Source organism: Hyperoodon ampullatus, assembly GCF_949752795.1.
Source record: "Hyperoodon ampullatus genome assembly, chromosome: 2".
In the NCBI taxonomy this organism is placed as follows: Eukaryota; Metazoa; Chordata; class Mammalia; order Artiodactyla; family Ziphiidae; genus Hyperoodon; species Hyperoodon ampullatus.
This window is the reverse complement of record NC_136915.1, coordinates 114,584,783-114,862,537: the sequence shown is the minus strand read 5'-3', so window position 1 is coordinate 114,862,537 and position 277,755 is coordinate 114,584,783. Positions and strand designations below refer to the sequence as shown.

The 277,755-nt window shown below is 43.8% G+C and overlaps 9 protein-coding genes and 1 pseudogene across 20 annotated transcripts; 5 read left to right on the top strand and 5 right to left on the bottom strand.

Annotated features, from left to right (window-relative positions):
- Positions 1–7,964: 7,964 nt before the first annotated feature.
- Positions 7,965–14,891, top strand: SSR2 (signal sequence receptor subunit 2; the record flags this gene model as incomplete). The annotated part of the gene is made up of 5 exons (XM_079698416.1): positions 7,965–8,119; positions 8,787–8,885; positions 11,107–11,215; positions 13,087–13,164; positions 14,305–14,891. 5 exons carry the CDS (start codon positions 7,965–7,967, stop codon positions 14,413–14,415), a joined length of 552 nt encoding a protein of 183 aa, XP_079554542.1. The 3' UTR covers positions 14,416–14,891.
- A 13,627-nt stretch (positions 14,892–28,518) lies between these two features.
- Positions 28,519–69,753, top strand: ARHGEF2 (Rho/Rac guanine nucleotide exchange factor 2; the record flags this gene model as incomplete). 8 transcript variants are annotated; one of them, XM_079698004.1, is made up of 27 exons in its annotated part: positions 28,519–28,787; positions 30,205–30,322; positions 37,486–37,524; positions 39,720–39,837; positions 40,432–40,471; positions 41,690–41,783; positions 54,882–55,026; positions 57,235–57,302; positions 57,644–57,707; positions 58,724–58,853; positions 59,070–59,179; positions 59,329–59,475; positions 59,970–60,220; positions 60,428–60,553; positions 60,869–60,986; positions 61,188–61,436; positions 63,043–63,119; positions 63,554–63,723; positions 65,613–65,680; positions 66,658–66,858; positions 67,237–67,356; positions 67,486–67,553; positions 67,695–67,730; positions 67,936–67,986; positions 68,192–68,635; positions 68,886–69,069; positions 69,680–69,753. In XM_079698004.1, the coding sequence occupies 27 exons, from the start codon at positions 28,519–28,521 to the stop codon at positions 69,751–69,753; spliced, it is 3,579 nt and encodes a 1,192-aa protein (XP_079554130.1). The 8 variants fall into 8 exon arrangements, with proteins under 8 accessions (XP_079554130.1, XP_079554131.1, XP_079554133.1 ...); XM_079698005.1 differs by lacking the exon at positions 37,486–37,524; XM_079698007.1 differs by lacking the exons at positions 28,519–28,787; positions 30,205–30,322; positions 37,486–37,524; ... (1 more) ...; positions 40,432–40,471; positions 41,690–41,783 and adding an exon at positions 46,637–46,699 and having other exon boundaries at positions 59,335–59,475.
- A 4,340-nt stretch (positions 69,754–74,093) lies between these two features.
- RXFP4 (relaxin family peptide/INSL5 receptor 4) lies at positions 74,094–75,194 on the bottom strand (the record flags this gene model as incomplete). Its single annotated transcript, XM_079721941.1, is given in 5 exon segments — positions 74,094–74,219; positions 74,223–74,249; positions 74,253–74,861; positions 74,865–74,912; positions 74,916–75,194. Coding segments are annotated over 5 exon segments (1,089 nt in total).
- Positions 75,195–92,104: 16,910 nt separating this feature from the next.
- Positions 92,105–107,290, top strand: KHDC4 (KH domain containing 4, pre-mRNA splicing factor; the record flags this gene model as incomplete). The annotated part of the gene is made up of 14 exons (XM_079697868.1): positions 92,105–92,142; positions 92,648–92,864; positions 95,680–95,808; positions 96,162–96,241; positions 97,778–97,830; positions 98,077–98,240; positions 99,009–99,220; positions 99,772–99,832; positions 101,322–101,379; positions 101,621–101,874; positions 103,619–103,786; positions 104,713–104,825; positions 106,077–106,168; positions 107,091–107,290. The coding sequence occupies 14 exons, from the start codon at positions 92,105–92,107 to the stop codon at positions 107,288–107,290; spliced, it is 1,839 nt and encodes a 612-aa protein (XP_079553994.1).
- Positions 107,291–110,029: 2,739 nt separating this feature from the next.
- RIT1 (Ras like without CAAX 1) lies at positions 110,030–114,922 on the top strand (the record flags this gene model as incomplete). Its single annotated transcript, XM_079698628.1, has 5 exons — positions 110,030–110,132; positions 110,304–110,360; positions 113,048–113,121; positions 113,344–113,535; positions 114,594–114,922. 5 exons carry the CDS (start codon positions 110,030–110,032, stop codon positions 114,822–114,824), a joined length of 657 nt encoding a protein of 218 aa, XP_079554754.1. The 3' UTR covers positions 114,825–114,922.
- Positions 114,923–126,706: 11,784 nt separating this feature from the next.
- Positions 126,707–144,147, bottom strand: SYT11 (synaptotagmin 11; the record flags this gene model as incomplete). Its single annotated transcript, XM_079698480.1, has 4 exons — positions 126,707–127,017; positions 128,520–128,640; positions 137,458–138,275; positions 144,114–144,147. The coding sequence occupies 4 exons, from the start codon at positions 144,145–144,147 to the stop codon at positions 126,707–126,709; spliced, it is 1,284 nt and encodes a 427-aa protein (XP_079554606.1).
- A 1,907-nt stretch (positions 144,148–146,054) lies between these two features.
- On the top strand, positions 146,055–235,955 carry GON4L (gon-4 like). The gene is made up of 32 exons (XM_079698475.1): positions 146,055–146,098; positions 147,943–148,473; positions 154,076–154,267; positions 171,441–171,634; positions 172,355–172,429; positions 172,607–172,657; positions 175,856–175,906; positions 176,218–176,313; positions 177,182–177,301; positions 177,879–178,049; positions 181,596–181,788; positions 188,462–188,563; positions 203,560–203,600; positions 204,199–204,302; positions 206,594–206,792; positions 207,325–207,411; positions 208,545–208,716; positions 210,193–210,337; positions 211,421–211,571; positions 217,733–217,849; positions 219,947–221,650; positions 222,243–222,498; positions 223,112–223,296; positions 224,194–224,391; positions 225,628–225,771; positions 230,930–231,073; positions 231,175–231,294; positions 232,474–232,587; positions 233,149–233,359; positions 234,203–234,830; positions 234,923–235,025; positions 235,432–235,955. Exons 2-32 carry the CDS (start codon positions 147,969–147,971, stop codon positions 235,627–235,629), a joined length of 6,771 nt encoding a protein of 2,256 aa, XP_079554601.1. The 5' UTR covers positions 146,055–146,098; positions 147,943–147,968; the 3' UTR covers positions 235,630–235,955.
- Positions 235,956–235,957: 2 nt separating this feature from the next.
- Positions 235,958–240,355, bottom strand: MSTO1 (misato mitochondrial distribution and morphology regulator 1; the record flags this gene model as incomplete). Of its 4 annotated transcripts, none has more annotated exons than XM_079698479.1 (14): positions 235,958–236,225; positions 236,524–236,636; positions 236,726–236,830; positions 237,057–237,241; positions 237,315–237,446; positions 237,749–237,901; positions 238,008–238,142; positions 238,220–238,337; positions 238,504–238,642; positions 238,729–238,783; positions 239,270–239,345; positions 239,441–239,510; positions 240,014–240,149; positions 240,260–240,355. In XM_079698479.1, the coding sequence occupies 14 exons, from the start codon at positions 240,341–240,343 to the stop codon at positions 236,011–236,013; spliced, it is 1,716 nt and encodes a 571-aa protein (XP_079554605.1). In that variant the 3' UTR covers positions 235,958–236,010. The 4 variants fall into 4 exon arrangements, with proteins under 4 accessions (XP_079554605.1, XP_079554604.1, XP_079554603.1 ...); XM_079698478.1 differs by having other exon boundaries at positions 235,958–236,250; positions 240,260–240,343; XM_079698477.1 differs by having other exon boundaries at positions 236,557–236,636; positions 240,260–240,343.
- A 5,211-nt stretch (positions 240,356–245,566) lies between these two features.
- On the bottom strand, positions 245,567–274,945 carry DAP3 (death associated protein 3; the record flags this gene model as incomplete). Its single annotated transcript, XM_079698617.1, has 13 exons — positions 245,567–245,926; positions 247,081–247,198; positions 249,813–249,902; positions 250,394–250,453; positions 251,158–251,316; positions 251,405–251,485; positions 252,176–252,306; positions 252,947–253,039; positions 254,418–254,526; positions 256,911–257,012; positions 258,432–258,554; positions 262,903–262,949; positions 274,894–274,945. The coding sequence occupies 13 exons, from the start codon at positions 274,943–274,945 to the stop codon at positions 245,841–245,843; spliced, it is 1,251 nt and encodes a 416-aa protein (XP_079554743.1). The 3' UTR covers positions 245,567–245,840.
- Positions 264,344–266,065, bottom strand: LOC307067804 (small ribosomal subunit protein uS2-like; annotated as a pseudogene). Its single transcript has one exon. The product of its transcript is annotated as a small ribosomal subunit protein uS2-like (transcript).
- Positions 274,946–277,755: the final 2,810 nt, after the last annotated feature.

Sequence of the window (277,755 nt, the reverse complement as noted above, 5' to 3'; positions counted from 1 at the left end):
GTTTCTCAAAAAATTAAAAATAGAATTATCACTATGATCCAGAAATTCTACTTCTGGGTATATACCCAAAAGAATTGAAAGCAGGGTTGTAAAGAGATACTTGTACACCTATGTTCATAGCAGCATTATTCACAATAGCTAAAACGTGGAAGCAACCCAAGTGTCCACTGATGGATGAATGGATATGCAAAATGTTGTACATACATACAATGGAATATTATTCAGCCTTAAAAAGGAAGGAAATTCTGTAATATGCTACAGCATGGATGAAACTTGAGGATATTATGCTGTGAAATAAACCAGTCACAAGAAAAGACAAATATTGTATGATTGTATGAGGTACTTAGAGTAGTCAAACTCATAAAGACCTAAAGTATAATGGTGGTTGCCAGGGGCTGGAGGGGGAGGAAAATGGAGAGCTATTATTTAATGAGTATAGAGTTTCAGTTTTACAAGATGAAAAGAGTTCTGGAAATGGGGGTAGTGATGTTTGTACAACAATGTGAATGTATTCAATACTGCTAACTGTGCACTTAAAAATGGTTAAGGTGGGCTTCCCTGGTGGCACAGTGGTTGAGAGTCCGCCTGCTGATGCAGAGGACACGGGTTCGTGCCCCGGTCCGGGAAGATCCCACATGCCGCGGAGCGGCTGGGCCCGTGAGCCATGGCCGCTGAGCCTGCGCGTCCGGAGACTGTGCTCCGCAACGGGAGAGGCCACAGCAGTGAGAGGCCCGCGTACCACAAAAAAAAAAAAAAAAAGTCTTAAAGGGCATTTTGACAAAAATTGCATATGGATTCTATCTGAAAATAGTATTTTATCAGTGTCAAACTTCCTGGGTGTGACAATGTTATTGGGGTTACGGAAGAGAATGTTCCTGTTCTTGGGAGATACATGCTGACACACACAGGGATGGAGTATCATGATGTGCAACTGACTCTTGAATGGTTCCAAAAAATGTATAAGTGAATGGGTAGTGTGTGTGTGTGTCTGTGTACACACATATATTAGTTTATATATAGAGAGAGAAAGTAAATGAACAAAAGGTTAGCAGCTGGTAAATCTAAGTGAAAGGCATACAGGTGTTAATTGAGCCAACCTTTCAAGTTTCTATAGGTTTCAAGTTTTTCAGAATAAAAACTTGTGCGTGGGGGCATGCTAGACAATGTTCTCGGCTCTTTAACCTGGCCTTCTTTTCCCACCTCTCCTCCATTTCCAGCCAAACCTAACTATTGCGTGGTCAGCTGCACTGCTTTTCTTTTCCCACCATCACTCAGTTCTGTTCAATAGCTATCTATAGGGTAGCCACTCAACAAACTCAAGGTGTGTCCCTGCCCTCTAGATGCTCACCATCCAGTGAGGGAACACACTTGGTGACAACTCACCTTACGAAAGCATGGTGGGTGCAGTAGCTGAGTGGGAGCAGAGAACAGGAGCTCGCCAACACTGCCAGTCATGCCCTGGTGTCTGGAAGAGTGAATGGGTGGGCACAGTTTATTATCTGAAAGAAAACAGACCCATTAGTAGTTGGTCATTAACACACATAGACTCCTGGCCTGAGAGGTGGGACATGTATGGATTCACTTTTCCCCCAATGTTGCCTTCTAGAGTCAGCCTGGAGCAGATACTTGGAAGTCCATTTTTTCCTTTCTTTATTTACTTTCAGTCCTTCCACTGAGGCCCTACGTCTTTTTTTTTGAAGTGACATTTTATTTTATTTTTAAGCTTTTTAAAAAATTAATTAATGAATTTATTTTGGCTGCATTGGGTCTTCGTTGCTGTGCACAGGCTTTCTCTAGTTGCGGCGAGTGGGGGCTATTCTTCCTTGAGGTGCGCGGGCTTCTCATTGCGGTGGCTTCTCTTGCTGCGGAGCACGGGCTCTAGGTGTGCAGCTTCAGTAGTTGTGGCTCATGGGCTCAGTAGTTGTGGCGCATAGGCTTAGTTGCTCCGCGGCATGTGGGATCTTCCCAGACCAGGGATCGAACCTGTGTCCGCTGCATTGGCAGGTGAATTCTTTTTTTTTTTTTTTTTTGCGGTACGCGGGCCTCTCACTGTTGTGGCCTCTCCCGTTGCGGAGCACAGGCTCCGGACACACAGGCTCTGCGGCCATGGCTCACGGGCCCAGCCGCTCCACGGCATGTGGGATCCTCCCAGACCAGGGCACGAACCCGTGTCCCCTGCATCGGCAGGCGGACTCTCAACCACTGCGCCACCAGGGAAGCCCGGCAGGTGAATTCTTAACCACTGCTCCACCAGGGAAGTCCCAGGCCCTACTTCTTTCTGTTGCTTCTTTCTGTGGTAACGTGTGGGGATTGCTATTTCTGACTGCTTCCTGGGGGCCTCACAGTGAATCAAGCCATGTCTTCTTCAGAGTGTGGCATCTGCAAACCAACCAACCAACCATCCAACAAGCCATTCTCTTGCTCATAGAGACCGTCTCTCAGAGCACAGGGATGATGTGCTCTTATGCTAAAATAGCTCCTCATTCCTAGAGATGAGGGTGCGGTTGGGGGGAAAAAAAGGCGAAGGGGCTAAGGGAGACACAGGAGTCCTTCATACCACACTCTCCTATTGGCTCTCTTTAGCCCTCCAAAGGAAGTGCAGCTTCCTTCCCCCTTAATGAGTTGGAAGACTGGGAGTAAGGGGGAGGGCAGGAAGGGGAGCACTCTGTGCTTTGTACACCCAGAAGCACCTACCACAGGGAAGGTGTCTCCCCTGGGTTCAGGCACTCAGTGGAATCAGTCAAGATCTGGGCATTTCCTGGGGACTCGCTGGGAGCTGTCCAATATGCTGTACCTCAGACAGTGAGTTCTCCCAGTGATGGGGAGAAGTGTTGTTTCAGAAGAAAAGCAGAGAAAAGGTTTACTGGGTATCAAAACCCTGGCCTTTTGGAATTCAAAGCCAAAGGCCAGAGAGGTGTCAGGATATATAAGAGCTGTGCTGTCCCATCCACTAACCATGTGTGGCTATTCAAACTTAAAATGAAATTAGTTAAAATGAAATAAAGCTAAAAACTTTAGTTCTTCAGTCTGACCAGTCACATTTCAAGTGCTCAATAGCCACATGTGGCTGGTGGCTAACATATTGGACAATGGAGCTATTATAGAACATTTCCATTTTCACCGAAAGTTCTATGGGACAGTGCCTCATTAGAAAGAAAGGCATGGCATTCTGTCTGTTTTGAGAGACAGGCAGAGATTTTGTCTGTTTTGTCCACTGCTCTTGCCCTACGGCCCAGAACATTGCTTGGCACTTTGGAGAATGATCAGTAAATTTTTGTTGAAGGAATACTAGAGACATTAGGGCCGGTTTTCCATCACTTCTATCCCCTCACCCAACTGATTTCATCTAGATAGAGTTCAACCAAACTGGGGAGAAAGAAAAGAAAGAGGAGAGAACAGGAGAGAGGGGATCTTAGTTATCTGTGGATAAATCCCTCAGAAGAGCTCTGAGGCTCTGCTAGCTCCGACTTGACATAGTTTGGGATTTGGAGGGGATGGCAAAGGAAAAACCCAAATGGGTTGGTGAATCCAAGAGCAAGAGGAGTCTTGTGCCTGCTCCCAAAAATGCACATTGTGCCCAGGTAGGGGGTCTGGGACACTTTTCAGGATTTCTGCTCATCCCAGGTCCCAGGCTGGTTCGTGGAATTGAGGAGTGACTGAATAATAGCAAGGAAGAGGTGAAGGGCCTGTGAGAGCTCAACCGAGTTCCCTATGGCTCCAGAGAGGCACGGAAAGTAGAGGGAAAGGAAGAGGGAGAGAGAGGAGCACTGTGCCTGGGAAGGCCTGGGATAAGGCTGAGGGGGATGCACCTGCACTCTGTGTGAACTCACAGCCCAAGAGCAGACAGGATCCAGATGTCTCAGTGGCCACCAGAGAGGAAAAGTATTGATGACCAAGCACCAGAAGTCCCTGATCCCCTCCCCACCCCATGCCTGTGGCACATCGGGAGCCCTCTAGAAAACTAGAGGCACCATTGGAGGAAAATGGCTGGGTAGTCCCTACATTAACAGGGATTTAAGTCCTTACTACCTGATGGAAAAGGGGCTGGAAGCAGAAATTGGGTTTGATTGTAGAAAAGTAAGGAAGTTAACATTTCTTGGACATCTAAGTTTGCATCCTGACATTTATACTCACTATTTCAGTATTGTTTGATTTTTTTTTTAAGTATTTATTTATTTATTTATTTATTTTGGTACGCGGGCCTCTCACTGTTGTGGCCTCTCCCGTTGCGGAGCACAGGCTCCAGACGCGCAGGTTCAGCGGCCATGGCTCACAGGCCCAGCCGCTCCGAGGCATGTGGGATCTTCCCGGACCGGGGCACGAACCCGTGTCCCCTGCATCGGCAGGCGGACTCTCAACCACTGCGCCACCAGGGAAGCCCAAGCATGTATTATTTATATAAATTAAAAATGATTTTTTGTATGATTCCACTTACATGGGGTATATAGAGTAGTCAAATTCACAGAGACAGAAAGTAGAATGGTAATTGCCAGGGGCTGGGGACAGGAGGAAGGAGAGTTAGTGTTTAATGGGTATGCAGTTTCAGTTTGGGAAGATGAAAAAGTTCTGGTGATGGAAGGTAGTGATGGCTGCACAACAATGTGAATGTACATTTTGCATCAATTTTTTTTTTTTTTTTTTTTTTTTTGTGGTACGCGGGCCTCTCACTGTTGTAGCCTCTCCCGTTGGGGAGCACAGGCTCCGGACATGCAGGCTCAGCGGCCATGGCTCACGGGCCCAGCCACTCCGCGGCATGTGGGATCCTCCCGGATCGGGGCACAAACCCGTGTCCCCTGCACCGGCAGGTGGACTCTCAACCACTGCGCCACCAGGGAAGCCCTGAATGTACATTTTAAATGGTTAAAATAGTAAATTTCATGTTATGTATATTTACCACAATTAAAAAAATGAATGTAAAAGAGAAAAAATTATTGTTGCAAAGTTACTGTAACAGCTTTGATTCTGGATGTTACCTGAAAACTGGCATGGCTCATATTCACTCCTTTACCACTTCTAGCTAACGGAGGCCCATCTGAGGCCCCTAGATTTGTCAGCAAGGCCCTATTTCTGGGTGCTTACCTTTCTGGCAAGAAAGCAGCTTGCCACTTCCTTCTCAGCTTGGTCACACACTCTGTTGGTGGCCCTCTTGTTGCAGATCCCAAAAGAGAGGTCAGTGGGCAGCTTGGGGTCTGTCCTAAACACCAGGAAATAGGACCTAAAACCAGTGACACAATCCTGGGGGCACAGTAAGCAGCCTAGCTCTGCATGCCTCTGTTCCTGGCACACAGTTCTCTGCACATCTAACAAAGTTCTACTTAATCTCTTGGTTTGGGGTCCTCTTGAGGATGGCAGAAAGAAGTTGTATTCTTTTGGAAGTCTTTCAACAGAAACATTTCCCTTAGCAATTGACTCTCTCTCTCTCTCTCCTTGGCAGTGGAAGCGTGGAGTTCTAACCACTGGACCACCAGGGAATTCCCAGCAGTTGACTCTCAAAATCTCTCCTCTAGTCAGAATAGATTCCACTAGGGAGACTGTAAACGGAGATGATGAAAATTCCTCCAATCAGCAGGTGTTTCTTGAGCACCTCTGTGTGTTCAGCATTGCTGCAGGACCTTTGGATAAGTATATACTAGAGAAATAGCATCTAATCATGAAAGTAGAGTTTCCAGATCAGAAACAATCAGAAAAAAAAATTACTAATCTGTGGTGCTATAAAAGAGCAATGCAGTCTGGCAAAGCCAAGAAAGGCTTCCCAGCGGGGATGAGACTAGAGCGGGGCCCTGAAGGAGGGCTTGGATTTGGATAGGAAAGAGGCAACAGGGCATTTGAAGGAAGCCACACACAAAGGAAGTAGGAGCAGACTGAAGGTTGTGTGTAGAGAATTTGTTATTATTCATTCCTGGAGTATGTCCTGTGTGCTCAGGCATGACACTAAGCAATGGAAAACAGACCACCTGTCCTCAAAGAGCTCTAGCCAGGGAGGTGGTGAATGGGGGGAGATACTAAAACAAATACAGGTGATGTGTATTAGTCCACAAGAATGTTAAGCCCCCAGAAAGTAGAAACCTTATCTGTCCTGTTCATCACTGTGTCCTCAGTACCTAGAACAGTACTAAGCACAAATTAGGTGCCCAATAAGTGCATACTGAATGAAGGAATGCCACAATGCAGAGATAGGATAATAGCAATATTGATAGTTACCATTTATTGAGCACACAAATGTGCCAGACAATATGCTAAGAGTTTTATATACATTATCCTATTTGATCATCCAGCATTTTGAGAATACTATAATTATCTCATTTCACAGATTTGGGAACCAAAGCTTATAGAAGTAACACTTGGACTTCCCTCGTGGTCCAGTGGTTAAGACTCCGCACTTCCAATGCAGGGGGCCCGGGTTCCATCCCTGTCAGGGAACTAGATCCCTCAGGCCGAAATGAAGATCCCGCCTGCTGCATCTAAGACCCAGCGCAGTCAAATAAATAAATAAATATATGTGTGTGTGTGTGTGTATATATATATATATATATATATATTTTTTTTTTTTTAAAGGAGTAACACTTGCCTTAAGGTTACCTAAACAGCAAGTGACCGAAGGGAGACTTGAATTCATGACTGCCTAACTTCACAGTCCATCCTCTGAACATAGAGTCTACTGTTCAAAATGCTGTTTAGGGAAGTTTTTCTGGTAGCTGATTGAAATGCGCCGGGAAAGGCCCAAGAAAGCGAGACCACAGCAATGAAAAACAGCAACCGCAATGTGTATGAACTAAAGCGGGTACAGTGGGAATGGAGAAGAAAGGATCTACTTTTGCGGGGCCTTAAAGGGCTTTTAAAGAAAGTTCAGGGCTTGGTGACTTATTGGATATAGAGGATGACTAAATTTCTCGCCTGGGAATACGAAGAATAGCCTCGAGAGAAATAGCTTTTCTCTAATTCCTAGTTCGACAGTACACTTTACATAGATGACCCTAATCTCTAGGTCTGCCAGTTCCGCAAAGCACTTAATCAGGGGCTAGTCATCTACAGTAACGGCAAGCCAGCTTGAAAAGTCACTCTAGACTGCAGAATAATAAAAGCGTGAAAGAAAGAACAGGAAAGAAAGAAAGAAGAGCGTGGAGAATACACACACAAGCCTGTTCCCGGAGCTGTCGCATCCCGGAGGCGGGCGGGTACTACAAAGGGAAAGGTGGGGCTTGTCTATGAACTACAACTCCCAGAAGGCATCGGGAAGAGCACCAAAGTTTCCGGCCAGAGCTTACGTCCGGTCTTTCGGGTGCTGACGCTCCCTTCCGGTTTTGGCGCCCCCCCCCCCCACCCCCCACGAAAGGCTTTGAGGGTGCGCACGGTCAGTCCCGAGGCACTGGGGGTGCCAGCGGGAGCCGGGGAGTTTCACGTCCGCACAACACTCAGCGGCTGAGTGTTAGCTCGGGGAGGGCGGGGAGGAGAGAGGGCATGCCGGCGGGAGGACGTGTAGTCTTGGCAAGAGGAGGGGAGGGGGCAGAGCGGACTGAGCTCTCGGAGGGCCCCAGAAAGGGATGTGGAGGGCGAGGACGAATGGGATCCCGGGGGAAAGATGGAGGGTGGGATACAGGGGCGTGGGGGAGGACCCTGCGAGTGCGGCGTGGGATCACAGGGAACCTGGTGGAGAAGGGGGAGCAGCGGGAAGGCAGCAGCCGTGGGGGACTCCTGCGTGAAGGAAAGCTAGAGGCTGTTGCAGGTCCGAGATCGGCCGAAATCCGGCGGCCCAAGGAGTCTGGTCACATGCAGTCCTCTCAGAAGATCGCACCAGTTGGGGAGCACCCAGGGCGCTGATGGCTTAGAGACTGCTCTGTAGAAGGGGCTGCTGCTTTGATAAGCTCAAAAGAGTTTTGATAGACTTTGTAAGAAAGGGCTGTCAGGAAGCTCTTGCTGGTTTTACAGGCTTGGGTTGACTGCTCACTTTGCTTTTTTCTCCAAAGATGAGGCTGCTGGCATTCCTGGTGTTGGCTCTATTTGCTGTCACTCAAGCAGAGGAAGGAGCCAGGCTTTTGGCCTCCAAATCACTGCTGAATAGATATGCCGTGGAGGGGCGAGACCTGACCCTACAGTACAACATCTACAATGTTGGCTCAAGGTAAGGAGGCCCTGGAGCTATAGGTTGGGCCCTTTTCAGGCTTCTTAGATTTCCCAGCTGGGAACAGGGACCAGCAGTGATTTATCTTTGGGAGATTTCCAGCAACAGATATCATGGGTGAATGAATATACTGCTGGATATACTTCTGGAAGAGGAGGAAATTCTTACCTAAGCTACAGGGAACCATCTTCCACCTTTTGAGCTGGAAGAGTTTCAGAGTGGGGAAGAAGCAAGAATTGTGATGAAACAGGGAGAGGAAGATGAGAAGGCAGAAAATGTATGATCCTTCGTTACCTCAGGGGTTTAGTTTCAGCTTCCTTTCTTTCATTAGCATTTTTTTGGTCTTTTTTTTTTAACTTTATTCCCTTTAATGTTCTTTTCCACATGCATCTTGCTCCTCTTCCCCTCCTTACACACACACACACACACGTGAGAAGAAATTGGGGCAAAAATGGATTTAGGCCCATTCTTTCCTAGATATTTGAGTATTTTGGTGCCCAGAATCCAGGCCTTGGCTGGGATTCTTCAGTGCAACAAACCCAAATAACTGTGACTCATATCTGTCTTTTGTAGTTCTGATTTTTTAGGACAGGCAGGCAGATTTGATTGCTGATTCCTTTACTTTTATATCCATTACTAACCTTTCTTTGTTTCCTCCCTTTTCTAGTGCTGCATTAGATGTGGAATTATCTGATGATTCCTTCCCTCCAGAAGACTTTGGCATTGTCTCTGGAATGCTCAACGTCAAATGGGACCGAATTGCTCCGTATCCTCTTGACACTGGGTGGTGAAGGCTGGTGGTGGTGGGTGGGAGGGGGGGAATGTTGAAGCAAATCAGCAGGGTCATTCTTGTCACCGCTCTGGATAAGATGGGGCAAGAGAGACTGGTGAGAATTGTGTGAGCATGATTTAGGGTGGGCCTGAGGAAGGAGGTTCCTGAAGTTCAGGTCATAAAGTTCTAAAACATTCTGTATTGGGAGACTGTAGACAGGTGTTTGTGGCTGGGTGAGGATGTATAAGGTGCTTTTAAAAGAAATTCAGGGCTTCCCTGGTGGCGCAGTGGTTGAGAGTCCGCCTGCCGATGCAGGGGACACGGGTTCGTGCCCTGGTCTGGGAAGATCCCACATGCCGTGGAGCGGCTGGGCCCGTGAGCCATGGCCGCTGAGCCTGCGCGTCCGGAGCCTGTGCTCCGCAAGGGGAGAGGCCACAACAGTGAGAGGCCCGCGTACCGCAAAAAAAAAAAAAAAAGAAATTCAGGGGCTTCCCTGGTGGCGCAGTGGTTGAGAGTCCACCTGCCAATGCAGGCGACACGGGTTCGTGCCCCAGTCTGAGAAGATCCCACATGCTGTGGAGCGGCTGGGCCCATGAGCCATGGCTGCTGAGCCTGTGTGTCCGGAGCCTGTGCTCCACAACGGGGGAGGCCACAACAGTGAGAGGCCCGGAAAAAAAAAAAAAAAAGAAAGAAAGAAATAGAAAAAGAAATTCAGTGGGGTCTTCCCTGGTGGTGCAGTGGTTAAGAATCTGCCTGCCAATGCAGGGGACACAGGTTCGAGCCCTGGCCCGGGAAGATCCCACATGCCGCGGAGCAACTAAGCCCATGCACCACAACTACCGAACTTGCGCTCTAGAGCCTGTGAGCCACAACTACTGAGCCCGAGTGCCACAACTACTGAAGCTTGCGTGCCTAGAGCCCGAGCTCTGTAACAAGAAAAGCCACCCAATGAGAAGCCTACGCACCGCAAGGAAGAGTAGCCCCCGCTCGCTGCAGCTAGAGAAAAGCCTGCACGCAGCAATAAAGACCCAAGGCAGCCAAAAATAAAAATAAATTAATTAAAAAAAAAAAAAAAAAGAATCCGCCTGCCAATGCAGGAGACACAGGTTCGAGCCCTGGTCTGGGAAGATCCCACATGCCATGGAGCAACTAAGCCCGTGCACCACAACTACTGAGCTTGCACTCTAGAGCCCGCAAGCCACAGCTACTGAAGCCCGCACGCCTAGAGCCTGTGCTCCGCAACAAGAGAAGCCACCACAGTGAGAAGCCCGTGCAATGCAAGGAAGAGTAGCCCCGCTCACCGCAACTAGAGAAAGCCACGCACAGCACCAAAGGCCCAACACAGCCAAAAATAAATAAATAAATAAATTTATTTAAAAAAAAAATATTCAGTGGGATGCTAATGTGGAGGACCTGGGTGACTTTTTTTTTGGCTGCATCGGGTCTTTGTTGCGGCACAAGGGATCTTTGTTGTGGTACGTGGGCTTCTCTCTAGTTGTGGCGTGTGGGTTTTCTCTTCTCTAGCTGTAGCGCACAGGCTCCAGGGTGCTTGGGCTCTGTAGGTAGTGGCACATGGACTCTAGTTGAGGCGCACGAGTTCAGTAGTTGTGGCACGTGGGATTTTAGTTCCCTGACCAGGGATCGAACTCGCGTCCCCTGCATCATAAGGTGGATTCTTTACCACTGGACCACCACGGAAATCCCCTGGGTGACCTTTTAAAGACTCTTCTTCAATAAATCCCTTATTCGGATCTACTGGTTATTTCCTGAGTGTTTTGAATTAGATTATTTTTTTCCCTGTGATTTAAAATATATTTAGATTTTCTGGCAAGGGTAAGTGTTCTCTTTGGGTTTTGGGGGGGGTTTGTTTTATATTTTCAAGAACTTCCTGCAGTTTTAGGCAGCGAAAGATTTTCTGTGACCTTAAGTGACTGATTTTTCATCCATAACCTATATTGCTTTAAAAGTTTAATTTAAACACCTCAATACTGAGTATGTCATAGACCCCTTAAGACTTGGCTAGAAAGACATCATATTATACCACACACTTCAGGCTTAGAAAAAAGCCCGTGTTTATTATTTTCGTAGTATATTGCAGATGTGAAATAATTACATGTGTTGGCAACTCTTTTTGTGAATGGTGCGTTTCGTCCCTAAGTTGAAAGTTTGTTACAACTGGAGCTTCATCTTTTTCCCTCCTTAACTCTTGGGTCAGTGCTAGCAACGTCTCCCACACCGTGGTCCTGCGCCCTCTCAAGGCTGGTTATTTCAACTTCACCTCAGCAACTATTACTTATCTGGCCCAGGAGGATGGGCCCGTTGTGGTGAGTTACCCAAACCCTTAGTTGGATGGGGCTCAGCTCTGCCTTCCTTTGAAAACTCTTGCAGAAAATCTCCAGAGCAGGTGCTAAATTCTGTGGAAGATAAGAAGGACCAAAAACTTGAGATACCATCATAGGAAGGAAGTATGTTTCAAATTATAAAGTCTCAGAATCAAGCAGTTGAAATGAATGGGAGAGGAGTACTGTAGCATTCCCTTCTGCTTCACCTTTAATCTGTACAGTGTCATGTGCTGCCCAGTTTATTGCCATCATTGTCCTTCCCCTCTGTCTTCTGTGCTGCCATCAGATGATTCCTGGTCTCCGCTGTGTCTGTGTCTTTCCCTTGCTTAGAATGCCCCTGCTTCTTGCAGCAAGGCTGAGTTTCCTGCCTCTTCTCGCCATACCCTCCACCATTCTCACTGTGTTCTGCCTCTCCCTTCCTCTCTCTACCCTCTAAGACCCTCCGTCCTAATTAGACCAAGCTCCTTCCTGTGGCACCTCCCCCACTCTCAGTGCTCGTTCTTTCCACTTTGCCTTTGGTCTCTGCTTGAAGTACTCTCTGTACTCTCTCTCCTCCGCTTCATTATCCAAAGCCGCCTCAAGACCTAGCTCTGAGCTGTGTCTCCTTGATTCTGTCTTCTGCTTTTACAATTCATATCGCTCTTTCCTACTCATTCTTTCACTAAACAGTCACTGACTGCATCTAAACTTCTATAGCTCTTATAGTCTATGCCACTTGAACATTTAATTATTGACCATCTTTATTCGTTCTCTTTCCTGTATCTAGGTCTTTCCCTCACTCCCATCTCCCAGTTTAATTATAAACTCCTTGAAGCAAGGGACTTTGTCTTAGATTTCTTTCTGTTTCCCATATAGAATGGAAACCCAGCGATAACCAGTCTCTTAACTGATTGATGTAAAGGTCAGCAGACATTTATTGAGCCCCTGCAAGGTGCTAGACGCTAGGAAATACCAAGCAGATTAAGACACTGTCCTAGCCCTCAAAAAGCTTGGGTCATGAATTTATAAATACAGGTGGGCTTTAGGCTACTTAGTGAGTGCACAGTAAGGAAGGGACTTAACAGAGTCAACCATAGAGCTAAAAGAAATCCAAGAGTCTTAAACATTCAGTGCACTCTCTGAGTTATCTTCTTTTTTTTTTTTTTTTTTGAGTTATCTTTTTTTTATAAACCATGTGGAACCATATTCTTGTAATCCTGGTTATGTTTTCATACCTTCTATCATGTGTGCTTTTAGAACCACCTCTAAGACTCTTTGGTTCCACCTGGTCCTTGATGGGTTAAAAGACACAAAATTAAAGGCTCAGCAGCCACTTTAGAACAAAGTTGTTTGCAATGCGCTTCAAACTCTTGGCCTGCTCTCCAAGACAAAGGAATGTGGGACAGACAGCCCCTCCACTAGTAATGTACATTTGGGTAGGGCTTTATACTCTCCAGAATCCTTCTCATTAGTTCACTTGAGCCTCATGTCAACTTGTGAGGTACAGAAGAGTGTTTCCACTTGAGGAATGGGGAAATGATTGCCAAGGGCAGAGGGGCCAGTGGTGGTGAGCAACTCTTTCCAGAGTCTGAGGCTAAGATAGAAGGATTTGGGTTTAATTTCAGCTGCATACCTGTCCGACCTTTTTTTAGTAAATGCTCATCATGTGTCTCCTGGCTCCTAATTTACTCATCTTTACAACACACTAAGAATCATCCAACTCTCTCTAGTTCAAAAACTTTTCCTCATCTTGTTGCTTTCTTGGGCCTTTGGGAACTAATCTATTGCTTAGAACTGGGTTGGTTGGAACTGCCCTTTCCCAGATGAGAAAGAGCTGGAGACTTGCCTTAATGCCCTTCTTTTCTGCTTTTCAGATTGGCTTTACCAGTGCACCTGGACAGGGAGGAATCCTGGCTCAGAGGGAGTTTGATAGGAGATTCTCCCCCCATTTTGTAAGCTTTACAGTCTTCTTGTCATTCCCCTGGGAGTAGAACATGCTTTTGGTTCTGGGACCTTTTGGCTTCCTTAGAAGATATGTTTAGTTGGTTGGTTCTTGTCATATCTGTGTTTTGATGTCTGATACACACAGCCATCAAATATCCTGATTTAACCATGGTTAGAGATTTTTGGCAATGAGATCACAATTGCCAGAACCAAAAAAAGCTGCCCTTTTTCTCTGCTCAGCCTTGAGTAGAGCTCCATCTTGGAGTCCTGGGTCTAATTCGAGGATTAAAAAAGTATATCTGCTTAGATTAAAAGAGTCGCAGAGCATTGGGAAGGTTAAATGGGAACTTCGTTGTAGTGTAGTCTAGGGGAGAATTCTTTGAAGGTTTGCCTAAAGTACTGAATGAGGAGATTCATTTATTCATTAATTCAGGGAATAATTATGAGGTTGCTAATTACATGCTCAGTTCTATGCTTTGCTTTGAGAAAACAACGCAAGACACAGTCCCTTCCGTTAAAGATCTTATGGGCTCATAGAGGCTTCAGCACAAGTCAGTGGGGGAAGAGTGCTGTGATAGAGATCATACACAAGGCTCTGGAGGAGATGCAACAGGAACACCTCACCTGGTCTTTGAGAGTCGGGGAGGATTTTCTGGAGGAGGGAGGTTTAACTTATTAAAGAGGAGGTAAGGAAGGGGAGGCACCCTAGGAAGAGGGAGTAGCTCAGAAGTGAGAAAAAAGCATGGTGCAATCCAGGAATGGCAGGTAGTTTAGTGAGGCCAGAGAGCAGAATGTGAGACAGAGGAATGGAAGAGAGAGCTGGAGGTGGGGGCAGGGGTTAGGTCGCAGGAGGCTTGACTGTTAGGGCATCTCCTGGGCATCTCCCTCCTCAAAGATTGTTTGGAAGAGAGAAGCTTCTCTTCCAGATTGGGTTGGGTCAGGTGAGACCTTTGGTTTCATAGCTCAAAAGATATAGATTGGTCTTTAGCGAGCCATTCTGTGTCCAGAGTAGCCAGAGAGGAACCTTCCTGCGAAGGTTCTGCTTAAAATTTGGGCTGGACTGCTCTCTTTCTCATTGGACCCCTTCCTTCCTGGTCCCCTCCTGTGCCCTAATCCAGACTTCTAAGCAAGGCCTTTGTCTTCCACAGCTGGACTGGGCAGCCTTCGGGGTCATGACTCTCCCTTCCATCGGCATCCCCCTGCTGTTGTGGTACTCCAGCAAGAGGAAATATGACACCCCCAAAACCAAGAAGAACTGAGTGGGGCTTCCACAGTCCTCCCTTGCCAAGAAATCCAGGTGCTTTCCAGACTCCAAAGGGTATCTCAAATAGTAATCTCTTCTCCCTCAGCCCTTGGCCACCTTCTCCTTGATCCTGCCCTGCTCTCAACCAGAGCGAAGGACCAGACCTTGGAGTCTGTGAGAGCCTCCTTGGTTCCATCGTGAAGCCATACAAACAGGAAAGCCTTTGGCAACTGCCTTGAGCCTAGGGGCCCTGTGGTGCACCACCGAGGTGCCACGGGGTACATTGCTGGCGATGTGAACTCTCTCAGGGGTCCAGGAGGGGGCACTTCAGAGACTGCCTGACACCACCCCGTCCCCCCCAGCTCCCCTCTCAGAAGAGGGTGGAAGATAAGATGAAAGCTATGGGACTCTTGGAGGCTACCCAGTCTCTGTGCTGGCTTAGGGAAGCTCTTACCAAATGGGGTTTTCTAATAAAAACAAATGCCACCCTGAGTTGTCTGTTTTCCCATCACCTGGATGAGCTCAGGTTGCTGTTGGTACTCAGGCCCTGACTGCCCAGGCTCCTGGGCAAATGAGCTGAATTCCTGCCTCCTTGCTCTAGGGATTGTGTGTCCTGTTCCCACAGAGATATCCCACCCCCTGCACCTTCCCTTTTGAACACCTTTGCTTCCATCCCTTATTTCCCTCTGTTCTCACCAGTCACCATATATTCCCCTAAACCTTCCTTGCCTGTGAGCCCCTCTCCACAGTAGAGGAGAGAATGGGGAAAAGTGTTCTGCAGTTGTTCTCATGCCCCGGGAGACCACCTAGGGGTGATTTATTCACTGACTGTTGAGAAACTATCTCTTATGCCTGATTCTAGCCCTTCCTCCGTTTAAGAGCTAGCTTTTCTTGAGCTTGAACTTATTATTATTTTGGCCACATTGCGGGGTATGCAGGATCCCAGTTCCCCGACCAGGGATTGAACCTGTGTCCCCTTCAGTGGAAGCGTGGAGTCTTAACTACTGGACTGCCAGGGAAGTCCCATCTTGAACATACTTGTAATGCCTCTGCTTTGAGCTCAGGCCAGGCAGAAGCGCCTGTATCCCCTGAGTTGTTACCTAAGCACGGCCTCTGGAAAGGCAGTGGGTATTGTGGCAACAACAGTGGGGAGAAGCCACGCTGAGCTGACTCTGTCCAACCCAGGAATGCCGTGGTCCGAGAACAGCCTCCCAGGCAGGAGAGAAACCCAACAAACACCCGCTTTGTTCCTGTCACCAAGCTTCCCAGCTTAGATTCTGGTGGGGGGGGCTGGGGGAGAGTGCTGCCCAACCAGTTTAAGCTTTCCTTCGCCCAGCCTTCAAAGCCTCTGGGCCCCAAGAAGGATGAAAAGGACCTGGAGACAACGGGAGGCTCCAAATGGAGTAGCCCTCCACCAGCTCACATCCCTCTTTCAGGGCCTACGGCTCGGACACCCCAGGACTGGCCAGGTCAGAGGGCAAGAAGGATATATTTGCTTTGGTTCATTGTGTTCCTGGTGGAGACCTGGGACTTGCTCAAGAGAATGGGGAGAAAGACGGTCAGAAGCTTGGGGTTGAGAGCAAGCATAGGGAAGGAAGAGGGAGCTAGGTTGATAATGTATTGTCTTCCTCTAGGACTATGAACTGTTGGTCTTTGGACCAACACACTATTTGCCATCTGTGTAGTGTCCACTGAAAACACAGTGAGGAGTTAACCTATAGGAGGGCAGGTTCTGGTTTAAAGGGTAGGATAAACTTCATAACTTGGGAAGGTAACATAAGAGATTTCTCCCTCAGTCTGAGCTCTGGGAGATACTCCTTTTCCGAAAGCTGGGGCAGTCTTTACCTTTCCTTGCAGAACTCGGCACTTTGTGTCCTGGCCCCTCGTTACAGAGGAGACTAGGGGGGAACCCAGGTCTGACCCAGATGACAAGAGAAGCATTGTGAAGGCAGTGTCACAGGCACCTTGAAAAAAGGCCAAAACTAGATACTTCCATCTCTCGAGAGATCAAATTCCTTGGAGTCAGGATGGAATTTCAGCCTCCCTTAAGTAGTAGCATTGAAGAATATAAGCCTCTCAAATCTATAGATGGCGAGACTCAGCCGGAGTAGTTGCTTTAGGACTGAGCCCTCTTCTTGAGGTAACTTAATGGAGGATGAGTAGCAGACAGTACTTCACTCTAATGGAAACTACCCTAGGGACACGTGACCCCTGATCTCTAGATTTCATGCAGGTCTGCAAGGGAGAGGGAAAGCAAGCACTGGCCCTGCATCCTTCCTGGAGATTGAGTACCCAAACTGAGGGCTTCCTCCCTAAAAGGCAAAACAGATAGCAACCCAGCTCTCAACGTGTTCCAGATCCCCTCCTCCCGCTGGAAACTAGCCCTCTATCCCTCCCACGTCGTCCAAACTTTTAGCTGGCACCCGCTCACCCACACCCAGCCCTAGTACCAGGGGGAGCCAGGGCCCAGATTACCACCCCTTTCACATACTAGGCTTTGGGACTTGACCCAACAAAAGTTAATTGGAAACAGTATAAGGATTCCCAAGAAGCTGTGGATAATGCAGCGGCTTGGTGACAGGATGGGAAGTTATCCGGGTTGGATCCCTCGAGAGAGCGGCTCAGGGTGGTGGAAGCAGCACTGACCACAGAGGCAGCAGTGCTGGATCCCAGCCCCAGTTCTGCCACTCACTGGCTGGCAGACCTCAGGTAAATCACACCCACCCACCCCCGCTCGGAGCCTGTGTCCTCATTTGGACAATCACAGGATTGTTAAATTATAGAGAATTTCTGAGGACCCTACACCAGTAAACAGGCAGCTGTTTCCCCTGTATTCTTGTGAAGTGAGAAACAACCACTGTCACTCATGTGGTTTGGAGCCCAGCCAGGTAGGAAAGGGCACAGTTTCCACATCTGGCAACAACTGCCCTCTTCCTCTCACCCAGAGGGAGAGTTTTAGAGCAAGGAGAGACCATAGGTCACCTAATTTAATCTCATGTAATAGATCAGGAAAGGCAGAGTGGAGTGGTTTATCCAGGGACACAGCAAGTGGCAGCTAGCATATCTATTGAATAACAATTATGGGCCCAGCATTTATGTTCCACTATTTGTACATATCTCATTTACTATCCCCATTTTACAGAGGAGGAAATGAGGCTACTAGGGAACTTCTCCAAGGCCTCTTGTGAGTTGGCAGAGGCAGCCAAGCTCTTCCGATTCCAACATGTCCTTTCCCCTGGACCATGAGGTCCATCAGGGAGGAGGCTCCCCAGTACCTCAGGAAGTCCAACATCTGCCCACTCCATCCTCTGCCCCAGGGAAGCGGTGAGGGTGAGTCAGTGCCCCCAGAGGCTGTTATCAGGGAAGGGGGTGGAGAGCCAGTCAGATATCCTGTGCCTGGTATCCACAACACGCCGGGAGTTGGGAGCCGGGTGTGTGCCAAGCTGCCTGCTCACCCTGTTACTGTTGGCTGAAGGAGGGTCCTCCTCTGATGTAGCTGCCCTTGTCATCGCTCCTCCCTGTACTTTCATCACAGAAAATACAGTCTGTCCTCCTCCCCCTACTGTAACCTGCCTCTTAAAGGGAACGACAAGCATTTTGAAACCAAATTTGAGAGAGAGCAAAGGACCTCCCTGACCCCAGCAGGACCTTGCTGTTAAGTAGGGTTCCAGCTGTGGGCCTTTCCCTGAGTTGTCTTCTTTTCCCCCTCAGTTCCACCCTGTCTCTGCTGGAGGGCGGGTGAAGGTTCCCTGGGATGTCAGGTTCCCACATACACTCCCCTCAGGGTGACCCCAGCTTGGTTTCCTGTATCTATTCCTATGTGTGCCTGAATCCGGGGGCTGCCCTTTGGGGGGGATGTTGAGGATGAGGAACCCAGGAATCCTCGGGACAAGCAATGGCACCCAAGGGGTTAAAGGTCTGGGCACAGCACTGTCTAGGGTGTTTGAAGTAGGGCGGGGAAGGGAAGGGCTAGAGTAGTTGGAGAGGCAGCTGATCTGGACTGGAATGAGTCCCCCCTGTCTCCTATGCAAACTTCTGGACCATGAGCAATTCCCTTAAAAGGACCAAGAAAGAGGCACCCCCATTAAGGTCCTGGACTGGATTCTTAGAGGGGCTGTCTGAAGTGGGACTTCTTCCTATACTGCAGTCACCAACCGAAGGCAAGAACAGGTCTCCCATCTTTGGGATATCTCCCAAGTCCGGTGAGTTTCCCTCTTCCCTTTCCCTGAGTCCTTACCTCATGAATGGGCACTTCCCAAAAAGAGATCTTCAGGAACCCCTCAGCACCCCCAGGAAGTGGCAGAACAATTCTCTACGAGTCTCCTGCATTCAGCTGTCTTTTTTTTTTAAATTAATTAATTAATTAATTTTTGGCTGCATTGGGTCTTCGTTGATGCACGTGGGCTTTCTCTAGTTGCAGCGAGTGGGGGCTACTCTTCATTACAGTGAGCAGGCTTCTCATTGCAGTGGCTTCTCTTGTTGTGAAGCACAGGTTCTAGGCGCTTGGGCTTCAGTAGTTGTGGCACACGGGCTCAGTAGTTTTGGTTTGCAGGCTCTAGAGCGCAGGCTCAGTAGTTGTGGTGCACGGGCTTAGTGGCTATGTGACATGTGGGATCTTCCCAGACCAAGGCTTGAACCCGTGTCCCCTGCATTGGCAGGAAGATTCTTTTTTTTTTTTTTTTTTTTATAAATTTATTTATTTTATTTATTTATTTTTGGCTGTGTTGGGTCTTCGTTGCTGTGTGCGGGCTTTCTCTAGTTGTGGCAAGCAGGGGCTACTCTTCGTTGCGGTGCGCGGGCTTCTCATTGCAGTGGTTTCTCTTGTTGCGGAGCACGGGCTCTAGGCACACGGGCTTCAGTAGTTGTGGCACGTGGGCTCAGTAGTTGTGGCTCGCGGGCTCTAGAGCGCAGGCTCAGTAGTGGCGCATGGGCTTAGTTGCTCCGCGGCATGTGGGATCTTCCCGGACCAGGGCTCGAACCCGTATACCCTGCATTGGCAGGCGGATTCTTAACCACTGCGCCACCAGGGAAGCCCGGCAGGAAGATTCTTAACCACTGCGCCACCAGGGAAGTCCCATCAGCTCCCTTTTTAAAAAAATTTTATTAATTTTATTTATTTTTATTTTGGGCTGCATTGGGTCTTTGTTGCTGTGCACGGGCTTTCTCTGGTTGCTGTGAGCGGGGGCTACTCTTCACTGCGGTGTGCGGGCTTCTCATTGCAGTGGCTTCTTGTTGCGGAGCACGGGCTCTAGGCACGCGGGCTTCAGTAGTTGTGGCACGCGGGCTCAGTAGTTGCGGCACGCGGGCTCTAGAGCACAGGCTCAGTAGTTGTGGCGCACGGGCTTAGTTGCTCCGTGGCATGTGGAATCTTCCCAGACCAGGGCTTGAACCTGTGTCCCCTGCATTGGCAGGCGGATTCTTAACCACTGAGCCACCAGGGAAGGCCTCAGCTCCCATTTTTTTGTTTTGTTTTGTTTTGTTTTGCAGTACACAGGCCTCTCACTGCTGTGGCCTCTCCCGTTGCAGAGCACAGGCTCTGGACGCGCAGGCTCAGCAGCCATGGCTCACGGGCCTAGCCTCTCTGCGGCGTGTGGGATCTTCCCGGGCCGGGGCACGAACCCGTGTCCCCTGCATGGGCAGGCGGACTCTCAACCACTGCACCATCAGGGAAGCCCTCAGCTCCCATTCTTAACTAGGATGCATTGAGAGTGTGTGTGTCTCTGTGTGTGTGCGCACAAGTGTGCAAATAGGAAATCACCATAATGGCCAACAGTTAATTAACACTACTTGTGGGACAAGTGATGCCAAAGATTTTATATACACTTTTTTTTCTTTTCTTGGCCACGCCACTAGTTCCCTGACCAGGGATTGAGCCTGGGCCCTCTGCAGTGAAAACACGGAGTCCTAACTACTGAACTGCCAGGGAATTCCCTTATATACATTCCTTATTTATTTATTTTTTTTGGCTGCGTTGGGTCTTTGTTGCTGCGCGTGGGCTTTCTTTAGTGGCGTCGAGCAGGGGCTACTCTTCGTTGCGGTGTGCAGGCTTCTCATTGTGGCGGCTTCTCTTGTTGCGGAGCACGGGCTCTAGGTGCGCGGGCTCAGTAGTTGTGGCACGCGGGCTCTAGAGCGCAGGCTCATTAGTTGTGCTGCACGGGCTTAGTTGCTCCGTGGCATGTGGGATCTTCCCAGAGCAGGGCTCGAGCCTGTGTCCCCTGCACTGGCAGGCAGATTCTTAACTACTGAGCCACCAAGGAGACCCCCTTTATATACATTCTTAATCCTCACAGTCCTATGGGGTTAGCATATCATAACCCCTATATTAAAGTTGAGATTTAGAGGAGTTAAATAACTAACGCTCATCAATTAAGAGGTAGATTATAGGACTGGGCTTCAGACTCAAGTTTATCTGGCACCATTGAGACAGGAGGTATGGACAGACAGGATGGCTAGAATTTTAAAACTTTAAATCCTAATTCACCCTGGGTCCCCTTCCTCTAGGCCCTGACATTATTCCCTTTATCCCTGGTAGTTAATTGTGAGATTTAAAGGGCCACAGACTCATACCTGAGAGCCAGGGGCTTCCAGATTCCAGATTACCCCATCCATTCAGATTAGGGGCTCCTTACTTCACCCACTACCTTTAGCTGTTCCCTGGGATCTGATGGGTTAACTCCTTGGAACTCAGTGGCCAAAGTCTTCTCAGGTGTGTCCCTCTGAACCTCAGCCCCTCTCTTGCCCCACCCTGCTGGCGTGGCACCCAGAACGCATGCCAAGAAACTGACAGGAGGTAGAAGTGGACTGATTGGTCTTCCCCCTTTTACTCTCTAGCCCCGACACATCATGGGCTAGTCTGGGTCCCAACAAGCCTCTGGTAGAATAAGCACACAGGCCCAGCAGAAGGAACAAGGATAGGATCCCTAGGTTCAGTTTGCAAACAAATTAAAAAAAAGAGAGAAAAGATGATCACACTTGGAAGCCCAAAGCAACAAAAATCCTGACTGATTTGTGAGCCTAATATATCAAAGAGGTGGGGGTGATTTAGGGTGGGTGTTCGAAATGCTTGATGGCTGACTTTTTTTTTTTTTGCAGTTCGCGGGCCTCTCACTGCTGTGGTCTCTCCCGTTGCGGAGCACAGGCTCCGGACGCGCAGGCTCAGCGGCCATGCCTCACGGGCCCAGCCGCTCCACGGCATGTGGGATCTTCTTGGACCGGGGCACGAACCCGTGTCCCCTGCATCGGCAGGCGGACTCTTAACCACTGCGCCACCAGGGAAGCCCTTGATGGATGACTTTTAAGGAGATATGATGGGACTTTCCTGGTGGTCTAGTGGTTTAGAGTCTGCACTTCCACTGCAGGGACCATGGGTTCAATCCCTGGTCGGGGAACTAAGATCCCACATGCTGTGTGGAGTGGCCAAAAAAAATAAATAAGTAAAAATTTAAAAAATAAAAATGAGATGTGGTTAGATTAGGGAACTGAGGATGCCTGGCCCTCTAGCTTTGAACTTCCAGAATTAAGTGCTAACAATAAAATCGACAACTCTGCCCTGTGGGCCCTGGAAGCAGGTGGAAGCAGGAGTCAACCCAAAAGCTGATGTGGGCAGATGGCTTTTGCCTGAACTAGCCCCTGTCCCACAGAGGGGTGGTACACTTGCCTCACCACTGTGTTTGTGCATAGACCCTTCTGGGTCCTCGTCTTGGTGCCTGACACCTGGTAGGTGCGAAAGAAATATTTGCTGAATGAAGGAATCCTTTCTATATACCCTTTACCTTTTCTTTGATTTTTGGAGTTGTGATACCACTCTCTGGCAGTTGACAGGAAAGCCAGGGAAGGAGGGTGTTGATACAGTGTTGAATGCACAGCAAAATCTCACATGTCTCACACTGAGAAATAGAGCAATGATGTAGCCAGGTCAGGGTGAGGTGAGGAGGAATTAGAGACTTGGGTGCTATATGACTTGCTGTGGAATGGTGTGTTCATGAGCAGGGAGGGGTGGGAAGGAACTGTGGTTACCAGGGCCTTCTTCATCTGAAACCCTGCTTTAGTCTTCTTTGCAGGACACTGTTGGATTAATGGTTTACTTTCTATGGGAGAGGAAGCAGGTAGGTTAAATTTTGAACCATCAAAGGGTTTTCTATGACCCTGTTCCCCCAGGGCTAGGAGACCTGGAGAGAAGCCAGCAGACTATGCCATCTGGCCTCTCCCTTCCTCCCCATTCTTTATTATCTGGTTCTTTCGGATCTTCCCCATTACTGCCCCCTTTGGGAAATTTAGGACCCCAGAGCCAGACCCAGGGAGCCCCCCAGGCTGTGAAGGGGCCCACTAGCCTTGCCCACCGTCCCCCGTGCCTAGCTGTGTGATTGCTATCAGCACTTCCTACCCCCAGTGTTTGCTGGCAGCAAACAGAAGCAGGGCCCTGCCTGCTCCCCATCACCTCATTCAGATTTCTAAGATGCAGAGGGAGTAGAAAGGACAAATTTAATTTTTTGGAATCCCCACCTAATTTATTCTGGAAACTGCTTCCTTTCTTTGGCTGGGGTGGAGGGGGCAGGAATGAGGAAGTGAATAACAATATTGCCAGATTTCTTTCAAAGCTAGCCACTTGCTCTCATTGGGAGCTTGCCTTCTGGTTTCAGAGAACTCAGGCTCTACAGTGGGATGCACCTGCTTTGAAAACTCAGCTCCACCTCCTACAGCCCTGTGACCTTGAGCAAGTTACTTTCCCACTCTGTGCTGCCTGTTTCTTCCTATGTAAAATAGGGATAATATCTATTTCAAGAAATGGTTGTGAGGATCCCACAGGATTCTGTAGGCACTCATGGGTTAAGCCTCTGCCCCCTGTAGGCTCAGGTGCTATTTAGGAAATGGGTGTGCTGGGGTCTTCAATGTCCCTCCTCCCCCAAGCTGGTTGCAGACACCTGGTTGGTGGGCAGTGAGCCTTAATGTCTCTCTTTGATCTCTTTTTCCTCCTTCCTGAGATTCTGAGACCCAGCTTCTCTAAATCAAGAGTCTGCAAACTTTTTCTGTAGAGACCCAGATAATAAATATTTTAGTCTTTATGGGCCATATGGTCTCTGTCGCAACTACCAACTTTGCTGTCATAATGCAAAAACAGCCATAGACCATATGTAAATGAATGAGCATGGCTATGTTCCCCAGAAAAAACCCTTTATTTATGAGCACTGAAAATTGAATTTCATATAATTTTTATGTGTCACAAAGTAGTATTCTTCTTTTGATTTTTTTCCAACCATTTAAAAAAGAAAATAGGACAGATTTGGTCCACAGGCTATAGTTGCCAACCACTGTTCTCAACTACCAGAGGCCATTGTCCATCCCTTCTCTTTGAAGAGTGCAGGTTCATCAGGGTTCATCAGGCTCCTCCTTGCTCTGGTTGTTATGTGCTCTTTTCTATCAGAAGTTGTTTATATTAATGAGTCCCCATCACAGTTATTTTAGTGTCAGCCTGTGGGTTATTTATTCTCTCTCTCTTTTTTTTTTTTTTTTTTTTTTTTTTTGCGGTACATGGGCCTCTCACTGTTGTGGCCTCTCCCGTTGTGGAGCACAGGCTCCAGATGCACAGGCTCAGCGGCCATGGCTCATGGGCCCAGCCGCTCTGCGGCATGTGGGATCTTCTTGGACCGGGGCACGAACCCGTGTCCCCTGCATCGGCAGGCGGACTCTCAACCACTGCGCCACCAGGGAAGCCCTCTCTCTCTCTTTTTTTTTTTTTTTTTTTTTTTTTTGTGGTACGCGGGCCTCTCACTGCTGTGGCCTCTCCCGTTGCGGCGCACAGGCTCCGGACGCACAGGCTCAGTGGCCATGGCTCACGGGCCCAGCCGCTCCGCAGCATGTGGGATCTTCCCGGACGGGGCACGAACCTGTGTCCTCTGCATCGGCAGGCGGACTCTCAACCACTGCGCCACCAGGGAAGCCCTCTCTCTCTTTTTTAACCATCATATAATGCCTATTTCTGCTTCTGTCTTGGGCCTTCCTCTCTCCAGCTCTCCATTTCTCTATGCTCTGCCTTCTCTCTGCTTCTAAATAATAATAATAACAACAAAAATAATAGTAGCATTTACTAATTACCCAATATGTGCCAAGCACAGTGTTAGTTGTATTACATACATTATCAAGTCTTTCAATATCCTTACAAGGTAGTATTACCATTCCCATTTTACAGATGATCCTAAAGCTCAAAAACATTAAATAATCAAGTTCCCAAGGTCATGTGGCTTATGAAGGTGGCAGAGCTAGCAAATCTGATGAACTTCAAAGCACCCTGAAGAAATTATGGTCTCAGAGTTTTGAATAAGAGAGATTTCTCTCAGTACTTCCCTGGCGGTCCAGCAGTTAAGACTCCGAGCTTCCACTGCAGTGGGCACAGGTTCAATCCCTGGTTGGGGAACTAAGATCCCACATGCCATGCGGTGCAACCCAAAAACGAGAGAGAGACAGAGAGAGAGAGAGAGAGAGAGAGAGATGTCTATTAATATATTATATGCTCCCATCTCAGCACATGGTAGAGTGTCTAATGAATCACTGATGACTAGGGCAATTGGTGGAGGTCACACACTCAGAGGAGGAATCATGAGACGCTGATGGTCTGTGTCGATGGGAAAACCATCTGATCCAGTGGCAGGAAGAAAAGTAAAGTGACTTAGAGCCCCTTCTTGCTTTCCTCCCCTGCCCCCATCTCAAGCATCTGATCTCAGACCTATTTCCGAATCTCCTATCTGTGCTCAGCGGAAGCAGTGATGTGACACGATGTGATCTCATTCTGGGGCTAAATAAAGCCATTGTGTGAGACCCAGCCCTGGTTGCTCCCTTACACCATTTCCTGACCTCAGGAGCCTAGTGAAAGATGGGAGGGGGCTGGGAGAGAACTGATGGAAGGAGGGACAAGGAAAGGAACACAACCACAGGGGCTCCAGTTTGAATTTCAGAAAGCGGAGGAGGGACTATCTCTGGGAGGTGGTTGAGGAAACCTTGCTAAACCTCATCTCTTTGAAGGGTAGAATGAAAATTATTGACATGACAGCATGAAGGGGTGGAATTTAGAAAACAGGAAAACTTTCTGAGGAATGGAATGAAGATTTAAGGGAGAAGGAGCCCAGTGGATTCCACTTTCACAGAGGGCAGAGACCATGAATGACATCACAGAGAGGCTAGACAGAGGGTAGTTCTTTGAGAAGAGGTCAGACTCCAGGTGGTCTCAGCTGGAGGAGGAAGGGTGAAATTTCAAGACATAAAGATCTCAGGATTCGAAATGTCTGTCCACCAGGCCAAGGCAGCAGGGTACCACCTCCAACAGGCAGCATCTCCAGGGATGGAGGGAAAGGAAAGGGCTTCCATTCACTGCTTTTCATTCATCTAGTCAAATCCAGCCCTGCGGGCAGAATCAGGGCAGGAAGAGTAGATAGAAGCTGGGTACAGGGCGTGTAGGTCAAACAGTTTTTTCTCTTTTGTGAGGTCGCTGAATGCCAGATCCAAGTTCCTTGTAGTGCCCCCTCAGTGCCCCTCCATTTCTGTCCTGTTCCCAGCCCCTGCTCCTCTTTTTCTAGGGAACATACCTAGTTCCTACTCTTTCCTCCATCCCAGCTTCTCACGATACTTTTTGTCACTGCCCCTCTCCCCCTGCCCCCAAATCTCAGCTTTGGAGACCACTGGTTTGCAGGGACCGTGTTGTGGCCCTCAGGCTCTGTCCTGCTCCCTGCAGATCTGCCCATCCTGTTTATTTATTTATTTTTAAAATATTTTTAAAGAAAATATTTATTTATTTGGCTGCACCAGGTCTTAGTTGTGGCACCCGGGATCTTCACTGTGGCGTGTGTACTCTTAGTTGTAGCACATGGGATCTAGTTTCCTGACCAGGGATAGAACCCGGGGCCCCCTGCATTGGGAGCGCGGAGTCTTTTTTTTTTTAAGATTTATTATTTACTTATTTTTTTTTTTTTTTTTTTTTTTTTTTTTTTTTTTTTTTTTTTTTTTTTTTTTTTTTTGTGGTACGCGGGCCTCTCACTGTTGTGGCCTCTCCCGTTGCGGAGCACAGGCTCCGGATGCGCAGGCTCAGCAGCCATGGCTCACGGGCCCAGCCGCTCCGCGGCATATGGGATCCTCCCAGACCGGGGCACGAACCCGTATCCCCTGCATCGGCAGGCGGACTCTCAACCACTGCGCCACCAGGGAGGCCCCTATTATTTACTTATTAATTTAATTTATTTTTGGCTGCATCAGGTCTTAGCTGCAGCACGCAGGATCTTCGTTGAGGCATGCAGAATCTTTCGTTGTGGTGCGCAGGCTCTTCCTTGTGGTGCGCGGGCTTCTCTCTAGTTGTGGCGTGCGGGTTTTCTCTTCTCTAGTTGTGGCGCGCAGGCTCCAGTGCGCGTAGGCTCTGTAGTTTGCAGCATGCAGGCTCTCTCGTTGAGGTGCACGAGCTCAGTAGTTGTGGTGTGTGGGCTTAGTTGCCCCGTGGCATGTGGGATCTTATTTCCCTGACCAGGGATCGAACCTGCGTCCCCTGCACTGGAAGGCGGATTCTTTACCACTGGACCGCCAGGGAAGTCCCATCCCATCCTGTTTATAGATAGCGCATCAGATGGCACGAGGCCCAAATTTGTGGACACAGAGAGAGGATGTCTCCCAGCGGCAGGCTGAGAGGTCCCCTCTATGTGGCTTCCAGCTGTGCTGAGCACGGACAGGCACAGGGCATGGGCTGGTTTCCTAGACCTCTCTTTTTCTGTCTTCAGACCCACCCCGGCAGGGCAGCAGAATGCCATCTGCAGAGGCCTGAGTACTTGTCTCCTCCTTCCCCGTGGTAGGCAGGTGTGCAGCTGACACAGGCACAGGTGTCATCTCAGTGGTCCTGGGTGGAGTGGGGGCAGGTTGCAGTGAAAGAGGGAAAAGTAGCTGGAAGGAACGACTGTCCAACAACCTGGACTTTGGGGGAGGGGTTGTTGGGGGCGGGGAGTAAAATAACTTGCGGAAGGCTTGACACCCTCACAGGAAGCCTGGGAGGAGGGGGAGTTCTGGCTCACTGCTTCCTGGCCTCCAGGGTCCTCCGAACATCTCAGTTGCTTCACCCCTGGGAGAAGAGGAGCCTGGGAAACTCATTCTAGCAGAAGTTCTACAGAGATAGGGCCCAGAGGGGGTGTACAGAGGTAGATGCAGTAGATGTGAGTTGCCTTCCCGCCCCTCCATCACCTTAGTACTCGGTATTTGGTACTTGTTCCTGGAGTGGAGCTTATCGTTTTCAACTTTAAGAGCTCCTGAGGGTTCTTTAATCTGAGACACACTGAGGCAAGCCCTGATGGCAGCCAGGAGTACTGGGCAGTGAGAACAATGCCCACTTGGGAGAGAGAGAAGGAATTTCAATGTGGCTGGTTTTGGAGCCCTTCTCTTTGCTTCTTGGGAAAAGGTCAGAATGGCTCTCTTACTCCGCAAATGACCAGAGTCTTAGAAAGAAGAAATCATAATACTTTCTCACTCATGCACCTTTTCTCCCTGTTGTTTTATTTGCCTAGACTCCTCCCTTTCCAACGTAGCCAAATCCTAACCACTCCACCCTTCCAGGCCCATCTCAAAGGCTGTTTACTTCCTTCTGTTTCCCTTTTTTGAGTCCTCCAACTGGCTATATGCGCTCATTCCTTTGACAGCACAAATAATTTTTTTGAAACTTCTCTTGTGGCATTTGGCAAACTCTGGCCAGTTGTTTGTGATTTGTGCTTTTGTCTACGTACACACATGCACACACACACTCACTAGAACGAATTCGTTGAGGGTAAGAACAATATCTGTTTCTCTTTGCTTGGCTTGGTCCTCTGCAATATAGGTGCTCATTAAATGGAATAATAATGAGTGAGTGAGGATGTCATTATGTACTGGAAAGAACACTAGACTGGGAGTCAGAGAACCCAAGTTCTCTGCTTGACTCTGCAACTAATTCCTTGTGTGATCTTGAGCCAGCCATCCTCCAATTCTGTGCCTTGGTAAAGGGAGGAGTGACTGGATGCTCTAGGCCTGGCTGACTGTGACACCTTTCTAGTTCCAAATTCCAGAATTCTAGAACTCACCATTCTCTGTCTTCTTGATTCAGACTGGCCTGTGTGTACCTCCCATGAACAAAGACGTCCCAGAGGTGTTCCTCACAGGTGGAGACCTGGTGCCCCAAGGCCACACTCGCCGCTGCCTGTCTGTGGTCGAGTCCAGAGAGCAGCTGGAGGAGAATGAAGAAGAAGAGGAGGAGGGAGAAAAGAAGGAGGGAGATGGCTTCCACGCTGTACCCCTCCGAAGGTCGAGGGCTTTCCGTGCCCACAGTCACAACTACGACCCCTTCAAAAGACATAGTTGGGGGCCGGGCAAGGAGCTCCAGGATCCACTGAGCAGGTAAAACACGAGGGGACCTCCTGTCTCTCCTTCTGTCAAGTTCTATACCTAGGAGAAGTGGTTGGAAAGGAATGACAGGAGTTGAAGAGACCTGGGCCCCTAGTCTCTTCCCTGGAGAATCCTAACCCAGGCCTGTTGCGGGCCTTTGGGGAGGGTGGACCCTGCCTTTCAAAATGTGGCTCTACTTAGTAGTCCTAGCTCCTTCTTTCTACCTGGTCTCAAGGGCAGGTTGGTGAGAATGGTGAGGGAGAGGTATGGAGGTGAGGTGAGCAGCAGGACACTCAGGTCTTATTGCCTCCACCTCCCACTTGGGTTTCTTAGGACCATACAACAGTGTCAGAGCTGGAAGGGACTCAGGGATCATATGGCCCAATCACCTCATTTTACAGATGAGGAAACTGAGGCCCAGAGAACTTTGGGAGGTTTCTTGAGAGAAGTGCTCCCAGGGTTGGGGCATGGAACCTGCCCCCTTTCCCAAATTGCTCCCTGCCTGCTGGATCCAGGCTGAGGCAGGCCCAAGATATTTAGACATCATAGTCCAGACCTACAATGGGGGAAGAGCTGCTCTTGCTCAGGGATCTACATATGCTTGGCAAACTAGAAGAGAGGGACCCAGCTCTTCCCCTCTCCTGGAAAATCACTGACCATATCCCCAAAGACAGAGGAAGCCAGAAAGAGAAGGTCCGGGGGTCAGCATGAAGAGTTCAGTGTGAGTGGTCACTGTGAGGGCCTGCTAGCCACGGAAGGGCCCTGTCTCTCTGCTTTGACAATGGTCCCCTTGGACAAGTTCTCTTAGCTCTGGTGAGTAGACCAAGCTTCTCTAGCTCCTAGGCAGGGCTGGCTGGGCTGTGTGAGGGGAGAGGACCTTGTCCCTGAACTGGCTTGGGAGGGAACTTGGGTGAGAAACCTTGTCCGCAGGACTCATGGCACCTTCCTAAGAGCAGCTAATCTAAGGCAGAGATGCTCTGAGTTCGCTTTATGTGGTGCCGACTGTTTCTCAGGGTCTTCCAGGTGTCACCTTTAACTATCAGGCACTAATTTTCACCCTTGGGTGGAGAAGAAGGGGAGCCCCGGGCACACCATTTATCTTAGTAGGAGCTAATGTTGTCATCAGAAACCAGGCAAAGAGCGAGAATGCAGCTTACCCTTCCTTTCCCTCCCTGCTGAACGCTGGCTGTTTTCTGGAGGGCAGTACTGTTCTTTGACCAGCAGGGGTCACCCTTGCCTGAAGCCAGCTCCACAGTTTTGCCAAAGCACAGCCCCAAAGGGAAGCCAGTTTGGGTCTGGCCTGCGCCTAGGCTAACAGGAAGGGCTGGGCTGGGGGTAAGCAACAGGACTGGGCTGAGGCGGTGTTCCTCCCTGGTGCCTGTCACAGGCCACTGGGACCGGAGGGCAGTGGTGGCAATGTGTGTTTCAGGAACAAACTGCAGGCATCGGGATGTGTGGGCTCCCAGGAGCCCCCCTTACTGCAGAGCCAAGAGGAACTGGACCCCTTTCTGGAACTGCAGCACCAAGGTGGCCAACCCTCCTGCGTGGTATGGATAGATAAGTCCCCATGGAAGCTACCACCTTCCTCCCCCTCTCCTGCCCCTTTGCCTGTCCAGCCACCACTCTGTGCCTCTTCTGTTCTGCAAGCTGCTCGGTCTCTCTGTGCCCAGGCATCACTTTGACTCCATCTGATGGAATCCGAATCTGGTGTCTCTACCCCTCTGTCTGCTTTCCTGGGTCTGTATGCTCTGTCCCCCACTCTTGGTATCCTGCCTCTGTCTCTGTCTCTGAGACTCTCTGTGCCTTCCTTTCTGTGTCTGTGTCTCTGTGTTGATGTGCGATCTCTGTTCCTCTCTCATTAAAAGGCCCCTGCTCCCCTTGGTGTTATAACTACTTCTTTGTGTGGACCCCATATTTCTCAGATTTGGAGATGAACTTATTATTTGTAGGATGAAACTAGGCATCTGGTACCCTGAAACACAATAGTTCTCTAACAAGATAATCATAGGATTATCAAGTGAGAAAAGATATAGAGATTGCTCAGCCTTCTGGCTTAAGGGAACATCACAGGGAAGATCTCAAACCAGGACCCAGAAACGACTGAGGATACACGAAGCTTTTAGAGATATCACTGGGTTTGCCAGCTAAGAGTCCCTGAGTACAGTCAGCCCTCTGTATGCATAGGTTCTGCGTCCATGGATTCAACCAACCATGGACCAAAAACATTTGAAAAAAAATTCCAGAAATTTTCAAAAAGCAAAACTTGAATTTGCCTCATGCTGGCAACTATTTATATAGCATTTACACTGTGTTTACAATTATTTACATGGCATTTATATTACATTAGGTATTACAATTAATCTAGAGATGATTTAAAATATATGGGAGGATGCACACAGGTTATATGCGAATTTCAGTATTATGCCATTTTATGTAAGGGACTTGAGCATCCTCAGCTTTTGGTATCCACAGGATCCTGGAATCAATCCCCCATGGATCATGAGGGGCAGCTGTACATGGAACTGTCTCAAGCCCAGTGACTTAAGGTTACCTCCCCTCCAGCACATCCTCTAACTGGCCAGGGGTACCCACCCGGCCTCATTGTTCAAGTGCCTGTGGTTTGGGACAGAGGTTGAGAAGAGGGGGCTGTTACAGCCTGTCAGGGAAGCAGCAAAGCCCATCTTCTCCCAGCTCCCACTTTTCTCCATCAGCATCTCTGTAGGTCTTCCCTCACATCTGATTCAATGTGGTACGGTAGAAAGAACAGGATTTTGGAGTCACACTGCTCCTAGTTGAACAATTTATTTCAGCTTTCTGAAAATCAGGATACTAAAAACTGGCTTTTAAAGTTGTGATTATTAGATGAAAAAAAAAAGTGTTAAAGTGCCCAGTACAGAGGCTAGCACACAGGAGATAACGGTTTCTTTTTTCTCTTCTCCCCTCCATTCCTTTGTACTTCTTTCTCTCTCTTCCACCTCTCTCTTCTCCCTGCTTCCCCCTTCTTGGTATTATATGTCTTCTTCTTTCCCTCCTTCTCTAGTGGGTTTTTTTTTTCTTCTCTTTTTATGCCTTCCTGTTCTGATTCCTCTTCTCTCTTCACCTAATCTTTAAGCACTTCCCTTAAATTTCTCCTTGTCTGTATGTTTGGGGTTTTTTGTATCTTCCTGCAGCAGCAAATAGGTATAAGTCTTCAGCAAAGTCCACAGACCAGAAGTCTGAGATTCATTAAACTAGACTGGGGCTTTCAGACTAGTTTGAAAGCCAAGCCAAGTCTAGCTCAAAATTTATTTTGTTTGGCCAGCATGGTGTTTACACTTTCCAAAATTCAGATGTCCTTAGATGGGAGCTGTACCCCCCAGATTGCCAGAGTTGCTAGTACTCTCTATTGTATTTTTCCATTTGTCATAAATATAATATTTTAAAATGAATGCCTAATCAATCACCCATCCATCTCCAGACCTAGAATATCACCATTACATTTCTCTTTACTTATGTCTTCCTCTCTTCTCTTATTCCCTTGCCTTTCCACCAGAGGTAATCACCATCTTGAATTTTCTTAATCACTCATTTACTTTTTTTTTTAAATAGTTTTAACACAAAGCATTACCTAATGATATATTATTTCTTTTTTGTTTGTTTCTGACTTTAAAAACAATGATGTTATATTGTACAAAGTTTTCTATAACTTGCATTTTCACTCAGCATTGTTTCTAATTTTTATCCATGTGTTGCAAATAGTTATAGGTAATTATTTTCATTCCAATCTTCTGTTGATGGACATTTGGATAATTTCCATTCTTTACTACTATGAAGAGTGTCATTATGAACATCCTTTTATCCATCTTCTGGTGCTCATTTGCAAGAATTTCTCTGGGGCATATACCTTGGAGTAGAACTGTTGGGTCATAGTGTACACAGATGTTCATTTTTATAGGATAATGGCAAACTGTTTCCACCCACATCAGCAGTATATAAGAGTTCCCATTGATCCACATGCTTTCCAACACTTGGAGTCATCAGATTTCTTAATTTTGCCAATCTAGTGGTTATAAATCTCATTGTGGTTTTAATTTGAATTATCCTTATTACAAATGGAATTGAGCAATTTTTATATGTGTCCTGGTCATTTGTGTTTCCTCTTCTGTGAAATTCCTCTTCATGTCTTTTGCCCACTTTTCTATTGGATTCTTTGAGGGGTTTTTCTTTATTGTTTTGAATGTGTTCTTTACATATTCTGAATACTAATCCTTTGTTGTTATATGTGTTACAATGATCTTTTCTCAAAGATTGAGAAAAGTGGTTTGTCTTTTCCTTCTCCTATGGTGTCTTTAAAGAAACAGAGTTTCTTAATTTAAAAAGAGCATATTTATTGAAGTATAACATACATATAAAACATGTATTAAAAAACACTTTTGAGGGCTTCCCTGGTGGCGCAGTGGTTGAGAATCTGCCTGCCGATGCAGGGGACACGGGTTCGGGCCCTGGTCTGGGAGGATCCCACATGCCGCTGAGCAACTAGCCCCGTGAGCCACAAATACTGAGCCTGCGCGTCTGGAGCCTGTGCTCCGCAACGAGAGGATGCGATAGTGAGAGGCCCGTGCACCGCGATGAGGAGTGGTCCCCACTTGCCGCAACTAGAGAAAGCCCTCACACAGAAACGAAGAGCCAACACAGCCATAAATAAATGAATGAATAAATAAATAAATAAAAAAAAAAAAAAAAAAAAAAAAAACACTTTTGAGATTTTAGTTGGAGTTGCATTGACTCTAAAGATTAATTTAGGGAAAGTGGACATCTTTACAGTATTGCTTCTTCCTACCCATCCATGAAAATAGTATACTTCTTCATTTAATGTCTTTTAATAAAGTTTTATCAATTTTTTTCCATACAGAGTTTGTGGATATATATTAGATGTATTCTTAGGTATATTATACTTTTTTTGTCAAGATTTTAAATTAAAATTTTTTAAATTTTTATTGAAGTATAGTTGATTTACAATGTTTCAGGTGTACAGCAAAGAGATTCAGTTATATGTATATAGATAGATAGATAGATAGATAGATAGATAGATAGATATAGATATAGATATAGATTCTTTTTCAGATTCTTTTCTATTATAAGTTATTACTGTCAAGATTTTAATTTTAGCCATTCTGGTAGGTGTTTTAGAATTGTCTCATTTTGGTTTTAATTTGCATGTCCCTGTTGAAAAATTTTATTGAGCACCTTTTCATATTCTCATTGACCATCTGAATATCTTCTTTTGTGAAATGTCTGTTCAAGTCTTTTGCTCAATTTTTAAAACAGCTTGTCTTTTTCTTATTGATTTGTAAGAGTTCTCTATATATTCTGGATCTGAGTTCTTTGTCAGATATATGTATTGTGAGTATCTTCTCTCAATCTTTGACTTGCATTTTTACTTTAATAGTGTATTTTAATAAGTGTGAGTTTTTAATTTAGATGAAGTCCAGTTTATCGATTATTTTAATGGTTAGTGCTTTTGGTCATGTTTAAGAAATCTTGCCTACCCCAAGAATGTGAAGATTTTTCTTCGATATTTTCTTCTAGAAGCTTTATAGTTTTAGCTTTCATGTTTAGGTCTGTGATTTATCTAGGTTCTTGTGTATGGGAGAAATCAAGGTTTTGGTTTTTTCCCCATGTAAATATACAGTTGCTTCATTAAAAAACTTACTTTCCCCATTGAATTGCTGTGGTGACTGTTGAAAATCAAGTGACTATATTTGTGTGAGTCTATTTCTGAGGACTGTTCTCTGTTCCATTGATCTATTTGTCTATTCTTATGCCAGTATCACATTATCTTAATTAATGTGGCTTTATTGTAAGTCTTAAAAATGTAGTAGTGTAAGTCCTCCAACTTTATTATTTTTCTTTAAGATTATCTCGGCTATTCTAGGTCCTTTGCACTTCTAGGGAATTTTATTTTATTTTTTTAATATTTATTTATTTGGCCACATCAGGTCTTAGTTGCAGCACATGGGATCTTCATCACAGAGTGCAGGGTCCTCCAATTGTGGCACATGGGCTCCAGAGTGCACAAGCTCAGTAGTTGCGGTGCGCAGGCTTAGTTGCCCTGCAGCATGTGGGATCTTAGTTCCCCAACCAGGGATCAAACCCGCGTCCCCTTCATTGGAAGACAGATTCTTAACCACTGGGCCACCAGGGAAGTCTCTGCACTTCTATGTGAATTTTAGAATTAGCTTATCAATTTCTAAAAATGAAAAATTCTGCTGAATTTTGACTGAGGTTGTACTGAATTCAAAGATTAATTTAGGAGGGAAAAGAAATGGGAACATATGTATATGTATAACTGATTCACTTTGTTATAAAGCAGAAACTAACACACCATTGTAAAGCAATTATACTCCAATAAAGATGTTAAAAAAATAAATAAAACATGAAAATATTTGGCGGATGAATTAAAAAAAGATTAATTTAGGAAAAATTGACTTCTTTCTGATATTGAGTCTTCTTATCCACGAAAAATAATATCTCTATTTTGTTAGGCTTTCTAAAAAAATATGTCTTTTAACAAAGTATTAATTTCCTTCATACAGGTCTTGTCAATCTTTATTAGATTTATTTCTATGTGCCTTATATATTTTGTTGCTATTATAAGTGCTTTCTTATATTTAAATTACATTAATTACATTTTATAATTATTTTTGGTTTATAGAAATGCAATTTAATTAATTATAGTTATTTAAACTTGTTAAACTCTTTTTTTTCAGTTATAACAATTTATCTGTGGATTTTTTTGGCTTTTCTAAGTAGATAATTATGTCATCTTTATTTTTATTTTTTTTTAAATTTTATTTATTTATTTTTATTTTTGGCTGCATTGGGTCTTCGTAGCTGCACGCGGGCTTTCTCTAGTTGCGGCGAGTGGGGGCTACTATTCCTTGTGGTGCGCAGGCTTCTCATTGTGGTGGCTTCTCTTGTTGCAAAGCACAGGTTCTAGGCACACAGGCTTCAGTAGTTGTGGCACGCGGGCTCAGTAGTTGTGGCTCGCGGGCTCTAGAGCGCAGGTTCAGTCGCTGTGGCGCACGGGCTTAGTCGCTCCACGGCATGTGGGATCTTCCCATGTCACCCTGCCTTGGCAGGGCTTGAACCCATGTCACCCTGCATTGGCAGGAGGATTCTTAACCACCACACCACCAGCCAGGGAAGCCCATATGTCATCTTTAAATGAACTTTACTTTCTTCTTTTTCAATATTTATTTCTTTCATTTCTTTTTCTTGTCCTACTGTGTGTGCTTAGCTAGGGCTCTATTGCAGTGCTGAACAGAAATGGTGATAATGGCTATCCTTGTCTTGTTTCTGATTTTAGAGGGAGTGCATCTTATGCTTCACCATTGAAATCGATTTTTGGCTGTAAGGTTTTAGAAGATACTCTATCCAGGGCTTCCTTGGTGGCGCAGTGGTTGGGAGTCCGCCTGCCAATGCAGGGGACACGGGTTTGTTCCCTGGTCCGGGAAGATCCCACATGCCATGGAGCGGCTCGGCCCTTGAGCCATGGCCGCTGAGCCTGCGCGTCCAGAGCCTGTGCTCCGCAGCGGGAGAGGCCACAACAGTAAGAGGCCACAACAGTGAGAGGCCACAACAGTGAGAGGCCCGCGTACCGCGAAAAAAAAAAAAAAAAAGATACTCTATCCAGTTAAGGAAGATTCCTTCCATTTGTAACTGCCAGGTCTTTGGTTTTACAATGAGTGAGTGTTGGATTTTATCCTATGATTTTTTTGCTTTTACTGAGTTGGTTATGTTTTTTCTCCTTTAATATGTCATTGAGGTAAATTACATTTAAAGATTTTCCTCATCTTAAACCACCCTTATATTTTTAGGATAAGTCTGACTTTTTCATGATGGATTGATTATCTTTTTTACACACTGCTGGATTTTATTTGTGGCATCAATTATCTATTGCTGCATAAAAGATCAACCCCAAACTTAGTGGCTTAAAACAACAACCATTTTTTCCCCCTCACAGTTCTATGGGTGGTTAATTTGGACTGAGCTCAGCTGGGTATTCTTCTGCTGGCTCCACCTGGACTCACTTATGTGGCTGTAGTTGTCTGGTGGCTGAATAGGGCTGATGGTCAAGGACAGACATATTCATGCTTGTGGGTTGGCAGGTTGCCCGTTGTGATACTTTGGTTCTTATCCACATGGCTTCTCCAGAAGGCTTAGGCTTGGGCTTGTTCATGTGGCAATAGCATTCCAAGTGGGCATGAGTGGAAGCTTTAAGTTTTCTTGAGGTGTAGCCTCAAAAATCACATCATGCTACTTCTGCCACATTCTATTCATCGTAGCAAGTCACAGGCCAGCCTGTGACTGAGTGAAGAAATAGACTCCTTCTTGATGGTAGGAGCTGCAAATAATTTGTAGCTATTTAAAATCTATTACAGTTTGCTAATATTTTGTTTGGAATTTTTGTACTTTTCATAAGAGAGATTGGGCCATAATTTTCCTTTGTCATATGGTCTGTGTGTAGTTTAAGAATCAAGGTTATGCTTGCCTTATAGAAAGAGTTGGAAAGCTTTTGGTTTTGTTTTCTATGCTTTGGAAGAGTTTGTATAAGATTTCAGTAATCTATTCCTTGAAAGCTCTGTTCCTTGACTATAAAACTGTTTTGGCCTGGTGTGTTTTGTTTTGTTTATAGAAAGATTAACTACTGATTCCATTTCTTTAATAGGACCATTCAGACTTTCTATTTCTTCTAGATTCAGTTTTGGTAAGTTATATATATTTTGTTTGTTTTTTTAAAGATTTTGTCTATTTTGTTTGCATTTTCAAAATTACTGGCATTAAGTTGTAGATAGCATTATCTTTCTAGTCACTACTGTTTCTCTAGTTAGGTCCACCCTTTCATTCTACTTTTATTTGTGCATCACCCTTATCAAAGGTTTGTCTATTTTATTTGCCTGTTCCTAAAATCAACTCTTGGCTTTATTTTTTTTTTTAATTTTTTTTTTTGTGGTACGCAGGCCTCTCACTGTTGTGGCCTCTCCCGTTGTGGAGCACAGGCTCTGGATGAGCAGGCTCAGCGGCCATGGCTCACGGGCCCAGCCGCTCCGCGGCATGTGGGATCTTCCCGGACCGGGGCGCGAACTCGTGTCCCCTACATCGGCAGGCAGACTCTCAACCACTGCGCCACCAGGGAAGCCCAAGTCTTGGCTTTATTGATCCTATTTCATTTGTTACTACTTCATTGATTTCTGCTTTTATCATATCCTTTCTTCTATTTACTTTGGGTTTGTTTTGTTGTTCTTTTTCTAACCTTTTAAGCTGGCATAGCTCATTAATTTTCAGTTAAGCGTTTTTTGTTTTTTTTTCCCTGTACGCGGGCCTCTCACTGTTGTGGCCTCTTCTGTTGCGGAGCACAGGCTGCGGACACGCAGGCTCAGCGGCCATGGCTCACGGGCCCAGCCACTCCGCGGCACGTGGAATCTTCCCGGACCAGGGCACGAACCGGTGTCCCCTAGCGTCAGCAGGCGGACTCTCAACCACTGCGCCACCAGGGAAGCCCGGGAAGCCCCTCAGTTAAGCATTTTAAATCGACAAATTATCCTTGAGATACATTTTGGCTATCTCCCACAAGTTTTGTTGAGTAGTATTTTCATTATTGTTGTTATAAAATATCTTTAAATTCCCATAATGATTTCTTCTTTGACCAGTAAGTTTATTTAGAAGGGTGCTTTAAAATTTCTAAATCTATGGAGATTTGTTTAAAACTTAAAAAAAATTTGAGGGCTTCCCCGGTGGCGCAGTGGTTGAGAGTCCGCCTGCCGATGCAGGGGACACGGATTCGTGCCCTGGTCCGGGAGGATCCCACATGCCGCGGAGCGGCTGGGCCCGTGAGCCATGGCCGCTGAGCCTGCGCGTCCGGAGCCTCTGTTCCGCAGTGGGAGAGGCCACAACGGTGAGAGGCCCGCTTACCGCAAAAAAAAAAAAAAGAAAATTGTAATACAACATAGATACAGAGAAATATATAAAACTTATATGTACAATGTAATGCATAATTAGGAAGCAAACAACCATGTAACTACTCCAGGTTAAAAAAAAATAAGAGTACCACCAAAACCCAGAAGCCCCCCGTGTCCCTCCCCATTCATAGCCCTCTCCCTCCTGGCAGAGAGGACCACTTTCTTGACTTTTGAGATCGATTTTCCCTATAGATTTACCACCTTTATTTGTATGTCTAAACAATATCAATTCGTTTTGCCTGTTTTAAACTTTATATGAATGTAACCACAAAGTATATGAATCTTTTGTGTCTTTGTTCTTTCATGAGATTCATCCATATTGTTGGGTGAACTGTAGTTTGTTCATTTTTAATGTTGAATAATGTTTCTATATATAAATATACCACAGATTCTTTATCCAAGCTACTGAAAAGGGATTTCTGGGTTGTTTCCTATGATCTCTCTGATGGAGGTTATCTGAAATGTGTTAAATTTTGCCTTATGGACTGATATGTAGCCAGTTTTTGTAATGCTCCATGTAGGCTTGAGAAAAAAAAAAGCGATTTTCGAAAGATTGGGTGTGGGGTTTATGAATATTTCTACTCCCTATTGTTTTAAACCCAGGCTGCCCCAGTTTTTTTGTGTGTGTGTTTGTTTTTTCATTACCTGCCTGACCTCTGTATATTGAGTTTTTCATCTCTGGAAACAATTCAGGGTAAATCTTTTCTAAGATATTTTCTATATTAAGGCAGCCTGGGTTTGAGTTGCAACAGAGTGATGACTGCTAAATAGCAGGAATAACTTCTTAACTATTTCAAGTGGAATGTTCCAGATATGGGTAGTGGGAGGGGTAGAAGGCCTGAAGGCCTTGAAGAAGGGCTTTGCTGTGGGAAAGTGAAGAGCCTTGCGGGGGGAAGATGGATGAAGCCTGACCTTTGCATGAGGATTCTTAACATGATTCTAGGGTCAGCGTTCCTGTCACCCATCTGCTGGCCTTTTGGACCACTCGGCCACTGGCATGCTTTCCAAGTCTGTATCCATGAGTGGCATCAATTACTTCTTGGGCTGCTCAGATCCAGCCGGTGAGTAAAAGTGGGGAGCAAAGCAGTGGTGGCCCCTTCCTCTGCCTGTCTCAGCCCACTCCTCAGAGCCAGCTGTTTAGGGTCCAGATGTCCCACATTATGTTTAACCACACACCCTTGGAAACCCCAAAATGCGTTTATTCAAATGAGAGATCGGAATTCAGGACTTTGGTATTCTGAGGCTCTTCCTCCAATGAAGGAGGACATAGGACAGAGAGAGGCTCTCTAGCTTCCCCTGTCACCAGAGATGGAGGACAGTAATCCGCAACGTACATTGTCATCAGGAAGAGGCATTGGGAGCTCAGGGTGAATCCTCTGCCCTTGCCATTCACTGAAAAGGAACTGAGACATTGGCCTCTCAGCCCCCTCTCCACACCACGCCAGTACTCTGTTACCCTGGCTCCTAAGTTCTTCAGCTCTGCTCTGCTCAGACGCCGCCCTCCTTCCCTACTCCCCAGTGCCCGCCCTCAGGAATGGCGTCACAAGCACCTGCAGCTTGGGAACCTGATCCAGGTGGAGGGTGTGGGGGAGGCAGCCCTGGGCGCCTTTGTCTGGCTTTAGCTGGACACCTCACGTCTCCTTTTGTGTTGGCAGGGAATTTGTCCCAGTCCTCTGCCGCTGACCTCAGCCAAAGGTGAGTTTGGGGGACACAGAGCCCTTCAAAGCCCCAGGTGGGGGAGGGACAATGGGACTGGGCCTTGGGTTTTGTAGCCCCAAGGGTCTCTGTTTCCTGAAACATTGTTCCCCTTAACGTTTCTTATGAAAGACCTCCAAATATCCTTCTACCTGCGCTGCATAGAATTCCCCTTCTTCTCATTGGCTGGGGAAGGCTAAGAAGGTTCCTGGTAGCTCCATGGGATGAAGAAGAAATCAGGGAAAGAAAAGGAGTATATAGACCCCAGGGTGTCTGTTAAATAAGAGAGTGGAGGTTGACTGCTGTTGTCAGTGTCAGAAAAGAGAGCAGGCAGATTCGCTGCTGCACAATCTTAGGGAGAGACAGTGACCAAGGACCCTGGACCAGCTTTGGATAGCTGAGATAATCGACCAATGGGGAGTGGCCCTAAGGAGAGCTGGGCACGGGCTGTAGCACCCCAAGGGGAGAGGGCAGGGGCTGAAGGCATATTGTTCAGGAATCGAGGTGGAGGCTGGGAGATTTACATAGTATCTATGTAAATAAGCATGCAAAATCAGCACCTGTTTATTTGGCTCCTACAGCTGAAGCCTGATTAGAGTGGGTCAGCCCTCTAAGACAGTGTGGGTGTGTGAGCTAGTGATGGGCCCTTTAAGATACCAAGCTCTGATTTGTGGTCCTGAAAATCTCTAGCTGACACATCCTCCTGGCTCTGGTTTGGGATTAGCTCATGGGATGGGGCTGATGAAATCCCAGGAAATTCAGTCCTTATTGGCGTTAGGCCCAGAGGCCCTTTCCAAACAGCAGGGAGGGTCGTACACAGGACTCTTGTTTTGTGAGGGGAAAACGTCCCCTTGGAGAGCCCCCCTCCCCGTATCATTTCCGTTGGGAAGCAGCATGAAAGAGGAGATTGGGCCTGGATTAGGTAGGAAGGGGGCGTCTGTATTTATCTGGGAGGAGCCTGGAGTTTTCCTCATAAATAGAAGGGCCTGGGAAACTGTAGTGACCATATCTAGGAAATCCCAGGAGGTAGGGGAGTGGGAGCCTCTTTCTCCTGAGTCCTTCCTCTCTCTCCCTCACCCTTCTCTCAGTCTTTCCCCCGTATCTCCCCATTCTCTCTCCCCTGGTCATGGCACTTCATCCACCATATCTCTGGGAGTATCTTGTTGTTCTTTTCCAGCTCCGTCTCCATCTCTTCATCTCTTCTTTTTCTCTCTGCAGCTGTAGCCAACTGGAAAGGGGCTCAGGCACCTGGGCAGGCTCCTCCCTGAGACGGACCCTCAGCTTCATCTTGGGCATGACCGGAAAGGCCAAGGTAGGAGTTGGGGAAGCAGGAGGGCTGGGACCCACTGCCCTCCCCCGTTCCCTTCCCCTCCCCCTCACCATCTGCTCCCCTCCCCAGCTTCCCCTGGTAGGCAGAGACTCAGGGCAATGGTTCAAGTTTTAAGGGAACATGGTATATTTCCCAGTCTCCCTCCTTCTGTCCCAGTAAATCACCTTTCCTCTGCTTTCCCTATGTCTCCAGCTCAGCAGCCAGCTGTAGACAGCTGGAAGGGGAGATGGGCCAGGAGCCTCAGAAGCTGAGGAGTGACCTAGCCCTCCCTCTCTGGAGGCCCCACATAGCTGAGAGGTGGGCAGCCGAAATCTTAACCATCGGGCATAATAATCATAATAATTACAGCAATACTTTTTACTTCTTCAGAGAGTATTCGGGTTTGCAAAGTGCTTTCACACTCATAATTTTATGGGTGGATATGGCAGCTGAAGGAGTTGAAATGAGACCATAGTCAGAGTGGAAGCCAGGAAAGTGTGTGATTGTGGAAGCGCATGCACACCGTACCAGTGGGGCCACGTGCAGTTCCGACCCCAGGAAGGTGAAGGCACATTGCTCTCTTCCTTATTACCAACCCCCCGGCTCTGGTGAAACTAGGAGCTCTGCCTGCTCCTTGAATTCATTTCCACTCTCTTCATTTGCTGGCAGAATGAGCCACTCCCCCCTTTTCCTCTCCTGGCTTCCCCAAGTATGCATGTACTTTCCCACCAGGGCAGCTCCTGAACATTGAGAGAAACCCCAGACAAGACATCATCAGATTCACCTGGAAGCACCACAGGATCCTCACCCAGTAGGGTTGCCTGGGCTCCTCCTGGCCCCACCTGCAATGCCAGTGCTCTCTTCTCTGCCAGCCTTTCAGCCAGGACTCTCCTTCCTCTGGGTGGGTACGGAGGGCAGAAACAAAACCAGGTTCTCAGCTCCTTCTCGTTGCAGGCTGCAGGCGGGGAGCTGAAGTGTGAGATCAGGCTGTCTGAGAGCAGGGCGAGGTGGGCACAGTGAGGCTTCTTCTCTCCCATAGGGCGGAGCAGAGCTCTCTAGAGAACAAAGCCAACACCCAGACCTTGGGTCTGAGTCCCTTTCCCCACAGCCTCTCTGTTCAGGGTAGGAGAGTCTGACGGTAGAATCACCCTCTTTTCCTGCAGTGGGAATGGTAGAGGAAGTCGGTGCTGTCTAGGGGACATCCAGATCCCAGTTGGTCTGCATTTGCCCGCCCTTGGCCTAGCAGTTTGGCGAGGGGATGAAGGAGAAAGTGGGCAGAGACTGAAGCCCAGACAGCCAGCAGGAAAGAGCTAAGCATCGTCAGGACATTGTCCCAGTCGACTGCCTTTCCTTGCTAGGACTCTCGTTCTGTCTTCCTGTTTCCTTCTCTGTCATCTCCTGGTCCATCTTGCTTCCACCCTCATGAATGTGTGTGCTTGCATCACTAGATCTCTTCTTCCCCCTCCTCCCAGCTCAGGATAGGGGCCATAAAAAGGTAAACACCAGGGGTGGGGGTGGAGAGAAGCTCAGTCAAGCAGTGAGAGAAGGAAGTAGCTTATTCCTTCCTATTTGACTAGCATTGTAGAGTTGACAAAACACTTTTCCAGAGGTCATCTCATTTAATTCTTATAACACTCGGCAAAGATAAATATTTTAATCTCTGTGTTTTGTTTTGTTTTTAAAGCTCTTATTTACATTTGTTATTATTTTTAAAATTAATTAATTAACTTATTTATTTATTTTTGGCTGCATTGGGTCTTCTTGGCCATGCGCGGCTTTCTCTAGTCGTGGCCAGCAGGGGCTACTCTTCGTTGAGGTGTGCAGGCTTCTCATTGGGGTGGCTACTCTTGTTGCAGAGCACAGGCTCTAGGCGTGCGGGCTTCAATAGCTGTGGCTCGCAGGCTCTAGAGCACAGGCTCACTAGTTGTAGCGCACAGGCTTAGTTGTTCCACGGTATGTGGGATCTTCCCGGACCAGGGCTCGAACCCGTGTCCCCTGCATTGGCAGGCAGATCTTAACCACTGCACCACCAGGGAAGCCCCTTAATCTCTGTTTCATAGACAAGATAACTTAGAGCCTAGGTTACTCTCCCAAGATCCCACAGTTAGCAAAAGGTGGAGCTGTATTACAAACCTAGAGCTTTGACTATATATTGTTGTCTCTGCTTCTGTCAGTAAACCTACGTAATAGTTTATCCCCTCTCTTCGCTTCTTCCACCATTTCTGATGGATGGCCATTGGAGTCAATAATGCCTTAATCATCCCCTCCCAGAATACACAAGGTCCAAAGTAATAAGAAGAAAAGCAAACCTCCTCCTGGGCACTGTAAGACTTGGGCCCAGGCATCCCTGTGGCTTTCTCTGCTCACCTACTGGCCAAGACCCTGACAACCATGTTCTTCCCTGGGATGGCCTCCCTACCCCTGAAATGTGGGGGACATATCTGTCAAGTTAAATGAGCTAAAGAAAGTGGTGGCTACTTTTAGATTCTGGCAGAAATCAGGGTTGGCTTTTGTTTTTGTGTATCTAAAAAAATAATTTCTGAAAATCTGGGCGGCATCACTGGATAGGAGGAGCAGGGATTGGGATGAAAATGGTTTGGAAGAAGGGGCAGGGGATGCCAAGGAGAAAGGAGAAGGGTTCACTGTTCCAGAGGATACAGAAAATGGAAATTAAGTCAAGCTGCAGGCCTAGCTCACTAAAAGCACAGGTGTTCTTAAAGGTAGACCGGTTTCCTTTACCCACCCCGCAAGTCCCCTTCCTTACTACTACTCATCTCTTAAGAGGAAGAAGAGGGCATAGGGTGAGAGGCAGGGTAACAAAGAGCAGATGGGTGGACAGTATATTGAAGATTGGGGTAGGAGACAGAAGAGGGTTGGAAGATTAAGTCCTCTCCTTTCACAGAGACCATCTACATTGAGTTTGGGGACTGAGATCCTTCACATAACTCTGGGATTCAGGTCCTGGGTTTATTGGGTATCCAGACTGGAGTTTGGCCCTTTAAGATTCCATCCTTAGCTTGAAACACCCTCCCACCCCAGGCCTGGGAGAAAAGCCGAGGTCTCAGCCTACCCCTTGTCTCAGGGCCCCTAGTGGGTGGAGCTGTGAGGCCAGGATTCCGGCTTCTGGCGGTCTGTTTTTAAATTTAGTACATTCCTCAGCCCTGGCTGCCCACTGGGGGGAGGTAAGTCTGGGGTTCTGGGCCCAGGAGCCTCAAGACTGCTGGTTTGGGGGAGTTCCTAGGGCCTTCCTGTAGGTCTCCCCGGCAGGTACAAGCCTGGGGGAGTCAGCCTCCCTCATGGCTCTGGGAAAGTCCTTTCTGCTTTCTAATTTCCATCCAGCCTAGAACTGGGCATGGTTATTTTCTCTCCTTTTTTTCTGGTCTTTGCTATATAAGGATCCTAAACAGGGGAATGGGTGAAGAAGGAGGTGAAGGAGTTGCTAGGCAGGAGGGGAAGCCAGAGGAGCAGTGTGGTGGTGAGGAGCCCAACTAGCTCAGCCAGTGGTCAGGCAGTGGAGCCCAAAATAGTGGCAGAAGCTAAAATTGGCACCTACAAGAGTGCTGAGCTGGGCTTGAAACCTGCAGCCAGGCCCTGCTGCTGAACCCGGGCAGGGAACCGCTGGATCTGGGTTGGGCCTCCTCTCCCTCCCTCCTTCCTCCACACCTTTGGGGACCAGAAATCAGGCAGGACCCTGCAAACGTAAGATGCTCTGTCCCGGGACTCTCTGTACTTCTGTTTCTCCCAGAGACATGGGAGACCCTGAGAGGCAGAAATGAACTTCAATGTGAGTGATTATAATTAGGGTGGAGGAGGAATTTTCCCCAAAAGTTGGAAGTTGACTCAGACTGGGGCAGAGTGTCCAGAAAGAATGTCCTCCTCCACCCCTCCTTCTTGTGGAGAGAATGGCCATACTCCAACTGTCCCTGACTGGGGAAGGCTGTTTGCTGGTCTTTTGGTTCTGGCCTAACTTGCAACAGAGGGAACTGGGGTTAGACACAAGGAAGGACTTCCTCAGCTTCTTAGTCTTCTGTAACAGTGGTGAATTCCTCCCCTCCACCACCCCAGTAGTCAGTGGAGGCAGAGGTAGGAGGGAAGAGGATGGGCCGAGGGCGGTCTTGTAGGGCCCCAGAGAGTTGGGGGCTTGTGGAAGAATGCTCTCCTCTCAGATTCTTCAACTTCCAGGAGTGAATCTTCCCTTTCAGGCCCTCTAAAGATCCACCCTTTAGTTCCCCTTTGATTTCTCCGCCCTCTCCCCACGCCTGCCCCCAATCGTAAAAGGGGTCGGCGGCTGTGGCCTGCTTTGATGGGCCCAGAAGGCCAGGAAGGAACTGGTCCCGGGTTCCCTGGAGAGCTGGGGGCGGCTGGAATCCTCCGGCCCGCGAGTCTTTCTAGACTGATGGACTGCGGAGGGGGAGGAGGAGGGGAAAGGGAAGACCAGGGGTGGGGTGAGGGCTGCGAGGCGGGCCAGGGTGGGTTTTAGGAAAACCGAAGCCAGGAGGCGGGCGTCTGGGGTTAGAGGCGCCCGGCGCTGGAGGGCAAACAGGCAGAGGGGCCCTGCAAGCTAGTCCACGGCCCCTTGTACTTGTGCGAGCCGCCCCTCCACGGACCGAGGCGTCCCGTCCGGCGCTCGGCACCCGCCCTCCCTCCGCCCCGCCTCCCCCCTTCCTGAGCTCCGGCGGGGGTGGAGACTCGGGTTTGAGGAACTGGCGCTGGGTGCTGGGCGAGGGGAGTCATAGACTTCCTGTCCCCAAGACCGACGCGTGCGGGTCGGACCCCTCCCCCGCCCTCCCCCCCAAACAGCCGGACGCCAGGGTCCGCGCCGCGTCCTCCTGGGCTCCCCCCGCCCCCATCGGATTATGTCTCGGATCGAATCCCTCACACGGGCGCGGATCGACCGGAGCAAAGAGCTGGCCAGCAAGGTGGGCTCTGAAACCCCTGTCCCTCTCGCCCGCGGTCCTCAGGGCGCCCTTCTATCTCCGGCACCCGCAGCGCCCCCGGGTCTCCCCGCCTGCTTTCTGGGCGCCAAAATCGGGCGGAGCGTCGGCCGGGAACGCGGCGGGACGGGGTGGGTGGGGACTGTGAGTGAGTGGGGAGGGGGCTGGGGGAGCAGTAGACGCGACCCGCGCCTCCAGCTTCCGAGCAGATTCTCTGCCGGGATCCCGGGAGCCAGCGGACCTGGGGTTTAGGGGCTTCCGATCTGGCGGGACCGGGTGTTTTGGGCCGCGTGAAAGAAAGTTGCTCCGGTAAGGGACAGAGCGGGAAGAGGGAGGTGTGTGTGTCGGGGGGTGGGGGCGGCGAAATCTCTCCGGAACCCCCTCCGCCAGGGTCCCACCGGCTTGCTCTCGGTATCCCCCCACTCTGCAGTCGCTGGCTTGATCGTTCCCTCTTTGTCCCCGCCATCCGGCGGAGGGGTGGGAGGGGGTGGTTTCCCGGCTTCCTCCCACCATCACCACCACCATCACCACCCCTCCGAGACAGCAGTCAGCTCCTCCTCTCCTCGCAGATGGACTTTCCAGCTGTGATTCAGTTCTTCTCTCTGGTGGGCGGGTGACGGGTCAGGACAGCTTAGGGACGGCTTACTTTCCCCCAAGCCATCACCCTCAGGTGAAGGGAGCAGAGGTCTTTGTGTAGCTAGGATCCTTTCTTCCATCCTTGGGGCCCAGAGCACCCCTGTTCCTGAAACACAGAGGGTCCCCCCCATCCCTTTTTGCCCCACCAGCTTCCAAGCTCCTGGCCCTTGCAGCCTGAAACAACCTGAAACCTTTAGGCTGACCCACTTGGCCCTGTGCCCTCATCCCTCCTCCCCACCCCAGCTCTCTTAACTCTTTATCTTGGGACTTTCACCTACCATTTCAGGAGTCTGGATGTATAATTACCCTAGCCCCCACCCCCATCTTGAGCTCTTGGCCACTCCTTTCCAAGTATCCTTTATTTCTGCCTGGGTACCCAGGCCCACTCCCAAAGGCCATGACCTCTCCACACCTCAGCCCCCAGGACATGATGAAGCTGACTTGTAGGTGAATAAATGAGAGCTGGGAGGAAGGTTGTGCATGCAGACAGCACCTCCCAGCTGCTCAAGGCACCCACACTGTACCCATTATGGGAAAGGCCAAGACCCAGACCATAGCTGGTTTAATCTCTGGCCTCTTTCCAATCCCAGTGTCCTGCCCTGGCGCGCAGCCTATGCTGATCACCATCACCGTCTACCGGCATGGGAGCAGTACCCTTTTGGAGTCCTCAGAGATGGTGGAAACCCCTTCCCACACTTCCCTCCTAGCTCCTAGCCTGGCTACCTATCTAGAGGCTAAGTTGGGAGAGGTTCCATCCTGGAACTTTTCCTTCGGGGGTTGGGATGAGATTCTGCTAACAGGAAAGCAACTGGGGATTTGGGTAGGGCTTAAGACAAACAGAGGGCCAGAGGAGAGATGGCTGAAGTGCAGTGGAACAGTGGGGTGGCAGACAGGCTCTTCTCAACCCTGCGCCAGGCCAGGCCCCAGCTATGAAAGTCTGTTTATTTTTCAACCGTTTGAGCTGAGACCCTGGAGCAGAGCCAAGGCGGGTGGAGAGGATTTTTGAAACCACGGAAACTTGGTTCCACCCTAAAAGGGAAAGCCATGGGGGCACCGGCGAGGGGCAGACCTGGAGAGGGGCTATAGACAGGGGTTCTGGGAAGTTAGATACTCGGGTCCCTTTTCCGTTATTGGGAGGAGTTGGGGAGCCAGATACCTGGGTCCTCATGCCTTTTTTTTTTTTTTTTGGTAGTTGGGGGGACTGGGAATCTAGAAGCTTGGCTTTTTCTATCCTGGGGCTGGCCTTGGTTTTGGGGGGGTTGGGAGTCTGACTGGGGGTGGGGATGTGAGGGGCTGAGTGGGTAGATCTGAGAGGGCAGAGAGGCCACTGGAGGAGGTTGGTTGTCAGTTTGGGCTGGTCGGAAGGGGAGGGCCACCTCCGGAAAGCTGTGGTTACAGAAGGGGGGAGTTGATTCTTAGCCAACAAACCCTGGATCCCCTCTTCCCCCTCCCCCAAGCACACCAGCTGTCTCCTTTCTTTTTATACTGCGGTGGGAAGTAGAGGGGGGCCGCTGGAAATGAGATAATTTGAGGAAGATGGTCTCCCCTGCTACCTATCTGGGGGGATGGTTCAGAGCTATGTCCTGACCCCCCCCATTCCTTGCCTTCCTCCCCGGGACCTCCTTGAAGTAGGAGGAATTTAAGTCGAACCTGTCCCTTTCTCCTTCCCACCCTCCTAGATTCTTTCTGTGCAGCTCCCCCTCCTCATGCCTCCTCTCTCTTTTCACTCCATTTCTATTCTTTCAGGCTATCTTCAGTCCTCCACCCCCTCATTCTCTCTGCTCTACTTCCTACCTCCATAGGCCCCAAACCCCAGAGGTCCCTTTCTCTCTTTCATCCCCTGTTCCTCCCTCCCTCCTCCCCCCAAACCCTAACTGTCTCCTCTCTCAGAACAAAGGGTCCTTTCCTGCCTAGGAGAGGGCAGGGGCCAGAGGATCAGGGATGGCCCTGGAGGCTAGGGGGGTGTCCCTGGAATCTCAAGGACCCCAGATTTGGAGTGTGGTGGGGAGAAAGGAGAGAGACTGTTTCTTTGTTCTGAGTGTTGGAGAGATGGCTGGCTTTGTGTGCAGGACTAGAACTGGAGCCGGAGAAGAGGGCTGGGGGAGCCCTGGAGGGAGCTGAGAGTGCTGGTAGGTTGCAGGGGAAGTTGAGGGATTGGGGGTCTCCCAGGAGGCTGAGACTTTTGGGGGAATAGGAAAAGATTCGAGGGGCCTTTCTTGGAGGTTAGGGAAAGAGCTGAGGGGAGGGGGAGAAGCAAGGATGGGGGAAGGGAGCCAAAAGCTTAAGGAAGTCACTGAGTGACTGCAGGGGGTTGGATGCTGCCTAGAGAAGGACCTGCCAGGGCTGCCCGAGGGATTTAAAGAGGGGTCCAATCTCAGTCCCTCTGGCTTCCCTGGAACCCTGAGCTTGGAACCGGGGAGAGGACAGATCTGAAGCGATGAATCCCATGCGTGCACATGACCTGTGTGTTGGTGTGCGTGTGTGTCTGTGTCCGTCTGCCTGTCCCCAGATGCTCTGTGTCACTGTTTTGAATTATGGCCACCAAAGTAGGGGGCTCACTGCACTCTGGATGCGAGGAAGTAGTTCCATTCTTAGCGTCAGTCTGTGTTTTGAAGTATCATCTAGGAGCTTGAGAGAGCAGATTGGTCATGGTTCCTGGAGCTGGTCAGAGGAATGGCTGAGAGGAACTGGCTGGACCCTTCTGGGTTTGTTTATGTCTCCTTGGGGGAGGGTGGGGGAGGGGCTGCAGGCAGCAGCTGCCCCCCTCCCAACTCAGCCGGCCTGCCCTGTGCCAGGAGGGCAGGGAGTCCTGGCACAGCTATTGTTCGCCTGCACAAATGCCCGTCTGTTTGCATCACTCCCCCCTCCGTCTCTGCTTGTCTTTCTCTCCTGACCCGACAGGTGTGGCTGGGTTGGGGGTGGGGGGTAGGGTGGGGTCCAGGATCCCTGGGTCTCAGGGTAGCCCGACTTTATTCCCTATGGTCCTTAGCACCCCTCTTCTGCTTCACCAGTGTGCCCACCCCCATTGTCCGGTGTCTCATCTTCATTCATCAGGCAAGCGTTGATTAAGTGCCTTTGTGTGTTCAGCGATGTCTTTTTGTGTTATGTTTCTGGCTTTGGCGTTAGCTTTTCCGTTTGGCCGCCTTCTCCTTAGCCTCCTGCCTTGATCTCGTCTATGGAAGCTCATAAAGGAAGCAGAGCCTGGCTGAGACCATCCCAAGCCCTCTTCTCAGTCCCATGGCCAGGAACCCTCTCTCTCCTCTTTTCCCAGCCTTAGAGCCCATCCCTCATGACTCAGTGCCCCTTGCAGCCTATGACTCCGAATCTCTGCTGTCCAGGGCCTAAGTTACAGATGACTGGAAACCCAGTGGAACCCTCCGGGGGCCTTCTGGTCCCTAAACAAAGGGCCTGGACAGAGGCTGCACCACCTTGGGGAAGGGGCTGCTGCCACTTGCAGCTGGAGCAGAGGTCATTCTGAGCACCACGTGACTTCTCCAGAGGTCTTGGTTTGGACATACCCAGTGGAGGAGCAAGGACAGCTGAGAGCTTAGACTTTGCTTGGAGAGGCTCTTACTCTTCTGGGTCGGCTCCGCCATCCTCTGCTGCCCGCCGGGGAACAGGAAGCCGAAGTCAAGGCTTTGGCATTCCTTGGGCTTCATGTATGTCACTGTTTTCCTCATCTCTCGGCCTGGGAGACAAAATACGGAGAAAGGGGAGACTGCTTCTGTTCTATGAGCCTTTGAGCCACCAGCCTCAATATCCTCTGCCATTCGCCTAGTCTTTCTTTCCCCAAAATGACCAAGATCTGGGATGACAGTGGAAGGAAAGTTTGGGTTGGTCTTCTTCTGACCTTCAGAGGATACCATCCGGTCCTAAGTTCAAAGGAATCAGGAGAAAAGGTCTGGGAGGAGGGAGAAAAGGATAAACGAGAGGAGGAGACCAGAATTCCCTGGTGGTCTAGTGGTTAAGACTCCGTACTTCCACTGCAGGGGGCACGGGTTGGATCCTTGGTCAGGAAACTAAGATCCTGCAAATGTGAGGTGCAGCCAGGGGAAAAAAAAAAAAAGAGAGAGTGAGAGGAGGAGACTGAAAGCTCTGAAGCTCTGATAAGGAATGAGGGGATCCCTAGAGTAGAGGCAAGGGTGCTGCTGGGACCCCTTGTCTTGGTGTCTATCCATCCACCCATCCTTCTTTTCTTCCTTTTTTTCTAATCATATATTAAGTGGCTGTTGTATACCAGCCATTGTGCTAGGTGCTTTCCCGTGCTTCATTCATTTATTGTGTAGCAATAGCAAGAAAGACTTTCTGTGAGGGTTTGTGAGAAAGCAAGACTATGGACACTGGACAGTAGAGGACTGAACCAAGCAGGAAGGGCCTCTGAGTGTTGGGGTGGGTGTTGTGGATTGCAGAGTAATGGCCCCTTTTCTTGGTGGACAGATGGGGCCATGAAGGTGAAGCGCTGTCCCGCTGGCGGGTGGGCAGGTAACTGGGATGATCTTAAGAAGATCTGGAAAGAGTAGGACGGAGAACCAAACAAGCCCATTCACTCCATCTCTGGAGCAGGCACCCCTGGTGAGCAGGCCCTGTGTCCTTCTAGCCTCACCAGCCTGAGCCCTGGGGCGGGTGCGGACTGCCTCCAGGACAATAGCGCTAGGCAGTGCCAGGGCCGCTTGCTGCTGGGCAGTGTCCGCGTTGGGATGTGCTGCTGCTGTGGCTGCTGCCCACTGCTGGCCCACCTAGAGAGAGGGTCACTTGGAGAGAGGGTGAGTGTTGGGAGGTGGGGGAGCCTGGGCCCAGAGTAGCTGGGTCGTCTGTGGGATGTTGATGCCAGAGAGGTGAAGGGCCACAAGAGACCCTGTTCTCTGGCTGCCCCTAGTTCTCTCCCTCCCTTTCCCCGCCTCTTTCCCAGGTGAGAGCTCCTGGAGGCCTGAGGGCAGAGGGAAGAGCTCAGGGGAGGGGAGGGGGAGTTGTAGCAGCCCTAGGGCAAATCTGCAGGACTGCCCATTTGGGAATTGACCCTGATTCAGACATGTTGCTCTTTTTATTTATTTTTTGAAGTATAGTTGATTTACAATATTATATTAGTTTCAGTATTTTTACAGATTATATATACTCCATTAAAGGTATTACAAGGTAACGGTTATAAATCCCCGTGCTATGTAGTACATCCTTGCTGCTTATCTGTTATTGTTTTGTTTTGTTTTTATCTTTGGCCACGCTGCCTGGCTTGCAGGATCTTAGTTCCCTGACCAGCGATTGAACCCGCACCCTCAGCAATGAAAGTGCGGAGTCCTAACCACTGGACCACCAGGGAATTCCCTGATTACCTATTTTATACATGGTAGTTTGTGTCTCTTAATCCCATACCCCTAATTTGCCCCTCCCCATGTTGCTCTTTTAATATGATTTTCACGTTTTTTTGCTTGCATACTTTTAATTCAAACATAATAAGTCCTCAAACTTTTTTATTTGTGTCATAGAGAAGGTTGGGAGAACAGGAGAGGAGAAGAGAAGGCAGAGTATAGGACAGTAAGAAGAGCTATTTGGACTTGGACTTTGAGGTCCTATAACGGCTGTTATTCAGAGGAGGATTTGATCTCCTAAAGAACTATAATTTGGAGCAGGGCAGATGGAGGTTAGACTAAAGGGAGAATTTTATAGTGGTCCAGGTAGGTAGGTACCAGAATAGAAAAAGGGAGGTTAGAGTTAAAAGTTGGTGAGCTTTCTTGACAAGGTCTAGGAGGAGGAGGGCAGGGAGAGGCCAAGGGCAGTAGAAGAGATGCAAAGGTGAAAAAGGGTCAGCCAAGGTGGGAGGCCATGGGGGAGAGGAGGGAGGCCAGGGGATGGGAAGGAGACTATGATATAAGAAGAGGAGGAGGATGGGAGGGGAGGAGAAAAGAAAAGTGGGTGATTGGGTGGGAAATGACCTGAAGACCTAGGCTCTGCTCATCATCAGATGAACCTGGAGCTTCTGAGGGTAGGCAGGAGAGAGAAGGATCTTGGGCTACCAGGAAGCCCTGAGACCCTAGGGCGTCATAGTCCAGTGCCCTCTGGCCCCTGTGCTGTTGACTCAGCCCGTTCACACTTCCCTTTTCTACCCTCGCACCAGGCCAACGCGTCTCTTCCCCTCCCCCACCTCTTAACTGCTAGTGTGGCTTCAGCTGAGAGTCAGGACTAGGCCCCCAAGGTCCAGGCTGAGGATTCTCCTCTGAGTTTTTGTTTCACTTCCCTGGGGCCCCAGACAGTGTCCTCTTACTTGGGGCTCATTGCCCTCAGCCTCAGCCATCAGGATCTCGCTCTTTGCTTTCTGAGAGGCAGGGAATCCTTGGAGGGAGTGGTCTTGCCAGGTCCTCTTCCTGCTGTCAGTCCTCTAAGAGTGGAGGGAAAATCAGGGATCTGAGGTGACCACTGAGGAGGGTCCTGGAATAGGTGGAAAGCATGGTGTCCCATCTTCTCATCTCCTCATTTTCAGGGAAAGCTCAGGAGCTTGAGAAAGGACAGAAGGAGGTCAGGGAGAATCACTTGACCTGCAGAGGTCAGGGGGAAGCAGGAGAAGAGAAAGCTGATGGGAAATGCCAGCCTCTGAGTTTCTGTGGAAGGGCCCAGAGAGTGTGCCCCATCTCGACGGAGACCAGAGCAGGAGGAGCTGACATTGCTGCTGGAGGATGGAGGGTAGATGCTAGAAAGGACTTCCTAGACTAATTGGGTGAGGAGGAATAAGGGAGATATCCTAGGTTTTGGAGGGTAGCATGAAAGGGATAAAAGTTAGACTGCAGAAGAGACTTCCTGCCGGGAATGAGGCCTTGGTGGCCCAGTTTCCTTTCTTAAAGATCCCAGAGAGGACAAGTGACCCGAGACTGAAACCAGGCTCCTCCTGCCTCGAGGTTAGCAGGGGACATGCTGCCTCCCACAGAGAGGCCCCGTGTACCTTGGCTGAGCAGATGCGGAAGAGTCAGAAGTTTGGGATCCTGACCTCTGGTTGGGGGTGGCAGTGGAGGCATTCTGCCCCCTTCAGCTAATCTAATAAGGGGATCTCCTGCCCCCCACTGTGACTGCCACTGCCACGGAGATAGCGGCTCCAACACTGGTTGTCATGGTTATAAGAGGAGCTAACTCCCATAGATTTGAAAGCGCTGGTGAGCTGGCACCTTCTGCTTCGCCTGCTCTCCCCTCCTCTCTGCGCATCTTCCCCCGGCACAGAGAAGAGAGTACAGCAGCTCGGGGGCGAGCAGAGCTAGGGCTGGGAGGTGGAGTGAGGACGCGGAGGTCTAGAGCCGGGGAAATGAGCGGCAACAGGAGGCAGCCCAGCCGCAGGGGCCAGGTAGGTCAGGGGCGGGCTCGGCCCTCGGGGCTGGCCTGGTCACTCCTGGACAGCTGCCTCTGACACGGCGCGGCAGGCTCTGCTTCAGGAAGTGGTGTGTTTCAGGCAGGCATTGCTCCCTTGCCTCTGCCCTCGGCGTGTGTCTCTGGACTCCTCAGGCACCCTGGCATCCTCCAGCCTCACTTCCTGTCTCTCTCGCCCCTTCTACAGACCCGGGAAAAAGAGAAAATGAAGGAAGCCAAGGACGCCCGCTATACCAACGGGCATCTCTTCACCACCATCTCCGTTTCGGGCATGACCATGTGCTATGCCTGTAACAAGAGCATCACAGCCAAGGAGGCCCTCATCTGCCCAAGTAAGTTGTTTGGACCCTGAATGTCACTCTTGAGTCAGCGCCCACTGACCCTAATCTTTCTCTCCATTCTTTTTACCTTGGATCCATAAGGATCACTCTCCTCTGTGAGCCCCCGCAGGGCCCAAATGCCAGGGCCAGATGCTTGATCCCTTTCCCCCTGTCCTCATGTCTAGGGGTAGTGGCAGTCAGGATATGGCCTAAGCAGGACTAGCTGGGGGTATGGGGGAGGGGAGGCTGGAGTGGCTCCCCTCGCAGCTGTCGTCCGCTGGGCATCCCCCAGCTCCCTGAGCAGCTGCTGAGGGTCAGGAGAACTGATTGGAAGAGGAGCAGGAATGTTGTGTGTATGCAGGGTAGGGGGGGCGGAAATAGGGGAGCTGGGTGGGAAGCTGCTGGCCTTGCAGCTGTTCTGCCCATCTTCCTGGGCAGAACTGGGTGTTCAGGACTTCAGGGTCCCCTTGCTCCTTCCCTTGCTATTGACTGAGGGGAGGCTGAAATCTCTTAATCTCTACAGTTTGAAGCAGAGGATTAGGGATTAGGACCCCCCTGTCTCAGATTTCTAGTCTGACTGATACACAGTGAGAAAGAGAGAATATGGCAGCAATGTGTATGTTGGGGGAATAAGGATTAGATAGAGCTCCTGACCTTCACCCACACCTAAGGGTAGCCCTGTATTTAGTGAGTACAAGCAATGAATTCTTCCTTCCCCAAGATGCCTACACGGAGGGCTCCTGCCCTGTCTACCCCCGCCTCCCCACACACCCAGATTTATGGCAAAGAGCTGCTTCTGATTAACGCAGGACCGGAGGTGTTGTGGCCTGTGGCGGAACAGAGGGACAAAAGCTCTAGCTTCTAAATCTCCATGGAAGCTGCGAAGGAACCCCAGAAAGAACCAGCGAGGCTTCTCTACTTCCTCACTGTTCAACTTAGAGTTATGAGGATGAGGAGGGAACCCCAATCTAGATCCCTCTAGAGACCTGACAGAATTCCCAATCTGGAAGCTTGTTGCCAGGGGAACTGGGGAGGCGGGCAGCAAGTGCTATTTTGAGAGCAGGTGGATAGCGGAGGTTCGATCCAGAGACACTGGGTGCTGCGGGTAGGAGAAGGGGGCTCCAGGGGGGGTGGACGCAGCTCCAGCCCCCACTTCTGTCTGCCCCTCTGCCCCACCCTGCTCGCCTTGTATTTGTGGAAGTAAGCACGGTGCTGGGTATTGTCTGAAGGAGTTAGCAGAGTTTCCGGTGTTGTTGGAGGGGGGGAGGGGAAGCTGGAGATGGCCAAGGGCTGTGAGGGCATGTTGGGGAAAGGGACGGCCAGTAGTCCCAGTACCTAGGCTTAGCTACTCTTCCTTTACTCTCCTCTTCTCTCCTACCCCATGGCAGGGTGGGGTGGCTGATGAGGGAGAAGCAGATGGAGTGTGGGAGCTGTGGGTTTACCTTACTTGGGGAACAAGACTCCCCGGGTCCGGAAGGGAGGCTGGAGTCATAGCAAGCATAGCTGAGCAGTGCAGAAGGCAGGCAGGCGTGGCGGGCAGGGGCAGGGCATGGCCTGTCCCCCGCTCTGCCACTGGATCCATCAGCCTTAGCACTGCTTAGGCCTAGCCAGACTTTGTGGGCATACGTATGGCTCAACAGGAAGTGCACAGACACTCCTGAGTTAAACCCCAGCTCTACCACTAGCTGTATGACCTCTGGCAGATGGTTTAACCTCTCCAGGAGACAGGGTCCTCATCTATAAAATGAGGATCATTGAATCTACCTCAAGGGGTGGTTAGGATCAAGCTCAGGGGATGTTCATTTCCCCCTCTCTGCCCCTAGCCCCCATCCCAGCTGCTCCTGTGCCACCTTCTGTTCCGTGGGCGTCCTCTCTGCCATCTGTCATTCTCAACCACCTTTGTGCTTCTTGAGTTCATCTCTGGCAGCCAGTAACCCCTTCTTCCCTCTAGTCCACCTCACAGGTCATCTCTGAGTCAGGATTGCCTACCCCTCCTGATGGCTTAATTGCGGTCCACACCTATACCCCCTCACTTCATCTGCTGCTTGAAGGAAGGGGGGAGGCGGGAGGAGAGGGACTGGGGTGCGGCGATGGCCGAGGAGTCTGGGAAGGGGGAGAGTCTCAGGCTGTGTGGCCATGGGGAGATGGGTGTCTGCATGTGGGTGTGTCCCCCCCGTACCACCCGGCCCTCCCGTCACCCTCTCTACCCCACCCTCCCAGCCTGCAATGTGACTATCCACAACCGCTGTAAAGACACCCTCGCCAACTGTACCAAGGTCAAGCAGAAGGTGAGATGGCAGGGAGGGCAGAGGGCTGGGGGAGAGGGTAGTGAGTGTGCGGTACCCTCATGCCTTTTCCGTTCATTCCTCACCCTGTGTTACTCAACCCCTCTCCTCACCAGGGGGCAGCCCAGACCCTCCACCCCAGGCCGCAGACCCTGCAAGAGGGGGTCAGCCTGTTGCTGTAGACACATCCCCCCAGCACTGGGCTCAGCCACCCTGATGCCCTTAGCCATCATGCCAGCTTTCTCCCTAGGGGGCCAGCCACCCAGCTCCTGCCCTGGGCCTATGGGGGTGACCCAAGGGTGACAGCTGTTCTTGGTGTCTCTCTCTTGCTCTCTGTCTCACAGCAACAGAAAGCTGCCCTGCTGAAGAACAACACTGCCTTGCAGTCTGTTTCACTTCGCAGTAAGAGTGAGTAGTGAGGATGCTGGAGCCCCCATAGGACCCTGGACCCCAGGCCTCTCAGCCCATGAGCTGTGCTGCCCCCCTGAGGTCGTTCCCTGGCACAGCGCCTTCCTGTCTTCAATTGGATGCTGATGGTGGAGTCATAAGGGAGATCCGGACTCTTGGGCTTAGGGGCGGGACAGGAGAATTCAAATGGGGACAAAGCCTTAGGATGGCTGGTCATCTGAGCCTGGTCACACCTTATATTATTATTATTAGTTATTTACACCGCACTTGGGAATGTTGGCAGAAGTTGTCAAGGGCCAATTCAGACAGATCTGGTGTAACAGAAAGAGCGTGGTGCTTAGTCAAAAAGACCAGAGTCTGTATATGTATACATATAGCTGATTCACTCTGTTATACGGCAGAAACTAAGACAACATTCTAAAGCAATTATACTCCAATAAAGATGTTAAAAAAAAAAAGACCAGAGTCCGAATCTCTGCTCAGCCATTAGCTGAGTCACCCCAGACAAGTCTCTTAACCGTCCTGAGCTGCAGATTGCTCATAGTCTTGTGGTGGGAAACAGATAAGGCAAGAAAAGCTCTTTATAAACATTAAAAGTATGGCACGGGGCTTCCCTGGTCGCGCAGTGGTTGAGAGTCCGCCTGCCAATGCAGGGGACGTGGGTTTGTGCCCCGGTCCGGGAAGATCCCACATGCCGCGGAGCGGCTGGGCCCGTGAGCCATGGCCGCTGAGCCTGCGTGTCCGGAGCCTGTGCTCCGCAACGGGAGAGGCCACAACAGTGAGAGGCCCGCGTACCGCAAAAAAAAAAAAAAAAAAAAAAAAAAAGTATTGCACAAACATACAGGTAGAATTACTGTTACCATCTTTCTTTGACTAGAACAGGGCCAAAAAAAACAAAAACAGGGCTAAAGGTGGGGCTGGAGAGGAGGCCTCACTTCTAGTGGAGGAGCCTGGGAGGCTTGAATCCTGGGAAGGCACCAGGTTTGACGCTTGCCTACTTGGTGTCCCCCTGACAGCCACCACTCGGGAGCGGCCCAGCTCTGCCATCTACCCCTCCGACAGCTTCCGACAGTCCCTGCTTGGCTCCCGCCGTGGCCGCTCCTCCTTGTCTTTAGCCAAAAGTGTTTCCACCACCAACATTGCTGGGTGAGCCTCTGCTTGGGGAAGGGAGAGCCAGGCAGGCAGAGTATGGCAGTGGAGATGGGGGGCTGAGAGGTCTTTCCCATCCCTGAGTTCAGAATTATAGACAGACAGGTAAGGAGAACTTGGGGTGACTGCCTCTGGGATCCCACCTTGGGTCCCCACCCGGGAAGGGAACTCTTGCCGGAGTCGGGTGATGCAGCCAGGCTCCACTCCCCTCAGACACTTCAACGATGAGTCTCCCCTGGGGCTGCGCAGGATCCTCTCCCAGTCCACAGACTCCCTCAACATGCGGAACCGGACCCTGTCAGTGGAGTCCCTCATCGACGAAGGTGACTGTGCCCGGACCTCAGGGAGACCAGGGCATGAGGGGCAGGTGGGAGCAGTCCTGGGAACGGCAAGGTGGGAAGGGATCTAGAGAAGGGCCCAGGACCCAGGGAAGAGAATTGGGGTCCAAGTTGTTTCCCCCACTCACTTCCAGGTGCAGAGGTGATCTACAATGAGCTGATGAGTGACTTTGAGATGGACGAGAAGGACTTTGCAGCTGATTCCTGGAGCCTTGCTGTGGATAGCAACTTCTTGCAGCAGCATAAAAAGGAGGTGATGAAGCAGCAGGATGTCATTTATGGTGAGCCAAGAAGACCACCCCAGACTTCTCTTCTGTCACCAGTCCTGTTTCTTTGTGTCCTTCCTCTGCCAGCCCCTACCTCTCAAGACCCTTCCTTCTTATCCCATTGGCCTTCAAGACCCTGCCTGGCATCCCCACAAGTAGCCACCAAGCCCCCACCTTTTGGGCTCTTGACCTCCAAGGCCCTTCTTTATCCCTTCCTTCCAGTCAATTCTTAGTCTTTTCCCTGCCTGTTCCAACACTGTACTGGGAACTGTGGGAAACCTAGACATGTAGGGGGCACATGGCTCTTGACCCTAAAACAGCTCATAGCTTAAGATGACACGGCATAAAGATTAAAAAATGATTAGAAAATGATCTAAGATCGTAATAATGCAGAATGTTAACCTGGAAGGGATCTTAAAAACCTCAAATGAGCCCTGAGGTCCCCAGCCTAGGCCCCACCAATTGTGGCCAAGCCAGGGTAGAGGCCAGGTGTCCCATTGTCCCCGCAGAGCTGATCCAGACAGAGCTACACCACGTGCGGACCCTGAAGATCATGACCCGCCTCTTCCGCACGGGGATGCTGGAAGAGCTACAGCTGGAGCCAGGAGTGGTCCAGGGCCTGTTCCCCTGCGTGGACGAACTCAGTGACATCCATACACGCTTCCTCAGCCAGCTGTTAGAACGCCGACGCCAGGCCCTGTGCCCTGGAAGCACCCGGAACTTCGTCATCCATCGCTTGGGTGACCTGCTCATCAGCCAGGTGAGAAAAGGCAGGACCCATGGGCAGCATTCATGGGAGGAGGTGTGACTAGAGTGGGCATTTCTCATCTCGAAACTCTAGAGGATGGAGCCAGAGAGAGCTGGAGAGGCAGGAAGCCCGCCTGTTTGGTGGGAGGCCAGAGGGTGTTGGGGATGAGATGTGGCTTTGGGGGAAATGCTGACCCAGCCCTGCTCCCCCAACTTCTAGTTCTCAGGTCCCAGTGCAGAGCAGATGCGGAAGACCTACTCGGAGTTCTGTAGCCGCCACACCAAGGCCTTAAAGCTCTATAAGGAGCTATATGCCCGAGACAAACGCTTCCAGCAGTTCATCCGGGTGAGCAAACCTCTCCAGGACCCACACTCAGCCTCCTCTAGTGGCCCAACCCTTGTGGACACATCCGCTTGTGGGTCCCATCAGCAGCCCCTCATAGCAGTAGAGCAAGTGCTTTTGCTACTTTGGTCCTCACAATAAACCTGTGACCTTCTCGTCCCCATTTTCCAGACTGGGTCACCTATGCCGACCGGTGTGAGGTAAATGGCCAAGTTAGGGCCAGCGCCAGGGCTTAGGCTCCAAGAACGCTCCAGCGTTCTTTCTGTTGCCCTCCCCTCGGGCCCCACTCTGGCCCTGAGCCCTCCTCTGCTCTTGTAGAAAGTGACCCGCTCGGCCGTGCTGAAGCGGCATGGTGTACAGGAGTGCATCCTACTGGTGACTCAGCGCATCACCAAGTACCCGGTGCTCATCAACCGGATCCTGCAGCATTCCCACGGTGAGAGGAAGAGCCTGGGAGGGAGGAAGGTGGGAGAGGGCTATCTGGGGTGAGAAATGGCTCGGGATAACCAAGGGGAGGGATAGGGTCAGATGTGGAATGCTGGGCAGCCTCTGAAGGTGGAAATCGAGATTGGTGGGAATTGGGGCTGGCTTGAAGCTTGGCTGAGCCATCCCTCCCTCACGCTGACCCCCCGGTCAGGGATCGAAGAGGAGCGCCAGGACCTGACGACGGCACTGGGGCTGGTGAAGGAGCTGCTGTCCAACGTAGACCAGGATGTGCACGAGCTGGAGAAAGGGGCCCGCCTGCAGGAGATCTACAACCGTATGGACCCTCGGGCCCAGACCCCGGTGCCTGGCAAGGGCCCTTTTGGCCGAGAGGAGCTTCTGCGGCGCAAGCTCATCCACGATGGTTGCCTGCTCTGGAAGACAGCTACTGGGCGCTTCAAAGGTCAGTGGTCAGCTTGGCAGGCCAGGCAAGAGTCAGCAGTCAGATATAAAGAAGGAGAAGCATCCAAGCCCTTAGGACCTCTTTTAATGCAGCCCTATAGCCAGGGTGAGACCCAGTGGGAGGAAAATATGTGGTCTCTGTTGCAACAAAAGTCTGAATTCTGGATTTCACGGGCGATACAAGGACTTCCTTGTCAGTATTTATTCATTTCTTTGGTTCTTGCATGCCCAGAAAGCTACCGGTTTTGATGAGGAAAAGAGAGAAATTCCAGGATCATCGGACAAGATCAGGGTAGTTGGTTCTACCAGCTGGAATCCCAGCCACCAGGGCTGGGGAATGGGCAGGAGCTTTGGGAACACAGCTAGGGAAGGCCCACGGGAGGGGGTGGAGCCCAGCGAAGGGCAGGCTGAGTGGAGAAGAGAAAAGGGGGTGGGGCATGTTGGGCTGGGGCACTCTTTCCCAGGCTCTCTTCCCAGACTGCACTGGCCAACGCTTTCCTACCTAAATCAAGACGAGAGAGTTGCAGGCCTTGGCTATGGGGGTGAGGAATGAGGGGCAGAAGTATACCGTGCTACCTGAGGCCAGAGCCTGCCTGCACTTCTGTCCTGTGTCATGAAATCCCCACTTCATAGGCTTGAGTATTGCAGGCTTCACCAGCCACTTTCCTTCATCCCTTTCTCTCCTTCCCATCCCTCCCACGCTGAAGCTAAGAATATAAAGCATGGGGGGGTTAAAAATAGCAAGGGTGGAGAGCTTTATTTCTGAAAGCCCTCCCCTTCTGTGTGCCCACAACTTAGAAAGATCTCCAAGGGCAAAGGGTAAGTGTGTGTCTTCTCGACTGTGACATCCAACTTTCTTGGGCTTGACCTTTATTTCCCCTTAAGTCTTAAAGCACAGGACCTCTTAGGATCTGAGAGCCTGGAAGGTGGGGCAGAGAAGGAAAATGAAAGCAGGGCCTGCTGGGGTTGAAGGAGATTGGGATTGTTCAGTGGTGGGAGAGATGGATAAGGAACCCAACTGTTCCCCTCCCTGTGGAGCACAAAATGAGAAGTGGAAATATGCTGGGGTCGGGGGGAGCTTAGACCAAATATCCAAAAAGGTCTTATGTTAGTCAGTTGTTCAACATGGAACTGAAAGGCACTGGGAATCCTTTTACCCTCACAAAAATTCTGGACCCTTTCACACAGAAAAGTACACATGTGATATATTAATATGTAAAGTTGCTTGTGCAACTTCAGAGGATTTACAGAGCCTCTGAAGCCCAACAGTAGACATCCTAGGGGGTCTGTAGACCCCAGGTTAAGAAACCCGCATTCGTTGGATAAAGAGGGTTTTCTCCGAAGGCATTGGGTGATCGCTTATGGGCACCTCTAGCCCAAGAAGCTGATTTATCTGATGGCATATACATTTATCCCCCATTTCTGAGCTATAAGAATGGGAGAGGTGGGAGGTCTGCAAAAGTGGAGGAAGCAACCAGCGGGAGAGAGGTCAGGAAGAGGGGAAACAGGAGCTCTAACCTAATGGGGTAGACCTGGTCCTTGAGAAAGAAGAACAGCTGCTCAGATACTCTATAATGCTGACTGTCCTGCCTTTATCCTCCTGCCAGATGTGCTCATGCTGCTGATGACAGATGTGCTGGTATTTCTCCAGGAGAAGGACCAGAAGTACATCTTTCCTGCCCTGGTGAGACCTTCTACCTTCTTCTTCCTCAGCACAGACAAGTGTTGAGGCCCTTCTTGCTTTCTTACCCCAGCCTGGAAGAACCCTGGAATCCTCCAGAGTCAAACAGCTGTTATTGTAACCATTACTATAATATAATAAGGAGAAATAAGAATAGCCAAGACAAATTGTTACTGTATGCAGGCACTTTTACACCTGTGAGGAAGGCCCGTTATTATCCTCTTTTTGTAGATGAGGAAAATAAAGCTTAAAGTTAATTAAATCATCAAGAGTCACAAACGTTTCTAAGTCCTGTCTGGCTGGCACCAGAGCCTTGGTTCTTAACTTGTATTCTCGGCTGACTCTTCAATCCTTTGGGTATTCCAGAAGGACTGAAGACTCAAATATCCAGGGGTCAGGATTCCCAGCTTTAATTCTTCCTTTCCCCTGACTGGCAGGACAAGCCCTCGGTGGTGTCACTGCAGAATCTAATCGTGCGGGACATCGCCAACCAGGAGAAAGGGATGTTTCTGATCAGCGCGGCACCCCCTGAGATGTATGAGGTCCACACGGCATCCCGGGATGACCGGAGCACCTGGATCCGCGTCATTCAGCAGAGCGTGCGAGTGTGAGTGTGTGTATGGCCTCACAGTACCTGCAGTTTCAGGCCCCAGGCCACAGCACTCCCAGGGAATGGAACCCAGGGTTCAGAGGTGGAGGCAGAAGCCAGGGGAGAGAGACAAGATGGCCCAAGGCAGGAAATGTCATCTATGTTCTACTGTCCTGTAAAGTCGCACTTTATATGATACGACCACAACCACCTTCCAAATGCAGCATGAGCTGACAAGCCAAAGGAATACTTTAAGCCGTCACATTCTGGCATACCTGCCAGCCAGGAGTACAATTTCACCTCCGTTAACATCTTAGTCTGTAGGCAGTGGGCCATTATTTGGATTGTATTGTCTTTTTGGGGTTTTTTTTGCGGTACGTGGACCTCTCACTGTTGTGGCCTCTCCCGTTGCGGAGCACAGGCTCCGGACGCGCAGGCTCAGCGGCCATGGCTCAAGGGCCTAGCCGCTCCGCGGCATGTGGGATCTTCCCGGACCGGGGCACGAACCCGTGTCCCCTGCATCGGCAGGCGGACTCTCAACCACTGCGCCACCAGGGAAGCCCTATCGTACTGTCTTTTACCTTTATTTTCTAAAAATGAATGAAAAAGAGGATAATGAAAGCATTGATATTAGTGGTAAGAGGAGCAAAACAAACTCCATACAACAGAGGCAAGAAGGAAATCATTTCATGTGCTATAGCGGCAGATCTTTGGCTTCTGTTGGACACACATTAGATTTGAGGCAGTCAACTGTGTGTCTGTTGTGATGAAAAAAAGTGAAGTGCATGTAAAATGTTGAAAATGGATTCTCAAAGATTATGCCTGAAGAATAAATTCAGTTAGGATGTTTATGATTTTTTTTGAAGTAATTTAATATTTTATTTATTTATTTATTTTTGGCTGGTTTGGGTCTTTGTTGCTGCGTGCAGGCTTTCTCTAGTTGCAGCGAGCAGGGGCTACTCTTCATTGCGGTGCACAGGCTTCTCATCGCAGTGGCTTCTCTTGTTGCAGAGCTCAGGCTCTAGGCACGCGGGCTTCAGTAGTTGCAGCGCGCGGGCTCAGTAGCTGTGGCTTGTGGGCTCTAGAGCGCAGGCTCAGTAGTTGTGACGCACGGATTTAGTTGCTCTGTGGCATGTGGGATCTTCCGGGACCAGGGCTTGAACCCATGTCCCCTGCATTGGCAGGCGAATTCTTAACCGCTGTGCCACCAGGGAAGTCCTATGAATTTTTTGTTTTAGCTTTCAGAGAATGGATTCTTCTCTACTTTATATTACGTAAACCTTTTTTTTTTTTGCTTACTTCTGCAGTTAAGACTTTGAACAATTTTTTCAGAAGTGCGTGCAAAGTATGAAATTACCAATTCTAGGAAAGTAAGGCAAAGTACCTGTCCCATTGACAATAGATCTATAGTGCCCTTTTTATTAATAATATTAATAGATAATTAATAAATAATAAAATTAATATTTGTAGTTGCGAAAATAATATTATTCATTATAATTGATTTATTGAGCTTCTGTGTTCAAAGCAGTGGTACATTATTTCATTTAATCCTTACAGAAAACCTGTGAGGAAGATATTATCCCCATTTCTCAAATGAGGAAATAGAGAGGTTACCACCTGGTAAATTGTGGAGCCAGGATTTGAGCGCAGGGTGCTTGATGCCAAAAACTAGTTATCCCTCTGCACTACGCTACCTCTCCAGGTGACCTTTGGAGAGGTACAGACCAGTAGATGCAGATGATCAGTGCTAGGAAAAGGAGAGGATCAAGAGTGGATGAAGCCAGGGCGTGGAGCTGATGAGGCTTACCAGGGAGAAATAGAGCACGTTTGGGAAGGAGGGTTGGCAGATTCCTGGTGTGTAACCTGACTTCCTTCCCCAAACCTCACCCAACCTGTTATCCCTCCAGATGCCCATCCAGGGAGGACTTCCCCCTGATTGAGACAGAGGATGAAGCTTACCTGCGGCGTATCAAGAGTAAGTCCACCCATAGAGTTTGTTTAAATAATTTATGATATATCCACACAGTGGAATACTGTCTAAAAAGTGAGATGGCTCTATGAGGGCTGATGTAGATCCATAACCAAAATATATTGTTAAACGAAAAGAGCAAGGTTTAAAACACTGTAAAGTATATGCTACCACTGATGTGAAAATATTGGGGATAGATATATGTCATATGTATTTTGTATATGTGTATGCAATATCTCTAGGAAGATAAAATATTATTACTGTGGCTTCCTCTGGGCAGGGAAACTAGGAATAACAGTTAAGATTGTAACTTACTTTTTTACTATAGGGCCTTATATTAATTGGGGTATGATCTAACTGCTATACAAAAAGATTAACAGAAATCAGTCGGTTACACGAGGTAGATTATTTCTCTCCACATAACAGTCCAGAAGTGGGAAGTGCAGGGTAGTTGTGCAGCTCTGCCCTCTTCAACGTGAAGATTCCCCATTTCTATGTCCTCTATGTCTGTGTCTCCATCACTACTCCAGCTCCTGCTATCACATCTGCATCCCAGCTAGCAAGGAGGGGGTAAAGAACAAGGAGAGTTTACACCAATTTTTTTTTAAGGGCAAATCTGGAAGACTCTCACATCTGTTGGCCAGAATTTAGTCCCGTGGCAATGCCTAGCTGCAAGCCAGGCTGGGAAATCGAGTGTAACTGGGCAGCCGTGTGCCCAGATGAAACTTGCACACCTTCTCTAATTAAAGGAAGGTGGGGAGAATGGAAACTGGTGGACAGCCTGCAGTCCCTGCCACACATTGTTTTGTTTTTAAAACAAAAGTCCATGTGTTACTTTTCCCAGAAAAAAGTTATTTTCTTTTTCATAAATGCTAAAAAACCAAAATTAAGTCCTGCCACTCTGCCCAGGCCTGGCCCCTGACCCCTGGGGCTGCCCCTCCACTGCTGGCTCCTCCGGGTGCTCACCTGTTTCTCATCCACAGTGGAGCTGCAGCAGAAAGACCGGGCACTGGTGGAGCTGCTGCAGGAGAAGGTTGGGCTGTTTGCCGAGATGACCCACTTCCAGGTGGAAGAGGATGGCGGCAGTGGGATGCCCCTGCCCACCCTGCCCAGGGGGCTTTTCCGCTCTGAGTCCCTCGAGTCCCCTCGTGGCGAGCGGCTGCTGCAGGATGCCATCCGTGAGGGTGAGGGGGCTCCTAGGGAAGAGTCCAGACTCATCCACTCACCATCACAAGATATGGACCCGTGGCTAGACCTGGACACACACAGACAAGGGGGACGTCAGCCCCATAGGCCATAACTCCCCTGAGTGCCTTTTGTTTGCGGGGGAAGATGGTCCTTGCTGCTGTTTGACACCTCTCATCCTGCACGTACTTGTGCTGCCCCTTGGGACCTTTAAGGACCTTTGCCTTGTATGTGGTGGTGGCAGTGAGACCCCACTACATGTGCAGGGGGCATTCCCCTAGATGCCCGCATGTTCCATGTACTGAGTGAATGGCATCCCCTCCCATCCCCCGCAGGATTCTCTGTTGCTCCGGTCCTCACCTCTTCTTTCCCCACAGTGGAGGGCCTGAAAGACCTGCTGGTGGGGCCTGGAGTGGAGCTACTCTTGACACCCCGGGAACCAGCCCTGTCCATGGAACCAGATAGCGGTGGTAACACGAGTCCTGGAGTCACTGCCAGTGAGTGCCAGGGCAGGGGACCAAGGTAGCACGTGGGAGGGGTTAAAGAGAATGGGGTGGTACCAGGGACCGAGTGGTATGAGGGTGCTGGGGAAGTGGTTCAGCCCATCCTTTTCCCCTTCTCAACAGATGGTGAGGCCAGAACCTTCAATGGCTCCATTGAGCTCTGCAGAGCTGACTCAGACTCCAGCCAGAAGGTGGGTTTCAGGAGGTGTCGGGACTTGGCTAGAAGGAGGGAAAGGGCCAGCTGCCCTATAGATCCTTGACTCAGAGCTATCAGGGACAGGCACCAGGGACTTGTGTGTCTGCTGATTCCCCATCTTTGCCCGTTTCTGCAGGATCGAAATGGAAATCAGCTGAGATCTCCCCAGGAGGTGAGATGGGAATGTGATGATACAGAAGACTAAAGGAGGGGTACTCTCATCTGAGAAATTAGAGCCCAGTTTGGAGTTGGGAGGGGGAGTGTACACCTCAAAGTACCTGCAGTCTTATTGCTCCACGCCCACACTTATTCAACTTCTGGGCAGTTCTCCCATCCTGAAGCTTGGACTCTGTTCCCACCCTCTCCTCTGTCCTCAGGAAGCATTGCAGCGATTGGTCAATCTCTATGGACTTCTACATGGCCTACAGGTCAGTGGGGCAAGGGCTAGAGTGGGAAGGGAAGGAGCCAGACCCGAGCTGCCCATTTAGGTGGGACAGAATCATCCTAACAGGCCTTTCTAAGCCTTCCCGATTCGAGCTCTCCAGGAATCGTGACCTGGGCCCTGGGGAGTGAGGGTGAGGGGTAGAAGAAACGGGGTCCTGATACACCCCTCCATCTCCATTCCACCCGCAGGCGGCTGTGGCCCAGCAGGACACTTTGATGGAAGCCCGGTTCCCTGAGGGCCCCGAGCGGCGGGAGAAGCTGACCCGAGCCAACTCCCGGGATGGGGAGGCTGGCAGAGCCGGGGCTGCCCCTGTGGCTCCTGAAAAGCAGGCTACGGAACTGGCATTGCTGCAGCGGCAACACGCGCTGCTGCAGGAGGAGCTACGGCGCTGCCGACGCCTCGGCGAAGAGCGGGCGACGGAGGCTGTTAGCCTGGAAGCCCGGCTCCGAGAGAGCGAGCATGCCCGCACCCTGCTGGAGCGGGAGGCCGAAGAGGCTCGCAGGCAGCTGGCTGCCTTGGGCCACACGGAACCACTCCCGGCTGAGGCCCCCTGGGCCCGGCGGCCTCTGGATCCGAGGCGGCGTAGCCTCCCTGCAGGCGATGCCCTGTACTTGAGTTTCACCCCCCCACAGGTAAGGAAGCTTGAAGTAGTGAACTGACATCAGGGTGGATATCAGGGTCCATGAGAAAACCAGAAAGCAATTGGAGATTTGAGGCCAAATGACATCAGGCATCAGACTTGAAGGATATAGGATGCTGATGGGAGGACTGAACAGTTGCGATGGGTGCGGAAAGAAATCAGTCAGTGGTAGAGGTGCTGAGAGTTGAGTCTTCACACTGCTCATTCCCTGGCCTCCTGCTTTTCTGGCCTGCCGTCCACAGCCCAGCCGAGGCCACGACCGCCTGGATTTGCCTGTGACTATTCGCTCCGTCCATCGACCCTTTGAGGATCGAGAGAGGCAGGAGCTGGGCAGCCCCGACGAGCGGCTGCAAGATAGCAGTGACCCCGACACCGGCAGCGAGGAAGAAGGTAGCAGCCGTCTGTCTCCGCCCCATAGTCCACGAGGTGAGATCCTGGTGGAGACATGGAATGGAAATGGGATGTAACCTGGGTACAGACCCTTGGGCTGTGGTTTCCAAATGCAGCCTGCATCCTAAAGCACGGGAACATTTAGGATGGTCCCTAACCAACCACTGAGGTCTACAGTAAGTCTTGGGAGGGGCACAGAGCACTTCCTGTTTTGCCTCCTGGTAGACGGGAAGTGGAACTCTAGGAAGCAAAGAATGTAGGGGCCTCTGCTGTAGTAAGTCCATGATTCCCAAACTTTTCAAGCAGAAATAGATTTCCAAAGTAAAAAAATTTCAAAGACCTCCAAGTTCTTATAGTTGGTTCAGGAAATACAAAATAACCCAAAGCTACTGTGACTTCATACTAATCTTAACATATTTTGTATTTTATTCATCAAATTGTGTCTCCATAGACTTACCAAGTACTTAGGTGTGGATACCTTACTTTGTTGACAGAGGTTTTCCCCTCAACCAAGGATTACAGACCTCTGCCCTCCCTCACAGCTCTCTGAGCTCCTCAGCCCACAGACGGGGAGGCGTCAGTATAGCGGTTCAGTTGATCACGGGAGCATCTGTTCACTCACTAACTTTGCCCCGTCCTCCTTCAGACTTCACCCGAATGCAGGACATCCCGGAAGAGACTGAGAGCCGCGACGGGGAGCCTGTAGCTTCAGAGAGCTAAGGGGGCCCCTCCCCCCACCCCGTGTCCCCCTGAAGAACATTACTGAGGGAGGCAAACCTGGGGACTCCAATCTGCCAATGAAGAGGGAACATTTGAAAGAACTGCTGATTGTCCTTGCCAGCTCTTGGGATCCTTGGACACAGGGGGGCCATTTAGGAAGCTGGGGGTATTAAGCCACAGTGCCCCCTGGTGGCATCCAGAAGCTACACTGCAGATGCCAATTTTTCATGCCTTCTTCCCTCTACTTTAGGAAAATTTATTTATTTATTGTTTATTAGTTATGGAGGGAGAGGGGAGATTTAGAGGACCAGGGACATGGGAACCAAGCCATAGGGATCAGGGGGCCTTGTCCTTTAACACTACTGGGGTTTATTCAGGCTTAACCATGCAGCTGCTGGGTTCTAGCCCTGACACCCCTCCTGAGCAACACCCATCTTTGAGGAGAGGCTGCAGCCATAAGACCCTACTGCCCCTTCAGGAAGGGCTGTGGTCAGGGCCATGTCCCTCTCCCCTTCCCCTCAACCTCTTACTGCTGTTCTCCCTTCTCTCTGTCTTCTATGGAAACCCCAGGGAGATAACCTGGCTTCCTAGAGTTGATGGAATACAGGTTGAGGTGGCCGTAAAGGTTTGTTGGGGGGTGAGGGGAAAAACTCACAGGGACCAGAATGTTTCTTTGTTGTTGTTGTTTTCTTTTTTGTACCAAAGCCAACTGCACGTGTTTTATATTTTTAAGAGAAGATTGTAGGCAATTAGAAATCGCAGCCTTCTATCTCTACATCTCGGAAGAACTTGAGGGATGGGGGGAACAATGACTTCTCCACTCATCTATAGTACTGGGGGACCCATTTTGACCTCTTCCCCAGCCATTTGGCAAAACAGTTCTTGGGTGAGTTGGGAAATCTCTACAAACCCTGACCTCATCCCCCACCTCAGCAACCATGACCTGAAACCTCTGCGTGAATTTGGGGGATTTTTCAATGGACCTCCCCCCGCCCCCAGTGCCTGCCAGCCCCAGCCAGTTTTCTGCAAATTTGATTGTTAAAAAAAAAAAGAAAAAGAAAAGGAAAAGGGGAAAAAAAGATAAAACAGGGAAAATTAAAGTCCTGGAACCCCAGGAAGTACTGTCTGTTAATGTCTGCCAGTTCTGAGGTTGCTGGTGAGGGGGAGAGCCAGGCAGTGAAGTGTGTTCCTCCAAAAGGAGCCTCTTCCTCTCCCAGGAAGGGTGACTGCCTCCCTGAAGACAGGGGGCGCTAACAAAAGAAACTGCTGCCAACCTTTTTTTTGTTGTCATCTTTGACTCTCACAAATACAAGGATAATAATGAAGGGGCACTTAGGTTCCAGTGGCTGTTGGAGGTTCCAACATTAAAAAACTTGTTTTCATCTCATTTGCATGCCATGCTCAGGAATTGCATCAGCCTCTTTCCCCCTTCCCTCCCTTTCATCACAGTTCCTGTTAGCGTCTCCCCAGAGTTATTCATTTTCAGGTTCAGCCCACACTCTGCCCTTGTTCTTCAGTGCCAGAGCCCCGGTTTAACCTTTTTAAGACGGTTCCCCTCATAGGAGCTGCTCATTTGCTCTTTGCCATTTTGAGAGGCAGTGAGAGATTAAGTAGGTTTCAGTTCTTGTTTTTGGTTAATTTTTTGCTTCCTGTTTCTGGTTAATACCCTGCTCTGGGGCTGTAGGGGGAGGGGTGAGAGTCTAGAGTTGTATAAATTCTGGCACAGTGCACAGACCTCTGTGGAGCCCATGGGGTAAGATGGGAAGGATGGGGCTCATGACCTCAGCTAGAAAGAGGAATTGAAATCACCTGGGGTGGGGGGCAGGCTTGGGGGAGCAACCAGCACCCTCCACTCCTGTAATTCTCATCCATCAGCATCTGGCCTTGACAAGGTGCTTTCTCATCCATAATGGAATCTGTGAGGTAGGAACTGTTTTCATGTCATAGACAGGGAAACCTGGGTGCAGAGGGTTGCCAGCCCAGCAGAGGAGCCAGGAAAGGGCCAGCCCTCCTAGCTGCAGCCCTCCACTTCCCCTCTTCGGCTACTCTGCTGAAAAACACCAGAGCTCCAAAGTTTCCAACATGATGGCCCATGGCTCAGCAGCTGTCTGCCACGTCAGCGGGAAGCAGCTGGGACCCAAAGGTGTAAAGGCAGAGCAGGGGGATGTTAGCATCCAAAGACCACCAGGAAAGGGAATGCAGGCTCCTCCAGCGTTCTTACAGATCCAGTGAAGGATGCTGGTCAGGAGGGTAACGGAAACCTGGGGACGCAGAGCCCAGAGCGTGGGTTCCAAGAAGCCCACAGCTCACAGGAGAGCTGCTCCGTCCCTCCTGCCGCCCCCGGACTGAAACCCCCTCCTCATCCTTGATCCCAAAACAAGACACACATTTCTCTGACATGGTAGTTCCTCTGAGATTAGACCCTCTCTCATGTCTTTCCCATTCCGTCCGTTGTCCCCTCTCTATTCCCATGTTTGGAAACTCAGTCTTACTCTCTTGTCTACCCTGTTGGCAGTTTCACAGCTCTCTGGCTTGAGCTCCAGGGAGCCAGGGCCCAGCTTCTTGCCACAGCAATGACTCCTTTCCATTGCACCCTCCCCTCCCTCTCCCATCCCAAAGGGTGGGTCTGCATGCATTCATTCACCTCTGACTTGGACCTGTTTAAACTTTGTCAATATTTACCTCCGGGTCCCATAAAGCCCATAAAGCAGCGATGCCCCCAGAGGAGCCAATATCCAGAGCCCCAGCAGGGCCATCAGAGGAGCTGCAGGGGGTGGGAAGAGGGGCACTTGAGTGGTGGAGGATTTTCCATCCTGAATTGGCTGGGAATAGATGTGGATTTTGGAACCGTTTAAACATTATCAAAGAAAGGAAATTAAACATCAAGAGGCTAATTAAATCTCTTTAACATTGCTTAATATGGTGTGAATTAGGCGGCTCTTTAGAGCCTCTTCTGTTCAGCAACTGGATGGAGCTGGTGCAGGCGGTGCCCCCCGGGGCAATGGCAGTGGGAGCTCCACCCCGTTTTCCCTCTGCCACCTCCCTCCTTCCCAGGGGCTGCCCCCCGGAAAGTCCCTTCTGATGGCTAGCATTTATCGTTGCTGGGTATCTATGGATACAGAAACCAAAGGGGAACCCCCTGCCCTGGAATGCACACCTTCAAGAGGGGCCTGAGGGGCCAACCCCTCACTCAGTTCCTTATGTAAAACTTTCATTTCACTCCAGAGCATGTAAAAATTCCAGACAAGACCTTTATGGCTCCTTGTCCCTGTCTCCCAGTTGCCTCCTTATTTCTTCCTTTTTTCTTCTCTCTGTCTCCATTTTACACGGGGTGTAAGAATAATAGCTAAAACTCTATTTCAGGCACTGTTAAATCCTTAACAGACCATTTTAAATTGAGAAAACAGGTACAGAGAAGTAAAGTAACTTACCAAGGTCCCTCAGCTGGTTTGTGTCGGACCTAGGATGTGAATCCAGGTGTTCTGACACCTGAGTTGATGCTCTGAGCTAAGCCCTTGGGGGAGGAGGAAGAGTAGCACCATATTCTGTGGTTCCCACTCCTCTAGCTGCACATTCATCCTCCTCTTCTCCCAACCCCCTTCCGCATCTCTTGCCTCCCTATGCCCCACCCACATCCTTGGCTTGTCCTTATCTTCACTTCTCCCTCCAAATCCTGATTTAAGGAGAGACACAAGGGTACTCCCAGCCAGAAACAGGGGTTTGCACTCTGGGCTTTGCTGGAGCTAGGGATCCAGCAAGACCCCACACACAGCAGGGAGAACTACAGCTTTTGCAGCTGAGGTGTCTGTGGGCACCAAGTTTCTGTAGACACTAATGAGATGGTAAGAAGGTAGAGGTGGCCAGAGGAGAAGGGCATATTTGGCCCCAGCACCAGAGAGGGACAAGGGTACACCCCATTTGAGGTGAGGGAGGGAGGGTGGAGGGGATAGAGGGAGATAGGCACTGACCTATGACCCAATTAGTCTAGGACCCTTAGGGAAATTTTCCTGGGAATTCTCACAGAAGGCAGAAATGGGGCAAAGAATCCTTTAGGCCACCCTGACCTGGAGGTGGAACTTAGATGAAAGGTACAGACACTTTGTGTATGCTCCTGAGGTTTGTTCTCAGATACTCATCATTCCCATCTCCATGTGTAGACTTCCACTTGGTCATACCCAGCCCTGACCTGGGTCCCAGCCTCCCTGTTCCCCCATAGCCAGAGTTGGGGATCAAAGATCAAACTTTCCCTGAGGGCGTTGCATCGTGGCAGAGAGGCCAACCTTCCCTCTCCCTAGGATGCGTGGATCCCCACAAAGAGGGGGGGGTTTACCTTGCCCCCTTCACCTAGGTGTCCCTTTGTCCAGGTTGGTAAGCCTGGTAGAAGGGCCACCCTCCCAAGGGGTGCTCTCCATCCACCGCCTGCCCACCTGTTCTACCCAGCCCCGGCCCTGGGGCCACAGCCTTGCTCACAGATCCCTGAAGGTGTCTGCCAGGGCCTACCGGGGCTCCTGCCTTAGGAAGCAGTACAGCATGGGGTTGAGGCAGCTGTTGCTGTGTGCCAGGCAGTTGGTGATGGGGAAGACATAGGTATGGATGGTGTAGAAAGTGCTGTCCCAGGGCACCAGGTCAGACTTCACCAGGACACCCCAAAGAGGGACCACGTGGTTGGGGAACCAGCAGAGGAAGAAGGAAGCCAGAAGGATGTGGATGGAGCGGGCCACGACTCTGCTGTCCTGCCGTTGCCGTTGCCACTGCCACAGGAAGGCCAGCAACAGCAGGTAGCTGGTGGTGATGATGCCCAGAGGCACCATAAAGGCCAGGACCACCCTCTGCAGCTGGTAGGCCCCTAGCCGATACCTGCTGGGGAAGCACAGCAGGCACAGACGCACGCCAGTCACCTCGCCCTTGGCCCCAAAGACAGCTGCGGGCACCGTTACCAGGGCAGCTGCCACCCACACGGCCAGGGTGGCCACATGGGCCCAGAAGAGCGAGAGGTGGGTGCCGAGTCCTGCAGCCATGGCCACCACCCAGTATTGGGCAACACTCAGCGCCGTGATGTAGAAGATGCTGGCGTAGATGTTGAGGACGGTGGCTGTCAGGACCATCTTTCAGAGGGCACCTCCGAAGGGCCAGTGGAAGTCCAGTGCCGACTCGGCTGCCTAGAAGGGGAGAGTGAGTGCCAGCCCCAGGTCTGCCAAAGCTAGTTTAAAGACAAAAGCATCAGAAAGTGGGCAGGGGGCTCGCCGAGCGCAGTTACCCAGAACCCAGAGTACGGCCAAATTTCCCAGCAAGCCGATGTCCCCCACGAGCCCATAGGCCAGGGCAACCCTCAGGGCTAGGAATCCAACAGGCGTCAAAGCTTCATCAGCACTCAGCACACTGCCTCCAGAGGTGTTGACCCAGAAAGCAGGTGGAGGCACAGAGGTGTTGGGCGTGGGCATCACAGGGCATCAGACGTCAGTGGTGCTGGGCAGAGGGGCCAGGGGTGCCTGCCAGACTGGCAGGGGCCACCTAAGGCTCTCAGCAGGACGGTGTAGATCTGAGTGCTTCTTTGCTTCTCTCGGGGTCTCTGGCTGCCTGGAGGCCCAGCCCACGCCCACACCTCAGGGGGCGGGAGGTGGAGGGACAAACTGCCTCTTCTCTGTTGGTCTTGGTGGTGGGTGGGGCAGAGTGAGAGAGAACCTGAACGTTGGGATAAATGTGTTTGTGTTTGTGTAGAGCTCTGTGCAGAAGAGGGTGGGGGGAGGAAGGATGATCCCACTATGCAGGGCAGCCCCAAGCCTCCACTCCAGGGAGAGGGCCACAGATACCCCCATCTCAGGGACGACAGGAACCAAACTGGAGCCCCCTCTAATCGTAACAGTGTTCAGGGGCCCCCTTCTCTGCAGAAAATGTTCCCTTGGAGCCAAGAGGAAGGGGCCTGGGAGGGAGCATGGAGGCACGGAATCAGAATAGGTATTTGAGAGAGAAAGAGCAGACGTTCTGGAGTCTCAGATCTGCTCCTCACTCGCTGTGTGACTGTGGGTGAATTACTTTACTCCCCTGAGCCTCAGTTTCCTAGCTTAAATTTTTCGGGTAAAAGTCTCTGCTTTACGGGATTGGTGTGGTAAAATGAGATAACACATGAAAAAGCACTTTATACATTGCTATTTGCATGAGTGATTATTATTTCAAAGGAAAAGTTGGGGGTGTTTGTGGCACAAGGGAGCAAGGTACCGAGCAGCTATTATCCCCATGCCCGGGGAACAGTGCCAACTAAAACACAGGTTGGAATTCATTGCAGCATCAAGTGACTTTGAGGCTAAGGGCAGGGAGGAAAAGGGGAGAGGAAGTCACAGCTTCCTGTTCCCTCCCTACTGGGGAACACAGCCTGCAAGGACCTGAGCAGGCCTGGGGCATGCCCTCAGTTCTCTTCTTGCTAAGAAGTCCTGTAACCTCTACCACTTCCACTGCCATTTCACCCTTTCCTTCTCTAATCTGTGGAGACAGAGAGGTCAGTGGTACTCCTACTCTCTCCTGCAACCCCCAGACCCCCTTTCAGAGCTGTGGATTCTGAGATATACCCTCACCACACCTCATCCTGCCTTTGCATGATCTCAGCCCTAAATGGAAAAAGTGCATCATTGGGCCCTCCCCTTTTGTGCCCGTATCCCTGTCCTTTGCAGAATTTGCAGTGATGGGGGAAAATAGAAGACGTGGGGCGAGGGGCAGGGTGTAGATAAAAGAGTGAGGCTTTTTCAAAATATTCAGCACCTTCCTGTCCTCTGCTAGCCAACTAAGATGTCTGACGTTCAGTTCCCTTGAGTGCTAGGGGAGGAGAGGGGCCCTTTCAGGATAATCAACAATGGGTTTGATGAGCCCTATAGGAGAGACCCAGGGGTGAAAGAGATTCAGACTGGGTGCCGGATGTTTGGGTCCTTCAGCCAGGGATGGGTGTGAAGGGGGTGGCCGAAGGGGAGTGCCCAGCCCAAGTTCAGGTGAGCCCCAGGGGCTGCCTCCTGGCCTCAGGGACTGCTCCCATGTGACTTGTGCTAATCACTCCCTCTCTCAGGGCCATGTTTACTCTTCCACCCATGCTGCATCACCTTGTCCATCTGGCAGCCACGATGTCTTTTAATGCACTGGACCTATTGTCTCTTGGCTTGGAAAACAGAAGCTGGGTCAGAATTTCAGGGTTCTGCTTTCCATTTGAAATACCCGGTCCTCTGATCATTTTTGTTTTACCTTTATTCTTTGCTAATCTAAATCCTTTCCCTTGGTCTGAGACTATCAACACTCCTTTGTGGTTATGTAGAGAGGTGGTGCCGCCAACTGACCAAGTTTAAGAACTTCACTTTGGGCCCCTTCATTTTAGTAGTTTGTTAGTTTGTTCCTTGATTCATCCATTCATTCACTAATCGCAGCATTTCTTTTTTTTTTTTAATTAATTAATTAATTTATTTATTTGCGGTACGCGGGCCTCTCACTGCTGTGGCCTCTCCCGTTGCGGAGCACAGGCTCCGGACGCACAGGCTCAGCGGCCGTGGCTCACGGGCCCAGCCGCTCCGCAGCACGTGGGATCTTCACGGACCAGGGCACAAACCTGTGTCCCCTGCATCGGCAGGCGGACTCTCAACCACTGTGCCACCAGGGAAGCCCATCACAGCATTTCTTGAACACTTACTATATGCCAGGCACTGTGCTAGATGCTGGGGAGACAAAAACATAATATGGTCCCTATCCTCATAAAATATAATAAGCTTTTTGAGATGGGTGGGCTTTTCAAATCATCTAGTTCAGTTTCTCATTTTATAGGGCGTGAAAGTGACTTCTCCAAGGCCACAGGGGAAGTAGTGGCAGAGTGAGGATTTGAGATAAAAGTCTCCTGACTCCTAGAATCTAACTCTTTCCAGTACATCACAAAACCCTCTGGGGGCTTCCCTGGTGGCGCAGTGGTTGAGAGTCCGCCTGCCGATGCAGGGGACACGGGTTCGTGCCCCAGTCCGGGGAAATCCCACATGCCGCGGGGCAACTGGGCCCGTGAGCCATGGCCGCTGAGCCTGCGCGTCCGGAGCCTGTGCTCCGCAACGGGAGAGGCCACAACAGTGAGAGGCCCGCGTACGGCAAAAAGAAAAAAAAAAAAAAACCCTCTGGGCTGGGCTTCCCTGGTGGCGCAGTGGTTGAGAGTCCGCCTGCTGATGCAGGGGACGCAGGTTCATGCCCCGGTCTGGGAAGATCCCACATGCCGCGGAGTGGCTGGGCCCGTGAGCCATGGCCGCTGAGCCTGCGCTTCCGGAGCCTGTGCTCCGCAACAGGAGAGGCCACAACAGTGAGAGGCCCGCGTACCGCATAAAAAACAAAAACAAAAACAAAAACAAAAAAAACCCTCTGGTCATTTTTTCCACCTCTAACCTCTTCCCCTTCCGGAGTGCCAGAAGTGCCAGACCCTGCCCTTGGGAAGCGCCAAAGGAAAGAGTAGTAGGATATGGACAGAAGGATAGCGACAACTCTGCCTTCGATGGTCTTCCCCCACAACTGCTGGAGGAAGAGGAGGAACTGGACCCAACAGAAATGCTTTTGCCATCTCTCACGTTCATATTACCCTCTAGAGCCATACTTTTCCAGCCCCATTTTCTATCTCAGAATCCAAGGACCTGTAGTGGTAGATTACAGTGTCTCCCTTTCATAAAAGGGACTTCCAAAATCTGGGCCTTCCCCTCAGTCACCTGAATATCCTCCCCTCCCTCGTCCACATGTCTTTTCAGCCCCACATCCCTGTCCTGCACTCCAAAGCCTAGGCAAAGAGGAATTGGGGGAGGTGGCAGAAGAGACTGAGTTATCCCTCCACAGAGCATAAAGAGAAGGGATCTTGGCGTTTGTATTTATGACAGTGGAGACTGAGACTAGCTGCTTGGAGGACTACAAGTGGCAGGAGGAAGGGACCTGCGCCTAATCCAGACCTCTAACCTCACATCAACCCAATCAGCCACCACGTCTACTACTTCATGTGTCTGTCAAGAGCTACTGGAGAAAATCCTCCAGTCTTGGTAAGGGGCACGGGCAGCTTCAGTGCTAAAGGGCAACTTCTGAATCAATCTCTGTCTCTCTCAACTTTATATTTTGGAAGAGCTTTATATTTACAGAAAAATTGCAAAGGCAGAGTGATCCATCTCTTTTATTTTCCACATTAAGATGAAGCTGCCAGAGCATCAAAAATAAAAAATCTTCAAGATAAATCTGACAAGAGATGTACCAATATTTGTACACTGGAAACTACAAATCACTGCTGAGAGAAATTTAGAAGATCTTAATAAATGCAGAGGTATACTGTGTTCATGAGTTTGAAGACTCAATAATAAGATGCCCTCATAATGGGTCTGTAGATTCAATGCAATCCTAGTCAAAATTCTAGCAGCCTTTTTAAAAGAAATTGACAAGCTGATTCTAAAATTCATGTGGAAGTGCAAATAGCCAAAAGATTTTGTAAAATAGCCAGAACAATTTAGTAAAAAGATTATAAAGTTGGAGTACTCATGTATCCAATTCCAAGCCTTTAAAGCTACGGTAGTCAAGACAGTGTGATATTAGCAAAAGGATAGACATATAAATCAGTGGAATTGAGAGTCTTGAAATAGGCCCACATATTTACAGTCAACTGATTTTCCACAAAGGTGCAAAGGCAATTTACTAAAGAACACATAGTCTTTTCAACAAATGATTCTGTAACAACTGAACACCCACATTAAAAAAAAAAAAAACAGCGTGCATGAGAGAACTTCAGTCCCTACCTCGCACCATGCACAAAAATTAACTCAAAATGGATCATAGATCTAAATGTAAAACCTAAAACTCCAAAACTTCTAAAGGAAAACAAAGGAGAAACTTTTTATGACCTTGGGTTAGGCAAAAATTACTTAGATACAACATCAAAAGCACAATCTGTAACAGCAAAAAATTGATAATTGAGCTTCATTGAAATTAAGAAATTTTTTTTAGCTTATTTTTTATTGAAGTATAGTTGGTTTACAATGTTGTGTTAGTTTCTGGTGTACAGCAAAGTGATTCAGTATATATAACATCTTACTGGAAAACCCTGAACTTTTTGGCCAACCATATATATATATATATATATCTACATACCCACACACACATAGGGTATATATGCATATATACACATATGTATGTATTCTTTTTCATACTCTTTTCCATTATGGTTTATTACAGGATATTGAATATAGTTCCCTGTGCCATACAGTAGGACCTTGTTTTTTATCCATTCTACGTATAATAGTTTGCATCTGCTAATCCCAAACTCCCAATCCATCCCTCCCCGTCCCCACTCCCCCTCAGCAACCACAAGCCTAGAATTTCTGCTCTTTGAAAAACACTGTTAAGAGAATGAAAAGATATGCTACTAAGACTAAGAGAAAATATTTGCAGATCACAGATCTTATAAAGAACTTGTATCTGGACTTCCCTGGCGGTCTGGTGGTTAACACTCCGTGCCTCCAATGCAGGAGGCATGGGTTCGATCCTTGTCGGGGAAGATCCCACATGCTGCTTGGTGTAGCCAAAAACAAACAAACAAAGAACAGCAACAAAAAAACTTGCATCTAGAATATCTAAGGAATTCTCACAATTCAATAATAAGAAAACAACTTTATTTTTTAAAAGGGGTAAAGGATTCGAACAGATAGTTCATCAAAGAAGACATATGGATAGCAAATAAACACATGAGAAGATGCTCAACATCATTAGCCTCTGGGGAAATGCAAAGTACAACCACAGTGAGATAATACTACATTCCTATTAGAATGTCTAAAAAAAAAAACTGACCATACCAAGAGTTGGTGAGGAAGTAGGGTACCAAAACTTTCATACATTGCTGATGGGAATATAAAATTATATGATCACTTTGTAAAACAATTTGACATTTTCTTAAAAAGTTAAACATAACTCCATATGTCCTAGTCTTTCTACTCCTAGGCATTTACATAAGAGAAATGAAAGTACACATTCACATAAAGACTTGTACACCAGTGTTCACAGCAGCTTTATTTGAAGTAGCTTAAAATGGGAAACAACTCAAATGGATAACCTAATTTTCTATCAACAAGTGAATGGAGGAATAAATTGTGGTATATTCATACAATGGAATGGTACTCAACAATTAAAAGGTATGGATTACTGCTATATGCAACAGCAAGCATGGAGGAAAGAGCCCTGATGGCTGCCAGGCCATGGTTGTCCCTTCCCGTTTGCCTCACTGAAGCATCTGTTCCTCCTCCATCTGTTCAACATTCCAGGTCCATCTACAGTGCAGCCAAGTCCTGCCTGCCCCAGCCTCCAGTCCTAGCAGTGTGCTCCTCTGAAACAGGACAGCCTCATTGTTGACTCCATTTGCTCTGGGCCAGGTTCACTCTAGAGTGCCCCACACTGGGCATCCCAGGCTGTGGCTCTGAGCATCCTAGCCTTTCTGTCTTCTAAGGCCCCTACATGAAAGGTAGGTTTCCATTTCAGATGTCAGGTATTCACCTTCCTAAGAAAGGAATGGGACAGATGCCTGCCCATGCACATAGATGAGCAGAGGCTCTTTCCGGGGCCATTGTTCTAAAACCAAACAGAGTTTAAGTCTTCAGTAATGGACACTGCTAGTCAATTTCTTGGTGGGATACCCTGTTATACTCTATACTAACATTGGTATCTGACTACAACTTACAGTGTCCAGCCTCAGAATGAGGCTTCGGCAATGCACGAAAATTTTTTACATGTGCCAGATCAGCTTGATCTTTCATACATTCATCCAAAATGCATTTCCTGGGCATCTGGTAAGTGACAGGCACCATGCAGCCCTGGGATACACAAAGATGATTAAGACATAGCTCCTGCCCTCAAAGAGTTCACTCTTAGTAAAGGCAACATAAACAATACTTGTAAATACAGCATGAAAGGTACTATACTAAAGATTTAATAGAGAGTTCCAAGGTACTACAAAGGAAGAGGTGTTTAGCTTTACCTGGGATAGTCACAGAGATGAGTTTTGTACTAAGCCTTGAAATATCAGTAGATGCTTGTCCAGGGAAAGGGCATTTCAGGTGATGGGAACAGTATGATCAAAGACATGGGGGCATGCAACTGCATGCAGAATCTGGGGAAATGCAAGTGTTTCAGCATGGTTGGCACAATAGTGTGTGTACCAAGGAAAAGACCAGGAAAGATGGGTGGGGGAGGCAGTAATGAGGTTATGGAGGACCTTAGACCAGGCAGAGAAGCTTGGATTTTATCCTGTAGAATAAGAAGCCACTAAAAGCTTTTAATCTAAACAGTGACAGAATCAGATTTATTTTTTTAAATTATCTATCTATTGACAATGTGAAAGACCATTCAAGGAGGTTGAGAATGGTAGGAGAAGAAATATCAATTAGGAGGCTTTTGTAAACAGGGGCTGGGATAGTTAGGAAGTAGAGGAGGGAAGAAATATGGATTATGTTTAGGAAATAGAATCAAGTGACTGGGGATGTAAAGAGCAGGGAGGAAATAAGAATGACCACCAGTGTATAAGCTTGGTGAATTAAGTACATGGAGGGTACATGAAGGGGTGGCTGGATCGACGTACAGCAGATGTATAGCATTGGCATTAGAAAATACAGGAGGAAAAGGAGGTTGAAAAATTTGTGAACATTTGGGTATAGTGATCCAATATGCAGTTGACTACATGGTCTGGAAAGAGACCTGGTCTTGAAGATCTAGACTTCGAAGGTTTCAGTGGAAAGTTGTTATGGGTAAGCTCATAGAAGGAAAGGTCCAGTAGCTTTGTGACCATGTTGGTTGCTTTCATAGCATCCACGTCCCCCTCTTCCTTTCTAAAGAACCTAATTCTGTTCCAGTATCCATTCCTCAAGAGCCCAGATGACTCGGAGAAAGCTAACTCCATCTCCAGCTCTAGGAGTGGATCCTGATTAGTTTAAGCCCATCACAATGTAACCATCCTCTTGACAGTAATTGGTTCAAGAGTCAAGGATTAAGCCAATCAACTAATATCCTGGTCCAATCAGACTGAACTGGGGGAAGGATTTTTATTCTAGGAGTGGCAGAGAGGATTTCTTTCTCTTGCTGGACCTAAACATAGAAACATGTGCCCCAGTTGGTGTTGGCCATCATCTTGTCAGCATGAAGGAAGCCAGTCTAAGGACAAAGCCTTCCCATGGAGGCAGGCAGAGCAGAGAAGCTGAGTGTACACCATCTATGGACTTGTAGCTATGAGACAGAATACATTTATTATTGTTCAAGACATTTTGAGTTAGGTTTTCTGTTATTTGTTATGAGAAGCACCCTGGTTCAAGCAGAAGGGAATGCAAGATAGATCAGTAAATAGTATTTTTTATGGCAGAAGGAACCAGAAATGTTCACTAAATTTATTGCTTACTACAGTAAGAGAGAGACATGTTAGTCAGACATTATCTCTATGGGCAGAGCAGACTGTAAATCTTCTAGCTACAGGATCTGGGGAAGCTGGAGTTCAGGAACTGGTGGATATTCAGAGGTATAACTAGATAGATATCATCCATAGAAGATGATTACTCTTATGAGACTGCTGTTGATTGAAGATTGTCTGACTTTGAGAAATGAGGGCCTGACACTGGACGGTGTTCACTAAGGTGAGTTGTTCATTGATTCAACAGATTTAAAATAGGTTCTGATGGCTACAGAATAATCAAATCAGTTTTTCTTTGAGCTTGTGGGAATTTTTTTAATTCCCAGGAAGAAGTATTCCTCTTCCTGTCCAAGAGCAATCTCTATATCTGTGTTCTTAAATCCTTCTCTTTCCAGATCCTGCCCCATCAGTCATTCTCTTCCTCTTGGGTTTTCTACAGTTCCTCTTTTACTGCAAGGAACAGAAACTCCCTTGAGTTACTTCTAGTGCTGAAACCTGTATCTAAGGACAGGTTGATGTTTATTATACCAGAGTCCTTCAAAAATCCTCACCGTTTTGCCTACCTATCCCTGCCTTCTCTTTCCTATCTTCACTGCAGCGGGTGGGCATACTGGCATGAACGAGTAGAGCCAAGAATGCATTTTTAGAGTTTCAGTAGATCTGAGTGGATTCAGGTGAGATAATGGGAAGACAATACAGTACAGCCCTCAGGAAGCAAGTTTTATTCCTTTTGCTTTTCATTTGGTTCCTGTTTCTGCTTCTTTCAGCACACCTGCTCCAGTCTCCTGCTTCTCTTTGCAGACTAGCTCCATCTTACACCTTTTAGAAAATAAGCACCCAGACATCTGATGTACATTACTAGAAGAGAACACAATTACAAAAAATTTCTTAATTAAAAGGGAGAAAATACAATGTATCCTCCAGCATATCAGCACCATATATTGGTCAAATCCTCAGAGTTATTTTACATCCCTCAGCTCAGCACACTAGCGCTGTAGGGCAAGCATTCCATTGATACTGTAGGGGTACCCACGGGTGGGTGAGAGTGTGTTTGAGGACATGAGTGAATTCCCAGCACCAGTTTGCTGACTCACATCCTTAGATGTGGAGGGAGTTCCTTAGTCAAAACATTTGATTACATCATTTTTTCTTATTGGGAAGTTTTCCTTTCACCGCTGATCTTTAGATCATCCCTGAGACAGTCACTGATAAAAATTTCCCCCCATGGAACAGAGCTCCTAAAATATTTCTTTTCTGCCATTATCCTTTGTAGTTGGGATTAAGAATCTCTGGAGAGGTTGAGATGCCTTGCCATGTTGATCTGAGTCAAACACAGGACCCAAGAGTTCAGGCTTGGTGTTTTTCTGGCAATTCAGTTCTTACAGAACTTTAGTGGGTTGCCTCTCCTTTTTGCTTCTAAGGGTGCCATGTTTTTGTTCCTATTGTTTTACCGTTGTGATAGCCTTCTTTTTCCTCCTTTTTTTTACCCTTGGTATTTTTTTCTTTTGACATAATTAGATTTAGAGAAAGCTACAAGAATAGTACAAAGGATTTCTGTATCCCCTTTACTCAGATTCCCCAAATGTTAACATTTTTTCACATTTGCTTTTTTTAATAAGCTTTTTTTTGTTTTTTAAATTTATTTATTTATTTATTTATTTTTGGCTGTGTTGGGTCTTCGTTGCTACACGCGGGCTTTCTCTAGTTGCAGCGAGTGGGGGCTACTGTTCATTTCGGTGCGTGGGCTTCTCATTGTGGTGGCTTCTCTCGTTGTGGAGCACAGGCTCCAGGTGCGCGGGCTCCAGAGCGCAGGCTCAGTAGTTGTGGCACAGGGGCTTAGTTGCTCCGCGGCATGTGGGATGTTCCCGGACCAGGGCTCAAACCCGTGTCCCCTGCATTGACAGGCAGATTCTTAACCACTGTGCCACCAGGGAAGTCTGTATGGGTTTTATTTGAACTCCAAGCTGTCACTGCCTTGGAGTTGATAGATGGCCTAATACTACCTAAATGAGCACCAGGAAATGCACAGTCACTGGGATTCATATGTCAATTTTTTTTGGCCATGCACCAAACGGGAAGAAAAAATGACCTCAGCCTAACCTCTCTTACTTTAGAGAGACGTTTTTCAATTAGCAATATAAGGAAGTGCTATTGAATGGAGTTTAGAAAATCAGACTTGGTTGTACCCTTAGAGAAATTTTGTTGGGGAAGTTCTGAGAGAACTTTAAAATAAATGAACTCGGACTTCCCTGGTGGCGCAGTGGTTAAGAATCTGCCTGCCAATGCAGGAGACACGGGTTCGAGCCCTGGTCCAGGAAGATCCCACATGCCGCAGAGCAACTAAGCCCGTGTTCCACAACTACTGAGCCTGTGCTCTAGAGCCCACGAGCCACAACTACTGAGCCCATGTGCCATAACTACTGAAGCCCGTGTGCCTAGATCCCGTGCTCTGCAACAAGAGAAGCCACCGCAATGAGAAGTCTGCACACTGCAACTAAGAATAGCCCCCGCTCACCGCAACTAGAGAAAGCCGGCATGCAGCATCGAAGACCCAACACAGCCAAATAAGTAAATAAATAAAATAAATAAAATAAAATAAATGAACTAAGCATTTGACTTAAGAAGCTAGGAAAAACATTAAACAAAATAATACCAAAAGGAGAAGATAATTAATAAAAACAAAACTTTAATATACTATTGATGAATTGATGAACATGATGATTAAAACTAAATCATGGGTTCTTCAAAAAGGTGAACAAGGCTTTCCTGGTGGTGCAGTGGCTGAGAATCTGCCTGCCAATGCAGGGAACATGGGTTCGAGCCCTGGTCTGGGAGGATCCCGCATGCCATGGAGCAACTGGGCCCGTGAGCCACAACTACTGAGCCTGCGCGTCTGGAGCTTGTGCTCCACAACAAGAGAGGCTGCGACAGTGAGAGGCCCGAGCACCGTGATGAAGAGTGGCCCCTGCTCGCTGCAACTGGAGAAAGCCCGCGCACAGAAACAAAGACCCAACACAGCCAAAAATAAATAAATAAGTAAAAATTAAAAAAAAAAAGGTGAACAAATAGACAAGACCCTGGCAAGGCTAAGGAAAATAAAGAGAAAAGAAAAAAGAGAGAAGAGAAAGAAACAGCCATACAAATGAGATTAAAAGAATAAGAGACCTTTAGTCAAATTTCATGCAAGACATTTTAAACTCTAAGTAAAATGGATGACTTTTAAATGACTAAAATTAACTCAAGGGCTTCTCTAGTGGCACAGTGGTTAAGAATCTGCCTGACAGTGCCCAGGACACGGGTTCGAGCCCTGGTCCGGGAAGATCCCACATGCTGCGGAGCAACAAAGCCCCTGCGCCACAACTACTGAGCCCACGCTCTAGAGCCCAAGAGCCACAACTACTGAAGCCCGCACGCTTAGAGCCCGTGCTCCTCAACAAGAGAAGCCACGGCAATGAGAAGCCCGTGCACTGCAACAAGAGTAGCCCCCGCTCGCCACAACTAGAGAAAGCCCACTCACAGCAATGAAGACCCAACGCAGCCAAAAATAACTAAATTAAAACAAAACAAAACAAAACTCTCAGGTTTAACCATTTCTTTGGATCTTCATCTCCTTATGAAGCATCCAGTGTTACATAAAACTTATACTGTGTTAAATAAATTTGTATTCTCTTCTCTTGTTAATCTGTGTTTTGTTACAGAGACTCAGCCAAGAACCAAAAAGGGTAGGAGGAAAAAGTTACTCTTCCTCCCCTACATCAGCAAATCAAATTCAGCAGGTCAAGAAGGGTTTATTCCAAAATGGAGGGAGAGTTCAATCTTAGGAAATCTAGCATCAGAGCTGTTTACAATATGCATTAAAGAAAAAACTAACCTACCAAAAACAGATTTGCTAAATCTTAACACTCATTCTTCTTTTTTTGGTTAGGTCTTCGTTGCTGCGCGCAGGCTTTCTCTAGTTGTGGCGAGCGGGGCCTACTGTTCGTTGTGGTGTGCAGGCTCGTTGCGGTGGCTTCTCTTGTTGTGGAGCACGGGCTGTAGGTATGCGGGCTTCAGTAGTTGTGGCATGTGGGATCTTCCTGGACCAGGGATTGAACCCGTGTCCCTTGCATTAGCAGGCAGATTCTTTATCCACTGTGCCACCAGGTAAGTCCTTAACACTCATTCTTTTTTTTTTTTTTTTTAATTTTTTATTAGTTTCTGCTTTATAACAAAGTGAATCAGTCATACATATATATCTGTTCCCATATCCCTTCCCTCATGCATCTCCCTCCCTCCCACCCTCCCCATCCCACCCCTCCAGGCGGTCACAAAGCACCGAGCTGATCTCCCTGTGTTCTGCAGCTGCTTCCCACTATCTATCTACCTTACGTTTCGTAGTGTATATATGTCCATGCCTCTCTTTCGCTTTGTCACAGCTTACCCTTCCCCCTCCCCATATCCTCTAAACACTCATTCTTGATGAAAGTGCTTAATAAAATTAAAATAGAAGAAAATTCCCCAAACATTTACAAATAATATTTATCAGAAGGAAACACTATATTCAAAAGTGAAAGTGCATTTCTTCAAAGAAGATATACAAAAGGCCAGCAAGTATAAGATCATTTGTCCTTAAGGAAATGCAAATGAAAACCGCAATGAGATACCACTTTGCGCTCATTGAGATGGTGATATATATAAAAACAAACCAACAAAAACAGAAAATAATAAGTGTTGGAGAGGATGTGGAGGAATAGGAATGCTTATACATTTCTGGTGGGAATGTAAAATGTTGTAGCCCTTCGTTTTGGTGACTCCACAAAAGTTAAATCTAGAATTACTATATGACCCAGCAACTCTACTCCTAGATATAAAATCTAAAGAGTTAAAAACAGATACTTAAATATTTGTTAATGAATGTTCACAGCAGCACCATTCACAACAGCCAAGAGGTGGAAACCCCAAATGCTCATCAACAGATGAATAAGTAAATTGTGGTATATACATCTGATAGAATATTATTCAGCCACAAAGAGGAATGAAGTACTGATACACGCTACAATTAGGATGAACCTTGAAAATATGCTAAGTGATAGGAGACAGACACAAAACACCTATATTGTATGATTACATGAAATATCCAAAATAGGTAAATACATATAGATAGAAAGCCAACTGATGGTTACCAGAGGATGGGAGACAGGGAAGAATGAGAAGTGATTGCTTACTGAGTATGGAGTATTCTTCTGGGGTGAGGAAAAAAGTTTTGAAACTAGACAGAGGTGGTGGTTGTGCAACATTGTGAATGCACTAAATGCCGCTCAGTTGTACACTTTAAAATAGTTAATTGTCTGTTATGTGAATTTCACCTCAATTAAAAAAACATACACAAACAACACTATACTGCATATTGTTTATGTATCTGTACAATGTTGTAACAATATAGAAACATGGGGCTTCCCTGGTGGCGCAGTGGTTGAGAATCCGCCTGCCGATGCAGGGGAAGTGGGTTCGTGCCCCGGTCCGGGAAGATCCCACATGCCACGGAGCGGCTGGGCCCGTGAGCCATGGCCGCTGAGCCTGCGCGTCCGGAGCCTGTGCTACGCTAAGGGAGAGGCCATAACAGTGAGAGGCCCGCGTACCGCAAAAAAAAAAAAAAAAAAAAGAGAATCCCCCAAAATAAGTAGTACAAACATTAGAAATTAAGTAAAGATTAATTTTATTGATACATTCTTTATAAATTGTATCTTATACCTAGAAAATAATTAGAAACACATACCTTTAGTATTCTAAGAACTTTTATTATTAACTCACATAGCCCTCACAACAACTCTGTGAGAGAAGCACTATTATTATTAGATCTCCCTTTCATTTTATTTATTTATTTTCTTTTTTGGTTGCACCACGCGACTTGCAGGATATTAGTTCCCCAACCAGGGACTGACCAGGGTCCTCAGCAGAGAAAGTGAGGAGTCCTAACCACTGGACTGCCAAGGAATTCCCTCATTATCTCCCTTTTAAAGGTAAGGAAGGGACTTCCCTGGTGGCACAGTGGTTAAGAATCCACCTGCCAATGCAGGGGACATGGACTTGATCCCTGGTCCGGGAAGATACCACATGCAGTGGAGCAGCTAAGCCCGTGTGCCACAGCTACTGAAGCCTGCATGCCTAGAGCCCATGCTCCGCAACAAGAGAACCACCGCAATGAGAAGCCTGCGCAGCACAATGAAGAGTGGCCCCCGCTCACCACAACTAGACAAAGCCCGCAGGCAGCAACAAAGACCCAACACAACCAAAAATAAATAAAATTTAAAAAGTAAATAAAATAAAGGTAAGGAAGCTGAGGCTCAGAAGTGAAGTAGTAGGTTACAGCTAATTCAGTGGCGATTTTGGGAAATAAACATAGGCGGCATGTGCTCTTGTCCATTATACTATCTTATCAATCCAAGAGATTTGGCTATACTATTATTAGAACTATTCAGAGTTTAGCAAGGTAGCTGGATAATATAAAAATCAATAATTTATTTTATATCAACAATAAACTGTTTAAAAAGAAAGAATTCAAACGTCTTTCAAAATAGCAGTCAAAAATTTTAAATACCTATGAATATATTCAAAAAGAAAGGAACCAAAATCCAGAAGAAAAACACTGTAAGACTTACTGAAGGGCATAACAGAAGACTCCAAAAAATGGAAAATCATACCACATTCCTGGGTGGGAAGAATCTTGTGAACTTGTCAATACTTCCCAAGTTTAAAAATAAAGAAAATGCATAAACAACAAGGATTTACTGTATAGCACAGGGAACTATATTCAATATCTTGTATTAACCTATAATGCTTCATCAAAATTAAAAAATGTTTATGCTTCAAAGGACACCATCAAGAAAGTGAAAAGAGGGACTTCCCTGGAGGTCCAGTGGTTAAGACTCCATGCTGCCAATACAGGGGGTGAGGGTTCGATCTCTGGTCAGGGAACTAAGATCCCACGTGCTGTGCGGCCAAAAAACAAAATTAAAAAAAAAAAAAAGTGAAAAGACAACCCACAGAGTGGGAGAAAATGTTTGCAAGTCATATATCTTAAGGGACTTGGATTCATAATAAATAATGAACTCTTACAATTTAACAATAAAAAGATAAATAACCCAATTTTAAAATGGGCAAAGGATTTGAGTAGGCATTTCTCCAAAGGAGATAAAGAAATGGCGAGTATCTATAAACAGGTGAGTGGATAAACAAATTGTAGTATATCCATACAATAGAATATTATTAGACCATAAAAAGGAATGAAGTACTGATACTTGCTACAACATGGATGAACCTTGAGAACATTATGTTAAGTGAAAGAAGCCAGACACAAAAGGTCACATATTGTGATTCCATTTACATGAACTGTCCAGAATAGGCAAATCCACAGAAACAGAAAGTAGATTAGTGGTGCCTGGTGGCCGGCGGGAGGGGAAAATGGGAAGTGACTGCTAACGGGAGCAGAGTTGCTTTTGGGGTGATGAAAATGACCTGGAATTAGATCATGGTGATACTTGTACAACTTTGTAAATACACTAAAAACCAATGAACTGTACCTGTAAGATACCCTTTTAAAAAGAGTAAATTTTTACGGTATGTGAATTATAGCTCAATTTTTTTAAAAAAGGAAAAAAATAAACACAATGTAATTTTTGTCATAATCCCAACAACACTGTATTTTGGGGAGACAACACGAAGGGAAAACGTTTTTTAATCTGAAATTTATTTGTAAAAATACACCTGTCAGAATAAGCAAAGAAATGTAGGTGTATCCACTTGCCCTAACAGATATTAAAGTAGGTGTAAAATTATTGTTATAAAAGCATTACAGCAAAGGAAAAAGTAGATTCATGCAATAGAAAAGAATGCAGAAATATTATATATATAATTTCATATACGATAAAGGTGGCGTTTGTATGGAAGGGACATTTATTTATAAAGTGCTGACGGGAAAACACTATAAACTTGGCTTTTAAATGAATTTGTATTCTGTTAATCCTATCAGAATGTACTTATTTGAAAAATAGCATTGTATTCTATTATTCAGTCTAGAGACTCCTTGCTGCTCCAAGATACCCTGCATGTTGGAAATCTCTGGCTTTCAGAATCAACTCAGATTGCATCCAAGGGCTTTCCGGATCCCGCCCCACTCTCGGACAGTTCAACCATAAGTAGGCAGAAACCCGGAAAACCGTGTTTCATAACCTATGCTGGATCATTTCTCCAGCCCTCACCCGCACGTTTAACTTCCGTTTCTTTCAAATACCTGCGTATAAGCTCCAAGTTGAGCACTATATCTTCTCCACCTCTGCTTATTTACAACCCTGTTCCATGTATTTACCCGCAGGCCTACCCCGCCACATTGTAACTGCCAGAAAGGCAGGACCCGCGGCTTGTTCGTCTTTATATGCCCTGCTCTTAAAACAGCGCTAGGCGCATAGAAATGAAAAAAAGAGAGAAATTCTTCGAAAGACCTTTAGGACGAATCGTTTCCTTTTTCCTAAACAGGTAACTGAAACGTGAAGTTCGAAAAACTCGTGAGAAAGCGTTCTCCCAGGCAAGAGGCTGGGACTCCACACGAATGTGACTGAAAATTAAACAGGAAAACCTGTTTAATTCTCTGACTCATGCGTATTGTCTTCTAGGCTACCAATTTGCCCACAACAAAGATGGATTCTCCTTGCCCCAATTCCTCCTTAATACGAGATTTAGCAGCCATCTTTTTCAAGGGCAAGGCGCAAGCAGGAAGGTCACACCCTTTCTCACAGAACGCCAGACGCCTTGAAATCAACAAGAGTCCAATCGGAATAGACATTTACAACGGAACCGCTTTTCCTCACGATCGGAAGAGGTTTTGCGTAAGGGCGTTGGGGCGGAAGTGACGGAAAGGTGGTAGCGGAGTAGTTGGCGGGTGGTTGATCAGAGCCGGTCGCCATGTCCGCGGGGAGCGCGACACATCCTGGAGCTGGCGGGTAAAGCTCCGCGGGAGAGGGCATCGCAGCGAGCATGGGGCGTAGGAGAGGCGGAGGGATCATGGGAAGCCGTGTATGGGTAGAGGGGCGCTTAGTTGGGAAGTGTACATATTGGAGGGCCGGACTCTTGAGAAGGGTGATGAGCAGGCCCGGGGCCCCTGGAAAAGGCCAGCGGGGATCAGAGAGAGGAGGAAAGCAGGGACTTCGGGAAGGACTAGACAAGGGGAAGGCGAAAACGAGGGCGTATAGGACAGAGTGGAATCTTTTGATAGGGACGACGGAATAGAAAGGAAGGAGACCCTGGGAAAAGGTTGAAAGAAGTATTTGGGAAAATGTTGCAATAGTTGTCTATTTAAGGAGAGATGGTAATTTCAGCTCTGATAGAAGATTCGAAGTTGCAAAGGGAACATGATAGAGGGGAAATGGGATGCTAAGGCGTAGTAAGGGGAGAAAAATATAAATGAAAGCTTTGGTGGAGCCCAATATTTTCCTTTTACTTCCGTAGGCGCCGCAGCAAATGGGACCAACCAGCTCCAGCCCCCCTTCTCTTTCTGCCACCAGCGACCCCAGGTGGGGAGGTTACCAGCGGTGGGGGAAGCCCTGGGGGCTCCACCGCTGCTCCCTCTGGAGCCTTGGATGCTGCTGCTGCTGTGGCTGCCAAGATCAATGCCATGCTTATGGCCAAAGGAAAGCTGAAACCAACTCAGAATGCTGCTGAGAAGGTATTTGAAGTTGAGGGGATTCTGCTAATTGCAATTTTAATGGGGGTTATTTTGTAATCTTGTAATCTCCCAATAATTTGCGTTTATGGAAGGAGAAAACAGAGATACAGTAATTTAAAGATTACTTAGTTTTGGAACATATTTGATGATATCTTGTCATTTGTTTTTAGGAGACAATTTTGATTGGGCTGATTACATTTATGGACCAAAAAGCTTGTTTTGTCTATGTTCACGTAGTTCAGCTTAAGTTCTATATAGTCATCTAAAGCAATGATGTAATATGTTTTTTGATAACATACACATTTTTCCTGAAGTCAAGAGAGAAATTCAGGTAAATCATGTGAGCTTTAAAATGTCGTGTCTAATTAGAAGCTGTAGATACAGATTTCTCATGACTGCCTAACTGAAGTGCAGTTAAACATGAACCAAAATGAGTAATTTATATATGGGTTGTTTTACTGTTTTCGTACAAATTGAGGAAATTATTTGGTCATTTTATAAAATCCCTGTTATAATTAGAATCTTACAACTAGAATGGACCTGAACTTTGAAGCCTTTAATTTACCTTGCCATAGAATGCAAGAATCTTTCTACAGGAAAAATAATACAGTTCCGTTTATATTGCTAGAATGCATGCTTTGCGCTTAAAAAATCCTTACAACAATTTTATGGAATGGATTATCGTCACCACTTTATAGATAAGGAAAATTAGGTTCATGAATAGAAAGCAACTGTCCTAGATCTGTAAATGGTAGGCACAGATGTCTGACTTCAGAGTCACCTTGGACAATTGGGTGTTTAGCTTTTGTTTGAAAGCCTCTGGAGTTGGAGAATTAAGTGTGTTCCAAGACAGCCCATTCCACTGTAGTTATACTTTGAAAAAAATTCTTTTGGCTTAAATTAAAATTGCTTTCCATGGTACCTGGGAAGAGATGAGTTCTGTGTTTGAAAATGCAATTCATGTGAAGTGATGGATATGTTAATTAGTATGTTTGTGGTGATTATTTCACATTGTATACATATATCAAGACAAAGTTGTACACTTTAAACGTATACTATTTTTGTCAGTTGTGCCTCAATAAAGCTGGGGGGAAAAAAAGAAAGAAAATGCAATTCATCAGCCTTCCAGTTTATCAGTAGATAACATCAACATCGTTTATCAGTAGGCACCTGTATGGATGCTTTAATGTTCAAGTTCTGTGGATTTGGTGAAAACTTTTAGTGAATTGGAAGTTTGTTATTCATTGTATTTTTATGGTTTGAAAAGATCGTGTGAGTCAGTTGTCTCTTTCTAAGGTCTAGAAGGAAATACTAAAAGCACACTGACAGGATGGATACTTGAATGTTAAAATTCTTAATACAGATGTTAATCATTTAGACTCATTTTTATCTCTAAAAAGTAATCTCTAAAATGGTAATTGAACTCAGCAGGAGGCAGCATGGTACATAAATATTGGATTTGGAATCAGAATTCCTAGGTTTGATACCCAGAATCCCCAGTTACTGGTTGTAAATTTTAAGATTTAGTTCCTTGGTCGCGTTAGCCACATTTCAAGTGCTCGATAGACATGTGGGTAGTGGCACCCATATCAGACTGGCAAGTAGAAACAGAAAGTTCTGTTGGACAACACTGATATGTACCTTTAAAGGTGACCATAAAGATTCAGTGAGATAAGATGTGTAAATGCATTCTGAAAGGGGTTAAACAAATGAAAAGAGATATTGTTGAGTTTTTTTAGTTTGCCTCCACATTGAAAAAATGTACCTAATGAGCAAATAAATAATCTGTATTTTACCTTCCTTGTGCTGTCCAGGGTAACTAAAGGTTGGGGAAGGCCATCTTGAGGTTAAAATTTTTTCAGATAACACTCAGATCCAGCTACCTGGAGTTGCCTATAGTTTATTTTATTATTATTTTTTTTGGCTGTGCTGCACAGCTTGTGGGATCTTAGTTCCCCAACCAGGGATTGAACCTGGGCCCTCATCAGTGAGAGCACGGAGTCCTAATCACTGGACCACCAGGGGATTCCCTGTAGTTTCTTTTTCTTTTTCTTTTTTTTTAAATTGAAGTATAGTTGATTTACAGTGTTGGGCTAATTTCTGCTGTACAGCATTTTTTTTTTCCATTTTATTTTTTTTTATTGAAATATAGTTGATTTACAATCTTGTGGATTTGTCTGTAGTTTAAACTGAGAGAAAACAGATCAGGTTTTAGGATCTTACTTGGCTTTTCATTCATTCTCTTTTGTTCTTCCTTAATAGAGAGTAAAGGGATGTGAATTAGATACAATTTGAGGTCACTGTAAAGATGGAATTAGTTGAATTTGTTGTGTTGTGACTCTACCGTTGGCACAAAGGCAACTTCCCATTACACAAATGAGATGTATGAGTTGTTGGACTCATGTTGTGCATGGACTCTACCCTGCCCTATATTTTACTACACGTGTAGCTATCTAACTGAGCAGTAAAGCATCATAACTTGGCCCTTTAATTTTCCTTTTGGAGATTGCAGCTTCTATTCCATAACATTTCTGTAATTATATGGACATAAAAATGCACACACGGCCAAGGTTACAGAGAAATCTGATGATGGCCTTCAAGTAAATTGACTGTACTTGATGTCATTTTATGAGGTTTTTTTGCTTTTTATTTCATTTATGAAGAATGACCAAGGAGTATTTCCAGTGTGTTTGCAGGCAGGCAAAGGGAACGGTAAGGAGGTGACGGCACTTGGGAAAGGGTAGTTTCAAATTGGACAACAAAGAGGTATTTATTTCATTATATAAACTTTTTAATCTAATTTCTCTTTTTGTAGCTTCAAGCCCCTGGCAAAGGCCTAACTAGTAATAAAAGCAAGGATGACCTGGTGGTGGCTGAAGTGGAGATCAATGATGTGCCTCTCACGTGTAGGAACTTGCTGACCCGAGGACAGACTCAAGATGAGGTGTGGAGATGTCGGGCCTCTTTGGGGAAGGTGGTGGGTGGATGTAGTTTCAGAATAAACAAGGCCTTTAAACACAAACAGGAGTCAGATTTTTATTAGTGGATTTGGGTCATCGTCTACGAAGTCAGGATTGGGTTTAACTGTGGAAGAACTTCTTAGTGAAGGTAAGGAAACATACAGGTGAATTCCTTGAGTTAGTTTGAGTACGAAACAATGGAATCAAAGTTTCAGGTAATAGGAGAGAACTCATTCCTGCCTATTGGTGGAGTGAATTAATGGGGAAAATCTATCCTGCTACCTGTCATTGAACTCAGTTGCCGCATCATCTTTTTAATAGAATGTTTCCTTTTTAGATCAGCCGACTTAGTGGGGCTGCAGTGTCAACTCGAGGGAGGTTCATGACAACTGAGGAGAAGGCCAAAGTAGGACCAGGGTGTGTATGCATATCCTGTACTTTGGGGAAAGGTTGGACATAGGACTCAAATTAGCTTCATATTTTTCATTCGTAGGCAATATGTGTATATGTTTGGTTAGTAGCTGTACACACACACGTGCTTTATAGCAAAATTTGGGACGTCTCAAACAGATGTAAGTGTTAGCAGCTATTTTCTTTCCTCTTGCTCTTTGGTTTTTTACTTCATAATTAATACTTTTATTGGAGGAAATAAGTTACACTAAAGTGTAAAAGAAGATAATAATTGTTAACGTTTAATGTATATGTTTCTAAACTTTTTTCCTATGGAAATATTTCCCCCAACAAATGGGTTCCTACTTTGTCATAATCTCCCTTTTAGAAAAATCCTTTTATCAAATTCCTTATTGCCTCTATGATGATTATAGGTTGTAGGTTATCCATGTAAAGGGTTCATCTCAGTTTAGTTTCGTTACTTCCATTATTCAGTTTTTGAGGGCAGGTATTCAGGCAGTGCAACCTTTTTCACATTGGTTTAAACTAAATATAATTAGGAGGCAAAATTTCCTCCCCACCCCAAACCAAGACTATATTTTAACTTTGTTTATGGAGGGTTGCTGTTTTGAACTTTTTATTCTTTAAACACGGTTATATTTTACCTACTGCTTTTTATTAATTGTATGGTTAGTGATCACTTTCTTCATTATTATAATCACAATCTGAATCTAAGCCACTTTATATTTAGAATCTAAAGAGTCTTCTCAGTTGGGTGTGGGCCTTTATTTTAATTTTATTTATTTATTTTATAAATTGATTGATTATTGATTGGCTGTTGCTGCGCATCGGCTTTCTTTGTTGCTGTGCATCGGCTTTCTCTTGTTGCGGTGAACGGGGGCTACTCTTCATTGTGGTGCACGGGCTTCTCATTGCGGTGGCTTCTCTTGTTGCGGAGCATGGGCTCTAGGCGCATGGGCTTCAGTAGTTGTGGCAAGTGGGCTCAGTAGTTGTGGCTCACAGGCTCAGTAGTTGTGGCGCACAGGCTTAGTTGCTCCGTGGCATGTGGGATCTTCCTGGACCAGGGCTCGAACCTGTGTCCCCTGCATTGGCAGGCAGATTCTTAACCACTGTGCCACCAGGGAAGTCCCAGGTGCGAGCTTTTAAAGAAATGTATCCATATGCCACCATCACTCTTGTCTCATTAGCTTGGATAGCCAAGAGCACGTTTGTCTGTAACTTTAATTAGACAGAAAACAAAAAAGAATTCTCTTTTCAAACATTGGGTTATCCAGTTGACTGGAGACTAATGTTCATGAGCCCATAAGAGCATATTTGATCCCTGTGTGGGCCCATTAACTTTAAGCAACCAACAAAGTTTATTCATTCCCCAGCTGTAAAACCATGTTCTTAGAAATTAACTAGCAACAGCCATTTTCGTGTATATAGTCTCTTTTACTTATTTGGAAACTTTGTGAAACATTACAAATTAGATTTGGTGACCCATTTGGCTCCTTTGTTTGTGACCAGTTTGGGATCATCATTTTATATTTCTCTTTATAGGGATCGTCCATTATATCTTCATGTTCAGGGCCAGACACGGGAATTAGTGGACAGTAAGTAATGTTTTTGGCTCACCTACTGTTTTTTGTGAAGGGCAAAGTATTATACGTAATAAGTTGGCAAACTATTTGTTCTTGATGGCTGTTCTAACTCTTCTTTATGAACTAGTCATGAATGTGCTTGGGGAATCTATAAAACGGATTAAAACATGAGTAATTGAGCATTGGCCTGTGTTTACCATTGGATACTAGTCAGTTCGTTCATTTCTTTAGTATCTTACTATCTGTGTTTTTCCCTAGGAGCTGTAAACCGAATCAAAGAAATTATTACCAATGGGGTGGTCAAAGCTGCAACAGGGACAAGTCCAACCTTTAATGGTGCGACAGTCACTGTCTATCACCAGCCAGCGCCCATTGCACAGCTATCTCCAGCTGTTAGCCAGAAGCCTCCTTTCCAGTCAGGGGTATGTTTTGTGGAGAGATCATTATCAGCATTGTCATTTCTGTAAAATTGATATATGCCAAATACTACAGAAAGTATGAAGAAAAACCTGAAATTCCAATCTGAAAGTTACCGCCATTGATATCCTATTAATGGACCATTTAGGTTTCTGAGAGGTAGTGAACATCTGAATACATATCTCTTTATACTGACACATTCTAGAAAAGGGATTGATAGATCAAAGAGTACACACGTTGTACATTTTGAAGTTAGTGGTTTGATTTAAATTTGTAAACTTGATGGCAACTGGAGGACTAAGAAGGCGGAGTCTGATGAAGCAAGACTCTGCTGATACAATCCTCCTAGAAAAAAGGGTTGGAGAGAGCAGCCCTTATTGGAGAACATCATAGGGCTGACTGTACTACCCAACATTTTACTCCAGTTTTACAGTAGACTGTCTTTGCTGTTCCTTGTTAACTTACATCAGTTGGGGTAAGTAGGTATGCTTACTCAGTATTGAATCTTGGGTTTTCACCACTTAAACAGATTTCACTGAACAGAGTAAGGTGTTAATGTTGTAGGTATATACATGGAATATGTAGTTTGCATTTAAATTAAGCTACTTGATAGGGTTTATTTTTTAGGCTCATGGTGGAAATTATAAGGGGGTGTTTATTCTGGAAGTGATTGAAAGTATCTGGAGGATCAAAGTATTTTGCATAATAATTTTCAATATTAGGTTTTAATTATGCATTCTCTGTTTAATTTGAGGTATTCTATTCTTCTGCAGATGCATTATGTTCAAGATAAATTATTCGTGGGTCTAGAACATGCTGTGCCCACTTTTAACGTCAAGGAGAAAGTGGAAGGTCCAGGCTGCTCCTATTTGCAGCACATTCAGATTGAAACGGGTGCCAAAGTCTTCCTGCGAGGGAAAGGTTCAGGCTGCATTGAGCCAGCATCTGGCCGAGAAGCTTTTGAACCTATGTACATTTACATCAGGTATGGATGGATAGGGCTGAAGATATTTGGATACTTGTCAGCTGATCAGTACAGGCAGGAATGATTCAAAAGGAGCAAGAGAAAATGGGCTTAATAAGTAGTAACATAAGGAACTTAAGTAAATATAGCAGTAATCACTTTGTAATTAGTTAATAAAAACTGAATTAAGAGGTGGGGTTGGGTTTTTTTAGTATTCAAATCCTTGGGTTTTATAAGGGTCTGTGATCATAAAATGAGCTATGATAAGCCTAAAATAACTTTCATTTAAACCTATGAGAGTATTAATACATCTTATAGTAATTTTAATGACCTTCAAATATCTTTTCTTTATATCAAGAAGGAGACCAATAACATTTGGGTAACGATATTAGTTATATCTTAAAGGGCTTAAATGACTTAATTTTTGTGTTCCTATTTCGTGATTTTTGGAAACTTAGATTTGTACTATATTGAATATATTACATTTATAAAACAGCATACAAAGTGGAAGCAGAATTCTGTATCTTTTCTTTTTCTCCCCTTCAAATTTCTTGGTTCTTATGTCTTTGCAGTCATCCCAAACCAGAAGGCCTGGCTGCTGCCAAGAAGCTCTGTGAGAATCTCTTGCAAACAGTGAGTTATATTTATCTGTCTGAAACTCATCTAGGAGATCTACTGCCATTTTGGACTGTGTGTCTTAGCTATTTTTCTACCTGTATTAGTTTCCTAGGCCTGCCATATCAAATTACCACAAACTGGGTGACTGAAAACAACAGACATTTATTCTCTTATAGTTCAGGAAGCCAGAAGTCCAAAATCAAGGTGTGGGCAGGGTTGGTTCCTTCTGAAGGGTCTGAGGGAGAATCCATCCCATTCCTCTCTGCTAGCTTCTTATGATTACCTGCAGTCCTTAGCATTCTTTGCCTGGTGTCAGCATAACTCTGCCTCCATCTTCGCCTGGCCTTCTTCCCTGTATCTCTGTGTCTATCTCTTCTTGTAAGAATAACAGTCATTGGTTTTAGAGCCCACCCTAATCCAGTGTGACTGCATCTTAATGATCTCCATCTGCAAAACCTTGTTTCCAATTGAGGTCATATTCCAAGGTTCTGGGCAGACAAGAATTTGGTGGCGGGTGGGAACAACACTATTCACACCTCTACATTATTCTGGCAACTAATATTCTCTATAAGGAAGTCAAACTCCCCTAGCCAGGGTCACAGTTGGCTTGCATTTCTTCTTCAGGAGCTATTTCAGTATGAAATTTCTAGTATATAGTGTCATAAAATCTCATTGTTGTCAGTTACTTAAATACTACTATTAGTCCCGGTCAAGTTGTTTATGATGCAGATTCCAAATTTAATAGTAGCTTTAGCTAAAGTAAGGGTGGAGCTATAATAATTTAAAACCAATTAGCAATGCCTTTGGGATAATTGATTTAATTATCAATTCTTTTTATTCTATAATCAAATAACCAGAAGTTAAACCATAGGGCTGTTTTTATAGCACCTATAGGAAATCAGGTTTGGTGGTTGAATATGTTCAACCTTGTGTTATTTGGTATTAAGCTTTTTGGGAAGAAGCTATTGTTTTCTTTGCTTTTGTGAGGTAACCTGATTTACCAACCCTTGTACCATATAACTTCCTTGACCATTCCCCTTCTTTTTCTTTGTTGCCACTTGAAGTTGGACTTAGATGCTTATAATAAAGAACTGGACAGGGGAAGTACTAAACCTTCATTAAACCATGAGCTCCTTGAGGGCAAATTACCCAGTAAATAAAAGAATGAATTACTTCTCTACAGTTATACAGACAACTTAAAAATTTCCTAACTGCTTAATTTCTGTGGCTCTCTGAATTTATTTTGTACCCCAGAATTGTGTCAGTTTGTGGGAGGGGGGGAGTTAGGATGCTCCTGATGTCCATGCCCCTGCTTCCCAAAACCTGGCTTAATAATTTATAGGTGTGCCTTATTAAAATTTAGATTAAACAAGTCTAAATTTGATTGAAACATCAGTGGAAACGTTTTAATTCCTAATTGCTTTGATCTTAGAATTATATATCCTTATACATACTCAGTGAATTGGGTCTGTTCCATATTGATTTGTTTTCCCTTCACTTTCAGGTTCATGCTGAATACTCTAGATTTGTGAATCAGATTAATACTGCTGTACCTTTACCAGGTGTGTATGTCTTGAAGTGTTTAACTAAAAAATATTTTGCTAGTGATATTGATGTATAAAATACAATACTTGAGGCTAGATTAACTGTGCCAGGGCACTAATAATGTTCCCTTTAACTTAGGGTAATTTGGAAAGCCATTTGTGCCTCAGTAGTTTTCTTCCCTAGAGATTAAGTTTAATATTCAGCGAAAATGTCTCATTCTGCTGCAGCTGATTAAACACTTTTTTTCTTCCCCCTCAGGCTATACACAACCCTCTGCTATAAGTAGTGTCCCTCCTCAGCCACCATATTATCCATCCAATGGCTATCAGTCTGGTTACCCTGTTGTTCCCCCTCCTCAGCAGCCAGTTCAACCTCCCTACGGAGTACCAAGCATAGTGCCACCAGCTGTTTCTTTGGCACCTGGAGTCTTGCCAGCATTACCTACTGGAGTTCCACCTGTGCCAACACAATACCCGATAACACAAGTGCAGCCTCCAGCTAGCACTGGACAGGTAGGATGCCAGGATATGATACATGAGACCGTTGAATTAGGAAAAATTGGGGCAGGGAACGGGTGGAAAGCTGGTGGTATTATTTAGAAGTAATATGGAATGTGACGTATTTTTTTTACCTATTGTCTTTTTCCTGTGTTCCTACCACCAAACTACCTGAATACTTTGGAGTAGTGTGTACATGTGTGTATTCATCCTAAAGTTTGCAGTCAGTTTCATAATTCTTGCCACCAAATACAACTTTAGAGCAAGAGTTGCCAAGCTTTCTATGAAGGGCTAGATGGTAAATATTTTAGGCTTTGTGGATCATACAGTCTCTGTCATAACTATTGCACTCTTGTTGCTGTAGCGCAAAAGCCGCTGCAGACAATACCAAATGAATGAGCATGGCTGGGTTCCAATAAAACTTGATTTACAGAAATAGGTAGGCCAGAACCATAGTTTGCCTGTCCCTGGCCTTGCAGTGTTAGGAAAGTTCTCATGGAGAAAGGCTGGCGTAGTGCACTCATCTAAATGATTGGAACTGATTTACTAATCTTAGAAGAAATATTATACCATATACAGGTGTTCCTAGGCCAAGAGATAATGTACTTTGCAAACTCAAGGATTATAAATGCTGTTATATATTTCTTAAGCTAGGTAAGAAACTAGAATTTTAGGAAAAGAGTCAGAAGCCAGCTCATCTAGATTATGTACAGTCCTTCTTAGAGGCAGGGGAGAGACTAATGGAAGCATGGTAATGGATTTATGGCGGGTCCTCTGTGGGCCTCTCATAGTGTACCCATGCCAGAGTAAATTGCAGCCTCAAACCATTGCCCAGCCTCCTTACCAGTGGGCTGTGAGCACTGAAGGGGGTTGTACAGTGTGAAACCAAAAATGGGCTTACGAACTCACTTCTGTTTGTGGTCCCCTAGTCATAATTATTTTATGACTTTTATATTTAGGCATAGCTATAGTTCTGCAGCTTTGAGCCACATCCTTTTGTAATTAGGAAGCTGTATGGCAAAGTGGGTAAGAGTTGGGGTTTAGAGATAGACTTGCAGGGTCCGTGATGCTTCCCCATTTTTGAGCTATGTGATCTTGGGATAGAACTTAGTCTATCCAGGCTTTGGTTTTCCTTATATGCAAAATGGACATAATGATCATATCTCAAAGAGTCGCAAGGATTAAGTAAGCAGTCAGTAAATATTAGCTGTTATTAATGAGAGTTTTCTTTTTAGAAGTGCCTGTTTTCTCTAATATATCTATCTTTTCCTTTTGGGAACAACCTCTTAAAACATTAGACTTGCTCTTGACATAACAACTTACCCATGGAAATGATAGATGAAGTTGCCTTTGCCACAAGCATTAGCAGCATTTATGATCCAGAAAGAGCTAATCACATTGATTAAAGGGCTTTAAATAAGAGAATGTTCTTGTTTGAGAACTTCTGAACTAAGTAAGTGGCTGGAGTATCTATTGTTTGTTAATGATCATGTTTGCTCCTAATGGCCAAAATGTGCATCAGGTTTTTCCTGAGAGTTCAAAGTGCTATCGAGTTTGTCAATTTCGTGTTTTCCTACCATGAAGGTAGGAAGACTAGGTGATACTGTTACCACATTATACATGAAGGAAACTTAGGACCAGAAGATGAAGGATTCATATGAAACATACTGATCATTAAAGTATATTTTAATCATCCTTTAGTTATTTGTTAGTTGGACATTCTCACACCTTTTTCCTCCTTGGTTTGTTTTGGTCCTAGAGTCCGATGAGTGGGCCTTTTATTCCTGCTGCTCCTGTCAAAACTGCCTTGCCTGCTGGCCCCCCGCCCCCGCCCCAGCCCCCACTCCCAAGTCAACCTCAGGCACAGAAGAGGCGATTCACAGAGGAGCTACCAGATGAACGAGAATCTGGACTTCTTGGATACCAGGTTAAATAAAATATCCTGTTTTACTTTCCTCATCTTATCTTACTGTATTCTCCCTTTAAAGAAAGATAAATTCACATCTGTATCCACTGTCCTCCCAGTACTGGGATTTCTGCTTTCTGGAATCCATTTAGATTAGGTATTTATCCTTGGGGATTAATTTAAAGCAAGAGTGATCCCCTTTGGGTGGGTTTTGTCTTTGGGTTCAGCGTGATAAGAGAGTACAAAGCTCTCCGCCTAGAGAGAAGTCTCCTATGACTAGCATCTGGAAGTTCTGTAGAATTCTGCACTTCCTCTTTATACAGCAGACTCTTAAAAGCCTCTGATAGCTTGTAGTGAAATGTGTAGGGAAGAACTGTTATTCTACCAATATTATGGTTTATATTTAAAACCTTGGCTTTCAACTTAGTGTTCTCTTTTTCCCTCCTAAAAAAGAGGATGATGTCTTTCTCCAATTCCTACACCCCTAAAAAAAGATAGCCAGGAATGCAGTGATTCTGTGCATGTACGTAATTATAAACTCAGTCATTCACTAATGAGTTTTTTTAAGATTATTAAAATATATAATTTCGGTGCAATTTTGTTTTATCAGGAGAAGCACCTTTTTGCCAGAATCCTTGAAGCATTCTTTGAAACAAACTTTGGAGCATTTTTGTAGTTTATAACTAGATTTATACAAACCAGTTAAGTCATAGATAGTTGAAAACACAGACATAGCATAGTGAATCACAACATCCCTAACCAAGTCCTACAGAGAAAAATAACAGTCTCTACTCAAACTATAGTTACACTCCAAATCCCAAAGAGCTATGTAGTGCAGCTTACTGCAATTTATCAGAAAGATGAGGCACTTGACAGTTACATTAAGGAGCTAAAGTCAATACAGCAGTTGTAGATTTGCTAATGCCACTGTATTTTTCTGCTCATAGCATGGACCCATTCATATGACTAATTTAGGTACAGGCTTCTCCGGTCAGAATGAGATTGAAGGTGCAGGATCGAAGCCGGCAAGTTCCTCAGGCAAAGAGCGAGAGAGGGACAGGTAAGTTGGTTGTAACATAATTATATATGAATACATTCAGATGTCATTTTTTTGTACTATTAATGTGAATAATGATTGTTGCTATGAGCTTCTGTGTTCTGAAACTGGAATGAAATCATTTGGATCAAACAAGTTCCTGTTTGTTGTAATTGATGCAGTAATGGAAAATATGATATCTCTTACACAGTCTTAGAAGCAGTTATACTCAGCCTTGAATAATTCAGTATTTGATTATTCACCTATCTTCCTTTTACTTTTATTGTCTGAGTCTTAGACACTTTCCTAAGGATAGACAGTAAAAGAAGTATTACACCATTTTTGCTACTTAGAATCATAGAATATCACTGATGCAGGTGCTTGAATGGGAGTCCAGCCTGCCATCCAGTGCTTGAATTCTCCTTTCCTATATTACGTTAGCCTTCCTAAGATGGAGCTGACTTATCACAGCAGTTCATTCTGTCTTATTCATTCATTCTGTTTTATCTATTTTTTTTCATTTCTTAAGTGAGAATATCATACTTTAATTCTTGGTGCCTCATTTTATAAACTGCCTAGAAATATGTAATGTGACTGGCAAATTCCATTAATGGATAAACCATGTTTTACATTTAATTGAAAGTATACAAAGGCATATCCATACAAACCAAACAGTTAAGACAACTACTTTCAGGCCATGACAAAGATAATTTGCATTGGAAAGATCTCATTTTTTTTTCTTCTTTATTTTGACTTTTTTGGTTTTTTTGAAGTGTAGTTGATTTACAATGTTGTGTTAATTTCAGGTGTACAGCAAAGTGATTCAGTTGTGTATACCTACATACCTATTTTTTTTTCAGATTCTTTTCCCTTATAGGTTATTACATAATATTAAATATAGTTCCCTGTTGTATCTATTTCATTCATATATTTCTTTCATTCTATTATATCCTTATAATCTTACTTTTTTTTTTTTTTTTTTGGCCGCACTGCTCGGCTTGCGGGATCTTAGTTCCCTGACTAGGGATGGAACCCAGGCCCCTGGCAGTGGAAGTGTGGAGTCCTAACCACTGGACTGCCAGGGAATTTCCTAATCTTACAACTTGATAACAGCTTGAAGAGTAGGGGAGTCAGGTGGAAAGGGTTGAAGTTAATAGTTAAACTGAACTTCAAAGATTATCTGCAGACTATATTGTTATCCTACTTCTTATCTACTGGAGATGTTGAAATTGTTTGAATTTGTCTGAAAAATTATTTAACTTTTTCTTTTAACAGGCAGTTGATGCCTCCACCAGCCTTTCCAGTGACTGGAATAAAAACAGAGTCTGATGAAAGGAATGGGTCTGGGACTTTAACAGGGAGTCATGGTGAGTAAGGTGTAGCTGGGGGAACAAGGGAATGGCTAAGACTGGTCTTAAACTATTGGTTTTCTAACCTGATGTTCATTCAGGTGTGACTCATTCAGATGTTTAATCCAACCTCTGTAATCTACTGGCTAATGAGAATACTTTTTTTTTTATTTATAAGGACAGCATATAGTTACACAGCCTTTTATTTTCAACCGACGTGTGTCTAGAAAAGAGTCAGTCGACTTATATTTTATACATAGCATCAGTGACATTAAAACCCTAGGAAAAAGTAATGATTGGTAGGTCATTTCAAAATTTTGTTGCCTTTGTTGTTTTGAATACCTGGAGATAATCTGATACAGACTTCAAGATTTTTCTTTGTGTTGGGAGCTGAGCCACATCTCCCCTTATAGCTCTATTTATTGGTTGGGAATGGTCAGCCAGTGGCTGTTTTTAAAAATGTTGCTTCTTAGTATCCCAGAACTCTAAATTCTGGAGGTCCATAAATGGGATTATTTTTGTTCTTTGCCTGTAGTCATAATAAAAATGAACAGAAGAAAATACATTTTTTTTCTTTTCTTCTTTTCTTTTAACTCTTTAAAAGGTGAAATATCAGCCTCCAGAGACTCACTTGCTAACTTTCCTTTTTTTTTCTTTTTTCTTTTTTTTTTTTTTTTTTTTTTTGTGTGTGTGTGTGTTTCTTTTTTCTTTCTCTGCTTTCTTACATGGTTCTGGTGGATTCACATTTGCTGATGCTGGTGCTGTTTTTCGTGTGATCTTCAACGTTTTTGGGTGACCATTGACCCTGTGACCTCAAAATGGTGTCCAATTAACCACTTACAATTAACATCTTTTTTTTAATTAACGAATTTATGGTATTATCTTTTTTTTTTTTTTTTTTCTTGGCGGGGAATGGGGTTGGGGTTTTTCTCTCTTCTAGATTATCCAGTCAAGAAGATGAAAACTACAGAGAAGGGATTTGGCTTGGTGGCTTATGCTGCAGATTCATCTGACGAAGAGGAGGAACACGGAGGTCATAAAAATGCAAGTAGTTTTCCACAGGGCTGGAGTTTGGGATATCAGTACCCTTCATCACAACCACGAGCTAAACAACAGATGCCATTCTGGATGGCTCCATAGGCAACAGTGGAGCAGAGTTTTGAGCCTCAGTGACTCTTTAGCAATAATGCATGCATTTGATTTAACAAGACTCTGGGGCCTGTACTGGGAACCATCTTGGACCTTTGCAGAAGTCAGAGATGAGTGTCCCCTTTCTTAAAGGGGTTCCATTCTTTTTAAAAGATCCTTATTTCTGCCATGGCATAGCATCTGTTAAAATTTACTTAGAATCATAAATTTGTCTCAGAAGCTTTTTAACAGTTGGTGAAATGTGCTTGTTCAACAGGGTCATTCCAGTATACCCTTTACCTGGTCCAGCCTTTTCCAAATGAATAGCCCCTATTCTGACGTAAAGCAAGTTTTATTTGTATTTTACTACTGTTTGATGAATTTTGATAATAACTGGTTACATACAAAGCCTTACTATTTATTAGTGGGGAAATGATTTTAAGACCATCCATCCTTTCAGTACTTAAATCTAAGAACCTCCTCATCCCTGTTTCATTTTTGGATTCTTTGTTTTGGAAAATGTGGTTTTACTAATTTAAAACTGTTGGATATAGCTGGATCCTGGGATAGTGAAGGTTTTTTTTTTCCATTGGGATGATCCAAAGCTGGCACCTTCAGGCACTCTTGTCTCAGATAGCCGATGCTGTTTTTATTGCCCATCTAAGCTCATTGTCTTCAGCTGGGTCAGAGACAACTACTTGATCAAAAGTTGGTCAGAACTCATCACAGAAATGAAACCCAGGGGTCTGTCTCTCTCAGAACTGGTTGCAGCTAAAATAGAGAGATTTGACTGCTTGCAATAGAATGGTGGACTTAGTGACTGAAATTGCAACTTGTCCTTTTTCTTGGCATTACAGGTTTTGCCAAAAGAACTTTTTTGTATCAAATATTGATGTGTGAAAGTGAAGGAGCTAGTCTGCTGAACCAGGAGTAGTTTGAGATACCGAACTGTCATTTTTGCACATTTGAATACTTTGCAGGCTGGCTTTGTATAAACGTATCCTCTGGTTTCCTATATGTTGTAAATATTTAGACCATAATTTCATTATAAATAAATGTATAAATATTCTGCTTGTGGTTTCTCTGTTCTTTCTTCTACAACCCATCCATACGCTAAAATCCATAAACTTTTTTACTCATAGCATAATGATATCATAACCCCATCAGAAAAATACATACGTGGACCCAAAAGTTTGCATGCAGTTCCAAGAGTTTTATGACTTTCCAGAGTAAACCCTGGAAAGTCTAAATGAAAATGTAAAGGATTTTTGTGGTGGATGTTTTACACTTTGATATTCTAGCCCCCCTTTATTGAACATGGTTTGTAAAGGGACTGAGTGAAGGAAATATTTTTAAAGGAAATACAAGTTATTCTTGGAAAAACATGCTTAAAAGGGAAGAAGGGTGGGCAGAAGTTGCAACAGAAAAATTTCCCTGTGTGAAGTTCCTTCTAGTATTTATGTGTGCTACCTAGAGGTGAATATAGTTGATAGTGCCTTCATTTATTGCTGTATTTAATTTAAGGACCCCTGAAAACTCTTGAATTATCATTTCCTGCCGGAGGGTAGTATCAATACATTTGTTAAAAACAAAACCAAAAAAACCTTAATTTTTAAATATCTTTCGTTTACATTTGTTTAAAATATATAAAGAAATCTGATTAGTCTAACTAGAACATTATCTTTGAGACCTGATTCTGTTTTTAAGAGCCCAAGTCATTGTCCTTGTCTCTTTGGGGAAATTTGCTTTTTCTGCTGTTAAGCCTTAAACTTGATCTTGGTCTTGTTTCTTGGGAGGATTTGGTGGGTTCCCGTTTCCTGTTTCCACATTCATTTGGCCAAATTTTTTTTTTTTATCTTCAACAATACTGGGTAAGTTGTTATTCTAGAGGCCCCTTGTGTGTCGCTTATCACATACTTATCTGACTTGTGTTAATAATTGTTTTAACGCCTTTGTTTGTGGGCATGTCCTGAATATGCTACTCTCCCAAGGCCCTTAGCGGTGGTGAGTCGCGGAACGGGTTTTGAGGACCTGCCGGGGAGATGGCCCTCCCCGGGGGGCGGGGCCAGTTGCGGGCGTCACGGGGCAGCTCCGCCCCTCCCGCCGAGACGCGGGCGCTGGTGGCGCCATCTTTCCCGGCTGCGGGAGGGGTCACAGGTCAGTGCCGAACCTCGCCGCGAGTGAGGAGGGCGAGGTGAGTGATCAAACCCGGCCGACGCCTTCAAGTCCCGACGGGTAAGAGCAGCAGGAGTGGGTTGGCTCGTGAAACGGAAGGGTGGGGGGGCCTGATGGCGGACCGGAGATGCAGCTGGGGGAGGGGAGCTGTGGAGGGGAATGGGGAGGGGGCGGAACCTCCGGGTACCGCTGGTGTGAGAGGACCCCTGCGGCCTTAAGGGGCGGTGTTCCTTTGGTCCCCAAACCTCATCTTTCTCACTGGACTCCTTCATGCTGTGCCGGTGCTCCAGTTTCAAAAGAAATTCAAAATTTATTTGTCTCTATTCTTTCTGGAAAGTGTAGTAATTCGGGAAACCTGTGATGTTTAATAGGAGTGAGCTGTCCCGGAGGGAAGGTGAGGATGTAGGGTTTCTTAGGGCCGCCAGAAATGGAGCAGGAGTAATAGGTCAGGGTATGGGAAGGTAGGGCACTGGCTCTAGGACTGTCGTCACGGTGTCTAAATCCTGGTTTAAATATTTTCTTCTTTATTTCCAGGTGCCTTTTCCTCGGGGCAGCCCAGGATTCTCCAAGAGGACAATGGATTCTGGAACTCGACCAGTTGGTAGCTGTAGCAGCCCTGCAGGGCTGTCACGGGAATACAAACTAGTGATGCTGGGTGCTGGCGGTGTAGGGAAAAGCGGTAGGTGATGTTTTTCTTCCATTTTAAAAGAAGTTAGAATGAAAAATTCTTACAACAAATGCCCTCCACCCAAACCAACTGGGAGACTGGCTATCATGCAATATTGATACTTACAGTTCTTTCTGTGGGTGACCTTTGTGTGGATTTTAACTTTCCTTTATTGTTTTAAAGCCATGACCATGCAGTTCATCAGCCACCGGTTTCCAGAAGATCATGATCCCACCATTGGTAAGTCAGATTATCACTTCGGTTTTCCAAATAAACCCCATAAAGGTGTCTTGGTGTCAGTTTTTTCAAACAATTTTAAACCATTTATATTTTGAGCCTTTTTTGGTGTCTAATTCAGATTTATTTAATAAGAATATCATAGCAGTTGGTAAGCAAATGGAATTTTTTTTCCTAGCTTAACTGTATATGTATATCAGCCATCTTAGTCTGTCTTTTATTGAACATTAGTGGGACACTTTCTTTGTTATATTTTTATGGTTGGTATATTGTATTGCCAGGTTAAGGGAAAAATTTAAAGGCCACTTAGCGAAGCCTTTTGCTATTATTTTTTCTAAGGGTCTGACTTGAGACTGACTCTGTAACTATGAGTCAGCTGGTTTGAACTTCCACAGAAGGAAGCAGAAAAACAAGTAGAGCCAGCCTGCTGAACTCTTACAACCCAGACATGCAGAGCCTGGACTTGTTCCACTAGAAGCCTTTCATTTACTTCCTTATACCTCAAGTTCATTATATAGCAAGGTCTTCGTGTCTTTTATAATCCTTAATGCTCTATTGTTAGTAAAACAGTGTTAGAGAGTAAGAAGTAATTTTGTTTTGCCTTTTTAAAAAAACTGCTGTTCTATGTAAACACTAAGAACAAGAACGTTACTATCATTCCTGAACCATAAGGAGGCAGGTTTGATTTTTAGGAGTTATATCCCAGGATAAAAGAAAAATGGTGATGGGGATAGAGGAGGGCACAGAATACCTGCCATATTACTTGTATTTTCAGGATGTGACACTTTGTCATGATCCTGGGTCTCTAGGAAGGATTTCCATTGGGTCAGTCCTCTGCTGCTCTTTTTTCCACAGAGGCAATGAGTGTTCTGTGCTAACCCATCTTTGGATGTGGTCATTTTATATAGTAGATGCTTCTGTGGCTTGGGGAGAATAGAAACAGTTCTTATTTTTTCAGGTACTATATTAAATTTAGAAGGTTGTTCAGGAATTCACACTATGGTGGGAATTCTAGGAATAAAATTAATTTAGGGCCTAGGATAATTTACTTAGAACTCCAGAAATATCTTTTCCTGGGACTTCCCTGGTGGTCCAGTGGTTAAGACTCTGTGCTTCCACTGCAGGGGGCACGGGTTCAGTCTCTGGGCAGAGAACTAAGATCCCACATACCATGCAGCTTGGCCAAAAAAAAAAAAAAGAAATATCTTTTCCTTTCTTCAAAGTAAAACCTGGGAATTCCCTGGTGATCCAGTGGTTAGGACTCAGTGCTCTCACTGCCAGGGGCCTGGGTTCAATCCCTGGTCAGGAAACTAAGATCCCACAAGCCGCATGGTGTGGCCAAAATAAAAAAAATTTTTTTTTAATAAAATTAAAAAAAATAATAAAGTAAAACCCATATCCTTGTCCCCTGAAAAGTTACTTTTTTTAATCAGTTGATTTTTTTTCCCCAGTCAGCTGCTCTTCTGACAATATTATCTGATTTCAACAACAAATACTTTCATCTCTTGAGTTCCTGTTATGTGCCAAGCACTGTGTTAGGCCCTGGGTGCACAGTAGTGAGCAAAAAGATATGGGGTCTGCTGCCATTGAGATTACAGTTTAGTGCAATTTTGTTTCAGACTTTGGCTGCTAACTCTAAGAAGAAAAACTTTATATTGTAACCAGTACACATATAAGTATATGTTTGCACATATGTAATTAAAATATCATGAAACTATATTTACCTCACTAAGTTTGGTGCACTCTTGTATTTCCTCTTTCATTTTAGATTTCTGCTTGTTTACTTTAATGCTGGTCCCAACCCATTAAATTCATCCACAGTTCGCAAATACTAACGGATCATGCATGACCTGTAGTTTGAGAATCATTGATTTAGTAGGCTCTTCATTTTTGAGGAAGAGTCAGAAGCAGGGGTTCAAGAAAAAATGTTTGAAGAAAATACATAAGGATGTAAGCAGCAATTGTTTGAATGATGGAAATACTGAGTGAGGTTTTTCTCTTCTTTTTTACTTTGCTGTATTTTCCAAGGTTACCATAAGAATACATAAAGAAATGTGCTCTTATAAAGGAGAAATTATGACAATATGGATTCTTTAGAAAATAGTAAACTCTGGTTTTTGCTTTTCCTATAATGTTAAAAATGAGGAGAACTATAGCATATGGTTAAGTACATAAAGCTTTTGAGTCAAGCAGCCCTTGGATTCAATTCTGGCCATATCATTAATGAACTTTGTAACATGGGGAATACATTTAATGTTTTAGAATTTAATTTTCTTTACCTGTAAATGGAGGTAATAATACCTACCTCACTGAATTATTGTCACTGTTGAATGAGCTAACATATATAAATCACTTAGTATAATGCCTGGTGTCTAATAACTATTTAGTAAATGGTAAAGTTACTTTTCTGGCCTAACATTTTTCAAAAAGACAATCTCTCAACTCTTTTAGAATTGTAGGTGAAGTCTAATAAGCTTTAGCTATGAATAAACTTATGTCATGGTTTACGTGGGAAAAAAGAAATTAGTTGAAGACCCAATTTACATATCTCAGTGGAATTAGGAGCTTCCTGAGAACACTTGGGCACTTAAATGTGTAATCTACTTCTCCATCATAAGATGAATTTCAAAATAAGGTTACATATTCCTGCATTTATGGGTTAATAGTACCACCTTTCTTCCCTTCTGTAGAAGATGCTTATAAAATCCGGATCCGTATTGATGATGAGCCTGCCAATCTGGACATTTTGGATACGGCTGGACAGGTATTAAATCCCAAAATGCTATGAGTAAAGGCCTTTTTGTGCTAGTAAGGGGGAGGGGAAGACTTATGCAGAGAAGATCATTAGTTCATCTCTTTTAATTTTTCATGCACTCTGACTCAGGATAGCAGGTAACCAACATCTCTCTTTAATCTGAAATAAATAGCTAAAGTGTATATAGTTCCAGGTTGCATCAATACACTAATAATCCTTGTTTCCCTCTAGGCAGAGTTTACAGCCATGCGGGATCAATATATGAGGGCAGGAGAAGGGTTTATCATCTGTTATTCTATCACCGATCGTCGAAGTTTCCATGAAGTTCGGGAGTTTAAACAGCTTATTTATCGAGTTCGACGTACTGATGATACCCCTGTGGTTCTTGTGGGAAACAAGTCTGACCTAAAGCAGCTAAGACAGGTGAGGATAGACTAGAAAATGCTATGTGTAGTCTTATGGGATTAGTCATTTGTGTTTCTCTGTTTATAAATTTCTTTGCCTTAAAAAGAAAATTTTAAGTTAGCTTCTCCCTAGCCTGGAAAACTTCCCTATATCTACTAATGTGCTCTTATTTTGGGTAAAATCTGGATTTTAGGAATCAGTTTACAGGACAAAATCCACAGGATAATAATCAGATGACAAATAGAATACACATTAAGTGAAGGATCATGGGATTTTCATTTTCTAAAACCTCAGAAGTAAATCTCTTTATGTTGCAAAAAGAGAAACTTAGGCTTCAAGGTATACTTCCTGATGGTGAGGATTATGAGCCATGAAAAGGGAGAATAAGAGAAATTGTAGAGGATTTTAGAATAAATGATACCCTTCAAGTTAGCAACAATGTTTAAAATTTTTGCTGTTTGGTATAGAGTTGAAGGAGTGGTGAAAGGGGCACATTTATCACTACCAGTGAAAGCAACGAATGGTACAATGATAGTAGTTAAATTCATAATGCTTCTCAGTTAATTCCTGTTTGAATTAATCTATTCAGGGATTTATATATGAAATGTTCATTGCCAGGCTATTTATGGTAGCAAAAAATTAGAATAGGTCTAAATGTCCAAAAGTAGGAGAAATTATGGAATATCCATAATTGGATATATTGATTTCAGGTTCCTTATGGTTTTCAGTATTGTAGTTTAAATATACCTCTCTTTGCCTTGTGATTTACATTCTTAAAATGAAAAGTATGAAGAAAATTAAGATTGTATATTTGATATCTATAACTAACTATTCCCTGTTCCAAAAAGTTATCTTTAAAATAGACTAGAAATAGAATCACATAATTTGAAAGCAGAAGGAATTAGAAGTCATGTAATCCAGCCTCCCAACATTACAAATATCACTCTGCTCTGCTTGGACCTTTCCAGAGTTGAGGCACTCTCTTCCTGTTAAGGTAACCCCTTCACTTTTTGGGGCAGTTGTGATTATTTTCTGCTGTTACCACTATAAATTTTCTCATGTTTACATTTTTAAAGGTCACCAAGGAAGAAGGATTGGCTTTGGCCCGAGAATTCAGCTGCCCCTTTTTTGAGACATCTGCTGCATACCGCTACTACATTGATGATGTATTCCATGCCCTTGTACGGGAGATACGTAGGAAAGAAAAGGAGGCAGTACTGGCCATGGAGAAAAAATCTAAACCCAAAAACAGTGTGTGGAAGAGGCTAAAATCACCGTTCCGGAAGAAGAAAGATTCAGTAACTTGAAGGGAAGATGTGAAATGTTTATCTGTGAACTGCAGTGCTTAATCAGAGCAGTCCAGTAACCTGCATTAGTGAGCATGGTGCTTGTTCTTTTCTCCTGTTATGACCGTTATTTTAAAAATAACTGATGAAGGGGACATGCCCACTAGGAGTTTTCAATGATATGGTATTTAAAATATTGTTTCTTAGCTAATTCTGATTTTATTAACCCAGTGGAGCACTGTCTACTTTTAAATTGTCACATTAGAATTCGATTTACCAATGTTTTGGGTTCTGTTGCTGATATTAATTAATGTAAATTTTTTATACCTGGGGGAATACGCATACCATACGTGTTTGACTAAGCTCACAAGAGGAATTTTTTGCCATGCACTATTCTGCATTCTCTTTCAACTGCAATTTCCTGGGACTGTCCCAGGGAAGGACTTCAGTCTTTTCTGTTCATGCTGTGCTTCCTGTAGACAGAACAAAAATCATCGGGAAACCAGTTCTAAAGAGATCGGTGCTAAAGTTCAGCAAATAGCTGTGGAACTGACTCCTGTTGCAGATTATGGAGTGATCAGATTGGGGAAATCAGGCTGTATGTTTTTGCAGGAGCTTGGCTAGAAAAAGTTAGGATCAGAACAGTGCTCCTCAGAGGAGCCTGTCTTTTCTAACAAGTACACATTTGACCCAAATGCACTGGGATGGATGAGAGCAAACAGAAAAATATAAAATGTAATGAAGCTTTCTCCTACAAGGTTATTTTACTCTTCCTTTCAGGGTTTTGCCCTTCTTTACCTTCAAAGGTAAACATTTGGGGAACTATTACTGGGTTACTAAACTGTTGTTTAATCTAAATCCTTGGTTGGGACAGCCATTGCCTTGTACAGGTTTATTTTTTCCCCAGAGATGCACACACCAATACATTTACATTAATTGCTTCCTAGTACTTTCCCTTAGCTTCCCTGTGCTCTCTAGAAGAGCTAGGCCTGGCAGAATGTTTTTTAGGCCCTTCATCAGACTGACTGCATTTTCCATACAGAAGAGACATCAGGAGTTAGTAAAATTGTATATGTGCCTCCTTGACACAGACAATCACTAGACTCAGTGTTCTAAGAAAGCCTGTGGCATTTCTGTGTAATGAGCCAGTCAGAAGCTTTAAAATTCCCATATGTTGAGTTTCTCATTGAAGATTTCTTTACAAGGACCTTGCTAATAAGTTCATCTCAGGGTTTTGCCTGAGCCTTGATAAAGCTTAGCCTAAGACAGTACCACTTTGATAACTGCATAGTTGAGAAACTATCCTATCTTCTTGGGAAGAATCAGCTTTAAATATTGGTGGTGAGTTCTTTCTTTTAGAATCAGGATTATTTTGATACCTGAACTTGTTATGTGTGGAGATTAAGCACAAAAGTGCTAAGAGTAATGTAGCATATGTTGAACATTAAATGTCACTGAAGCAGTGTTTGTGACCACTTTAAACTCTAAGAACATGACTTTGTGTAGCATCTCTTAAAAAGTGCACAGCTTAATTCACTGTTTTCCATTTTTATTACAGTCAGGACAGGGTTGTTGTATTTTTTCTTCCAATCAATGGTATGTGTTCTAGGTTTAAAGGAAAGTGATGGTTGTAACTTTTTTAGCTGAGTAGTGATCCCTTTTGAAACTCCTGAAACGTTTTTGCTACCAGATAAATCATGGTTTATGGTACTCAAGCCATCCAAAACTGAAAGATGCAGAATTTGAATCTATGCAGGAGAAAAATCTTACAGGAACCATAGCACTTTGGAGAAGTGTGAAGTTAGAAAAGAAGTACAGTGCAATTCTATTTTAACAGTATTTCACCACATTTAAACTAGCTTAGAGCCTGTTAGGTTTAATGCCTTAGCTTCTCATTACTAATAACCTAGGGAATTGTTATTAGCATCAAGCAAGAAGTTGACAGCTATGTAATTATATCTATAAGACAGGAGGGAGTTTGTAATGTATATAAGAAAAATAACAAATGGGTGTTTTTAAGACTATCACTGTCATATATTTGATCATTGGATTACTTAGCCCATCAGTTAGTATTGAGAATTCTATTCATGGTGCTAAATAGTTTGAGGGGTATAATATGTGTGAGTCATAGCTCTATTCTTAGTGATTGTATAGTGTAAATAATTTATAAGCTCTAAATAGTCAGCTTTATCTAATTTGAGGGCATTAAAATCAATTACTGCCTGGAACTTTGAGGAGAGAAAAATTCAGGGACAAGTTGAAAAGCACTGGAACTGTTCATGTCCATACCAGATTGGTAAGTTACAAAATTTGGAAGCTGGTGTCTAGAATTAACTGTTTAGAATTCCAAAAGAGATACATGTTTTAACTTTGTGGTATATTAGCAAGAATTGGTCTACTGTAATGTATGGGGAGGAGTGGGGAGAGAAAAGTTTTTCACTTATGCACTTGTATATGATGACAGTTTGTATGACACAATACAAAACTTTTAAACAACTTATTGGGCTTTTCCTTTACTTACCTGTGTATGGGTAGAAATGTCTGGAATCGTTACACAAGGGTCATTTTAAGAGAAAACTTAATACCTTGAGATTTTATATTCTGGAAAATATTGATTCAAAAAAATTTGAGTGCCCACCGTATATAGAACACCTGTGTCAAGTGCTCGGGAGCATGCCCCAGAATGCTTCTTTGTCCAGAGATTACCTTAGTGCTCGCCTAGGTCGAGGGGTGGATGGGAGGTGGAGGTGCTGCCATCCAACTGTGGAAGAGTCTCCCCCATGTGACAGCTGGGGTCCCAGCTCTAGGCACCACCTGGCTCTGATTCCTGACCCTAAAGCACTGCCTACTGTCCTGGAGCCAGTAGATGGATGACACTTGGTATTTGGCCATACCATTGGAGGACTTAGGTCGCAGAGTGAACTGCTGCTTCCAGGGTAGGTGCCGGAGAGACCCCACTGATACCCCAGCATCTCTGGGGAGAGGCGAAGGGACAAGGCAAAATTTTTAAAAAAGAGCCTACCTCTTTGGTGGGCAGACGGGAAAAACATGTTGAAAGTGGTAGTGCATTTGCCCACCGGATCAAGGGTTAACTAAAATTGTTTCAAGTGTGTAAACTAAATGTGAGAGAATGAGGAATAATTTTTTATGTGAAGGTCGTTGCTTTTATCTCCACTACTCTAAATGGGCATCAGTGGTAGAGAGGACTTAGTTTGGACATTAAGGGAATATATTTTTGTGTCCTCATGATTTAACATTTATTGAGTAGGTCAGTAACTGTCAGTGTGTCCACTATTAAAATGGGTAATGGAAGAGGAGCATTCTATGTTCTAATGTAACCTCTGTTAGGATAGACAGTGGAATTACAGTCAAAGTATTTATGGACACTTATGTGCGCTAAGCACTGTTTGCTTTAAGAGCTGTGAGGGATTCAGAGGGCTGTAAAATATCCCTGCTCTGGAGCTTTGATTAAATTTGCATATACAAAGCAACTAGAGATCAATCTTAAAGCAACAGATTACGTACTTCAAAGAGTGTTACAAGGATTCAAAGAAGGAAGGAATTAACATAGCTCGGGCAGATCAGTGGAGCCGACTCTTTAAGAGTGAATGGGAGAGGAGGCAAAATTGAGAGACTGAATTTGACCTGAATAGAATAATGAAGAGATAAGATCAGAGATGTAATTTCTGAAATTCCTCATTCCTCGTATGTATTGCTTATTTTCTTTAAAAAAAAAATTGCTTATACGAGTTTAGTACGCCATTGACAAATAATTGGCAGTGTTTCACTTTTTCCAAAGTCAGTCGAGAGGGGTGAGACAAATTTGAAGTCTTATTTTTAAAAGTCCTTGTTAACTTGGCAAACACTTGGCTTTAAAAGATGGCTGAGGGACTTCCCTGGTTGGTGCAGTGGTTAAGAATCCTCCTGCCAAAAAAAAAAAACAAAAAACGAATCCACCTGCCAGTGCAGGGGACACGGGTTCAAGCCCTGGTCCAGGAAGATCCCATATGCCGCGGAGCAACTAAGCCCGTGCGCCGCAACTACTGAGCCTGCGATCTAGAGCCCGCTAGCCAGTGCCTAGAGCCCGTGCTCTGCGACAAGAGAAGCCACCACAATGAGAAGCCCACACATCACAACTAGAGAGCTGTTTTGTTTTTTCTCATTTTCTCACTTTAACCTCTGGAGATTTTGATTTCATAGATTTCTGATAGGACCCGGGAATCTATATTAAAACAAAAACCTCCCAGGTGATTCTGATTGCAGCCATGCCGCCATTCTTGGATTAGGAATCACTGAGCTTGATGATGTCAAAGTGTCTTGGTAGATCATTGGAGGACTGTTTAAAGCAGTGATGAGTTGTAGTTAACAGATGTGGAAAATCGTGGCTCTATGTAGAATGGTGTGGGGATGGGGAGCAACTGGAAGTAAGCAACAAGAAGTCTGCTCTAGTAGTTCATGAGTAAGGAAACAAGGGCTTTGGCTGTAGGGACAGGCAAGAAATATAAATTCATACCTTGTTATGAAGGAAGCCATTGGATAGCACAAAGTGCTGTTAGGTCTTAATGTTTGGGATATTTTGAAATATATATATATATCAATATATATATCAATATATATATAAATATATATCAACTTTTTAAAAATTAATTATTTTTGGCTGCATTGGGTCTTCATTGCTGCACATGGGCTTTCTCTAGTTGCGGCAAGCGGTGGCTACACTTCGTTGCAGTGTGCGGGCTTCTATTGCGGTGGCTCCTCTCGTTGCCGAGCACAGGCTCTAGAGCGCAGGCTCAGTAGTTGTGGTGCACGGGCTTAGTTGCTCCGCGGCATGTGGGATCTTCCCGGACCAGGGCTTGAACCCGCATCCCCTGCATTGGCAGGTGGGTTCTTAACCACTGCGCCACCAGGGAACTCCCTCCAATCAACTTTTAAATATGAGTTGGCCTTGAGACAAAATTACTGAAATATTTTAGCTTTGTCTGATAGCCCTCGCTTTAAAAAAGAAGAAAAAAACATGATGAGCAGCTTTTGGTTCAGTGTGTACATTCCCCAGCACACATGATTACATCATGAAGTCACCCAGTTTTTTGAACAAAAGCTGCTGGGGTGGGGACATGTGTCATTTCCTGCCCTTCCCAGAGCTGGTTATTACTAGAGTTTATTACAGTTTGCTCTGAGCCAGGAGAAAGTCTTTAGCTCCAGAAATATCCCCCACCAGATACTTTTCTTATTTTCCTTGCAGAGGAGTGTGTAGGTGAGAGAGTGGAGGCAGAGAAACTTATGGTTTATACGAAGGTGACTCTAACTATGTACTCAAATACAGTGCAATCGACATAAAATCTCTGCTGGCCTGGAAGGCATGCATGCACATACAATTTAGTCAGAAATAACTTGCACAGTCCCACCCAAAACACTGAGGCTGTTCTTACTTTCATATCCTTAGACTCCTCAAGAGAGTATGTGGGTCTGGTTGCAGCTAATATACATTCACCGCCACCACCAAAAAAACAACTCTAGACCAGACTTCTTTTGAAACTCTGACTCAGAGTAAATAGGAAGAAGAGGCAAAGGCTTTTTCTGTTTGCTTTAGGTCTGCTTCCTAGACAGTATTTTGTTCACTGCCTGTCTGCCTTTATTTTACAAACCTTTACTGAGTGCCTACTGAATGCCAAGGCTTCGTGTTGGGTGTTGGGAGTTCAACAGTGAATGAAAACAAGCATACAGCTCTTGGAGTCTCAGTTCTGTCCTTTGGGTGCCTCTAATTCTAAAGTGCAAAAACTCCTGCGAGATTTGATCAAACCAGATGGTGGGAGAGTGAAAGGGGGTGGAGGACAAGCAGGAGTTTCAACTCCTTGGTAAACAATAATGTTTAAATGTTAACTTGGAAAAATGCCTGAGAAGAGGCTGATTTGGTGTGAGTGAATGTAAATCATGAAAATGTCCAGTTTCGTACAATAGCAGATGACCCTCTAAAACATTCTTGAGGACATTGGCATCAAGATCATGAATACATTCTAATTTGCATTAGTTCCCATAGCCTCTGTTTGCATCTTTCTTTGAAGTCTCCACCAGTAGTGATGGTAGAAAAAAGAGGTTCTGGAGTCAGAGTGCACAGGGTGAATCCGAGCTGCATTGCTTATAAGTGGTGGAACTTGGAACAAGTTGTTTAAACTCCTTGGACTTTTTTTTTTTTCTTTAATAAATTTATTTATTTATTTATTTTTGGCCGCGTTGGGTCTTTGTTGCTCCACGTGGGCTTTCTCTAGTCGTGGCAAGCAGGGGCTATTCTTCGTTGCAGTGCACAGGCTTCTCGTTGCAGTGGCTTCTCTTGTTGCCGAGCACAGGCTGTAGGCGCACGGGCTTCAGTAGCTGTGGCACACGGTGCTCAGTAGTTGTGGCTCGTGGGCTCTAGAGCACAGGCCCAGTAGTTGTGGTGCACGGGCTTAGCTGCTCCATAGCATGTGGGATCTTCCCGGACCAGGGCTCAAACCCGTGTCCCCTGTGTTGGCAGGTGGATTCTTAACCACTGCGCCACCAGGTAAGTCCCACTCCTTGGACTTCAGTTTTCTCATCTGTTAAATGGGGATAATAATAGCACATATCCAGCAGGGTTGTTGGAAGGATTGAATTTTAAATTTATAAAGTCCTTAAAATAGTGCCCAGCATTGATAAGCATTCAATCGTGTTAGCTATTTTTGCTATTACTATTATTAAAAAGAGAATGAGTCCCTCCTTACAGCTTGTCAGAGCTTTTCAGTTAGATTGAGGTTTACCATGATGTTTGAGGTGAATTACCAGCTCCCCAGACTTGAACACGAGAGCAGCTAATGAATTCCCAGGCTCTTATCGATTTTTCTGTTAGCACATCTATTCCTGGGCCTGCTGAGCTTTAAGACCTCCTCTACGAGTTTGTTCTTGAACACCAAGCAGAGTTTTGAGCATTTATTAGAGGTGCTCAGAAGGTGTATTTGACCTAATATGGTATTAGGCAATTGAGATACTCTACAGCTTACTATCTTGTAAAAGTTATACTGAATGAGAATAAATTGTTCTCAGTTTTCTGAAAAATTATGCCCTATGGCTAAAACTTATGTTGTTCTTGAATTATTTAAAGAAGACTTCAAGCACTAGGCTGTTTGTCTTTTCAAACCACAAGGTATGGGGGATGGATGAGATTGGTAGGTGAGGCACTTGGTAGGTTGGCAACTCTTCTCAGAGAGTTTGATACAAGATCACAGGAGAAAATACCTTGGAGTGAAAGGTACTATAGAAAACTATGTGGGAATTCCCTGGCGGTCCAGTGGTTAGGACTCCGCACTTTCACTGCTGAGGGCCCAGGTTCAATCCCTGGTCGGGGATCTAAGATCCCACAAGCTGCACAGGGCGGCCAAAAAAAAAAAAAAACCAAAAAAACTATGTGATGTTCTTCATTCATTGCCCACCCTGCATCAATTCTTTCTTCCAAAGGAAATGTTTTACTCAAGAATCCACCCATCTCCCATACTCAGTTCCAGGACAGTCCTAAATGGCCTAAAGATAATCCCATCCTCCTTGCCTGTGATTGGTTCAGAAATGACCATGTGACACATTTTGGACCAGCAAGGTAAGAGGAAAGAATAGCTAGAGGCTTCTAGGAATGATTGAACTTATTTTTCTAGGAGAGGTCCTTTCCCCCGCCGGGGGGTGCTTCTACAAATATCATAAAAGCCTTATGATTAAGCTAGCGTTGAATGTCAGAATGGCCCACAGAAAGAACCTGGGCCCCTCATAGTATTAGTGACCTTTTGCTGAGTCAACTCTGAAGCCTAACCTGCCTCTGGACTTCCATTTAGGTGAACCGATCCATATTCTTAATGTTTAAGCCAATTTGAATTGGGTTTCCTGTTAACTATAGCCAAAAACGTCTTGAGTGCCAAGATACTCTTACCATCATTGTTATTATATTATCATGTTAGAAAAAAGTAATATGCAAAATTATATACATACTATGATTGGAATCATAAGGTAGTTCAAAGAGATTGGAAGGAGATATGCCCAAATTAATACTGTTTGCCTGTAGGTGGATTTTTTCCAGTTCCTATGAATTGTACTTTATTTTATGTGTTTTCTACTATGATCCTGAGTAATGTATCGGGGAATAAATGTACAGGAACTAAGACTAGAAGACAAAATGGTTGTTAAGGTTTTGGAATCTTGATTTTTTTTTTCCTCTTCTCTATTTTCCAGTGTTCTTATAATATGCTTAGGATGTTAGTTTTGCAATTTAAAAATGTTTTGTAGCTCCTTAACTGAAACTTTAAAAAGTTTTAAAGCTTTTCTCTTGCTTCCTTTCTCTCTACTACTTGCGTGTACACACAGTGTTCCTTTTCTTTCAGGGCATTTCTCAGTTTGTGATTAAATATTTATTAGTGTGATTAATTGATTAATGCTTGTCTTCTTCTAAGCTCCTCAAATGCAGGACTCTTGCTCATCAATCTCTTGTATCCCCAGTACCTGGCATATGATAGAGACTCGATTAAAAAATATTTCCTGACTAATGAATAAATAAGAGAACAGAATCAGCCAGTCTCAGCATTGCTTTTGGAAATTCTTCCAATCAAAGGGGCAGACTAATTCTCAACACTAAAAGCCATCCTCTCTCTCTCTGGTGGTTATGATCTTAAATATTACATTTTAAGAGGAAAACAGAAGGACTAGAAAAAGGACTCTCGGTCTGGAGCCTGGAATCTGCATTTTTAAACAAGTGTCCCAGATGATTCTGAATTGGGTGGTCTAAGACCACGCTTTGGAGAACATGCCCTAGTACATCCTATTGGAGTCTGAATGTTCACATCATTCATAGTCATCCAGCTTCCAAGAAAATCATGCTGATGTCACCGGGCCTATTTAATCTGAATCAGTCTTTATTCTGCACTTGTGTGGTGCATTAACAAATTCAACATACAAGATACATTACATATTGTAGGTTAGCGTTACAGCATTTTGCAGTTTCACACAATTCATGTTAGCTTTTTCTTTTTTTTTTTTAATTTGACACGTTTATTTTATTTTTGAGTTTCATTTTTACAAGAGAAGACACAAGGTAAAGAAAGACGACCACATCGGAGAAGGAGCACGGTGAGGGCAATGTCACTATCGTGGCCATAATAAAAGCCTTCCAAGAAAAAGGACTTGCATTATTCCCTCTCCTGAGCAAGCCGCCCCTGTCCCATGAGCCAGTTCTATTTGTTTTCACATCCAGAGCACCGCTCATAAACATGTACATCTTGGCTGTGCTCCACTGAGAAGAACTGAAGGAAGGACTAACTCATAAAAGGGACTTTTGTTATTAACAAAAACTCTTGTCTTCCCAAAGGAATCAAGATATCAGCAGAGAAGGACTGACTCTTGGAAAATCAGAAGTGACCATTCCCTAACCTATTCCTGACCATGAGTGCCTTGTGCAAAAGCTAGAATGTGACTCTCTTGTCTTTTAACTGACTCTTAGGAGTAGGCATTCCTCCTCCACCCTTATCAGTTAGCTCTGGGAGGAACAAATGTGAAAACCAAAGCCAGCTAAGACACTTTGGGAGAGCAAAGTCAAGGGCACGATGGATCAGGCCTGAGGTAGGAGGGAGGAACCCTGTACTGTCCGCCTCTTTGCCATTTTTCTGAGAAAGACACCGAGGCAGCTCCTAGGCTACAGAACTACTGGTTCCTTCCCTGCCACCTCACCACCCACTGCTCAGTAGACCCAAAGAATGCGAGGAATAAAGCTACAAGGAGGTGGGGAAGAGAGGAGTTGGGTGAGGCTGCTTTCCCAGACTTATGTCAGGAGGAGCTACAGAGGCACACACAGCAGGGCAAAGGCCAGACTATCTCCACCTGTTGCTTTGCATTGTTTCTGGGAAGGAAACAAAAGCGGTTGCTCAGCGATTTCTGATCTTTAGACATTAAGGCGATGAAGAGGAACCATTAAAAATTTTTCCTAATGGGGCTTCAGAGTGCTCCTGTCAGATTTACATGAAACTATCTCAAAATGCATTTTTAGAAAACAAAAATTATTTTCTTCTACGTATGATACAGTATTTACATTCCATGGAGTATTGGATAGAGACTGGTGGTGTGAACCCAACTGATGATGAGATTGTGAGTCAGATTATGGGGGATGTGGGATGACAGGGACAAGAACAGAGAGTGGGCTTTGTGCCTGCTCAGAACTGCTGCTCTGCATTGTCAAGAATCCAGGTTTAAAAAAAAAAAAAAAAGAATGGGGGGTGGGCGGGGAACAGATTGGTTTTAAATCCACAGAGTTAAGGGAATGTCAAAGGCAACATCACCACTCTCTCCACGGAGACTCAGCTTTTCAACTCCCTTCTCAGAAGCAAGTCAGATAGTGATGTTCCTGTATGAATGTGGAATTTCAATCTTGGCTAATCTTTCAGGCCTTGGTTCAAGCTGCTGCTTATTTGAGTTCCTTTTCAGGCTGGCAAAAATATCTACTGCCTATCCAGGCTTACTTATTGTCAGTGAAGTCTCTGCCATCTGCAAAGTCTCAACTCTAAGAGACATGGCTGGTCTAGGAATAAGGAGATGTGAATTCTAATCCCAACAAGATGCTGAATCTCTCTCAGCCTCTATTGTCCACTGGCAGAGGAGGATTGAACTCTGTGGTTACCCATACCTTCATCTTATCTTGAGATTCAGAAGTTCTAAGAACTAAGCACTTTGTTTTCAGGGAAAGGATGTTCTGAAAAAGTCCAAGTTATCTTTATTATTAATTTAGTCACAGGTACTCATTTTACTCATTTAGTTATTTTTAAGAGCCATGATTGAAAAATTTAAAGAGAAAGAATAATTTCTGAAGTCCCTTTTCCTTATAAAGCAAAACTAACCTCATCTAAGCTACTTGAGAAGACTCTAAAGCTCAGTTTTCAGCATTTCTGGAAAAACAAAGGCCAGTTTAATCCTTCAAAACTCTGATGATTTCTAAACCATCAACCAACGAATGGCCGTCCTTCCAGACACAGTTACAAAGGGAGATGGCAGTCATCTCATTTTCCTTTCCTTGTCTTCATACCTACATTTGGGATCAGCTGGATGTATTCACTGGTACTATCCTGTAGCTGAATTTGAAGCCGCCAAAGCTCTTTTTAGACAAGTCATCTAGTTTTGTAAACCCAAATTCTACCAAAAAGTCTGATGTCTTCGTGTACTTGATCACAAATTAATCAAGGACTGCCTTTTACCCATTCATAGCAGGAGAGCTAATAACAAACATACCTCATTTCTCAAGTACTCTTTCTCCTGCAAACCCTGCCTTATCCATTCCACCTTTGTTTCTTGGCTTACTACAGACCTCTGGACCTTGCGCTCAGTCCAAGAGCAGAAATGTAAGAGGTAACAGGGAGAAAAGATGGGGATGATAAAAACATGAGGTTTTACAAGAGCAAAAGATTCTTCCACAGAGGTGGGGAGTGAAAATAACTCTCTAGAGAAGCCCAATAAAAAGAGGCCAATTTCAGGTAATCAGCAAATACAATTCGGCACAAAACACAATTTTCATGGATTAAAATCTGTACCTTGATGTTGGCAGTTAGGCTAATTTCTTCAGTTTGTATTAGACATGCAAGTATAAGGTTACATTTTTATATATAGACTTGTAGAGGTCTTTCCCTCTCGTTTTTTCCCCCATAAAAAAAAAGGGGGGGATTTCCTAGTGCCTTGCAAAGGAGAAAAATCATCATCGCTAAGAACTGATCTGCAGCTGTGGTCATGTGGGGTGTTCTTTGTGGGGTTTGTTTTGTAAGAAATTTTCTTCTACAGCTAAAATGAGGTTTTGAGTCCGCTTCTCTCTGTTTCTCTCTCTCCCCGCCACGTCCCTGCCCAGCCCGGCCCTGGGGTTAGAGGCAAGGAGAAGAGGATTAGTACTCGCTCAGACTGTGCCACTTGGCCACAGGCTTGCGGGGGCTCTCGCAGACCTCTCTCCAGTGTTCAGCACCGCTGACTGTGACACTGTGCGCCCCCAGGATCAGCCTCCCCACCACCTCATTCTTGGTGGTGCGATCGAAGTCGATGACAAGGAACTCGATGCTGATGTCGGGCAGGAGGTCAGTGGGGATGTCGTAGATGAAAGACTCATTGAAGACTGGGTTCAAAGTGCACTTCTTCACATGGGTTTTCTTCTTGGCAATGCGCTTTCTGCCGTAGTAGACGTTCACCTTGACATAAGGATCTGGGGCCCCCAAAGAGATCAGAAAAAGGGAGACAGGCCTATGACACAGTCCTCTCCTATACAATGGTGGCTTCTGGTTGGGGAGGAGGGGCTTCTGCTGTTCATCTCCTTGGTGTCCCATCCCCCACCCCGTGTGGTCTTTAGTGATTGCACACTAAGTGTACACTGACTGTGTACACGTCTGCCCACCTGGACAAGGGGCCAAGGAAACCAGGCAGGCATGGAACAGAACAGCCACCTCGAGTCAGGACCAAAGAAACCCCATGACACCAAGAAGCATTTTCAAGGGCACAGGGACTAACAAAGCCTGCAGGCTTTTTGCCTAGTCTCACCTGGAGCAAGGGCACAGCACCCAGCATGCATGCATAGCACTGAGGATACCTCGCCAAATGTAGAGACCCCATTTGCTTACCCAAAGCACCTTCCCAGCTACATTCATCAGGAAGAGAATGTAGACAGAGAGAGGAATGGGTGGACAATGAGAGGTGCCAGGGGTCCTGAAAGGTGGAGAGCGGGTGTCTGGGTCACAGGCAAGGGGCAGTGGTGGGCGGGGCGCAGACAGGTAGAAATAGGTTGAAGTACAAACATGAAAATATGCTCAACATCACAAATTATCAGAGAAATGCAAATCAAAACTACAATGAGATATCACCTCACACCGGTCAGAATGGCCATCATCACAAAATCTACAAACAATAAATGCTGGAAAGGTGTGGAGAAAAGCGAACCCTGTTGCACTGTTGGTAGGAATGTGAATTGATGCAGCCACTATGGAGAACAATATGGAGGTTCCTTGGAAAACTAAAAATAGAACTACCATGTGACCCAGCGGTCCCAACCCTGAGAGAACCATAATTCAAAGGGACACATGCACCCCACTGTTCATTGCAGCACTATTTACAATAGCCAGGACATGGAAACAGCCTATATGTCCATCAACAGGAATGGATGAAGAGGATGTGGTACGTATATACAATGGAATGTTAGCCATAAAAAGGAATGAAATTGGGTCATCTGTAGAGACGTGGATGGACCTAGAGACTGTCATGCAGAGTGGGGTGGGTCAGAAAGAGAAAAACAAATATTGTATATTAACGCATATATGTGGAATCTGAAAAAATTGGTATAGACACGTCTAGGTCTTATTTGCAAAGCAGAAATAGAGACACAGACATAGAGAACAGATGTATGGATACCAAGGGGGGAAGGGAGGGGGATGAATTGGGAGACTGGGATTGACATATATACACTATTGATACTATGTATAAAGTAGATAGTTAATGGGGGCCTGCTGTATAGCACAGGGAACTCTACTCGGTGCTCTGTGGTGACCTAAATGGGAAGGAAATCCAAAAAAAGAGGGGATATATGTATACATATAGCTGATTCACTTTGCTGTGTAGTAGAAACTAACACAACATTGTAAAGCAAATATACTCCAATAAAAAAAATGTAAAAAAAAAAAGAGAAAAAAGAAATAAGTTGAAGTAAATAGCTGCTACCTGAGAGACCGGTGATATCCATCTTCGGCAAGTGTCTGGCTTTGAGGACCACCACTGTCATTCTTTGTGCCACAGGCTGATATGAGAGAGACACCTGGAGCTCCCCTCTGCTAATGCACTTCTGGGGAGAAGAAAGAGCAGGTGAGAATCCCAGCAGAGGGAGCAGGCCACAGCACAGAAAGCATGTGGAGGAAAAAGGAAATGTTCTCATCATAATCCTGATACTAAATAAAATCATTTGCAGGGAGAGACAGCATAGCCTAGTATTTAGGAGCGCAGACTCTGAAGCCAGACAGGCCTGGATTCAAATCCTGCCTCTACTTCTCATCTGTCTGACCTGGGACAAGCTACTTCCACTTCCTCATCTGTAAAATGGAGATAAAAATAGTCCCAACTTCCCAGGATTAGTAAGAGGATTCGATAATTTAGAATTTGTAAAACACCACAGTGCCTGGCACACAGTGTATACCAGAGATGTGCATTCTCTCCTATTCTCTCATTCAGTTCTTTTTTTAAAATTTTTTTAAAAAAATAAATTTATTTATTTATTTTAATTTTTGGCTGTGTTGGGTCTTTGCTGCTGTGCACAGGCTTTCTCTAGTTGCAGCGAGCGGGGGCTACTCTTCATTACGGTGTGCGGGCTTCTCATTGTGGTGGCTTCTCTTGTGGCAGAGCACGGGCTCTAGGTGCGCAGGCTTCAGTAGTTGTGGCACACGGGCTCAGTAGTTGTGGCACGTGGGCTCTAGAGCACAGGCTCAGTAGTTGTGGTGCACGGGCTCTAGAACGCAGGCTCAGTAGTTGTGGCACACGGGCTTAGTTGCTCCATGGCATGTGGGATCTTCCCGGACCAGGGATAGAACCCATGTCCCCTGCACTGGCAGGTGGATTCTTAACCACTGCACCTCCATGGAAGTTCCTCATACGGTTCTTGCCATAAAAAATGTTTTGAAGACTGTATAGTGGGAGACAGGAAACTTGAGTTTGAGTAACTTGGCCAATTACTCACCAGCTGGCCCTGGGCAAGTCCCTGAACTTTCTGAAGCCTGTGCCTCCATTTCACAAGGTGAATATCCACACCTGCTCTCCACCTGCCCCAGTGTATGACCTTCAGAGTGTCTTCTCCAGCCACCTCGGATGCCCACAACTTTGTTTCCCCACTTTGAAATTTTATGCTAGGTTCTATTTTGAGCTTGAAAAAAAAAAAACCTCTAGTCCTCCAAGAACATTTTAAATAATATTTGGAGGACTTCCCTGGTGGCACAGTGGTTAAGAATCTGCCCGCAATGTAGGGGACACGGGTTCAATCCCTGGTCTGGGAAGATCCCACATGCCACGGAGCAATTAAGCCCGTGTGCCACAACTACTGAGCCTGCGCTCTAGAGCCCGTGAGCCACAACTACTGAGCCCACGTGTCACAATTATTGAAGCTCACGCGCCTAGAGCCCGTGCTCTGCCACAAGGGAAGCCACCGCAATGAGAAGCCTGCACGCTGCAACGAAGAGTAGCCCCCCTCGCTGCAACTAGAGAAAGCCCGCGCGCAGCAATGAAGACCCAACGCAGCCAAAAACAAATAAATAAATTTAAATATATATTAAAAAAAAATTTGGATACTAATTACATGCCAGGTGCCAGGGATTCAGAACTGATAGGACTCAGTTCTTGCTCCCAAGGAGCTTATCACACACTAGAAGAGACAGAGATGTAAACAAACATGTTTACTTGTCAGAAAAGTGAGAAGCCTGGAAATTCCCTGGCGGTCCAGTGGGTAGGTCTGCACTCTCACTGCTGAGGGCCTGGGTTCAGTCCCTGGTCAGGGAACTAACATCCTACAAGCCATATGGCGCAGCCAAAAATAAAAATCCTCAGTGCTGCTGAGAGATTCAGGTGGAGGCTTTGCCAGCTGACGTCTGGGCTGGGTTGATGGTGGGTGAGTAAGAGACACAGGCAATGGGCAGAGAGAAGATCCCGTGGGTCAGGGCGGCAGAATGGCCGGTACAAAGTCTTTGGGTGCTGAAAGGGTAGGCTGTGTTCAGAGAATGCTGAGAGGCGAGAGTGTGCCTGATGTTGGGGTGCTGGCAGGAGGGACGGGCCAGGAACCCAGAGAGGTGGGTCAGGCGAAGGTGAAGGGCAGTGGGGGTGAGCTAACCAAACAGCAGAGCCAGCCGCGGCACCCAGGCAAGAGGAGGTCTGTAGGCATAGGTGCGACAGTTATTGTTGTTGTTAGTATATTAATAATAATACTATTCGAGTGAAAGCTGGAGAAGGAACTAAAGTAGAGAAAGACCAAAGTCAGAAAGCTCAGTTAAGAGGCTGCTGCAACAGGCTAGGGAAGAAATGATGAGGCCTGGAACCAGGGCTGTGGCAGAAGAGATGGACCTGGGGTAGGATATGTCTCAGGAAGAATTGTCAGTATTTTCTGGGTTGGGGCAGCTAATTGGATGAAAAAATAGGGGCGAGGGAAGAGATGGAGGACTATTTCTTGTGTTTCTAGCTTAGGAAGTAGGGATGAGGCTGGGATAAAGAAAACAAAAGGAGGTGGGATAGGAGGACTTTAGGACATAATAAGTTAAATTTGAGACAAAAAAAAAATTTCGAGACCAAATCATTCCTCCACTATCAAATCCTATTCCTTGTATTCTTCATAGCCCCAAAGGAATGCCACCTACTTGAGGAATTCTTAGATTGAGCAAAAATAGACCAAACTGACCACCAGCCTTACATACGCCACATACACACCAAAATGACTTGCTGTGCACTCACTAAGTGCCAGACACTCTGCTAGCAGCTAGGGCTGAAATGATGCACAAAGAAGACCCCTATCCTCCAGAAGCTCATGGGCTAGTGCACTACCTGCTCAGGTGTGGCTGGTGCAGTAAAGAATAACATCAGTAAATAAGTTAATTAGCTCATCAGTGAAAAACAAGCGAAAAACCCTAATAGTTGATGCTTTGATTATGTCTTAAGTCACCTCGAGGAATGAACTGTGATAATATTTCCATTTGGCTTAAAAAAGTTCTTGAGGCTATATTTCATACCAGGAGCATAAGGAAATGTCTCTCGTAGGGTACTGAATGTGACTGAACTTTAAACTTAGCGATTAGCTTTTGAAATTGAAGTACAAAAGAAAATAGACTTTAAAAAAGATGTTCGGGCTTCCCTGGTGGCGCAGTGGTTGGGAGTCCGCCTGCCGGTGCAGGGGACACGGGTTCGTGCCCCGGTCTGGGAAAATCCCACATGCCACGGAGCGGCTGGGCCCGTGAGCCATGGCCGCTGACCGTGCGCGTCTGGAGCCTGTGCTCCGCAACGGGAGAGGCCACGGCAGTGAGAGGCCCGCATACCACAAAAAAAAAAAAAAAAAAAAAAAAAAAGATGTTCATGGTATTCTCTGCTAGATTGAAGCCCCACATCTTTTCCTTACCCCTAACATATAGCCAGCTCTTGATTCATCCACAGGAAGTACCCTCAGCCAGTGTAAAATCACAGGCTGGTTTCCCTTGCCAGCCAGTATACTTCTGGGCTGCTTCCTTTTGACGAGTCAGAATGCAATCAGAGAAGGTAAACTCATTTTTACTATCAGCCACAGCCAAATGTCATCAGGAGAGTAAACCCTCATGGAAAAGAAAATTAAATGTCTTCTAAAACATTCAGAACTGGCCTGCCCAATACAGTAGCCGCTAGCTACATGTGTCTATTTAAATTTTAATTCATTAAAATGAAATAAAATTAAAATTTTAGTTTCTCAATCATGCTGGCCATATTTCAATTGCTCAGTATCCACATGTGGCCAGTGGCTACCATACTGGACAGTGCAGATATGGAACATTTCCACCATCATAGCATCCAGCGGATAGTGCTGATCTAGAAAGAACTTCTGGATTATTTGGGCCACTGCTCCCCTCCATTTCCATGAATAATGAAATGTTAATGAGTTTTGATATCTATCTCTGGGACCATCCTTGAATATTGGTATCTAAATATTAAATATGCAATCTTGGGGACTTCCCTGGTGCTCCAGTGGGTAGGACTCCGTGCTCCCAGTGCAGGGGGCCAGGGTTCAATCCCTGGTCGGGGACTACACCCCACATACATGCCACAACTAAAAGCCTGCATGCTGCACCTAAAAGATACTGCGTGCCCCAAGTAAGACCCTGTACAGCCAAAATACATAAATAAAATATTAAAAAAAAAAAAAAAAGAGTTTTGGGCTTCCCTGGTGGCGCAGTGGTTGAGAGTCCGCCTGTCGATGCAGGAGACAGGGGTTCGTGCCCCGGTCCGGGGAGATCCCACATGCCGCAGAGCGGCTGGGCCCGTGAGCCATGGCCGCTGAGCCTGTGCGTCCGGAGCCTGTGCTCCGCAACGGGAGAGGCCACAGCGGTGAGAGGCCCGCGTACCGGGAAAAAAAAAAAAGTTTTATTTGCAAAAATAACATTGATTACAAGATTATACTTAGGTTTTCTGGTTATTTATTTAAAACTCTGTTTAAAAAAAAAAAACTGTTTCCTAAATCATCCACTGTAGCAAAATCATCCTAATTTAAATCCCGTGCCCCTTCCTTAGTTCGTTGGGAAGGTGGACAATTTCTGGTTACCTTCACAATAATTTCCTCCCCTAACATCACTCCTCAGACAACTGTTCTCCATCTGATTCCCACCCCCCCTTCATCTTTGGCCATTTTACATGGGCAGAACGCCCATCCCCATTCAGCTGCCCCTTTGTGATGCCCAAGTCTGCAGCCACAACACCACCTGAATGCCATTCCAGTCTGCATTGAAGGCCGGAGTTTCGTCTCCCCCTCCCCCCTCCCCTTCTCTTTCCACCCAATTCCCATTCCAAGCGGCATTGTCAATGACTCTTTGTCAAGGGCTCTTTGTCAAGGGCTGGGAGCGGACTCTGTTTCCCAGCCCCTTGGCCTAGTGAGGTAAAGACCCTGTTGGGGGGCAGGCAAGCAGAAAGACAAGGGGGAGAAAGGGTTTTATCCATGGCTGACAGAGCTGGGAGGCTTTGCTCTCAGAGAGCGGGATCCTTTCTCACTCCGTGGAAAAGAGGAACAAGAGCAGGGGTCCTAAAGAAGACGTTCAGCTGAAGGAAATACTTAGGCGAGGGATAAGTCTATTTCTTATACTTAGCAGGGCCCCGCCCACAGTGATTTTTCTAGCCACAGCATCTTTGCAAAGAGGAGGACTCATGCGTGCTCAATAAACCTTCACTGGGGCTAGAAGTTCTCAGGGCTACCTCCACATAAATCACAGTCATGAGAAAACAAAAGAAACAAAAACCTCAACATTCAATCACATCCCTCCTTGTCTTCTCCCCAATACACAAATATAGCATCTTTCTTTTTTGTGTATGTGGTTTTATTTATTGACTTATTTTACATAGCAATTTTCTTTATTGTTCCTGGATAACTGACATTCCTTTTTCTTTCTCTCTTTTCTGTCCCTTTTGACTAGACTGGATGAACTCCATGGTCTCTTGTAAATCTGAGATTCTAAGAATCCTATCATTCCCATGACCATTGTCCCAGGTCACGAACACCAATCTGGTAGTAGAAAGACAGGAAATGGTTTGGGAAACAATGACCTGAAGAAATTAGGAGTCTAAAAACTCTCTATTATCCACCTTGTAAATCACCTCTTTCCCACTGTCTCTTCTTTAACCCCAGCCCTCGCTGAACCACCTCCCTTCTCCTTGTGGGGGATGTATTATGGGAATGTAAATTCACTTTTATTTCTATCTGAATAAAATACTAGGAAAAAAAAAAAAGCTGCCACTAAAAAAAAAAATTCCAGTTCCAAAGTCCAACTCAGAGAGTTTTGGGCATTATAGAGTTTATACTGTGAACTTCTTTCATTAATAATTGAGTGTTAATTTTTAATGCTTCTTATATCTTTCTGTATATTCCTAAGAGCTGAGTACTCTCGCAGAGTCACTCCATTAGCCTTCGTGATCCAGCCTAGAGGGAGACTGAGGCCCAGAGTAGGTAACTGCTTGCCCAGAATTAGTCAGTGAAATGGACAGAATCAGAAATCATGACCAGTCCAGGGCTTCTTCAACTGGACTGCACTGTAATAACGGAAAGGACAAGAGCTGAATTTTCTGCTAAAGGTCAGGAAATGCAGTTAGGGGTGGGTGGTTGTCTAGAGAAATGCAGTTCTCACCAGTCTCCGCCCAGGAGCATTTGGCTCCATTATTATAAGGGGGTACCTTACCCAGACCAGAAAGAGCTCTTTACAGACAGTGTGGAATAGTCCAAAGCAGCTCTAACTGATGAGCCATGGGGAGATCCAGAAAGGGCAGATTCTTGGCTACAGTAGGGAGGGTTTAGGGTAGACATTTGGAGGCTGTACTGCTAGGGAATCAGGGGGACTGATTGACTAGACTGAGTGACTAGAGAGATGACAGCCACGACCCAGGATGGAACACAGCTCTGCCCACTGACACTGGTTGGGGAAAACAGGCTTAGGACACCTGGGAGGCTGCAAGGCTCTGGGGTGGTGCTGCAGGGGCTCTGGGTGTCCTGTCTGGAGCCTCTTCCAGGGGATGTGTTGCTCAGGATCCCAGCCCTGGCTTATCCCTCCTGAAGGGTGTTAATAAAGTGGAGAGAAGCCTGGCTCTCCCCAAGAGCCCCTGGCAGTTTAGCAAATGCCATTGTCTGTGCTCCCTGCCCAGTGTCCTGGATTTGAGGCTGTTTTGTTCCCAGCCGAAATCAGTTCCTTTCCTTGCCAGTGTCTTCTCAGCTGCAGCTTGGTACAGAGCCATCCTCCACAGTCAGCCGTGGGCTGCGACTGCATGAGCTGTCTGAAGGAGTCCAGCTAGTTGGTGGATTTACCAGGCTGGTGCTCCAGGGAAGGCTGTGCTGGGAAAGAACCACCCTGCGAGGAGAGCTCGACGAAGGCAGGGAGTGGAGCACTGGAGCTGCTCTAAAGGGGAGTCAGGGATCAGGGGAGCGGCTTGGCAGAATCTGGAGGAAAAGAAATGGAAGGAGAGGGGAAGGGACGCAGGGAGATGAGACAGGTCACTACTGCAGCTTCTGTCCAGGCCTTCTGACTCCAACCTCAGAGGATACAAGAACTCTTGCTGTCTTGGACTCGGGGATGTCTCATTGTATCCTGGCAACAGACCAGTGTTTATGCCCTGACCAAATGCCTCTAATGGTCTTTGAAATGTTTGGACTCCCCCGGCCCCTGTGAGGTAGAGCTGAGTGGACCATGTGGTAACAGTGGTTCTCTGGGCAATAGCATGGCTGGGCTGGCTGCAGTGGGACAGGCGCCTACACAGCAGAGGGGGTAAGAACACACGTCCAGGGGGAGCCACTTCCTGCCTCCCCTCCCCTCCCCAGCCTGGCACTGCACAGTGCCCTTCAGCAGTGGCCAAACCTTGTTCTTGGGAGCACACTCAGCCCTACTGGCCTGGAAGCCTCCTTCCAGTCCTGAGCCTCCTGCCTCCCCACTGAGTCTGGCGTGGGATGGCAGCTGAAGAAGGCAGTAAGAGACCAGTAAGGCATTTACAGGCAGAGTTCTTTCTGGGAAAAGTGCAGTTGATTTTAGTGGCCCTGATATCCTTTCTGAAACGTCTATCCTCTTCTCCACTGATCCAGGTCTCCCTTGTCTTCCTTCACTTTGTCAAAACAAAATATAAATACCTACAAGTCATATATCTCTCCCAGGGATCAAACTTTATTAATAATAGAAATAATAATAGTAATAATAATCATGGTTCCCATTTATTGAAGGTTTACTATGGGCTAGGGATTATGTGAATTCATCATCTTAATTCCTGTAAGAAACTGAGACTTAGAGAATTTAAGCAGCTTGCCCAAGGTCACTTAATGGGTGAGATTTAGATTCAAACTCAGGTCTGACTTCAAAGTCCTTGCTATTAACTCCTTATGGTAAATCCTGAAAAAGGAATGAAACTCTAAGTGTAAAATTTCAACAACTTCTTTCATAGCACCTACCCTACTCACTATGTGATAATTGCCAAGATTTTTTTGTATTTCTCCTCCACTAAAGTAAAAGCTCCATAAGGGCAATGGTATGCCAGGTATATTATCTCATTGGATCCTCATAACCCATAAGGAAGACAATATTATCAGCTCCATTTTACAGATGGGGAAATAGAAGCTTAGAAGAGTTAAGTAACTTACCCACATCACACAGCTGGAAAGTGGTGAGCTGGAAGGTGAAGCCAGGCAGTCTGAATCAAGAGAACTCGTGCTGAACCGCAGAGCTACACTGCCTCCCAGATTGAGGAGGAAATGAACTAGTGGGGCTGGGGGTTACAGTTCTTGCATCCCTGAAATAACTCAAGAGCCAATGCTGGCCCAGTGGAGAGGAGGCAGGATGGAGGGCTCTCATCCCCCTTCTAATGCAAATAAGGAGGAGAGGAGAAACGGGGAAAGGAGTATCTGTGGCAAAGGTTTGGGCCTGGGTAAGGGGCCCAAAGGGTGAAGCAGTTAAGTTTCATTTATAAAATGGTTAAAAGTCATACAGATGATACTACTTACATCTCTAAATTTGGGTTGGGAAAGGGAAGCTGAAGGGAAAATTACTGATTTCACAGCTTCTCAGCTGTGAGAAATAAGTTCACTTGAGGAAGATCACACATTTTGGATTAGAAGTTAGCCCCCTTATCCCTGAAGTGATGGGTCTGTGACTGGTGAGTCAGCCTGCTCCAAGCAAGCTGGATGCAGCATCAGGATGCCAACCGCTAAGTGAAATTTCAGAAGCTACCTGCCCTTCTCTCCTCGTGAAGTTGCTTCTTGGAGGAGACCTAACCTGCCAGGTTCTCTGTCTTACTTTGACCACTGCTTATCCTTGACAGCCAAGAGCTTCCTTTCTACAGCCCCTCTTTGCCATCCATCTCATCCCTCCCCTCCCACTTGTCCCCTTCTCTCCCCCAACCTACCATCCCTCCCCAACACACTCTTCCTCCTCACCTGGATGTTCCTTTTGATGATGTCCCTGGTCAGCTGTACCTTGCCTGTGCTGGGGTCTACTCCAGCCAACGGCACCATGACCTCCCCAATGACGTCATCCCGGGAGAAGCGGTCAAAGCTGAGGACGAGGAAGTGCAGTACCAGGTCCTGAAGCTGGCTGTATGGGATGCCATAGAAGGTGAAGGTCTCGTCAAACACAGGGTCCAGGGTCTTCCGCAGCACTCTGGTCTTCACCCGATGCCGCTTGTCAGGAAGGATGGTCATTTTGATGTAGGGGTCAGAGCCCTGGGTTTGGTCATCCATCACTGGCAGCCCATGAGCCTCCTGGATTGTCACCACCAGGGCTTTTTTTGGGAAGTTATAGTCCACTGAGAAGGTGAGGGATCCTAGCATGACATCCTCCTCTGGAGATGATGGAGAAGTGGTTTTGCTCTCCCCGGGGGTCAGGTTCGCAATGGGGCTCCTCAGTTCTTCCCCATAGTCCACTTTGATGGGTAATTGGTCTATACAAGATCCAGAGCTAGGACCCTTGTCTTGGCCCAGCAGGCCAGCCTCTGCTGCGTCCACCAACAGGTTCCCGCGTCCACCTTCCCTCGCATGGCCATCTTTGTCTCTCCGCACTTTGATGATTTTCTTCTTGTTGCTTAGGGTCTCTGGGTATATGCTGATGCCTTTGAGCATATGAATAAACTTGTATGGTGGGTTCTTGTGCTTCTTCTCTGCCTGCTGGTGGCAGCATGTCCAGACAAAGACGGTCACTGAGACACATACCACCAGCACAGAGGCCCCGATGAGGCCAGCGACCACTGGTGACACATCTGAAGGTGTAGACCAGAGACGTGTCAAGGCAGGTGGACCTCAACCCCTGCCCAGAGAACCCTTGCTTAGTGCTTCTGGCTGGAGCCAAGCTAATCTGTAACCTAGCCTCCAAAGCAAAACTTGCTCATCTGGGCTTATGAACTTCTCCCCTCTCTTGGAGATTCCCTCACCCATCCTCTCCAACCAATCCATGGCTCTTCCTTTCCACCAAACATGGATGAAATACTTATCTTCTCTAGAAAGCCTCCCCTGAAGTGCCCCACCTGACGGCCTGTTCTTTTCTTGGCCTTCCCTCAGCACTTATGGTTTGCTCATATTGATTTGTGTTTCACATAAAGCCACCCTATAGGTCGGCTATAGGTCGACTAAGGTGTTATAGGTCACCTTTTTACATGAGAACCCATTCACCTCAACTGTTACACAAGGGTATGAACTGTGTCTGGTTTCAGGAGGATATTCCACAGCATCCAGCACAGGGTTTGCAACAGTGGGCTTGTGTGGACTGACTGACTGACAGGTAGGGTAGAAGGATGTGGGGTTGATTTTGGATGGTTTTGGTAGGGTGCCCAAGGGTGATAAAAGTAGGTGGGTGGTAAGAAGTAGAAGAACTCTGCGTCTAAGTACTTGAAATATGTTTCAAATTTCAGCTCCCAGGTATTTAACATACTTGTATTTTAAGATAAAATAATGAAATAAAATAAAATAAATAAAATAAATAAAATTAAAATACTTGTGTTTTAAGATAAAATAATAAAATCTTTTAGTATGAAATGCAAGTATTTTAAATAGGGAGAAATAGGGGCTGTGGAAAATGTCAGACCTTGTCACCTTCTTAGTAAGGTTTTCCCTGACCACCCTATTTAAAAGTGTAAACTTTTCCACCCCTGAGATCCACACTTCCTGGCCCTGCTTAATTTTCTCTACATGTCTTGTCATGCTTCTCTCTCTCTCACACACACATACACATACACACACAAACATACACAGGCACACACATACACATAAGAATATATATAGACACACACATATAATTTTACTATTTATTGTCTGTCTTCACCTAGAATGTAAGTTTCATAAGGACAAGGATTTTGTCTGTTTAGCTCATCTCTGTATCCCCAGCACTAAAAACACCTAACGGGTACTTAATATATATTTGTTAAGTAAACAAATAACTAAACAGAAACAGATTTTTTTCCTTCCCCTCCTCTAGTCTTGTCTTTTCCTGCACAAATCGGGCCCCTGACTTAGATAATTAGGTTTGGGGATTTCCTCCCCCTTAAGTTCATTGAAGCCAAATTGGGTTTAGGCCTTAAAGATCTAGATAAGGCCTATAGTTATCCATACTACTCATTAGGGTAAGTCTTGGATAGGGCAGGGGAAATAAGGAAATAAATGTGATTCTAGCATATTCCAGATATGTAAGATGATATCCCGTTTACCCTGCTTTATTTTTCTTCATAGCACTTATTACCCCTGACATATATTTGTCTGTTTTCCCTCACTAGGTAAGTGTAACAAGAATAGTGACTGTTTTGTTCACTGCTATATTCCCAGGTCCTAGAACCATGTGGCACATAGTAAGTGTTCAGTGAACAAATGAATTAGTCAATTCAAAACAGCTTCCACTTTAGGAGTTTGGGATTAGCAGATACAAACTACTATATGTAAAAGAGATAAACAACAAGATTCTACTATATAGCACAGGAAACTATATTCAATATCCTGTAATAAACCATAATGGAAAAGAATATTATTTTATATAGAAAATATATACTCGAATCACTATTCTGTACATCAGAACCTAACACAATATTGTAAATCAACTATACCTCAATAAAAAATAAAAAACAGCTTCCACAGATTGGAAAAACAGGATGAGGTCAATATTATTACACATAACAGGTATAAATGTAAAATTCTATTTGCCCTTCAAAACCTATCAATAGGCAATGGGAGACCTTACTTGATGAGTGTGAGTAAAAATAACTTAGTAGTTTAGGTGACAAAAAGCTTGGAGTATAATTAGGCTGATGCTAACTTACATTATCAGTGCAATGTCCAGATCACAGGAGGGGTAGTATAATTTCATCTGCACTGGTCACGACACATATGGAGTATTCTATCTAGTACTGACAAGAATAAAAATTGCTATTTTTTGTGTACCTTTATGATATCCCTGCCAGGCATCATGTTAGAGATTTTTCTCTCCAAAATAAATAACTCATTGAATAGGTACCATTAATATCCCCACTTTACAACTGAGGAAGCTGGGGACTCAGATCTACACTAGGCCACATAGTAGCAAATGGCAGTGATGGGATTTAAACCCTGGTCTATCTGACACCAGAATGTCTCTACATTATGGATAAGCAGGATAGTAGAGGGCCTGGAAACCATATCAAGTGAGGAGAAATTGAAGGAACTGGAGCTGAGGGGTCTGGGAATAATAACTTTCTTCAATTATTTAAGGCATTTTGCTGATAGAAGGTCTGATGTGATTTTACTTTGGAGGGCAGGTCTAACATCAGCGCGTACAGGCTACAGGAAGACAGATTTTGACTCAATGAAAAGAATCAAATTATTGGTAGAACTGTCTCTCAGTGGCCCAGATGGCTTCAGGAGGCAGTGAATCTCCATTTGAAAACTTTCAGAGATTGGATCACCTTGGTCAGGCATATTCTAAAAAAGATTTCTTTAATGAGGATTGGAATAAATGTCTCTGAAATTCTTTCTACCTCAAACATTCCATGGTTCTATGAAAGTTGGGACCAGGTAAGAAAAGCAGTTACATTTTGAAATATTAATATAGATTAGGAGTAAAGCCATTTAACAAAGTAAACCAAGGTGACTGTGTCCATGGCCATACTGAATAATAACAGCATTTATTTTCAGAGTATCAAGTGAAATAAAAGCTGTTAGGGAGAGGTTTCACAAAATGGGAGTAGCCTTAGCTGTAAGCACCTTGAGAGTGGGCAGAAACAACACCCTGTTCATCTTTGAATCCCTGAGTCTCTTGCATCTAACAGGAGCTCAGTAAATATTTGCTTGAACAATTGATTGGGTTCAATTGTCAATCAGAATAGGCACAATTTGAAAAAGTGGCTCTCCATTCACCCATGAGGGACTTCCTGAAAATTGCTTGCTACCGATTAGTAAAACTGAATATTGATTGTCTCTATGAGAAGAGAAAAGCAGGGAACTACCAAGACAAGTATATTTTTGAGAATGATTTGAAAGGGAGTCTAAAGGCCTGGGATGGGAGACATCTGAGTGATCCTTTTGGCTCTACCATAGATTTACTCTGTGATCTTGAGAGATCCCCACTGCTGCTTACAGTGCCTCAACTTTTATTGCTAGAAAATAGAGGTGGAGCAGGTAAAAGAGAAGAAGGATTCTCATCTTTCAGGAGGATAGAGAAGGAAAAAAAGAGAAATGGATGAATCCACTTGTGAATTACCTGGGCTATCTCCTCCACCTTGTTTCCCACTTTTGTCCTACTTTCTTCTTCATTTTAGTATTTGTTAACCCCTGACTCTCTCCCCCCACCCCCAAGGCAGGGAACTAGAAAAATCAGAGATATTGTCTAGCTTTAGTCAAAAGCTTGGTGGGAAAAGGAAGTTGGAACTAAAAGCTGAAGTGAGTGTTTTCAAATAGTAGTAAATTGCAGTGACCCATGCTGCTTGCTCCTTTTGTCCTCCAAGGTCATGGATAATTGAGTGTTGGCTTGGTGAATCTCTCAAGGGCTAGGGAGTTTGAAATGAAGTGCTCTATGAGATGTGAAAAAGTCAGAAGTGGCAGTTCTCTGTAGAGGAGATCCTCTGTGTGGATTTAAAGATCTGCGAGACACATCTGGGCTTTGTCCAATTGTCTCAGTCTCTGACCAGCCCTGCTTATTGACACTTCCTTTGCTAAAATAGGTTTTCCCTGTCAAGTAGGCCAGCATGACACAGTAAAATGAGAATGAACTTTGGCATCAACTGGAAATTGGTTTAAATCCTAGCACTACCCTAACTAGTTTGTTTTACTTTAGCCAAGTTATTTTATCTCCCTTAGCCTCAGTTTCCTCATCTAGCAGATATATATAATAATGAATACACTTGAGGATATTTGTAAGGATTAAATAAAATGTAGTATGTAAGGGCCTGATAATTTCTTTTTCCACTAACATTCTCTCTAAGTGAGATCAGTGTATTATGCTCTACAGCATCTAATTTTCCAAGGACTCTGGAACTGCAATTAAAAGAAAAGAATATGTTGGAAAGAAGGCATAAGAAGAAAATGAAAGAGCAAGAAGAAAAATCATGAGGTGCTCATGTGATGACAAAAGGGACATCTATTTTGGAAATTTAGGGCTCAAAGAATAAAAATGCAGAAGGTGAAGTGGAAGAAAGAAATATAATCAAGATTTAGCCTTAGGGAATCAGTGCAAACAAGTAGTAAATGGGTGTGATTTGTTGTCCGTATACTTTCTCTGATCTGATGTCTTCTTCCTGGCACTGAGGGGATAGAGCACACTGGGTTCTGTTCATTTCCATAAACCTTTTATTTGGGAGCGAGAAAAGCCATTTCCTAGTTGGATTGTGGCCCCACCCTAAACACTGGAGTCTGGATGCTCAAACCTTCTGGATTGTCTGAGGGATAGAATCTCTTAAGGGAAAAGGAGGAACCCTAGGCTGACAGCAACTCTCACTGGCTTCTCCCATACAAACTGGGATAGAACTGAGGGAGAAACAGGGCAATTCTTTTTTATTTTGGGGCCAGGAAAGCATAGCACAGGAAGTTTGCTACCCTAGCACATTTTGGAGGAATCCCCCAGAGGAAAAACTTGCTTCTCGAGCTTTTCTTTCCCATCTGCTTCCCTATTTTCTACCCCACTCTGCTCCAGGGAGTGTAACTGATCTTGGAGCCCGTAGGGTTGGGTCGGGGACCAGCAGCTCCGAGATGACGTAATGCTTTCTCTGGTACACAAAGCGGCCTCCCCGGGCTCGGCCTTTTTCGCCCCTCCCCCTCCGGCCTCGATCGGGCCCCCGCCAGCACCAGCGCGGGTGAGTCCCCCTTTTTGAAAAGCCAGCCTAGGGAAACAGGGAACAAAGGCCTGGGAAGAAGAGCCTAGGCGCTGCTAGGAGGCCCAGAAATAGACATCACGTCATCCCCCAGCCCAGCAGCGCCAAGCGCCATTTGGTAGCTACGGACGGATCCCATCATTACGATGCAGAATAGAAATTGCAGGGCTCACGTTTCCTCCTAGCCCCAGCATCCAGCTGACCGGCTTAAGGAGTGGCTTCCTTTTTGCTCCCCACCCCCGCACCCCTCTTTCCCCAGAGGCCACCGCCTCCCCTGGCTGCCAGCCACACAGCCCACAGTCCCCAAGCTGCCATCTTGATGCCCCATCTCCCTTGCCACCTCCCTCCCCCGCAGGCCTGAAGAGTGGGAGGGGGAGGAAGGGGCACCGCCCTGCGTGCCCCAAGGGGGAGGGCTCGGCCTACCTCACCTCTCCTCCCCCAGAAGGAGGGGTTCACATCCTCCTCAAGCTCTCTGCTTCTCACCTCCAGCAGTGCTGACAGCGCACCATACAAGGTTTTAGCATCCTGGGCCTCCCCACCCTCGGTGTGGCTCTGGCCTTCACAGCCCGTACAGTCCATAGCTTAAGTTCGGGTGTACACTGCCTGCTACCCACCACCGTAGGCCCGATTCTACCCACCACCACAGGCCTGATTCTAGAGGGGCTGGCACTTGAAGGCCCTGGTCTGGGCTTCACGCTCTGCCCAGTTACTGGGCTCCCTTGGCTTTGCAATGGTTTCGCCTACCCCAGGCTTAGTTTGCCAGATTCTACTTACCAAAGCTAGGTCGGATATTGGTGATCTCAGCCATGTCGTAATCAGAGGCTATTGCTATAAATGCTTTTGCAATGGTCAGACAACCCTGGGACCTCCGGTCAGTACGGAGGCCGCCGCTGCAGAGCGCTAGGTCAGGAGAAGGGGAAGGTATCTGGCGGACGCCTCCTGCAACTGGTCTCTGGTTGCCAGCTGCGGTCGCCTCTTAAGATGCTCCAGGGATGCTCTGAGCTAAGGAAGCAGGTGCAGCCAGACTGGTCCTGATGCGAGGTAGGCCCCGCCTTCCTCCGAACGGCCGTCGGCAGAAGACTCCGCCTCTGTCCGAAAAGTTCCGGAAGGCAAGCCCCGCCCTTTTCCGGAAGATCTCTGGGAGGGCACCCCTCCCATCGCCAAGATTTCCAGAGAATGAGACCCCGCCTACTGATGGGCCGTGGGTCTGTAAGGCGAAAACCCCGAGGCCTAAGGACAAGTGTAGGTACTTTATCGTATGAGATCCCCTAGATCTTGTGATTCCGGTTCCCTGGGCTTAATATAGCAGCAGAATGTTCTGGCAGGATTTTGGAAAAATAAAATTCTATATTGCCTGCATTTCAGTATTCGTTGCCTTTATTGTTAGGCGTTTCTGAGACCACTAAAGATTATTATGGAAACTTTCTTAAACTTCAGAAGCTCTGATTAAAGACCAAACCTGGTGTTGGTTTCACAACTCTGAAAATTTACTGAAAATAATTTAATTGTATAAGTAAAACGGATGGATTCTGTGATGTGTAAATTGAAGCTGTTTTTAAAAAAGACTAAAAAAGAGTGCTAAAGTTAATCAGTGTTGGATATTTCTCTTCCAAAAGCTTCAAGTGCTTAGAACTGCTTAGGGAAGTGAGTGAGTGAGAGAGAGAGAGAGAGAGAGAGAGCGAGCCAGCGAGCAAACCAACAAATCTGTGTATTCTGTAGTTTCAAAAGCAGGACACAAGTGAAACTCCAAGCTTCTAGAGATTTCCTTGACATTTGGAAGAGTTAGAATGATTCACGTAAGAGTCAGACTACTGGCGGTTATCTCCATGATGACATCAAGCTCATCATTTTTGGCTGTGGATACTTTCATCCTGTCGGATTCTGTTTACAGACAGAATCAGGTCAAATAAATTATTTAAATGCATAAATATTTGTTGATGGTTCACCTGTAAAGTGAGAAAGTTGAATGTATTTTTTCAGCTTTGACGCTCTGTCCTTGTAGAAGAGAGGAAAGAACAGTTCTAGGAGTTACTCATTCATTCAAAACACATGTATTGAATTTATTGGACATCGACTATGCCCCAGGCACCTTCCTGGACACTGGATTAATGCATTAGAAGCTGGAGTCAGGATACCTGATTCCTTCTGATAGCTGTGTATCTTTGTGAAATCACTTACCCAGCTGAGCCAAAAATTTGTCCTGTGTAAATTGGAAGGTATAATAATACCATTGTCCCATAGGATTTATTGTGAAGATTAAAAAAAAAAATCACCTTTGATAACATAGGTGAAAGCATTTTGTAAGCAGAGTATTATACAGATATGAATAATTACTGTGGATTGAGTCCAAGACTGCCTTAGCTTTATTCAGGAAACTGCACTATTTGTAACCCAGTGATTCCTCTTTCTGGAATTTTATGAATTCTCCATTTCCTTGGTCCTGTATTCCAGGTGTCTAGAGGCGAGAAGGGTTAATTGTAAACTTAAACCACTGAACCTTAACCCCCAGTTTTGTTTTGAGTAGGATAGCTCCATGGACAGAGAAAGCGAGGTATTGCCTTTAAATTTTTTTGCCAACAACGGACATACTAGCCCTTTGGCTTCTTTCTGCCCTAAAATAAGATGGCACCTGTGGTTGGCGCATGCTCCTTGATGCCCCGACGCCGCGCACCGCGACTCGGGGGCGCGCACGTCAGTCACTGACGTTGGCTGACTTCCGGTGGTACCGAAGCTGAGTTTCCGCGGGATCGGGCAGGCTGGTGAGGGTACTGGGTCGTGTACCGTGGGGCGGGAAGAGGCAGGTGGGAGCTGGACGTCCCGGCGAAGGATGTCCAGGCTGAGGTGGTCGGGTCTGAGGGCTGGTGCGGGGTGCGTGACAGAGGTAGGGGAGTGAAAGCGTGTAGCTGAGAGTGGGGACTTGGGCCAGCGCTCGGCGGCGAGGTCAAAAGCGCAGTTAGGACCCCTTTGTGAAATCTTTTCCCAGGAGGGGTCCACGCTGGGCCTGCCTCCGGTTTTGCATTCATTCACTGTCGGTCTGACTGCAGTTCCCAAAGTGGGGGGCGGGGGTGCTCTTTAGAGCCTCTGCTGTCTTTGAAGTGCCGGAGCTGATCCCTGCACGCTGCTGACTTTGAATAGTAGCTGCCTTTTTAAAAATCTTTTTTCCTCCTTTTTTGGACCTCAGTAATTTATCTGAAATATACGACTCGCCTGAACTAATCCCACTCCCCTTCATTCTTTTCCATTCCCTTATTAGCGGAATCTTCAGGTGTTTATTGAACTTTAGTTATCAAGATAAGGACATTAGTTGATTTGGCATGGGTGGGGGAATCTCTCTTAGTGTCCTGGAAAAACTGAATTAAGGAGGTTTAAAACTAACCTTATAGTTGAGACTCTTAGAAAGAACTTTATTTTGCAGTCCTGTAGTCCACGCTTTCATCTAGTCCCCTGGTAGATGGGCGTTCAGGCCTTGCTTCAACATTGTCAGTGATGAAGAACTCACTGTAACAGGAGGCAGATTATTCTATTCTTTGACCTGTTATATTGAGAGTAAAGTTTTTTGGGGGTAGAAAGATGCAGTCAGTTTCCATATAATGCTCTTGACCCAGGCTGCATAGGATAAGCACAGAATAGGAAGTTCACACACTCTTTTATTCATTCATTCGAGGAACATTTATTGAGTATCTACAATAGGGCAGATACTGCTGAGTACTAGGCGTACTAGCTGAAAAGAGTCCTTTCCCTCAAAAAGCACATTGTTTTGGGGCAGGGTGGTGGGGAGGAGACAAGAAGCAATCATAAAAGTGGTAGGTATGAAAAAAGGTTTGCAAATAGCTGCTATGCGAACATAAGAGAAGACACCGTCCACTTTAGGTTAGTGTTGCCATTAAAATGTGATAATTGGAATTGAAGCCAAGAGTCCAGAAGTAACATAGTATAGAGAACAGTTAGGAATCTCTTTCTTGTTTTCAACACAAAATTTCTGTTAATATAGTCTAACCTTTTTAAACAACCACACTTTGCTTTTGGATTGTTTCTGTTAATGGAAATACCTGTTTATGAAAGCAACAATAGCAAACATTTATTGGTCTAAGAAATTACTATCTAATGATGTAGGTGCTATTTTTACTTCATTTTATAGCTGAAGAAACTAAGATTCAGTTTAAGTAACTTATGCAAGGTCACAAAGCTGGAGAGAAGCCTACTTGGGAAACAAATCCAGACAGTTTGACTCCACAGCTTGCTTTCAGCATCACGTTATTTTGCCTCCCTGATGGTAATAATAATAACTAACACTAATCGCTTACTATTTAATTCTTATAACAACTCCATGAGGTGAGAACAATTATTATTTTTTACAGTTGAGGAAACCGAAGTTTGGAGAGGTTAAGTCACTCAGCCAAGATAACACACTAATCAGTAATAGAGTTAGGATTTGAACTCAGGCGGTCTAACACTGTCTCTCACCTCCCACCTAATGGGACATTGTGCATTTGGTGTAAAGTACTGTGTTCATGATTGAACATGAATAAGTGAAAAGATTTGAGGAAATGTTATTATCATTAGTTAATAGGAAGGTGATAAGAACTTGCCTTTATCCTTTCAGGATGGAACAGAAGTGGGACTTGCAAAATGTTGCCCTGTAAGAAGAGAAGAACTACATTGACAGAGTCCCCACAGCATCAGGGCAACCAGGAGGAAGATGACTTAGACCTAGAGTCAGCTGTTAAACCAGAATCTGACCAAGTTAAAGACCTGGGGTCAGTGTCCGTGTCCTGGGGTCCAGGTTATGGCAGAGCAGCTGGCCTTGAAGTGCAGTCTGTGCAGGATGCAGGAAGTCAGCTTGGTATGGAGGACCCATCTTTGAGCTGTGGGATGCTCACCCAGGACACAAATACACCAGTTGTAGAAGCTGTCGATGTGGCCATCTCTCAGGGAATCACCCTACCTTCCTTGGAGTCTTCCCAGCCCCTAAATATACACATTGGTAAAGGAAAACTCCAGGCCACTAGTTCAAGGAGAGGGAAGAAAATTACACTCAGGCCTGGGTCACTTGCTCAAGAAGACAGAGGTGATCATCTTATCGCAAAGGAGCCTTTTTCAGGAGATCCTAGTGAAGAATTCAAGGAAGAAGGAGGTAAGATATGGAAGGTCTTAGGTTACATTTTCCTTGTCAGTACCAGCTTGCCATTGCCTTTGCTGTTGTCATCGCACTCTCTGCAGTGCCTTTACAAAATAGTGTTTCTGAAAGAGGATGCTGATTTGCTACGGAATTAGAGCTGTGGTGCTTGTAAGGGTCAGCGTTGAATGTTATGAATGGGTGGAAACTTTCTTCTCCCCTGCCATTTCCTGGATCATCTTCTGTATCCTTTTCTTTCCTTTCTCTTATCTTTTCATCATTTCTGGAGGGATGAACTATGTATGGCCTTTTGTGATTTGGTGAGTATTTATGAAGTGGGCCTTGAGGAGGGGCAGTGGCTTAAAGGGAGAGACTGCTGCCTGCAGCATTTGGTAAGGCTCTACAGAGGTGACATAACCCTAAGGACTTGAAGGATGAGTTGTGGTTTGATGGACTGGTGGCATGGAGTATCTTAGGCCAAGAACAGTCTGAGCAGAGGCCGAGGCAGAGGCAGAAGAGGTAGTGAGAGGTATCTTCAGAGCAGTAGATTGTGTTTAGATTATGAAGGGCTTTGTTTTTCACACTTAAGTGTTTCAACTTTTCCTGAAGGTTATAGCCAATTAACAAAAGAAGCAGAAGGCATAGTTCTGACCGCAGAAAGCTTATAGTCTAGTTGGGAAGACAAGACACTGCTCCAAATGAATTATCCATAATTCATTTGGAGCAGTTTAAGATACTATGTGATTAAGTGCTAGTGTGGTACAAGTAATTAGGATTTTTGAAATCAGAACTTGGATTGATAGGATTGGACGGATTGGGGTGAAGGAGTGGAGGCAGAATAGCATTTTCTACAAACACGTAGAAGTGCTGTGTTTGTGTGGGAGGGTAGCAGGGCTTCAGATAGAAAGGATAGATCCAGATTACTATACAGAGCCATGCTATTACGCCCTTGAGACTGTATAAAGTATTGGTGTAGGATGTCGGCAGTAAGGATAGAGAGGAAAGGGTATATCTCAGAGACATTACAAAGAAAGAATTAATGTTACTCAGAGACTGATACCATTTAAGATGACTCGGGGATGGTGAAGCATGCCTTCACGGGGAAGGTATTTGAGGGGGTTGAAATGAGTTCAGCTTTAGATATATGGAGTGTGAGGTGCCATCAAGGAAAAATAGAAAATTGAGATTGGAGTTTTTCTTAATCTCAGTTGGTAAGAGGTAGGACTAGAAAAGTGTTAATTGTGGTTCTTCTTCATGGAAAGGAGCATGGAAGAAGATGACAGAAGGGAAAACTGGAGAAGTAATAGTGGAAGTCAAGGAGGGAGGAGAGTTTTAAGAACAGAAACATCATTTAAAATTTAGTGACAAAGGAGATATAATGATGCCTGAGAAAATATTACATTTAAAGGTTGATGATCTTTGAGAGTAGATTTAGGAGAGTCTTTTGGAAAAAGGAAATCAAATGATGGCATTGAAGAGGGAGGGATGAAAGCCCCAGTAATAATTTGTGCCATGGGAGAATGGAAATCGCTAGAGGGGGCGGCAAGACTATAGAACTTTTTCCTTGGCTAGGTTGTATTTGTGATATGAAGACAGGAGGAAATGGAGGAAAATGCAGGATTAAAGTGCTAGAGAAGGAATGTAAAATTAAGTAGGGGTTCAAAGTCACTCACCTATTGAGTGGAATCTAGAGATATTTTCAGTGGTCAGTTTACAAATATCCAAGTGTAGATAAATAAACATTTATTTTTTAGGATTATCTGTAATACTACTACCCCGTTGATTCTCCCACCTTGTACTTCAATTAGCTGTATATACAAGTAATACCAGTAAAAGAAGTACATTATGACTCCTTTTTTCCCCCCAAGTAACTTTTTTCAGCCAAATAGAAATGTCACATAAAAAGCAGAAAGGAGGAAAGAAGGACGATTGAAAATTCATACATGTGCGTTTTGGAAAATATTGAAAAGTTGAAAGAAGAAAATAAAAATCACCCGTAATCTTACTGCTCAGAGTAATTACTGTTATAATTTAGTGCATATTCTTTTCATTGTTTTGCTTTCTTTTAAGTGACATTTTGGTTTTTTTATTATGATTATGTGGGGGAAAAAACAGAAAAAACATCTAGGTTATTTTGAAGTATCAGCATTGTGTTATAATTGATATACACTGTTAAATCATGTTTCTAGATTGCAGGTGCTAGTGATTAAACCTTTCTCTATATTGGTGTTTATTCTCATAGAATTTTAATTGTTCTTTTAAAACTGATTTATGGACCCTGATTTAAACTTAAGCCTTTTTTTCCTTTCTTTGCCTTCTAAAAAATGATTAACTTAGGCAGATTTCAGCTTAAAATTAGTTGGTTTTTACAGTTTTCAGCTAATTATTTTCATGTTATCAATTTGAAGTTGTTAGACTGGCAGTAAACAAGTTACAGCTGTGCTCTGAATAAGGCTTTTACTTCTCTCTCTTACCCTTTTTTATTTCTTTATTTCTTTATTTATTTGGCTGCATTGGGTCTTAGTTGCGCGGCACGCGGGATCTTCATTGCGGCAGGCATGTGGGATCTTTCGTTGCGGTGTGTGGGCACCAGAGCTTACGGGCTTAGTTGCCCTGCGGCATGTAGGATCTTAGTTCCCCTACCAGGGATCAAACCCACGTCCCCCTGCACTGAAAGGCAGATTCTTTTTTTTTTTTTTGGTGGTACGTGGGCCTCTCACTGCTGTGGCCTCTCCCTTAGCGTGGCACAGGCTCCGGACGCGCAGGCTCAGCGGCCATGGCTCACGGGCCCAGCCGCTCCTTGTCATGTGGATCTTCCTGGACCCGGGCACGAACCCGCGTCCCCTGCATCGGCAGGCGGACTCTCAACCACTGCGCCACCAGGGAAGCCCGGAAGGCAGATTCTTAACCACTGAGAGGTTAAGAGAGGGAAGTTCCTCTCTTACCCTTCTTAACTTCTCTTTCTAAGGTCTTTGGCATCTAGCAGATTGATAAGAGGAAAAGAAGAGTGGGATCCTAGGGGGTTCTGTAGGAGGGGAATTAAATTGAGAAGCAATGAGATGGGATCAGGAAAAAAAAGGTTGCAGAGAAAAGGAATATTTTCTCTATGTAGAGTATGGTGCAGCTGATAAACTGTAGGGATAGTTTTGGAGTAGTTCCAACTGTTCGAGGTGGAAAAAGTATCAATGGAAGCTCTACCTACCAAAGTGAACTTCTGTATTTTGCTTAGATGTAAAGATTCTGGTATGTTTGTTTAAAAAAATCATTTGCATCAGTTCAGTTTTTAAATGTTAGACATTAATTCTAAAAATTAATAACGATTGTTGATTAATGAGAAAGCTCTGCTGTGCTATTGATTTAAGTTCCTCCCTCTTATAAGAAATATGCCTGAGAGGAACTTTTTTTTTTAATATAAATTTATTTATTTATTTTTGACTGTGTTGGGTATTCGTTTCTGTGCAAGGGCTTTGTCCAGTTGCGGCGAGCGGGGGCCACTCTTCATCGCGGTGCGCGGGCCTCTCACTGTTGCGGCCTCTCATTGCGGAGCACAGGCTCCAGACACGCGGGCTCAGTAGTTGTGGCTCACGGGCCCACTTGCTCCGTGGCATGTGGGATCCTCCCAGACCAGGGCTCGAACCTGTGTCCCCTGCATTGGCAGGCAGACTCTCAACCACTGTGCCACCAGGGCTCGAACCTGTGTCCCCTGCATTGGCAGGCAGACTCTCAACCACTGTGCCACCAGGGAAGCCTCCTGAGAGGAACTTTTGATTTGTTGGATTTAGAATTCAACTCGTTGTACAGTCCCTATTAAAACCACAGCTTTTAGCCTTTTTGACATTGTGAGTTAATCATGGTCTCCTGAAGTAAAGGAAGTAAGATTGAGAGTAAATAGAATTAAGGATTCATTCATACTTTAGTTGAAAATAAAGGCTTTTTTTCTTTGTTGACAGGGTGTCCTCCAATTAAAAATCTTGTGTATACCAGTTGAAACCGCTAATGTTGATGGGATAAGTCTAAAAAAGTATTATCTGTTTTTAATGGGGCTCAGTAACAAATAACTTGATCTCTTTTTGAAAAACAATTTTTTTCAACTATGTAATACACAAACATGGAAAAAAAGTTCCTAAATGCAGAAAGTACACAGGGAAAAGTTAGGCACCCTTTCACTTTGTTATCTAAGTTCTCAGAAGCAATCACTATTTAACAATGCCTTGTGTATATTCTATAGATCTTCTGTGTATACACAAGCCTGTATGTATTCTTGTTCCTATGACAGCTTGATTCTAATGTTTGCTTTTGATACTGCATGAATGTTTCTTTGTCTTTTTTTTTTTTTTTTTTTTTGCGGTACGCGGGCCTCTCACTGTTCTGGCCTCTCCCGCTGCGGAGCACAGGCTCCAGATGCGCAGGCTCAGCGGCCATGGCTCACGGGCCCAGCCGCTCCGCGGAATGTGGGATCTTCCCAGACCGGGGCACGAACCCGTGTCCCCTGCATCTGCAGGTGGACTCTCAACCACTGTGCCACCAGGGAAGCCCCTCTTTGTCTTTTTAATGCCCCTCATGAAAAATGGAAAGAAAACCCTCTTTAAGAGTTGAGGTGAGGAGGGAATTCCCTGGCGGTCCAGTGGTTAGGACTCAGCACTCTCACTGCTGGGGCCCTGAGTTCCATCCTTGGTTGGGGAACTAAGATCCCACAACCCATGCGGCTCAGCCAAAACAAACAAACAAACAAACAAAAAAGAGTTGAGGTGAGGAAAGGAGAAAGTTGTCTAATGAACTGTATAACCATGTATTTATAATGTTATGGTGATTTTTACTCTAATGCTTTGTAAGATTGATCTTACAGAGTCAGAAAGTTCAGGACATTTTATAATGTATATCTTTAAAAAATTTTATTTATTTTATTTATTTTTGGCTGCATTGGGTCTTCGTTGCTGCACGCGGGCTTTTTTCTAGTTGTGGAGAGCGGGGCCTACTCTTTGCTGTGGTGCATGGGCTTCTCATTGCAGTGGCTTCTCTTTGTTGCAGAGCGCGGGCTCTAGGTGCACAGGCTTCAGTAATTGTGGCATGCCGGCTCAGTAGTTGTAGCTCGTAGGCTGTAGAGTGGAGGCTCACTAGTTGTGGTGCATGGGCCTAGTTGCTCTGCGGCATGTGGGATCTTCCTGGACCAGGGCTCGAACCCACGTCCCCTGCATTGGCAGGTGGATTCTTAAGCACTGAGCCACCAGGGAAGTCTTATATCATTTATAGTTGATTAAATGTGGTGTTAATGGTCATCTATATAAAATGTCCCTTGGTTACCAGGAATATATGTCCCCCCACCCTACAATTACGGATATGATTTTTTCATAGGGAAAAAAAATGCACGTTAGAACTAGAAAGACCTTAGCGATTACCTAGTTCAATTCCCTGACATTACAGATGAGTAAATTGGACCTGAGCTTCGATTTCAATATTTTTCTTAGGATACTGTCTTTAAGAGAGAGGAATGCCTGTATAGTAAATGCATCATTAATGAAGTTATCTAACTAAAAAGGACTTTATAACAAGATGCTGATTTTTACAACAGAGTATAATTGAGAATGGACAAAGTGTGGAGCAATATTTGTGATTCTTTCAGGAAAATCTCAAATGCATTCTGGAGGGGAGATGGCTTCATTACCATCAGACAGTCACTCTGCAAAACCAGCAGCCCAGCCTAGGAAATCATCTCAGCCAGATGTCTGTGCCTCTCCTCAAGAAAAGCCACTCAGGACTCTAGCTCACCAAGCTGAGGAAGAGATAGAGGATGGTGGACTCTTTATTCCAATGGGTAGGCTTTCTTTTTCTTTTCTTTAAAAAAAAATCCTCTTTATTGAAGTATAATATGCAGAAAACTGCACAGATCCCAAGGTATCCAAGTTCACTGAATTTTCAAAGATTGAATACACCCATGTAACCAGCAACCAGATCAAGAAATAGTATTACCAGTGCCCAGAAGTCCTTCCTTTCATTTATTACTGACACCCACCCATGGGTAACCATTATCTTGACTTCTAGCAGCACAGATTAGTTCACCTGTTTTGTACTTTATATGAAATATGCATATGTTTTTTGATTGCCTTTTCCCACTCAACATTATGTTTATGAAGTTGGTCCACATTGTTGCATGTACTTGTAGATTGTTCATTTTCATTACGATATAGCATTCTGTTGTTAGAATATTCTATATTTTCTTTATTAGTTCAACTCTTAATGAGTGAATACTTTCCAGTTGTAGGCTATTCTGAATGGTGCTGCTGTGAACATTCTACTGTAGATCTTTTGGTGAACATATGTGCCTAATTTTTGTTGTGTGGAATTGCTAGGTCATAGGATTAGGCCTCCTTAAAGTTTTTTTTGAAACATTATATATATATATATGTTTTTCTTTTTTAAAAATTATTATTTATTTTGGACTGCATTGGGTCTTCGTTGCTGTGCGCGAGCTTTCTCTAGTTGCACTGAGCGGGGCTGCTCTTCGTTGTGGTGTGTGGGCTTCTCATTGCGGTGGCTTCTCTTGTTGCAGAGCATGGGCTCTAGGCACATGGGCTTCAGTAGTTGTGGGACGAGGGCTCAGTAGTTGTGGCTCTCGGGCTGTAGAGCGCAGGCTCAGTAGTTGCGGCGCACGGGCTTAGTTGGTCCGTGGCATGTGGGATCTTCCTGGACCAGGGTAGACCCCGTGTCCCCTTAATTGGCAGGTGGATTCTTAACCACTGTGCCACCAAGGAAGCCTGAAACGTTATATTTTTACTGTGAAATATAACACATACAGACAAGTGAATAAAGACTTCTTTATTTAGCTTAACAAATGGTTTTAAAGTGAACACTTGTGATTTCTTTTTCTCATTGCAAATAACAGACCTCCATTGCTATGTAGGTTAGAAGTTGTGATAGTGGGCATCCACGTCTTATTTCTGAACTTGTGGGAAGGTGTTCAGTATTCCTTATTATGTGTGATGATAGTTGTAGGCTTTTTATAGATATATTGTATCAGATTATGGAAAATTTTTTCCTAGTTTTCTGAGAGTTTTATCACATATTGAATTTGGTCAAATGCTTTTTAAAAATCTCTATTAAGATTATTGTATGTTTTTTTCATTTATTCTGTTTTTTTTGTTTGTTTTTTGGCCGTGTTGTGTGGCATGCAGGATCTTATTTCCCTGACCAGGGATCGACCTCATGCCCCCTGCAGTGGAAGTGCAGAATCCTAATCACTGGACTGCCAGGGAACTCCCTCCTTTATTCTGTTAATATGGAGAGTTACATTGATTCTTTTTTAATGTCAGATTTATTGAGATACTTTTCATACAATAAAATTTTTTCAGTGAGTTTTGAAAAATGGATATGGTTGTGTAACTGCCACTACAATCAATATATGGAACATCTCTCTCTAAAAGTTCCCTCATTCCCCTTTGCAGTCCTTCATTTTCAGCCTTTGGGAACCAGTGATCTCAATTTTATTCTTACAGTTTTGTGTTTTCTACTATATTATATATAGGTGTTATATAGTATGTATGTAATCTTTTGCATCTGGTATCTTTTAAAATTTTTATTGAAGTATAGTTGATTTACAGTATTGTGTGCATCCGGTATCTTTCACTTTGTGTAATGCTTTTGAGATTAATTCATGTTTGTTCTTCATTGCTGAGTAGTATTCCATTGTATAGATATACCACAATTTGTTTATCTGTTCACCAGCTGATGGACATTTGGGTTCTTTCTGGTTTTTGCCTGTTACGACTAAAGCTGCTGTACACCTTCACGCGTAGTTTTTTTTTTTCTGTTTTTGGGCTACCCCATGTGGCATATGGGATTTTAGTTCCCTGACCATGGATCGAACCAGTGCCCCCTGTGTTGGGAGTGTGGAGTGTTAACCACTGGCCCACCAGGGAAGTCCCCACATATAATTCTTTTGTTTAAAAATAAATTTATTTGTATTTTATTCATTTGTTTTTGTCTGCATTGGGTCTTTGTTGCTGCGTGCAGGCTTCTCATTGCAGTGGCTTCTCTTGTTGCGGAGTATGGGCTGTAGGCATGTGGGCTTCAGTAGTTGTGGCACGTGGGCTCAGTAGTTGTGGTGCACAGGTTTAGTTGATCCGCGGCATGTGGGATCTTCCTGGACCAGGGTAGAACCCGTGTCCCCTGCATTGGCAGGCAGATTCTTAACCACTGCACCACCAGGGAAGTCCCTGGTTCTTTGATAGACATACGTTTTCATTTTTCTCAGGGTAATAACTAGGAGTGGCATTGCTGGGTCTTACAGTAAACGTATGTGTAACTTTATACGAAACTGCTAAACTGTTTTCTAGAGTAGCTGTACCATTTTACAATTCCCAGCAGGAATGTATATGAGATTTACAATTGATCCACATCCTTGCCAGCAGTTAACAGACTTTTTAATTCTGTCTGTTCTACTAGGTGTATTTCCTTGTGTTAACTTGCATTTCCCTAATGAATACTGATATAAAGCATGTTTTCATGTATTTATTGGCCATTTGTAGATATGTTTTGGTGAAATGTTTGTTCATTATTCTGTTGTTTGTCTATATTCCATTCGTAATTACTGCATATCTTGCATGAGCTACTTTGAAACTATGCATATATCCTTTTTCTCTTCAGATGTTTCCCCCCTAATTTTAGCCTCCATTGGTAGATCACCTGCAACAATTATAATGCTGATTTTTTATTTCTGTTGTTCCTTTTACATTTATTAATTGGAATTTTTCTGTAAAGAAGAGCAGTCTCTTCTCCCTCATTTATTTATTCAGTTTTTATGAGTGTGGACTCATGGATGTTTGTTTTATTATTTGAGTTATAGTGCCATGTTATCATTATTTATTTTGCCTGAATTGTTTCAGCATTAGCCATGAGGAGCTACTTCAAGGTTTTTTTTTGTTTGTTTTTTGAAATTTTATTTATTTATTTATTTATTTGGCTGCATTGGGTCTTAGTTGCGACATGCAGGATCTTTGTTGTGGCATGCGGGCTTCTCTCGTTGTGGCGCACAGGCTCTAGAGCGTGCAGGCTTAGTTGCCCCTCAGCATGTGGGATCTTAGTTCTCCGACCAGGGATTGAACCTGCGTCCCTTGCATTCGGAGGCGGACTCTTAACCACTGGACCACCAGGGAAGTCCCAGGTTTTACTTTAATGGATTATGCTTTCGTGTCGTATCAAGGAACCTTTGCCTAATCCAAGGCCACACATTTTTTTTTCCTATTTTCTTCTAGAAGTTGTAGTTTTACACATTACATATAGGTGTATGTGATCCATTTTGAGTTAATTAAAAAAATATATTTATTTATTTATTTCGCTGTGCCAGGTCTTAGTTGTTTCAGGCGGGATTTTCGTTGCGGCATGCAGGATCTTTTGAGTTCTGGCATCTGAGTTAATTATTGTATAATGTGGGAGGTGTATTTGAGATTCTTTTTTCACCTATGGATGTCCAGTCGTTTCAGCACTATTTGTTGAAAAGATTTCTTTCTCCATTAAATTACCTTTGCATCTATGTCACTATTTGTGTGGGTCATTCATGGACTCTCTTCTTTTCCATTGGTCTATGTATTTAACCTTTCACCAATATCGCAGTCTTGAAATCAGGTAGTCTGTGTCTTCCAGCTTTTTTTTTTAAACAAGATCATTGGGCTATTCTAGGTACTTTGCATTTTCGTGTAAATTTTAGGATTGGCTTGTCATTTTCTTCAAAAATACTTGCTGGCATATTGATCGATAATGAAACTGTCGATCAGTTTGGGAAAGTTGCTGTCTTTTTTTTGTTTTGGCTGCGCCATGCGGCATGTGGGATCTTAGTTCCCTGACCAGGGATCGAACCCCTGCCCCCTGCATTGGGAGCGTGGAGTCTTAACCATTGGAGTGCTAGGGAAGTCCCGGGAAGGTTGCCATCTTAACAATACTGAGTCTACTAATCCATGAATAAGATATATTTCTATTTATTTAGGTTTTCAGAAATTTCAGAAATATTTTGTAGTTTTTAGTATATAAATTTTTCATGTATTAAGTATTTATTTATTTTAAATTTATTTATTTATTATTTATTTTTGGCTGTGTTGGGTCTTTGTTGCGTGTGGGTTTTCTCTCGTTGCAGCTAGCAGGGGCTACTCTTCATTGCAGTGTGCGGGCTTCTCATAGCAGTGGCTTCTCTTGTTGTGGAGTACGGGCTCTAGACGTGAGGGCTTCAGTAGTTGTGGTGCGCAGGCTCAGTAGTGTGGCTCCTGGGCTCTAGAGTGCAGGCTCAGTAGTTGTGGCACATGGGCTTAGTTGCTCTGTGGCATGTGGGATCTTTCTGCACCAGGGCTCGAACCCATGTGCCCTGCATTGGCAGGTGGATTCTTTTTTTGTTTGTTTGTTTGTTTGTTTGTTTTTTTGCGGTATGCGGGCCTCTCACCGTTGCGGCCTCTCCCATTGTGGAGCACAGGCTCCGGACGCGCAGGCCCAGCGGCCATGGCTCACGGGCCCAGCCGCTCCGCGGCATGTGGGATCCTCCCAGACCGGTGCACGAACCCGCGTCCCCTGCATCGGCAGGCGGACTCTCAACCACTGCACCACCAGGGAAGCCCGGCAGGTGGATTCTTAACTACTGCGCCACCAGGGAAGTTCTAAGCATTTATTTATTTATTTATTATTATTTTCAAAAAATTTTATTTATTTATATTTATTTATTTTTGGCTGCGTTGGTTCTTCGTTTCTGTGTGTGGGCTTTCTCTAGTTGCTACTCTTCATCGCGGTGCGTGGGCCTCTCACTGTCGCGGCCTCTCGTTGCGGAGCACAGGCTCCAGACTCGCAGGCTCAGTAGTTGTGGCACATGGGCCTAGTTGCTCCGCAGCATGTGGGATCTTCCCAGACCAGGGCTTGAATCCGTGTCCCCTGCATTGGCAGGCAAATTCTCAACCACTGCGCCACCAGGGAAGCCCTAAGCATTTATTTTTTATGCTAATGTCAGTTTTTCTTTTCAATTTTCAGTTCAGTGCTAATTTATAGAAATACAGATTTTGGTATATTGGTATATCCTGTGACTTTGCTATAAATTCACTTATTAGCTTTATGTACTTTTTTGTAGATTCTTTAGGGATTTCTTTTTTTTCCCACATTTTTTTAGGCCGTGCTGTGTGGCATGTGGGATCTTAGTTCCCTGACCAGGGATCGAACCTGTGCCCCCTGCATTGGGAGTGCAGAGTCTTAACCACTGGACTGCCAGGGAAGTACCGAGGGATTTCTCACATAGATAATTAAGTCATCTGCAAATAAGGAGTTTTTTTCCCTTCATTTCCAATTTGTGTGTCTTTTCTTTCTTCCTTTCCATTCCTTCCTCTCTCTTCCCTCCTCTCCCTCTCTCTTCCTTCCTCTCCCTCTCTCTTCCCCTCTCCATCCATCAGCCCCCATCTTATTATGCACTGGCTAGGACATTCAGTACAGTGTTGAAGAGAAGTAGTGAGAGTGAGCATCTTTTCCTTTGTTCCTGATCTCTTAGGGGAAGTACACTCAGTTTTTCACCACTAAGCAGAATTTGTTGGTTTATAGCTATTGTTTTTCAGATTGAGGAAGTTCTCTACTGTTCCTAGTTGTGGAGAGTTTTTATCATGAACTGATGTTGGATTTTGTGAAAAGCTTTTTCTACATCTATTGAGATTATCTTTTGTTTTCGTTTTTGCTTTTAGTCTGTAAATATGGTGAATTATATTGATTGATTTTCAAATTTCAAAGCATTTTTGCATTTCAGTGATAAATCGACTCTTTTGATCATAATATAGGTTTGTTTTTGTATTGCTGGATTTGATTTGCTAATATTTTGTCAAGGATTTTTGTGTCTGTGGTTGTAGTTTTTTTTAAATATATTTATTTATTTATTGACTGTGTTGGGTCTTTGTTGCTGCGCGCAGGGTTTCTCTAGTTGAGGCGAGCAGGGGCTACTCTTCGTTGTGATGAGTGGGCTTCTCATTGCAGTGGCTTCTCTTGTTGTGGAGCATGGGCTCTAGGCGCGCGGACTTCAGTAGTTGTGGCACGCAGGCTTCAGTAGTTGTGGCTCATGGGCTCTAGAGCGCAGGCTCAGTAGTTGTGGCGCATGGGCTTAGTGGCATGTGGGATCTTCCCAGACCAGGGATCGAACTCGTGTCCCCTGCATTGGCAGGCAGATCCTTAACCACTGAGCCACCAGGGAAGCCCCTGTCATTTTCTTTTCTTGTAATGTCTTTGGTTTTGGTATTAGGGTAATACTGACCTCATACAATGAGTTGGGAAGTGTTCCTTCCTCTTCTTTGTGTTTTTTTGTTTTTGTTTGTTTTTTTGAAGAGTTTGTGAATTGGTTTTATTTCTTCCTTAAATGTTTTGTTGAATGCACCAGTGAAGCCATCTGGGCCTGGAGTTTTCTTTGTAGGATGTTTTTAACTATGAATTCAATTTCTTTAACAGATAAAGGGCTATTCAGTTATCTCTTTGTTCTTGAGTGAGCTTTGACAGTTGGTATCTTTTCAGGTAGTTGTCTGTTCTATCCAAGTTGTTGAATTTACTGACATAAAGTTTTTCGTAATATCCCTTTGTCATCTTTTTAATGTCTGTGGGCTCTGTAATGATGTCTGTTCTTTTATTCCTCACACTTGTAATTTAGTCTTTCTCTTAATCATTCTGGCTAGAGGTTTTTCAAAGAACAAGCTTTTGGTTTCATTCATTTCATTTTGGTTTCATTCATTTCTCTATTTTTCTGTTTTCTATTTTACTGGTTTTTGCTGTTGTCTGTTATTTTCTTCTGTCTCTTTGCTTTGGGTTTAATTTGGTCTTTTTCTAGTTTCTTAAATTGGGAGCTTAGGTCATGGATTTGAGACTTTTATTTTCTAATAATACTATAGAATGTATCAATTTCCCTTTAAACACTGTGCTAGCTATGCCCCACAAATTTTGATATATTGCATTTCATCAACTTCATTTGACAATATTTTCTCATTTCTTTTGGGATATCTTCTTTGACCTATGGGTTATTTAGAAGTGTGTGTGGGGCTTCCCAGGTGGTCCAGTGGTTAAGACTCCACGCTTCCACTGTAGGGGGTTCAGGTTCAATCCCTGGTCAGGGAAGTTCTGCTTGTTGAGCAGTATGGCCAGAAAAAGAAAAGAAAAGAGGTGTGTGTGTGTGTGTGTGTGTGTGTGTGTGTGTGTATGTTTTTAAACAACAGAAATTTATTTTCTCACAGTTCTGGAGTCTGGGAATTCCAATATTAGGTGCTGGTAAATTTAGTTTCTGTGAGAGCTTTCCTCCTGACTTGTAGACACCCACCTTCTCACTGTGACCTCACATGGCCTTTTCTTGGTGCATGTGTGTGGAGAGAGAGGGAGTGAGCTTTCTGATATCTCTTCTTATAAGGACACTAATCCTACAGGATCAGGGATTCACCCTTATGGACTCATTTAACCTTAATTACTTGCTTAGAGGACCCATCTCCAAATACAGCCATACCAGGGGTAAGGCTTCTGACGTATGAATTTTGGGGGGACACATGGTCAAGTTAATTTTAGGGAGACACACACATTCAGGTTTTCTGTACAGGATTGGAGTCCTGTTCTATGTTCAGTTTCAGAATGTGGTTTTTTTAAATGTAATTTTTATAGTTACAGAGTACCGTATGGCTTATAACAGCAAAAAGAAAAATCCACTATAACTTTTTAGAAGTGTGTTTTTTTTGTGTGTGTGTGGTACGCGGGCCTCTCACTGTTGTTGCCTCTCCCGTTGCGGAGCACAGGTTCAGGACGTGCAGGCTCAGCGGCCATGGCCCACGGGCCCAGCCGCTCCACGGCATGTGGGATTCTCCCGGACCAGGGCACAAACCCGTGTCCTCTGCATCAGCAGGCGGACTCTCAACCACTGCGCCACCAGGGAAGCCCAGAAGTGTGTTTTTTCACTTCTAAATATTTGGAGACTTTCCAGCTATCATTTTGTTACTGATTTCTAATTTAATTCCCTTGAGCTCACATCATACTTTGTATGATTTCAGTACTTTTATATTTATTGAGGTTTATTTTATGGCCCCAGTATAATCTTTATTGGTAGCTCTTCCATGTGTATTTGAGAAGCATATGTATTCTGTTGTTTTAAGGTACACTGTTCTGTAAATGTCAGTTAGGTCAAGTTGGTTGACAGCATTGTTCAGGTTTTATTTATATTTACGGATTCTTTTTCTTTTTTTTTTTTTTGGTCAATTCTGTCAGTTACTGAGAAAGGCATATTGAAGTCTCCAACTTTAATTGTGGATTTGTCTATATTTCTTTTCAGTTTTGTCAGTTTTAGCTCTACATATTTTATTTATTTATTTTTATTGTTTTTATTTTTTATTTATTTAAATTTTTTTAGCTGTACCACCTGGCGTGCTGGATCTTAGTTCCCCAAACAGGGATCAAACCTGCGCCCCCTGCAGTGGAAGTGTGGAGCCTTAACCACTGGACTGCCAGGGAAGTCCCTAGTTCTACATATTTTAAAACTCTCTTTTCATGTACATATGCCTAATAACATATATTGAGTGGGTTTTGAATGTTAAGGCAAACTAGCATTTCTGGGGTAAACCTATTTGGTCATGATGTATTAGATTTTCTAATATATTGTTTAAGGTTTTTGTTTCTTTGTTTATGGGAGATAACTGGCTTTAATTTTCCTTTCTTATAAGGTCTTTTTCATGTGTTGGTGTTAGCGTTATACTGACCTTATAAAATGAATTGGGAAATTTTTCATCATTATCTGTTCTCTGGAAAGTTCATTTAAGACTGGTGTTACTTCTTTCTTAAATGTTTTGTAAGCATTCACCAAGGGTACTGTCTAGGCCTGGAGTTTTCTTTATCAAAAGCCTTTTAAGTTTTGGATTAAATTCTTTAATAATTATAGGATTATTTAGATTTCCTGTTTCTTTTTGTGTCAGTTTTGGTAAGTTGTGTTTTTCAAGGAATTTGTACATTTTCTCTAAATTGTCAAATTTGTTGATATAAAGTTGCTTGTAATGTTTATTTTGGCCTGTCTAGGATTTTTAATGAGGTTGTCTTTTTAGTTCTGATTTTAGTGAGGTCCTCTTTTTATTTGTGTCTCATTTTTTTTTTTGATAAGTTTGGCTAGAGGTTTATCAGTTAATCTTTTTAAAGAACCAACTTTTGGCTTTCTTGACTTTTTTTTTCTATTTAATTGATTTCTGTTCTTTATTATTTCCTTCCTACAATCTACCTTGGATTTGATTTGTTCTTTTTTAGCTTCTAGTAAGATTCTCAATCTTTTTTTTCTAATATATACATTTAAAGTTAAAACTTGCCCTCTAAGCATTGCTGTAGCTGCATTCTGAAAATTTTGACATGTCATACTTCTGTTTTCATTCATCTTAAAATATTTTTAATATCCATTATGACTTCTTCTTTTTTTTTTTTTTTGCGGTACGCGGGCCTCTCACTGTTGTGGCCTCTCCCGTTGCGGAGCACAGGCTCCGGACGTGCAGGCTCAGCGACCATGGCTCACGGGCCCAGCCGCTCCACAGCATGTGGGATCTTCCTGGACCGGGGCACGAACCCGTGTCCCCTGAGTCGGCAGGCGGACTCTCAACCACTGCGCCACCAGGGAAGCCCTCCCCTTTCAACTTTTGTTTTATATATTTAAGCTGTATTATCAGGTGCACAGAAATTTAGAATTGTTATGTCTTTCTGTTGAATTGACTCAGCATGAAATGTTCCTTTTTATCTCTTTCTTTATCTTCTTGCCTTAAAGTATGCTTTGTATTTGATATTAATGTGTACATGGTATAAGTGTTTACATTGTTTTGCTTTCAACCTTTTTTGTGTCTTTTTTTATATAAATTTGTTTATTTTATTTATTTATTTTTGGCTGTGTTGGGTCTTCATTGCTGCATGTAGGCTTTCTCTAGTTGCGGAGAGTGGGGGCTACTCTTCGTTGCAGTGTGTGGGCTTCTCACTGCAGTGGCTTCTCTTGTTGTGAAGCACAGACTCTAGGTGCGCGGGCTTTAGTAGTTGTGGCACATGGGCTTAGTTGCTCCGTGGCATGTGGGATCTTCCTGGACCAGGGATCAAACCTGTGTCCCCTGCATTGGCAGGCAGATTCTTAACCACTGTGCCACCAGGGAAGTCCCCTTTTTTGTGTCTTTATATTTAAAGTGTATCTCTTATAAATAGCATAGAGTTAAAAAAACAACAACAAAAAACCTTGTCTGAACATCTTGTTAATTAGATTGTACACTTCATTTATATTTAATGTAATTTCTGATATAATTTTCTATTTCCCTATTTCTGTTTTGTTCCTTTATTTCTCCTTTCCTTCTTTTGGATTAATCAAATGCTTTTACTTTTCTTCTCTATTAGCTTTTTAGTTTTGTATTCTTTTATTTTTCTTTTACATGTTACCCTATAGATTAATATGCAGTCTTTGAAATTGCTATAATCTAACTTAAATTAGTACTTTTACCACTTCCCAAACCATGTAAGAACTTTACAAGTTTTACTTTATATATCTACTCCTGCCTTTTGTGTTATTGTTATTGTATTTTACTTCATTTGTTTTAAACCCTACAAGACATTATTGTTATTGTTACTGTCTTAACGAGTCAGTATTGATTTATATTTATCACATAGTTAACCTTTCTTGTGTCTTGATTCATCCTGAAGTTCTTTATTTTGCCTTCATCTTGGGTCATTTTTTTTTCATCTTGAAGAATTTCCTTTAGTATTTCTTGCAGACCTGGTCTCCTGTCAATGAATTATCTCAGATTTTGTTTGTCTGGGAAAAAATCTTAGTTTTGCCTTCATTTTTAAAAATTATTTTCACTGTGTATAGAATTTTAGGTTTTTCTTTTCCCTGCAGAACTTTAAGATGCATTCTGTTATATTCTGGTTTCCATTGTTTCTGTTGCAAATTCAGCTGTCAGTTTTGTTGTTACTTTGATAATTTGTCTTTTTTTCTTCTGCTTCTAAGATTTTCTCTGTTCTGGTTTTCAGCATTTTGACTATTATGTGTGTACTTGGGTTTTCTGTTTTTATCTGCTTAGGGCTTGTAGAGCTGCTTGAATATGAGATTTGATATTTTATCAGTTAAAAAAATCCTTGTCAATATAAAAATATTAGATATCATTTCTGTCCTGGTCTCCTTCTTTTCTTCTGGTATTTCTTCTGGTATTCCAGTTACATGTATGTTAGGTCTTTTCACCATGTCCCATGTGTATCGTTTTTCTTTATATTCTTTTCTTTTTTCTCCATGCATCAGTTTCTGCTGTTTTGTAGTCTAGTTCACTATTCTCTGTTTTGCCGTGTCTTATCTATTAAATTATTCATGCCAGTTTAGCACTCTGGATTCTATGTAAAATTCTCCATCTTTTCCTTTATTTTCTTGAATGTGTTAATCATAATTATTTAAAAATCCTTTTTCTAATATCTGATTCACCCATAGGTCTTTTTTTTTTTTTTTTTACTGTCGTCCTTGCCCATCCCCTAGTGCTTTGGCATCTTGGTTCTTGCTATAATTTTTTTTTTTTTTTCACGATACACAGGCCTCTCACTGTTGTGGCCTCTCCCGTTGCGGAGCACAGGCTCCGGACGCGCAGGATCAGCAGCCATGGCTCACGGGCCCAGCCACTCTGCGGCATGTGGGATCTTCCCAGACCGGGGCACGAACCCGTGTCCCCTGCATCGGCAGGCGGACTCTCAACCACTGTGCCACCAGGGAAGCCCTATAATTTTTGATTGGATGCTGGACATTGTGGATGAAAAATTCTAGAGGCATTGGTATTATTACCATCCTCTAAAGAGGGTTATGTTTTCTTCAGGCAGGCAGATAATTTTGGAGGGTCACTTAAATTCTGCCAAGGGTTGGTTTTATGCTATATTAAGTCTACTTTGTTTCAACTTTCTAGATTTTGGCCTATATTCCTAGTGGGTGGCTCTTTTGGGGTTTCAACACTTCTAAAAAAGCTATAGTGTTTATGAAGCCTTTTCCTCTTTTGCAAGACTTCAACCACAACCTCTGTCTTCCCAACACTTGTGGAGTGTGATCTTAGTTCCCCGCCCAGGGATTGAACCCATGCCCCCTGCAGTGGAAGCGCAGAGTCCTAACCACTGGACCGCCTGGGAATTCCCCATGATTCAGTCATAGTTTTAAGAGGAGTTTGAACAGAGACATTTTGGGCTCATTTTTCCTTGGTTTCCTCTGCAGAATTTTATCCCTCAATCTCAACTGCTTCAGCAGCTCTAAATCTCTAGCTTCTTAGTAAAGCAAGAATACTGCTTTCAGCTTGTATTCTCCTTATGTGCTTCCCTTCTCTGAAGGATCACAACTCCTTAATCATTTCTGTAGGGGTTGTTCTCCAGTGCCTTCAGACTGTTGTATTTATTTTATTCTGCTTTTATGTAATTTTATAGTTTTATATAGTTTCACAGTTGTTTTTGGCAGGAAGGTTTCACCTGATAAAAAAATACAATACCCAGAACCAGAAGTCGTGGGTGTGTTTTTGACAGGGCTGTTAAGCAGCTATTTTCTTTCTTTTTTTTTTTTGCAGTACATGGGCTTCTCACTGTTGTGGCCTCTCCCGTTGCGGAGCACAGGCTCCAGACGCGCAGACTCAGCGGCCATGGCTCACGGGCCGAGCCGCTCTGCGGCATGTGAGATCTTCCTGGACCGGGGCACGAACCCGTGTCCCCTGCATCGGCAGGCGGACTCTCAACCACTGCGCCGCCAGGGAGGCCCTAAGCAGCTATTTTCATACAACAAAGCGACTTGGGTGATTTAGATATTACAGAACCCACCCATGTTTTTATTGACATCATCCATTTTGCAGTACATTTACAATGCAAATTTACTTTTAACTTACTGCTTACATCATTAAATGTGCTTCTCAGCAAATACCTTGTTTTTAGCCACATCCCACCTTTCTCATAGAAGGAAAATTTAGATATTCTTCTTTATTCTAGTCTGATTTTTATAGAGTGGCTTCCTTTTTAAAATTTTAAATTTTTATTTATTTATTTATTTTTGGTTGGCCACTGCGGCATGTGGGATCTTAGTTCCCTGACCAGGGATCAAACCTGTGCCCCCTGCAGTGGAAGCACAGAATCTTAACCGCTGGACCGGCAGGGAAGTGGTTTTTTTGTTGTTGTTTTCCTTTTTTTAATTTTTAAATTTCAGTTCTTTAGAATTCTTAGGGTCAGTGGTATCCCAATATTTTAAAAGTAAGATAACAGATTAGTTCTAAAACAGAGTAAGATGTAACTGAATTGTCTGTTCTTTCTTGGATTGTCTGTGCAATGTATTAGAATGTGTTCAATTTTCCTTATAGACCCACATTCCCTATTAAACTCAGCCTTAAAATCAGAAATCAGAGGAGAAATAAGTGTGATGTGATTTAGGGGGATGTAATTAGATGAGATCGTGTAACCCCACAGTGATTACTTTGATTCTGTGTTTGTAAGATAGCCATTCTGAATGGGAATTATGGTAACTCCAATGCTTTCTCCATTGAAAAGTATTTTCTGCAGCGAATTTTGTTATTTCCATTTTAATTTTGTGATAAGTTTTCTTCACAATTCTTTAAAATTATTTTTTATGTTTGTCTTTGTATTTTTATTGGGGTTGAATGTTTTTCAGTGTATATTTTATTTATTTATTTATTTATTTATTTATTTTTTGCAGTATGCGGGCCTCTCACTGTTGTGGCCTCTCCCGTTGCAGAGCACAGGCTCCGGACGCGCAGGCTCAGCGGCCATGGCTCACGGGCCCAGCCGCTCCGCGGCATGTGGGATCTTCCCAGACCGGGGCACGAACCCGTGTCCTCTGCATCGGCAGGCAGACTCTCAATCACTGCGCCACCAGGGAAGCCCTCAGTGTATATTTTAAAGCAGTGTTACTCAAAGTGTGGTCTGAAAACCAGTGCTAGTTTGAGAACTGTTTGTTACTGGTTTGAAACAAAATAATTCATGGAAACTGAGAATAAGACTTGAGAAATGTTGTAACATTTGACATTATGGCTATATTCTTACTTTATAAAAGTATGAGTCTACAGTGGATTGGTCTAAAACAAGACTAGTTTTTCGCCACAGAGAGTTTGAGAAGCACTGTTTTAAAGGCCAATTTGATTCCTCATCAACTATCTGTATAAAATTTTATTAATTTTAGCTGCTTCCATTGTAAATTTCCTTTTTTTGGTCTTCACTTCTAAGAATTTTTGTTACATTTTGTAGATCTAAATTTCGTAAGGAAGATTTTATTTATTTAGGTTAATTTTTAGTTAATAACACACTTTATTATTTCTGGTATAACATTAATAGTTTTAACTTGTGTCTTTCATACTTTTTTCCCTGGGTCAGTTTTTCAATTGACAGTGTTACCAACAACATGATAGGATATGAATATGAAGCCGAATCAAAACTTCTTCGGGTGTCAGAAATCCTTTTCTTGCTCTGCAACTACCAGGTCATTGTTTAAGTACTGGTAAGATGAGGAGGGAAAGGTGGATGGCAGAAACCAAGAACTGGCTAGATTGGTCTACATGAGAAAGGATGCAAGAGGGAAGGGATGAGCAGAGAGAGGAGATTCAAGAGTGGTGAAGACAGAGAAGAGTTTTGGAGTTTATGGAGAAAAGGGGTAAATGAGGTGAGAAGAGAGACTTTGGGAAAAGATATGTGTACAAAGGTTTTTAGGCAGTTTTATTGCTGCTTTCTCAAATGACCATCAGTAAAGAGTTTTGTCACTTTTCTGATGCATTCTAGAGTTTTATATTTCTTTTGCATCTATCACTTTGTTGGGATGTACCTCAAGGTAGCCCATTTTTTGTTTAGGTTATACAAATGTAAGATGTGTATGTTTGAATTCTACTTTTTTTTTTTTTTTTTACTTAAAAATCATTATTGGGCTTCCCTGGTGGTGCAGTGGTTGAGAATCTGCCTGCTAATGCAGGGGACACGGGTTCGAGCCCTGGTCTGGGAGGATCCCACATGCCGCGGAGCAACTAGGCCCGTGAGCCACAACTACTGAGCCTGCGCGTCTGGAGCCTGTGCTCCGCAACAAGAGAGGCCGCGATAGTGAGAAGGCCCGCGCACCCGCAATGAAGAGTGGCCCCCACTTGCCACAACTAGAGAAAGCCCTCGCACAGAAACGGAGACCCAACACAGCAAAAATAAATAAATTAATAAACTACCCGCAACATCTTCTTTAAAAAAAAAATCATTATCAAAATTTTTTCCATATCATTAAAAACTCTTTGTAGACCTTTTTAACTTGTCCCCCCCATCAACTGCTTAAAAAGACTATTTTTAATGGGTCGGTTACAGTCCAGTGTATGGTGTACCAGTGTTCACTTAATCATTTTTTTCATATTGGCTGTGCACACAAAAAGTGTTGCCTACCTTTTCAGTAAACAACGAATGTTGCCTGCAGTCAAGGCATCAGCCACTGCAGCCATACCCCCACCCCACCCCAACCCCAAAGGGTGCACCCTGAGGGGAATTCAGGTTGGAGAAAAACAGGATACTGGCCCTAGATAGTTAAGATGCATAGCTAAGGAATAACTTCAATGAGCCAAGACTCTTGCATCTTCCTTTACATAGAAGAGCACTAAAATCATTAACTTGAGATGTCTTTTTTTGCGATTAGCAGTAATCTTTTGATGTTCAATTACATGTGTTTTTTTTTTCCCAGCGAAAACTTCTGTATACCCTGGCTTCTCCCTAACCTCTTTGGAGCAGTTCCTCAGAGCTATCTGAGAGGCTGTCTCCCAGGCTGTAGTCCTCAGTAAGGTCCCTGAATAAAACATAACTTGCAACTTTTAGGTTGTGTGTTTTTCTTCAGTCGACATTTAGGTGTTTTCCATGTTTTTGCTAAAATAACTAATGTTGAAATGAATAACTTGATTAGTCTTTACGTGTGTAATTATTTCCTTAAGAAGAAGATTGGATTGAAAGTTACAAACATTTATCAAATTATTGATATATATTCACAAGTGCAAAAGCAGTTGTTTGAAATTACTAATAATTTTTCACTGAGTAACCATAACCAGGGTGCAGCTTGAAGGTCATAAAATCTTTTTAAACCAAAAAGGTCGTCCTGATGTTAATCTTCTCTAATCCCTTGTTTTCAGAGGGTAGCAGACCAAAAAGTATCAGAGAGATAAGAACCTCATTTTGGTGTTGCGTGGTCATCTACTTCAAGACTTACCAGATTCTAATAATCAAGGAGCTTTTCCTTTTATCTGGTTATATATGTGCTCCTTTCTTGTAGAATAGAGGTACTTCATCCCCTCTCCCCTTTTTTAATCAGAGTGGATTTTTTTTATTGATTTGCTCCTTGTTTTTTCCTTTCTAGACTCAGTATAATAATAATAATAATAATGATAAATTACATTTGTATAGTATTTCATTGGTTATAAAGCACTTTGATATATATTATTTCACTTAATATGCGTGGCGTCCCTGATGGGAAGATATCTGTATTTTACAAAAGAAAAAAATAAGACTATTGCCAAGGCAACCCAGTTAAGTTATAGATCTGGGACATAAACCTGGGTTTCTGGTGTATTATCTGGGTAGTATAGAGTAATAATTAAGACGGAGTTCTAGAGCTAGAGTGCTTGGCTTTGAAACGTGGCTTTGTCATTATTAGCTCTTGGGAAAGTTTCTTAATCTTTCTGCCTCAGTTTCTTCCTCTGTACAGTGGTAAAAATAATAGTCCCTACCTCATAGGGTTGTTATGAGGAGTAAGTGAATTAATATGTATAAAGTGTGTAGAAGAATGCCTGACATAAAACGAATATTCAGTGAATGTTAGGTGTTATTACTACAACAGTACTACCACATCTGCCTTTACCACCGCTGTTATATCTTAGTCTTCTTTGATTTCCAGGGCCAGACAGCTGTGTTTTTCTTTTACTGTTGGCTTTTTGGGTTAAGTTCCGGGAGCAGTTGCTTTGGTGATTCTTGTGATGTTCTTGGTTTATTTGCAGAAGAGCAAGACAGTGAAGAAAATGACAAAAGGCGAAAAAAGAAAAAGGGTACCAAGAGGAAAAGAGATGGAAAGGGTCAAGAAGAAGGGACTTTGGCTTGTGACCTGAAGCTGGATGACATGCTGGACCGCACCTTAGAGGACGGCGCCAAGCAGCACAACCTAACAGCAGTCAACGTGCGAAACATCCTTCATGTGAGTAAGATGGGGGCAGCCGTGTAATGGGAATAGAACTCTTTCACCAGGAGCAAATAAAAATTCTCAGGAAACTCTTGAGTCTTGGTGTGTGAATTACTAATTTTGTCAGTTCTCTGTGGCAAAATATTTTACATTTCAAGGTAGCCTTTTCTTTGCACTCAGCACAAGTTTGAAATGTGAACACGTGAAAGAACTTAATTGGGAAGATAGACTGTTACTCTGCTTCCTTCCACTGATTTGATTGTTTATTGTTTAGCATATTCAAAGATAATGGAAGATGATAATGTTCACAGTGGATTTACTCTTGTGGGTCAGTGTGTCTTAAAAGATGCCCAGTTAACAGTTTACAGTCCTTTGCACATATGCAAATACTCTTCTTTGCTATGTAGCAGTACAGCTATTTATAAAGCCTTTGCTGTTTATTACTGTTTCTCTTAAGCAGATAGTTAACCTGAGAAATTTTTTTTTTTTGAGCCATTCCTGTTAGTATCAGCTAATGAGATTGGTCCATTTGCTTGCTACATTGTTGGAAGCTGTGTGCTTCTCTCCAAAACTTCCTTCTTTGCTTTCAGTTGCCTTGCTTTACCCTAATCTGAAACCATTTGGGTATCTAGCTCTCGTTTATCTTCTACGTATATCTAGCAGAGTTACAGAGACATGAGTATTATCTAGATGATACATCTTTGTTGCATAAAGTGAAATTTCATCTCTCTCCAGGAAGTAATCACAAATGAACATGTAGTCGCTATGATGAAAGCAGCCATCAGTGAGACGGAAGATATGCCAATGTTTGTGAGTAGTTATCATTCTTTCAACGTCATGGAACAGAACTATCTGTAAACTGGCTAAGTGTAGTGAGTTGTTTACAAACTCACCTGAGAGTTTGTAAATAATTTGGCAGTTGGGGGCAAACTCAAGCATTGCTCGATGATTTTTATTGACTGTTTTCTTCTCATTTTCCCTTCTTAGGAACCCAAAATGACACGCTCTAAACTGAAGGAAGTGGTGGAAAGAGGAGTGGTGGGTGTTCTGTTTTTTCTTTATTGTTTATTTAGCTTTGTTAATAGTATATAATTCCAGGTTATTTGTAGGGAAAAAATATAGGAAATATTTATTATGATCTGGGCTTGACTCCTTAAAGAAATATTTGTAAAAGGCAAATAGACATGTAGAGATGCAATATATGAAATCATTATCATAGTTTATTTTTATTTTAGTTGCTTTTTTGGAAGTGCTAGGTAGATAACCATTTGGAGCGGTTGAAAGCAATGAGTGATGACAGTTTTTCTATTCATGTTGTGAGATATGTGGTGAAGTGTTTAAAGTAGTGCATTTCAAATTGTGTTCCAGGGACCAGTTGCATCAAGATCACCCTGGTATGGGGTTCCTCAAGAGTGCTTATTAAAATGCACATTCTTGGGCTCACCTCAGACCTAGGAATCAGGACCTATGGGTAGGGCCTGGGAATATGCATTGTTGAAAGCACAACAGTACATTCTTTTGCACACTAAAGTACGAGAACCTCTTGAAGACTTTTGAAGCATTCTGATACAACAAGCTCTTTGATGCTGGGCACTGTGTTCTATCTGCTTAACAAGCACTTGTCCAGTTTGTGCTTACCTTCTGCGACAAGGCAGGTGATAGTCCTGAGGGAGTCCATTCTATCTCTGATAGTAAGAAAGATTTGCCATATGGACCCAGAATGCATACTGTAGTTTTTGTCTGTTTGTCTGGTTCTGTTCCTTGCAGCCCTGTAGAAGAAATGTCTGTTCCTCTTCCACATGACCTTTCCTCTAGTTGAAGAAAACCAATATATCTTTTTATAACATTCTTTTCTTGCTAAACGTCCCCTAATTTTTTATTGGTCTTCATGTGACAAGGCTTTGAGTACCTTCACCAATCTGATCCTTTTCTTCTGCATGTGCCAAGTTTGTCCATATCCTTTTAAAAGTGTGCCTTAAGTGGATCTAGTGCTCCAGATTGGGTTTAACTAGTATAGATTAAAGTTAGGTTGGGACTTCCCTGGCAGTCCAGTGGTTAAGACTCTGAACTTCCACTGCAGGGGTACAGGTTCAATCCCTGGTCAGGGAACTAAGATCCTGCATGCCGCACGGTGCAGCCAAAAATAAAATAAAATAAAAAAATAAAGTTAGGTTATTCCCTCAGTGTTCAGATTCCATATTTCCCTTAATGCAGCCTAAGGTTGCATTGGCTTTTTTTTTTTTTAATATGCCAAAGACATACATTTTAGGGTGGCAAATTCTGCCCCCCTATGCACTGGCTTTTTTTGACAGCCACATCATATATATATATATTTGTATATATTTGTCTAATTGACTAACCCTGGTTGCATAAAGTGAAATTTCATCTTTCTCCAGGAAGTAATCACAAATGAACATGTGGTAGCTATGATGAAAGCAGCCATCAGTGAGACAGAAGTTCTATGAAGTCTACCTGACATAGAATATAATTAATATTAATTCCATATTTGATTAAAAAAAACCCACAGAGGTCCAAATCAGGCTCTGGATTATGTCTACCAACCACGTATATAGTTGCAGAGAAGATAGACAACCCAAGGCTATAGTTTATGAGGGAGAGCAAAGATTAGAGTCCATTTCTCTTGCTGCTTAATCTTTTTTTTTTTTTTTTTTTGCGGTACGCGGGCCCCTCACTGTCGTGGCCTCTCCCGTTGCGGAGCACAGGCTCCGGACGCGTAGGCTCAGCGGCCATGGCTCACGGGCCCAGCCGCTCCGCGGCATGTGGGATCCTCCCGGACCGGGGCACGAACCTGTGTCCCCTGCATCGGCAGACGGACTCTCAACCACTGCGCCACCAGGGAAGCCCTTGCTTCTTAATCTTAATAGACTGACTCCTTCCTGATGGATTTGGCAGTAGGAAAATTGATTGGTTTAGAAACAAACATGAGAAGAGGTATGGAACCTGAATCACATCATTCCCTTTACCCTGTATCGGGCCTGGCTCCACAGAGCTAGATAAGTAGCCACAACATGGCAGGGCTGAGGAGATGTGGAGGGCCTAAGGCCCCTTATAGAGACAGAACCTTATGGTCTGTTGGATTTTGTTCATGATGATTTTGTTTGGGTCACAATTAGATGGTCAAGAAATTATGCACCCCAGTGGTATTGTGTCAGGAGTATGTAAGAGGTTTTAAAGAATTCTTTAAAAACTTCCCCCCACCAACTCAATTGTTTTATTTATTTATTTATTTATTTTTAAAATTTATTTATTTATTTTTGGCTGCATTGGGTCTTCATTGCTGTGCACGGGCACAGGCTTTCTCTAGTTGCAGTGGTTGGAGGGGCTACTCTTCCTTGCGGTGTGCAGGCTTCTCATTATGGTGGCGTCTCTCATTGCGGGGCATGGGCTCTAGGCGCTCAGGCTTCAGGAATTGTGGCACACAGGCTCAGTAGTTGTGGCTTGTGGGTTCTAGAGTGCATGCTCAGTAGTTGTGGTGCACAGGCTTTGTTGCTCCGCGGCATGTGGGATCTTCCCAGAGCAGGGCTCGAACCCATGTCCCCTGCATTGGCAGGCGGATTCTTAACCACTGCGCCACCAGGGAAGCCCCTCTATTGTTTTAAAATCCTGAAAAAGTTGAAAAGAATTTTACAGTGAATCTAGATTCCATCTAGATTTAACAATGTAAAATTCTGCCATATCTGCTTTATCTCTGTGTCTGTCTGTTGTTTTTTCCTGGATTATTTGAAAAGAAGTTGTGTACGACTTGACACTTCACCCCGAAATCTTTCCCTAAGAACTTTTCGTAGCTAGCATTTTGGAGGCATACTTACGGTGGATTTATGTAATTGATTAAGACATACTGATGGCAAAAGGCTGCTGTCACCTGTAGTATCCTAGGTTTGTGTACTATTGTAGTTTACAGATAGTTTTCATATTTATTATTCTATGTGAACCCAAGCTGTAATGTAAAGTAGACAATATAGACACTTTGTCCATTTATGGGTAATACAGATTCTTACTAGGTTTAAGGCAGAGATGCTAATGATGGAAATAGATTCATCTCTCCTTTTCTTCTGCCAAGCTCTGACAAATATTTGACAGTGTAGATCAGTACCCCTAGATCACTGCAGCTACGTGTTAGTCTGATGGCTCCTTGTGATGGTAAAGAAGAAGTAAAAATGAAAAATAGTCTATTTTAGTTAAGGGGACTTAACTGTTTATATTCTTTGTTGGTAGGTAATTCCAACGTGGAATATTTCACCAATTAAGAAGGCCAATGAAATTAAGGTAAACTTGGAAGAGGTAATTCTTATTCTTTTCCAGGAAGACTTCATTAGTTTCGAAATGCTTCTATTTCTTAACTTTTTTGGACCTATGTATTTATTTAAATTCCAGCTTTGGTTTTTTCCATTTCATTAGTCTTAGGTTTGACTCTCATGCTAGAAATCTTTTTAACTCCTGCCTCTTATTACTTGCTTTAGCTGCTTGTTGTGCTCTTAGGATTATTTTTTTTCCTGCTCTGCTTTCTTCCCCTTATTTCCCAAATACATATGATTCGTGTTTTCTATTATTTTTTTTCTATAATTGTACTTATGTAGCCTCCTCAGTTTGTGGATATCCACCTTGAAGACGATGATTCCTCAGATGAAGAGTACCAACCCGATGATGAAGAAGAAGATGAGACTGCTGAAGAGGTCAGTGGTTACCTGTGTGAGTGTTAGTTGGTAATATAGAAAAAATTTGGCTCCACAAGGCAGAGTGTACTTTGCTTCCTTAATAATATCACTTGTTCTATACAGAGGGTTGAAACACGGTTCTTTTTTCTACTCATTTCTTTGCATAAATCTAAGACTGTGACTCCTCTTCATGCTCCCTTGATTTTTTCATGTCTTGTATTATGAAATATAACACATATAACATGCAGAACTGTGCATAGGATAAAAATTAAAATATACAGCTTAAATAACTATAAAGCTAATCCTTATGAAACTTCCTTAAAGTCATTAAGTATAACGTTGCCAGACACCTCTTATCACAGTCACTTTTCTTCCCGTATAGACAGCCACTATCTTGACTTTTTGGTAATTACTTCCTTGCTTATCTTTCTACTTATATCACCTAAACATGCAGCTCTACACACTGTGTTCAATTTTTTACTGTTTCTGAACGTTAGGTAAATGGAACCATAGTCTGTTCTTTTGTGTGGCTTTTTTTTTTTTGGTTCAACACAAGTCATTTGAGATTCATTTATACTGTTGCTTGTAGCTATAGTTTGTTCATTTTCATAGTTAATGTAATATTCTATTTCTTAATGTGTTCTTTGACTTGTTTGTTAAAGGATTTTAAATCAATGCCTTACAGTTTTACAGAGTTCACAATGCTGACGAGGATAGAGATATGATCCCTGTTCCTACCTTCAGCAAATTAAGCTTTTATTTAAATTTTATTCTCTTACTCTAATTCAGTGATTGATATTTTGTGATTCATTCTATTGAGGTACTTCAAACTCAGTGGAATGAGGTAGGGGCATACATATGAAAGTGAACTGGATTTGTTTTGTAGAGTTTATTGGAAAGTGATGTTGAAAGCACTGCTTCGTCTCCACGTGGGGCAAAGAAATCCAGATTGAGGCAGTCTTCTGAGATGACTGAAACAGATGAGGAGAGTGGCATATTATCAGAGGTAAATCCACATCATACTAGCAAGATAAATTAGAGATGCTCTATAAGTAGATTATTTAACTGTATAAATAGATCATTTATCCATGGTGATTCTAAGCTGTCACCCTTTGCCAAACATGATTCAAGATCAGTAATCATGCCATTATCTTCCTGGTATTTGTGACTAGTTATAACTGAATTTCAAATTCCCTTAAGTCAGTGAACAGTTAAGAGAAAACTGGAACTCAGTGACAGGGAGAGTTCTTATTAAGGGGCCAAATGTGAGTGACTAGCAGAGTTTCTTTCCTTCTACCCTTCTCTTTTTTGTATGTGTTTTCTAATATTGTTCTAAAGCCATTTTTATTGTATTTTCCCGCTTTTGATAACCTAAATAGCATCCTGTTGGCTTCATTGGAAATAGGATGAAACCTAATTAGATTAATGTACTTGACAGTGCCTTTGTTTTTATATACCTCTATCTAGATGGGAAGAGAAAGATTGCTAGCATATGAAAGACATGCTTCTCTCCTCCCGCTTTTTTTTTTTTCTCTTCTCTTCCTCCCTTTAATTTTTTTAACATACTTGCCCCTTTTAATCAGGCTGAGAAAGTCACCACACCTGCCATTAGGCATATCAGTGCTGAGGTAGTGCCCATGGGACCTCCACCCCCACCAAAGCCCAAACAGACCAAGGATAGTACTTTCATGGAGAAGTTGCATGCGGTAGATGAGGAGCTGGCTTCCAGTCCAGTCTGCATGGATTCTTTCCAGGTAAACATAACTCTAAAATGCTGAAAAAGTCAAATGGAATAATTTAGTCATTGCTCAGATTGGGAAGGGAGAAGGGAAGATATTAAATTTTGATACAATAAGTAACAGTCATGAAATTATAGGTCTTTGATACTCTATTTAGTTTGTGCTATTTTATTGTAAGTGAGAATTAAGTGAGAGTGGCAGTTCCTAAGGAAGAAATAAGGTATGTGACAGAGAGCATTTTAAAATGTGGAACATAGGAACAACATTCAGCCAGATTCCTCAAATATTAACCGTTACCACAATTGCTTTATCATTTTCTCCTTCTTTCTCTCTCTCTGTACACATTTATTTTTTCCTGAATTGCTTTAGAGTGTGTTGCAGTCATGATGCGCTTTTACCCCTAAATATCTTAGTGTATATTTCCTATAGATGAGGACATTTGATTATGAAAATAAGGATATATAATATTAATAGTCTATTAAAGTCCTTATTTGGATTTTTCCAATTGTCCCAATAATATCTTTTATATAAAGCAGAAGAAAAATGATTTTTTTTTGTGATCCGAGATCTAGTCTAGGATTACATGTTGTATTTAGTCGTCTTTTCTCTTAGACTCTTTTTATTGGCAACAGTTTCTCAAAGTTTCATAACCTTGACATTTTTTAACCTTATAGAGCAATTATTTTACAGAATGTTCCTCAATTTTGACTTTTCTGATACTTCCTCCTAATTAGATTCAGGTTATGCACTTTGGGCACAAATATCACAAAAGTGACATGTCCTTTTTAGTGCATGATATCAGGAGGCACATAAATTCCGTCATGTTAAATTTGATCACATGGTTAAGGTGGTGTCTGCTTGTTTTCCTCACTGTAAAATTATTATTTTTCCATTTTTAAATTAATATGTATCTTTGAGGCAAAATATCTTTTCACCCACTAATTTTAGCATCCATTGCTTGTTCTTGATTGAAACAGTCATTATTATGGTTACTGTCAAATGACGACTTTCTAAATTCCATCATTAGACAGTTCTTTTTTTTTTTTTAATTTTTATTTATTTATTTTTCTTCTGGCTGTGCTGCGCAGCATGTAGGATCCTAGTTCCCTGACCAGGGATCAAACCCACACCCCCTGATTGGAAGCGTGGAGTCTTAACCACTGGACTGCCACGGAAGTCCCAGCCAGTTGTTATTTTTTTTTAAACGTCTTTATTGGAGTATAATTGCTTTACAATGTTGTGTTAGTTTCTCATGTATAACAAAGTGAATCAGCTATATGTGTACATATATCCCCATATTCTCTCCCTCTTGCGTCTCCCTCCCACCTTCCCTATCCCACCCCTCTAGGTGGGCGCAAAGCACCGGGCTGATCTCCCTTTGCTATGTAGCTACTTCCCACTAGCTGTCTATTTTACATTTTGTAGTGTATATATGTTAATGCTACTCTCTCACTTCGTCCCAGCTTATCCTTCCCCCTGGCCGTGCGCAACTGGCCGCACGCTCTGGAGCTTGCATGCCACAACTAGAGAGAAGCCCTTACGCCACACAAAAGATCCTGTGTGCCACAACTAAGACCCAAAGCAGCCAAATAAATAAATAAATAAATAAATAAATAAATAACTATTTTAAAAAGTAAAAATAAAAAATAGATTCTTAAAGTATCTTTTTAGAAAAAAAAAGGAATAGACATACAGATCAGTGGAACAGAAATGAGAGTCTAGAAATAAACTCTTAAATTTATGGTCAATTAATCTTTGACAAGTGTTCCAAGACCAATTAATGGGAAAAGAATAGTCTTTCAACAAATGGTGCTGTGACAACTGGAAATCCACATGCAAGAGTATAAAGTTAGACCCTTACCTCACACCACACTCAAAAGTTAACTCAAAATAGATCATTGACTTAAATGTAAGGGGTAAAATTATAGAACTCTTAGAACAAAACATAGAGTAAATCTTTGTGACCTTTGATTAGGCAGTGGTTTCTTAATACAATACCAAAAGCACAAATGACAAAAAGAATAGGTACATTGGACCTCATCACAATTGAAAACTTTTGTGCCTCAGAGGATACATCAAAAAAGTGGAGACAACCTAGAAAGTGGGAGAAAATAATTGCAAATCACATATCTGATAAGGGTCTTGTATCTGTAATATATAATGAACTCTTATAAGTCAACAATAAAAAGACAACCGAATTAAAAAATGGGCAAAGAGTATGAATAGACATTATTCATTTCCTTTTTTCTCAATAAAAAGGAATGGGGGGCTTCCCTGGTGATGCAGTGGTTAAGAATCCATCTGCCAATGCAGGGGACACGGGTTTGAGCCCTGGTCTGGGAGGATCCAACATGCCACGGAGCAACTAAGCCTGTGCGCTACAACTACTGAGCCTGCTCTCTAGAGCCCACGAGCCACAACTGAAGCGCGCACGCCTAGAGCCTGGGCTCTGCAATGAGAGAAGCCACCGCGGTGAGAAGCCCGCTCGCAGCAACGAAGACCCAACGCAGCCCAAAATAAATAGAGTAAATAAATTTTATTACAAAAAAAAAAGGAATGAGTACTGATACATGCTACAAAATGGATGAACTTTGAAAACATGCTAAGTGAAAGAAGCCAGAGACAAAAGGCCACATATTGTATGATTCCTTTTATTTATTTTAAAAAAATATTTATTTATTTATTTATTTATTTAGGCTGCACCGGGTCTTTGTTGCGGCGTGTAGGATCTTTTTAATTGTGGCATGCAGACTTCTTAGTTGCGGCATGTGGCCTCTTAGTTGCGGCATGCGGACTTTTAGTTGCGGCATGTGGACTTCTTAGTTGTGGCATGTGGACTCTTAGTTGCGGTATGCGAACTTTTAGTTGCAGCACACGTGTGGGATCTAGTTCCCCGACCAGCGATCGAACCCAGGCCCCCTGCATTGGGAGCATGGAGTCTTACCCACTGGACCACCAGGGAAGTCCCTATGATTCCTTTTATATAAAACGTCCAGCATAAGCAAATCCATAGAGACAGAAAGATTAGTGGGTATCAGAGACTGGGATCAGGGAAGAATGGGGAACTACCACTAAGGGAAATGGCCTTTCTTTTTGGGGTGATGAAAATGTTTTGGAATTAGATAGTGGTGATGGTCACACAACTCTGTGAACATAGTAAGATCCACTCAGTTATACACTTTAAAAGAGTGAGTTTTATGGTGTGTAAATTATATCTTAATAAAGCTCTTATAAATGTTCCTGAAATGTTGGTTTTAAAACTGATGTCATTATAAGATACAAGGATATATTGTACAACACGCGGAATATAGCCAATATTTTATAAGAACTATAAATGGAGTATAACCTTTAAAAAAAAAAGACATTGGCACCTACAAAAAAAAATTTGATGTCATTATCCTTAAAGTTTCTCAGACAAAGAATAATAAATCCATATGGTTTAGAGAAGAGACCTTGTGTTTTAAGCTAAGAAGAGAAACACACAGGATATGATGAAGTTTGGAGAAATTGAAAGCATTAGGCATTCAGTGATATGTTTTTATTTCCTTCTCCATTGGCTAGCCCATGGATGACAGTCTCATTGCATTCCGAACTCGCTCTAAGATGCCTCTGAAAGATGTTCCCCTGGGGCAACTAGAGGCAGAGCTCCGAGCTCCAGACATCACCCCAGACATGTATGACCCCAATACAGCGGATGATGAGGATTGGAAGATGTGGCTGGGGGGACTTATGAATGATGATGTGGGGAATGAAGGTAAGTGGTTTTGTTTGCATTTAATATCTACTCTGTCCATGGTCTCTGGTAAAATTTTCATTAGTTAAAAGCTTAAAGAAAGGGGTGTTTTTGGTTAATTGATTTAATTGTGTATTGTTAACAGTGTGGTCTAAATCAGTAGTTAAATTCCACTGCCCCCCCCTTTTTGTTTTTGTTAAAGAGTCTTTTGGGGAATCTTTTGAATGCTAAGATTCCTCCCCTGAAACATAAATGTACATATAATTTTATATATGATTTCACGAGAGTGCATTGACTCACTTGAAGACTGTCATGTTAGTTAAGGTTCTTCCTGATGCAGGTGAAAGAATCCTAACTCTCAACTTGCTGAAGTTGAGAATCCTAACTCTCAACTTGCTGAATGAAACCAGACTTTGGGAAGGGCAGAAAAACCTACAGTGGAATTGAGACCCACTTTCCCTCTCAACAGCTGTTATCTCTACTTCTTGTCAGTCAACTCCATTCTCAAACCTATTTTTTTCTACAAGGCTGGAACTGTGATCATAAGCACATCATTCACTTCTTGGTTTGTCCCCACATCAGAACAACTCTCTCCTACAAGCTCCAGTTTGAAAAATCCAGAGGAGCAACTCTGATTGGTTGGATTTGATCACATGCCCACTGTCTTGGTATTGCATGGCTTTGATAGGGAGACTGTTTCAGCATGAAGTCCTGTGATTGGCAGCACCTTGTAAACAACGGGGTTGGAGTGAGCAGTTACCCAAAAGAAGTGACAGTGTTTCCAGAAGTAGGGAAGGAGAATTGATCAGACAGAAACAATGTTGACTACAGTCATACATGGTGTAAGAATCCCTGCTGCAGCCCTTATTTGTTTTAGAATATAAGTAAAATTCTTACTTTAAAACAATACATTGTTAAATTGTCTTTGGTGGGTTTTTTTTTTAAGCGTACTATAATGAAAGTCAGTTGCCATTCATCATTTTGTGCAGTGTTTCTGTAAATTTAGAGGAAATGAGAGATTGATTTAGTTTGTAGTGATTCCAGATGACGTCACATTCTTTTGATGGAATCAGGGCAATTTTGTTACTATTGTTGTTTCCTTTTGACTCTCTTCAATGGGGAATGACCAGGATATTCATACTGGTTGTGTTGTGGTAGATTCACACTTTTTAAAAAATGTGTATAACTGAACCAAAGTCTTACTTGCATTTTTATGTGAACAGAGTCATTCACTATCTCACTTTAATCCATAGCCAAATTCATTGCTCCTATTTCTGGATCACATGATGTCCTATCAAACTTAATTACAGACAACTTACAGAGCATATCTTTATTCTTTTCCCTGTCTTCTAAGAACAACTACTGTAAGATTTTTGTGTTGAAAGGATAATGCTTTAAGATAGTAAGAGAACATATAGCTTGTATGGAAATAGACTGAGTAAATATTTGCGTAGGTACGGCCAGGAATAAATTAAGATAAGTGAATGAAAGAAAGTAAGTTCTCATATTTACCTTATAAAACTATTAATAACTATATTGCACATAATTTGGCATTTGGTATTGAGTACTTTCGTTTACAAGGCAGTGTGTTAGGTTCTATGAGAGATAGAGGAAAATGATGATTTTGTTAGGGAGTAAACATGTATGAATGGTGCCTGGCCCATTGTTAAATGCATGATACATTTCAGATTAATGAAGTTGAATGAACTCAGATGCACCATAAAAGTGGCATAAACTCTGTTCTAAGGTTTGAGAAGAGAGAGAATTATTGTTTAGCATGACCAGAGATAGCAACATGAAACAGGTGGTAATTGAGATGGACCTTTGAAAGATATTTGACAGCAGTGATAAGAGAGGAATCAGATGGGTGGAAGTGACATTGAGATAATATGTATTTAGGTTCTGTAGAATATATGCTCCCCAGGGTTTTCTCTTATATTCTGTATTATAACCATAAGGGTAATACGTGCTTGGAGTAAAGAAATCAAATATTGTGTAAAGAAAACTGTTAAAGCCTTTCCTCATGATGACAGTTTCATGCTGCAGAGGGATCACTGATAATAGTTTGATGTGCCTCTTGTGAGAGTTTTCAAATATGACGTTACCTTTTAGTTTTCTTCATTAATGTGGCAATAGGAGGAATTTTAGTCCTAAAATTAAATTCCCTAAACATTTAGAAAAGACAGGTAACAAGAAGCAAATTGGTTTGAATTTTAGCATTTTTGTTCTTCTCCACCCACCTTCTATAGCAGAAGTGGTAATAAGCAATGAAATGCACAAACTTGCATGAAGGAGAAAAGGATGAAATTTGCAGCTGAGTCATTGACATATTAGCTGGAGAGTCAGTTCCTTAATAATCAACAGCTGATGTATTATCACATTAGTCTTCTGATAGGAGTCTAAGCTGCTAGCTTTTCCATCCCTTACCCCTTTGAGAATCTGATGGAAGCTGTGCAGCCACTCCCCAGAAAAATGTACACATCTACATACATGAAGTTTTTTTAATGTCACTGTTTTTGGGGATTTATTATTCTCTTGAAGTTCATTTATTGAACTTTTTCTATCAACACATTCAAGGTCCAAGATATCAAGGCTCAAAAATATCTGCAGAAAGGAGTGAACAGGGACAAAGATAATTCTATCCATTTTGTAAAAGTGTCAGAGAAATTCATTGTGTTGCTCTGTGTTATAGAATCAATTTGTTGTACTGCTAGGATTATAACCCCGTTTAATATTCTAGGAACGTATCTCAATCAAAGAAGTCTCAGGGACATTAAAGCATTTTTTAAATGCATGTGATGCTTCATAAGCAAGCTCTGCATTTTGTCCTTAGACCTAAGCTAAGACAAAATATTGATAGTAATTAAGTCAGGTTTTCATGGCTTTATTAGGGCAGCAGCTTTGGTGCCCTGATTGTTATCACCTTGGTTGAAAGAGCTGAGATGCTGGCTGTTGAGGAGGAAAGGCCAGACAGAGTTGGCTGTCAGGATTTTGGGAGTCTGGGTGGTGTTTCTCATAATTTGTCCCTAGAATTTGAATCAGAATCAGGGAGTGTAGGGATGTATTTGTTGGATGGTGTTAAGATACAGATTCCAGGGACTTCCCTGGTGGTACAGGGGTTAAGAATCCACCTGCCAAGGCAGGGGACGTGGGTTTGAGCCCTGGTCCGGGAAGATCCCACATGCCGCGGAGCAACTAAGCCCATGCGCCACAACTACTGAGCCTGCGTGCCACAACTACTGAAGCCCATGTGCCTAGAGCCCATGCTCTGCAACAAGAGAAGCCACCACAATGAGAAGCCCACGTACCGCAACAAGGACCCAACGCAGCCAAAATAAATTAAAAAAAAAAAAGAAAAAAAAGATACAGATTCCAGGGCCTCACTCCATACCTACTGAATCAGAATCACTAATGGTTATCATCTAGGTATCTAATTCTTATATATCCTAATGGTTGGAATCTACTGGTCTGGGAGAAATAAGTATGATAAGGGTTGATCGAGGAATTGGAATAATGGTTAGTGGGGAGGGTGAAAATCCTCTTTCTTTAAAACAGTATTTTTTTGTTTCCTTATTAGGATAGATTTAAAAAAGAGAACATAGAGCCAATGACTAGGGTAGGTTTGGATCCGCAGATCTACCAGCTGAATTTTGTGAGTGCTGGTAAATAGGAAATGATGCTAGATATAGATCACAGTACCAAACTTTAGCCATATGCTGGTTTATTTTGGTAGTATTACGTGGCTAACTATTTTCACATGTTCCTAGTACCATCTGCTCTGCATATTATTAAAAGTGAGAGTCTCATTTGCAAAAAATAAGAGGCTGTACTAGAGGGGATGGGTACACAAAATTGAGATCAGCTGGGTAGATGCTGACATTGTCAATCAGTCAAAAAAGTAATTAGACCCAGAGGGCAGGTTCCACAATCAGGGTACTAAAAGCTAAGCAGAACTCAGAAGAAACCTTCCTAAATGATATTTCAACATGTTTGCCAAATGGGTTCTCTGAGAATATTGGCTGACCCGTTTGTATGGTATGGGCAGAAGCTGTCTATTGTAGTTCTTGCACCTAAACAGATGGGGGTCCAAACGTGTGTGCAGTATCCATATGTTATAGGCTTTCCCCAGAACTTATATTATTCAGCAACGTTGGTAAAGAACCCGCTGTAAAGAGACTTACATAGAAAGTACTATAGAGATTACGAAGACAGGATTCCATTCGTAAGGATTTAAAACATTTTTATTGGGGGATAAACCTATAGATGGGTAAAAAAGCCTTCACATTTAAATAGCTATATATATATACAATGCAGATTTATATATAATAAACAATAAATGTTGAGTAAAGAATGTCAGGTTAGATTGGGGTTTATCAATACAAATTTTCCAGTGATTATGAATCAAAAATGTGTGTGTGGGACTTCCCTGGTGGTGCAGAGGTTAACAGCCTGCCAATGCAGGGGACACGGGTTCAATTCCTGGTCCGGGAAGATCCCACATGCCGTGGAGCAGCTAAGCCCGTGCGCCACAACTACTGAGCCTGCGCTCTAGAGCCCACAAGCCACAACTACTGAGCCCGCACACCACAACTACTGAAGCCTGCGCGCCTAGAGCCCGTGCTCCATAACAAGACAAGCCACCGCAGTGAGAAGCCCGCACATCGCAATGAAGAGTAGCCCCCGCTCGCCACAACTAGAGAAAGCCCGCACACAGCAATGAAGACTCAATGCAGCCAAAAATTAAAAAAAAAAAGTGTGTGTTTGTTTGTTTATTTATTTATTTATTTATTTATTTATTTATTTATTTTGCGGTACGCAGGCCTCTCACTGTTGTGGCCTCTCCCATTGCGGAGCACAGGCTCCGGACGCGCAGGCTCAGCGGCCATGGCTCACAGGCCCAGCCGCTCCGCTGCATGTGGGATCTTCCCGGACTGGGGCACGAACCTGCGTCTCATGCATTGGCAGGTGGACTCTCAACAACTGCACCACCAGGGAAGCCCTATTTTTATTTTTAATAAAATATATTTATTATGAAAAATTAAGAAAAGAGTTCTATTTTTCAGTCTTTGTTAATTCTTTCTAGATATTTTCTCTGTGTTTAATCAAGCACATATTTATCTTTTTTCCCAAGAAAGGAATCATACTATACATATTGTCCTGCATCTGTAACTTTCTTCGTTCACTTAATATAATTTAGACATCTTTCTATTGTAATACATAGAGATCTCCCTCTCCTGTGTAATGGCTACATAGTGGTAAGGAATTAGTTATTCTCATTTTCTAGACTTTGTTTTTGCTTTTTGTTTTAATGCACTTCCTCAGTTGCACTAGCCACATTTCAAGTTCTCAGTTGCCTCATGTGGCTAGTGGCTACCGTTGTCATACAATGCATATGTAGAACATTTCCGACCTTGCAGAAAATTCTGTTAGACGATACTGATCTAAAGTTGTCCCAGGAAAAATTTTATCTTAGTATAACAATCCAGGGGCTTCCCTGGTTGCACAGTGGTTAAGAATCTGCCTGCCAGTGCAGGGTACACAAGTTCGAGCCCTGGTCCGGGAAGATCCCACATGCCGCAGAGCAGCTAAGCCCGTGCACCACAACTACTGACCCTGCGCTCTAGAGCCCACGAGCCACATGTACTGAAGCCCACACACCTAGATCCCATGCTCCACAACAAAGAGAAGCCACCGCAATGAGAAGACCACGTACCACAACTAAGAGTAGCCCCTGCTCACTGCAACTAGAGAAAGCCCGCGCAGCAACAAAGACCCATTGCAGCCAAAAATAAATAAATAAATAAATTTATTAAAGAAAAATATATATATAACAATCCATAATTGATTGACTCCTTTAAGATTTTTAGTTAGGAATCTAAAAGACATCATAGCATCAACATTAGAGAAAATTGCAAGGGAGAAAAATACCCATACTTCTATGCTCTGCCATTACAAATGTTTGTTATTTTTGTATATTTTTAGTTATTTCTGAGTTATTGTAGGGATATAATTTTCTTATGCTTATGAGTATTATGTGTGTATTGTGTTGTACTTTTGTCACGAATGTGTTGAACATGTATAGAATGTTTATATTCTATATGTATATACTATTTTATACTAAGGCATCATAATTATAGTCATTCCCTAATTATTGGGAATTAGGGTCATTTCTTTTTTCACTATCAATGCCTTTGTATAAAGAGTTTTACAAAAATATTATTTTAATGAGATGCACTACTCTAAGTGGGTTTACTGAGATAAATTATATGTTCAGTTTTCAGGCTTTTGCTGCATTTTGAGAAATTTAAGTTTTGTTTGAAGGAAGGAAGGAAGGAACTTGGCTAATTGGGGAGAATAGGTGAGATGAGTCCGCTGTGGGAAATGATCTGTGCACAGGCACTGAGGAAAAAAAGAATAAGTTGTTTAAAAACTTCAGAATAGGGAATTCCCTTGTGGTTAGGACTCTGTGCTTTCACTGCTGAGGGTTTGGGTTTAATTCCTGGTTAGGGAACTAAGATCCTGCAAGCCGTGTGGCGCAGCCAAAAAATAAGTAAAAAATAAAATAAAAATAAAAACTTCAGAATAAATGTGCTTTATTGGAGTAGATTCTTATGGTGCTGAACATCTTAAATTTTCATTAGAGATATGAGTTCAGAGTTGGGAATAAGTGTCTAAAACATTTTTTTTTTCCTAGATGAGGCAGATGATGATGACGATCCAGAATATAATTTCCTGGAAGACCTGGATGAACCAGACACAGAGGATTTCCGCACTGACCGGGCAGTAAGAATCACCAGTGAGTCTGTGTTTATTATGAGTCCTGGTCTTGACTTCTCCACATCTACCTTTGTTTACTTTGCAGATATTTGAGGTTGAAGTTTGTAGCCCACTCAAGACATTTAAGCTTCCTCTACCCATTTATTTCTATAATTCTTTAAATTTACATATATATTCAGGAAGCCTATCAGTTACTCATTTATACATCCCACAGTCATGTATTGAGTATTTGGCAGCGATTGTACCAAAATGAATAAGACATGGCCTCTGCCTGTAGGATGTCAGCTTAGTAGGGGGATACAAACAGAAACAGTTATAGTACCAAGTGATAGGTGCTATAATAATAGTTTGTGTATACACTAGTGGCCTAAAAGAGGGTTATACTGTCCTAATGTATGGTATGGGTTAGGGAAGGATTCACAAAATGGGATGTTTTATTTTAGTTTTGAAGGAGCAATAAGAAATTTTTGGTGAATGGGGGCAGAGAGGGATATTGCAAATAGAAGAATTCTGCAAACCATGGAATTATGAAACAATACATGTGTTTGGAAAATAGTAAGTAGTTTGGTTAAGTTGTATGAGTGAGTGGTGATAGAAGAGTTAAGCAGTGTTCAGTTCATGGAGAACCTTAGATCTGAGTTTTGATCTGTCAAAAAGGAGAGCTCAAAGAGCTCAAAGCAGGAAATAAATAGGAACTGATTTGGATTTTAGAAATATCACTTTGATTTAATGCCAGTTTAATGTATTGATTTGGTGGGTAAAGAGAGCAAGATTGGAGGCATGGAAAACAAATAACTTGGCTTGAGTCATTTGTTTAAAATTATTTCATTGCTAGTTTGCCAATGATGGAAAACATATTTCAGGAACTGTTGATTTTTATTGAGCGTGTGCATGACCCTGTACTGGAATAGTATACGCAACATGGTGAAGGTAAGACGTTGGCTCTTGACGAGGTTATGAAGAAAGTTTTATAAGTATCCAAAAGTGTTTATTATGTACCTAAATAATGCAAGTCTTTGTGCAAAGAGAATTATGTAAACACAATCCTTTAGGACTTATGTTCTGTTTTGTTGCTTTATTTCATCTTTCATGTTTTTAAGATTAGAATGCTGTTTCCTTTATGAAGATGTTACATTTATTTTGGTATGTTATGACAGTTAAGGTTGCATTGAAAGGAAAGCAGTAGGAATCAAAGAGAAAGTGTAGAAAGAAAAGACTTGAGGATTTAGGTTTTGAGAAAATTGTGAAGGAGGGTCTAGGAAGGTATGAGAAAAAACAAGAAAGCCTTGTGTCTCAGAAACCAAGGGAAGAGTCTTTCAAGAAGGAGCGAATGGTCCACAGTGTCATGTGCTGGTCAGGAAACATTTTGTGCTTGAAGCAGAAAAGTAGGAGATTGCATTTCAATTCAGCTCTCATCCTGGTATACACTTGCCTTCCCTTCTTGTTTGTTACTTTCTTCAGTTTATAGATACAGTTAACCTTGAGCAACTCAGAGGGTAGGGGTGCCCAACCCCAGTGTAGTTGAAAATCCGACTAGAAGTTTTGACTCCCCGAAAACTTAACTACTAGTAGCCTACTGTTGAAGGCTTACCAATAAAATAAAGTTATTAACATGTATTTTATATATAATGTGTTTTGTATACTGTATCCTTAAAGTAAAGTAAGCTAGAGAAAAGAAAGTATTATTAAGAAAATCATAATAAGGAAGAGAAAATACATTTACAGTACCGTATTTATCGATACTGTAAGTTTATGTTATCTGTTTACAAGCTGAATCATCTGTCAGTATCTATATTAATATTGTCTTATATGATACAAAACACTGTAGATATACATGTTACAAACACTAGACAATGAAAAATGAAAAGTGAAAAAGGAACATTTATTTACTGGTATAAGGATTCATGCATTGATAATGAAGAAGCAACAGTATGATGGCTTGATAGTAGCCTAGTGTAATTGATATGATTGCTTCACAGATCGCTTCTTAGTACTCTGGCCTGAATGGTTACAAAATTTTGTAACCATTCAGCAGTACACTGCTAAATGGTTACAAAATTTTTATGGCATACAGTATTACAGTCATATTCATGTACAGGATTGGAAACATTGTTACATTTTTAAAAAATGTGATAATAGACTGATACACAGTTGGTAATGTAATTCTTTGAAAGCACAATTATAAATCATTAATAAAACTAACATTAATTTTATTAATTATTAATTTTATATTAAATATCACTCACTTTATGCCTATGTAAGGATAGGCTATCCATTTCAATACAAGTCTTGTACATGATGTTCTACATGATGAATACTTAGGCGATGATGATGATGATGACACAAAAACATCTCATACAATTCTTGCCATACAGTTATTAGATTTTCACACAAAGATACACACACATACACAACGGATAAGTTTATTAACTGTAGACATGATGATTATTTACTATTCATTAAGTTGCAGTGGGTCATCATAAAGGCCTTCATCCTCCTTGTCTTCACATTGAATAGGCTGATGAGGAAGAGGAGGGGGGGGTTGGTCTTGCTGTCTCGGGGTGGCAGAGGCAGGAGAGGTGGTGGAGGAGGAAGGGGAGGCAGAGAGTGTAACTTTATGGAAATACATTGTAATTTCTGTGTGACTTTTTTGCTTTTTCATTTCTCTAAAAATGTTTCTGTATGGTACCAGTCCCTCTCCCACCATGTGCTTTGGTTTCAGAGTCTATATCATAGAAGCGTCCTTGTAAAAGAAGTCAAAAGCAGTCTTAAATAATCAGAACCCGGCTGCCTGATTGTCTAATGTCAGTTTGTTTTCTGACACAGCTTCTTCTACATCTTCTTCCTCATCGTCTGGCACTGTTTTGGAAGCACTCATCTTCATCAAGTCATCTTTTGTTAATTCCTCTGGTGTGGTGTCTGTTAGCTCTTGAATTTCTCCAAGATTCAGAACTTGAAACCCTTCACCCCCATCTTTTTTTGGCCATATTCACAGTCTGTTTCATGATTTCCTTGATTGGCTCTGTTGTAAATCTTGTGAAGTCATGTGGGACATCTGAACACAGTTTTCTCCAGCAGGAATTTATTGTTTCAGGTTTGATGGCTTTCATGGCTTTTTCTTTAACAGTGATGGCTTCTTCAGTGGTGCGATCCTTCCTCCAGACTTATGTGATGTTCTCTCCATTGGGGTCTTTTCTTTAGTGTGGATAATCCTTTCCATAGAATATTGTGTGTAATGAGCCTTAAAGGTCCTTATGACCCCCGATCTAGAGGCTGAATTAGAGACATGTTTGGAGGTGAGTAGACCACTTAGACGCCTTCAGTGTTGAATTCATGGGGTTCTGGGTACCCAGGGGCATTGTCCAATTTCAAAAGAACTTTAAAAGGCAAGGTATTTCCTGACTTCAGGGACAAAGCATCGATGGAACCAATCTATAGAAAGGCCCTTCTTTTTGTATATCTAAAGACTGGCAGCTCGTGTTTATCTTTTCCTTTCAAGGTGAGCAGCTTTATAGATAAGGGCAGTCCTGGTGGTAAATGTGACTGCATTTTCACAGAACAGTAGACTTAGCCTCTCCCTTCCTGCCTTAAATCCTGGTGCTTGCTTCTCTTCCTTACTAATGTCTTTTGAAGCTTTATTTTTTTAAATTTTTTTCCCCTCCAGAATAGGGCACTTTCATCTGCACTAAAAACCTGTTCAGGCAGATATCCTTTCTCCTCAGTCTGGGAACTTGTCTGCTACCTCTGCGTCAGCAGAGGCTGCTTCTCCTGTTATCTTGACAGTTTTTAAGCCAAACCTCTTTCTAAAATTATCAAACCATCCTTTGCTGGCATTAAATTCTCCAGACTTAGACCCTTCATCTTCCTTTTGCTTTAAGTTGTCGTATAATGACTTTGCTTTTTCTCAAATCATATTAGAGTCTATAGGTATGCCTTTCTTATAGCAATCTTGCACCCACATAAAAGCTGCATTTTCAATATGAGATAAAAAGGTATTTCACAAAAAGCGCAAGGTTTTTGCACCTGCTGGCATAGCGGCAGTTATGGCTTCATGAATTTCCTTTTCATTTTTTACAATGGTCCTTACACTGGATTCATTTATCTTGAAATGGTGGGAAATCACAGCTGCAGACCACAATCTCTGGTACATATTAAGCAATTCAGCGTCTTCTTGTAATGTCATGACTTTTCTCTGCTTCTTGGGAGCATTTCCAGCATCACTAGTGGCTCTTCGCATGGGTACCATGGTGTTATTCAAGGCCTATGGTATTGTACTAAACTTGATGAAAAATACTCAGGAACCACAAGAGATTACTTTTCCTACAGTACGCAATTTGCTGGAGAGACGAACTGCTCAGGAGATGTTTTAAGCAGATACTTGCAACACCTATGCTAGCAACAGGAGGTGGCTCTGAAATTATTACAGAAGTACAGTATATGCCACAGTTAATTTTATGCAGTTATGATTTCATACTGCATCTTTATGTTTGGGTTTCTCTCAACTGTGAATGGTGCCATGTATGGTCTGTAAGTGTGTGTGTAAGTTTTGATAAATTTTAACTTTTTAGAGTACATTTGTGTACATTTTATGGTAGTAAATGATAAAATAGAATAGTATCTACATACAGTTTATGCATTCATGACATACCTAACTTTTTCTTAAATTTTTTTGGTATTTCTAGGCTCTGTGGTTTGTCTGAGGGTTTTTTCAAATTGTTGCACATCCCCCCCAAATTGTTCCAATATATTTACTGAAAAAATCTTCATATAAGTGGACCCATACAGTTCAATTCCATGTTGTTCAAGGGTCAACTATAATTTCTCAGGGAGATCCTCCTCAGTTAGGATTGATTTTCTTGCTCTGTAATCCATACTATTTTTTTTTCACAACTCACACACACACACTGTATTTTATTTTTACAAGAGATAAATAAACTGACACCAAGCATTGTAAATGGATGACCGCAACAAAAGCAACAATGACTGCAATTACCAAACACGAAACACACTCATACTATGTCATAATATTGACATTCAGTCCAGTAAACCTCCACTGTAACAGCTCCTTTACTTTGCAGTGAAAATTGATTTGTATATTTTTTGCCTCTGAGTCCTTGTGGGATTTTTCTTTTTTTTTTATTCAAACAGAAAGTCACAAAAATTATAATCATCCTCATCAGTTCACTCAGTCCCATGCAATCAATTTTTTTTTCATCTTGATCTTTTGTTAGCACTTTTATGAATTCATCAGTTTTCCATTAGAGTTCTGAAAATGCTTATTCATTCAGTTCAGCATATCGTCAGTTACCAGAAACCTGTACTTGTCGGTCTTTTCCATGAATTCCTTGAAGATGAAACCATTTTATAGGAACATTTTTGCGAAAGCATCAGAGTACACCCAGAACTGTCTGTAAATGACAAAAGACTTAAAAATGACCACGGTTAAAGATTTGATGAAAGTTCATAATAATACAATTGACAGGGAAATTTAGTTATTTCTGAGATATACATTTTAAAGTAATAACTAGAATTATGACTTATAACATTATACCAGAACATATAAGATTTTTAGAAATTTCATGTAATGTCTGAAACATTTATATTAACATATTTCCATACAAATAACCCAAAGAAAGTGTAGTATTAGTTGTTTTTTTTGTTTGTTTTTTTATACAGCAGGTCCTTATTAGTCATCAATTTTATACACATCAGTGTATACATGTCAATCCCAATCACCCAATTCAGCACACCACCATCCCCACCCAACTGCGGTTTTCCCCCCTTGGTGTCCATATGTTTGTTTTCTACATCTGTGTCTCAACTTCTGCCCTGCAAACCGGTTAATCTGTACCATTTTTCTAGGTTCCACATACATGCGTTAATATACGATACTTGTTTTTTTCTTTCTGACTTACTTCACTCTGTATGACAGTCTCTAGATCCATCCATGTCTCAACAAATGACTCAATTTTGTTCCTTTTTATGGCTGAGTAATATTCCATTGTATATATGTACCACAACTTCTTTATCCATTCGTCTTTCGATGGGCATTTAGGTTGCTTCCATGACCTGGCTATTGTAAATAGCACTGCAGTGAACATTGGGGTGCATGTGTCTTTTTGAATTATGGCTTTCTCTGGGTATATGCCCAGTAGTGGGATTGCTGGATCATATGGTAATTCTATTTTTAGTTTTTTAAGGAACCTCCATACTGTTCTCCATAGTGGCTGTATCAATTTACATTTCCACCAACAGTGCAAGAGGGTTCCCTTTTCTCCACACCCTCTCCAGCATTTGTTGTTTGTAGATTTTCTGATGATGCCCATTCTAACTCATTGTAGAATACCTCATTGTAGTTTTGATTTGCATTTCTCTAATAATTAGTGATGTTGAGCAGCTTTTCATGTGCTTCTTGGCCATCTGTATGTCTTCTTTGGAGAAATGTCTGTTTAGGTCTTCTGCCCATTTTTGGATTGGGTTGTTTCTTTAATACTGAGCTGCATGAGTTGTTTATATATTTTGGAGATTAATCCTTTGTCCGTTGATTCGGTTGCGAATATTTTCTCCCATTCTGAGGGTTGTCTTTTTGTCTTGTTTATGGTTTCCTTTGCTGTGCAAAAGCTTTTAAGTTTCATTAGGTCCCATTTGTTTATTTTTGTTTTTATTTCCATTACTCTAGGAGGTGGATCAAAAAAGATCTTGCTGTGATTTATGTCAAAGAATGTTCTTCCTATGTTTTCCTCTAAGAGTTTTATAGTGTCCAGTCTTACATTTAGGTCTTGAATCCATTTTGAGTTTATTTTTGTGTATGGTGTTAGGGAGTGTTCTAATTTCATTCTTTTACGTGTAGCTGTCCAGTTTTCCCAGCACCACTTGTTGAAGAGACTGTCTTTTCTCCATTGTCTATCTTTGCCTCCTTTGTCATAGATTAGTTGACCATAGGTGTGTGGGTTTATCTCTGGGCTTTCTATCTTGTTCCATTGATCTATGTTTCTGTTTTTGTGCCAGTACCATATTGTCTTGATTACTGTAGCTTTGTAGTATAGTCTGAAGTCAGGGAGTCTGATTCCTCCAGCTCCGTTTTTTTCCCTCAAGACTGCTTTGGCTATTCGGGGCTTTTTATGTCTCCATATAAATTTTAAGATGAATTGTTCTAGTTCCATAAAAAATGCCATTGGATTGCATTGAATCTGTAGATTGCTTTTGGTAGTATAGTCATTTTCACAATATTGATCCTTCCAATCCAAGAACATGGCATATCTCTCCATCTGTTGGTATCATCTTTAATTTCTTTCATCAGTGTCTTATAGTTTTCTGCATACAGGCCTTTTCCCTGGATAGGTTTATTCCTAGGTATTTTATTCTTTTTGTGGCAATGGTAAATGGGAGTGCTTCCATAATTTCTCTTTCAGATTTTTCATCATTAGTGTATAGGAATGCAAGAGCTTTCTGTGCATTAATTTTGTATCCTGCAGCTTTACCAGATTGATTGATTAGCTCTAGTAGTTTTCTGGTGGCATGTTTAGGATTCTCTATGTGTAGTATCATGTGATCTGCAAACAGTGACAGTTTTACTTCTTCTTTTCCAATTTGTATTCCTTTTATTTCTTTTTCTTCTCTGATTGCCGTGGCTAGGACTTCCAAAACTATGTTGAATAATAGTGGTGATAGTGGACATCCTTGTCTTGTTCTTGATCTTAGAGGAAATGCTTTCAGTTTTTCACCATTGAGAATGATATTTGCTATGGGTTTGTCATATATGGCCTTTATTATGTTGAGGTCGGTTCCCTCTATGCCCACTTTCTGGAGAGTTTTTATCATAAATCGGTGTTGAATTTTGTTGAAAGCTTTTTCTGCATCTATTGAGATGATCATATGGTTTTTATTCTTCAGTTTGCTAGTATGGTGTATCACATTGATTGATTTGCGTATATTGAAGAATCCTTGCATGCCTGGGATAAATCCCACTTGATCATGGTGTATGATCCTTTTAATGTGTTGTTGGATTCTGTTTGCTAGTATTTTGTTGAGGATTTTTGCATCTATATTCATCAGTGATATTGGTCTGTAATTTTCTTTTTTTGTAGTATCTTTGTCTGGTTTTGGTATCAGGGTGATGGTGGCCTCGTAGAATGAGTTTGGGAGTGTTCCTTCCTCCACAATTGTTTGGAAGAGTTTGAGAAGGATGGGTGTTAGCTCTTCTCTAAATGTTTGATAAAATTCACCTGTGAAGCCATCTGGTCCTGGACTTTTGTTTGTTGGAAGATGGTTGTTTTTTTTTTGTTTTTTTTTTTTTTTGCGGTACGCGGGCCTCTCACTGCTGTGGCCTCTCCCGCTGTGGAGAACAGGCCCCGGACGCGCAGGCTCAGCGGCCATGGCTCACGGGCCCAGCCACTCTGCGGCATGTGGGATCCTCCCAGACCGGAGCACGAACCCGTGTCCCCTGCATCGGCAGGAGGACTCTCAACCACTGCGCCACCAGGAAAGCCATGTTGGAAGATTTTTAATCACAGTTTCTATTTCATTACTTGTGATTGGTCTGTTCATATTTTCTGTTTCTTCATGGTTCTGTCTTGGAACGTTATACCTTTCTAAGAATTTGTCCATGTCTTTCAGGTTGTCCATTTTATTGGCATAGAGTTGCTTGTAGTAGTCTCTTAGGATGCTTTGTATTTCTGTGGTGTCTGTTATAACTTCTCCTTTTTCATTTCTAATTTTATTGATTTGAGTCCTCTCCCTCTTTTTCTTGATGAGTCTGGCTAATGGTTTATCAATTTTGTTTATCTTCTCAAAGAACCAGCTTTTAGTTTTATTGATCTTTGCTATTGTTTTCTTTGTTTCTATTTCATTTATTTCTGCTCTGATCTTTATGATTTCTTTCCTTCTGCTAACTTTGGGTTTTGTTTGTTCTTCTTTCTCTAGTTCCTTTAGGTATAAGGTTAGATTGTTTACTTGAGATTTGTCTTGTTTCTTGAGGTAGGCTTGTATAGCTATAAACTTCCCTCTTAGAACTGCTTTTGCTGCATCCCATAGGTTTTGGATCATCATGTTTTCATTGTCATTTGTCTCTAGGTATTTTTTGATTTCCTCTTTGATTTCTTCAGTGATCTCTTGGTTATTTAGTAACGTATTATTTAGCCTCCATGTGTTTGTGTTTTTTACATTTTTTTCCCTGTAATTCTTTTCTAATCTCATAGCATTGTGGTCAGAAAAGATGCTTGATATGATTTCAGTTTTCTTAAATTTACTGAGGCTTGATTTGTGACCCAAGATGTGATCTATCCTGGAGAATGTTCCGTGCGCACTTGAGAAGAAAGTGTAATCTGCTGTTTTTGGATGGAATGTCCTATAAATATCAATTAAATCTATGTGGTCTATTGTGTCATTTAAAGCTTCTGTTTCCTTATTTTCATTTTGGATGATCTGTCCATTGGTGTAAGTGAGGTGTTAAAGTCCTCCACTATTATTGTGTTACTGTCGATTTCCTCTTTTATAGCTGTTAGCACTTGCCTTATGTATTGAGGTGCTTCTATGTTGGGTGCATATATATTTGTAATTGTTTTGTCTTCTTCTTGGATTGATCCCTTGATCATTATTTAGTGGCCTTCCTTGTCTCTTATAACATTCTTTATTTTAAAGTCTATTTTATCTGATATGAGTATAGCTACTCCAGCTTTCTTCTGATTTCCATTTGCATGGAATATCTTTTTCCATCCCCTCACTTTCAGTCTGTATGTGTCCCTAGGTCTGAAGTGGGTCTCTTGTAGACAGCATATATATGGGTCTTGTTTTTGTATCCATTCAGCAAGCCTGTGTCTTTTGGTTGGAGCATTTAATCCATTCACGTTTGAGGTAATTATCCATATGTATGTTCCTATGACCATTTTCTTAATTGTTTTGGGTTTGTTTTTGTAGATCCTTTTCTTCTCTTGTGTTTCCCACTTAGAGAAGTTCCTTTAGCATTTGCTGTAGAACTGGTTTGGTGGTGCTGAATTCTCTTAGCTTTTGCTTGTCTGTAAAGCTTTTGATTTCTCCATCAAATCTGAATGAGATCCTTGCCGGGTAAAGTAATCTTGGTTGTAGGTTCTTCCCTTTCATCACTTTAAGTATATCATGCCACTCCCTTCTGGGTTGTAGAGTTTCTGCTGAGAAATCAGCTGTTAACCTTATGGGAGTTCCCTTGCATGTTATTTGTCATTTTTCCCTTGCTGCTTTCAATAATTTTTCTTGTCTTTAATTTTTGCCAATTTGATTACTATGTGTCTCAGTGTGTTTCTCCTTGGTTTATCCTGTATGGGACTCACTGTGCTTCCTGGACTTGGGTGGCTATTTCCTTTCCCACCTTAGGGAAGTTTTCCACTATAATCTCTTCAAATATTTTCTCTGGTTCTTTCTCTCTCCTTCTTCTGGGACCCCTATAATGCGAATGTTGTTGCGTTTAATGTTGTCCCAGTGGTCTATTAGGCTGTCTTCATTTCTTTTCATTCTTTTTTCTTATTCTGTTCCACAGCAGTGAATTCCACCATTCTGTCTTCCAGGTCACTTATCTGTTCTTCAGCCTCTGTTATTCTGCTATTGATTCCTTCTAGCGTATTTTTCATTTCAGTTACTGTATTGTTCATCTCTTTGTTTGTTCTTTAATTCTTCTAGGTCTTTGTTAAACATTTCTTGCATCTTCTCGATCTTTGCCTCCATTCTTTTTCCGAGGTCCTGGATCATCTTCACTATCATTATTCTGAATTCTTTTTTGGAAGGTTGCCTATCTCCAGTTCATTTAGTTATTTTTCTGGGGTTTTATCTTGTTCCTTCATCTGGTACATAGCCCTGTGCCTTTTCATCTTGTCTGTGTTTCTGTGAATGTTGTTTTTGTTCCACAGGCTGCAGGATTGTAGTTCTTCTTGCTTCTGCTCTCTGCCCTCTGGTGGGTGAGGCTATCTAAGAGGCTTGATGGGAGGGACTGGTGGTGGGTAGAGCTGACTGTTGCTCTGGTGGACAGAGCTCAGTAAAACTTTAATCCACTTGACTGTTGATGGATGGGGCTGTGTTCCCTCCTTGTTGGGTGTTTGGCCTGACTTCCAGGTCACTTATCCACCCAAGACTGGAGCCTACCTGGGCTATTTGGTGGGGCTAATGACAGACTCTGAGAGGGCTCATGCCAAGGAGTACTTCCCAGAACTTCTGCTGTCAGTGCCCTTGTCCCCATGGTGTGCTACAGCCTCCCCCCACCCCCTGCCTCTGCTGGAGACCCTCCAACACTAGCAGGTAGGTCTGGTTCAGTCTATTGGGTCACTGCTCCTTCCCTTGGGTCCCAGTGCACACACTACTTTGTGTGTGCCCTCCAAGAGTGGAGTCTCTGTTTCCCCCAGTCCTGTTGAAGTCCTGCAATCAATTCCCACTAGGCTTCAAAGTCTGATTCTCTAGGAATTCCTCCTCCCGTTGCCGGGCCCCCAGGTTGGGAAGCCTGATGTGGGGCTCAGAACCTTCACTCCAGTGGGTGGACTTCTGTGGTATAAGTGTTCTCCAGTCTGGGAGTCACCCACCCAGCAGTTATCGGATTTGATTTTACTGTGATTGCGCCCCTCTTACCGTCTCATTGTGGCTTCTCCTTTGTCTTTGGATGTGCGGTATCTTTTTTGGTGAGTTCCAGTGTCTTCCTGTCGATGATTGTCCAGCAGCTAGTTGTGATTCTGGTGTTCTCGCAAGAGGGAGTGAGAGCACGTCCTTCTACTCCGCCATCTTGGTTCCTCCTCCTGATTATATCCATACTATTTTATATGTCCTTTTTAATACTCATCTCTCTCATAGTTGCTTATTTATATCTGTCTCCTTCCCTAAACTGTGAGCTTCTCCTGGGTTTTGTGTTGTTTATTGCCTTAGAGCTGGTGTTTTTCACGGGGCTGACAGTATTTGCCAATCAAATAGTGAACTTTTCTGGGTTGCCTGAATGATTGGTCTTCCTTTCTAGTCATAGAGTTCTATGGTCATAAGTAAAAACTGGGATAGAATTTTAATTTTGTTTCTACCCCATGTCATCTTATGTTATCATGCTTAATTATAATCCCTTTAATAGGACTTTTCTTACATGGATGATAAAAATTTAAAAATAAAAAAGCTTAGGGGCTTCCCTGGTGGCGCAGTGGTTGAGAGTCCGCCTGCCGATGCAGGGGACACGGGTTTGTGCCCCGGTCCGGGAAGATCCCACATGCCTTGGAGCGGCTGGGCCCGTGAGCCATGTCCACTGAGCCTGCGCGTCTGGAGCCCGTGCTCCGCAACGGGAGAGGCCACAACAGTGAGAGGCCCGCGTACCGCAAAAAAAAAAAAAAGCTTAGAATCACAGAGTTTGGAAAGCCTCCTGTGGTCACATATATTTTCCTCCCACTTAAGCGTTTGTTAACAGCTTCTCTCATGTGACCTTTCAGTCCATTTGGACACCTCCAGTGACAGGGAGTTCATCAGCTCTGCAGATAGTGTGTCCTACTCTTGAACACCTCTTCAATTAACATTTTCCTTATTAATTTTTTTAAAATTTATTTTTATTTTTTGGCTGCGTTGGGTCTTCATTGCTGCGCGAGGGCTTTTCTCTGGTTGCGGCGAGCGGGGGCTACTCTTCGTTGTGGTGCATGGGCTTCTCATTGCAGTGGCTTCTCTTGTTGCGGAGCATGGGCTCTAGGCACACGGGCTTCAATGGTTATGGCACTGGGCTCAGTAGCTGTGGCACACGAGCTCTAGAGCGCAGGCTCAGTAGTTGTGACGCATGGGCTTAGTTGCTCCCCAGCATGTGGTATCTTCCCGGGCGAGGGCTCAAACCCGTGTCCCCTGCATTGGTAGGCAGATTCTTAACAACTGCGCCACCAGGGAAGCCCCAGCATTTTCCTTATTGAACCTGAATCTATCTTTTATATTTCTCTGTTTGTCCTTTGTTGCCATAAAATGTAATTTACTCCTAAGTGTGCATAGTATGTTTCTTTTTCTACATTTTTTCTTTATTATGCTAAACATACCAAGTTTTTTCACTTCTCTAAATGCCAGGCTTTCCACATTTCAACCCCCAAGTTACCCTCGTCTGGATTCTAGCCTTTATTTTAAAGAAAATTCTCCCCCATGACATTTTATTATGAAACTTTTTGAACATATAGAAGAGTTGAAAGAATTGTAGAGTGGACACCCGTATACCCACTACCTATCTTCTATAGTTAACTTTTCATATATTTGCTTAGTCATGCAGCTATCCATCTATGAATCCATTTTTTTAAAAAGCATTTCATAGTGAGTTGTAGATATCTAAACATTTCAGCATACATATCATGAATTAGAACTCAGTATTTGTTTACGGTTTTTCTTTTTAGGTAAATTTATACACGCTGTAGTACAGAAATCTTAAGTATACCATTCAGTGAGGTTCAATGTGCCTCCTCTTGTATAACTCAAACCCCTAACAAGATAGAGATTTGTCACCCCAGAAAGTACCCACTTGCCTTTTCCCAGTCAGTCCCCACACCATCCTCCCAGGTGCGACCATTGTTCCCTTTTCTTCTATCACAGATTAGATTTGCCTCTTTATTTTTTGTTTGTTTTTTTGGCAATACGCGGGCCTCTCACTGTTGTGGCCTCTCCAGTTGCGGAGCACAGGCTCCGGACATGCAGGCTCAGCAGCCATGGCTCACGGGCACAGCCGCTCCTTGGCATGTGGGATCTTCCCAGACCGGGACACGAACCCGTGTCCCCTGCATCGGCAGGCGGACTCTCAACCACTGCGCCACCAGGGAAGCCCTAGATTTGCCTCTTTGAAAACTTCATGTGAATGGAATCATATAGTATATGTTATGTTGTATACAGCTTCTTTCACTTAGCATAATGTTTTTGAGATTCATGCACATTGCTTGTATCATTAATTTCTTCCCTTTTATTGCTGAGTAGGATTCCAGTGTATAAATATACCAATTTGTTTATTTTTCATCAATCCCCAGGTGTTGATGGAACCTGGGTTCTTTCTAATTTCTGGCTGTCTTGAATAAAGATAGCTCTGAACTTTCTTGTGCAAGGTTTTGTGGACAAATGTTTTATTTCCCTTGGGTCAGCTATTTAGTGGAAGAATCAGTGGTCATAAGGTAGCTGTATACTTAGTTTTCTGAGAAATTGCCAAACCTTTTTCCAAAGTGGCTTTCCACTTTACATTCTTTTTACAGTTCTAGTTGCTCCACATCCTCACTAACATTTGGATTTTAGCTTTTTAATGCCATCTTAAGAAGGGCTTTTACAGAAATGACCACAGTCTTCTAGATAGAGTCTGAGACTGCTTTGATTCAGTGATATGCTTGCCTTCTTGGTTGTGAGCACTGTTTTGGAGCTACTGTGTCATATTGAACTTAAGGTCAACCAAAACATTGAGATCTTTTTCAGATTAATTGTTTTTGAGCCATGTTACCTTTTTGTGCACTTAAGAAGCTGATTTTTGAAAATCCTAAATGTAAGACTTTAAATTTATCCCCATTATGTTTCATCCAATTAATTTGAGAAAACCTAGAATTTTGAATCTGTCATCAGTTGGTCTGGCAATCCCTTTCAGCTTTATATCGTTTACAGATTTGGTAAGTGTGTTTTCTGGGTGTTTTAGGTTGTTGATGGGATTGCTGAATAGTTCAGGTCCAAAGATAGGGTCCTATGACACACTGCTGGAGACTTCTTTCTTGACTCCATTCAGTAGGATAGGCCAACAGACTATGAATTTATCTCATTATAAAATCATCTAGCTTACATTTTTGTGTGTTTTCCCATTAGAATTTAAGCTTCATGAGAGTAAAGTCCTGTCATGTATCTAAGCATCTAGAACCAGGGATTAAGGCATATAGTTGGTGTTCAATAAATGTTTTTAAATGAATGAGTGAATGGTGGGTAGATATGGGATTTTGTTAAAAGCCTTGCTGAAAACAACTTTCATTGAATTTTCTTGGAATTCCCCCTATGGCAAAATGAAACAAACAAGTGCCAACAGCATACCGTTTGGCTTTTTTGCAGAAAAGGAAGTGAATGAACTGATGGAAGAGCTATTTGAAACTGTGAGTAATGATCTTTGAATGAGAACTCAGAATAGTAAAAGTGGATTCTCCAGCAAGCTCTGTCCTTTGGTCTCAGGGCCTCTCTCTCCAGAAGGGTGGTGTGAACCAAGCCCATTCCCCTTTCAGTCCACCCAGGAGAGAATATAGTGACAGGAGAATTTTGCTAAGTAATAAACTTTGATTATCCATATGTAGGTTATTCTTAATAAAGTTTTCCTTGCAAGCTTTTGGATGGACTCTTCACTATCACATGTTGCATCCTTAAAGATTGCAAACTAATTTTAGATTATTCTGAGCCCAAATAGTTACCTTTCTCATAAATTTATCTCTTTAAAGATATTCTGATCATTTCAAGTTATCCATGCTCTGTCTTTACCATTACAAGTTGGCTGATTGAGAAACTTTTTTCCTGGCATAATAGCTACCCCATGTGCAGGATTGTGCGAGCCCAGAAGTGAGAAAGGTTGTGATGCAAGCTCTTTCTGTGCGCCCACGTTATTAAAGTCCTGTAAACTAGTCTTTACTTTCCCTTCTCACTGCTAGAGTGACTTTTGCATGCCCATTCCCCAGGAAAATCCTTCTTTTCCTTTGCCCTCAGTTTCAAGATGAGATGGGGTTCTCCAACATGGAAGATGATGGCCCAGAGGAGGAGGAATGTGTGGCTGAGCCTCGGCCTAACTTTAACACCCCTCAAGCCCTACGGTAGGCTAACCAAAGACCTTGAGACTTAGAATGGAGGAAAAGTGTATGTCTGAAAAGGTTTTGAGAAATTTTGGTTAACAATTTCCCATCCCTGACTACCTGCTGTTACTGATATTAGGATGCAGAGTCCCTTGTGGGTGTTAGGTGTCAAGTGAATAAGTCTCCTTATGGGGCAGTGCAGCTATAGACCAAGCTGTACCTGTTTGGGAAGGGAGAAAAAGCAGTAGCTGGCATCCATAGCAGCTTCTCCAGGTGAGTGGTGCTGGAGAGGTGTGTAGGACTCTATGTGGCCAGCCACAGAAACTACCCCAAATTGTAATATCCAGTATGTCCCTTTTGTTCTTCTGTTTGTCGTTAACATCTAGTAAATGTTAATGAACCTTTGTTAGTCACCAAGGCATTAATTGAGCAAACCATAAAGCACCTGAAGTAATGCCCTGGAGTCTGAAATGTGTGTACTGCCCTCTTTACTTAAATTAGCACTTCCATTGTCCCACTGGAGAGTAGAGGCTTTAAATTTTTCCCCCGTTTTTGTGATGAGTTTGCATAGTTTATCCATACTTTATTGCTGTCCATTCTGAGTAGCAGCATACTATCCTTAGGTGACTGGCTGGATGTCAGGGTATGGTTTGTGCCATGCATGGAACAAAGCAAAACTGAAAGACACATAGTCTCTAATTAGTCCTGTGTTTTAACTTAACAGCATTACCTAACTAGAGAGCTTTGGATCCACCTGAAAGCTAGACCTTCAGGGAACTTGCAAATTTAGTGAAAAAGACAAGGTATACTAATCATTGTGTAAAAGTCAGAAATATCAGTCATACTCCATTACAATAACTACCATAATATACCCACAACAGAAATCTCAGGAGTTCCTTTATTTTTTCAGCTTCGTTGAGGTATTATTGATAAATAAGGTTGTAAGATACTGAAAGTGTACAGCTTGATGATTTGATAAACGTATGCTTTGTAAAAGGATTCCCCCCATCAAGTTAATTAACACTTCTATCACCTCATATATTTACCTTTTTTTTTTTGAGAACAAATTTCAAAATTTCTTAGAGTCTGTATTTGACCCACTTATTTCATGCCATATTTCATAGAAAAAAATTCTAGTGTAGCAGAATAGAACCTGGGAACTTGTTATCATGGGATTTGATCTGTAAACATATTTCAGTTCCACTAGTCAACTCTGTGTATGAATTTTTAAAATTTGGTCATTATGTAACTACTTAAAAATCCTTATTCCAATTCAGTTACCTTTCGGTATTCAGTTGATCTGCTTGGGCTGCTGCTGCTTTTCTTTCAGCTAGAAATGCAAACCTGGCTTAATCTTTGATTAAGTAAAATATCACAGGGAAAGTGAGTTACCTGTGTTCCCCTTATCAACTACCCATCCAGGTAATACTTATTAAAGTCAGGTGCAGGCTTTTTTTTTTTTTTGCATTATCTACATTTTTCATGCTTCTGTTCTTCTGTTCCTCTGCTAGTAATGCAGATAATCAAGAGATTTCAATTCTCAGTAAAATTGTACAGAGGACAGGCCTGTGTCTTTAGGTTTTCACCCTGTGCCAGCCTATACTCACAGTAAATACTGTAAAAGGAAACATAACTTTTTTCAACAGCCTCTGGGGATAAAGATTATTATCATTTAACTGTTGCTAAATTCTAGAGGATTTCTTGAATTATGATAACCTGCTAGTCATAGCTACTTGAGCAGGTCTTATCCTGATTGCACAGAGTATCAGCTCTTGCTTAATCACTTGAGTGTCTTGTTCTGCCTCTGCCTCAGAACTAGCATGCTAGGTATTTGGATTCTTACTTCAGCCCCAGACACAGTCTCTCTCTCTCAGGAGGTAGGGGTAGGAGGGTAGTGTTAGAAAACTTGGAGAAGATTCTGTATCACCATTAAGAACAAGTCCGAGATTAATTTGGCTGTCAGTGTGATGAAAAGTGATGGGTTCCCATTAGCTCCTTGGCTGCTTTGTTATCCAGACACTTCCCTACTCTTAGATTTTTGTTTAATTTCCCCTTCATTACGATATTACTTAGAAGACTGATGTAGAAGAATGGTTGAGGGGCGATTCAGAACCATCTTATTTGAATCTATGCTAACAACTTTGGGAGAAGATTTGGGTAGGATAGGAGTTTGCCTATCGGCTAAAGTGAGATTTGGGGATTAGCAGTAGATGGAAGTTGTTCAGACTTGCTTAGCCCACCATTAGCAGGAACTGGATGTGTTGTGGACCCAGGGAAATGTTCAAATCCAATCATCTCCCTGTTGAGGATAGGTTTGAGGAACCACTGGCCAACTTGCTAAATGAGCAGCATCGCACAGTGAAGGAGCTACTTGAACAGCTGAAGATGAGGAAATCTTCAGCCAAACAGCAGCAGGAGGTAGAGAGGGTTAAGCCCCAGAGTGAGAAAGTTCATCAGACTCTGATTCTAGACCCAGCACAGAGGAGGAGACTCCAGCAGCAGATGCAGCAGGTAAGACTCTTCTTGGTAATGTTAATATTGGATCATCCCATGGCCTGGCTCAAAGCCAAACATTAAATTAGCAGCTTTGGAAAAGTCGGAAATAGGTGTCTTGATAACCACTGAAACCACAGGACCACAGGATCTTCACATCAGTTAGGACCTTGAAAGGTCATCATGTTCGTGTCCTTATGGCTCAGGTAAGAATGCATGTAAGGACCCTGATAGTATTCAGAATGATAGATTTCAAAGAATCTTTAGTAATCCCTTCTGAATTTAACAGCCTTATTGCCAGAGTAGTTTTTTCTTCTTTCTAATCTTAGTCCCTCTGGCTTGAGGTTAAACTTCCTCTGGTTCTGTCATTTTGCTCAAGTGGAACCATATTTGAGAAAAAAATTCATACCAAGATACTGTGTTGTTCTCATAGTCTCTCTAGAAAGCCAAACATATATGCTAAAGTCACCAACATCTTGGTAAAGTCTTCTGGGTTCCTGAAATGACAGCATCATAACATGTCACTATATTATTTTCTTTCCCTCCCCAGCATGTGCAGCTCTTGACGCAAATTCACCTTCTCGCCACCTCCAACCCCAGTCTCAGTTCGGAGGCCAGTACCACCAGGATATTTCTTGTAAGGTTTCAAATATCCCTAACTCTAAAGAATTGTGTATGCAGTTAGTTTGGAAGTCATTTCTCACAAATAATGACTCATCATAAGCTACATTTATTCTTCTCTCCTGCATGTTTTGGTAGCTATTCGTATGGCTTCATGTGCTTGCTGATAAAACATAAGTTACTGGTTCCCATGAAAGGACAGAGAGAGTATTCAGTTTCTTAAGACTATTCCTCTTACCTTTTTATTGGGTTCTCTTACCTTTAGATCCACTCATCTTGGGCTTTTGGTACTTCTCTTCTTTTTATTGAATTCATTATTTATTAGGCTCAGTATCAGTGTTTTATGTATAAAATTAATTTTGCTCATGGCGTTATGAAATATTTTGGAGGAAGGGCTTTTAATTTCAAATTTTGGGGATTTCCCTGGAGGTCCAGTGGTTAGGACTCGGCACTTTCACTTCAGGGGCCCAGATTCAATTTCTGGTCGGGGAAGTAAGATCCTGCAAGCTGTAGGGCGTGGCCAAAAAGAAAAAAATTCAAATTTTAACACATTTTTGACCGGAGACGTATTACAGCCACAGGAGTTAGTTTCTGAAAAAATCCCCCTGTCAGTAATGTGTTAAAATCCTATAAAAATTGCTCCTGAACTTTGGGGTAGGTAATGAGGATATTCTTTGCCTCTTGGGTAAGTCTCTTTGGAGTTTGAGTTGGCTAGTAGTCTGAGCTTCCTTCGATAGTCAGCAGAGTGTTATTTCCCTCTTATTGTGTTCAGAGGATCATGAGAAATACTTTGTTCTTCAGAGAAACCAATGAAGACGTTTAAAATTTTTATTTTATTTTATTAAGTAATGGCTCTCACTCTTGAGAATTTTAATTCTAGCTGGGGAGCTAGACCATACACCCAAGAGGCTGAGGAACACTCAGACTGAGAATAAAACAAGGGCAAATTAGTGTATCACAAATCCCCAAATATCTGAGGACTCAGCAAAAGAACAGTCTTAATGGCAAAATGTTAATTATGGAAGACTTTATGATGATTTTTACCTGTTTTTATACTATTGTAGGAAGGACAGTTTTTCACTCAGAGGCTAAGGGCTACTGGTATTAATTGTCTGGAACTTAGATCTCCTTTGTGTCCTGTTTTCCCAGAAAGAGCTGGGAACCTTTGCTCAAAGCTCCATCGCCCTTCATCATCAGTTCAACCCCAAGTTTCAGACCTTGTTCCAACCCTGTAACCTGATGGGAGCTGTGCAGCTCATTGAAGACTTCAACACACATGTCAGCGTTGACTGGAGTCCTCGTAAAACTGTCAAGAAGACTGGTAGGGGACAAATGTGTCCGCTTTAAGTTTTTACTTGCAATGAGAGGTGGGAGTCTTATCCCATAGATAATTTCCTAGGGATAATTTCCTAGGGGTGGAGGAGACAGGGTGTTTGTAATTTTTTCCTTCTCTCTTTTATCCTCCCTTTGTGCTCATTATCTAAGTTCTAGAATTAGGTGATAATACTTGAGCTTAAGTAAGGGATGGAGGCAGTGGACAGGGCAGGGCTGTGGCGGGTAGAGATGTGGGACTCCTGCTAATAATTGGACTTAAGTAGATATGAGAGTAAGTATTAGGAGTCAGGTCAAGACAAACTGGTATCTGATAAAGATGGAAGTCAAGTGGTAAAGTCGGGTTGTGCTTAGGTTTCTACTCACTTCTTCATTAAGATCATTTTATTTCCCATAATGATTATAGTGATATCTCCATTTTGAGTGAAACATTGATATGGGAGTTAGGAACAAATTAGAGATGTTGTACATTTACCATGTTCAATATTTTAAAGAAATTTGAAGGTTTGGTTTCTACCTTGCATTGGTTTAGTATATTTTGAGAAGATATTTGCTGTTCCCTTAAACTAAATATTTGCTTCTGATTTGTTCCTAGTTTAGCAAATTAGTTGTGTTTTGCTCCGGATTTGGGTTTGTCTTTGGACTTGATTTTAAATCCCTGACTCTTACAGTTAAATTGAATATAGTTGAATTTAAGTGCATTATGTCATAGACACTGATCTCAAACTACTTTATTAGTTATATGTTGGTAATGAAAACTTAATTTAACACCAGACTACAGTTACGACTTATACATATAGTGTGCTGTGTTTTTCTTCTGGGGATATAAAAATAACATTTATGGAAGGAGAAATATGACTGTATAGTGGCGCTTATCTCTGGAAAGGCAGAAGTGCCTGGAATTGAGAGGCTTAGACAGCAAGACAGAAATGAATGAGACTGAATTGTCTCATTCTCTTTATGGTTTTTTTGTTCCCAACCTCAGGAGGAATCTGGGAGAACTTAATGAAAGTTAAGTAAGAATCAAATAAAATAAAATTTGGAATACCAGATTTGTGAGGGAGATTAAAGAAGTTGGAATCTTATCCTGGAAGAAAGAAAGCATTGTTGAAGGTCACTTATCTTTCAAGGATTTAAAGGGGGAAGGAGGTAAAAATTTTTTGAGCATACACTATCTGCCAGGTATTACTAGGTACTTTATAAGTGCTTATGTTACTTAGTGTGTTAAGTATTCCACACAGGAAAGAAAAAGAGAATCAACTTTTAATAACATTGAATGGGACTCCTTTTAGGTGTATGTTAGGCTGAGAAAGATTGTGGAAACTTTTGGGAGGGGGGCATGTGGGTGGAAGGGCATCACGTTAGGTAGGGGTGGCTCTATCTAAATGCAAAAATGCATTCAGAAGCTTTTGTGAAGCCCTCTTTTGTTCTAGAATTTCATTTATCACGAATTCTTTTCTTACAGCCTATGAATTTCCCTGTTTGCCAAAGCAAGTGGCTTGGATCCTAGCCACAAGCAAGGTTTTCATGTATCCAGAGCTACTTCCAGTGTGTTCTCTGAAGGCAAAGAATCCTCAGGATAAGATTTTCTTCACCAAGGCGGAGGACAAGTAAGGGTTTACTGTGAGGTGAACAAGAGCACAAAATATCCCAAGGAGAAGACCTGTATAATAATGAACTGACACAAAAGACAAAAAGAAAAGCAGTGTAGATGGGCGCAGTTCTGTAGTATGTGCTTGTTCCAGCAGTGCCAAATACTGCTTTTTTTAGGGAATGACATACACATTTTTGAAACATTTTAAGTTGTTTTTTGTCTTTTATTTACTGTAAAAACTTATCTTGTAATACTGTTAGAGGAAAATTTTTTTATCCATTATCCTAACCACCCCAAGACAATGATTTTTCTTTTTGCATTTCTTACATAATTATTGGCAATATAAGTGTAATTTTGTTTTGCTTTTTTTAACTTAACGTCTTCTTGAAATTGTTTTTTCTATCAGATTCCATGCTGTAACATTGTCTTATTTTTGTTTCTGTATATTGTCTTTTAAGGCAATATTAATGGCCCTGTGATAGTCCTTTTATTTGCCAGTCTGCCCACCCCCCGCTCTTGTTTAGCTGTTCTGAGTGAGGCTTCACCAAGGATCTTTGTACATAGAGCTTTTGAAAATCTTTCCACTTTATCTCTTTAGGTAAATTCTCAAGAGTGAGATTATTCGATAAAGGTTATGAACACTTTTATGGCTCTTGATTTGTATTTCCCCACTGCCATCAGCAAATATGTACATAGGTAACTGTAATTGAATATGTTATGTTGGGAGGTAGTGTTGGTGCTATTTAATATGCCTAACATGGTGCCCAATATTCATTTTATATTAGTTTTGTTAGAGCAGTTCTTCTTGCTTCAAATTTCATTTGTATTATTAGTATAAAGTGTGTCATGATCTGACATTTATTAGTGATTTATGCCTGGTTTTTCCTCTTCTCACTTGATTGGGAACTCCTCATTTAGTCTTATTCACATAGTACTTCTTAGCACTCAGTAAATATCTGAAATTTTCTATTGAATTGCCATTAACTTGTACGAGAATTAGATGTAGAAAAAGTGGGTTATAGAATGTGGAGTTCATCTGGGAGGCTTTTCAGCAGGATGGACTGTCAGGTGAGATTGAGTGTCACTGCCCCTTTCTCAGTTTGTTAGCTTTAGGACTGAAGCACTTTGAAGGGACCGAGTTTCCTAAGCCTCTAATCAGCAAGTACCTTCTCACTTGCAAGACTGCCCACCAGCTGACAGTGAGAATCAAGAACCTCAACATGAACAGAGCTCCTGACAACATCATTAAAGTAAGTGCTCCCTGCACGCTCCACCGGAGACCTCGCCTGAGTGCAGCCATTCCTTTTCTTTTGCTTAGTCTCAATGAATAGCCTTTTATTTAAGGTTAGTTCCTCCCACCTGCACACTAGGTTAATCGCCCTCTTTCCTTTCCAGGAACAGTGATCCATTATTTTCCTCTAGGGTGTCATCTTCTTCCTCTGTTATACATATTTCTCCTAAATATAAAATTGTTCAAATTTTAAAATACTTCTTGAATCTGTTTTCCTCTAGCTATTCATTTTCTCATTTTTTTTCCACTCTAACCTTCTTCAAAGGGTAGGCCACAGTCCACTTATATCCTTCTCCTTAACTCTTTATATTTAGATATTTATATCAAAGTTATAAAGTATACTTTAAAGAATCAAATAGTTCTATGAGACTTGTCATGAAAGACAATAATTTTTCTCCCTATTTCCTGCTAAGCAAGGTTTTTGTGGGTGATGGTACCTTTACCTCCATATCTAGGTGGCATGCTTATATTTGCTACCACTTGATTTTTTTTTAATATTTATTTATTTGCCTGCATTGGGTCTTAGTTGTGGCACGTGGGATCTTCATTTGTGGCATGTGGGATCTTTCATTGCAGCACGTGGGCTTCTCTCTGGTTGTGGCTTGCGGGCTTCAGAGTGCACGGGCTCAGTAATTGTGGCACATGGGCTCAGTAGTTGCAGCGTGCAGGCTCTCTAGTTGTGGCTCACAGGCTCTAGAGTGTGCGGCCTTAGTTGCCCTGTGACATGTGGGATCTTAGTTCCCCGACCAGGGATCACACCCCCATCCCCTGTGTTGGAAGGCAGATTCTTAACCGCTGGACCACCAGGGAAGTCCCCACTTGATTTTTTGGATTTAGGCCTCCTCTGTTAAACTGAAACCATGGAAGACGAAGACTTAGTTCTCTCCACACTCCTATAGTCTCACCACTCACTATAATTATATCACAGTTTTGCTTAGATTGTTTTTATTTTTTTTATACATGTATTTCTTTTTGGCTGTGTTGGATCTTCGTTGTGGTGCGCGGGCTTTTTCTAGTTGCAGTGAGCGGGGGCTACTCTTCATTGCAGTACGCGGCTTCTCATCGCGGAGACTTCTCTTGTTGCAGGGCATAGGCTCTAGAGCACAGGCTCAGTATTTGTGGCGCACGGGCTTAGTTGCTCTGTGGCATCTGGGATCTTCCCAGACCAGGGCTTGAACCCATGTCGCCTGCATTGGCACGCAGATTCTTAACCACTGCGCCACCAGGGAAGCCCACTTAGATTGTTTTTAGAGTTTACGTTATAAGCACGATTAAAAGCTCCTCACAGCTGAGCTATGTAGTGTATCATAATTACTTTGCTTTTTCTGCTGGACATTTTGTTTCTCCTGGTGTTAATAATTGCATTTTTGGAGGATGAGTGGGACTTGGTTTTATTATGTAGGTATTACCAGTTCAACACTAAAGTCTACTTCAGTTTTATAAATCTCTTTTCAGTGTGTTCAGATATTTTAGGTGTCCTGCTATCATTTTCAATCTGCCTGAAGAAATCCTTACCAGAGTGCTCTGATGCTGTTCCACTCTACCCATGTTGCTCTCTTGGCTTGCTGCACTAACGTCTTCTCTGGCTTTTTTTTCACCATCATCCTGGGGATTCATTTCACCTCTTACTTACGTTGGATCCTTTTATTTCTGAACCCCACATCATTTTTGCCTTGTTTTAGTGTAGCACATCATAGTAGCATTCTGAGGAAGAGTGCTCGAGAAACAAATTTTTAGGTTTAAACTACTTGTATTCATTGTCTGTCATGACATGACATGACCAATGTAATTTCCTAGTTTTGCTATTGTACTATATACCTGGTATGTATATGTAACTATTGTTACTATGTAACAGGTGTACATGAGACCTGTCTATGAATCTATAATTATTCAAAATCAAAAGTTTGAAATATGTCTCTATTCTCCCACTTCAGTGGGTCTAACATTCTAGGTTGAAAATCACTTTTATCAGAACATTTTAAGGGCTCCATTTTCTTCTATTTTCTAGTGCTGGCTCTTTAGAAATTTGATGCCCTTTTGACTCTTGAACCTTTATGTTACACCTGTTTTTCCTCTCCCTCTGGCAGTATGTAGGATTTTTCCTTTTTCTCTAGTGTTTTGAAATTTCATGATAATATGCCTCAGTATGTGTCTAGTTTCATTAATTATGCAAGGTACTTGATAAACTTTACTTTGGAAACTCATAGGTTTCAGTATTGGGAAATGTACTTGAGTTACATATTGATGGTTTCCTTCCCTTCTTCTGGTCTGTTCTCTCCTATGGTGCTCAGTGGTCAGATGTTAGACCTCTCAGGCTCATCTTCTCATCTTGCTTTTCTTCTTTTTTCCCATTGCTCTGTCTTTTTGTTGTACTTTTGGAGATACTACTTCAGCTTTTTCTTCTAACCGTTCTGCTGACTTGAGTTCTTTATTTTTTCTATCATATTTAAGATGTCTAATAGCTATTTTTATTGTTGTTCATTGAATATTCTTTAATAGCAAATGACAGAGGGAATGTGGGAAAGCAGGAGAGGAAAGAGGCTGGAGTTTTCTCTTCTATACTTGATCAGCATAGTACGCCTGCCCTCATATGCCTGACAGCCTCAGTTCAGAGAGCATCTTTTCCACAACCCTGGCTTCTTTCTGCCAGGGTAGGGGGAGAAGCTGTCACTGGGCTACATCAAACAAGAGAGGGGATTCGGGGTCTAACTGCCTCTTCAGCAGATTTAAAACCTGTCCTCCTCATCTCGACCTGTTTTTAATTCCTCCACTTCTGGAGGTATCTGGTGTCTTATCCTTTTGCCAGTCTTTGACATAAATTTAGTTGACCCATAACTTTTCTCCACATGGGATTTGGTTTTCTTCATTCTTCTATGTGACTTGCCACTCCTCCATCTGCTTTTTAGCTTTGAAAAAAAATTTTTTTAATAAATTTATTTATTTTTGGCTGCACTGAGTCTTCATTGCTGCACGCGGGCTTTCTCTAGTTGCAGTGAGCAGGACCTACTCTTTGTTGTGGTGCACAGCCTTCTCATTGCGGTGGCTTCTTTTGTTGCAGAGCATGGACTCTAGGTGTGTGGGCTTCAGTAGTTGTGGCACGCAGGCTCAGTAGTTGTGGCTGGCAGACTCTAGAGCACAGGCTCAGTAGTTGTGGCGCACGGGCTTAGTTGCTCTGCAGCATGTGGGATCTTCCTGGACCAGGGCTCAAACCCGTGTCCCCTGCATTTCTGGTCGGATTTCTTTCTTTCTTTTCTTTTTTTAATTTATTTATTTTATTTACTTATTTTTGGCTGAGTTGGGTCTTTGTTGCGGTGTGCAGGCTTTTCATTGCGGTGGCTTCTCTTGTTGCGGAGCACGGGCTCTAGGCGTGTGGGCTCAGTAGTTGTGGCTCGCGGGCTTTAGAGCACAGGCTCAATAGTTGTGCACAGGCTTAGTTACTCTGCGGCATGTGGGATCTTCCTGGACCAGGGCTCGAACACCTGTCCTCTGCACTGGCAGGTGGATTCTTAATCACTGCGCCACCAGGGAAGCCCGGTAGTCGGATTTCTAACCACTGCGCCACCAGGGAAGTCCTGAGAATTTTGTTGCTACTTTTTCTCTCATTCTGTCTCTCCTTTTAGGCTTTTACCTTTAAAAATTTCCTTTCTGTTGTTTTCATGGGGATTCAAGAGGGAACAAACCCAAATAGATGTGTTTAATCTGCCTGTCTTAACAGTAAGTTACCCCTTAACTCTTTTTGTTTTTTAATACATTTATTTATTTATTTATTTTTGGCTGCATTGGGTGTTCGTTGTGGCGAGCGGGGGCTACTCTTCCTTGCGGTGCGCATGCTTCTCATTGTGGTGGCTTGTCTTTGTTGTGGAGCACGGGCTCTAGGCACGTGGGCTCAGTAGTTGTGGCTCATGGGCTCTGGAGTGCAGGCTTAGTAGTCGTGGCACACGGGCTTAGTTGCTCCGCGGTATGTGAGATCTTCCTGGGCCAGGGATCAAACCCATGTCCCCCTGCATTGGCAGGCGGATTCTTAACCACTGCACCACCAGGGAAGTACCCCCTTAACTTTTTTTTAAAAATAAATTTATTTATTTTATTTATTTATTTTTGGCTGTGCTGGGTCTTTGTTGCTGTGCGCGGGCTTTCTCTAGTTGTGGTGAACAGGGTGTACTCTTCGTTGCAGCGTGCGGGCTTCTCACTGCAGTGGCTTCTCTCGCTGTGGAGCATGGGCTGTAGGCACAAGGGCTTCAGTAGTTACAGCACATGGGCTCAGTAGTTGTGGCTTGAGGGCTCCAGAGCACAGGCTCAGTAGTTGTGGCACACGGGCTTAGTTGATCCGTGGCATGTGGGATCTTCCTGGACCAGGGCTCAAACCCGTGTCCCCTGCATTGGCAGGCGGATTCTCAACCACTGCGCCACTAAGGAAGCACCCCCCCTTTAACTCTTTAACCTATGAGAGTGTGGATATTATCTCCACAAACATCTCGAATTATTTCCTGATTGGCTATCCAGTGGATACTTTTCTGCTCTTATCCTATTTAACTTTGCAGTTACATTGATACTTTGATAATGTTGTTCACACATTCCTTCTTCAGACTCCTATACTCTTATCTCCTGTGATACCAGGACTTTTACCTCAGGCTGCTCTTTCGTGAACTCTTCTTCCCCTGCTCTACCCTTAAATGTCAGTGTTCCACAGTAAATTTGCAGTGTGTGGTCTCATCCAGATTGCTGATTTTTGGTGGTGTCTGTCTCTTCATGATTTTCAAATCTGTGTCTTTGGTCCGGGTTTCTCTCCTGAGCTCCGGCTCAATGAAGTCACCTGTTTAAAGGAATTCTTAGCTAAGTTGCCTCACTGATGCCTCAGACTGAACTGTGTCTCCCTTTGCACCCTCCAGTTGTTGCCACTGGCACCACCACCACCAGCTGACTCCCCTCCATCCAACTTAACCTCTGCTTGGATATGTTCTTTGTGTATAACATTACTGTGTAGCCCTTTTCTCAGTCCATAAACCTAGGAGTTACACTCAACTCCTTCTGCTTGATCACTCCCGTCTGTCTGTCTGTCACCAAGTCTTCAGTTTTCTTACTCCATTTCCTACTCTGTTGCCCACTGCCTTGGCTCAGGCACCTGAATTAAGTTACACCTGCATTAATGCAGTAGTTTTATAACTGGTGTCTCTAATTCTGGCTCCATTTATTCCATTCTTCAGATTGCTGCCATAGCCACCTCTGTCTAATCCTTCAGCGTAGAGTTGAGACTGCTTGACATGGCACAGAAGGCCTCTCCTGCCTACCTCTGACTTGTCTTCTGAAGTCTCTTTGCATTCCTTTAGTTGTAGCCAGACCGATCTCTTTGTGGTTCCTTAAACACATTCATGATTTTGAAAATGAATTATATTCTGCCCTCCCCTGCTTCATTTAGCAAACTCTGTTTCTTTAAGATTTTTCTGTAGTTGCACCTGCTCCAGAAAGATCTTTCATTTTCAAGTTTGAGTTGTGTGTCATTTTTTGTGCACATCTTTGTACTTTCTTACACAGAATGTCATTATTGGTTTCTACTTGACTGTCTCTCTCACTGGTCTGTAAGCTCCTTGAGAGCAGGGGTTGCTTCCTTATTTGTATGCTCAGCTTGTAGCACAGTGTCTGGCGCTTATTGTCAGTGTAAGTTCAATTCCCCTCTTCATTCACTCTTAAAACTGAACTGTCTCAGTCTTGCTGTTCTTCTTTCCTTCCCTTCTAATGTCCTTTGCACCATTATTTGCTTAAAAGGAAGCTTCCATGGGCCAGGATAAGGATTAATAAGGCACTCTCACTGCGGCTGCTGAGCAGGAGCAAATTTTAGATAAGATGACTGACCATGTGCTTCCTTTTCTGTGACCTGAACTTTTCCCTTCCTGGTGACCAGAATGGAGCACGTCAGAAGATATTGAGTAATGATAAAATATTTCTTAATTAGAGATTAGCTTAATTTGAAATGCAGAAGCAGTCAGCATATGGTGTTCATGGATACGTGTATATGGATATGTGTGTGTCTGTCTCAAACTGCTGCCCACCGCACTCCCTACCCTGACAAAGGGCAGTGTTTCTGGAAGGAATGTGACTCATGCTTAATTTCTTCATGCTCAGTTTTATAGGAAGACCAGACAGCTGCCCATCTTAATGAAGTGCTGTGAAGAGATCCAGCCACATCAGTGGAAGCCACCTGTAGAGAGGGAAGAACACCGGCTTCCATTCTGGTTAAAGGTACAGCCCTCCTCCTCAAAGTGTGTCTGAAGTAGAAGGTCAGTAGAAACCCGGCAGAAATGTCAAAGGCTACTTCACACCTCTGATGCTTTAGTTGTAGAACTAGGACGTAAGAAATCTTCTTCAGTTACCCTTCCTCTCCCACTTCTCCACCTGATTCTATAACCTTTTAAAAATAGTGGTTAAAATGCTAGTTTCTTAAAGGAAATTCAGAGGAGAGTTTCTAGAGTATATAATTGGAATGTGGTCTTTTTAGAAATATCTGATATCATGCAGAAAAATCCTTCTTAAAAAGATGTCTAGAGACTGTCCTGGAAAGGTACCTAACATCTAGAAAGCCCAATTATTATTTTTTTAATATGTTTATTGGAGTGTAATTGCTTTACAATGGTGTGTTAGTTTCTGCTGTACAACAAAGTGAATCAGCTGTATGTATACATATATCCCCATATCCCCTCCCACTTGAGCCTCCCTCCCACCCTCCCTCTCCCACCCCTCTAGGTGGTCACAAAGCATTGAGCTGATCTCCCTGTGCTATGCAGCAGCTTCCCACTAGCCATCCATTTTACATTTGGTAGTGTGTATATGTCAGTGCTACTCTCTCACTTAGTCCCAGCTTCCCCTTCCTGCCCTGTGTCCTCAAGTCTTTTCTCTATGTCTGCATCTTTATTTCTGCCCTGCTACTAGGTTCATCATTACTGTTTTTTAGATTCCATATATGTGCATTAGCATACGGTATTTGTTTTTCTCTTTCTGACTTACCTCACTCTGTATGACAGACTCTAGGTCCATCCACCTCATTACAAATAACTCAGTTTCGTTCCTTTTTATGGCTGAGTAATAATCCAGTGTATATATGTGCCACATGTTCTTTATCCATTCATCTGTTGGTGGACATTTAGGTTGCTTCCATGTCCTGGCTATTGTAAATAGTGCTGCAGTGAACATTGTGGTACATGTATCTTTTTGAATTACGGTTTTCTCAGGGTATATGCCCAGTAGTGGGATTGCTGGGTCATATCATAGTTCTCTTTTTAGTTTTTTAAGGAACCTCCATACCGTTCTCCATAGTGGCTGTATCAGTTTACATTCGCACCAGCAGGGCAGGAGGGTTCCCTTTTCTCTACACCCTTTCCAGCATTTATTGTTTTGTAGATTTTTTTTTTTTTGCGGTATGCGGGCCTCTCACTGGTGTGGCCTCTCCCGTTGCGGAGCACAGGCTCCAGACGTGCAGGCTCAGTGGCCATGGCTCACTGGCCCAGCCGCTCCACAGCATGTGGGATCTTCCTGGACTGGGGCGTGAACCCGTGTCCCCTGCATCGGCAGGTGGACTCTCAACCACTGCACCACCAGGGAAGCCCTGTTTGTAGATTTTTTGATGCTGGCCGTTCTGACCGGTGTGAGGTGATACCTCATTGTAGTTTTGATCTGCATTTCTCTAATGATTAGCGATGTTGAGCATCCTTTCATGTGTTTGTTGGCCATCTGTATGTCTTCTTTGGAGAAATGTCTGTTTAGGTCTTCTGCCCATTTTTGGATTGGGTTTTTTGTTTTTTTGATATTGAGCTGCATTAGCTGCTTGTATATTTTGGAGATTAATCCTTTGTCAGTTGCTTCATTTGCCAATATTTTCTCCCTTTCTGAGGGTAGTCTTTTCGTCTTGTTTATGGTTTCCTTTACTGTGCAAAAGCTTTTAAGTTTCATTAGGTCCCATTTGTTTATTTTTGTTTTTATTTCCATTTCTCTAGGAGGTGGGTCAAAAAGGATCTTGTGGTTTATGTCATAGAGTGTTCTGCCTATGTTTTCCTCTAAGAGTTTTACAGTGTCTGGCCTTACATTTAGGTCTTTGATCCATCTTGAGTTTATTTTTGTGTATGGTGTTAGGGAGTGTTCTAATTTCATTCTTTTACATATAGCTGTCCAGTTTTCCCAGCACCACATATTGAAGAGGCTGTCTTTTCTCCATTGTATATTCTTGCCTCCTTTGTCAAAGATAAGGTGACCATATGTACATGGGTTTATCTCTGGGCTAGAAAGCCCAATTATTTTTACCAAATTCTGGCATGTGCTAGATCCGAGTGTTCTTGTTCCCAATAGGCCAGTCTGCCATCCATTCAGGAGGAACTTCAGCGCATAACTGATGATGCCAGAGAGGTAGGAAATGTGACCGGAACCACTGAGATCAACTCAGACCCAGGCCTAGGAAAAGGCAGCTCGGAACTGGGGAGCGAAACTTGGTACCCATTGCTACTGCCTAAGGGTGTAGTCCTGAAGCTGAAGCCAGTTGCCAACCGTTTTTCTAGGAAGGCCTGGAGACAGAAGCGGTCATCAGTCCTGAAGCCCCTCCTCATCAGACCCAGCCCCTCTCTCCAGCCTAGCTCCAGCTCTGGGAAAACAGCAGCTAGGTCAACTCAGTCAGAAGCCCCTCCGAGCAAAATGGTGGTCCCGATTCCTCACGTGATCCAGCCAGCTACTGTCTTACAGACAGTGCCAGGTGGCCCTCCACTGGGGGTCCCTGGGGGTGATAGTTTTGAGTCTCCAACAGTGCTGCCTACTACGCCCCCTGAGGCCAGGACCAGCTTCCCTCAGCCTGAGCCCCAGACCCTGCTCTCCTCTGCCCCTGTGCCCAAGGTAATGCTGCCCTCACTTGCTCCTTCTAAGTTTCGAAAGCCATGTGTGAAACGGAGAGCCTCAAAGAGAAAGGGGGCCAAGCCCTCTCTCTGTCTGAAGCCTGCCCCCCTCATCCACCCTGCGCCTGTTATCTTCACTGTTCCTGCCACCACCGTGAAGGTTGTGAGCCTTGGCAGTGGCTGCAACATGATCCAGCCTGTCAGTGCAACTGTGGCGCAGAGTCCTCAGACCATTCCCATCACTACCCTCTTGGTTAACCCTACTTCCTTCCCCTGTCCGTTGAACCAGCCCCTTGTGGCCTCCTCCATCCCACCCTTAATTGTTTCTGGCAATTCTGTGAATCTTTCTGTACCATCTACCCCTGAAGATAAAGCCCAAGTGAGTGTGGACATAGGTTGTCCTTTGGCTGAGGGGAAAAATGCCTTTCAAGGCCTAGAACCCAAATTAGAACCTCAGGAACTATCTCCTCTCTGTGCTGCTGTCTTCCCTAAAGAGGAGCACAGCCCAGGGCCTCCACCAGCAGACAGAGTGTGCCAGGAACAGTTGTCAGAGAGCAGTGCCTATGGCTGGACTCTTGTGAAAACAGAGGAGGGGAGGCAGGCTGCAGAACCACTGCCTCAGGGCTTCCAAGAATCTCTCAACACTTCTCCTGAGGGTTTAGAGGAAATCATTAAGATGGAACCTAAAGACCCCGGGGAGGACATCTCTGGTGGATCCCCAGAGCAGGACAGCTGTGATGAAATCAAAGAAGAACACTCTGTGGAATTGGATGCTGGTTTCACAAGTGAGGAGTCAAGCGGGCCTAGAGAGGTGAAGAAACAGATGGTCCTACAACAGGAGGAGGAGAGGAGTCAACCAGCTAAGACCCCTTCAGCTTCTCAAGAGCCTGCTGATGAAGGAAACTCAGGAGATGTGAGCAAGGGGTCCCCAAGGAATGCTTCAACCTCCACTGACCCTGAAATGGTGCTTAGCAGCCCCTCAGGGAAGCCCGAAGACTTATGCAGTGTTGATGGTCAGTCAGTGGGGACCCCAGCTGGGCCAGAAACTGGAGGAGAGAAGGATGGGCCAGAGGAAGAGGAAGAAGAGGACTTTGATGACCTTACCCAAGATGAGGAAGATGAGATGTCATCAGCTTCTGAGGAATCTGTGCTCTCTGTCCCGGAACTCCAGGTGAGAGTTGGGGACTGTTCTCCAGTATTTTGTGGACTCAGTAATAGGCTTAATTTATTGATAGGCCACCTGCTTGCTTTTTGCACTATAGATAGTCCTAAAATCATTTTTGACTTTTTAAGGTATCACGGGACATAATTTGGGGCTTGAGGTGAGAGGAGAGAGAAAGAGTGAAATGTTGCTTATTACATTTGACTTAAACTCATTTAAACGTTAAATTGAATCATTTGAGCACGATTTAAATGACCTAAAAAAAAATCATAAGTATGGACCCTGGCAAAAGAAAATTATCTTCAGGCTCGACCTTTCAAAACACAACTGCTTGGGAATTCCCTGGTGGTCCAGGGGTTAGGACTTGGCACTTTCACTGCTGGGGCCTGGGTTCGATCCCTGGTCAGGGAACTAAGATCTCGCAAGCTGTGCAGCATGGCTAGAAAACAAAAGCAAAAAAAAAACCCAAACCCCCCCCAAAAATCTGCTTCCCACCCCCCAATCAGTTAATTAACCTCAGTTTTCTCCTGAAAAAGTCTGTACAGTCAGCACTTCGTGAGCCACTATAGCTCTCTTGAACACTCTTTGGGGTGTTTTGCAGGAAACAATGGAGAAACTGACTTGGCTTGCATCTGAAAGGCGCATGAGTCAGGAGGGTGAGTCTGAGGAAGAGAACTCCCAGGAAGAGAACTCTGAACCTGAGGAAGAAGAGGAAGAAGAAGCAGAAGGAATGGAAAACCTGCAGAAAGAGGATGAAATGACAGACGAAGCCATTGGAGACCCTGCTGAGAAGCCTCCTACCACCTTTGCCTCCCCCAAGACTGCTCCAGAAGTGGAGACCAGCAAGTCCCCACCAGGTGAGTTGGACAGGCCTGAATGGGGGTGGGTCTCAGGTGGCCTCATTGTCTCAGGGACATGTGCAGAATGGCTAGCTTATTAAACAGGTGCTAGTTTTCAGAGGAAATCCTCTGGATCCCCCCGTCAGTCACCCTTCCCCCAGACAGATGTTTAACCTGGTGCCATTGCAGAGAAGAGACGCTCAGAAAATTTAAATTTGACTTTCATCAGCTGCTAGATTTGTACTCAGTTCATGCAAGTTTTTATACTGGTTCTTAATTCATCTGTCATGCATGAGGCCAAGAGTTATGTTCATTTCGAAAGCACTGCTTATTCCTCACCAAGACATAGTCTCTTGAGAGCCCAACATCAGACCATAGTCACTCTTTTTAGACTTCCATTTTCAATATGCAGTAGCCGGGTATCTCATTATCATGCTAGTTAATGCAGTTATGCTGCCGACTCTGCATAGGCCTGACTTGACGGGGACAGACGTGCCTCTCATAACATTTTTCCAACAGCTTTTTTCCCAAGTTACTACATAATATCGAATAGGATTTGGGTGGGGCGGTGGGATGGGGAGAGTAGAGGTTGCAGGGACAGACAGACAGTTGTTTTCACATGTACTCTAAGGAGAGAACATCAAAGCTGCTGGAAAGGGCCGGAGCAATCATCGAGTTCGCAACAAGCGGGGCAGTCGGGCCCGGGCCAGCAAGGACACCTCCAAGCTGCTGTTGCTGTATGATGAGGACATCCTCGAGCGAGATCCACTCAGGGAGCAGAAGGATTTGGCCTTTGCTCAGGCTTATCTGACCAGGGTAGGCAAATGCTGCTTCCTGTTCCTGCCAGTTGCTTTCAGTGAGACTGCTTCTATTTCAGGGGAGGTGTTTTTAAAATGAAGTATGCTTTTCAGGCTGCACAACAGCCTTCTATGCCTCTGGCTTTGTTTTCCTGGAATTACCAAAAGAACTGTGTGAGAGAACTACAAGGACACCGACTTCAGTCCTAAGCAGATTTATTATTACTGCCTTAGCATATTACCCCTCTCTTGCCCAGAAATGGGGAAAGGTGATTTCTACCATCATCAGTGAGAGGACAGGCTAATAAGGACCTTTACTGAGCCCTTGTCTTGGAAAGAAAGACATTTGGTACACTGGCCAGAAAGTGGGCCTCAGTGATCTTTAGAGTCATGAACCAACCTATTGGTGGCAGTGGTCCCTATCTCATTCTTTTGGTAACCACCTGGTTCTTTTATACCCCCAGCAAAGTGGAGTACTAGCAGTGATAGTCATGGTTTTTCTTGTCTCCTAATATTTTACTAACATTCCTAATTTATGTGTTATTTACCCTCAGATGGTATCGTGCTGAAATATATACATACCAAGTACTCCTTATATATCTCAGTATCGAGCTGAAACCAGGAAGGAGAGGTTAGGGGTGTGAGCTAGAGAAAAGCTTACCTGGTATTGTGGGTAGGGCTCTGGTCCCTGGAAAATGAAGGTTTTTCCATCCCCCACTGCCAGAAAAAGAGCTGTGCCTAGCTCATGGGCCTGTGTCTTCCATTAACAGTCAGATCTTAGGACCTGTCAGAGGAGTAGCCTCTGAAGGATAATTCTAGAGCTCTCTAACAGTAACTCCTCCTCCTCCCTCTGTCCCATTGTTTCTTGTTGGGGCCCAAAGGAAGGGTACTGATGATTGAAAGTCCTCCTGTATAGGTCCGAGAAGCCCTGCAGCATATCCCTGGCAAATATGAGGACTTCCTTCAGGTCATCTATGAATTTGAGTCAAATACTCAGAGGCAGACAGCTGTGGATCTCTACAAGAGCCTGCAAATCCTGCTCCAGGACTGGCCTCAGCTCTTGAAGGACTTTGCTGCTTTCCTATTGCCTGAGCAAGCCCTGGCCTGTGGATTAGTAAGTAGAGGGGCAAAGACAGCACACGAGGATTCTTGGGTCAGAGCAAGACTGGGATTGAATAGTGTTGATCAGCAGTGTTCCAGTCTCCTGACTGCTTCCAGTCAGATAGCCTTCCCCTAGCCCAAGGTCATAAGAGCCTTCTTCTTTTCAAGGGATGATCTTCCCAACTTGTGTTCTCTCATTTTCTTTACATGCAAAATGAGGGGGGTTTTCCTTTGTTTCCAGTGGAGACCTTAGGTAAATCGTATGCACTTTGCTTCTCACTGTTGTGAAACAGGCATTCATTCAACAAATATTTACTGAGTACCTACTATTTGTCAGGCAAAGTTCTAGGTACTAGGGATATAGTAATTATAAAAGACTAAAATCCTTGCCCTCATGGAGCTTATGTTCTCATGGAGCTTATGTTCTCATGGGGAAAGTTAGGTGATAAACAGTAAGACATATATATTGTAAATATGTATATATATATATATATATATATAAAATAAAAATGATAGTGTATATATAAACAGTAAAATATATATAATGCTTTATAGTGAGAATGTTGCAGTTTTATACACGGTGGTCTGGGAAGGCCTGTATGGTAAGGTGACATTTGAAATGTTGGAGAATAAGTGTCTGAACATGAGGAATATCCCACTAGTTCTGGGTGTCTGTCAAGATGGATAAACACAGGAATAAAGGATATAATGAGATTATTTTGAGAGTCTTAAAGCAGTTAAATGGTAATGGTATGATTATACATAATCTTCCTTTCTTGTATTATTATGCGGATCAAATGAGTATATATGTGAAAATTCTTTGTTAACCGTGAAATGTGTCTGATCTCACAATCCATGAAACAGTAAGCAACTTGAGATGTATAACTCTTGAATCTTTCATTTACATCTTAGTTTTCTTGGGTTGGTAGACCCCAGTGACCCAAGGTGGATAGATGCTAGAGTCTTTAAAAAAAAAAAGATCTCACAGGGAATTCCCTGGTGGTTCAGTGGTTAGGATTCGGCACTTTCACTGCCAGGGCCCGGGTTCAATCCCTCACTGGGGAACTAAGATCCCACAAGTTGCGCAGCGCGGCCAAAAAGAAAAAAAAATGATCTCACAGTTGTAAACCAGAGCCTTGTTATTCCCCATGCCCCTAGCATATTTTTCTTGCTTTTTATGCTTAGAACCCTCAAGTCCTGCTCACACTGTATAGATGACTCCTCTTTTGCCCTCTTTCCACTCTTGTAGTTTGAGGAGCAGCAGGCTTTCGAGAAGAGTCGCAAGTTTCTTCGGCAGCTGGAAATTTGCTTTGCAGAGAACCCCTCACACCACCAAAAGATTATCAAGGTCCTCCAGAGCTGTGCAGACTGCTTGCCCCAGGAAATCACTGAGGTATTCTTTCCTGTCCTGCTTCCTTTCCATTGTCACCTGGGCTTTGGGCCCTTCATTCTCCCTTCCCTAACCTATTCCATATCCTCTTGCTTCTGAGCGGTGGACTTCGTGGAGGGGATGAAGAAGGCAAGGAATTTTTAGGCTTACCTAAAGCATAAAGCACTGGGGTGGGGTGGTTGCCACCTGAAACCAAAGCCTGACTGCTCCTCACAGGCTTAGAGGTGCTGTAAGTGCCCTGGAAGGGAAGTTCGAGGAAGGAAGTGATGGTCTGGGTGGCGGGTATGGGGAGGATTGGGTTGCTTCCTTGCTCTGCCTTGAGTTAGTGCCTGAGCTGGAGATCAGTAAGGCAGGGATAGAGAGTAGTGTCACTGGGAATCAAACCTGTTAATAATACAGGCATACCTAGCCAAGACATGGAAGCAACCTAAATGTCCATGGACAGAGGAATGGATAAAGAAGGTGTGGTATATATATACCATGGAATATTACTCAGCTATAAGAAAGAATGAAATAATGCCATTTGCAGCAACGTGGATGCAACTAGAGATTATCATACTAAGTGAAGTAAGCCAGACAGATGAAGACAAGTATCATGTGATGCCGCTTATATGTGGAATCTTTTTTTTTTTTATTAGTTTCTGCTTTATAACAAAGTGAATCAGTCATACATATACATCTGTTCCCACATCCCTTCCCTCATGCATCTCCCTCCCTCCCACCCTCCCCATCCCACCCCTCCAGGCGGTCACAAAGCACCGAGCTGATCTCCCTGTGCTCTGCGGCTGCTTCCCACTATCTATCTACCTTACGTTTGGTAGTGTATATATGTCCATGCCTCTCTTTCGCTTTGTCACAGCTTACCCTTCCCCCTCCCCATATCCTCAAGTCCATTCTCAAGTAGGTCTGTGTCTTTATTCCCGTTTTACCCCTAGGTTCTTCATGACTTTTTTTTTTTTTTTAAATTCCATATATATGTGTTAGCATACGGTATTTGTCTTTCTCTTTCTGACTTACTTCACTCTGTGTGACAGACTCTAGGTCTATCCACCTCATTACAAATAGCTCAGCTTCGTTTCTTTTTATGGCTGAGTAATATTCCATTGTATATATATGCCACATCTTCTTTATCCATTCATCCGATGATGGACACTTAGGTTGTTTCCAGCTCCGGGCTATTGTGAATAGAGCTGCAATGAACATTTTGGTACATGTCTCTTTTTGAATTATGGTTTTCTCAGGGTATATGCCTAGTAGTGGGATTGCTGGGTCATATGGTAAAAAAAAAAAAAAAAAAAGGTACAGATGAACTTATTTACAAAACAGAAATAGATCCACAGACATAGAAAACAAACTTACGGTTACTAAAGGGGAAAAGGGGGTGGGGGAGGGATAAATTAGGAGTTTGGGATTAACATATACACACTGTATAAAATAGATAACCAACAAGGACCTACTGTATAGCCCAGGGAACTATACTCAATATTTTGTAATAACCTCTAAGAGAAAAGAATCTGATAAAGAATGTGTGTGTGTGTGTGTAAACTGAATCACTGTGCTGTACACCTGAAACTAACGCAACATTGTAAATCATCTATACTTCGATAAAAAAATATACAGGCATACCTTGGAGATATTGCAGGTTCAGTCCCAGACCACCGCAATAGAGTGAATATTGCAATAAAGTGAGTCACATGAAGTTTTTGGTTACACAGTGTATGTGAGAGTTATGTTTACACTATACCTTAGTCTATTAAGTATGCAATAGCATTATGCTCTAAAAAATTTACACACGTTAAGTAAAAAATGCTCACCATCTGTAAATCAACTGTACTTCAATTTAAAAAAAATGCTAGGCTTCCCTGGTGGCGCAGTGGTTAAGAATCCGCCTGCCAATGCAGGGGACATGGGTTCGAGCCCTGGTCCAGGAAGATCCCACATGCCGCGGAGCAACTAAGCCCGCGAGCCACAACTGCTGAGCCTGCGTGCCACAACTACTGAAGCCCGCACACCTAGAGCCCATGCTCCACAACAAGAGAAGCCACCACAATGAGAAGCCCGTGCTCTGCAACGAAGAGTAGGCCCCGCTCACTGCAACTAGAAAAAGCCCGCACACAGCAATCAAGACCCAATGCAGCCAAAAATAAATAAATAAATTTTTTTAAAAATGCTAATTATCATCTGAGTCTTTAGCAAGTTGTAATCTTCTTGCTGCCGGAGGGTCTTGCCTCAGTGTCGATGGTGCTGACTGATCAAGGTGGTGGTTGCTGTAGGCTGGAGTGGATGTGGCAGTTTAAAACAACAAGGAAGTTTGCTCCATCGATTGGCCCTTCCTTTCATGAATGATTTCTCTATAGCCTGCAATGCTGTTTGATAGCATTTTACTTACAGTAGAACTTCTTTCAAAACTGGATTCAGTCCTCTCAAACCTTGCCACTGCCTTATCAACTAAGTTTATGTAATATTATGTTGTATTATTATGTAATATTCTAAATCCTTTGTTGCCATTTCAACAATCTTCACAACATCTTCACCAGGAGTAGATTCCATTTCAGGAAACCACTTTCTTTGTTCATCTGCAAGAAGTAACTCCTTATCTGTTCTGGTTTTGTCATGGGATTGCAGCAATTTAATCCCATCTTCAGGCTCTACTTCTATTTCTAGTTCTCTTGCTGTTTCTGCCACATCTGCAGTTACTTCCTCCACTAAAGTCTTGAACCCCTCAAAGTCATCTGTGAGAGTTGAAATCAACATCTTCCAAAAGCCTGTTAATGTTGACTATTTTTACCTCTTCCCATGAACCACGAATGTTCTTAACGGCATCTGGAATGGTGAATCTTTTCCAGAAGCTTTTCAATTTCCTTTGCCCAGATCCATCAGAGGAATCACTATCTGTGGCAGCTGTAGACTTATGAAATATATTTCTAAAGTACTAAGACTTGGAAGTCAAAATTACTCCTTCATCCATGGGCTGCAGAATGGATGTTATGCTAGTGGGCATGAAAACAACATTAATCTCTTTGTACATCTCCATCAGAGCTCTTGGGTGATCAGGTGCATTGTCACTGAGCAGTAATATTTTGAAAGGACTCTTTCCTGAGCAGTAGGTTTCAACAGTGGGCTTAAAATGTTCAGTAAACCATGTTGTCAACAGATGTGCTTTCATCCAGGCTTTGTTGTTCCATTTATTTACTTAATAATTTAAAAAAAATTTATTTATTTTTGGCTGCATTTGGTCTTCATTGCTGTGCACAGGCGTTCTCTAGTTGCGGCGAGCGGGGACTACTCTTCGTTGTGGTGCGTGGGCTTCTCATCGCGGTGTCTTGTCTTGTTGCAGAGCATGGGCTCTAGGCATGTGGGCTTCAGTGGTTGTGGCATGAGGGCTCAGTAGTTGTGGCTCACGGTCTCTAAAGCGCAGGCTCAGTAGTTGTGGCACATGGGCTTAGTTGCTCCGTGGCATGTGGGATCTTCCTGGATCAGGGATCGAACCCGTGTCCCCTGCATTGGCAAGCATATTCTTAACCACTGCGCCACCAGGGAAGTCCCTGTTGTTCCATTTAAAAGAGCAGAGGCAGAGTAGATTTAGCATAGTACCGAAGGACCCTAGGATTTTTGGAATGGTAAATGAGCATTGGCTTCAACTTAAAGTCACCGGCTGCATTAGCCCCTGACAAGAGAGAGTCAGCCTGTTCTTTGAAGCTTTGAAGCCAGGCATTGACTTCTCCTCTCTAGCTATGAAAGTCCTAGATGGCATCTTCTTCCAATAAAAGGCTTTTTTGTACACTGAAAATCTGTTGTTTAGTGTAGCTACCTTCATTAATTATCTTAGATCTTCCGGATAACTTGTATCTTCTACATCAGCACTTGCTTCTTCATCTTGCACTTTTATGTTGTAGAGATGGCTTCTTTCCTTAAACTTTATGAACCACCTCTTCTACCTTCAGAATTTTATTCTGCAGTTTCCTCACCTCTCTCAGCCTTCATAGAACTGAAGAGAGGGCCTTGCTCTGGATTAGGCTTTGACTTAAGGAAATGTTGTCACTGGTTTGATATTCTGGTTTGATCTTAGACTACAAAAACTTTCTCCATATCAGCAATAAGGTTGCTTTACTTTCTTATCAGTTGTGTGTTCACTGGAGTAGCACTTTTAATTTCCTTCACAAACTTTTCCTTTGCTTTCACAGCTTGGCTAACTGTTTGGCACAAGAGGCCTAGCTTTTGGCCTGTCTCGACTTTAGACATGCCTTCCTCACTAAGCTTAATCATTTCTAGCTTTTTTTTTTTTTTTTTTTTGCGGTACGCGGGCCTCTCACTGTTGTGGCCTCTCCTGTTGTGGAGCATAGGCTCCGGATGTGCAGGCTCAGCGGCCATGGCTCATGGGCCCAGCCGCTCCACAGCACGTGGGATCCTCCCGGACCGGGGCACGAACCCGCATCCCCTGCATCGGCAGGCGGACTCTCCACCACTGCTCCACCAGGGAAACCCCATTTCTAGCTTTTGATTTAAAGTGAGAGATGTGTGACTGTACCTTTCACTTGAACACTCTGAGGCTTTGTAGGGCCTAAGTGTTCAACTGAAATTGGCCTAATTGTCTCAGGGCATAGGGAGTCCCAAGGAGAGGGAGACAGATGGGGGAACAGTTGGTCGATGGAGTAGTCAGAACATATACAGCGTTTTATCTTTTAAGTTCACTTCTCATATGGGTGTGGTTCATGGTGCCCCCAAACAATTACAGTAGTAATGTCAAAGATCACTGATCACAGATCGCCATAATAAATATAATAATAATGAACAATTTTGAAATACTGTGAGAATTACCAGAATGTGACACTGAGACATGAAATGAACAAATGGTGTTGGAAAAATGGTCCTGATAGATTTGCTCGACACAGCGTTGCCACGAACCTTCAATTTGTAAAAAACACAGTATCTGTGAGGTGCAGTAAAGCAAAGACACTAAAACCAGGTCTGCCTGTACCCCTGCTTTGTAGGCAAGTAAGGAGGGAGAGGAAGTTTAAGAGTTCTTAGCTATCAAAGAGAGGCTTCTGTGTGTCTCCCAGTTAACTAGGAAAGTAGAACCCAGAAGTATGTGGGATTGATTTGGAATGGTGGCCTAGAGAGGCTCTGGAGACTTTATCTTTCCTTCTGCAACTCTCCCCAGCTCAAGACACAGATGTGGCAGCTCCTCAAAGGCCATGACCACCTACAGGATGAGTTCTCCATCTTCTTTGACCATCTGCGCCCAGCAGCTAGCCGTATGGGTGACTTTGAAGAGATCAATTGGACTGAGGAGAAAGAGTATGAGGTACAGGCTGTGAGGCTGCTGTAGGGTTGTGAAGGGGGAAGGCCATGTGTAGAGGGATATCTGCCCAGAGTCTGTGTTGAGTGGCACCAACTCCTCCCCAGTTTGATGGCTTTGAAGAAGTGGCACTGCCTGATGTGGAAGAGGAAGAGGAACCTCCCAAGATACCCACAGCCTCAAAGAACAAAAGAAGAAAAGAGATTGGGGTCCAAAATCATGATAAGGTACACCAGGTTGTTGGGGATTATCCATCTTTCATGCATCAAGCCTTGAGTTTTCTGTCTGAGTGGTCCTCTGGCTTAGGGTAGTGCAGAAGCCTCTGTGATCTGAGGCAGTCATGGAGCAGGAACCAAAGGTCAGGCTGCTGTGGACATGCAGAGCCCATGGGAAGAACGGTGCAGCTGCTGAAGAGGTCCCACCCATGATTGCCTCATTAGAAGGATCTGTTTCTCTAGCTCAGAGCTATTTCTCTTGTCGTTGGGTCTTCTTCCTTTCTGTTCTTGTGAAAAAATAGAACCAGGATTCCTCATTTTAATAATAATGACAACAGCTAATACTGAGCTGTGTTCCAAAGTATCACGTGTCTCTTGTATTTTACATGGACTATTCACTCGTTTAACTCTCACAATAACCCTATGAAAAGATTGCTCTTGTTTGCATTTTATAGAACAGGAAACTGAATTGCAGAGAGGGGCCATTGCCAGGGTCTCATGGTTAATCAGAGGCAGTGCTAGGATCTGAGCCCACGTTGCCTGGCCCCAGAGTCTGCTTGTACCCACTGCTGTCTACTGCTCTTCAAGAAGTAGCCTTTTTAGTCCATTTCCCTTTACTACATGTCTTGTACTCTTTCTTCGGGAAAACTGCTTCTTAGTAGCTGAATGACCTTGAGCGATTTATTTAATCTCTCTTTGTTTCAGTTTCTTCATTGTCAGTGGGGATAATAATGGTACTTATGTCTTGGGTTTGTTGAACAGAGAGTATCATTGAGTGAGCCTTCCATATGTACAAAGCCCTCTCTCAAGGGGATTGGAGGAGAGGGGAGAGCTCAAGGCACAGGGAGACAGAAACAAAGACAGACGAGTGAGTAGATCGTATCTCATGAGGGAGCTCTCCAGTGACTTTGCCTCAGATTATATTTCACTTAAATATTTCTTGAAACATCTGGGCAATTGGGATATGTCAGTCTTTCAGTCATTTACAGATTGCTTCAGGGATTCATAGAAGGCTTTAATTGAGTTTGGGCATTGATTTGCCCAGGCAACGTGAAGAGATGGTGTATAATGAAAGAGAAAGGAAGTGGGGGAGGGCGTCAGGGGGCGGGCTTGTTCAGATGGCTCACAACTTAGCTCCCTCTATTGGTACCAAAAATGCTTGGCAGTTAACCAAGCCCAAGTGTCTCCTAGGAGGCTGAGTGGCCAGATGGGGCCAAGGACTGTGCCTGCTCCTGCCATGAGGGAGGTCCTGACTCCAAGATGAAGAAGAGCAAGAGGAGAAGTTGTAGCCACTGCAGCAGCAAGGTGAGGAGGGAACTGGTACCAAGGGGTATCGGAGCTGCCTAGGGCAACCCCCAGGTTGCCTTGCTGTTTGGGGTATTGTTTGCTACCACAGATGTGTACCTTATTGAATTCCTAAAAAGATTACATGTGGATAAGTAATATGCCGTACACATACACATTAGTGTGTGTATGCAAAATAAATAGAATCTTTAAAAATATATGTATAATGGATTTTACTTTTTAAAGAGAATCTTGTAGGTGAAGCTTTTGGAATAGGGAAGAATCAACCAGTTCATATATTTCCCTCTTAGATTTTTTTTTTTTAACGAAACAAACCTGTGTGAGGAAAATAGCCTAAAGGTAATGCTGGTTCTCTAAAGTAGGGTTGGTCGGCAGCAGAAATACAGTCCTTGGTTAGAGGATTGGTAGAATCCAGCACTCTTTTTTGGGCCATTGAAAATAGTTGGAGCAGGCATGCATGTTGGTTGACTTGCTGAGCATCATGGCAGGGTTTCTTCCTTCGGTCGGCTCCTAAGACAGAAGAGGTCAGGAGACCCTTGACCCAGAAGGCCATCCCTGCAGGTCTGTGACAGCAAATCCTACAAGAGCAAGGAGCCCCATGAGTTGGTGGGCGGCAGCCCCCACGGAGAGGCCAGTCCCGTGCCTGGTGCTAAGGAAGCTGGGCAGGGCAAGGATGTGATGGAGGAGGAAGCCCCAGAGGAGCGAGAAAGCACTGAGGCAACCCAGAGCAGGACTGGCAGGAGTACCAGAAAGGGAGAGACGCCTGTTCCAGGTGAGTGATCCAGCTGCCAGCCCAGCCTTTCTCCCTTTATTTCTGTCTCATTCTCATACTTCAAGCAAGAACATCTTTGAGCCTGGATAACATTAGTCTTTTCAGGGATGGGCTACCACCTCTTTTACTAATAAACCAGTAGGAAATCCTTACTGTCCAGCCTTAATTTTCTTTCCTGTGGCCTCAATCCTCTTGCAGAAATAAGAGTGCTACAAATCAACACAATCCAGCATTTTCTTTTTTTTTTTTTAAATATAAATTTATTTATTTATTTTTGGTTGCATTGGGTTTTTGTTGCTGTGCACGGGCTTTCTCTAGTTATGCTACTGGGGCTACTCTTCCTTGCGGTGCGCAGGCTTCTCATTGCGGTGGCTTCTCTTGTTGCAGAGCACGGGCTGTAGGCGCACGGGCTTCAGTAGTTGTGGCTCGTGGGCTCTAGGGCACAGGCTCAGTGGTTGTGGCTCACGGGCTTAGTTGCTCTGCGGCATGTGGGATCTTCCTGGGCCAGGGCTCGAACCTGTGTCCCCTGCATTGGCGGGCGGATTCTTAACCACCGCGCCACCAGGAAGTCCCAGCATTTTCTTCTTGTGTTCCCATTCCTGAACCCCTTCCCCTTGTCTCCAGATCCTCTATGGTCTGCATTCTAAAGCCTCAGCCATTCTCAGCTTTGGCATTCGGACTTCATATCTTTATATAAGCGACTCTAGCCCCCACCCTCACCTCACTCTTGGACCTTAGAACTTTATCACGGTAGCTTGCCAGAGTGACCCCATGGTAATTTGTGTCCTTAGATGCATTGTGGCCCTGTCCATACCCTTAGATCCTTATTTTCCTCCTAAACAGGATTGGCAGCAGGGAGCACTTTGCTGTCTCCTCAAGAAGTGACTTTTACAGACCAGCTCCTCCTCGATGGCCCACCGCCCTGCTCACCAGAGACTCCTCAGCTTCCCTCCAAAACTGGAACTGTGCTGTGTGCTGTTAGGAGTAACCAGGCTGGGCCTGAGGTTCTCTCCTGCCCCAGGGCATCCCCCAGACTTCAGGATGAGGGCGAGGGCCATAAGCCAGGGTGTGAGTCACAGGCTTCCATGCTGGTCTGGAATGCTTCAGAAACTGAGAAATTGCCCGGAAACGTTGAACCCCCTGCTTCCTTCCCGAGTCCTGTTTCCTCAAGGACCGGAGACTTAGCAGGGAGACAGGTATCTGGGAAACCAGATACTCAGGAGAGCTGGCTGCCTTCCAGTAGAGCTGGGGTGACAGCGGATGGGGTGTCTCCTGTCCATGAATCTTCTTCATCAGGAACTGACACCTCAGAGATTTCTCCCAAAGTCCCTAGAGGAGGTTTGGCTAAAGACAGTGGAATACAGGGCAAGGGTCCAGTGGGGGAGCCGCAGACGAAGGCCACAGAAGCTACAGTGTGTGCCAACAACAGCAAGGTCAGCTCCACGGGGGAAAAGGTTGTCCTGTGGACAAGGTAGGTGGGGGTGGATGTGTGAGCGTGTTTAGAAAGTGCATGGAACACACCCATGTTACTGATTTAGATTAATTGTCTTATGTGGATTCCAGGGAAGCTGACCGCGTGATTCTGACCATGTGCCAGGAGCAAGGAGCACAGCCACAGACTTTTAGCATCATCTCCCAGCAGCTGGGAAATAAGACCCCTACTGAGGTAAGTAGGGGAAACCCTGCTAGGGCTTCAAGCTCCAGAGGAACCAAGGAAAGGAAGAGGACAGGTTGGCCAACTAAGAGGTGATTAGTGATTATAAAGGTCTGCCCTGAGGAAGACCTTGATTTGTCAGCGTGGTTAGTCGTGGCTCTAGAAGAGAGAGGGCATTGAATTTTGAGGTAGAAGCCCCAGGGATTGCACTCTAGTTTTGTTTTTAGAAGGAATGTGACTTTGGGCAAAATGTTTAGCCTTTTAACTGGAGTTTCCTTATCTATAAGGAGGGCACAGCCCTCACTGCCTTACTGTGTAGAACAAACAAGATTGTTCAAGTTAGTATATAGTGCTTAGTAAATGTTAAAATGTTACTAACTTAAGAAAGGTGAATGCAAGCCGCCTCCTCTCCTCCTAGGTTTCCCATCGTTTTCGAGAACTCATGCAGCTCTTCCACACAGCCTGCGAGGCCAGCTCCGAGGATGAGGATGATGCAACCAGTACCAGCAATACAGACCAGCTGTCTGACCACGGGGACCTTCTGTCTGAGGAAGAGCTGGATGAGTGGGACCCTGGGAGCTTGAGGGTGTCATCTGCACAGGATCGAATCCAATAGGCACCCTGATTGGGGGAAGGGTGGCTGTACTTTGCTTGTAAAACCCTTGAGCTCAGTGTGAGGAGCTGGCAGAGCAGGGGGCCAGGGACAAGGACAGTGGCAGGCTGGGGGTTGGATGGCCCTGCCATCCTGTGTGTCTTTTATGAAGACCTTAGAAATCTACGTTGTAAAGAACATTGAGGGAGAGTGCAGCACAACTCCTTTTCTGTGTGTTTTTTTCTTTTCTTTTTTGTCTGGTGGTACATATTTATTGTTGTGTGATCTGATCACAGTGTTTCTAAATGTAATAAATGCGTATGTTGGTGTAGCCAGTCCCAAGACACTGAGGTCCTGCATCCAGCAGTTTTTATTGTAAACTAGCTCTTTCCTTTTCTTGGAGCTTTAGTCCATGAGGCTGTCGCCACTCTGGTAGCACTGGGCCAGGCTGCGTAGCTCCTGCAGCGTCTCCTCTAGGTCATCCTGTTCCACTCCAGCGTCCATGAAGCTGGCCCAGCGCCGCAGGTCGAGTCTGGCAAGATCTTTGGCCAAATCTCCCAGGGTCCGGTTCAAGGATGAAGAGGAGCAGAGGGCCCCGAGCACTGGGATGCTCTCCACCGCTGCGGAGGGAGGGAAACGGGAGCCCTGTGAGTGGAACACTGTTCTACCCTTGGTCTGTTGCACACACAGGGAAGTCTGGGCTTCTGGTAGACTTGATTGTATAGTAAACTCAATAAGTTTTGTGTCCTCTCCCCTTTGTATACCAGCACTCCAGAGGAAGAACACTTCTCTCAGGAGCCATAGAGTGAATAAAGGAGTGTTAAACTGGGAATTTCCAAAGTACCTTTATCCAGGAAGGGGTATAGTAAAACTCTCCCATGCTTGAAAACCTCTTGGTTTTCTTCACCTCCTACATACCTGCCCCTGTTGGGGGACCATCCAGAACCAAACCCTGCTGGCTGAGGCTTGAGGAGAAGAGGTAGGGGTAAGGAGGAACCACCTTACAGGGAGTCAGCAGCAGATGAGAAGAGCTGTGGGGCAAGAGGACAGCAGCTGAATGAGAAGAAGTCCGGGGAGGTCGGAGGTCTGGGAGGAGAGCAGGAGCAAGTGTTATACTGACCTCCTGACTCTAGGCTGCTGCTGCTGCAAATACTGGGCCAAGACTTCTTCCCCGGTGGTGCACGCGTGGAGGGGGGAGGGCAGGGGTGTCCCTGGGGTGAGCTGACTGCCAGAACAAAGCCAAAACCACCTTTAATCTGTGACAGCATGAATGAGAAACTAGGACTTAGGTTCTCAGGCCATCAGCTGGATCGGGATGCTCACAGCCTTTGTTTTCTTTTAAGTGGGCCAGAGGGAAGGAGAGCAGGGCAGTGCCGTTAGAACACCCAGAGGTATGAGAAAAGGATGTGAAACAAAAGTCTGACGGGCTCCTAAGGACCACCAGCCCTCACCTGGTGTGGCATGCTCTGTCTAGACCCCTCAGCACCACGGACTGGGCAAAGCAGCACGTTCCAGAAGGGTCCCCACACGCAGACAGTGGGGTCCATGGGGTGGCCTCTCCAAGCTGCATCAGCGTATCAGGGAGGGACTGGCTTGGAACTAAGGGGAAGGGGATGGTTGCTCCTGCTGTGACCACCTAAAGATAAGGAAGAAATCAAGTTATAGAGCTTTTTCTCAGCTCTGACCCATCTCCTCACAAAGCTTAATACCTTTTTCCCAGAGAAGTTCAGCGTATCAGCCAGATGAACCATGGAAACTGGTGAGGAGCATAGGCGATAAGGAACAGTGACTGTGTCCAGGGCTGTAGCCAGGATGGCGCCACAGTGGAAGGGCAGAGCGGCCTGTAAAGAGGATACAGAGAAGAGCACTTGGCCTTCTGGGTGTGGAAAAGAGTGTGGAGGCAGAATAGTAATGGCAGAGAGGCCCGCATGCTTTGGGACAAAGCAGGCGTGTGTCTGGCCCAGGGCTGGATAAGCATAGGACAATGTCATCTAAGAGGCCACATCAGAGCCGAGTTCAAGCTGAGGCTTCAAGAATAGAGCCAGCAGCAGATAAAGGCTGACTCGGCGAGCGCGTGCGTGCGCGCGCGCATGCGCGCTGTCCTGTCACTAGCTGCAGTCAGAACAAGAGCATCGAGCCTTACATCATATTGCAGGTGAGGGAAGTTGACAGGTGGCTCAGGTTGCAGCCCCAGGCTCCCACCCAAGGATAAGGGGCAGACCAGAGAGCTGTGAGCAGACAGGTGCACCAGACCGAAAGCTGTGTTTAACAGACGGTAGATGTTTTTCTGGGGCTCCTGGTAAAAGAAATGAGAGTAGTTTGTTTTAACCAGCTTTCTCACTGGGCTATCCTCATTTCTCCCTCCTTACCCTATGACCGTTCTCCCCACAAGAACTACTCACCCCGAGGTGGTACGGACCAGGGAGCAGGCCCCAGGTTATTATTCCCCGCCCTGAATACTCGTCTTGTAGCAACTCTGCGGCCTTGGCGCCTACCCCAGAGAAACCATTGTGCAGGTCACACAGGATCTGGAAGCCCTGGAGAGAGGTGAATGGCGAAAGTCAGCAGGATGAGGGGAGTTTCTACCCAAGTGCCCGCCATGCCACGCAGCTACCTGCAGGTAGTCGCACTCCTCCATGTAGAAGTGCAGCCTGTCCTCCAGCTCTTCCAGGTACTTGGGTTCCTTCAGGATACTCTCCCCTTGGCCAAAAGCCTCCAGGCGACCTACTTCCCTGCCATGCATAAACACAGTCCAGGATTTACAGGACTTCCCCACTTCCATCCCTCCGCCCAAGAGCTCTTGTATTGGAGGAAGGCAGGGAAGATGGCCTCAAGAGCCTCATCCAACATTAGTGGGGACCCAGTTTCTTGCCTCACAGCCTCTGGGGCCCTCCATACCCATCATGGTTGTACTTCTGAATCATACAGATGCTCCGGGGATGGAGATGGACTCTGAGAAAGTCTGACCAGACTCTGATGCTGCCCTCTGTGGGGATAACTGGTTTTGGAGTTGTAGCGGTGGTGAATGGTGGGGAACCTGAAGAAAAAGCAGAGGAAACGTACCTTTCTCCATGTTCCTGCTCTGCCCCATTCCCCATTTTGCAGTATCTGGAGAAGTCTCACCTTTGCCATTGGGAATGGATTTGACCCTCCAGATACCATCACTATTCAGCACTCCCTGGGCGGGATGAGAAAATCTACATTTAGGTCCAGGCCGTCTAGACGCAAAAGTTGATTTATCCTCCCTGATTTTGCTGGCCGCACCCTACAACCTCCTTTCTGTTCACGTACTCACAGTCCTTTAGTAGGACAAAAAAGTGCTTTTCCTTAAAATACCATTCTAGGGCATTTAAGATGGCTAAAATTCTCTTTTTCTCTGCTCCAGTGGAGACACTCTGGTTGTAGCACTGGGCTTAAAAGTTCAGGGCAGGGCTTCCCTGGTGGCGCAGTGGTTGAGAATCCGCCTGCCGATGCAGGGGATACGGGTTCGTGCCCCGGTTCGGGAAGATTCCACATGCCGCGGAGCGGCTGGGCCCGTGAGCCATGGCCGCTGGGCCTGTGCGTCCGGAGCCTGTGTTCCGCAACGGGAGAGGCCACAGCAGTGACAGGCCCGCGTACCGCAAAAAAAAAAAAAAAAAAAAAAGTTCAGGGCAGAGGCCCTCACCTCTGCAGTCAGGAGGTCCTGGAGATAAGGGTTCTTGGGATAGATTTCCTCTTTGTGTGTGGTGAGCTTCCCTTGCCTGAAAGAAATTGGAGATTGATCATCGTGTCAGTTTCCCTGAGTTCTCCAGCTTCCTATGTTCCTTCCCAATTCCTCTCCAAACATCACAAGTACCATGCTATTGCAGCATCTAGCTGTTTGTCCCTGTAGAGTCCACCTTCTTGTTTTAGGGAGCTCAGACTACCTGTAGAGAAATAACAGACAATGTTAGGTAAAGCCCTGTCCCTCCCATCGTTCAGCTAACCTTCCTCTGATCACCTGACAACCTGCTGTCATCATCACTCCAGCACTTGGCCCTTCCAAGCTTTCTTGATTAGACATGGGTTGGAAAAAACCCTTGCCTAGGAGAATGTAGATTCCATCCTTCATTTCCCAGCTTAGTCCTTAGCTTTGGGACCTGGGCAAAGACCACACCCAGTGGTTCTACGGGAGCGCCACAGTTCAACATCTCACTGTGTCTAGGGACAAGTAGCCCATTCCAGAGATAGCTCTTGAACGGAATAAAATTTTGCTTTCTTGCATCCCCTCAGGTGTTGGCATACTGTGGTTAGCTCTCCCTATGGCTCCTCATCTCTGTTCCTTCAGCCTAGTATAGTCGGGGTCAAGGAACTTGACGCGAACGGATGCTAGAGACTCCACACGCGAAGGGGAACACTGGAAATTGGCTGACTCCAGCCACCACCTAACCCTTCAGATCCATGAGTATAAGTCTCGGCGTGTAAGTCTCTTGGCCGTGTAACGTCCGGCCGGTCCGGTACAGGACGTCGGGGCACAGCTCTCCCGGCGGTTCTTTGGCATCGGTCGGCCTGCACAGCGCAGCATCCTGGGGAGGCACAGAGGAAGGACTGGACTCGGGTGGCGAGAGGAACAGGCCGGAAGCAAGAACTGGAGATCCGGGAAGGTTCAGCCGAGGCAGCCGCCCAGAGACCTTACCTGCTGGTTCCACCAGTGCGCTCCCACGAAACCCGCAAAATGTCCCAACTGCAAAGTGAGCACCTCCCGGGCCCCGCCAGCCATGCTGCGCGGCTCCTCTGGGTAGCACAGCCACAGCCTGCCCACTCGCTGCTCCTTGCCGATTGGCTCAGCAGACTTGTGGGTGGGGCCTCATTCCCGGCGTCCTATTGGCCCATAAACACATCCTTTCCCATAGGATAAACGATTCGTTGGGCTTTAATGACACCGCTCCTCATACCCCGCCTCTTCCTGGCGTGGAACAGTCTTGCTTATCAGTCGTTGTTGTCGAGGGGCGGGGCACAGTGGCGCAGGCCGGAAGTTGTGGGCACCAGGGCTCAAGCGACATGCTGAAGCGTTCTTGGCGCTGGGTTCTTTGCCTCCCCCGTGGGGTTCCTGGCGCGGCTCACTAAAGATTCTCCTACATACTCCTGACGGCTCTTGCAGCTGTTGTGTCTTTTTTCACAGGATACTTCTGCTGGCTAATAGCGACTCAGGCAAAAAATAAAACCTTGCCAGAAAACTAGACGCTACCCTAAAGCCTCACATGTGTCCTCTCCTTCCTGTCCAAAACTCACAGCCTTCCTGACTTCTAACCCTGTGGACTGGCTCGCTCTGTCTATCTATGTATATAATGTAAGTCAATCAGAGTACATATTCTTTTGCGTCTGCCTTTTGCTCAATATTGTTAACTTCTTCCCTGTTCTTGCATATACTTATAGTTCATTTTCATTGCTTCAGAATGCCATTGTAGAAATATACCTCAAATGATCTAATCTGCTGATAATAGACTTTGGAATTGTTTCCAGTTTGGGGCTATTAGGTACTACAGTTAACCTTCTTGTGCATGTGGACATGCACACATTTCTGTTGTGTATATACCTAGGAGTGTAATTGTTGGATCATAAGGATGGGTATGTTTGAATACGGTAAATAACACCAAACTTTTCTAAATTTACCAATTTACAATTTCACCACCGGTGTAGGAGTGTTTTTAGGTGATGTTCCATAACCTTGTCAACATTAAAAATTTTTAGTCCATATCATTGGTTTTAGTTTTCCTGATTATTAGTGAGATTGAGAGCACCTTTTTATGTTTATCACCATTAGAATAGCCACTTCTGTGAAGTGCATGTTCAAGTCTCTTGCCCATTTTTTGGGGTCATCTCATCCATTTGTAGGAGTAAGTTCTTTATTCTGAATACAAGCCCTTTGTCAGTTACTTGTGTTGAAAATATCTTCTCCCACTGAAGTATATTAACTCTTCCGCTATGATTGTCTATCTCCTTGTAATTTTGTCAGTTTTTATTTTCTTAGGCTATGTTATTACTGCATACTACTTTACAGTTTTATTTTCCTGATGGATTGAAACTTCCACCATTATAAATTATATCTCTTTTTCTCAAATAATGCTATTTTACCTTAATATCTACTTTGATAGTAATATAGATGAACCAGCTTTCTTTTGGTGTTTGCACAGTGTATCTTTTTTTGACTCGCAACTTTAATTTGTCTCTTGAAGACAGTATACTATACGCCAGAAGCAAACACCAAGTGGGATTATACATGCATGTGCTTTATTGGGGAAATGCCTGTGTGGGAACATCTCAGGAAACCAGAAGAGGCTGGGAGAGCCTCAGACCTTGATGAAGGTATGAACCTGGTGAAGAATAGAGGGAAGGAAGAAATCTGATTGCAGTTTTTTTTTTTAACGCGCTTATTGAGGTATTATTTATATACAATAAATGATATTGAGGTGTCACTTATATGCATCTTAAGTGTATGATTTTGTAAATAAAGAGTTGTGCAGTCATCACCACAATTCAGTTTTAAAGCATTTACATCATCCCCAAAAGATTCTTCCTGTGTGATTACAGGTAAACCCTGTTCCTACCTCTAACACCAGGCAACCACTGATTTACTTTTGCCGTTATAGATTTGCCGTTTCTGGATGTTTCATATAATCATACAAATGTATTTTTTTTGTGTTTGGAGTCTCAGCGTAAGGTTTTTGAGTTCCCATGTTGTAGTATGTATTAGTATTTTGCTCATTTTTGGTTATCCATTTACAAGTCGATGGATATTTGGATTATTTTTACTTTTTAGCTATTATGAATAACGTTGCTATGAATAGTCTCATGCTGCTTGGACACAAGTCTTTGTGTGGACATATTTTCATTTCTTTAGGGTAGATACTTAGTGGTGGAATTGCTGGGTCATGTGATAACTTCGTGCTTAACATTTTTAGGAACTGCCAAACTGTTTTCTAAAATTATATTTCCATTTTATATTTCCACTGGAAATGTTCAAGGGTTCCTTTTTTTTCCTGCACCCCCGCAGCTTATGGGATCTTAGTTCCCTGACAAGGGATTGAACCCAGGCCCTTGGCAGTGAGAGCACTGAGTCCTAACCACTGGACCACCAGGGAATTCCCATGGAGGGTTCCTTTTTCTCCACATCCTCCCCAACACTTGTTATTGTTGTCTTTTTGGTTTATAGCCATTCTAGTGGGTGTGAGGTGGTATCTTACTGTGGTTTCGATTTGCTCCTAATCAGTAGTGATGTTGAGCATCTTTTCATTATCCTGTCAGCCACTTATATGTCTTTTCTTTTTTTAAGTTTTTCATTAAAAAAAAATAAATTTACTTTTGGCTGCGTTGGGTCTTCATTGCTGTGCATGGGCTTTCTCTAGTTGTGGTGAGCGGGGGCTACTCTTCACTGTGGTGCACGGGCTTCTGCTTCTCGTTGCAGTGGCTTCTCTTGTTATGGAGCACGGGCTCTAGGTGCGCGGGCTGAGTAGTTGTGGCTTGTAGGCTCTAGAGCACAGGCTCAGTAGTTGTGGTGCACAGGCTTAGTTGCTCCGTGGCATGTGGGATCTTCCCAGACCAGGGATCAAACCCGTGTCCCCTGCATTGGCAGGCGGATTCTCAACCACTGCACCACCAGGGAAGTCCCCAGAATTACTTTCTTAATTTCATTTTTGGATTTTTCACGGCTAGTATAGAGAAATACAATTGGTTTTTGTGTATTAATCTTGTATTGTTGTGACCTTGACCTTGTTGAACTTGTTTTTAGTTCTAGATTATTTTGAGATTTCCTAAGGTTTTCTGTATACAGGAATATGTCATCTGAAAATAAAGACAGTTTTGCTTACTTTTCATTCTGCATTCAGTCCACCTGAGTGATGAAGAAAAGCCCCAAGAGACCAGCTGTGCAGCAGGCTTAGCATGGAGACAAAAAAAATTGGGGCATGAGGATCAGGTCTGCAGTAGAAGGATCTTAAGAAAAAAAGGGGACTGGATAGGGTAGATTATGATAGAGTATTTGGAAAAAAATTAAGAATCCATATTTAGCAAATTGTAAAAGTAATGAGGCAATTCTTCAGTAAGGATTTTGTACATAAATGATAGTATAGTCATACAGCTTACTATTCCACATTCATGAAAGAGAATAAGGCATATTGATTATGAGCTTGGCCTTCCCAAGATGGAAGCCAATTTCCCAGCCTCATTTACAGTTAAGGATCAGCCTTGTCAATCAGATTCAGGTCCTGTCCAGTAAGTATCTGGTAAGGGTAAGAGCAGTGGCATCTTGCTTTTTTTTGGGAGGCAGCAGCACTGCAGTTTCTGGGGGCTAGCTGCCATTATCATTAGTATAGGCTGCAGTGTCAATGTTCATAGTAGCACTGGTGACTTTATCACAGCAGACCCTCCCCTGTTGTGGTTAGGATGTTGTCCGTGGCTGCTGAGCTTGTGACAGTGTCCCTCTTGGAGGTTCTGTGTGCTACCTGTTTCCTTTTCTTTTTAAATTCCTTAGAGCAGGCACTCGATTTATATGAAAAACTCCTGACAGGTACAATTTCCAAGATACCTGGAAACACCAAGGTATAGAAGAGTAAGTACACTATTGTGTTTAAAAAAATGCATATTCTTTAAGAATTTTGTCTCTATAATTTGATTGCCTCTAGAAAAGGGAGCTGAGAGAAAACGAGCCTGATTTTCCATGAAATGTTTTTGTATGGTTTGAACTTTGTAACCCATACATGGCAAGAATAAAGGCATAGTGAAGCCACTGAATGACATTAAGGGAATTGCATGATGTGCTGTGTTTAGAGAGCTCACTCAGGCAACCCAGTGAAAGACAGACTGGAGGGAGGAGCCAAGGGTAGTTGGCAGAGAAACAAATTAGCAAATGATTATAGTAACTCAAACAAGCAGCGATGGGGTTATGAAAGGCAGTGGTAGTAAGGATGGAGAGGAGGAAGTGAGTCTGAGCTATTGAAAAGACAGATCTCAAGGCTTGACTATCTGTATTGGGAGGCGTATCAGTCAGGGTTCAGTCAGAGAAGCAGAACTATATTAAAAGGGATTTGTTAAATGGATTCAAGCTTTCCAACTCTGGGAGCTGGTTAAGCAGTCTCTATAAGGCTGTTATCTTTGAGTCTGATGCTAGAACCTCAGTCTAGCTAAAGTGTCTGGGGATTGGGTCAGGGATGGAGGTTTTATTTTTGACAGGGAATCCTTGAGGATAGGGTAGGGGCAGCTGGCTCTCTAGTGAAAAATGCTGATATACATTCAGACTCTCTTCTCATAGTAATTGTTCAAATAAAGCATTAATAAAATCCAAGTTGTAAATAGTAGCTACCTATCATTTAATGGGGGCCTACTATGTGTGAGGCACTTTACATTTATTATGTGACTTAATTCTCACAAAATCCCTGAAAGTTTGGCATTATTATTACCTTTACATAAGGTGAAACAGAGATAAGGTAAAATTAGAGAAGGAAATAGGCTAAGACAGTTAGCTAATAAGCAGCAGATCTAGGAATCAAACTTCTCACTCTTTAGAACCAACAACCTGGGTACGGTGAGAGACTCAGACTCTTCTGAAATTGATGAGTCACTATTTTCTCAAATCTCAGAAAGATGGTACACAGATAGTACTATTCTACATGGATTAAAGATGTTAATTCACTACATACAATGTATGCTGTAGGGGTTTAGAACTTACATCTTTCAGGAACCTGTAGAAAGGGGCTGTGCTATACAAAGTTGCCAGACAGCTGGAGTTTGAGGAAAGTTCTCAGGGACCATTGATAAAAGAGTAAATAGGAAGTGAATGGTCTGGGAGGGAGAAGTTAAGCTGTGAGTCTCAATCTCCTAAATTGAATAAAGTCTGGAAAATTTCTGTAGAATTTAGTCTCAACAAGCGGAATGCCAAAGAAATGCAATTCGGCCAGTCTGAAGGCTCTTTCCATCTTATAAATATAACACAACACTTTAAGAAAGATACTTAATTTAATTTTTTAGGAAAAGCTACATGATTATTTAAAATGTGAAAACCACAACTAATAAACTGATGTTAGTTTCAGGACATCTTATTGCCACCACAGTCACATCACAAGGAACCCAATGCAATGAAGGCTGGGAGCTGACTGCAGTCCTGTCCAATCCTGTAAGTGCACGTGCCTGGCTGCTCTTCTTGTGTACTGCAGGACTCCCCCATCTGATTGGGTCCATTTGAAGAAACGTCCATTGTCTTCCACGTACCCTGTGACCATGGCTTAGAGGTAGGCACAGAGCCGCTCCAGCTGCCCGGGATTCCTGTTACTTAGGAATAGCAACTCCTTTTTCCCTTCTTCTGTATGAGCTAAAATGGAGTCAAACACAGATAACTGGCAGTTTTCTCCTGTAGCACTGTGTTACTTAGCAAATTCTGTAGTCAAAGGCTACGTTACCCAGATTATGTTCTGATATAATTAACACTCCCAAAACCTCACTTCTAGGCCCTTTATTCCACCCGCCAGTATTATTTTTTTCTATGCATAATTTCCTTTTCTGTCTCTGTTCCTCCAACCATCATCTCTCTCTCCCTCTGTTTCAAGACTATCCTCTGGACTTTAAGGACTTTGTCAAATCTCTCAACACCCCCCCCTTTTTTTTTTGCGGTACGCGGGCCTCTCACTGCTGTGGCCTCTCCCGTTGTGGAGCACAGGCTCCGGACGCCCAGGCTCAGCGGCCATGGCTCACGGGCCCAGCCGCTCCGCAGCATGTGGGATCTTCCCCGACTGGGGCACGAACCCGTGTCCCCCGCATCGGCAGGCGGACTCTCAACCACTGCGCCACCAGGGAAGCCCCTCAACCCCCTTTTAGAAATCTCTCCATTGTGCCTCCTAACTCATCATGCTGCAGCTGCCTTATACTCTTCCCCCTATTCCTTTAATAACCTATTCCAACTGCAGCTAATTCTCTATGTGACAGAACCACCTTTATTTTTCCTCTACACACCACCCCCCAACACACCCACACCCACCCAGAACTGAGGGCAAGGGTTAAATGAGCAGCTGGAACACTTTCATCTACAAATACTAGGACAGGTATAGCAAGGATTTGGTTTGGTGCTGGAGTAGCCTCCCACACAGCATCAGTTGTTCTGGTGGTGTCCTAGCATATGAGCCTCTCAATGCAAGTGTGTTGAATGATGAATAAATGTGACAGTGAGAGTGTGGCAGTAACCCAATCACCTGGAAACTGCCAGTGGCTGGGTTCGTTCTCACCTCCTCTGTTAGCATGAGCATCTTATTCTAGACTAATGTGAGAATTTTAGGGAGAGATATAATGTCTCTTGTAAATCAAACTTTAACCAACCCCACACCTTCTGTACCATGTAATTAGCCAGAAAGAAGTCAAGATAAAGGGAAAAAAAGATGAAGTACAAATTACAGGCTGCTGCTGAGGGAAGAAGATATCAATGCTCTGACTCAGTGGGATTCTTCTGTGAGAGGAAAAAGCTAAGCAACTGACCTTTCTCATGTTGAAGCCAATTGTTCTCCAAATAATAGTGAATACAACTTTCAAATTCCTTTGGGTTATAGTTGGAAACCAGGATGGGAATAAAGGGATCCAGGGCGTCAAATCCTTCCTGGAGAAGAAAAAGGATACAGTATTCGTTAAGTGACAAATCAGTATTTATTTAAACACTTTGAGGTTAAGGTCTTTGATTTTGTTCTATTCTCCTCTACTCCACATTCTCTGGGGCCGGCTACCCTTGCTCTACATGGCCACAAATATACTTAAAAAAGAGAGAACGCTTGAGGCCAGGGGCGGCCGGGGGGCAGGGGCGGGAATGCCACCTGAGAGTGTACACACAGAATCGTATACGTGTTTAAATTTTTTTTACAGTTCTAATTTCAATAGTCAACAACAGTTTTGATAGTTCATATACTCAAAAAAATTAAACAAAATGACAAGGATGGGGGAAAAGATCCTATATAAACTAAAACAAATGAATCAAACTATTTCAAAGTTCAAACATAACACTGAAGGGAGGAGGGAAACTAACCCAAACTAACTTCTGAACAGAATATTTGAACGAAAGACCCTTAGGCTAAGGATAAAAACTGCTCTAAAAGATATTGAGCCTAAATAAAACAAGTAAAAAAAAAAAAATTTGCCCTCTAGTTTGCAGCTTATTTGTATAGAGGCAAGGTTTAGCAATTCTGAAACTACTTTTACTATAATCTAAGATTGAGCTAATATGTAAATACACTGTGAATGAGAGATTATCATTGGAGAAGAGGGTTACAAATGTGGATGTGTATATATAAACACATCTATGCATATAGCACATATACATGTATGTCTGTATATATGAATAGCGCATATATCTACTTACTAACTCTGCTGGAGGGCCTAGAAGAAGTGACACCCACATCCCAGTAGCAATAAGTATACCTAGCACTCAGGTCTTGGTTTCTAAATACCATTCTCCTCTAAAATGAACCAAAGCTCCTTGAAGAAATGGCTGATTTTAGGGCTGGGGCATGGAAAGTACAAGATGAGTCTGGAACATACTCTTTTTTTTTTTTTTTTAAAATAAATTTATTTATTTATTTTTGGCCACGTTGCTGCGCGCGGGCTTTCTCTAGCGGTGAGCGGGGGCTGTTCTTCGTTGCGGTGCGCGGGCTTCACGCTGCGGTGGCTTTTCTTGTTGCGGAGCACAGGCTCTAGAGCACAGGCTCAGTAGTTGTGGCGCATGGGCTTAGTTGCTCCATGGCATGTGGGATCTTCCCGGAGCAGGGCTCGAACCCGTGTCCCCTGCATTGGCAGGCCGATTCTTAACCACTGTGCCACCAGGGAAGCCCTGGAACATATTCTTGTGCCAAAAGTAAATAAGTGCTTAGAAATGATGGGGACAGAGGAGGAAAGGTAGGGAGAAAATGATGGGGACATGTTAAAGGGACATAGAAGCCAGCTTGAAGGGCTCCTACTGGCCAAATCTGGGATAACTTAAGCAGCAAAATAAATAATGATAGTAATTATTTAATGGGTTCTAAACCCATTAAATAAGAATCCATATGTCTATATTGAAACAAATACATAAGGGAGAAAGGAAAATTCTTATAAGAGAGGGCCAACTGATACATTTAGAAGTAATTGGTGGAGCTAGAAAATATCCATCTTGCAATTATCATGATAACTGATTTAGGGAAGAATCACCGATGGAAACTAAAACTAGTAAGGGGAAGTTTGAGAAGTAAAAGGATATTTACCTAGTCTCAAAGTATATCTCCACAAGATACTTATTCATTACAAAAAAGGAAAAGAGTAACTTTACTGAGGAGAAATCAGGTGGAGAGCACCTTAACTAAGTGTTTAAAGTTTATATTGCCAGTAACAGGAGAAATAAGTTCCATGTGCTTTCTGATATTATGCACTGAGAAGACACAATATAACTTCTAACATCACATATAGTCAGGAAAAAACATCAGACAACCCCATAAAATAACCCATAAGATAACTAGCATGTACTCTTCAAAAACAGAGATATAAATATTAAGGTTATAAAAGACAAAGACTGAGGATCTCTCCCAGATTAAAGGAGACTAAAGGCACTTGACAGTTGAGTGTGGTGCATTATCCAGGACTTTCTTTTCCTGTAAGGGACACTGGGATAACTGGCAAGATCAGAATATATTCTATAGATTAGGTAACAGTCAATGTTAACTTTCTGATTTTGATAATTGTGCTGTGGTTATACATTAGAATATCTTTTTTTTTGCAGTACGTGGGCTTCTCACTGCTGTGGCCTCTCCCGCTGTGGAACACAGGCTCCGGACGTGCAGGCTCAGCGGCCATGGCTCACGGGCCCAGCCACTCCGCGGCATGTGGGATCTTCCCGGACCGGGGCACGAACCCGTGTCCCCTGCATTGGCAGGCGGACTCTCTACCACTGCGCCACCAGGGAAGCCCTAGAATATCTCTGATTTTAGGAAATATGCATTATTTAGAGATAAAAGAGGGCATCATATCTCAGGTTACTGTCATATAATTCAGGGAAAAAAAACAGATGGAGAGAAAGAGTAAAGCAAACATGGTAAAGTGTTAACATTTTAGAAATCTAGCTGAAGTCACAGAGGAATACCATTTTTCTCCAAGTCTGAAATTATGTCCAAAAAAAAAAATATATATATATATGTATGTATATTTAGACAGAATGACTATCTAAGGGTAAACAAATTTTCCAGTGATTTGACCTTTCCCAGCAACTCCTGGGGCAGATAGGCTTTCCGGGGCTTAAAGAGAGACCCAGTCTGGCTCACAGTCAACACAATGGCGCCTCCTTGCTGAAAGAAAGGAGAAAAAGCTGAATTTGAAAAAGACAGAAAAATGCATTTTAATCATCTGCAGTTTTTTTTTTTTTTTTTTTTGCCATATGGTGGTATGGCAGTGTGATCTAGCACAGTTAAAGGGCAACTAAATTGATTATTAATTCTCAATTTGACTCTGACAGTAAATTGCTACATGATCTTAAATTTATCAAAATCCTTTCCAAAGTTGATAAGAAATAAAAACACCTTGAACAATTGCAGCAAAGTGAAATTATGCCAATATTTCAAAAAAATGGTTTTGAATAAGTGTACTCCAGTCAAGTGGAAAGATAAAAAACCAAATATATAGATTTAAAACTTGGTACAGTTATGAGAATTAAATAAGATATAAGAACTTTCTGTCCATAAAATTAGAGACCGGTAAGTATTAGCAATGAGGCAGTTGAACATCTTTAAAACGAAAATACATTTCTTTCTGAAATCTGTTAGGTATCATATGCACTCACCCAATCATTTTTCACCATTTTCCTCAGGTTGTAAATAAATGCTAGTTCTTCTGGGGCAATCTGCACATCGGTCAATGTGTGAGACAGAGGTGAGAGGGAGGAGAAAGGGGGAAAAGAGGGAGAGAAGAGAACATTACTTGCTCTGTCCGGATGCTCCCCTGAGATATCTGCACTGACAACAACTAGAAAATCCTCAACTGGGAAATCCCTGGAGGTCCATTGGTCAGGACTCTGTGCTCTCACTGCCGAGGGCCTGGGTTCAATTCCTGGTCAGGGAACTAAGATCCCACAAGCTGTGCTGTGAGGCCAGAAAAAAAAATCCTCAACTACTACATAACCACAGTACCTGAAGGTACCTCTGGAATAAGCTACATGGCCACTGCTCCTCAAACTCCCATGCTTCTGGAGATTAAAAAACAGTTACCAAGGGAGAAAATACCCACTGCTCCAACCCACCCCCTTCCTTGATGCTTCTGATCATCGTCTCTGCTTAGACCAGAGAACATCATTTTGAAAAGAGAATAGAAAGAAAAAAATTGACAAGGAAAGAAAACACAGCTTTTGTTGTCATGCACTTGGTATTCAGTGGATGATGGAATGTGGCATCATCTTCTCCTTCTGATACTATTTTCACTACACATCTTATTTCAAATATTCCAAGGCAAGAAAATATACTGCATGGTCTAGAAGGCTTTGTCCCAGCCTACGTAAATGATGGTTTCTGAAATCAGAGAAACCAAAATAGAGAAACTCAGTTTTCCTACCGGGCTTTTATCTTCTCTTTTCAGTGTGGTCCTTCCCCAGAGAGCATTGACTCCATCCACTGCCACCAGGAGGCGAAAAATACCCAAAGAACTTTGCCTCTTTAGCTCTTTGAGCACAATCCCAACTGCATCTGTGGCATTCCTCACCCGCATTATGCCCTGTAGGGAAAGAGAGACAGTGGCTTGCAGTCCTACAAGAGGCTGTCTCTGGTTAGACATAGTACACGTTCAGTGTCTTTTTTTATACCTGTTCAACTACTTCTCCCAGAGGACTGCCTTTCTCAGTGCTTTCTCGCTTATTCCAGACATACTTCTCTTGAACTTTTATCTAAAAATAAAACAAAGACCAAAAAAGGCCACTTAGCCTAAGGATGAACCCATCCCTAGCTAAGAAGGTAGGGTAGGAGGCTAAGGTTATTAGGAGTCTATTTTCATCTATTTTTCAAGCCTTGTAAGAGAGCTCAGCAGGGAAGTGAATGCTTTCTAGCCCATTTCTGCCTGGAGCTTAAAGAAACACACACAAAAAAGTAAGGGATTCTGACTAAAAAGGCCCAGGATGAAGACTTGGCACCTGCATTTTTAACAAGCTCCTAGGTGATTCTGACTTATATCCAGAGTTGAAAATCCCTGGCCTAGAGACTGTATCCAAGAATCACTAGAGAATAATTTTATGAATATGTTTCTGGTACCTAAAAGATCTAATCTGGAGAAAATTATGTAGTTGAAATGTGTGTTAGAGGATTTTAGGCTGTCACCTTGGAAAAGTCAATGAAGCAATCTGGACTTCACTTTGCTACCCACCAGATGCGACCAGCTTACTGCTGCCTCTTTATTTTACATGGATAAATGAGTTTCAGCATGTGAACTCACTGTGAATAAAATGTATGAAAGAAATACAAAATGGTATAGTTATCCCAACTACAATATTAGTTCTCCATAGTCTACTGGTACTCAGGGCACAAAGAAGATAAAAATCTTAAAAGATTGTCCAGCACCAAACTTCGGGGAGTCTAGTCACCTGACTCAAGAAATGCTCATTTGCAGTTTTGAAATTCTTCAGCCAGGTTGAAGCCTCTAAAGGTTGATCAAAGCGCTGTTTGTTGTAGGTGGACTGCAGAAGATCCCGGCAGTTTTTCACCCAAAGATGAGCTAATCAAAAGGCAAAAGAAAACAAACTAGGCAGGAACTGACTGTATTCAACTCAAAATACTCTATGCTTCTTTAAGTTATGGGAGATGACTTTAGTTTCCCATATATATTTCTTAAAGCCTTCTTGCTTCAGAGGTTTACTTTTTGGTCTGGTCCATCTTAAATATTATCATTACACACAATACACAAATAAATGGATTAAAGGTCACCTCAGCTTCCTGGCAGTTTTTAAAGACAGAAAATGTGGATGCAAACAACACTGAACAAAACAATGAGGGATATATGCGAAGTATGAGAGTTTAAGTTTTTAAGATCCATGCTGACAACCTAGAATGCTGACAAAGAGTACCATGTCAAAGGCTCTGTGGGTACTCAAAGTTGTTGGCTGATGGCAATAAAGCTTGTGGTGAAAACTAAGGTGGGAGTTTATGCTCTTGGGCATTACCTATCAAAGTGAGGATTGCTGCGCCAAAAAATACTTCATTCTGATTATCAAAAGGTTCCAAAACTAACTCAGACCAGCCTGTACCTGGAGCAAAGACCTCTCCCTTAGCTGTCAGAGCCCTGTCAGAAAATTGAAGCCACAATGTTACCACAGTAACAGAATAACTAACCCCAACATAGTGAGGGAAGTTCTTACCATCTGGAATATGCAGTATCAGCCAATCCTGTTTTGCACAGAAATGAATACTATGGCAAAGACTGAGGGTTTTTCCTGTTCCCTTCTCGCCATCTAAAGCACTTGCTGTTAAAGAAAACACCACCTTCCAGTGGTTGGGACTCCACGCTCCCAATGTGGGGGGCCCAGGTTCCATCCCTGGTCGGGGAACTAGATCCCGCATGCCGCAACTAAAAGATGCCGCATGCCAGAACTGAAGATCTTGCATGCCACAAAAAAGATCGCGTGTGCTGCAGCTAGGACCTGGCACAGCCAAATAAATAAATAAATAAATAAATAAATAAATAAATAATTTAAAAAGTCATAAATTTATAAAAAAAGAGAAAGGAATAGTAGTTTTGTTTTTCTCACCAGGAATTGATTTAGGAATGGATGTGTGACGTAATTCTGGGCAATATGAAATGAGGGATGTCTGATGGAAGCTTCTGGGAAATTTTTCTTTGTTTTAAAAAAAAAAGAATGCAAGAAAGGAATGTTTACTTTTCTGGCCTTTGGACATGGCTCTGTGAAGATGAGATGTTTGGAGTTGCTGCAACCATTTTGTCAACGTGAAGAAATCAACCTGGAGACAAAACCTAATATGGTGAGGATGACAGCAGAAAGATTAAGGGAATCTGAGTTCTCTCTTTTTTAAAAGAATATTCATTTGTTTGTTTTGGCTGCGCTGGGTCCTGGTTGCAGCATGCGGGGTCTTTAGTTTTGGCATGCCTGCGGGGTCTGGTTCCCCGACCGGGAATCGAGCCCGGGCCCCCCTCACTGGGAGAGCGGAGTCTTACCCACAGGACCACCAGGGAAGTCCCAGAATCTGAGTTCTTGATGACCTCAATGAACTGCTGAAATAACCAAACCTGAGCCTAAACCTGATGTTCCTTTTCCTTAGGCAAAAATCATTTATTACCTAAGCCATTTTGAGTTGGACTTTCTTCTTACTCAACTGCAAATGAAGCATCTTAAGTGATAAATTAAAACAGGAGAAACACAGCATGAGATGAAGAATTGGGTCATTTTAGAGATAGATGAGCCACCAAAAGTTGGAGTATGTTAATATGCTATTTAATATGTTCATACCTAATTCTTTTAAAAAAAGCTGTTTTGACAGTACCACTAAAATAGATTACTTATGTCTTTTAAATTTAGGACTGCAAAAATCTCCAATTAGAGCAAGGAGTAAAAGAAACAAGTTCCTGAGGAAAATAAATTTTGTCAATTTTCAAAATATTAGAATTTTCATGCACTCTTATTACAGGAGTGTCAATTCTGACTTAACCCCTTCTGGCTAAAAATAAAGGTATTTTCTTAATAAAAAAAAAAGAAAAGAAAACACCACCAAAAGGGACACTTCAACTGTCAACAAATAAAGCAGTTCTTCTTTTCCCACATTTGAGGGAGGAAAGCATTGGCTCAGATAGCCCAGGCAAGCAGGAAAGGATACAGAAAATGTATCGTACAGCTGGATGAGCAAAATTGGTGTTTTTCAGGTAATGCAGAAGCTCTAGGGCTGGTCTCCTTACCATCAGGCAAGCTTCATTGAATGTCTTCACCTAACAAAACAGGGAAAGAGGAAGGAGAGGGTGGGGTGTGGAACTTCTAGCCAGTTCTTGGTAATATACACTGAGTCCAACATAGCAACCATAGCATCAAATTGCCTATTTTTCATTTATTCAGTTAGGAGAGGTTGGTATTGAATTTGAAAATTTAGCCATGTAATTTAGCTAAAAATTGAAACACATTATCCCGTACCAAGTGTGTAACAGTCAGCTTTTGATTATTTCTGTAAATGAAGCACAGATATTACATCAGTTAATTGAAATTTACAAATAATCCAGACATAACTATGTAAACTACTTAAGGTTGATATAAATATTAAAAGCATGTAAAATGCTTAACAAAGCATCTGACACATGGTAAGCATCAAATAAATGTTAATTATTTTAAATTTATTTTTAGCTAATTCTTTTTTTAAATTTAATTAATTAATTTATTTTTGGTTGCATCGAGTCTTAGTTGCAGCATGCAGGATCTTTCGTTGCGGCACATGGGCTTCTCTCTAGTTATGGCTCGTGGGCTCCAGAGTGCTTGGGCTCTGTAGTTGCGGCACATGGGCTCTCTAGTTGTGGGGCAGAGGCTCAGTAGTTGTGACGCATGGGCTTAGTTGCCCCATGGCATGTGGGATCTTAGTTCCCCGCGTTCCCTGCATTGGAAGGCAGGTTCTTAACCACTGGACCACCAGGGAAGTCCCTTTAGCTAATTCTTATTACTGTAACCACCTAGACTTTTCTCTAGAACTTATATACATACCAGCTCAGGAGCAGGTGTGACCAACTGCCCCACAGCTATGAGGCCATACCTGACACCACCAATATACAGATACACCAGAGAACTGACACACAAAATTCATTCCCTTTTTGCCACCAGGAATAATTTGGTGGAAAAATTTGGGAAGCAGTGATATGTGTGAAAATGATTTGCAAATAAAGTATTTAATAATGTCTACTGATAAGAATAAATACCTAACGAATACTATTCACAAGTATATCAGATAGGGACTAAGATAGTGTTGGTATTTTTTAAAGAAATCCTAACCAAACAATTGAACTGGAGAAGGACTTTGACAGGTAAGTTCAAACTTAATGGAAAGTGAAACCTTCAAAAACATGATACAGATATTAAAACAGAAATGCCATATTAGGCAATATGACAGTACTAAAATACACAAACAATGGTGAGGGAGTTGGCCTTTACATAAATGGAAGTTATGGAAAGAATGTATGAGTAATTCCTTCCAAAGCACTAGTGGTTAACCATTCTGAAAGCAACCTGCAATAGTTAAAGTTAGGCTCTCAGAACTATGTTAGAGATTGTACTATGAATGTCTTCGGACAGTTTAAAGTGATGATTTCTTCTGACCGTGTCCTATTTCCAAACTTAACAAAATTTTTGATGACAAGCTGTCTATGGCCTAGAATTAGCCCCTTTACTGGTGTCTCATCTAACTTCTTGAAATAAAACACACTGAAGAAATGACATCCTCTGGTTTCTAAGCTAAAAATCACCTGCACAGTCAAGTTTGATATTTCAATAAGAAGGAATAATTTCTGAGGCTGAAACTAATTGAGCAGGAATTAACCAAAAGAACCAGTTTCCCCAGGGACTTCCCTGGTGGTCTAGTGGGTAAGACTCCATGCTCCCAATGCAGGGGGCCTGGGTTCGATCCCTGGTCAGGGAACTAGATCCTGCATGCATGCCACAACTAAGAGTCTGCATGACGCAACTAAGCCCTGGCACAGCCAAACAAACAAATAAATAAATAAATGTTTACTAAAAGTTTAAAAAAAAAAACAAATTTTGCCAACAAACTCTGCTTGCAGTTAACTATGAATTCTTTCAATGGCTACAAAGCAACCCAAGATTACATTCTTTGGGTTGAATTTATGACCACAAAACTACATTTTCTGAAAACTCATGAGACTGAAGAAGAACAATGAATGATGCATCTAATCCAAATATCATTTCTGTTTGGCTCAAAAATATATTATGTTTTTGCTTTTCTATACATATAAACTATTTTCATGATATTTTGCTAAGGAAAGTATTAAATTCATTTTTAACAATTATTTGAAGTCTAAAGTTTCTAGAAATCTGTTGGGTAACACAAGGAAAAGAGTGGAATATTATTTATTTACTTAAGAATATTTTGCCTGGCTCCCAAAAGGATTTAAAGAGGTTAACTGCAGATAAGCATTTGCTTAAAGTAATTATAACAACAGCACTATTCACAAAAGATAATCAATAGCTCAATTTATCTGATTTGTTTTTAAGATTCAAATTAAATCTTTTACAGTTTTCTACTCATTTAATTCCACCCCTCTGCTATCAACAGCTTGTGTTATAAGCTCCCTCCAATTCCCTCCCCTGTTTTGAGCACCTGCATTACAAAGCGAGGAGGCAGGCCATGGGAGAATACAGTCTTCAGATCTTGGAAGGATATGTTGTAGTGCTGACCCTCATGCTGCTCCCCATGCTTGGCCTAGGAAATAAAAATGCAAACAGGTATAATGGATAGAGTGACAAAGACTTTGAAAAAGTGTCAAGGGCCTTCTAGACTGTAGTGAGGAAACACTTCTCTCTCAGAGCTGGAAAAGATATTCTTTCATTTCTTAGACAAAAAATGCTCGCTGTTGTCCCCAAATCCACAGTGTATACATAAAGCTGATGTTGGCCTGAATGATGAAGCCAGTTGCTCGGCAACATAAACCCTAGATGTGGAAGGAGCAGAGACAAATCTTGCCATCTGGATTCTTCTGTGCCGTGCATAGAGATGATCCAGTCACGTGACAAGATCATCTGCATGCCACTGTTGCCATAGAAACCTCTGAGGAACTGGCAGATAAAGGGACTACAATTACAGGGAAAAGCTGAAAGGCAATTCAATGACTTCATTCACTTATTCTATTTCATTTCGTGATTGTGAAAGTAGATTAACACTAGAGACATAAATAAAACACACCCTGCTGAGATGGCGTTTTGGGTAGTGAGTTATTTTTTTCCTCCACAAGCACAGCATATGTTAAGATGGGGCAACTCAGAGGGCAGGGGTAGGGACAAAAAGGGAGGGAGAAGCTATTGGTTCCCTTCACATTTAAGCACAGACCATACAACTAATTTCATTTATAAGAGGCAACAATAATACTGAGGAAGGAGAAATCAGCATTTAGCCTAATGGGACCTGAAATAGAAAATGCAACACTGGATACTGCTGGAATCCTGGTTTCTGCCGATAAACTTCACTTTAAATACCACTCTTCTCAACAAATCAAGTTAGTTCCCTCTCCAGACACTAGGAAATCCACTTAGAAAGGTGGAAGATAGTACCAGATTGGTTATTAGGAAAACTATGTAGTCCTAGGCAAGTAAGTTGATTTTGTTAGGATTCTCCATACCAGGGTTGGTAAACTATGGCTGGCTACCCATTTTTGTAAATGAAGTTTTACTGGAACACAGCCAGGCCCATTTGTTTATGGCAGAGCTAAGTAGTTGTGACAGAGATCACTTTGGCTCATATGCCTAAAATATTTACTATATGGTTCCTATAGGAAAAGTTTGCCAACCCATCATACACTATGATCAATAATAACTACTAAATTTAACTTCTAAGGAATTGAGTAGTTAAGTATTTGCTAGGTACCTATTCTATACCCAACAAAACCCTTGGCACAAAGTGAGTTCAATGGTAGGAATTAAACCAAAACAGATATGGACTGACCTGAGCTATGTTACCATAGTATCAGATAGGGATGGGGAAGATCAGGGTTCCAGAATGCTGTCTCAGGTACTGACTATATGTAAAAATCTGCTTAGCTTCTTTCAGTTTCAGTTTTTCTTATGTGTAAAATGAGGCAATACAAATTATAAGCCCTGAAAAAAACCCATATACACAGCAACTCACCGGATCATTCTCACTGGTGCGGCAAATAGCTCTGGGACTCTCAATTGCAACCTGGTTATCCAGGTGAGCAGCAAGGCATTGGGGTGCCTGGGTCCCTATGTGCAAAAAACGTCCAGGGTCCAACTATAAAAGAAACCATTTTAGTGTTTTACAATTAATAGGCTTTTTATGCTTGCTACAACACTGAGGTTTTAAGCCATATCTGCAACAAGGAAAAATATCACTAACATGCATTTTAGTTTTATGTAAAACAGATCCTTGTTATTATTTATAATTCTCTAAGTCCAATCACATTATTCATACTCTGAATCTGTTCCAGCTTGTGTTGCTATGTCTGGGCTGTGTCCCATATGGAAACAATTCCGTTAGAGATTGTTCAGGAGCATAGCTCAGCCATTAACAACCTAACTCAGGAAACTTCATTTAATGCTCTTGCCTACAGTGATGAATGGTGGCCAGTATTGTACAATTCCCAGCTGTCTAGTAATCCTAGTCACCTCAGTTATTAGGGGATTAGTGCAATGTTCCTATTTGATAGGTATAATTACACTCCTTGCAACAATTTTCTTGCTAGCTGTGTCCTGAAATAAAGAATCTTTCATTAAGGACGTGTAATGAGGGAGTGAGTAAAGCATCCAGCTAAGGGAAAATAAACTGCTCTACAGGCAAGTCAGTGAACTGCACATGGAAACCTCAGAACTGGGAAAGGTTTGGGGAAGAGGATGAGATTTCAGGAGATAAATCTGAGAAATGCTAACTGGAGAACTCCCAAGCTGAGTTTAAGGATAACAGGCCTTGTGTATAAGTGAAAAGATGCCAGTTACAAGAGAAAGATAAGAGTATGAATCCAGTAGAATGAGGAAAACAGGGTTGTGAGAGATGGCTGTAGAAAGGGAGCTGCTCGCTAGGTCAATAGATAGTATGAAAGCTGCCTGTATTTATATTTAGTCTCACCAAGCAGCTTCATGAGTGCAGAAAATGTATATTATTTTTGTACTACCTCTCATAACACTTATACCCATTTAACAAGACCTTTGACTCCCTGACAACTTTTTAACTGGTATCTTTAAATCTTTGACTCTTTATCTTTCACAGTCCAGAAGATTTGTCCTCCCAAACAGGTTTAACTTTCAGCTAATCAAAAAGTTTGGATGGTTCCCTATTAATGTCAAAATAAGTCTCAAAGTCCTTAGCATGATAATTAAGGCCACTGCTATAAGTTCAACCTACTTTTCTAGTCCCACTCCTTTATAAACTCTATACTCCAGCCAGCCAACCATGCTAAAACATGTTATTCACTTTCATGCCTTTATATTTCTGCTCATTCTACTTCAGCTTCCCTCTCTCCCTATTTAAATCTTACTCATCATTTAAGACTCACCTCAAATGTCATATCCTCTGTGAGGATTTGCCAGACACCTCCAGGCAAAAGCAATTATCTTTCCCTCTCTATAGATAGCACTTTCTTTGTATTGCATGCATTTTTACTCTGCCTTGAACTACATTCATGGCTTTTGTTAACTGAGTACCTATAAAATGCTAGGCAACAGAGTGTTATACACACATTATTTTTGAGCCAAGAATCCTAGAAGATAGGTAGAATATTATGCTGTTTTATTATGAGGGAAATCAAAGTTCAGGGAAGTTAAATAACTTTGTCTAAAGTCACAGAGTTGGTAGGTGATGAAACCGGAATTCAAATCCAAGTTTGTCGGACTCCAAAATCTTTATCCTTTTTATTGCATCATGTTATCTTACACACAAGTTTGTCTCCCATTTTAGGCCACACACACTTGAAAGAGAAGGGATCAGGTTTTATTCATTTTTGTATCTCCTTCTCCAAGTACCCAATGCACCACAAATACTTCATACTTGTGCCCTGGAATAAAAAAATCTTTCTTAGAGACATGATGAGATGGGGGAGTGTGCAAAGCATCTAGCTAAGTGAGAGTAAACTGCACTACACTGCAACTCAGTGAACTGTGCATACAAACCTCTGAACCAGAATTTGTATATTTACTGTAAAGTAAAAGGGTAAAGTAATACAGTTGCTCCAACACTGTCTGCGAATGCAGAGACAGCAATGTTTATCACATGTACTCTATATCTCCCAGCCTCCCTTGCAGAAAGATTGGGGTCACATGATTAGTTCTGGCTAATGAGCTATCAACAGAAATAACTTGGGTCAATTCTAGTCAGAGCCAGTTAAGATTGGGTATAAATTCTCTTTTTTCTCCTGCTGTGGCAACCTTAAAACCTACATGATGAGATGGCATCCCAAGATGACAAAACTGCATCCCTATGTCTATCTCCTATTTGCCCGTAAACCATTTTTTTGGCAGCACTGCACAGCACGTGAGATCTTAGTTCCCCGACCAGGGATCGAACCCGTGCCTCCTGCAGTGGAAGTGCAGATTCTTAACCACTGGACCGAAAAGGAATTCCCTCCCTGTAAACCATTTTGGAAATATAACAACATCAAGAGCAAAACAAAACAGATACACACAACACAAACAATATCATGTGTTGAGTTAAGCCAATGAGAATTCAAGGCCTGTTACCTCCATAGGATCTGAACAATACACCCTACAATGTTCTCAATTCTACTGGAGAGAAAGCATCATGTCTCTAAATAAAGTAGCAGTCAAGTGGAAAATTAAAGATATTCAAGGACCACAGGGTGGTGCTATTTCTACAAGAAACCTTTGACTTTTTAGTTAAATGTTTTTTGCAGCAAATTAAAAGCTAGCAAAATGGATTCCTTACTTCTTCGTGTTATATATGGCATCACCCAGCTAGTCTCGTCTCCAGGGAAAACAACCATATGTACAACTGCCTCTGCACCGTTCCAGAATGAAAATCATGCAGTTCTTGAAAGAAAGGCTTTCATGAGCCAATAAAGAAGGTAACTCTAAACTAATCTACAAAAAGCATAAAATCTTCTCACCGACATTCCTCTGTACTTTGGACTCAGGTCTTTCTTGTCTGCTATAAAGGAAGAAGAAATTGTAGCCTTTTAATATAATAAGTTGGGGCCAGAATCCATCCCTTTGTTCATCTTTGCTTTTTCATATTGTTTTATAAAAATGGGTTATTTTATGTACATAGGTTTGTCATGAAGCCCTGGAAAAAAGGTGAATCCTATAAGAGGAAGGGCTCCTTTTTAAGGAAATCTAATCTGTAATTAAATGATCAGATAGAAGTGACTAAGCCCTTCCAGCTCAGTTCTCATCCTTTAGGACATAACTCTGGGAGGATTTCCTTTGGACCCTACTAATCCAGGTTAGGTGCTTCACCATGCTATGACAATCATTTATTCATGATCCCACTACTGGACTTCAAGGTCCTGAAGAAAACATGGACCATAAAATGCAATACAGCACAGTGGTTAAGGCCACAGGCTATGAAGTCAGACAGACCTGGTATCTAGCCTGGGTTAGACAACTTCACAGCGTGTTACCTCAGTCAAGTTACTTAGCCTTTCTAATCCCAAATTTCTGCATCTGTGAAACAAACATATTATCTGCCTCAGGGGTTGATCATGAAGATTAAGAGAAATAAAGCACTTAGCACAGTGCCTGGCACAAAATGAATGCCCAACAAATAGTAACCACTGGGACTTCCCTGGTGGCACAGTGGTTAAGAATCCACCATGGGTTCGAGCCCTGCTCCAGGAAGACCCCACATGCTGCAGAGCAACTAAGCCTGTGCGCCACAACTACTGAGCCCATGCTCTAGAGCCCGTGAGCCACAAGTACTGAGCTCGTGTGCCACAACTACTGAAGCCCGCGTGCCTAGAGCCCGTGCTCCACAACAAGCCCATGCACTGCAAGGAAGAGTAGTGCCTGCTTGCTGCAACTAGAGAAAGCCCGTGCACAGCAACGAAGACCCAATGCAGCCAAAAATAAATAAATAAATAAATAAAACAACAAAAAACCCAAATAGTAACCATTATTAGTGAAATGAGTCATCTTAGAATCCTGAGTATCTGCCATAAGGAAGGTGCTGAAAAACTATTTGCTAAATAAATGAGAGAATGAAGTAAAGCATCAGAATAGTCTTTCTTACATATGATTTTATTATTTTAATCAACTATCAACTATCAGAAATCGGCAACTTATTTTTTTTTAAATACTTCATGAAGGGGTGATAATCATTGACCCAACTGGAGAATGATGATAATCATTGACCCAACTGCACTTAAGCTTATTTATCTCCTTTAAAAAAATGTTAGTTCTCCTATGATAGGGTAAATTCCCAAGCGCAACTATTCTACAAAGACCCGTTATTGGATTTTTAGGGCAGTTGGGAGTGAAGTGTATGGGCAGAGAAATGGAATTGTGACTGTTCTTTTGAGCAAAACTAGTCAGCTGAAGTTCTCCAGAGCATTTTATTCTGGATACAATCAATCCAGAAAAGAAATCCACCCAAAGACAGTTTACACAAAGCACTTAGGTCAGTCAGGACTCACCTTATGGACCCTGGAGATAAGCCTTGTCATTCCTTTCAGCATTATCCCTGCACTTTTAAAAAAAAGTGAAAAGGTAAGCAGCAACTGGGAAAAGATATTTGCACAACGGATTAGTATCTAGAATAAATAATGCCTTTAAACTGATTAAAAAAATGAGCAGAAGACACAGATATTCCACAGAAAAGGGAATACAATTGGCTGGTAAACCCATGGAAAGAGTTCGACCCTTATGACAAATCAGGGAAATGTAAATTAAAACCACCACAATGAGATACCATCCACAACCATCGTATTGAGAAAAATGAAAAAGACAACAGCAAATGTTAAAGAGGCTGTGAAGCACTGGGAAGTTTCCTATGCTGTCAATGGAATTATAAATACAAATATCTTGGAAAACAAATTTGACATTATCTGTAAAGTTGAAAACGTACATGTCTATGGCCCAGGCATTCTACTCCTTCATATTTATTTTAGAAAAACACATATACATGTACACTGGGAAATATGTATCACAATGTTCATAGTAGTAGAATATGAATTATCAGAAACTGTAAAAAGCCCAAATGTCCACTGATAGAAGAGTGGATAAACGGAGATATGGTCACGCAATGGAATGCCATACAAAAATAAAAAGAATAAACTGCAGTTACATGTAAGACATAGATGGATCTCAAAAATTAATACTGAGTGAAAACTGTAATATACAGAATGATATAATTTATATGAAACTCAAAAACTTAAATCCTAATTATCTGGAGAATACACATATATGTAATAAAACTGAAAGAGAAAGGCAAGAGAATGATAAGCACACATTTAGAATAATGTGTGCTTCCCTTAGGGAAGAGGTAAAGGGACAAGATTGGGGCAGGGCACACAAAGGAACTGTAATGATCTATTTCAAATGATGGATAATAGATATGAGTATTTGCTTTATTATTTTTATACCATGTGTATTATATTTATTCATTTGTATGTTGGAAGTATTTAACTAAAAAACCCTAATCATGTGGGAGCTAAAAAATGTTTAAAATACTTAAATGCAACGCTCAATATTCACTAGTAGACAGCATAACTAAATCAAATCTCCAGGTAATCACCTACTTCATTTTGGCTAATAATTTTCACCTTACATCCAAATCTTTAAAGCAGCAGTAACAACAGTGTTACACCCGTTTATTCAACAGTAACAACAACAACAGAGTCGCATCCATTTATTCAACAGTTACTGAGCACCTATTATGTGCCAGGGCCTGTGAATAAGATGGTGAACAAAGCTGTTCAGTCCCTGACCCAACAGAGCTTATAGTATGGTTAAGAGATGACACAAACTCCTCTGAATTCTATCTCCTTTTAGTTTTCAAGTTTACTATTTCTCTTTTAGAAACTGCTTATTTTCCCATCAACCTCTTTCCGTTTTAAGAGTTTGTGGAAGAACAGCTTAAGACCACTCAGGGGTTGTTCCTACTCATTCAGTGGCCTGAGCAGTGGGACCTGCAAACCAGTCTTCAGTGGCAGGCTGAGCACTCCGGTCTTCAGCAGGGAACTGCTGAATAGGCACAGGGAGCACCTGCACACCTTCGGACCAGTCTGCCACCTCAGGTTGAGCAGCAGTGAACTCAGGAGCTGGAGCAGCCCATTCACCTTGAAATTCCTCCTTGGTCACAGTCTTCTCAGCTGCCGCCTGCTCTTCCTTTTCAATCTCTTCAGGATCTCTGTAGAAATAGAGATCAGGCATGACCTCCCATGGGTGTTCACGGGAGATGGTGCCACGCATGCGCAGAACTTCACATCAGACTGACTGAGTGAGCTCCCTTGTTGCATGGGATGGCAATGTCCACATAACGCAGAGGAGAGTCTGGGTTACACAGAGTAATGGTGGGCAGGTTACTGTAAAAGGCCTCTGTGAGAGACTGGTCAGCCCTGGGATCAGTAACCACCAGAAGTCTCGGCTCCCGAAGGCTGCCTGGATCTGGTTAGTGAAGCCTCCAGGAGTGAAGTGGCCAGCAATAGGAGTAGCTCCAGTGGCAGCAGCAAACTTCAGCACAGCTTGCTGGAGGATATGACACTGACATCAGCTGGGTTTTCAATGGCAACAATGGCACCAGCTGCCAAGAGAAGCTTCTCTCAGGTTCTCTTCAGATTTATGATGTAGATGCCATCACTGTTCCTTTTGTAGATGTACTGTTCCATTTGGAAGTCAAGGTTGGTGCCACCTAAGTGGGTTCCAGCTGCAAGAAATATGAGGACATCCTTCTCCTTCATTTGCAGGACATCAAGGGCTCCGGACATTGTGAAAGTTTCCCCTTAAGTTACAAGGGAATCCAGGACAACACCGTACGGACCCCGGTCTGGGTAGCGTGGAAAAGGCAAGTTTACTTTTTAATAAAGATGCCAAAGCATCCCTTAATTCAGTCATTCAAAAATGTGTTTTGTGCTTTCACGTGCCCACACTATACAGACTACACAGTGGTGAACAAGACTGGCATGGTCTCTACTGGCCTGCCTCATATTTACATGTGGGATTGCAGCGCTCCTTTGCTGTGGTTTTTTTTTTTTTTTTTTTTTTGGTACGTGGGCCTCTCACTGTTGTGGCCTCTTCCCGTTGCGGAGCACAGGCTCCGGACGTGCAGGCCCAGTGGCCATGGCTCACAGGCCCAGCCGCTCCGCGGCATGTGGGATCTTCCCGGACCGGGGCACGAGCCCGTGGTCCCCTGCATCGGCAGGCGGACTCTCAACCACTGCGCCACCAGGGAAGCCCCCTTTGCTGTGTTTGAAAACCAAAAGTTCTAGAGCACCAGTTCCCAAAATGAGTTTGGTGAATACTAACTAGTCATAAAATGCATCAATGTTCTCTGGCCAAAGAAATTTGAAAATGCTATATAGTTATTCACTTCTTGAATGATTATAATATATGCACATTTTCACACATTTAAAGGCTTTGGGGAAAACTATAGTTAAGAGACTTCATTTTAATCCAATTTACTTGGCCTTGGAACCCTTGGAACTCCCCTTGTTGCAAAATACTATTAATAACATTCTCCTGGCTGCTAGTGGAAGGGCTGCTGCTGTGGAGTAAGGTGGTGGCTGTGAGCATGTGCCCAGGCGTGAGGATGAATTCTACTAGGCCACAGGCAGGGTTGAGGTCCCCTCTGTTCCCTGTTCTTCAACGGTTCTCCTTTGTTCTGCCTTACACTGCCTCTACTGCTGTCCACCACTGTCCAACGCCCACCACCACCACCTGCTGCCTAATCCAACTGTGCAGAAAAGAGCTAACAGAGCAAGTCTAAGACTGCTGTCCTTAGAAAGGCCTGCTTGCAAGGTTGCCCCTTAGCTGGTGTCTGGGAACTTGGATTTCAGGAGAGTTCCCACCATTCCCAGAACTGGTAAGAATGGGTCACTGTGCCTGAACTATTTATACAAACAACATGGTTTACATTAAACACCTGCTTTCCTTCTGGGAGTCTGGAAATTTACTACATGTGAGGCGGATAATGACTATATGACCAGCCCCAATAGAAACTGTGGGCACTGAGACTCTGTTGATAGTTTCCCTGGGTGGCAACATTTCACGTGTTGTCACAATTTTTTGCTGAAGGAATCAAGTGTGTCTAATGTGATTCTACTGGGAAAGGACTCTTGGAAACTTATACCTGGTTTCCTCCAGATTTTGCCCAATGTGCCTTTTCCCTGTGCTGATTTTGCTCTGTATCCTTTTGCTGTAATAAATCATAGCTGTAAGTATGACTATGTGCTGACCTCTGAGTCCTCCTAGGGAATCACAGAACCGGGAGGTAGTTTTGGCAACCACTGACACAACCACCCAGTGCCCAACACTACCCAGCATTGATCTCTACCTTATACCCACCATCACCTGGTACCCAACACCACCATCTTTGACCAGCTCAATTTTCTTAACCCCAGTTCTTCTCAATCCTCCCCTATTTCAATTACCTCAACTCCCTGCCTCCAATACTGTCCTCCCCGATCCGTGACCAGCTAACTCCCATACCAATTCTAACCCTCTGTATCAGTTGATTTCCAACCCTAAGCCCTCTACCTAACCTCAAGTTTCCCAACTCCCGAACTACTCAAGACCCCAATGCCATTCCAACAGGATCTGGCCTACGCAACCCTGCTCCCTAGATCTTCTCAATGTGCCCTGGTACAACCACTATTATGAGACAGCTGTGGGCTGCAGCTCTGGAGGGAGGTAGTGTCCTAGAAAGAGTGGGTGACATGGTCCTGAGGTCACTACTTCTTCCTCCAGGTATGCCTGTGGTCACTGAGGCCATTACTCTGGCTATGTTTTAGAGATTATGGGAAATGCTGGTCAGGAAAATGTGACCAGCTTTCCATCTTGTATCCTGTCATCTTGTATCCATATTACAACATTGGGTCTACCAGCCTCCATCCTTGAACTTCTCCAATCCATCCTTTCCACTGAAGTCTGGCTCTTAAAACCCTTCAATATTTTCCTACTGCTTTTAAAGGTAAATAACACACACACACACACACACACACACACACACACACACACAGCTTATTTAACAGAAGATATTTTAAGAAAAAAGGGCGGGGGGTGAATCTCAAAAGTCTGATCTCAAAGCAGACAATCCAGACTAAACCACATTTTCCATGTTCTTTAAAATAACTGTAAGTAGAAAAAAATCCTATTGACAGGCCAAATGGAAGCAAAAGAATGGAATATTTGCTCATTCTACATTCCAAGACATATACAAATCAGGGCACTGCAAGAAAACGGTTCAAAGCCGCTAATACTATGAAAAAATTGAGTAATGATTTCTCCTTTTGGTTTTTTCATATCCTTTGAATGTCGATTTGCAGAGTACAAGTTAACCACATTGTAACTGGAAGGCAGATAAATGACAGGTTTCCTATTAAAACTGACTGATGGTACAAGATGAAAAGAGTTATGGAGATGGATGGTGTGATGGCTACACAATAATGTGAATGTATAATATCATGGAACTATACACTTAAAAATGGTTAAGATGGTATATTTTATATTATGTATATTTTACCACCATAAAAAAAGGGAAAAAACAAACCAAAATAAGACTGATGGTTAAAATTAAAGATAAATAATTTTCTCAAGCGTTCTAGGAAGATGACGAAAAAAATTCTCAAAGATATCATTAAGGGCTTCCCTGGTGGCGCAGTGGTTGAGAGTCCGCCTGCCGATGCAGGGGACGTGGGTTCGTGCCCCGGTCCGGGAAGATCCCACATGCTGCGGAGCGGCTAGGCCCGTGAGCCATGGCCGCTGAGCCTGCAAGTCCAGAGCCTGTGCTCCGCAACGGGAGAGGCCGCAACAGTGAGAGGCCCGCGTACCGCAAAAAAAAAAAAAAAGATATCATTAAAATACTTCTCTAATATTGTTCAACTGTCATCATTCTGAGACTCTACCTGTTGTCTATTTCTACTATTTCAAGCAAGAAGAGTCCTCCCTCCAATCCCAGTCATTCTTTGTTTAAAGTGTGGATAGGGACTTCCCTGGTGGTCCAGTGGTAAAGAATCCGCCTTACAAGGCAGGGGATGCGGGCCCCATCCCTGGTCAAGGAACTAAGATCCCACGTACTGCGGGGCAACTGATGCCACGTGCCTCAACTAGAGTCTGCGAGCCGCAAATTACAAAGCCCACGTGCTCTGGAACCCACACGCCACAACTAGAGAGAAAACCTGCATGCCACAACTAGAGAGAAGCCCACACGCTGCAACGAAGATCCTGCATGCCACAACTAAGACCCAATGCAGGGCTTCCCTGGTGGCGCAGTGGTTGCGAGTCCGCCTGCCGATGCAGGGGACGCAGGTTCGTGCCCCGGTCTGGGAAGATCCCACATGCCGCGGAGCGGCTGGGCCCGTGAGCCATGGCTGCTGAGCCTGCACGTCCGGAGCCTGTGCTCCGCAACGGGAGAGGCCACAGCAGTGAGAAGCCCGCGTACCGCAAAACAAAAACAAAACAAAACAAAACAAAAAAAGACCCAATGCAGCCAAAAATAAATAAGAAATAAATCTTTAAAAAGAAGGAAAGAAAGTGTGGATAAAACAAATCCCAGAGACAAATAATTCCTTAGTCTTTAAACCCTATGAAGTGTTTTCAGGTACACTTGTAAGGGACATTTACTCACTATTGTATTTAAAGTTCTGTCACTCTTCTGACGAAACTTTCTGGCTAGTGTTAGAGCCCTCTTTCTTTAAAAAGAAAAAAGAAAAGTATTGTCACATAGGCCAAGTGTACACTGAAAAGGAAGTCAGAAAAAGCCTGTACCAAACTTAGAAAGGTATCCCAAAGGCTATAAGCTAACACTACAGTGGTCACAAAAATCATAGATTATTTTTTAAATTAAACATTCACTATTGAGATATTTATATATTCACAGGCAAGTGAAAGAAATAATACATGTCCCATGTATCCTTTACCCAGTTTCCTCCAATGGTAACATCTTGCAAAACTATAGTACAATATCACAACCAGGATATTGACCTTGATACAGTCAAAATACAGAAATTTCCATCACTTTAAGGATCCCTCATGCTGCCCTTCTACAGACTCCTGCACTTCCCTCCCACAACCCTCCCATTCCTTAACCCATGACAACCACCAGTCTGTTCTCTATTTCTGTAATTTTTTCATTTCAAGCATGTTATATAAATGAAATCATATTGTATGCAACCTTTTAATATCGGCTCTTTCCATTCATCATAATTTTCTGGAAATTCATCTAGGTTGTGTGTTACATGCATCAATAGTTTTTCTTTTAATCCTGAGTACTATTCCATGGTATGAATGTGCCTGTTTGTTTAACCATTCATCCATTGAAGGACACCTGGGCTGTTTCCAGGTTTTGGCTGTTACGAATAAGCTGCAATGAAACATTTGTGTACAGATTGTGTGAAGAGAATCAAATTCTTCAGGTTAAGGTGATCTAGTTCAAGAACTGAATTAATGCTACAATGATCTGAATAATAATAATAATAGTGTTTTTCAGAAACAGGCTCTATATTCAAGCAATTTATAGGCACTGTCTCACAACACAATCCTATGAAGTAGATATTACACCCATGTGAAAATAGGGATGGATAGACTAACTTGCCTTAGGGTATATAGCCTAAAAGTGACAGTTCTGGAATTCAAACCTATGTTTGACTCTGCAGCCTTTGCCATTAGTCACTGTGTATATTGTATTATCAATTATCAAGTGCCTGAACATTTCCACTGATGGGGAACTCACAAAGCAGTCCTGCTTTTATGGAAAGTTCTTTCACAATCTGAGGTGAAAGGTCTCCTTGTAGCTTCCATTCACTATCCCAGCCTTTCTCTTTAGTTTTACAAGCTACCTTCCATGTGATAAATTGAAGGTAGTTATGTCCCCTATTTTTTCTTTTCCAGGGTAAATGTCTTCAGTTTCTCAAAGCAATCATTATACAAGTCCTTTATGTTACTCATCAATACTCTTCAGCTATCATCTATCTTTATTAAAAATAAATAAATTAATTTATTCATTTATTTAATTTTTGGCTGCATTGGGTCTTCACTGCTGCACGTGGGTTTTCTCTAGTTGCTGAGAGTGGGGGCTACTCTTTGTTGTGGTGTGCGGGCTTCTCACTGCAGGCGGCTTCTCTTGTTGCGGAGCATGGGCTCTAGGCGCACGGGCTTCAGTAGTTGTGGCTTGCAGGCTCTACAGTGCAGGCTCAGTAGTTGTGGCGCATGGGCTTAGTTGCTCCGTGGCATGTGGGATCTTCCCGGACCAGGGCTCAAACCCGTGTCCCTTGCATTGGCAGGCGGATTCTTAACCACTGTGCCACCAGGGAAGCCCTCACCTATCGTTTTTAGATTTTATATTTTCAAGAGTAACTATTTTGTTATTCTATAACACCACCGTTTCATTGAGAACACAGCTTACTAACATCATCAGTTCTTTCTTTCTTTCTTTTTTAGTTCTTTCTTTTTTAAACAAATATTATTATCTGACAAAATCGCAGCAGCCCTTTTAATGGAAACTGTCAAGCTGATCTCAAAATTCATATGAAAATGCAATGGACTCAGAATAGTGTATAAAACCTTGAAAAATAAAGAACAAGGTTGGAGGGCTCACATTCCTGATTTCAAAACTTACTACAAAGCTACAGAAATCAAGACAGTGTGGTATTAGCATATGCCTATAGATCATATACGTCTGACCCATATGTCTACAGATCAATGGAACAGAGTTGAGAATTCAGTAATAAACTCTTTGAAGACATATAGGAGTAAATCTCCACGACCTTGGATTAGGCAATGGTTTCTTAATGATGCCAGAAGTAACAAAAATTAAAAAAATAGATACTTGGACTTCATCGAAATTAAAAATTTCTGCTTCAAAGGATACCATCAAGAAAGTAAAAGACAGGAAATCCTCTGGCAGTCCAGTGGTTAGAACTCAGTGCTTTCATAGCCAGGGCTGGGTTCAATCCCTGGTGGAGGAACTAAGATCCAGCAAGCCTTGCAGCGTAGCCAAAAAAAAAAAAAGAAGGTAAATGACAACCCACAGAATGGCAGAAAAGATTTGCAAGTTATATATCTAATAAAGGACTTATATCCATAATATATTATACAAAGAACTCTTTACAACTCAACAATAAAAAGAAAATGTAACTCAAAATTGAGCAAAGAGGGCTTCCCTGGTGGCGCAGTGGTTGAGAGTCCGCCTGCTGATGCAGGGGACACCGGTTCGTGCCCCGGTCCGGGAAGATCCCACATGCTGTGGAGTGGCTGGGCTCGTGAGCCATGGCCGCTGAGGCTGTGCGTCCGGAGCCTGTGTTCTGCAACGGAAAAGGCCACAACAGTGAGAGGCCCGCGTACCGCAAAAAAAAAAAAAAAAAAAAAAAAAAGGGCAAAGAACTTAAAGTTTCTCCAAAGAAGATATACAATGGCCAATAAGCACATGAAAAGATGCTCAACACCCTTAGTCATTAGGAAAATGCAAATCAAAAACACAATGTGATACCACTTCACACTCACAAGGATAGCTAATATCAAAAAGAACAGACAGGGGCTTCCCTGGTGGCGCAGTGGTTGGGAGTCCACCTGCCAATGCAGGGGACACGGGTTCGTGCCCCGGTCCGGGAGGATCCCACGTGCCACAGAGCGGCTGGGCCCGTGAGCCATGGCCGCGTCTGGAGCCTGTGCTCCGCAGCGGGAGAGGCCGCAGCAGTGAGAGGCCCGCGTACTGCCAAAAAAAAAAAAAAAGAACAGACAATAACAAGTAATGGGGAGGATGTAGAAAAACTGGAATCCTCATACACTGCTGCTGGAATTGTAAAATGGTGCAGCCACTTTGGAAAACTGTTTCGCATTTCTTCAAAAGTTTAAATGTGGATTTACCAAATGACCCAGCAATTGAGTCCAAGCTCGCTCTGCTCACTGCATGACAGGTCAGCAAGTCGGAGACGAGGTGTTGAGGCAAGGAATATGACTTTATTCGGAAAGACGGCAGACCAAGAAGATGGCAGACTAAAGTCTCAAAATAACTATCTTATCCGGGTTTGGATGCCAGTTTCTTTTATAGCACAGAGAAGGGGAGGAGATGAGGAAGTAAAAAGGCCATAAGTTTTGCAAATATCACCTGGAATGGCCAGCCTCGGGGAGGGGAGGTGTTAATTTCTTCTTTCTTGTAACCATCCAAAGGCGGACAGCGACAGGATGTTTCCCTGAACAAAGGCACTGTGGTTTAACATTCAGGCAAAGGGGCCGGTTCCTGAGGCAGGCCATTATGTATAGACAGTATCCTTTTAGTGAACAACAACAGCGGAAACCAAAGGTTAAAGTAAAAGAAACAGATCCAACATGCACTGCTGCTGTAACAAATTACCACAAACTTGGTGTCATAAAACAACACAAATTTGTCATCTTAGAGTTCTATGGTTTAGAAGTCCAAAATCAAAGTGTCGGCAGGACTGTGTTCTTTCTGGATGCTCTAAGAGAGAATCTGTTTTCTTGACTTCTCTAGGTTTTAGAGGTTGCCCATTCACCTTCAAAGCCTACAACAGTTGGTCAAGTCTATGTCCTACTGCCTCACTCTGACAGAGTCTCTGGTCTCCCTCTTCCACCTTTAAAGAACTCTTGTAATTACAGTGGGTCTACCAGATAATTCAGGATAATCTCCCTATTTTCAGGTTAGCTGATTAGTAACCTTAATTTCCTTCTGCCATGTAACATTATGTGTTTACTGGTTCCAGGGATTAGGGCACGGACATCTTTGGGGGGAACCATTATTCTGTTTTCCATACCTTCCTTGGTTCAAATAATTCAGGGTTCATTCATTCAATAAGGTCATTTTATTGAGCACTTAATATATTTTAGTCTCTGGTAGGCACTGGAGCATAAAAGAACTGAATACGATCTTACTTGTCTATACTTAGCTGACAATTCATGAATCAGTGCAGTTACCCAAAGCTAGTTAAAGACAGAGACTGTAAGTAACTTTCTTTATATACAAGTGTAGTGGAATTCCATTAAAGGTGTTTTTTCTTTTTAGCATATGCAATTATGTTGCTAATGAGAAATTTACTATGAAGGCAATGTGGTATAGTGAAAAAAGTTAAGTTTTTAAGAGACAGGCAAATTGAAGTGTAAAGACAGTTATCCGACTTCTTTGAGCCTCAGGCTTCTCATCTGTAAAATGGGGGTAAGATGATCTATTTCAAAGTGTTGTATAAGGATTAAACAAGAACACAAGTTCTCTTGGCATGGTATTCCACAAATGTTAATTCTCTTTCTCTTCTCATATTTTAAGTATCTAACATTCATTTCAACATTTCCATGACTTGCTTTGCACTAGACTACAAAAGAATATAAAAGAAACATAACACATAGTCCCTGCCCTCAAATTAAAAATGTTCTTGGTAGGGTAACACACCTGCATACATGACACAATAAAAAAAAGATCAATGGCTCCTAAATGGCTTCATGAAAAAGTTGGGACTTAAGGTTAGGAAAAGCAAATATATAGTGAGGTAATTAAGGCGGATTTCCCTTAAAAAAAAAAAAAGAAAACAAATAAAACCTGATCCATATTTTGAAATATAATATGTTAAGGGGGAAATTTAGGAGCGTCTACTTGAACTTTAGCGCTTGAATAGGCCTTTGAGATTAATCTAGTACAGTGATTTTCAAACTATTCCCAGATCCCTAGAAGTCCACAGCTGTGAAGGAAAAGGTAAACCCAAGTGGATCCCTCACCTAATTTATTTGGCTTTACCCACTGGGTGAAACTAACGATTACTAGAATAGAAGAAAACTTTGGAATTATCTGTGGATTTTAATAGTCCATAGTTCTCCTGAATTCAATCATCAAGAAAAAGTAAATGTTCATGCAGAGTTTTACGAAACAAGTATCAGTAACCACGGAAATCTGACAGAACTAGTTTTGCACTGTTTTACCAACGATTTGGAAGGATAGGACACAAACTACCAATTACACCCACAAACTTTATCAACATCAAGAGTACTGTGAACGATAACATCAACTCTCTGCACTTTCCCTGTGCCTAGGAGCTAATTCTACTTTACACATATTTTATTATTTTACCACACACCAACCCTGAAGGCAGATTTGGAGTTAACTAATTTTTATGTTCAGTTTTTCGTTTGTTGTTGATAAGGAACTAAGAAGAATAACTTTCTGAAGAACACACAAGACACGGGAGATCGAGTCCAGACCTGAACTTGAAATATATGATGTCCTTATCCTCTAACATAAGGCTGCCTAATGAGGTTGAAAATGCATCATCCATCCACGAGGTTTGTGTAAAAGTGCTCAAAAACATCATCGCGTATAGACAGTGGTGTGAAATTCGAAAATCTAAGCTGGGTTTAAAAATAAAAAAAGAAGAAAGAAAAAGCCGACCACTGAGCCGGTTCCTTCTTGGGTCCTAGGTCCGCAACACAGAGCCCGGAGGGAAGCCCCCTAGGAGGGTGGCCGGCCCTACTGTCCTCACTCCCTACCTCATGGAGGCTGGGAGTCCCGCTCCTTTCCCTCATGGGTACAACCCCCGTGCCGGTTCACTTCCTCACCGAGAGTCGTGGACCAGCTCTCCCGACCCGGTAAACCGCAGACACGGTCAAGCGCTGGCTCCTCGGCGATCGTCCCGCAGCAAAGACTCAAGCTCGGGTCGTACGGCAGGAAGCTGCTCAACGCGCAGCCGCCGCGGCCTCCAACCACCGGCCAGCGGAGGGGCGCTAGGCCGCCCCCAACCAGCTCTCTGCGGCCAGGACGAGGCAGGGGAAGGGAGCCGCGGCGTCGCGGTGCCGCGGCCAGCGAGGTAAGTAGTCATAAGTGTCTATCCGCCACTCGGGGTAACTCCTGTCCTAACGACAAGCTCTGCCGGCTTCGCCTGTCGTTTTCTCCCCCGCTCCTGCAGCCGACAGGAATGGAACAGTCCCGCGGGGGGATTGTGGGAGGCGCACGCGCGAGGGGTGGAGGGTTTGTCGGGGGGGGGCCGGCGGAGGAGGAGGCGGCGGCGGCAGTGGCGGCGGTTGGTGGCAGTGGGGGCGGGGAAGGGGGGGAGGAGAGGAGAGGAGGTGGAGGAGGAGGCTTGGGCTCTCGCTGCCGAAGGTACGCGTGAGGGCCCGCGGTAGAGCTGGCTTGACAGGGGCCAAGGGGAAGTGGGGGACTGTGCGAGGAGGCGCCCCAGAGCGAGTGCGTACTGGCTGGCGGGCGCGCAAGGCGGCCGAAGGCGGTGGTTGGTGGGAGCAGCGAGCGACGAGCCCAGATACACTCAGGCGCGTGCGGACGGCCGTGCGCGCTCCGCCGCCCGAGTCGGGTGAGGGGGGAGGACGAAGGGGGAAAACGCGAGGAGGGAGGAGTGGGAGGTGGGGGGGCACGAGGCGCCCTTCGCTCCCTCCCTCCCAAGGAGCTGCCGCCGCCGCCGCTCTGCCGCCGCAGCTCCCGCCGCCATTTTGGGTTCGCTTTGCGGAGGGGGAGACGATCCTCGTCTCGGTTGCGGGACCCGCCTCCCCTCAGTTTCCCCCGCTTAGCCCCACGCCTTTCCCCTCTCCTCTCTCGCATTTCCGCCAGTCCGCTCACCCGCTGGCCGCCTCCTGACAAGCGGGAGGGATCCGCTGTGGACCAAGGGAAGCGGAGGAGCCTGGTGGCGGCCGCCCCCTCTTCCCCACTTCCCTGCACTCTCATCTCTCTCGGCCTCGGCCTCTGACACGGTGAGTAGAACCGCCTGGGGAGGCCTTTGGGCCTAGGTACTCCCTCAGCGACTTAGTCCTTGGCTTCCTGGGAGCTACTGTCATCTCCCGGACCTGGACCTCCGGGAGAGCGGTGGTAAGGATGGGGGAGGGGAGAGTAGGGAAGGGGATCCTGAGCTTACCGGGAAGTCCCTCCTGGCGGGGGTGAAGGGGTGTCCCTGACAGGCGGACTCCTGGCTTGGGGGAGGGGGCGGGAAAGTAAGCGAGTGGAGGCGGAGTCGGCTGTGCCCCTGACAGGTTAGTTTGTTGTGGAGGTAGGATTGGGGCATCCCCCATAGTCCTGTTTGTTTCGTTTAAGGGATAAGAGCGGCAGGAGGAAAGATCTTCTGAGGGTAGTTTACGTGTACGATCAGATCTATGGTGTCCCTGACACTCTGAACTGTATGTAGGAAGGATAGAATGATCTGTTACAAGTTTAATAAATGTTACTGGTTAATTTGTGCATTGAAAGACATGTTTTTGGTCTAGAAGACAGATGGTATGTTGGTGTATAGCGGCTGTGTTTGTGTGTGTATGCGAGGAAGGAAAGTGTTCCGGAAGAGTTTGCTTGTATTTGTATAAGTGTAATGGAGTTCCACTTATAAGTTAGCTTATTTTAAAAATAAAACTTGGGGTGTTCCCTGCTGGTTGATATGTATGTGTATTTTAGGGTTTGGGAGTGCCTTAATACTTGCTGGGAAAGAGAAGTCATGGCAGTATTTTAGAAATACAGCATGTAAATGTGGGGTCAGGGATGGGAAAACTTGTCATAGCCAGTTATTCTTAAGAATAGTCTGTTCCTCAGAATAGAGTGAACTGTGTAGATGTGAAGGCCCAGAACATTTTTACTTGAACAATTACTATGAGGGTATAAAGAATGGATGGCCTTCTTGTTGATCTGAGTTTATATTAACACCTTATAATGGAATAAAGCTTTTTTATTGTTCAGAATGCTCTTGCAGTTTGTTTGTGATCCTAAATAAATCTCTGTGAAAATGGTGGGATGGGTGTTTCCTCCCATTTTACAAAATAGCAAATTGAGGCATAAAGAGATAATTTTTCCAATGTCATGTGTTAAATTGGTGACAAACTTGGGCCTATAACAGATATTTTGGCTACTAGTTCAGTAGTATATTCACCATACCATGGCGTCTCAGGAGGTCTTTGTCAGGCAGATCTGAGTTTATTGGAAAGATAGGGGCATACTGACTGGTTGGATGGTATTTGGTAGAGATCAGTTGTGTCAGACAGAACATAGGTTGTCCTTGCCAGGTTAGCCCGTGAGAAATGGGTATTCCATGACTGTATTACTTTCTGTTTATGGAGGAGGCATAGCATTTCTGACACTTTAGCTTGTATGTTTGAGGGAGGCATGTTTAACTTGTACCATAGCAGCTGCATGGGGGCTGACAGCTTAACTTTAAGGGAGGAAGGATCTTCTTTCATTCATTCAACAAATATTTGTTGAATAACTCTTCAATAAATGCTCCCTGCCTTGGAGTGGGAATAATCAAGGTGACCCTGTTGAAACAGCCTGGGTACATATGAGGGGATTTGTCTTGACAGTAATAAATATTGAGACAGTGATACATACTGAGTCAAGTGAGGCTCACAGG

Coding starts and splice junctions, on each gene's coding strand:
- GON4L (XM_079698475.1), top strand. CDS start 147,969: ATGTTGCCCTGTAAGAAGAGAAGAACTACATTGACAGAGTCCCCACAG. Junction 148,474..154,075: donor AGAATTCAAGGAAGAAGGAG/GTAAGATATGGA, acceptor TGATTCTTTCAG/GAAAATCTCAAATGCATTCT. Junction 172,430..172,606: donor CGGAAGATATGCCAATGTTT/GTGAGTAGTTAT, acceptor TTCCCTTCTTAG/GAACCCAAAATGACACGCTC.